The sequence below is a fragment of the Chelonia mydas genome, chromosome 18, assembly GCF_015237465.2.
Source record: "Chelonia mydas isolate rCheMyd1 chromosome 18, rCheMyd1.pri.v2, whole genome shotgun sequence".
Lineage (NCBI taxonomy): Eukaryota > Metazoa > Chordata > Testudines > Cheloniidae > Chelonia > Chelonia mydas.
In genome coordinates, this window is record NC_051258.2 from 17,213,112 (window position 1) to 17,417,623 (window position 204,512).

A 204,512-nucleotide genomic window follows, 5' to 3' on the forward strand; every position below is an offset into this window, starting at 1 on the left:
ATTGCTAGAAGATCCTCCAAAATTTCTTCACAGTCCAAAGTCATGTTGAGTCTGTCAGGCCTTTTCCATCAGTCCCTTCCTGCTCCTCCCCCAAAATTCCTATGCTGCCTCTTTAAGCTGATGTTCTACTGAAATCAGGTATGTCTGGTAATACAAGAGGTACATGCCTGCGGTATATGCATGTCCCTCATACATTTGGCAGTAATCAACTTATTAAAGTAGGTCAACTCATGGAAATCTCATTATGAACACATAAATGCTCAGCCCTCTGCAGTAGCTGGAAAGGCTAAGGATGAACAATTACTTTGCTTGTGGCTTTAAGTTGTCCAAAGTGTGATAGACCCTGGAGGTCTCCTGGCAGCTGTCTACAGCTGTGTTGTCAAGTGGGACTAAGGTTGGGAGGGCAATCAAGAGAGTGAGGAAGGTTTGGGGTGGCTTATTTCTTCTATCTCATTTCATAACAAAGAGGCTTTTATATTGCAAGGGGAAGAAGTTGGGTGACTGTCTGACTTTATAAATACGCCTTAAATGTTTTGTTTGCAGAGGTATTTTAACTGTGTTGGTCACAGGATATGAGAGAGACAAAGTGGGCGAGGTAATATCTTTTATTGGATCAACTTCTGTCGGTGAAAGAAACAAGCTTTTAAGCTACACAGAGCTTAGACCTGAAAAAGAGCTCTGTGTAGCTCAAAAGCGTGTCTCTTTCACCAACAGAAGTTCAGGAAAAGATATGACTTCACCCACCTTGTCTCTCTTGAATGGTTAGAGTAAGGAGAAAAGGGTGAAACTGGACTAATGTGCTCACATGGCCGTTGGAAGGGAAAACACAAAGTTCTTTGTGCTACCAGTGTTCTCACAAGCCCTGGTATGTGTTATGCTGTGAATGGCAGTGACAGGTTATTCCAGAATAATATACTGTGAATGGCAGTGACAGAGGTTATTCCAGAATAATATGCAGACCAGGAGTATAAATGTCTCTAAAAAGGACTTGGAGGGAATTTAATGCTTGTGAAAAGTGCTGGCTGCTGATGTGTTCTGTTTAACCACAGAATAGAAATAGTGACAGGACAAGATTCCTTTACGCTACCCAGCCAACACACCACTCCCATCTCCCAAAGCAATCACCTTGCTGGGCAAGAGAGGAGTCCAATGTATGGGGCCTATTCAATTCCAGGGTTCTCTGCTGAGGCTGACAGTGTGATGTGAACAATGGGAAATGAACTGAGATTCACAAAATGTATTGGCACACTGACCAGCGATCGGATGGTAGACGCTTTGGGTCATTATTGCCTTACGCTGAATACCAACTAGTATTTAGAGGTGAAAGGTTCTGTACGTCTGGCTAACGCCTCACCCCCAAGCCATCTCCCTCTCCCAAGAAGATGCACCTCTTTTTATAGCTAATATAAATGTCTTTCTTTTTCACTGGCTTTTTAAAATCAGAAAGCATTGCCCCATATACGTAAAATGAGGTAATTTGTTCTTCATGTCTTTCAGAAATCTTCTCCAGTACACTGCCTAATGCTAAAGCATTTCTCTTCCAGGGGGATAATGTATCACTGTAAAAGATTAGCAGTAAATAACAAGAAGATGTATGATACTAAACACAATTCAGTGAATCTCAGCAAAGCTATGAAGCTATCGCAAGGATGAATTTACTGAGAGGATGTATCCCTCTCTCTATACTTTCAATGAGTTCAGGGTCTATTGCAGCTGGACATTTAGTAAAATTCTCTGTTTCTGTGACTCTGGCATCCCAAGTTGTACTCCCCAGTGGGTCAAAAGTGGAAGGGGCATGAAGCAAGGAGTAAATTCTCCATTGCTTGGCATTTTTAAATTGCCACTGGATATCTTTTGAAAAGACAACCACAGATGCCAGGGCTGGATGCAGAAATTGCTGGGTGACATTCTCTGGCCTGTGCTATGCATATAGGAGATCAGCCTGGATGATCAGAATAGTTCCCTCTGACCTTTTTTATGGGCCAGCTTCTCATTAACAATCTGGCCTCTTTAAGACACTCAGGTGGTACAAAGGGGCCAGAATCTGGCCATAAACAACAAGTGAAAAGTTACCCTTGTAGAGGGGAAAGTGTCTCTGGAAAAATTGTTGGACTGGTTACTTTGCCAGCCACTTCCATGCTCCTGGCTTAGGCAGCATGTTAAGGAATGGAGGAGGTGTGCCAGGGGCAAGCGCATGGTGCAGTATAGTATAGCTAAAAGCTGCTCTAACTTACGCCAGAGCCAGGCTGACACAGAATCAGAGTTTCATAATGGACACAGAGCTCGGACTCTGGGGAAAACTGAGCCCTATTAATCTCAGAAAACATGCTGCACAGACCAGAGTCTGGTTTCAGGTACCAGTGTAGATATGGAGTAACTCTAATGACTTCAACAGAGTTAATATGACACAATTTAGATCAGACTCAGGCCCCACATCTCTTTTATTTATAGGTCCAGTGGATGTACTGGTTCATAATGGGCATGAATTGACAAGAGACCATGGAATACAATCCCTTCATGAAGTACATTCCAAGGTGCTGGGCAGAGAAAACCCCCACAATCCAGCTGAAATGAACATGTGAACTAGAAATAACAGAGAGGAGGGAACTAAGTTTTCAAACTTGCAGATTGAAGATCACTAGTACAAATATCACAGCAAATCCCGAAGTCCTTGGTTACACAGCTGAATTACTTTACTCCTGTAAGTAAGCCCATTACTGACATTAGTGTTTGCAGGATCAGGCCTTATTCATTTTTTCTTGTTCATCATTGGGCAACACTCACTGTATACTAGAAAGTATAAGGCTGAGGGGACTGATCCAAAGCCTGCTTGAAGTCACTGGGAAAGTTTCCACAGATTTCCAGTGGGCTTCAGAGAAGACCCTAGATGTGTCTGTGAATTAGAATAGCACCTGCAGTCTCACCAGTTACAGTTGATTGAAAATACATAATGCTGTTTAAGAACCTAGAAGGGCTTTATGATGGGTCCAGTGGCTAGTGCAAGGGTGTGGGAGCCAGGACTCCTGGTTTCTAACCCTGGCTTCATCACTGAGTTGCTGTGTGATCTTAAGCAAGTTGCTTTATTGAAGGCAGGGTGTAAATTCAAAGTGGAGTAGCCATGCCTTGAGTTTTATAAAGCACATTGCTATCTGTGGATGGCAATTGGTATAATACATGCAAATTATTGCTAGGGTGACCAGATAGCAAGTGTGAAAAATCAGGACGGGGGTGGAGGGTAGTAAGCACTTATATAAGAAAAAGCCCCGAATATCAGGAATGTCCCTATAGAATCAGGACGTCTGGTCACCCTAATTATTGCTGTGATTATCATCCAGCATCTGGCAAGGATGGGGTTAAAAGCCCATCTCCAGCAAAAGAACTGCAGCAGGTGTTGGCCCTCTTTGCTGATGGATGGTCACATGGCTGGGTTCAGCTAAAACGGCTAACCTCATAGGGTAGAACCTATGGGTCTTTAGGAGGATCTAAACAACTGCTAGTGACCTAGGAACTGCCTGAACTATTAGACTTCTTCAGTAGTTGGATCTGGGGTGGAACTGCTTTCCCACTGCAAAGGACAATACTGAGGTGTATCTACCAGTAAGAGTATAAACAACAGAAGTTTGACTGTTTTTTTACCACTAGGACACCTGACTGTGAAATGTATATTCTGGGCTAAAATAAGACCCTGATCCTGCAGTCTCCTACATGTGAGTGGATCCCCACCTCCATGATGACCCTGTGGAAATCAGTGGGGCTCTGCACAAGTGTTGAATTATGGGAGAGGTGGGGTGCCAGGGGCAGGAGCATGGAGGAGCTGAGCTGAGCTCTGGTAATCCTTCACTGCTCTCTAGAACTACCTTGGCTCTGGACTTTGTAGGATCGAGGCCCAAATATTTTTCTTGTCTGGCATGTGCACTGTGGGGTTTCACTTTTGCCATTGGCTGGTCATGGCTATGAGATTTAGGTCCCAGTCCTGAATAGATTTAATTGGGTTCTACCTGGATGGTTCATTCTGTAAGATCAGGCCTTTTTTTATTGCAGGGTAGTGTGGGGCTGTAGCATTGACTCTGATAGGATATAGTTTGCTTTCATTTCTTTATTTTTAGAAAAAACAATGATGCCTTTCTTTATTGGGAAAAGAAAATGCCCATGAAGGATGACTTGCACTTTCTCAGGAGGGTGATGTCACTTGTGTGAACAGGTAAGTGGTGGGATTGATGGGGGAAACCCTGGTCAGTTAACTCCAGCACTTGTGCTGGAGTTCTATGTGCACTTCCCTGTTGTTTTTCCTCTGTTAATTATTTATTAAATCTATGCACTGAGCATCATTCGATAAGGAACTGGGGCCAGTTCCAAGACTACGATGTATGGTATTTGTGCAGTTTTCATGTGCCCATCTCTTGTGTGCATGAAAGGCATTTGCACAGCTGTCTAATGTTCATTAGGGTCATTTTGTCTTGTTTCCCTTCAGTCATCAATCATCCTCTCCCCTCTACTTCCAACATGTAGCAGAGGGGCACACCAGGAATGAAAATAGAATGGGCAGGACCAAGAAAAACATTTGCTTTAGAGAAATGTGTCACTTAAATGCACAAGACAAAAGGAATTTGCATGGAGCCAGGGTGAAAAGCTGGGCTTGTCAATAACATACTGTTGATTGCTTCTCTGAGCAGCTACAGATGTCTGAGAGATGGTGTCACTTAAACAGTAAAGCAGCGGCATTGTGGCTTAGGGGGGATGTAGAAGGTAGCAAAACAAGGGTGTGATGGAAAATAACTAACAATAAAATTCCTATCTGCTTGGGATCCCCCAAACCTGTTCTGCTACTTAAGATTCTTGACATTGTGCCTAATCCTCAACATGCCATTTCAAAAGGTAAACCTTGAAACAGGCCAAGCAAAGAAGCTCTTTCATCTCTGCAGTGTTTGCTGCCAGGCAAATTTGGCTCCCTTAGCTGCTGTGTTGCCAACGTTCCCATGCTCTTGAGGTTTTCTCAGATGGAAGCACTGAAAAGATGGAAGGTACAGATACACCAGTTTCAGAGTAGCAGCCATGTTAGTCTGTATCCACAAAAAGAAAAGGAGGACTTGTGGCACCTTAGAGACTAACAAATTTATTTGAGCATAAGCTTTCGTGAGCTACAGCTCACTTCAAGTCAGGAGTAACTCCACTGTATGAATGGAGTTACACCAGTGTAAAACTGCTGCAAAAGAAGAATTAAGCTGAATCACTTTCTGGAGGGGACTGAATCGGTGGGTCTGATTCTCCATTGCCCTGCCCTTTGTGTACTCATCTACAGCAGTGCAAAATAGTACCATTCTGATGTAGTAGTGTTTTACACCTACTGTGCACTGGTGTAAATCTCTATATAAGGTGTGGGTCAATAGAAAATCAAGCCATGGAACTTCCCAATTCCACTAAATGGTGGTTTCTCAGGCAACTTTTAGACTAACCCTAAAAATGTGTATTTACAAAAAGTTCAGCAGGAGGATTAATTGTTTGCTGCTAGGAGGTGTTCTGTAGTTCCTCTATAAACAAAGCCTGTTATCTGACTAATTTTGCCATGCAACAGAAGTGGGAAATTGATGAAATTATTAAAACCAGTTTCATGCTTCAGAGTGCAGAGATGTTGGTTGGTTGGCCTTTGAGCTGTTGCTGTTTAGGATGAATGCAAAGCCTATTATTTATTATTAACTCTTTTTTTTGCACTAGGGCTAGAGTCCATCTAGGACAGGGCTTCATAGTGCCAGGCACTGTGCAAACATATTTGTTACAGTATAGCAAATGGTCCTTAAAACTTACCAGTCCATACACAAAATTATTCATTTATATTACCATAGCACGTAGGAGCCCTAAACATGGATCAGGACCCCATTGTCACTAGATGAATACAGGCGAGGAATCGACAAGACAGTATTGATCAGCGTGGTAGGCAGCACTCCAAGCATACCAGCAGTCTAATCACTGCTAAGTTTTTATAAAAAGAAAAGGAGGACTTGTGGCACCTTAGAGACTAACAAATTTATTTGAGCATAAGCTATCATGACCTACAGCTCACTTCATCAGATGCATGCAGTGGGGAGATTTTATATACACAGAGAACATGAAACAATGGGTGTTACCATACACACTGTAACAAGAGTGATCAGGTAAGGTGAGCTATTACCAGCAGGAGAGAAAAAAAAACCTTTTGTAGAGATAATCAAGGTGGGCCATTTCCAGCAGTTGACAAGAATGTGTGAGGAACAGTGGGGGGGGTGGGGGGGGAGGAAATAAACATGGGGAAATAGTTTTACTTTGTGTAATGACACATCCACTCCCAGTCTTTATTCAAGCCTAATTTAATGGTGACCAGTTTGCAAATTAATTCCAATTCAATGGTCTCTTGTTGGAGTCTGTTTCTGAAGTTTTTTTGTTGAAGAATTGCGACTTTTAGGTCTGTAATCGAGTGACCAGATAGATTGAAGTGTTCTCTGACTGGTTTTTGAATGTTATAATTCTTGACGTTTGATTTGTGTCCATTTATTCTCCCCACTGTATTTTCCACTGCATGCATCCGATGAAGTGAGCTGTACCTCACGAAAGCTTATGCTCAAATAAATTGGTTAGTCTCTAAGGTGCCACAAGTCCTCCTTTTCTTTTTGCGGATACAGACGAACACGGCTGCTACTCTGAAACCTAAGTTTTTGTAGGCATCACAGCAAAGGAGAGTTTTAAGGAGGAGGATGAGTTAGCTTTGCAGAATGTACTTGACAGCGCATTAGCATGATTATTGATAATGAAAACACTGCCTTCTTTACTCATTTTAAAAAAAAATACCGAGCGCGTGCGGTACACTTATGGCATGGTTTTTGGCGGCTGGCTATGTGATTGCTTTGTGGCTAAGAAGAAGGAGAACCGTGTACCTGTGGTACGTCTGTAACCCCCTCCACCCCACCAACTGATTTTTGTTCTTAATTTTCATGCATAAACCCCACTTCGTTATAACTCGTCCCCATAGGCTGAGTGCTGCGGAGACTGATGCGGCGTTTTTGAGAGTGAAGATGGTGACTGGCCTCTGGTTTTGTGATCTTAGAACATCCATGTCCTGTGGCTTAATTACTGTATTGCTCTCTGTGTGGTGGATAGAATTTTGTACATGTAAAACATTTTTTCTTCTGTTGAAGATGAGGGGGGAGTTTGGCATGGGATTCACACATCCTTTCCCCACAACCAAGGCCCCACTTTGCTGGTGACTTTCTTCCAAGACGGGCAGGATGGGATTCCCTTAAAAACCCTTCCATGTGGTTCCTATGACTTCAAGCGCCGAGAGTCAGATTTTTTTTCAAAGGCGCTAAGCACCTGAAACTTCATTTGAGCTAAAAAGAAAAGGAGTACTAGTGGCACCTCAGAGACTAACCAATTTATTTGAGCATAAGCTTTCGTGAGCTACAGCCCACTTCATCGGATGCATACTGTAGACGCTCAGCACTCTTGAAAGTCAAGCTAGTTTACCCATGACTGTGGGGCTGCACTGAAACCCCAGACCCAAACATCCCCTGAGCTTTGGGGACGCTTGAACCTGGCCGAGAACTCTACGCCATTGGCCTCTCTCCACTTTTACTTGTTTTCATTTAATTTTTCCTTCCTTCAGATTCCCCAATCAGCCACTGCTTCTGCACGCTAGCATTGCAGACTGCATGTGATTGCTGCTCAGAAGCAGTGTCTTAAAATAATCCTCTTGACAACCCCTAATTACATTCAAGAAAAATTGCATCCAAAATGCACCCACTGTCTCCAAGTTTAAATTGGTGCTCTGAGCTATCCCTTCAAGTCCTGCCAGTGATCGGTGCCTGGGTCATTGCACAAAAACAGAACTGCTGTTATCCTGGGACACACTTGAAGCACTTTCCTTTACACCTAACAATGTTGAAAGGGATTGTTTAAAGTGAGTGAATTTAAACTGTATCCAGCCAACTAGACAAGCATGTGACAAAATTCTAATAAATAGAAGTTTACTGGTGTGTGCAGTATAATTTATTTTCCACAGTTCAGCATCCTCTTGTGATTTTTTTGAGTCATCTTATAGCCTTAACTGTTCAGCTTATCATTCATTATGAGTCTATAATAAACCTTCTATAGTGGCTGTATGTGGCAAAGGTCCAGATCCGCCCACAGTGTAAATTGACAATAGCACCATTGACTTTGGGTGAGCTTTGACAGTTTAAACAAGTTGAGGGTTTGGTCCAATATGTTTATTCCCTGCAGATAAGTGGTGGTTGTTGTGGATCTGTGGTTCAGTTCTTAATGGCACTTCGTTGTGGCTACCTAATATCCAAAATAGACTTTTTTTTTTTCCCAGAATGGCTGAGCAGGGTCTGGATGTTTCAGAGGATTGGTAATAGGTTAAAAACTTCTGCTGTATGTATCACTATCTTGAATCCAGTGATGGTCAGGTGTGTTTGTTAGAAAATCAAAGCAATACTGTATATAGTCCTTGGCCCTACAGTTCACGAGCCACTCATGACTGGGTAGTGGGAATAGAACAGCCAAGATAACTTAGCTAATCATATAGTTGGTGTGAGTTGCGTTGTGCAGCCTGTAGCTGTAGAGGCTGGGATTGAAGCTACAGGTGTACTGGAACTGCAAAGCCAGTGCATCTCCTTAAAATGTAGAATATCCACGAAGCTGACCCTATGCTTACCCTCCATGCAGCCCTTGAGTGAGGGCATGGCCTAGGGAGAGTGGAGGCATGGCAAAAGCATTCTGCCTTTTAGTTGCACTGGACTTCTGGATGGTTCCATAGGGGTGTCATAACAACATAGGTTAGAGACCCCTGGGGCTGCTCTATCTTATGCTGGGAAATTCCCTGCTAGCTGGCTGGCTTCCAGAATCTGGTGTTAACAGAAAGGCGGCTGATCCTGGATGGCCTGGTGGTTAGGGCACTCGCCTCAGACTTGAGAGACCTAGGTTCAAGTCCCTGCTCCTCCATAGACTTCCTGTGTGGTCCTGGAACAGCTGCTTAGAACTCTCTGCCTCAGTTCCACACCTGAAAATTGGGATTAAAGAGCACTTCCCTGACTCTAAGGGGCGTTGTGAGGATAGATACATTGAAGATTGTGAGGTAATGGGGACCATGTGAGTACGATAGAAGAATGTGGGAGAGGTGATGCCACACATTCTGAATTCCTTCTGAGCTCAGAATGTGGCCCTTAATGGGTAGAGAAATAATGGTGTGAGCACAGGGAGCTGGGATCTCCTGTGTGCTAAGCCTGGCTCTGACACTGTCCCTCTGCATAATCTATATAAGTGCTAAGTAGTAGTAACGCACTCCAGGATTTGTTCCGGTCTTATGTGCATATTGGAGTCGGCGACATGCAGTCAATGTGGAATGTTCATAGCTCATCCATCCAATGCACTATATGCTACGAGTGGGATTTCTAAAGGAGCCTAAGGGCTTGTGTATATGGAGGATTTGCACATGGCATGCTGATGCGTAGATTGAAAGCACTCCAGGTGCACTAACTGGCCGTGTGGACCCTGCTATCACACTACAAGTTCTGAACAGCAGAAGATCAAAGTGCACTACAGAACTTCTAGTGCACGGTAGCAGGGTCCACAGGGCCAGTTAACTCATGGCAGGCTGATGCGCAGTAGACTTCCATCCCAGAATGCTGTGAACTCTCTCCATATGGACAAGCACTAAGTGATTTAGTCACGAAGTGAGTCACAAAGGTGCTTATGAACCTTACAGTATGAACCTTACCCACCCTACGGTAACAAGCTAGACTGCATGCACAATGTGGGAATGGGGAAAATGTCAGCTGCAGAGTTTCATATTTACAAAATCTGGAACCCCCAGAAAGTGCCTGCATTGCTGCATTTTGGTTATTTATTTTAAACATGCTCGTTCTAGTTTCTGGCTTGTTTGGATACACCTCATTAATACTGTTTTCTCTGCGTGACTCTTCCTGTAAGTCGTTAAACTTTACTTCCTGCATTGACTAGTTAGCATAGGGCAAAGTCTTGCGACTTGACTTGTGATCTGGTGTTCAGTCTGGTATTAATTCTTTAGGAAAATTTACCAATGTATCATTTGGTACAGAAGCTAGGTGATGCTCGCACTTTCTTACACCTTAGCAACAAACTCCCATTCAAGGTATTACATATCATTAACTGAAATTATTTATTGGAAGTCAAGCTATCATAACCTTTCATGTAGCCACTTTGACTACTGATGACCAAAATGATTGCATCTCGGTAGCCCCATTGGAATATATAGTAGCCCAGATGAATCAGGGAGAGCAGTATCTTGTCATGTTGTACGCTTCTGGAACCTGCATTGGCAGCTTTGTAGACTTTCTCATTATAAAGGTCTACAGCCAAATAGCTTAATAATATTTTGCCTTGCTGTACAGAACCTTACATATGAGGATCCTGAAGTGTTTTCCAAACACTAAGTCTCACAATACCCCAGGTAGGTGGGTATTTTCCATGTGCTATAGATGGGGGAAGAGAGGTAAGAGAGGATGAAGTAATTTACCCAAGGTCACATTGCAAGCCAATGGTAGAGCCAGAAATAGAACCTAGGAGTTCTGTCACCCTACCCCATTCTAACGTCTAGCCTTGAACTGGATTTCCCCAGTGTGGAATAATTAATAGTTTCTGATTCTCTTCTCCCCACCGCTCCCAGACTTTCTTTCAAACTGTGTATTCCAGGAATAGGAATGGTATGAATGGTCTGAAAGCTCTTTTCATAACAACAGGTGACTGGCAGGAGGGGACTTATCATAAGTTACATAGGCCTGTGTCCAGTGAAGGTGCCAAATATACCTTAAAAGATTTTAGTCCCCACAGCTCATTAAACACTGGGCTGTCTGCTACCAATGAGTTTGACCTAAGAGGTCTCTGTACTCATGGGAGGTCATCACGACAAATAAGGCAGCAACCTGGCACTACAGTTCTCTTCTCCTGAACTAAGAATGTAAATCTTCAGTACCCATCATCTCTTGTGAAGCTCAGCTCACCAGCCAGAACAGGTGAAGGTCAAGCGGAAACTTGGTACCTTCTATTTTCCTCTGTGAAAGAGGCCACATCAGATTTTCATGCTTTTGATGTCAAATTGTCTCTGACTGACTGCAAATATTTCTATGTACAGTTATTTTTTTTTTATAAACCCAACTGGGAAATCAAGTTTGTGACATCTAGATAGGTTAAAATTGCAAAGACATTAATGTGCTTGCCCTTTAAATGAATAGATTTAATCTTTCTCACACCCAAAGAATAAGGAGCTACCCAATGACATTTTCTCTTATCAGTTTAAAAATATACTGCTTGTTCGTCAACCCCTAACCACATGGGATCAGACTGGAGTTTCATGTAGGGCACAGGTCAATGCATAATTGTCTCATATTGGGAAATGATACCATCCTCTGCAGCATCTGGTACTGTCAGAGACAGGATCTGAGGCTAGATGGATGGTTGGTCTGACGCAGAATGGCTGTTTGAAAGTTCCTAGTATAAAGCCCTATTTAACGTGGCTGAATGAACTTGACCCAATAATACACATGGCATTTCCAAGTCATATGGCTAAGTGCTGACACATGGATGGCTTTAGTTATTGACGAAGTGTCAAGAACACAGAGGAAACCTCAGGCCTTATTTTTTTATTTATATCGTGGCTGTAACCTGAGCTAACACTGGAAAAGTTCATCTCTTATTTGTAATGCCGTCTGTGGCTTTGGAGACCTAATAACTTTACAATATACCAAGCCCTCAAATGAACATTCACTTTCCTAACAATTAGTTCTGTGCCTTAAAGTTTAACCAGGGTCCAGGGTGCATTTCAAGCATTTGGATGCAGTAAACAGTCTTCTGTAGTAGATTAAATAGACACAGGACTAGGAGGCAGGGGACTTGAGTTCTAATCCCAACTCTGACACAGGCTTTCTGAATGGCCCTGCCCAAATCACACAGCCTCTTCCCAGGAAGTGCTGATCCCTCACCAAGTCCCACTGAAGCCAGGAGGAATTGAGGGTGCACAGGAGCTGGGCAGGATGAAGTCTTCAACCTCTGTCTGTTCCCCCATGTGTAAAACCGAGAGGGCTGCTTATCTCCCCTTTAGCATGGAGCGTGGTGAGGATTTATTTTTGTTTGTCCATCTCAAGCACTGTGACCATGAGACACACGGCATGGCTGTGTCTTCACTAGACTGTATGTTCTTAAAATTCCCACCTTTGTCTACCTGAGTGCAGTTCCCCATTGCTAGCAGCAGTGGGAATCCTAGCATAGACAATTGTTCTCGATCCCATGTTCTCTAACTCTTCTTGGAGCAGGTCTAATGTCAACAGTACAATGGGTAAAACACAGAGAAGCTAGAGTGCTGGTGGCACCAGTTCTCTAGCAGCTTTTGATTACTAGCAACCGAAAGCTCTGTGTGTGGTGGCGGGGGAAGGGGGGTGGAGTGGAGCATGTATTTATCCATCTATCTCAGGGGTGGGCAAACTTTTTGGCCCTAGGGCCACATCGGGTACAGAAATTGTATGGAGGGCCAGGTAGGGAAGGCTGGGGGAGGCTCTGCCGCCCAAAACAGCAGGGTGTGGCCTGGCCACCGCCCCTATTCCAGCCCCCCGGAACTCCCCCCCCCCCCGCCCCCTTCCCTGACTGCCCTCTGGGACTCCTGTATCTTATCCAAACACCCTTGCTCTCTACCCCCTGACCATTGCTCCCGGGACGCCCATCCCCTATCCAATCCCCCCTGCTCCCCACCCCCTGACCACCCCGCCCTGGGGATCCCCTCCCCCTATCCAACCCTCCCTGCTCCACATTACCTGTGGGGTGAGGGAAAGGGGGGGCTCAGTCCTTTCCCTGTGCGTTTCCCCTGCTCGTTTGGCTGCTCTTCCTGGCAGTCGGGCAGGGCTTGCTCCCTGTTTGGGCTGGCTGCTGGGGACAGGGGCCAAGCATGCTGGAGGTGGAGGGGGGCCTTGGCTTGCTCTGCCCCTGTCCCCAGCAGCAGGGCCCAGGTCCCTTGACCGTGCACCCCCCGGAACTCCCCTTGCTCCTCGCTCTCCCCCTGACCGTGCCGCCCTGGAGCACCAGGTCTGGCAGTGCTATAGCCGTGCTGCCCGGCTGGAGCTGCAGCCCCGCTGCCCAGGCACTGGGGGAGCTGTGACAGTGAGGGAGGGAGAGAGGGGAGCAGAAGGGCATGGGCCAGGGGCTAGCCTCCAGCCCTCTCACCATGCTGCGGGGGAGCTGGGCTGGCTCCTCTGCAAGCCTGTCCTGACCCAGCTCCCTGGCAGGAGCTCGGAGGCCAGCGGGAAGGGTCCTGCCAGCTGGATGTGGCCCGTGGGCCATAGTTTGCCCCCCTCTTATCTATCTAATCATCATATCTGTGCATGCTGTAACTCTCTTTGCAAAGTGAGTGGCACCAATTAGTAGGGTCACTAACCCATACTGATGATTACTACTGGAGTTTTATTGTCCTGAGAGAGAAATGCCAGAGGATCAGCCCCTTGGTTCTTCTCTTACTAAACATAGTTTAAATCCCCATGGGGACATCACTCCTCCTGAACCTCCCAGTCTTTCTCCCCACTTTTGGAGATGTTCTAAAAGCTACCTCCTCCGACATCTCTAAAGGCCGGGCCTTGATGGAGTGGTGCCACTGAAACAATGCTTCATTCAATGCTCCTGAGCATCCAGTCACACACACATGCAGCCACACCACGAAATATAGGCACGATCCCCACAGCAGTCCTTCGCTACCTGGATTTGAACAGTGTCCCTCTCAGACAAGGACTCTCTGTCAATCTCAACCAGATTGTAACAGAGTCATTCTGCTCAGCCTACAAATCTTTCACATGACAGACCTTGCTTCCCCTTCTCCTCTGTTACTGTTCAAATATTTCTTGCCACAGGCATGATTTATCAGTGGTGCTGCTACATTTAGTGCAGGCAGGCCTGCTTCCCCACACCAGCTCCTAGTGAGATCACCACCAAGTCGAGACAAGTAGGTCAAGCAACACGGCATATTTCCAATGTAGAGCACTACGCTTTTCTTGCTATAAATCAAGACTTTGTTTTCCCTTCAGATCCTGCTTCCCCATCTCGCCATTTGGAAGCTGCTCTGTGAATCGTTAATGGAGTATGCAGTCCAGTTCTGGTTATCAGATATCCCTGTTCACTGCAATAGGATCATGGTTTCCTGACATCTCTTAATTGCATTTGAAATCCCCCTGGTTAATGAATTTATCTTCATGCCTGTCAAACATTCACTTAACTGATCTTGTGCTGTATAATTTATTTTTGTTTCTTCTCTTTGCTATTCAGAAACGTACTTCCTGAAACCTTCCCCCTTCTGGAGAAAATGTGGTCTATTTGCTTCCGTTCTTACTGTTTTTTAGTTGCAGATGATGCTTTTTGACAGCATCTGTTTAACGAACTTCCTGTCGCTATGGGACTGTAATTCTGACTTTTCCCTTTGGAATATTTTGCTAGTTGATCAGTTGCTTCTTACATCTGGCATTCCCCATATAAGAATTCTTCTTCTCCATGGTGCATGTATCTCAGATCCTGAACTTGGAGTCGAGACTCCAGGGTGTCTCACAGACCTGTTGTGCAACCTTGGGCATGTCATTTAATCTCTCCATGCCTCTGTTTCCCCTGTGAATGTCTGTTTTGTCTACTTAGACTGTAAATTCCCCAGATCATTGACTGTTTCTTACAATGAGTCTGTACAGCACCTAGCACAATGGGGCTCCCATCTCAGTTGGGGCCTCTAGGATCTACCACAATGCTACTTCAACTACAAAAACAAACCACAAACACCCTCTGCCTTTCTGGCCACTCAACGCATATGTAGGTATCCTGCTTTTCCTGATGTGCTGCAACTAGAACTTGGCCCTTCACTAGATGAAACGTACCCTGGATATTGTCACACTAGTCATGAGGATTTTGCCAAGTGAATACTTCGAAGTGTGTAGATAAGGTAAAGGTGAGGGTGAGATAAAAGAACTGGCTTTGCAGGGCCAGGGTGTTTCTATTATTATTAATAATACCCAACACTGATCTAGCAATTGAAAAGATAAGTCCTGTCCTAAAGAGTTTGCAATCTAAATGATCCCTACTGGAAAAATCCCTTTTCCAGATGATAAAGGGAGTATTTTATTGTAGGCCTGAAACTAACTAACAATATGAGAAGAGGTTTCAGCTGTATTTCAGAATAATCTACATTTAATTGAAGTTCTTGGAACTCTTGACTCCTCTTAACCCCAATGACTTGTATTTGTTTTTTCTAGTTATTCCTTGTTCATCCCTAAGTAAAGCTATGTCCAATCCTATGGTCAGATCTGCTTTCCTGGGACAGAGATGAAGCTGAACCTTAAAAATTATCCTTTCTCTATCCGGGGTAGTCAATTGTTTTTTGTCAAGATGCAAATTTCTTGGTCAAGGTATAATCAAGATCCAGACTCCAGAGAAACATTTTTCACACACAATAATAATAATGATAATAAGTAAATACAAATATTTTGCGGTATATTCAAAAGCATCTGGCTGTTCAGATTTGGCTCATGGTCCACCTATTGACTACCTCTGCTCTAGATGCTTCTGCCAGAATGACCTGAGGCTGGCAGTCATCAGAATGGGCTGGGAGGTGGAGGCAGAAGGAATCTGCATGAGAAGAGCTGGAATGATGTTGACTGCATTAACGGTAGGCAATAAAGAGGCTGCCCCTCACTCAGCTATTACTGCCGTTGGAAACAGTCAATGACCACTACAGCCTCAGTATCCAATCCATAAAAATCTATGGCAATGCCCTATGCTGGGAACAATTAAGGTGAAAAAATAAGAACTATAGAAAGGCTCAAACTGACTGTAGGGTATTGCATGTGAGGTCCATATTTGATTTATTTCTCTGCCAGGAAACAAATCCATTCTAGAAACAGGTTTTTATGGGCACAATGTTCTTTTAGTTCTGTAGTTTAAAATAGGCTATTGTCTTCTTTGCTTTAGGCTTGTGCTTCACAGGCAGGTGCACACCAGTTGGATGAGTGCTGCTTATTCCTTTCATTTCTTTAGAGCCTGGTCTTGCCTCTGCTAAAGTTAACGGCAAAATGCTTGTTGAACTAAAAGGGATTGGGATCAGGCCTTTAAATAAGTTTCTACCAAGTGCAAGGATTAATTTGCATTATAATGTAGCTCTTTGCTGCGATCCCATTTGAGTTGGCTTTGTCCAACTCAACATATATGTTGCAGCCATCTTGAGGACTATTTCTGTTTCAATAAGGAGAACTCTATGAAGCTTCTTAGTATCAGTCAGCTAATAGACTCGATTATTTCTCTGACCTTTTAATCTCCTGACTCCTCTGATAAAGCTCACATCACTTTTGAACTTGTGATGTCCTAAAGAGGTTGTGATGCCCATGTCCAGCATTCAAAAGCTTGATGCCTCCACAGCTGATTAGCCCTAGCACCCTGGGAAGGCTGCCTCCTTAGCAATGGAGTTGATAAATATGCCCATCTCTGGGTGTCATAGCAGATTTCGCTTGCCCTTCCATAGGGGAACAATTGTTTAAGTCAGTCCTGAGTTCCAGCTGGTTGGGCCAGTATGGGAAATCTTACTGGAGCTGAGCTGGAAAACTTTATTGAAAACAAACCAACTGTGACTTGTTAAGATCCCTGATCACAAAGGTCTGATTTTTATGCATACCTTACTCACCTCAGTAATTATTACTCTTGTTGTGTAGCCCTGCTGAGTTACATTTGGTTAAGTGCTATGTGACGTGAGTAAGACTTGTGGGTGTCCTGTTGGGTTGTAATCCGCTTTATAATTTATAAAATTTCAATTTCAGTCCAATTTAAACTTCCAAAATACATACATGTGCATGTGTGTGTACACACACTACAATATATAAGCTGCAGAGAAAAAGAGCAAGACCATACTGTGGAAGCTAGCAAATCCACAGGACTTCTAGTGAATAGGTTGTTTCAGTTTTTGGTGCTCCTGCGTAACTGCTCTTTTTATGAGCATTTACTTAAGTTTTCTTTTCTTGGTCACACAAACTAGTTGAGTTTCATTATGTAGGCAGGAGAGCCTCAATGACTCCATGGATAACCAAGAGATCCATTGCAGATGACTAAATGTCATAAAATCTTGCAAATTAGCAGTTGTCGTTGTTAACAGGGTTTGCTCACTTCAAGACTGCAGTATCACAAAACAAATGTACGGTTTCAGAGTAGCAGCCATGTTAGTCTGTATCCGCAAAAAGGAAAAGAGTACTTGTGGCACCTTAGAGACTAACAAATTTATTTGAGCGTAAGCTTTTGTGACCTACAGCTTACTTCATTGGATGCATGCAGTGGAAAATACAGTGGGGAGATTTTATATACACAGAGAACATGAAACAATGGGTGTTACCATACACACTGTAATGAGAGTGATCAGGTAAGGTGAGCTATTACCAACAGGAGAGAAAAAAAACCTTTTGTAGTGATGATCAAGGTGGGCCATTTCCAGCAGTTGACAAGAACGTGTAAGGAACAGTGGGGGTGGGGGGTGGGGGAAATAAACATGGGGAAATAGTTTTACTTTGTGTAACGACCCATCCACTGCCAGTCTTTATTGAAGCCTAATTTAATGGTGGTCAGTTTGCAAATTAATTCCAATTCAGCAGTCTCTCATTGGAGTCTGTTTTTGAAGTTTTTTTTGTTGAAGAATTGCAACTTTTAGGTCTGTAATCGAGTGACCAGAGAGATTGAAGTGTTCTCCAACTGATTTTTGAATGTTATAATTCTTGACGTCTGATTTGTGTCGATTTATTCTTTTACGTAGAGACTGTCTGATTTGGCCAATGTACATGGCAGAGGGGCATTGCTGGCACATGATGGCATATATCACATTGGTAGGTGTGCAGGTGAACGAGCCTCTGATAATGTGGCTGATGTGATTAGGCCCTATGATGGTGTCCCCTGAATAGATATGTGGACACAGTTGGCAACGGGCTTTGTTGCAAGGATAGATTCCTGGGTTAGTGTTGTGGTGTGTGTGGTTGCTGGTGGGTATTTGCTTCAGGTTGGGGGGCTGTCTGTAAGCAAGGACTGGCCTGTCTCCCAAGATCTGTGAGAGTGATGGGTCGTCCTTCAGGAGAGGTTGTAGATCTTTGATGATGCGTTTGAGAGGTTTTAGTTGGGGGCTGAAGGGTGATGGCTAGTGGCGTTCTGTTGTTTTCTTTGTTGGGCCTGTCCTGTAGTAGGTAACTTCTGGGTACTCTTCTGGTTCTGTCTGTTTCTTCACTTTAGCAGATGGGTATTGTAGTTGTAAGAACGCTTGATAGAGATCTTGTAGGTGTTTGTCTCTGTCTGAGGGGTTGGAGCAAATGCGGTTGTATCATAGAGCTTGGCTGTAGACAATCTACCATCAAGAATTATAACATTCAAAAATCAGTCGGAGAACACTTCAATCTCTTTGGTCACTCGATTACAGACCTAAAAGTTTCAATTCTTCAACAAAAAAACTTCAAAAACAGACTCCAGTGAGAGACTGCTGAATTGGAATTAATTTGTAAACTGGACACCATTAAATTAGGCTTGAATAAAGACCGGGAGTGGATGTGTCATTACACAAAGTAAAACTATTTCCCCATGTTTATCCCCCCCCACACTGTTCCTCACACGTTCTTGTCAACTGCTTGAAATGGCCCACCTTGATTATCACTACAAAAGTTTTTTTTTCCTCTCCTGCTGATAATAGCTCACCTTACCTGATCACTCTCGTTACAGTATGTATGGTAACACCCATTTTTTCATTTTCTCTGTGTATATAAAATCTCCCCACTGTATTTTCCACTGCATGCATCCGATGAAGTGAGCTGTAGCTCACGAAAGCTTGTGCTCAAATAAATTTGTTAGTCTCTAAGGTGCCACAAGTCCTCCTTTTCTTAAAACAAATGTAGCTTGTTTGTAATGACTTATGACACTTCATAGTGCTACTGCAATGAGGGTGATGAGCTTGCATGGTCTGGAGTGTTGATATGAGTAAGTACAAGTAGGTGGGACAGAGCTACTCAAAAAAATGAAGCCGAAATGTTGTCACAAGGCTTATCTCAGCCTCTCTCTATCCCTGCTTGCAGCACATGGATTCTCCAGTGTCCAGTCCGGTTCTTTCTTGCAAGTGATATGAGGTCCCTAGAAACAAGTTGTTCCTCTCTTTGTCATCTGAGCATTTATAGTAAACACACCATTGTGAGTGCCCAGGCTAAGCTGGCATTATTGGAACGGTTCTCCAGGCTGCACTGTCTCAGTGAGGGTAGCTGTTACCACAAAGATGCAAAGGGATTCAGAAACGCTAAATGAAAGACTTAGCAGCTATTAATTTGACTTTCCCAAACAGGACTGAATGAGACTGTTTCACAGCCCTGGATACGGAAATCCGGGAGCTGCTGAATTACAGGCAGCTTCCCTCCACTCTGGTCTGCTGCAGAGTTTTACTGCTCCTGGGGGAATTCTGCACCACTGTGCATGTGCAGAATTCATGTCCCCCGTAGATTTGTTTTCCCTGCAGAAAAATGACTTTTTGACAAGAAGCAAAGGGAAGCTTGTCGCTATGTCTGAAGCTTTTCGACTTGGCTCTTTTTGATCTTTTGTCCCCGCTCTGAGGCAGAACTAGGATGAGATGCTGCATGTATTAGTCAGTGTCATTCTGATGGTTCCATACATTCAGTCCTACATAACACAGAGCTCTTATTTCATTGTTCAAAGTCATGTTCAAGTTGACTGGGAAAACAATACATCTGCAAAAGGGCAATGCTTGCTCCGCTATGGGCCAAATTGCAGTTGTGCTCACAGTTTTTTGTTTTGTTTTTCATATGCTGGTAGGGGGATTTGCTTGCCTGTTCCGGGCAAGCAAACTGGAATAGTTTTGTATTGCTAATTGGCAGTGTGACTGGTATAGTGCAAAAAGAAAAGGAGTACTTGTGGCACCTTAGAGACTAACCAATTTATATAGTGCAGGAAATTGCTATCTTGGGGAATCTTACTGTATTAAGTTTATATATCATTGTGGGCCAAGGGTTGTATAATTCTGTGGGGGAGGGTGACCACAGCCCTCCAGTGGAGGGTGATGAGGCAAAATTCACTCAAGTTGTAACAACTCTGGAGAGATACTTCCTCTTAGAGAGGCTCACGTATTCTGGTTCAAACTGGATTCTCCAGAGACCAACAAACAAACAAAGGACTTTTTAATAGCCCAAGTTTAAACTGACTCGGGGCCGCCTTTGTGATCCAGCAAAAGGACAGAACTTTCTATCTGAAGGAGGGGCCCCAATCCTTAGCAAAGGGTTGGAAGGACTGACACCTGCCAGAGCCTGAGGTCAGAGTTGGGGTGACCTCAACTAAGCTTTTTAGCATGTGCCTGGGTTCTTTTATTGTTTTGAATGTTTTCTCTGTATTGCTCTTAGCATAAGAATAAATGCGCTTGCTTAGAAAGAGCTGTGTGGTAACTGATGACTGTGAGCAATCATGCTGCTTATAGCCTCTGGAGAGAGAGCAAAGCAGAGACACTGGCCTGGTTAGGCAGTCTGACTTGCTGGGAATAACAGTGTGGGCAGGGAACAGTGCAGCCTGGAAAAACCCTGGTCAGGAGGAAGAGATGTGGGTTCCCCCCTAGAGAGGTGACTGCTGAGGAGCCAGGAGCCTCAAAGTGGATGCCCTGGCTGGACTACAGAGGGTGAATACAGGTGCAGTTGCCCTGAGCTGTGACAGACAGTATAAAGGTGCCTAGGAACTCCAAAGGCGATTGTGCGAAGCACTGTACAAACACATAGTAAGACAGTCCCTGCACCGAACACCTTCCAGTATAAATAGACAAGACAGATAAAAGGTGAGGGAGAGGAAGAACTGTGACCTCATTTTACAGGTTGGGGAGAGAATCACAGAGAGATTACAGAGATCGCCTCAGGTCACATCTGGCATCTGTCAGAGGCAGGAATTGAATCCCCAGGTCCTCAGTCCTAGTCCAGTGCCTTCACCACCAGACCATCCTTCTTTTCTACAAGATCATCCTCACCTAATCTAGAGGCTGGGTTGAAGCCTAGTTGGAAATTTAGGAGGGAGCTTTCCAAAGCACCTACATGATTTAGGAGCACAGGTCCCATTAGAAGTCCTTGGGCTTGTGCTCTGAAGTGTTGCTTTTGAAAATCTGCCCCGTAGCTGAAAAGTTGAATTCATTTCCCCACACATCTTGTCTATTTTAGGTTTGGTATTGATGATGTCTATGTATTGTTTTAACCATTAATCTTTGCTAAGGAAATTGTTTCCCAGCACACTCGAAAGGAAATTCCAAAGGTGAGATCAAGTATGTATTGAAGGAGTCACTCTTCTTTTTTCAGCTTTTGTTGCTCTGAGGATTTTTTCTATTGGGAAGAAAATGGGGGATGCCTTTTCTGAGAAGAGCAAGCAGGAAACATTCAAAGGTCACTCCGGCCACACTCGTAGCAGCTCGCTATCAGAACTTGGCAAGGCTGAGCTGAAGTCTAATCGTCTAAACATCCCAGTATCTCTCTTCCTTCACAAACATAAGGTGTAATGACCTGCCTGTGGGAGGAGATGAATGGGTGCTGTGAATTACCTTGTGTAAATGTTGCTGCTTGTGACTCGTACTTGCGCCGATTCCAAGCCCTTAATGTGAGCAGAAATCCTCTTTAGGTGAAATGGAAGGAAATGCTGACGCTAAAAGCAGCTGTGTCTCAGACTCAGACTCTTACTTAGGGGACTAGGTTAGTACAGTTCTGGAGGAGTGAGTTCTGTCAAGCAGGTCTGATCCAGGGGTGAAAGTAACACAGAAGACTTACTGGTACAGGGAACCGGCTCCTGGGCCTCGGGCAGAAGGGAGCAGGGTGTCAGCCTCCCCCAGCCAGCGCCTCTGCGCTGCCTGGCCCATGCCGCCCAGGGCTCCGGCAGCGATTTAAAAGGGCCCAAGGCTCTGGCTGCTGCTGCAGTAGCATCATTGTCGTCCAGAAGCCCTGGGCCCTTTTAAATCGCCAGGCCTTGGGGCAGCTGCCACTTTTACCCACCCACCCCCTTGTCAGTGGCCCTGCCGGTAGGGTCCCTACTGGCAGGGCTACCGAAGCGGGAGAGGCAAAAGGGGCAGTGATGTTAAAGCGTTGCCGCAGCAGCACTTTAACATTGGCTGTGTACGGACCGGTGCCAGTGGCCACTTCTTACCGGTACATTGCACTGGCTTCCTTTCACCCCTGGTCTGATCTCTCTGGTCCATTCTCCTGTCTGGTATATTGTCTTTGTGCCATTGGAGGGAAAGTCTGGCTTGTTTGAATCCAGGAGAAATGCCCAGCCCTGGCTCTCACTGCTCCCAAACACTTCTCTCTGCACCAAACTTCCATTGCCTTTGAAGTGGATTTTTTTTTCTGCATGGGGAATTGCATTGTCATAAAACTTCTATGCTTCCTGTTTCCTGCTGTTTCACCAGCTACGATCATGAGGCCAAACTGTGGTGAGGTCACCTGGGAGCAACTGATCACAATCTCCAGGGGCCTTTCACCTGGTTAAACACACACAAACTTCATTTAAAAACAAACCAAAACTCTCCTTCCCTGGGTTCCCACAGAGGGGAGATCCACTGGCAGAAAGCTGCCATTCTGACCTTCAGTTTGCTCCTCAATTGTCTGAGAAACCTGTGTAGGAGATGGTAGGCAAAATATCAGGGCAAAGGAAATAGACCAATGTAATAGCAATGATGGAGTGACATCCTGCTTTGAGGATCTTAGAGGGAAATCATAGCCATCTGACCTGCAGACTCAGGGCTCGCCGAGCCTCTATCAAAGTCAGAGGGGCACTTTCCATTGACTTCCAAAGGAACTGGATAAGCAGGTAGGTAAAGCTGTTCCTTTGGACATCAAGGAGATGTCCAGCCAAAGATATGTTGTGTGTGTTTTCAGTATGATGGATTTGGGAAAATTCCAAGTCATCCGGAGTAGTTAACCAGCAGCCCATCCAAAAGATAGTGTGTTTGGCATAGATCTTTCATTCAGTAATTTCAAATACTGAACACACTTGTTAAAAATGAAGGTTTGTTTGTGGATGGAAAGAAAGATTACCTTTCTTGAATGGATGGATAGCTGTGAATGGTAGAACTGCTAGGAAATGCTTGTTCCTGTGGGAAAAAAAACTCAATTAAAATGGAAAAAAAATTCAAAAATTGAACAAAAATCCACATTTTTTGTTTTGACCACAATTTTTCAGCATTTGGTTGAAAATGTTTTTCAATAACCCCCCTCTCCTCCCCAAAAAAGTGTTTAAAATGGACATTTTCCACAGAAAATTTTTATTTTAATGAAAAGGCTGTTTTCATAAAAAATGTTGAATGAAAAGTTGTGACCAGCTTTAGCGAGCAGCCAACCTGGTGTACTCTTTTGCCATTCAGGGTTATGTCAGATGCCCACTGAAGAGTATGTTATGACCTCTCCTTATCTTTGCCTTTCCTGTAGACACATGTAGAAGGAAGCCAGAAGTAGACTGTAATCTCTCAATGCCTTTTAAATATTTGAAAACTGGGGGCATATTGGACTGAAATCGCTGGGCCTAAACCCAACCCTACAGTTACAGTTCTGGTGCTGGGTTGCATCCAAAACTGGATGGGGCCTTTTTTCAGGTTCCAGTTCACTTGTCACTGAAATCATATGAGATTTTGCTGTAGAGACAGCGGAGATCTCACAAGAACAACTGATCTCAAGCCTTCTTCCACTCTGGATGGTGGAAAATCTGTCAGAATTGTCGGTGAGACCCCCGTGAACCTCAGGCTCAGCCTAACCTGGATCAATATCCAAGCTAAGCCTCCTGGACACAAGACAGAGTTATACCCAGTGTTTATTTCCTCTTTTTACCACTGCACAGATGAAGTCAGTGGCAACCAGGTATTTGAAAAAGAAAATATCTTTTGCAGGGTTGCTAGTGTCTGTGGGCAGACATGTTGTAGGGGGAGGAGGGTCACAAGTGGCAAGGGCTTGATCAGTGGCTTGGGTTTAGGAAAGACTTAACTGGTTATATTTCAGGTTTGGAAAACCAGGAGGTGGTTCAGATCCAGAGCCCACTGTCCCGCAAACCCTTTTAGTCTGGGCTCATCTCCTGTCAAATTCCTCTTCTGATGCCTTCAGCAAATATGCAGCTGGAGAGCAGAGAGAATAGTGGTCCTAATATAAAGTCAGTATTGACTACTTCCACCAGTTTCCTACTCTTAACGGCATGGGCGGGGGGAACAACGATATTTTTAGACCATTTTAATGATAAGCCCCATCTGTCAATCTAGTTTGAGGCATGTTGGTGTCAATCCAAACAAGACTTATAATGTGACTGAGACTGACCAAGGACATGCAGTGTATGCCCTTGAGCTCAGAAGAGTTTGCTCTGTAGCCTGGTTTGTTCAACTATTAACAGATCTTGAGGGACTAACTGTGAAAGCAAGGTCAGGTCTGATATGAATGCTTTTCTGTATGAAGAAAAGGCTGTTACTCTGAAACCTTTCTGTATGAAGAAATCCTGGCTTTTTGATCCGCCTCAGAGGTAGCTCCGTCCACCTCCTTGTTCTTGCTCATATCCTAGGTGCAGATGTTTTAGCCTTTTTAAGAAACGGTTTCTGAATGTTCTGATTTACAGTAATTTGAATCACGTGAAGGTAGTCTAAATGCTGTTCTCTGCCAAGTGAAGGACATTCATCCTGGTGATGACTTGAGGGACAGTTTCACAATCTTGCCATACAAACTATTATGGGCTTGTCTATTGCGTCAGTGAGACACTCCCTATGCTGCCGAGATGGGGGTGGGGGGGAAACTCCCTGAGGGGTAATCCACCTCCCTGAGAGGCACTAGCTAGATTGACAGAAATTCTTCTGTCTACCTAGTACTGTCTACACTGGGGGTTAGGTTGGCTTAACTATGCCACTTATGGATGTAGATTTTTCACAGTCTTGAGCAAAATCACTGGGTTGACCTAACTTTTTAGTGTAGACCAGAGGTCTTTTTTTGTTTCATGAAGTGCAGAAGGTGGCAGAAGCCCTGTAGTGGGAACGATCCAGGGTCAAGAGGGCCACAGAGAGGGGAAAGTATCCAGTTTACCTGAGATCATGTGAGGAGAGTACAGAACGCTGCAGCGTGTCACCTCAGCAAAGCAGGCTACTGTGAGCACATCAGATGTCCTTCACCCTCTGCACTGGCTTTCAATAGGATATCAAGGCAAGAACAGAGAAATGAAAATAATTTCTGCTTCTAGAACCCCTTTCAACTGGGGAGCTGAAATCATTTTGCAAACACTAATTAAACTTCTCAACATGGTTGTGAGATGAGAGGAGGTGGTGATGATGGCACTTAGCTTGTGTTATAGTGCCATTTTCAGAAACAATCAATACTGGCCTAGCTTTGCTCCCATTGAAGTTAATGGTAAAACTCCCGTTGATGCCAATGGTTGCGGAGTTAGGTCTATGCTGAGAGCTTTTGAAAATCCAACCCCAGGTTTGTAGCTTTTCGAGTTGGAAGGGACCCTTACGACCATATAGTCTGATCTTCTGCATAATACAAGCTGTAAAACTTTACCGAGTCCAATAGTAGATCAGTATCACTTCAGTTTTACAGATGGGGGAAAACTGAGGAAGAGGTAGTGACTTGCCCAAGTTCATAGAGACTGAGCTGAGAATGGAGCCCACATGTCCTGACTCCCATTCCCTTAATCTAACTGCTATGTACATACCCTAAATATGCTGAATGTAAACCTCAGACTTAAATATTTGAATAAAATTGGAACGCTTTTATTCCTTCAAGGGAGAAGTAGATACTGTCTGTTTACTTTATTAATTGCCTTTATTGCCATGAGATGCAGAATTCTGAATGCAATCAAAATGTACACATCTCTTGTGATCTGAATTTATGCCCGCTAGAGAATGGGAGTTGACTTCTTATGAGTTATCGCATAAAATTAATGCAACAGATTGGAAAACATATTCACATCCACTTAGACTAGAAATGATTAAGGAAGTTAGGTAAAAGAGCTATCTGCAAATCGATGGGACTGTTTATGTCTAGATGACCTGATAACCGTTATTGCTGTTACATAGCTCTTTAGTGGGGATGTCTTCCTTCTCCCCCACCTCTCGTATTTGCAAAGGGTGATTTCAGTAATCTTACTCGTGTATTTAATAATTTTTGTCAATGAAATAATACCTTTTAAATGTATTAGTCATCTCAATATCCTCCAGCAACAGGAACATTCAATAGAGTACATAGCACACTCAGCTATGTAGTACAATATTCAAAGAAACTTGCTGTTAAGCAAAAATGAAAAACTAAGGACCTCCAGAAGGTGTAAATTAGCCTAGCTCTATTGACTTCAGTGGAGCTGTGCTAATTTACACCAGATGGGAGTCTGACCCTCTGTGTCTTGTAATCATAAATATTACGAGTTTAATATGGTACCTTTTTAACGCTCATATCTGCTTCTCTGCATCTTTGAATAAGATTGTCAGCTTAGACACAAGTTTCTGTCTCCACCATGGGTCTGAAATAGTTTGACTTTGGTGACCATCTGTCACACTGAAAAAGGCATCTGCTTTGCTAGCGTTTTTTGGGGAAGGTTGAGGGTATTTTTCCTATGGCGACAAAAGGGCAGGAAGGAGTTTTTGTAGGTGGGTGACTGGCTGAGACCCTGTTGCATTCATCATTTTAATGCTGTTGAGATTTAGTTATATCATTAATGGTGGTGTTAAGGCACCTGGAGCACTGGCTTTTTAGTTGTTGTTATTTTAGATATTTAAATAAAAATAAATGAACTTGAGTGAACTGGATTCTGTGCCATCAACTGCATTAACTTTTTCTGCAGTCAGAAAAACTGCTGCTGGTGAAGTAAAAAGGAGCATTAGCATGATTTGTAATTTAAAATCTCAGCTAGAATTTGCTATATTGTTAGGTGGAGCAAATCAGCCTTTTGATTTGTAACACTGAGCAAATTTGATTGGGAAGTTGCTGATGTAAGGGAAGAAAATACTGGAAATTCATCAGCAATGTCTCTTATAAAGTAACTTTTCTGACTTTGAGTTGCTCTCATCACTTCCATTATTGTAGGAAAAGCTTGAGATATAACAAGGCCAGAGGCAAAACCCCCCAAATCCCTGAAAAGGGAAAGTTCCTTGGCAAATTGCAGCTGGAGGCTCACACAGGCTGGCTTTTCTTGCTCACAGTATATGAATGGCTTGCAGACCACTCATTCCTTAATTATGCTTGGATGGTTCTTGACCAATATGCTAATGCCACAGAATACCTGCAGATTATGAACCAACCCGAGCAATGTGAGAAGTATCAGGAAATAAAGATGTCTTCTGTCAGACCCATATTACACTAGGCCTGTCTCTTGGCTGGTGCCTCTAGCAAGGGTGGGAGGGCACCAATAAGTGCTGTTTGTGATGCTGATACCTTCCGTGGGCAGAGACCAGCAAAGCTCATTTTCACATGTATTTCCCCCATCTCCCTGCTGGAAAACTTTTTTAATTGGAGCAGAGAATTTGGGATTGAAAAATGCAGGGACTGGGCAGAGAGGATGTGCTAATGTTCGGATAGGTACTTATCCCTGGTTCTGTTAGACAATGCCCTTGTTTTCCAGGGTTGGCTTTTACTGTGAGAAAACCTCATACATTGAAAGTGAGTAATTGCTCAGTGTAGCAAAGTCTATGGCTAAATCTACACTGAGTCATTCTTAAACTATTCTGTTGTTTTAACTTGTGCTCAATAAAATGAACACAGGATGTCACCCAGTAAAAATCAGGTTTGAAATTGCCACACGCCTCTCTGCTAACTTCCAGATGAAATAGCACAGAAATCTGAGAGTGGTTTTTTTTGCTTAATACCCTCATCCTGTTTCAAAATCCTGCAGGGGCCAGATTCTCAGCTGGCATAAATCAGCATTAACGTCAGTGGAACTTAACATCAGCTGAGAATCTGGCCTCTGTTATATATTTGCCTCCTACCCATAAACTAAAAAATTAGCCTGCCCGAGCTGCTGGTATGTACTACTGGACACCGCACTTAGAGTAGTACAAGGGGGTGGGGAAGAACTATGCCTGGGAAGGGGGTGTTTGTACAGTGGCAGGCGCTGCCATTTAAGCATAAAACTATTGTTTTATAAGCGAAGTTCTGGCCATGGCGCCGCTCTGCAAATATTTAATTCTAGGTTTCCATGTGTGCAGAATATTCATGAGAGCGGATGGCAAGAAGACAAACAGAACCAGCCTTCACCTCCGGGCAAACCATATGTTTCTCTTGCTCTTTATCTGCCCAGCTGAAGCTATGTGTGTACGTTTGCTACTTAACTCCCTGCAAGATGCAGCTATAAATAAAACCAAACCCAACCTAATTAGTGGCACATGGAGATATGCAAGTTAATTATCTTGTTCTGTAATTCATGTCCTGCATGCTTGGAGCACTGCTTGCAAAGGGAGGGTTAGAGTTGGAAGGAGACCATTTCTGAAGCGCCCAGCATCTGAGAAGTACAGTAACAGTTGTCTAGGAATACAGCGGGTGGCTGTTAGAATGTGTGTCCTGAAGGCTTCCTTGGGGTGAAGGACAAGTTGGGTCAAATACTGCTTTCAGGTGGTACTTGTACTGGCCTATATCCAGAGCAACAGAAGAATCTGGCTTATTCTCTTTTGTTGTAAAAACGCACATCTGAGTTAATTACAGTGAATCTCCTATTAAGATTGAGTGAGTGATTTTCAACCCCCAGAATGAGTTCTGTGACCAGAACTATGGTCTGCACATTGCCAGTGCATTGAACAGTCCACATCTTCTGTTCCATCTCACTGTACATCTCTAGGCACATGGATAGCAGGGGGATGAGTGCTGTATAAAAGATGTTTCAGTGTACCAGGATTCACTAGGCGTGTCCCATTGCATAGCCTGCTTCTGACTCTGTAGAAAACAAGTGATCTGTTTATATAATATAGAATTGCATTAACCCTTTGACATGAACATTATGCTTTCCACAGCAATGATCATTCCACAGCAATGATCATTCCACAGCAAGGTCTAATGAATAATAATCTAATATACATAAAAGAGATCTATCTATCTATCGTGACAGAGATACCTAAAGCAAGTAAGAGGCCAGGGAGAGAAAAAGGTCTTAATTTTAAGCTTTGAGGAGAGCTGACATGTTTGAAAACCTTTGGTGAAATCCTGGCACAAACAAAGTCAAAGTCAAAACTCCCATTGGCTGCAATAGGGCCAGGATGTCACCCTGGGTTCTGATGTTACCTACACCAATGTAACTAACTCCATTGATCTCAGTGGAGCTGCTTCTGCTTTACTCCAGTGTGAATCAGTCCCTGAGTGTCTCCTCTCAGGGTGTATTTGTTACTTGACTTCTAGTGCATCCCCATAAACATACAGCCCAAAGACTTGATTCCTAAGCTTTTCATTTTGATTTTAGCTGCACTATTTGACTGCTCAATGCGACCTCGCAAGATGGGTGGACAGATCTGCAGACAGAGGTATGGATCCTACAGCTGACTTACAAATCACAGGAACAATCCTTAAAACTCAGTTCCAGTCCCTGTTGAAGCCAGTGGGAGCTTCCCCACTGAGTTCAGCAGGGGCAGGATCAGCTCCCAAGAGGTTGGTAGGACTTTGGCCTCCAGGTGATGTGACTCATTTACAACCTAGGGTGCCATGAAGCTTGGCTGCCAGGATGTGTGTTCTCCTCCTTCCACATCCCACTCCAAAGGTCTTAGTTACAGTAGCAGTGGAGGGAGGAGCTGGCGAACAAAAGATGTTGCTGGCCAAATTCATCCCTGGTGACAAACCCCATTGACCTCACTGGAGTTACAGCAGGGATGAATTTGGACCCATGGTTTTAAACAGAGCAGAGCATGCTGTTCTATAGGAATTCCCAGTAGGGTTCCTGAATCTCTGTGCTGTGAATGAGGCAGGCTCCCCTCTGGGCACATGGCTTGTATGTTCTCTTTCCCCTTTGTCTTGTCTATTAGGATCCTAAGCTCTGTGGGGCCAGGATTGTCTGCTGCTGTGTCTGTACAATGCCTAGCACATTGGGGCCTCGGCACTGCTGTAATAAACAGGCATTATTAATAATGAAACCTTTTCCCTAATGTAAATATTCTAGTGCCTGTGGAAAGCTCTGGGGCGGTAGGTGCTGGAACTAGGGTTGCTGTTGCACCCCCTGTCTTGAAGTAGTAATAACAACCCAAATACCTGGTTTCTGCCTTCAGGACATCCAGATCTAGCACCACTGCTGGGGCCTGATTCTGTCCCTCCCTTCTCAGTGTATCCTGGCCCACACCTGACACCATCTTCCCCTCGACTCCTTGGCGTGTTCTACAGGTGCCACATTTCCTTTTGTTTCTTGCCGCACCTTGATTCCAGTTCCCAGCTTGCCCTGGGAGGGATTAGATGGATGGAGAGTGTGGGAAGGAAGTCTGATGGCGACGAGGAAGGAATTAACTATTTTGAAGGCAGAGAGGATTCCAGGACAGTAAAGTCTCTCCTAGTTCCAAAAGGTTAATACATGACTCTCGGGTGGCTGGGCGTGAGTTGCCCTGAGAGAAAATAGCCCTGAAGGAAAGAAAGGAGGAAGCTTTTTACCATTGCCCACATGTTGTGAATAGTCTGCAGCACTTTCTTTCCCCTCATAAATTCCCATCAGACAAGCCCTCCTTCTACCCCTACATGGAAAAAGAGTCCTGTCAGGAGTGGCCCAAGGAGGGAGGAGGTGTCTTTCCTGCCCTGTGCTGACGTTTGAGCAACTTTGCCCTGCTATAGATAAAGGAATGAAACGTCCCCTGCCTCTTGCACTCAGGCATGGTGCCGTCTCCTTGACCTTTTCCCTGTGAGCTATACAGATTAATGCCCTCGTTCAGCAGAGCGTGTCCGGAAGTCTTTCCCTTTTCTGTCTAGTACGTAAGTGTTTTTGCTGAATAAGCGTGAGCTTAAAGTTAAATGTGAACTTAAATGCTGTGTTGAAATGAGGCCCAATGTGGTTGCTTACAGGAGGAAGGCAAGAATAATGTACTGTTGTTTTGTAATGACAATGAAGCTAGACAGCGTCGTAGTGAGGGCTCGGGTGCTATTGAATCTATACGCTGCTATGGTGAGAGACCATTGCCAACCAAGATTTTTACTGCAGCTGAAGAGGAACTCCCATGAGCACTGTTCTCTCTAAGCTGTGCACATGCACACAGATCCTAAACCCCGTGCACATGGTGAAACACCGTGCGCACAAAAATTTGCACAGAAGCACAATTTGCACAGAAATTTTTTGCGCACATGACCTGTCAAAAATTTGCACAGAAGACATTTTTTGCTGACACGGACTGTCAAAAATTAGAGGGAACATTGCCCATGACCCTCCACACCAAACTTTGAGGTCATTGGTGTAAACATGATCAGATGCAGGCCCAGAAAATCAGATCATTCTTTGAAAGTCTGATGAAGATTGGACATGTCCAACATTAGGGTGAGTTTTAAGCTTTATTAAAGAAAAATCATGATAAGAAAGTTGAATTTCAGCTCCTTTTGCCAGAGGTCTGATACTGAGCTGCATTTCCCTCTTCTGATCCAGGTCATCAGACCAGACTCCCTTCTTGTTGGTTTAATATTCCTGCTAGAAACTAGCAATAAACAGTAAAGTGACAACTCTGAGTGCAGTGAGGAGCCATGCTCTTCTCTCAGTTACACTGGTGTGTGCTCCTAGTAAACCCATTGAAAGCAATGGGCTGGGGTCACTGAAAGCAAGTGATGCTGGGGTCACGAATCTCATTGTTTCCAAGGGGTTACTCCAGATTTACTCCCATTTAAGGAATCATTGCTGGAAACAGCTGATCGGCAACTCTCTGTTTTTGAAATCAAGTGGCATCATTCACAATCTCAGAGTTAGGGGGCAATGGAGCATTCATGTGTTTCTTTTTAAATTAAACTTAGTTATGTCAAGGATTACCTTCCTTTGCAAAATGAGTGAAACCAATTCACTGGTTTACTGTGCATGGCAGTGACTTGCTGACTCATTTATTTGCAGCAACAGTCATGATTTGAAAGTGCCTTCAGCCCGCGGTGGGGAGAAAGGGCCCATTCTCAGAATCTGACACTCCTTTCTGACACCCCCGTCAATGGCTGCATTTTATCTTGGTCAGCCTTTCACCACCCTAATAACATTAAAATACAATTTAAACTGCTGCTGTCCTTTATTTGCTATTCAGGCCTCTGGGAGCAATAAACCAATCAAGGGCAGGGAGAAGGCTTAAAACACACAAGCATACCCTCAAACTTCCAGTGACTGAGGCTTAGTCCTACAGAATGTGTGTGTGCCCGCACGTGTGTAGGAAAAAGGGCGGGTGGTCAGCAGTGCTCTCTCTCTTTCTGACAAACAGCATTCCAAGGAAGAAAGGGCACACTCAGGCTTTTTCCATCGCTTTACTCAACTGAAGACTGTCAAACATGCACGTTCCCCAGACCTCTGCTGTTTGTGGGCATGAGCAGTGGTACGCAGATGGAGATGGCTGTGAAGAAATAACAGCTGATTTGATGTGTCCCCATTCCTATTTGCGTGTTGATAGACCAAAGTATAAATCATCTTATGACCCAGGTGGGTCCAGGCCCCAAGTCCTAACTTCTGTCAGGGTTAATAATTTGTGTATGGATGTGAAAAGGCAATCCTTAAAACATCCGGATTATGTGTGCCCTGCACCTTTGACTCCTGGGATTTTCTCTGCCTTCAAGAATTACAACCAGGGGTTTTAGACAAACAGAGCTGTTCTTTCTGGCAGGCAGAAGGACACTACATGTGCCTAGAATGGCAAGTGTAGTACATCTATCTCCAAACAGGGCACTCTACCACACCCACCCCGGCCAATGAGTAAACAGGTGTTTTGTCTCGTGGCTAACTAAATACATGGACCCCCCTAGTTAAACTCTATCTCTACTGATGCCAGGAGCAGAACTTCTCTTTCTATGGCATCATTCAGCTTCCAGTGATGTATCTACAAGCGATGATAACACTTCACAGTGCTCCCCAAATAGTCACTAACTTTTGCAACATGCCTGGCTGGCAGGTTAGTCAGTATCATCCCTATTTTATAGGGGGGTGGGGCGGGAACTGAGACGTAGTGCTGTTAAATATCTTGCTCAAGGCCACACAATGAGTTGAGACTTTTCTGTGATGGAGGAGGGGTTTGCACCAGCGTAGCTATACTGATGTGCAAACTGGGAAAATGTGGTCTGGTACAAGTCACTTTTTACACTGGTGCAGCACATGTATAATAGGGGTTTGAACCAACAGGGCTACATGTGTGCATTTTTGCACGGAAGTCTTTAGCGGCAGGAGTTACTGGCCTTCAGACCAGAGTGTGTGTGTATATCTCTTTCTAATATGCCTTTCCTTCTGGTGAATTTACACATTGCCCTGGCCACCTTCCTTTTTCAACACTCCAAGAACTCTGTTTGCAAGACACATTCAGTATTTCACCATCAGCAAATTGTGACCTTTATTTAGACTCGAATGAATTAAAGTAAACAAAATAGGGTGGTATCAGCTGTAAACACATTTTATTCTTTCTTCTGTTCTTTTCATTCAAGATTTTATTCAGCGCTTTAAAATGACAAACAGAAGTTCTGAAGGTAACTGGTTCAGAAGTTCTGAAGGTTCTGAGTCTGGTCTATATCACAAAATGGTAGGAGTCTTACAACGTGATGCAAATGGCGTGTTCATAAAGGCCTGGCCAGATCAGACTATTTTCTATCTAGACATCGGTAAACAGAAGTTGATGCATCCCATAATGGAAATCGGGCAACTAGACTGGAGTATTTGCATTTTTTGTTTTCCCTTCCCCTGCATTCAGAGGTGTGGTGTGCACAGTTTTAACAAGCCAGCCTGGCTTATCTGTGGTCTGGTCCTTTAAGTAAGAATTCTTGAATGATGCACAAGAAAAACACGATGTGTAGCAGCTGGCTAGCAGTCATCTTGGAACTGAACAAATCTAATATCCTGCTGTGTCTATAACATACCTTTTGTATATAATGAACCTCACGCAAGCAGATTACACTGAGCATGTAGGTAACTCCACGTTAGTGGTTATTTGGGAAACATACTGCTGAGAAGCCATTGTATGGCTCAACAATTTTCTGAATATAGCAAAAAATGCTGTCAGGATCTCAACACAACAAACAGCCTGTTATAATGATAACCCCTCATTCCACAGGCCTGTCCTCTTGGGCTTTTTCCGTTGTGATCTTGAGATAATAGAGTTAATGACTCTATATAAACACCCCCTCTAGCCTTCATGTCAGATAGGTCCTGGGTTGTTTAAAATACCACTAAACGGTGCATACGTCAGAAATTCCTTTTTCACAGGTAAATTGACTTTAAAAATGTCCAGGTGATTGACTTGGTTTTGTAACTTATTTGTACAGATGAAAATTGTCTTTCCCCATAGTCTTGCTCCTTTGTCCTATGCTGTAAATATCAGGGGTTTATTCTGACATAGCAAGAAATGGTCGCTATAACTTTAACTATGGTCTCAGTCCATTATGTTAATTTCACACTTGTGGCTGCACTGTTTATCTCTAGTTTCAGAGTAACAGCCGTGTTAGTCTGTATTTGCAAAAAGAAAAGGAGTACTTGTGGCACCTTAGAGACTAACCAATTTATTTGAGCATGAGCTTTCGTGAACTACAGCTCACTTCATCGGATGCAGTGAGCTGTAGCTCACGAAAGCTCATGCTCAAATAAATTGGTTAGTCTCTAAGGTGCCACAAGTACTCCTTTTCTTTTTGTTTATCTCTAGATTTTTAGTGTTTTGGATCTCTGAGGCTAGAATGAAGGGTTCCCCCTCCCCCGTCATTAAAAACTTTATCACAGTGAATGGAAAAGAACAGAGGGATTGAAATTAATAATTTCTGTTCTGTGGGAAATTCCAGCATTTCCATTCATACATACTTAACTGGGGGAAAAAGTCACTATTTCCTGCAAAATGAAACTTTTTAGAAATTTCATTTTGGGAATATCAAAATGATCTTCTTAAAGCACTATATTTTTAGAAGGTTGAAGCACTTCATTTAGACTTTTATATAATATAAATTAGTCAAAATGACCTTATTGAATGAAACACGACTCAGGTCAATTTTCAGTGAAATCAATGTTTGTTTGAAACATTTCAATTTTATCAAAACAGCATTTTCTGAAGGAAAACTGTTTTGTCGGATGGCTTTTGACCAGCTCTTGAAAAGACCACACACAGCATTGTTTATTGGTTCAAACACTGATTTACCCTTTGTGCACCTTGCACTTAACAGTAAAATAGGTTAGATCAGTTGAGGGAAATTCTTTCTTTTTTTATATTAATAATGAAGTAGGTTGAAAATTTTCATTCTGAACCTTTTTTTAAATACAGAAAATTGGCTTTTAAATTAAATGAAAACTTGAATGCAAAGTGTCTGCTTGTCTCAGAAATTTTATTGTTGGAAAACTAAAAATTTTCAACTGAAATTTTCTCATGTTTTGGTCAAAAATGTTTGTTTACCAAAGACGGAAAAATTTTGTTTTCAGGTTTTCATTTTTTTGTCAACTAAGTAAAATGTTTTGATGAAAATTTTCACAGGGGGGAAAGACCCATTTTCCAAGCAGCAATAGTTATTAATGAAAGATCTCTCGGAAATATCCATTATTCTTCCTTTCTTTCTGTTCTCCCATGCTAGAAAAATTAGACTTTTTTTTCCTTCTACTCTCCAGTCTCTTTCGTGAGTCTAATATTTTGCCCTCTATCCCTTTGCTGATTTCTTATCCTCTTGTCTCTGGCTCATCTGTAGAGGGCATTTTATCTTTTACTTTGTCAAACCTGTGAGTGTACAGTGTTTTGATTCCTGCAATTCAATATTCAGTATTTCCCTTTTGCTCTTGTAATTACCCTAGAGTGCTGCTGTTTTTCTAGCTCCCGGTCCTTGAACATGCCATGTTCTTTCTGTTTCTTGCTCTTATTCTGTGTCTTATCCCGTTCCAAGCATGTGGCCGCCACCACCTTTTCACATATTTGCAGTCTTCCTAAATATTCTTGCAATAATTTCCTTTAGTCCACTGGACACTTGCCCACCGGAGTCAAAATTCAAGGTATTTGGGCTTCTTCCCGAAGGAAGATTCCTAAACTGGGTGTGTTGCCTTCTGGTATGTAGCCTTGTGTGTATTTTTAATAATATTTTATATGGTTACAAGAGGTCAGAATAGACAAAGTATCCCTTTTTTCTTATCAGCCATCACTTCTCACTTCCAAGGATTAAATCCAAAAGAACCTGAGTTTATTGCCTAGGAAATCAATTTGCCGCCTTTCTAACAGCTTGTGCCCATCCTTGCTTTTTGCAAACACCTCAGTCAGTAAGTAGCCATCACTCGTGCAATCACATTTGTGACTGCTTTTCCTTTGATGCATCGTTTTTAATCTGCTTTCTTTAACTGCTTCAAGGACTACAGGAGAATTGTATAAACATGCACCTTCATTGTCCTTAACCGCAATCCAAACTGTCTCTGTTGCGTCAGCGAAAACACTGAATATCTCTCTCTGCACAGGTTGTGCCCTCTCCTTAGAACAGCCAGCTCTCCCCCCCCCCCCCCCCCCCCCCCCGCAGTGGCTCCTTGTCATGCTGGTCTGCTAAGTCCTCAGTCATTTGATCTGTTATTAAAGAGAATAGACATAGATGAATGCAACACCCTTTAAATCCTTGTAACTCTGGTTCATCAATGTTATGTAGGCTCTCAGTGCAAGGGTGAGAGTTTAATGTTTTTCTCTGTTGTTCCTTGGCCGCCTTCTCCTACACTCGGAGTGGTTGATATTTGCAAACCCCCTCGTTTCCACCTCTGTAGGGCCAGATTAACCTTTTGTGGGCTCGGCGCCAAACATATTTGTGGGCCCCCATGGGGCAATGGAGCATAGTGCAGGGGGGCCAGGGGTATGGCATGGCAGGGGCGGCCCCTCTCTGCCCAGCCCAGTGCAAGGACACTATATACAAAACGGTAGTTGCCAGATTCACACTGGCCTACCTGGCCCTGTGCTGTCAGCATGCCCCTTCCTTTCATGGGGCTAGCCATGCCACACCACACATCCCCCCCTGCCCAACACCGGAACACCCCCACCCCCGATTCCCTATGGCCAGAGCCCTCCTGGACCCCCTATGCTCAGCGCCGCCCCCCCCGACCCTGCCACAAATGCACAGCGCCCTGCACACTACCCCCCCTGTCCAGTGCCCCCCTCCCTACCGCCCCACCACAACTGCCCAGCACCCCCCACACAACCCCTACTCCCTACTGCCCCAACACACACATCTTCCCCGCCCCCTCACAGCTCCGCACCACCGCAGGTCCCCCAGAGACCCACTCCGTCAAGCCCTGCCTCCTGGCCCCACTCATCGGCCCTGCTGGGAGGCAACTGTGTCTGCCGGGCTGAGCTGCCAGGGCTGGTCCCGGGGTGGAGAATCACTCCAGCCCCCCGGGAGTGGCATGATCAGCCAGGCCAGGGCCTGCCCCAGCCAGCCTCCCTCAGGACCCACTTGCCTGGAGGGGCCCAGCCAAGCCCCCCCACTCTGCCCCCCATCAACTGGCTGAGACTGGCCAGGCTTCTGCACTAGTCCCAGGTGGCTCAGCTCCAGGGAGACAGGTGGGGCCACACAGGTGGTGGGAAGCAGAGACTGCCCGGAGCCAGAGGTGCCCTGCGGTCCGGCCAGGGGGCAGAGAGAATCCTAGGATCATAGATTAGAGTTGGAAGAGACCTCAGGAGATCATCTAGTCCAACCCCCTGCTCAAAGCGGGACCAACCCCAACTAAATCATCCCAGCCAGGGCTTTGTCAAGACGGGCCTTAAAAACCTCTAAGGATGGAGATTCCACCACCTCCCTAGGTAACCCATTCCAGTGCTTCACCACCCTCCTAGTGAAATAGTTTTTCCTAATATTCAACCTAGACCTCCCCCACTGCAACTTGAGACCATTGCTCCTTGTTCTGCCATCTGCCACCACTGAGAACAGCTGAGCTCCATCCTCTTTGAAACCCCCCTTCAGGTAGTTGAAGGCTGCTATCAAATCCCCCCCTCACTCTTGTCTTCTGGAGATTAAACAAGCCCAGTTCCCTCAGCCTCTCCTTGTAAGTCATGTGCTCCAGCCCCCTGATAATTTTCATTGCCCTCTACTGGACTCGCTCCAATTTGTCCACATCCTTTTGGGGCGGCGCAGACCCAGGAGTGGCCCGGCCCAGCCCAGCCCCAAGCACAGACACAGCGGCCCGCCGGGCCCGGCCCAGCTCAGACCCAGGAGTGGCTCGCGGGGGAACGGACCCAGGGGCAGCCGAAGCAGTGTGGCCCTGCCCAGCCCTAGCTGCGGCCAGAGCAGTGTGGACCCAGGCGCGGCTGAAGTGGCCCAGCCTGGCCCCAGACACAGCCAGGGCGGCGTGGCCCAGAACCAGGCGCAGCTAGAGCGCCCCCCCTGGCCTGAACCCAGCCCTAGCCAGGGGCCAGGAAGAGGGGCCTATCCTGCAGCCCCAACCCCTGAGCGGCCGCGGTGGGGAGGACGCCTCTCTCTCACAGATCAGGTGTTGCTGCGGGGAGAGAGAGCTGGGAGTGTCCTCTCTCCTCACCGTAGCCCCCCAGAACCACATCCCGCACTCCAAATCCCTCCTCCCCAGCCTCACCCCAGAGCCTGCACCCCCAGCCGGAGCTCTCACACCCCTGCACCCCAACCTTCACATATCACCTCCATATTGGTGCACGTAACAAAATTAATTCTGCACATGGGTGGGAAAAATTAGCGGGAACACTGCCCAGGATCGACCCCCGGGGGACTCCGCTTGATACTGGCTGCCAACTAGTCATCGAGCTGTTGATCACTTCCCATTGAGTCCGACGATCTAGCCAGCTTTCTATCCACCTTATAGTCTATTCATCCAATCCATACTTCTTTAACTTGCTGGCAAGAGGCCGGCTGATGGGGGCAGGGGGTGGAGAGGAGCCCTTGGCCGGCTGGTGGGCAGGCCAAGAGGAGCAAGTGGTGGGTGGGGTTGGGGGGCTGGGGCGGTATCGGGGCATAGTGCAAGCAGAGCAGGCCAGGGCCCCTTCTGAGCATGGGCCCGGCTCCATGGAGCCACTGATGCCATTGTAAACCCGGCACTGCACCTCTGTATTCTAAATCAGCAGCCAAGTAGTTTGCCATGTAAACAGCCAGACTCTTTGCTTCATTGAAGGTGAGATGCAGCCATTCCCCTTTACCATTTTCTCTCTCCCTGTTTTGATATTAGAAGGGAGAGTGCTAGCGTCTGGAAGCAAACTAGAAAAATAAACGAATTGTAAAATAAATGCTTTGGGATGTGGGGTTGGGTCTTATGCTGCAGCACTGGGTAACCTTAACAAATCTCAGCTGAAACTGCAGGTGCGCGATGGGAGGGGGAGAATTTCCATCTTGTCTGATTTCAGAGAAACTGCCTATGTACAGGGATAATATCATGCTACAGACATTTATGGCTAGACTCTCCGTTGGCGTAAATCAACTGACCATTCACAGATTAAAGACCAGAAGGGACCACTGTGATCATCTTAGTGTGACCTTCTGTATCGCACCAGCCAGAGACCTTCCCCAAAATAATTCCAAGTGCAGATCTTTTAGAAAAACATCCAATCTTGATTTAAAAATTATCAGTGATGGCAAATGCACATGACCCTTGGTAAATTGTTCCAGTGATTAATTACCCTCGCTGTCAAAAATGTACGCTTTATTTCCTTAATGGAGCTCTGCTTGCAACAGCTGAAGATCTGGCCCTGTATCATCAGAACAAACTTTCATTAGCTCATCGCTCCTTTGTAATGTGACACTGCTCCTAGCTGTGTTGGTACCATTGCCTCATAAAAATTAACCCTATCATGGATGCTTGAATACATTACCACCAAACATCGGCGCTGACTCTGTGGGTGCTCCAGGGATGGAGCACACAGAGGGGAAAATAGTGGGTGCTCAGCCCCCCTGGCTGGCAGCCCCGTAAATCAAATCCTACCCCTCCCTCCCAGTGCCTCCCACCCGCCGCAGATCAGCTGTTCAGCAGCATGAAGGAGGCAGTAGGGGGAGGAGCCGGGGCAGGAAGAGGCAGGGGAGGGGGCGGAACAGGGCGGCAAGAGGCAGAGCGGGTTTTGGGGACTTGGGGGAAGAGTGGGAATGGGAGCCGGGTCTGGGGTTGAGGACCCCCTGGGAACTGAGGAAGTTAGCGCCTATGTTACCAAAATCTTAAACACCCTGGATAGCTGTCCATCTTTTAATAATATTCCCCCCCCACTCCCCATCCATGTCTGCTCATCATTTCTGTTAGCAATTGGTAAGCTATCAGGAAATGCAGTTTTACATCCCATTTCTGTAAGTCCAGATAAGGCCCCAGCATCAGCTCTGCAGCATCCTTGATCACTTGTCTGTTCAAACAAGTGTCTCTCCCCCAATTTTAATATCTTTGACCTTTGCCCATCATCATTATCTCTTTATCTCAGCCCATTTCTGATGGAAACAGCTAGCCGCTCAGAGGGCCAAATTCTGTAGTAGTGTGAATGGGTGCTGGTCCATTGGCTTCAATGAAGTTTCACTGATTTACCCCAGCAGAGAATTTGGCAATATATGTCTAACCAAAACTTCTCTCCACTCATCTTAATCATGCTTGTTTTGTGGACAGCTGAATTAATGTACTTGTGAGATGAGCCTTTTCCCAAGCACATAAAGTCCAAATCTCTGGGTCACAGCTCACCTCTTATTGCTTGTCTGATTCTCTGTGTTTGCTATAGTTTGTTGAGCTAATGTTTAGTTACAGCTGAGATTTAGTTTTAGGAAATATTGTACTGGTGATATGCTGAATAAAGGACGCTGGTTAAAATTCTACCGCCAAACTGAAAGGAAGGTTGGGGCAGGTTCCTTGCCTTTGATGGAGTCATCTCTACCTCACCCTCCATGCCTGGATCCTAATAAATCCCTTCTGCTCGAAAAAGCTTATCCCGAAGGCTCATAAAAATTCTTCTGAAGAGGAAATATTTGCCTTTGGAATAGGGACATAGCAAGTACCCTATTGAATCACACCCATGGCTCGTCTCCTTCAGTGTGCTGTTTTCAAAGTGGTCAGCCTATATATTTGAGGCCCGTGGAAATATAGAGTCCACGCTGAAGCGCTGTCTGAGTACAGCCAGAGAAGGAAGCAGGACCCAATTGGTGAACAGACTTCAAAATCCTAAATGACAATGTACCATTTTGCATTAAGGAGCTAATCCAGTGTCCACTGATGTAAAAGATCTTTTTAATTGATGTCAGCTAGTGTTAGATCGGACCTTAAATGTCATGTAATTTCAAAACAATGGAAGATATCATGAGTTCGTCTGCCCCTGCTACTGGCCAAATCCCCATTTCAAACCATGCAAGTCAGGTACTCTGAGTTCTAGTGATAATGTAGTATTTTTCAAGAACCACCCATTTCCAGATAGATGTACTTGAACAGAAGTATGTTCATCAACTGGGTGCGCTCAGAGCGCCTTTTAATGCTGGCTACTATATTTCCCCAGATCTTTGCTTCTCTGCAGTCATGTGCAGCTCTCTGGTACATGGGGACGTCACAGACTAACAGAGAGCATTTTTATGAGAGCCCCACGTTAGCAGCTGCTGACTATAGCTATGCAGAGGAAGAAAATCCTTGAATCTTGGATTTGTTTCCTTGCAGAGGGAGCATACAAGCTCATTAGAAATGGGTGTGTGACGGGTTCCCCCTGGGGTGCCACTTAACCAGCCTGACTCACCAGCCTGGGCTCCCTTTACACTGTAGTGCTGTGACAGACCCTCAAGCCCCCTCCAGACACACACAGGTAGGGACACACCCAGCTGCAGCTACGCACAGATGCGGAGATCAGCTCTGCATGGGAAGGCTCAGCTAAGGCACCTTCCAGTTCCTAAGGCACGCACCCCGCTCTGGAGTGTAAACCCAAAATTATACCATCTTGCACTGCACAGAGAACTGTACAGCATAAGCTCATGAAATTCACCCCCTACCTCAATGTGGAGGAAAATATGCAACAGCTTTTTGCCCCCCAGTTATGATGTCCACACACCCGGTTTTAAACAAAACAAAAACAAGTTTATTAACTAAAAAAGTTGGATTTTAAGGGATTATAAATGATTACCTAGTAAATAAATAAAAACTGCAAACTGATCTTAACACACTAGACAGGTAGGAGATGAATTAGCAAATTCTCACCCTGACTGATAAACAGGCTGGCAGATTCTTAAGGCACAAGCTGCCTTGGCTTTGCAGCTTGGCTTTCCCAGGTTTTCATACATGGCCTAGAAATCCCTTAGCCTGGGACGATCACTTATCCCTGTTCAGTCTTTGTTCCTCAGGTGTTTCCAGGTGTGTTGTTGTTGGGAGAGTGAGGTCCCCCATGCTGTCCTTTTCTACCTTTTATATCTTCTCCCCACATGCCTGAAAGGTCTTTTGCTGTGACCTGGGTCAAACAGTTCCCATTGTGCAGTGCTATCTCTGAGAGGTTTCTATTGTACACAGTTCCTGGGTAACCCTGGCGCTTGTGTGCATTTCCTCCATGAGCCATTCATATTGTTTGACCTTTTTACTGTTGTACCTGAAAGGATCCTTGGGAGTGTTCTTCAACCTCACCACGTTTCAGTAAGACGTACGTAGCTAAACTTCACAGACGACAGTAGCACCTACAATCCAGTGAGATATTAATGTCTAGCAGATCAAGACTTTTACAATGATACCTCACAAGGCATCCTTTGTACAAAACATATCCTAATGACATGAGTGGTGAATATTGGAATGCCAGGGTGTCACAAGGTGGATCTTAAGTTTGCTTCCCCAACTACTGCCAAGTTTTAGGCTAAAGGTTGATAACTCGTGCTGTATCCAAAGAAGTTGAAATAGGCTCATTGTTACCTGTCTGTCCTGATGTGCTTGTTTGCATGTCAGTAACCAGAATCCATTCACAAGGCTATTTCACAGCCGTACTAGAGTCTGAGCTCTGGAGAGGTTGGAGGTTTGACTTGTATCTGCATGGAGTTCTTGTTCTGTAGGATTGATAAGTCAGAAATGTAAAAGGCGTTTACCATTTCTGCTCTTACTACCTTCATTGTTTGTTCTTTGGCAAATGCAATAATCTATAAACGGTGTGGCCGTAAGCCGTTCTCAGTATTGACCAGGGCCAGCTCTACATTATAGCCAGGACAGATGGTTGACAGGGCAAGAAGTATTTGAGTGCCTGCTGGATTGTTCAAGTGAGTAATTTTGAGGAGTGGACACTTTTTTTCCTTTTGCTTAGGAAGAAAAAGCCCAGGGGCAGGGCCCTGTCCATAATTGGTCATAGTAAAACTCCAGACACTGAAACACCTTTGGGGTAGACAGACTATAAAACCTAGTAATTATAGCAAATCCAGGATTTATGGCTCTTCTCACACACATGCACAGTCACACACCTGTTCTAGTAAAGCCATAGGCAGCATTTCTGTTGTCCCTTGAGGCAAATAAAGACCAGCTGAGCTTGTTTTTGTGCTGCCTTCATAGTCCACAGAGCTACAGAAGATGCAGCTCTCATACAGTCCACCCACCCAGATGATGTATCGGACATTAAATTGACCTTCCCAGCTTTAAAGTTTGTGGCCTGGGCAGAAAGCAAGATTGTCTCCAACAGGAGAAACATTGATCTGAACAGAAGGTTAGTCTCGCTGCTGGCTGAAAATGTTCCAGTGGAACAGTTCTGTTGGGAAAATGCTGATTCACTGAAATCAAAGTGTTTCACAGGAGCGTGTTGATTTCAATGAAATTTTGCTTTGGAAAAACAATTGAAATGAAGATTTCATTTTTACATTTGAAAATAACACTTCATTTCAAATTATTTATTATATAATTATAACAGGAAAAAGGTCAAGATCTGAATGAAGTGTTTCAATTTCTTCACAATGGAACATATGGATTGACCCAAAATGAATGTTCTTTAAAAAAAAAAAAAAAAAAAAGTGTGTGGGAAATTTTGGAATTTTTTGGTTTTGTTGTGATTTGGAACAAAACCAGATTCTGAAATCATGGAAATTTCCTGTGAAATGGAGATTCCAGTTCCTGCACAGCTAGAGTTAAGTAGGCTATTGCTCTTTGAGCCATTTCACTCTGCATCTCCACAACGGCCTGCAATATAAACACTGCAGATTGCTTTATTAGTACCCAGGTGTGCCAAGTGCTACAGAACCTCAGTTGCCAGTGAAGTCTCCAGCAGGATCAGACCCTCATGTCTCAAGCACTAACCATTTCTGTACACTCCATCAGTCATTCTGATGCTCACAGTATCCTTCACCCTGGCCTGTCAAATCTGTACTACAGGGCCTGATTCTGATTTCACTTATGGTGATGTAACTTGAAGTCGAGGGCTGCCGCTAAGTTACACCAGCCTAAGTGAGGTCAGAATCAGGCCCCCACTGATATAATCTAGATGCATGGTAATAATGCATATGGATTGCACTACAATATGTCCTGTGTAACCTACATAGATTGTAACATATAGTTATCTGCCATTTGCATAAACAGACGGTAAATCAGCTGTGCAGAATGCTGCGGTGTAATTAGTTTTTTACAGTATTGTACTATTGCACCTCCCTTGGTGGACCATTATCACCCTGAAGGACTCTGCCTATTAAAGCCTCCTGGCCTCGGCAGAGAGATTGGAATGTTTTGCCTGCTGAGTGAGCTCACTGACTGGCCAACACCGATAAATAATAATTATCTGACTTTCCCCATGATTGACGGCTTTGTACAAAATTCATGGATAACGTCAGCTGGTGTTTGTGAAATGTCGGGATCCTCTGACGAAGGCACTAGAGAAGCACTGAGTACCGCAGGGTCACTACTGAAGTATCAATGCTCAGGCTATGGCTACAGCTACACTACAGAGCCTGTGTCGGCACTGCCCCCTAAGTCAGCGCAGTGTGTGCTGACAGAAGGAGTTTTCCTGCTGGTATAGGAATAGCACCTCCCCAACAACACTAGCTAGGTCAGCAGAAGCACTGTTCTGTTGGCATATTTATGTCTACACCGGGGGCTTTGTCAGCAGCGACATCAGCCAGGGGTGTGGTGTTTTCACATCCCTGACCAACAGAGCTACATCGGTATAAGTTTGAAGTGAAGACCAGGCTGCACTGTGCTGTGCCGTTGCCTAGACTAAGACCTGGTATAGACTTAAAAATTAGATCAACCTAGCTACATCACTCAGGGCTGTGATAAATTGCATGCTCGGGGTCTGGTCTGTGCTAAAAAAGTTACGTCGACTCAGCTACATTGCTCAGGTGTGAAAAATCCACATCCCTGAACAATGTAGTTATGCCAATTCTTCCATCAACCTAACCTACCACCTCTGGGGGAGGTGGGTTAACTACATCCATGGAAACCCCCCTTCCGTCGCTGTAGGAAGTGTTTGCACTACGGCACTCCAGCAGCACGGTTACAATGTACACATACCTAAGTACAGAATATGTCTTAGTAGATGAAAATCCTGTGGCATAGCTTGTAAACTCTGAGGCAGCAACTGTCTTTTTATTCCCTGTGTGTGTACAGCACCGAGCAAAGGGGGGCTCTGGTCCCCAGTCAGAGCCTCTAGACACTGCAAATACAAATAACACGGAGCATTTTTCCTTTTACAGGGAATCCTGCAGTGGTATCGTGCAATCAGGTATACTTTATAAGGAGATATCTCTGTGTCCCTCACTTCTGGCTTGTTCCCTGTGTGTGTAACACCGATAGACCCCGGATCGTCAGTGGGCGGGATCAAACCGGGGACCTCTGGAGCGTAGTGCATGAGCCTCTATAGCATGAGCTAAAAGCCAACTGGCTGTTAAGCAGACTCATTCTCTCTCTAAGTGGTCTCGGTGCCTGTCAGGGTTCCCTCCCCACTCTGAATTCTAGGGTAAAGATGTGGGGACCCGCATGAAAGACCCCCTAAGCTTAAAACTTCCCCAAGGCACAAATTCTTTGCCCTTGGAGGGTATGCTGCCACCACCAAGTGATTTAACAAAGAATCAGGGAAAGGACCACTTGGAGTTCCTATTCCCCCAAAATATCCCCCCAAGCCCTTACACCCCCTTTCCTGGGGAGGCTTGAGAATAATATCCTAACCAATTGGTTACAAAGTGATCACAGATCCAAACCTCTGGGTCTTAGGACAATAGAGAAATCAGTCAGGTTCTTTAAAAGAAGGATTTTATTTAAAAAAAAAAAAAGATAAAAATCCCCTCTGTAAAATCAGGATGGAAAATAACTTTACAAGGTAACAAAAGATTCAAAAACACAACAGAACTTCCTCTAGGCTTAGTTTCAAAGTTACAAAAAACAGGAATAAACCTCCCTCCAGGAAAGGAAAAATTCACAAGCAGAACAAAAGATAATCTAACATGCCTTGCCTGGCTTTTACTTACAATTTTTGTAATATGAGAGACTTTTAAGATGGTTTATAGCAGAAGGAGTTTTCTGACCTGATTCTTCTCTGCTTCCCAAGAGAACTCACCAAAACAAAGCCTCCACCCAGATTTGAAAGTATTTTCTTTCCTCATTGGTCCTCTTGGTCAGGTGCCAACCAAGTTATTTGAGCTTCTTAACCCCTTACAGGTAAGGAGGAATTCTAGGCTATCCTTAGCTGTATGGTTATGACAGTGCCACTAGATGGGACACAACACCACACCCAGGAGGTGTGTGGGTTACATCCCACTGATCGGCGCTGAGGACATGCAGCCACTGACGTGACTGGACCACTAGCTTTGAAAGGGAGAGGTTCCTTCTCTCACATTAACAGTCTGCACTCTAGTAAGTCAATATGTTCCTGTGTCTGTGTATGTCTGGAGTGTGACTGCAGGGAACATTTGTGTTTTGGGTCTTTGAGATCTGCTCTGTTCTCTCTAGTTGTGTTTCCACAACATAATCAGTGTCTTTACTGTGCAGTAGGTCTTGGAATCCTGAAATGGTAGGTTAATCTCTGTGAAAACTCTGCAGATCCAGTTTAAGCTACAGAGACAGTCTCTTGATAGAATTAGTATACAAGCTATGTGGGGTTTTTTTTTGTTAAATGCCACTTGGATTGTTCACTTCCTGATCCTCTGTCATGTTGGCAAAATAATTTTGAGGATTAAATCCAGGATTAGCCAAATAATCATCTACCGAGATATCAGCATAAGAACTGTGGGAATTTGGATTGGGGAGCTCGTGTCTGTGTGAATCAGAGGTGAGACTGAAGTAGGGTAGAGATTTTTATCTCCCTCTATACACAAAATAGTTGAAAGAGATGTGTAGATAAGTCTGCTAATTATTTTGATGGTCTTTCCTGCTAAAAATGCCCTTATCATAACCTAGATGCAGAGGGAGTGGGGGTTCTCCAAGCATGAACTGTTCCCTAATAGACTTACTACTATTTTAAATATTAGAAATTACTCTCCCTGTAAGACTTCAGAACCCTACCCCCCTCACAAGTTACTTGACGTCTTCATTAACCTCTTTAGAAAATATTCCTATTATTAGGTCTCTCTGTACCAGCTGTGGTTCTGCAGCCCACTTGGAGTGAAATCCAAAATCAGGAAACAAGCAAGTCACGATGGGAAGCAATAAAAAGGAAGCTGTTCTTTCTAACTGTGACAACATGAATAAGTAATGGGAAACAACAGGACTAAGTGACAGCTAAATGGCAGAAACCAAGTCATGGAGTCAATATGGCCCCGTTGTCCTCCAAACAACATAGATGTATGGTGTCTGGATGCAACACATGCATGTTTCATGGGTATTATGTAAATATAAGGTCCCAGTTAATTTCTAACTTCTGAACATAATAAACAACATCCTTGTATCTGGGCTTGTTCCTTCCTTTCTGAGCTAGAAGGGATCACATTGCCAGCTTATCTAAATGAGGCCTAAAGATACAGTCAGGTGCCTACCTCCACCTGGTGAAGTTCTATAACTAGCAAATCACAGACTAAGTGTTTATGCCATGTTTTGTGTGTTGCATAATCAGGGCTATTGACACGATCCATCTGATGCTCACTAATGGCAGCAGAAGAGGACAGGCTGTGCCGTGTGGGAGGAGGAAGTGATCCATCTAAATACACTGATGGTGTTTATTATAGATGATCCCAGCCCTTTAAAATTCCTCCTGGGCTGCAGTGTGAGTTCCACTGCATAACACTGAGTTCTTGACTTAAAGAGGAAAATAAGACTCCCTTACTGCGGGATGGGAAGAGTCTTAAAGGAGCAGGACTGTAGTTAGACTTCTAGTCATGTCTCTTCTTCCTCTTTCTGTTCTGGGTATATTTCCTTTATGCTCATCTGTGCTGCTGAACATACCAGGTATAGCACTTCCTACCCCACTGTGTCCAATGAAAAGTTAATGGATGGTCTCTAATACAGAAGGTACAGCAGAAAACCAGCAGCAAAACGGCTAATGTGAAATAAACTTGGGCCAAATGACAAAAAGCCCTGAGAGAAAGGGGCAGAAGATACTGCCCCACCCTGGTGTCTTGGGGAGTATGTGTGGGAGGTACAGGGTCACCTGTGAAGAGAGGTTCTGTGTCTCCTGGCTTCCTGATGCTCCCCTTGGTTCCCCTGTCAACCCTGGCTTTCTCTGCAGTGCTTGCTGGCGCCAAGCCCCATTGAAGCAGAGCTTCCTTCTACATGCGGATCAGCTTAGCTCCTTGGTAATGAGGAGAAATCAACACTTTTACTTATAAAACGCCTAGGGAACATGAATGTATAATATGAAATTACTTGAGTGGATATAAGACAGGGATTCAAGTAACCAGATCCTGTGATGCAGTCAACAGCACGGGGCAGAGATCCCTCTCTTTCTGATTAAACTCCGTGCTGTTCTCTACAAACTGTACCGTGGGAACTGATTTCCACTGGGTTGGGAGCAGAGGGAGAGATTTATATGGAAGTTTTAATTCCAGTCTTAGACAAGAAAAAGTCTTGCGTGTTTATTGCTTGTTTTGTATATTTATTAAAACTATTACCAAAAAAATAGGATCAGCTGGAAAAATGTTGACAAACTTACACACACTGACAGGAAAACCCCCCGACCCTGAGGCCCAGCTTTATAAAGGAATTTAGGGGTTGCTACGCTCAGTGTTGCAATGCCTAAGTCTCATTTCCCAAAGGGATTTAAGTACTTAGGAGCCACAATTGCATTAACAATGGATGGGATTTAGACTTTTAAGTGCCTAAATTACTTTTGAAAATGAGTGTAGGCTCCTAAATCAGTTAGGCACTGCAACACTGAGCACAGCAATGCCCAATGCTTTTAAAAATCTGGGTCTGAGCTGACATGAGTTCAGGGCAGTTGTAGGTGCATTGTATCTCTCAGGATTTGGCCCATAACGAGGATAATACACTATCAGCCATCTTTTCTGTGTTCACAAGGTCTTATTCTATACTCTACAAAGAAGTTCTTTGAAGAAAGCCATCACTCTTAGAGTTCTACAAAAGCAGAAATGTTTCTGCAGCGATCACATCTTTGCATGTACAAACTAAAGTGATCTCTGAAGTCTCTTGCACAAGCTCCTTACATTCTGAGATCTAATAATGAGTTACCAGCCTGAGCAATCCTCAGTGATTCTTCGCAAGGTTTAGCTTGGATTCTTCACTCGGTGGGAGTTCATGTGCACACAACTCTGGCTGTGAAGAGGACTTTGTAAGATTCTTTAATATCTCCTTTTAAGGTCAGTACAGCTGCCACCATCAAAGGGTGATCTGGCTACAAACAAAGAATATGTAAGTATAAGCAGTCCTCTTCATCTGGCAGCTAGAGCCAAAAGTCTGATCAGATTTTGTAAATTATGCCTTTTAATATCTTGAAGTTATCAGATGTGCCAGTTATGGTTATAGAGAATCTCTCTTAATAACTGCGCTAATCTAATGAAAGCTGGGAATAACAGGGTACTCCTTCCCTAGTGGGGAGCATGGCATCATCAGGTTACAGCCATGACAACGAGCAGGGTGTGGGTGTGGCATACTGTGCTGTACTGTGGGTTTGGGAAAGAAATGGAGATCCTTCATCCATGAGTTGTGTAAGAGCCAGCTCTGGTCACCAGGAAGCCCTGAGTCAATATCAGGGCCTCATACCATGAACTCTAGTTCCTTTTGCACAGAATGACAGCAGCCTTCTAGCATCTTCCAAAATTAGTCATCCTGCCACCCCTACAGGGATCCCTGCAGAGAGAGGAAACTGAGAGAACGAATAAGAAACACGTGAGGATGAGGCATGCAGGAAAATCTCAGCTTGTAGGGACAGTGTCTTGAACATATACCAAGGCCCTGTAGAAGGAACCAAGGAAAACCCTGGTACCTATGGTGGGTCACAAAACAAACTCACAAGAATTAACGGGTTTTGTTTGCAGTAAGGGAGATTTAGATTGGATATTACCAAAAAAAATTGCTAACTCTAAGGATAATTAAGCACTAGTACAAGTTTCTAGGGAGATTGTGGAGTCCCCGTCATTGAAGGATTTTAAGAATAGGTTGGACAAACACCTGTCAGCAATGGCCTAGGTATACTTGGTCCTGCCTCAGCATGGGGGGATGGGTGAGATGGCCTCTTGAGGTCCCTTCCAGCCCTGCATTTCTATGATTCCATGAAAGAGACAGGAATCCAGGGCTACCACAGCCTGGGTACTGCAGCAACATGCGTTTAAATTTGTCTGTGCTTTCATATGATTGGGGCAGCAGAAAATCTTTTCTTTGTTGAAATCTAGTGTGAGAGTGCTTATCAAATGACTCCCACCTAAGCAATCTGACCAAAGCAGTGGCTTTAATTTAATTTAATACTAATAAACTTTTGCTGAAAGGTGCTATGTAAGTGCAAAGATCTTAATGCCTCATATAAGGTATGCGTGATTATGCCCCTCATTCTCATCTCATAGATGGATCAACTGAGGCACAGAATTTATGTAGCAAGCTCCCAAGGTGACACAGCCAGTCCCTGGCTTCTATTCTCTAACTACTAGACCCTGTATCCTGTTTTCATGCAAATCAGACACTAAGTGAAGCAGGTCTATTGTTATAACTTCTGTCCAAAGTGAGCTGCACTGACGATGACTCGAAGACTTGCTTCTGAGCTGATCCTGAAAGCTAGTGAGACTGTGCTCTGTTCCCTCTAGTATACAATAATTTCAATAAACAATATGCTTTGAAAATGTTAACGTACATCAAAGTCAGCAGGTGGCACCCAAGAAACACTGATGCATTTGATTTGACCACGATCAACAGTTCCTTTAACAGGCTCGATGGTAAATCCCTTCTGCTGCAGGAGTGGTAGGTTATCCAAACTGAACTCTACGTTCTGCAGCAACGACAAGCAGTTAGTGAAGTAGAACACACGCTGTTAGTTACAGCCAGCTCAGCTTCTGGGTACAAAAGACCTTAGCTTACAGGCTACCTCACCCTAACCTGTAGAACTGTGCCTCCCACCTGCCAAACCTCTTGTACCTTTGCTCCTGAGACATGAAAACAAGCAGTGAATTTAATGTGCTTGGTTGTAATGAAGCACACTCTGGCTGGCTAAAAGGAGAGTGTCTAGAGATTTTTCATGAAATTAAACTAACTTGTTCTCTTGAAGTCTCATTTGCGGGGACCACAGTCTGTTTCATTGTTCAACAAACCAACCCTGAAAGCTGCAGCTAAGTGTAAGTTCAGAAGGTTGTTTTTATAAACAGTTGCCCATAACACTTTGTTGTTAATGTGAAAGCTGCTAATTTGGTCCATAGTCACACTTTTATTATGGATTTAAGAATTAGGGAAGAAATGTATTCAACTAATTGTATTATCTTCTTCTAATATCCTCCTGCTAATTCCTCGTCTCCCCTTGAAAAATAAACGTCCATCCTTTCAAACAATACTAGTGCTTTTATAATATGGTGTCAGGCTTAATGGAGATCCAGAAACTCATTTAACGTGGGATCTCTGCTGGCTCTGGATTCTCGAGAGCAGTTGGTAGCCATTTGCAAGTGCTGACTCAATTTCTGAGCTGAGTGCATTTTTCATTTTGTTTACCTTCTTCGATGCAAACTGAGCTGTCCGTATAGCCCCGATTTTCAGCTCCCTCACTGCCGGAGTCCCAGAGCTCTCTGCCTGGATGTACTCCAGGCTCAGGAGGAGGGGCTTTGCTGGTTCTTCCAGCTCTAAACAGACATGGATCAAGTTAACTTTGGAACAGCCAATGAATGTTGGTCCCAAGTCAGGCATAAATGACTTATTGATCAGTTGGTCGAAGATGGTGTAAATTATGCCAGAAAGCACCAGAAGAGAGGGTAGTAGTAGGAAAGTCCACCAACAAGAGTGTCTGAACAGTTCCTACCACACTTTGACTTACATACCAATGGGTAGGAAGGAAGAGTGAATTTAAAGAAGGGTAAGGTCTTGTTAAATTGTGTCGTCTTACATATTCCTTGCTTTTTCTGTTTCATCCTTCTATTCAGGCCCCTTAGCGTGTAAGTTACACTCACTTATATTCCTTTGCATCTTTAAATGGGCGTAGTTTACATATCTCCTTTGAATTTAAACCCATGTCTTACATTCAATCCTCCCATTTAGTTTCTGTATTAGCAACTCCTTAGGTCTTAGTCTCTGATCAGAGCAATGCTGAGTGTGCATATATGTGAGAATTTTATAAGCATTTTAAAGTAAATCTTCACTTGCCATTTACAGAAATGCAGCTAAAATACATTTCTGTGCTGTACTGTTAGTTTATCCTTTTTCACATACTAAACTGAAAAACTGTCTAATCCACATGAGGTAAAGCCTGCCATTCATGTGGATGAGAAATTCTACTGTATTAGATTTAGAGAAAATTCTTCTCCCGATAACAAGTTTTTCTGCCATTTTTATATTGAGTCAAACCCCATCCATAATATTCTGCCCTTTGGCATTTGACTCTGGTACCCACATGCTGGAGGTGCGATCTCCTGTGAACTTTTTTTAACACAAATGGAGACAGATAAATCTATGTTGATAGCACTCTCCCACATTAGAATAAAAATAGAAAAGGCAGGTTGTTACCTCCTTTTGCTGCTTCTTCAGACATGGGTGATGTTATAGCCAAAGACTCCACGGGCACATCCAAGGGATCCCCTCCTTCCACAAACATCATATGGTTTCTTGCAGCACCCTTCAGCCAGATCACACGAGCTATTTCCTATGTAGGACAAGAATTCTGCAGATGCAGGTTACAGCCCAGGTCTTGATGTAATAGTAATCTCGACACAACTGTAATAGCTGTCTAGAAACGATTGTATAATCTGTCTCAGTTGTTTGCAGGCACACTGGCAACTGAGCTTAGTCTCTCCTTTATGTATGCAATTATATTCCATGATGCAAGAGGTCTTTGTCATCTTCATTCTGTAATCAGCTGCTGACTTGGTGGGGAACATGTATTTTACTCAGCCTTTCATTCTGTGGCAGTGTCTCTATGATAACAGGGCAAAGCATTCATCCTAGACCTCCCAAACAGGCAAAACTTATCTGGTATAAAATATGACCTGTCCGAGATTTGTGAACCTGGGCCAGGTTTCAGGCACTCATCACTGATTTCATGGTTTTGGGTGTGGAAACCATGCATAATTCAACTCAGCCACAATTAGATTTCTGGCTTTATCCCTACCCGAAACTCTGGGAATGCAAACTCACCTGAAATGTTTGCAGTAACCTTTTTACTTGCAGTATTGGTAGCAGCCGCTAGGTGGCACTCCTTGCTAACTGTTGGCTAGCCTCTCCTGGGAGGTGGGAATATCACCCCTGATGTTGCCCATCTGGCTTCTGTCTAAGCCCAGTCCCTGCTCCACAGAGGGACCACTCCCTTCCCATGCAGAAGAACAGCAGAGCAGCTTCACAGTAGAAAGAGCAGCCTCTATTTAGGAAGGGCTTTTGGGGCATGGGCTCTGCAGGAAAAGATCCACTATCCCAGTCCCTTCAACAGATTCTCTGCACTGGGAACCTATGTGAAGTTGTGCTCAGCAATTCACAAGGGTATATGCTGGCTCCCCACAATCTGCCCAGCTGCGAAGTGGGGTTATGTACGGAGAAGAGGGATCTTATTTCAAGTCATTGTGAATTAATAACGAAATACAATTATTTCCACTCCTGGTAGAATCCCAATGCCCATGCTGATAAATTCAGTTTGAGCCATATGGCAGCCTTCGATTTAATAGTCCAGATGCCCTGAGGTTGCCTTACCTTGCCAAAGAGCACAACCTTGAGACAGTCAGAATAATACAAACTTTCATGGTCTGGACTGAAGGTAACAGTGAAATCCTGACTCTTCCTAGGCTCAATTCCGCCCTCTACTGGAAATATGTTGAACACACTTAACCCACTGTAGTTCTGTGTACCTGGAAGAGCAAAAAACAGAAATATAAGGATGACAGAAGGAGAGCTCTGTTCTATCTCTCTTTTTATATTTCAATCTCACTTCCTTTTTTGTCCCAATGGTAAATGAGTAAAATTTCTGGTGCATGTTTATGCAGCAAAGTTGGAAATCTGGGTGTTAAAAAGCCTAGTTGGAATCACCCATGAAGTTTTTCAAAATACCCATTTCCCTGGAGGAATTGGAGAAGTGCCATTAAACCATTCTTACTTTCTCATATTAATTACACATAAATTGATCTTGCTATTTGATGGGTAATATGCTGAGTGGGTTTAACCAGATCTCAACAATAGAGCCTTCTTACTTGGGAACGTTCTCTTAGGCTATGTAAACTTGTACCAACCAGGAATTAATAATTAACGCATTTGCTATTAGTGAAGCAAATACTGTCCTTAGTTACAGTGTTGTGACCCCCACCACTGCAAGGCTTCAGTGGACCTGAATGGACCAAACACAAGGCAGAATTTGGCTCCTATATCGTACTTGATTAATGAGATGAAAAACTATTTACCAACAAAATCTGTCCGTCCTGGGGGAGACGTGATGAAGAAGGGAAGTCTCTGCTGCTCTTTGTCCCTTGTTTGTGAGAGTGACTCTAGTTTGATGGAGTATCTCAGGGGCAGAGTAGAAGTGTTCTGTATCTGGAGGGAGTCATTGACACAACAGCATTTTAACTGGGGAACTGATTAAAAACCCTGTAGGATGTGTATTGTGCAAATGGGCTGAAATTGTTCATTGCATGCCGAGGTGCCATACATGGTGCATATGGATTACTATTATCCACAGTGCATTCTTCCTGCCAGACAACACAGAGCTTTTTCCACTCTTGGAACCCATCTGCAGGAAATACATGCTAGTTGCTTCCCATCAAAGCTTTGTGATGCCTGCACAGTGCAAGATTTAATAGATTAACAGTTTGCTTCTAGCACTTGGCCTGTTCACTAGATTTGGGATTAGCAGTGTGGAAATCTACAGCAGATGAACGAATCAATTAAACTGTTCTCTAGCCTATCCTGGTAGTCCCTAGCAGGGCACATCCCCCTCCCACGGAGACAGGAGGCAGGCACAATCAGGGTGGCTACAAAGGGGAACACCTGGGAGGGAAGGGCAAGTAACTCTGCTGCTGATGCTTGAGGGGCCATTTCTGGCCTCCCTCACCCTTGTGTGTACTGGACAGAACCAGGGAGAAGAGCATTCAAGAGGTGGTTTTAAATGTGCAGTAAGACGCTCACCCCTCCCCAGTGCCTCTGTAGGCAGAATTCCCCCAAGCAGTGCAAAGTCAGCTCAGCACCCCTGCCAGGTAGAAGTACTGTTAGCCTTTAAGACTCTCAGCTTCTAAAGAACTCCCTGAACTACCAGTTTGTCCCGGGTGTTCATCACAGGCTTAAAAGCTAAAATGTTTAATGAAGCAACTTACTGCTCAGCATAACATCCTGTCGGGAAACTCTCTTACATGCTTCTGACCAATTAGGAATGGTACTGACCCACCACTAATCAGGTCTTTCAACTCAACACAAGGGAGTTTCCATAAGGTCAGGATTTACCTTGAATGTGGAAGTGACCTTCTCTTTTGCTATGACATATCCCATATCGAGCACTTCTCCTTCCACAGAACAAGCAATTGATGGAGCCACCCCATGGCCAGTAATACTGAGGGTCAGGGTGGCTTTTATGCTCCGGATATCCAGAGTTTCAAAGAACTGCAAAGAAGGATGTTCATACTGGTCAACTGTAACAGACACTTGCTTTAGAATTTAAGGGTACAATACAAAGCCAGGGCTAAATGCCAGCTGGGTGCTGGGCATAGGCACCTGGAAATGGGGATGGAACGTCCTAGCTCTTCATAATCACATCCCAGGTCCTTTGTAGAAACATCTACGAAGAGGATAGTTCCAGGGCTTAGGGACCATCGGGTCACTTATCTGTGGACATGCCCATTGACAGTAGCATTCTGCCTGTGCTGGGGTTAGAGGTGGGGCTAGGGCTGGTTCACACTGGATCTGGATTTGCAGTACTGTATGTGTGTGTCTGGGCTTGAGGGCACTTAGACAGCAAGCCAGAATTTGGCCCTACTTTCTGATTCTGAGGGGGCTTATATTTCCTTGTCTAAGAAATCTTGAGGGACTGAGGGGCTGGATGCTCAAAAGGAGTTAAGAGTGAAATCAGTGGAAGTTAGGAGGCTAAATAGAAGTTTGGAGCCTACCTCTTTCTGAGCATCCAGCCCTGGATCTATAATGTACTCTCCCAGGGAGAATGACCTCTGTGTGATACCAATGTACTAAAGAACACAGCTTATCTGACTGCCCATTACTAGAACAATGTTAAGCTGCTGTCAATGTTCTGTTAAGGGTCAGACTCCTATAGAGCCACGCACATTCCCAATAGACAATAGAGAGCCCACTATGTATGTCTTTAGACTCCACTGTTGGGCACCGTGCTGTGCATCAGCTGTCTACTTTCTCCACCCAGAAGTGGCTGCATTTCAGACAAGCTGTCTGTAGTTTGCAAAGCACTGTGGGATGGCCTGTCTGTGTAGTTTGTAAAGCATTTTGAGATCCTTTGTTAGGAAAGACATTCCAGGCATAAATGAATATAATTCTCCATGGAAAAAATGCTAAAATCAGGTCTTAACCAGTCAAATGTCTCTCAGAACTCCTTCAGCATGAACATTCTTGATTTTATTATTTGTGCACCAGTACTGACATTATTTTAAAAATATATTTTTGGGCAAGTCTTGTATTTTTAAATGCTTCTGATTGCTTATTATTATCCATGTGTCTCCCCGTGTGTAAAATATCGTCATATATATAAAATATTTACTCACCAATTTACTCTCATTTGGACAAAAAGAAATGAAGAGAAACTGGTTTTCCCCTGGCTCAAGAGTGCCAACTGGACTGATCAATAGGAAGGGCCCATTGGGGTTCAGGATGGAGAATCCTAGCTGAAATGTTGCAACTCAAGGAAATGCAAGTTTATAGGTGACAAACTAAGGGAACAAGAGCAGGATTTAAAGATAATTCAAACCAACCTGTGGTCTATCAGCTTTTTTAGAGTTAGTGAGCTAGACCAAAGAAAATAAAAACCAACCCAATTCTTTGCCCAAAACTCAAATGTCTGAAACAGGGTTTTTTCAGTTAAAAAAAACTTGTAATAACTTCCCTGCTGCTCTGTCCCTAGGTTTTGCCTGGGGTGGGAAGCACACAAATTAAATCAGCATATGAGAGATGTTGTTCTCTCAGATTTTTCTGGCCCTGTTTAGACTTGGCAATACTGGTAGCCTAGAGAACAGCCTTTTCTAACTGAAGATTTCCAGAAGTTGGGAGAAGTGTTGAGCAAAAACTTGGCTTTTGGCTCTTTGTGCTTGTGTGTGTCATGTTGGTGCTGGAGTTGGCTGCATTGCTAGTAGCTTTTGCCCTTTTAGAAAGGGCTGAAGCATGAGCATGAAGAGCCTCTCAAGTCTGGTTTTTAAATAGAGATTTGCCAGCAGAAAAGTGAATAGTGAGAATTTTACAAAAGCATTTAGATTGGAAGTGGTCTTCCAAAGTTCATTTCTTCCAACCCTGCAAAATAGATTTTACAATCTATCTAGCTGTGAAAGATGGGTACCACATCTGAACTACACTGTCTCCATTAAAGGTGCTTTTACAATCCTAATGATGAACAATTCTTGCAGAAATAGGGCCAAAGTCAACAGTGCCTGAATAAGTGGGTTGTGGGGAGTGAACACTCGAGTCAAGGATACTGCTAGCTGCTCCTGGGAGATGTTCTGTATTGTAACCCGTTCGATTATTCTGTGGCCTAAAATGTATAAAAACAACACTTTCAGAAATGTTACTGTAATCAACCAGTAAGAAAGACCACTAAATTGGACACTCCAGTTTCTAACTCCAATGCTGCCCAGGGCCATCTTTAGTTATGGTATCACAATATTCATTGCACTCCAGTGTGAGACAGAATGGCCAGGAAATAAAACCACTAATGTTAACTCCAAGAATGAGCTAGCAAAAAGTTCTGAAGTTAGCGACAGACTGATCCTTTCTTTCAAGATAGAAAGCAACAAATGTGACACTTCTAGCGTCTCCCAGTCTTTCAAGAAAGAAGGTCAGATACCTCTCAGGTGGCTGTTTAAAAGTATTTACAATGTATGAGACTTTTTACTCTTCATCTTACTGGGATTTCCTAAACGTGGTATTTATAAATCAACATTTTACAGCCAGCCTGGTTGTGATGAAGGTTCCATGTATTAGAAGGCTGTCATGAAGAGGCTAGACCTGTCAATGACCACATTGTATTCTCCAAATACTATTTGGCTAGAAAATTCTATCCAGGAGGGAAAAATGCATCTTCACAACCCATTTGAGTAGTGGATTTGTTTTTAACAGAGGTTGTTACAAAAGACCATAAAACCTCAAAGAAGAATTGTTAGGAGTAGTTTGAGTAATCTTCCACTGCATCAGATCTCCATGCATGACTGTACATATAAGAGCTACATTTCACTCCCACTTTTCCCTCTGCTAAAAGGTTCACTCCATTTCTGGGTTTGGTGTGCAGTGAAAGTGCACAAACACAGGTGGTCTCCATTAGGGCTACTAATTACATCTCTGGGCATCAAATGGGCTCTTAAGAACCTTAAATGGTTATCTGGGCTCCTAATTACCCATTTGTGTTACTACATCTGGCCTAATTTAGACACCTATGTTTGAAAATTGATCCTACAGCGAGTAAGAAAATCATAACAAAACTACATTTAAAAGGAATTAAAGCCAGGCAGAAAAACCTCAAAAGTTGAATTCTAACTTCATACCTACTGCGACCTCCCCAAAGTTGATGATGTTTTTTCCATTATTTGAAGTGACCACAACAGATGGTGCTACAGCAGGACAGTGCAACTCTAGGTACAAGGTGTTATAAGGACTGGGGAGACGGGAAAAAAATGTTTGCTGTTAGATCATAAAATCTGGTATTTGAAATCTGCTCTTACTCTATGCAGGAGGGGGAAAAGCATTATGCATATGTGTTAAAGAGACTGTATAATTCTTGGCTTCTTTTCTTGCATCTGCATAGGCAGAAGAGGTGGACTGAATCTGGCACATAAACTTTATATAGTAAATATTCTCTAAGGTGCTTTGATATTTGCAGGCTCGATTCTGATCTCAATTATGGTGGTGTACATTCTAAGTTATTCCACTAATTTATGGGGCAATTAAGATCAGAATCTGGCCTTTTCCCCAAAAAACAAATGAATACTTTTTTCAACATGTGCCCCTACTTTCTTCTGACCTTTCTGATCCACTATAAATTGCATTCATATGGTTTCATGCTGCTCATTTATACAGTACCTGTACTTTAGATTTTCCGATCCTCTCTTTTCATCAATATCTCCACTTGCAACAAAGCAAGGTATGATGTATCTCTCAAATTTTCCTGTGAAATTCCTAATCAGGGAATACTGAGCTGCAATATATTCTTCAGAGCTAGAGAGTACAAGAATATGGTCTTAATAAGAAGAAAGCAAAAATCACGTAATAACACAGCACTCTAGTATTAATGGCAGCAAGCAGAATATTACATTGCAGACCTGACCTAGTAAGCATTTGCATTTACTATTTTATTGATCATTAATTGTTTAAAAGTAGACTTTAGCAGTAAAGCTGTGTGCTCATTTGTTACAAGGCAATGGATCTGCTCAACAGAGGGAGGTGTTTAATAAGTAGTTTGCTTTTCTGTTCATGTCACAGAGAACAAAAATTATGAACTCAGATACTTAATGTCACACCAGAGAAGACAAAACACTTCTCAGTTCCCCCATGCTGGATTTTCTACTGAAAATCCATTTTGCAAACATTTTCATTGCATCTTTTTATATTCCAGTACTATTCCTAAATTACATATTTCTATGATAGAGTACATCTGGCAATGCCTCAGAATTCTCAAATACGCATTTCCTTTGGAATGAATTGTGTAGTTACAGTATACTTAAACAATTCATGATTAAAAATACAAGCTTATTATATGCTGATAGTTAATGGATTACACTGAACGTCTAATTCTTGTCCAAAGCATGTAGGGGCCAATTCAGCAAAGCACTTAAGCATGTGCCTAACTTTAACATATGAGTGGTTCCATTCACTTCAGTGGGACTACCCAGATACTTGGGACTACTTAGTTACTTAAAGTTAAGCACATGCTTAAATGCTTTGTTGGATCAGGGCCCTCAAGCACTGGACTTTCTTATTAGATGGTATAAATCTAAATAAATAAACTGCTAGGTACCACATGAAATAAATGTTAATTTTCTGTCAGCTGACCTGCATGCTGCAAAATGACTACCTGGAAGCTTTAAATTAAAGCACTGTTATATTTCCCAATGGGTGAATTTCGCCCCATCCTAGTGGTGGTCCTTAACTATACGCCATTTAACTGCCAAATTCAGGTGTCAGTGGGTCTTGGGCAGTGGGCATGAGCCTTGTACTGCCCTGGGTGAATTTTACTCGATACAAATGCAACTAATTTATTTGGAAGGGGTGAATCATTCGCTGTCAGTTTCTGTCATTAAAGTGTTTAATCAGTCTCCTATCTGAAAAACAGGCCAATTCCCCTTTAAATTGCTATTGTGGTTGATTCAGCTGAGTTATAGGACAGCCACGTTTAATGCTACACGGTACATTCTTTCAAGCCCACAGCTCTGCTATTTGATCTATAATGAGGGATTCTCTGCTTTGCAGGAGAAGTTCTGACAGTGTAGATTAGAAGCATTGCTAATTTTGGAAATAACCTTTGTAATAAAAAAGGCTAGTTCTCCCCTAAAGTTAGATTGCTCGCTCACACACAAGGATTAATAGATTAATGAAACCAATGTGGCAAATGGCATTCGTTCGCTACCCAGTAGAAGCTGCTGCTACTGACTTACTTGGTTTTTATTTCTTCTGGTTTTGGTGGCTCAAAGCCACTGCTAGCAGCTGCATATTTACTGTTTCTGACCCTCAAAGGCTGTCTGAAAGCGGCAAAACTTGGTTTCTTTCCATCTTTCTTTCCTGCCACAGTTTCGTCTTTCCTCTTCTATAAATATAGCATTTTATATGTATATATAAATTTAACATGCATGTGATACTTCAAAGCTGTCTCATTAATTTGGACACCCAATTCCTATTAAAATCCCATACGTGGCTACAAATTATTATAGATCGGGGTTCTCACACTTCATTGCACTGCAACCCCCTTCTGCCAATAAAAATGACTACACGATCCCAGGATTGGGGACCAAGCCTGAGCCTGCCCAAGCCCCGCCGCCCTGGGTGGGGTGGGGGACAAAGCCCAAGCTCCAGGGCTTCAGCCCTAGGTCGGGGGCCTGTAAACTGAGCCTTGCCACCAGGGCTAAAGCCCTCAGGCTTCGGCCCTGAGCAGTGGGGCTCAGTCTTTGTCTTCAGCACCAGACCCCAGACCCACCTTAGGGTCCTGGCCCACAGTTTGAGAACCACTGTTATAGATTATTCTGTGGAGATGCTCCAGTCAGGGATCATGGCTCCACTGTGTGAATGCCGGTGCAAACATACAGAAAAAAGATAGTCTCTGCCCCAGAGAACTCCCAATCAAAGTATATAAAAAGAGGTGACAGATGGATGTAACCAAAACCACAAGATAACAGCGATACAGTTATGATTAGGGCAATAAGCAATGGATACAGCACATCAGCAGCCAGCTGGTGGTGGTCAAATAAAATAATAAAAAATAAAGTGAAATTGGACAATTCAAGCTTAGAGCTGCTTCACTCAACCTCAGAGGGCAAATCCTCTGCTGGAATAAATAAATGCAGCTCTATTGACTTCAATGGAATTTTATTAATTTACACTAGCTGGGAATCTGACCCATTTTCAAAAGTGCCTAAGTCACTTAGGTGCACATCCCATTTTCAGAAGTCCCTTTTAGGCACTTAGGAGCTGCTAAGGTACTTATGAACCAAAGTCCACTTTCAAAAGTCAGTTAGGTGCTTTTGAAAATGTTACCCTATATTTATTTATTTATCCAGTCTGCTGATTGCGTTAACTGCCACTTTGTACCGCTGATCACTGGTATATGATTCTTGGCTTCATTTATTGTATTTCTAATTGCAAATAATTTTATGCGAAATAAGTAGTGCTGTAGAAATTAGCTTGATTTTCCTTTGAGAGTTGGCAGAATAACTAAGCACACTGATTTTTTTAACTGTTCTTACTTGCATTTCCGATTCACGAATCTTCTTCAACATCATCCTTTGTGCATCTGCCCTGCACAGCATTTGAACTGCCTCTTCTCTGATTAGCTGCTCTGACAACACTGGTCTGAAGTACACTTGTATCAAACATTTCTGGGGTAGAGAGATTGCACACAATGAATGACATTAGGCTGCAAATTAACATCAGTGGCTAAGGGCAGAACTTGGCCCTTGCTTATTTGTAACTCCCACCAAAATCAGTAGAAGCTGAGAGCACGAGTTTGAGAGCACATTTTGACCTTGGATACCTTGGCCCCTTTTTGTAAGGGAGCCAGGTGAATTAAAGAAAAAGGCTAATAGTAGCTGTGTTTTAAAAAGTTCACAAGGCTGCAATACCACCAAATTTTCTATATTTAAGTTCCTTTCGGCTAAATAAATCATGCTATAACACTGATGCAAATTTGTCCATGAGTAAAGTTACATGCATACTTGTTTGCATCATTGAGCTCTAGATTTCCATTAAAAGTATTCTTTTAAGATCAGGGTACAAAAATGAATTAATTATAGGACTGATAGGTACTAAATTTGTAAGGATAGAAATGATCATAGAAGTTTATCGTTTGTATTCAAATACTTGACATACTCAGAATGAATTTACCTTCCCTGGCAAAACTGTCCCAACAGAAGGCATAATTGTCACAGGAGAATCTTCTGGCACAAGGAATTCAAAGGAAGTGGGTCCAACAGGGGCAATTTCCCCTTTGCCGATCCTTGGGACAGCGTGAGTAAAGCGGTTGAGGCTCACGTGTGCATTTATCACATACAGTGTTGCTGTAGATACATCATTTAAAGCTGTTGCTGCAAACTTGACTAAGGAATGAGACAACTCAAGAGGTGGGTGGACTCCAACTGCTTTGCATGACAGCTTGAATTGTCTAAAAATAAACCATAAATTGTCTCAGCACAAACAGAGCATCTTAAACAGCCCAGAAGCCTGGGGACCTGATTCTGAGCTCTTATTCAAGCAGGATTCCTATCAATTGCAATGGAAGTTTTGCCTAAGGATGGCACAATGAGGCAAATATGGTATTTGTTTTAAAATGAGCACCTCCCTAGAGAAGCTGTACCTGAATTATCTCTCTGAACTTCTGAATAGAAATGCAATGAGATGCAATCTGAAAGTTTGTGCCTTACGCCTTCACTATTATAGCAGCATCACCTGGCACAGATGATGAGCATCTTCAGAAGAAACATACACAGGACCCATGTAAAGCTTCAATAATTCCACCAAGAAAAGGGGTTGGGAGGAAGTTGCAGGTAAAGAAAATAAGAGGCAAATTTATAGCTGGAGGCATACAGTATTGATGGACTTGGGTGAGGTAGGAGGAGAGCTGGCAAAAAGGCAATAAATTAACTCAGTAAAGACTTGAACCTGGCAGGCAGGCACTGAGCACCTCTTGTACGACATAAAGCTCCTGCCTCTGCCAATGTACAGACAGCCTAGACTCTGGGACTTAATTATCAGACTCTGATCTTGACTCTAGAACTCCACCATTGATTCAGAGTAACACTTCTACCTTTTAGAGTAACAGGCGTGTTAGTCTGTATTCTCAAAAAGAAAAGGAGTACTTGTGGCACCTTAGAGACTAACCAATTTATTTGAGCATAAGCTTTCGTGATGAAGTGAGCTGTAGCTCACGAAAGCTTATGCTCAAATAAATTGGTTAGTCTCTAAGGTGCCACAAGTACTCCTTTTCTTTTTATTTCTACCTTTACTCATTTGTGTTTCCAGATTCTTAACATACCTATTAATCTCCGACTTGCAGGTCAGCTCAAAACTGTATTCTTTTGCCTTGTTGGCTTTGAAGATTATGTCCAGGTTCAGTCTTTCCAGGGGGAGGAGAGTTCCAAATCCATCACTCGGTTGAATTTCTACAAACTTCAAAATGACAAGAAGAAATCTTGTGTATTACAATGTAACAAAGGGTAAGGGCACGAGAAACACATGCCTGAGGAACTTCGGCCCGAGACACTCATCTGAGGAATAGTGTCTGTGGGTGACTAGAATTCTGTGCAGGCTTCTAGTTCTAGAATAACTTGGAAGGTTGCAATTTCAATTTACCTTTCCTGCTGCAACTGATTTCTCATCTTGGACAACATGTGACCAAGCAGTAAAATTCTATCATCTCAGATTTCAATGGAGTTGACATTTGAGAAAGCAGAAAGCCTGAAAGGAAATCCTGACTTATTGTCCATGGTAACCATCCTATTCTTATGTAGCTATTAGGGCTGTTGATTTTTAATCACAGTTAACTCATGCAATTAACTCAAAAAAATTAATCATGATTAATTGCAGTTTTAATTGCACTGTTAAACTATAGAATACCAATCGAAATGTATTACATATTTTGGATGTTTTCCTACATTTTCAAATATATTGATTTAAATTACAACACAGAATACAAAGTGTACAGTGCTCATTTTATTTTATTTTTTACAAATATTTGCACTGTAAAAATGATAAAAGAAATAGTATTTTTCAATTCACCTCATACAAGTACTGTAGTGCAATCTCTTTATTGTGAAAGTGCAGCTTACAAATGCACATTTTTGTTGTTACATACCTGCACTCAAAAACAAAACAATGTAAAACTTTAGAGCCTACAAGTCCACTCAATCCTACTTCTCGTTCAGCCAATCGCTAAGACAAACAAGTTTATTTACATTTACAGGAGATAATGCTGCCCACTTCTTATTTACAAGGTCACCTGAAAGTGAGAACAGGCGTTTGCATGGGACTTTTGTAGTCCGCATTGCAAGGTATTTACATGCTAGATGTGCTAAACATTCATATGCCCCTTCATGCTTTGACCACCATTCTGGAGGACATGCTTCCATGCTGATGACACTCGTTAAAAAAATAATGCGTTAATTAAATTTGTGACTGACCTCCTTGGGGGAGAATTGTATGTCTCCTGCTCTGTTTTACCTGCACTCTGCCATATATTTCATGTTATAGCAGTCTCGGATGATGACCCAGCATGTTGTTCTTTTTAAGAACACTTTCACTGCATACTTGACAAAATGCAAAGAAGGTACTAATGTGAGATTTCTAAAGGTACTACGGCACTTGATCCAAGGTTTAGGAATCTAAAGTGCCTTCCAAAATCTGAGAGCAATGAGGTGTGGAGCATGCCTTCAGAAGTCTTAGAAGAGCAACACTCAGATGCAGAAACTACAGAACCCAAACCACCAAAAAAGAAAATCAACCTATGGCTGGTGGTATCTGACTCAGATGATGAAAATGAACATGCATCGGTCTGCACTGCTTTGGATCATTATTGAGCCGGAACCCATCATCAGCATGAAAGCATGTCTTCTGGAATGGTGGTTGAAGTATAAAGGGACATATGAATCTTTAGCGCATCTGGCATGTAAATATCTTGCAACAGCGGCTACAGTAGTGCCATGCGAATGCCTGTTCTTACTTGCAGGTGACACTGTAAACAAGAAGAGGGCAGCATTGTCTCCTGCAAATGTAAACAAACTTGTTTGTCTGAGCGATTGGCTGAACAAGAAGTAGGACTCAGTGGACTTGTAGGCTCTAAAGTTTGACATTGTTTTATTTTTGAATGCAGTTATTTTTTTGTGCATAATTCTACATTTGTAAGTTCAACTTTCATGATAAAGAGATTGCACTACAGTACTTGTATTACGTGAATTGACAAATACTATTATTTTTACAGTGCAAATATTTATTAAAAAAATAAATATAAAGTGAGCACTGTACACTTTGTATTCTGTGTTGAAATTGAAATCAATATATTTGAAAATGGTATTCTATTATTGTTGAACAGCACGATTAATTGTGATTAATTTTTTTAATCACTTGTCAGCCCTAATAACTATCCCCCTGCAAGATTGAATGAGATGCGAGAAAGATATCAACTACCTTTCCTACCTCACTAGGGAGTTGTGAGGATAAATCCATTAATGTTTATGAGGTGCTCAGATAGATGAGGCCTAATATGCTGCATATAGCTCTCACAACACTTCTTCCGGAGTCTTCTGGTCTGATCAAGGAAGGAAGATTTCATTAGACTGCTATGACAATTGATACTTGTTTAAAAGCCATATGAGTGGCCTGTACTGTTAGTATGCAGCCATTAAAATAGATTGCATGCCAATTTTTCCTGCATGAATGCTTTTTAAAATGAATAAGCAGTGCTGTATGAGTCAGGATCCCAAGAAGTCTCAGATCTTCAGTGCTGCTGCTATAAATGACAGCTTAAGCTTCAGCCCCACCTGCATATCTGAGAAATGAAGCTCTGATGTAACTGCAACTGATCCTGACATCTTATGTCAGCAGCCTCTTTGGTTTTCATTCTCTGAGAAGGCTGGAGAGCGAGTCATTTCCCCAAGTTGCCAGGTTCTCCCTAGCACTTAATGAAGCTTCAGCCCAACCTGCTGTGCCCTGGAGGCTTCATTCAGCAGGCATCTTCCTTTGACCTGATGCTTGAGTAGTTGATTTCCACAAAGGCCCCAAAAGTCTTAGCCCTCAGGACCCTGTGGTCTCCAATGTTTGTTTTAGCTTAAATGACCATTTAGAATTAAAATTCTCCTCACTCTTGTTAAGTTAGACACCTTTCTTGCTAATAAGGGATTGATTTGTTGCATGCCTGCAGCATACATGTTAGCTTGATCAGCAGCACCAGCAGCTGTCTCTGTCAAGTCAGCCTTAACAGTCTTACAGAGTTCAATATTTGAAGTAGATTTTCTGCTCTGAAAAGAGACCTGATGGAAGTGGCACTGTTGGGGTCCTGTGTCTTTTGGGGACCCCATCTTGGATTTGTGTGGTTAGAAAGCTTTTAAAAGATGTAGGGCTTGCTTTAATTGCCACATCATAAAGTCACCAGGGGTCTAAGTGTCAAGCTGGGTGCGCTCCTGCTCCAACATCACCATTACTTTGGTATTAAAAATTCTGCAGGGCAAATTATACCCTCACTGAGAACTGCACAGTCTTCTTAGCATTCAGCCAGGTTGCAGAGGATAACTGGGAGTTGCAGGGTAATTTGAGTTGAGCAGGTATAATTGAGGCCGGAGTTTGTCCTGCAGAATTTTTAATGCTGGTGATAATGCATGAACCAGAAAGAACACAGTCAGAGCCCAGGTTGCTTGCAGAGCTGGAAGTCAGAAAAACATGGTCACTTGAAAATTGAGCAAATTTGATCTGGAATCACTGAGACATGATAACCAGGAGCCCCACCTGTCTTGAAAGTCTTACTAAAATCAGGATATCATGTCTACTGCTTCCCCTCTATCCTCTAGGCCAGTAACCCTGTCCAAGATCCATGACAGTAAGTCACAAGCTTCATTTGCACTCAAAGTTTCAACATTTCACAAGAATAAAATATATTTAAAACAAAGAAAGGGGGGAAAACCCAGCCAGGTACCTCAGGGAGTCCAACAAATCCAAACTCTTGTGGCAGGATGGATTTGTTTGTTAGAGTTATGGTTGTCTGAACAGCTTCATAGATAGTGCAGTAACCAAAATTCACTTCAGCTGGGCTGATTTCCAAATCAGAGGTAGTAACAATTGCATGGACAATAAATTCAACTGGCTTAGTCTGAAACAAGATTGAAAGTACTGAGTAAGAACTGCAGCATTGGGCACGAACTAGGGTATATGAATTAAGTGAAAAGATTTCCAAAAAGACACTGTGAATTAAGATATTCTATTCTATTCCTCGACAGCAATTTAAGTAGCATTCTTATTTTGAACTTCAGTTTATCATGGTTCTTAACAACAAGCAATTGAAATGTGCCTATTTTATAACTAAAATTGCCAAAAGAATCACTAGGTATTTCAGACTCCATATGTTGGAATGTAGTCACACCTGCATTTGTATGAAATAGGAATTCTAAGATACATGTACATTTGCTGTAAATTGTTTTATATTTTCAGAATAAAACTGTGTGCTATGGTACCTAAAAGCTGTCTGGAACATAAGAATTCCTCAGTGAATAAGTGAGCACCTTCATTAACTATTCAAAGTCTAGGGTTTGCATTTTGAAGAGGCTTGATAGAAAATGACTTTACACAACTAACCATCTATTATACCATTTTGAGCATCTTTTAATTAATTTAATCACAGACTTCCACTAATACACAAAAGTTCAAACTGAGATTTGGTATCACCAAGTGCAACTCCACTGAAGTCAATGGAATTGCACCTGCTGACATCAGGTGTGAATTTGGCCCAAAGAGTATCTAATATCAGTACTAGAGCTATGCTCTGGATCAGTGAGGACTAGATTCTGCCACCCTACTCATTTGGAGGAATACTGTAGTTGACTCCATGAGTAGCCCTGTTGAGTTGGTTTTCCATTAGATTCATCAGCGAGAGGAAGGATTAGTACTTCATCAGTTGTCCTACTGATTTGATTTCAAAGGGACGGCTAACCGAGTAACTCCTGTCTGTAAGGTGTGAGAATCTGGCCCTGAAGCAGCACAGAATTATTGAGATTTCCACACTCTTTGCAATTCTAGGCTGCTTGGATTGTGGAGATCCTGTTAAAATTTAAATCTTCTACTACTTGCAACACACAATAACACTAACCTTATCAGCAATCTTTATTGTCATTGGAACTTCCAGAACCCTGGTTTCTGTGTCAAAATATTTTCCTGCATCTTCTGGGAGAGAGTGCCTGAAATAGAAAAATGTATTTATTTTTCTTAAGGACAACCTAACTGCTCTCTAGCTAAGGAGGAATAATTGAGTCTTCAGTGCCTATATTTTGAATCAAGTACAAGTTTAAGACAACTGAGTTTAGTTAAGATCCAAAAGGTATATTCATCAACATTCTAATCCAGCAAAGCACTTGAATTCAAATAGACCACTCAGGTTCTTACATGCTTCACTGGACTGGGGCCTAAATTAAAGTCTTTGTATGAATTTGAATATGCCAATGCTGGGGAAGAGCATGGAGGGAGTTTCCAACCAAAAAATACGATAACCTAGGAGAATTTGCCTCTGTCCAAGAGAGAGATAATGCAGCTGTGTCAGAGGTAGAGCAGAGTTGTCGTATCTTTCATACAGAAAGATCATCCCTCACTATGCAGGTAGGTGCTGTCCAAGCTATAAATCAGCTTTCATGAGGATAATTAGCAATGTGATGTTCGTATTAATAGATCTGACTAAGGCCCAATTTTCCAAAGACAAGCTCCTTTTAAAAATCCCAGTTTAGGAGCCTATGGGCGTTATTACTCAATGGGACTTGTTCTCATAAGGAACATTAATTGCTTTTGAAAATGCCATCCCCATCTCCAGTGGGAATTGAGTGCCTAATTCTCTGAGGCCCCTTTGAAACTCCCAGGTTTAAGTTCATATTTAGGCATTTGAGAGGCCTGATTTTCAAAAGTAAGGAACACCCATAAGCTCCCAATTAATTCAATATTGCTCTAATAAAAATTGGTTATTGCTAAATATTTCAAACTGTTGAAAAGGCCATAATAACACAGTTAATGTCTGTTTGAAACATGGGACAAACCACAACAGAAAAGGTTTAGTGCTTCAGTGATCTCTCTTCATGGCTACTACCTTCTTTGCATTTAGCTAGGAAATGTGGGGAAAATTAGAACAAGCATAAAAACTAATCTTTCAATCAGACATGGGCCATAGCCACCAAGGTTAGTTCCAGAACCCCAAATTCTCCAAACTTCTAGCGCGCCTGGATATAAGAGTAAATGCTCTGCTGGAATGGGAGCAATTTATTCCAGCAAATGAATAGTGTAAATGTTACTAGTCCAGGCTATTTCCTACTGTTTTATTTCTATTTAAATGTTATGCTGGAATGAAAAAGCTGGACATGAAAAGGGTCTAGTTTGATAGGTGCATGAAATTCCCATTAATGCTAATGGGACTTAGACCCATATGTTGTGTTTTGCCTGTATTACTAAAGGAGCCGATTATACAGCAGGGTTTTATTTACAGGCATTTTAGTAAAGTATTTCCAAAACTGCCCCTTTATTTTTTTACTAGCAAAACCTTTATGGCCATAAATAGGAATTAAAACTTGCTTTGTAATCAGTATCTAAGCCTCCTGCATTCTGGCCGCAATCATGAGTACGTGAGTAAACCAACCTAGGCAATCTGTTCCTGTTGACATTGATGTTAATTAATTACCAGTCCCTCTGAGTCAGTATCAATGGGATCACAACACAACGGAAAGACATAAATAAAGACAGGCTGCAGAAATGAAACAAACATGAAGACCAACAGCCCTTTGTCTGATTACATACCAGATTTGTCATTAGCAGGGAATGTGTGAGCTTCAGTTGCTGAAACTTCTCGCTCTCGTACAGCCCAATTTCAGAGTTTTCAAGCAAAGTCAATACAAAAGCTCTATTATTTTTAGATCTATGTGCCTATTTATAATACCTGGACCCTTAGAGCATTGCAGTGAATAGTTTCCCATACTTAAGTCTCCACAGTGATACTATTTCTGCTACCAGCTCTCTAGATAGGTTTCCTCCACAAACACCACTGATTGCAGAACAGTGAGGCAAAAAGACATTTTTCACAAAGAAATGTTTAGGCCCCTGTTAATCGTCACTGCAATTGCATATCTACTCTTTCAAGATAGTGTTGTTCATACGTCTTCCTTCTTTAGTTTGTGCCCCTTTCCCTCATTGATTCTACCTGTGCAAATTCAGGATTGCTCCCAACAATATATTCTCTAGTTTTCTTAGAAGTCCCAAGAAATGGGCTTTCACCACTATCCTGGAGAGACTAGTGCACTGTCTAACAGAACTTGTGGTCAGGAAGGATTTCCTGATATTCAGCCTAAATTTTCTTTCACCACGTTATTTCTAGTTAAACATCCATGTAGCACATTAAAAAATTCCTCTGCTTGTCCTCTGCGAGACCATGCTGTTTCAGGTGCAGCAGGTACTCCAGGATGAGCTGGATGGGTGCCTGGAGTGGAAGTGTGCAATGCTGAGCACACCAGAATGTGAACCTTTTCCACTTTGCTAGGTAGTGGCCCTAGTGGAGGGTTTTCTGCTGCCGAGTAGTACCTCTCTTACTGGGTCCGAGCAGAGAAGCTCCATAGGGTTTAGCCATGAAGCTTCCAGGCCGTGAGATGGAGGGACTGGAGGTTGGGGTGATGAAGACAACCTGAGTGATCAGGTCGGAGAGGAGTGGCAACGTGATCAGGGCGTCCACTGACACCTCCAGGAGCGTGGTGTAACAATGTTGGCGAGGCCACGCTGGTGCGACCAGAATTAACTCCGCTCTATCTCTGTGGACCTTGAGTAGGACCTTGTGCTCGAGGGAGATCGGGGGAAAGGCATACAACAGGTTGCTTCCATAGGGTAGCAGGAACATGTCTGTGATCGAGCACGGGCTGTGTTTCTGGAAGGAGCAGAACATTTGGCACTTTCTGTTGCTCCAGGTGATGAACAGGTCGACCTGGGGACACCCCCACCTTTGGAAGATAGAATGTACAACATCTGGGCGGATGGACCACTCATGATTGTGGAAGGATCTGCTGAGGTGGTCTGCCACCTTGTTCTGGGAACCTGGGAGATAGAATGCTTCCAGGTGTTTAAGATGGAAATCTCACTCCTTCTTCGTCCTGGGGTAGAAAGTTCTGCAGATTTTGCACCTGTCTCATGCGCCTCCCCCACACACTTCAGGCACGAGTCATGGAGGTCACCTGTTGGCATAGGCTTGCTGCAGGTTCCGCAGGCTTAAACCCTTGGGACCGAGGCATGCCACAGAACCCAAGGAAGGGGTCGGGGACTGGGGTGAAAAACTCCACTACCAAACCTTATCTATCAACTATATACAACTGTCACTAACTGTGAACTAGAAACTACAGCTACAAACTAGAAGATATGCTAAGGAAAGCACTTGCTACGCAAGCGACCGCAGTTCCAATGATGGTCACTGGTGGTAAGAAGGAACTGAGGAGGGACCAGGTCGGCAGGGGCATATATTCAAAGCCATGAAGGTGCCACCCCAGGGGCTCCACAGCCGACCTGACGGGAGCTGCTAAGGGAAAACTTTCCGACCACTGTACACAGCGCGAGTGCACACCTAATTGGAATCAATATGAACAATGACTCGAAGAACAGAAAGTTAATCCAATGTCAATGAGATTATTCCACAATCTTTGTGAAACCTTGGGTCATTTATAAATATGTTTATGGAGGATGTCAAAAAATGACACTTACTGTTTGTATCCTTAAAGACTAGTTAATGAGCAAATGAGATTGCTTGTCATAAACAGAAGCGTGATATAGTGTTGGTATTTTTCTTTAGTTTATATTGGCATTTACTTTTCAATCTGTAAAGGTTAGGTATATATTCTGGCATTGAGAGTTGAAGATTTTAAACGTTTTTGCAAAAACAAATTTTCCATAGATACACATTCCTGGAATATTCTTCTTTTGCATTCCTAAATCTTCTAATGGAGTAGTTAGCATCTGTGTCCCACAATGTTCAGTAAAGGAGGTCACTTCAAACTGTTGAAGAGGCAACCTCATGAGATCTGTTCCTAGTGGAGTTCGGTATGCTTGATATTATTTACCCTTTTTATTAATATGGAGTGACTTTAAAAATACATATATTGTTTTTAACATTTCTGCAATACATAGTTCTATTTTACTTTTTATGCAAGGTGGTCTGCAAGCTATCACCAGGTAAAGTCACACAGGTATGTCTACACTGCAAAAAAAAAAAAAAAACAAACAAACATGGCAGCAAGTCTCAGAACTCAGGTCTACCCACTTAAGCTTGTGCTATGGTGCTAAAAATAGCAGTGTAGACATTCCTGCTTGGGCTCTGAGGATACCTCTACATGGCAAAAAAAACCAACCAACCAACCAACCAAACCCCATGGTGGCAAATCTCAGAGTCTTGGTCTACAGACTGGGCCTCACAGGGCTCATGCTATGATGCTAAAACTAGCAGTGTATATGTTCCTGTTTGGGCTGGAGCAGGCTCTGAGACCCACTCGCCTCACCAGACTTCAGAGCTCAAGCACCAGCCCCGGCAAGAATGTCTATGCTGCTATTTTTAGCACCATAGCGCAAACCTGAGTCTATAGACCCACTGCCATGTTTTTATTTTGTTTTTTACAGTGTAGACATTGGGCTGCCAGTGTCTACGGAATCTGTTCCAACCTCCAAGAAACCAAGAAGCAGAATACTTGGGGAATTCTGGTAGTTGGTAAATGAGAAATCTTGCTTTTAAATAGGCTGAGTTAGTCCTATGACTAAGTATTGGGATGTGCACTGAAGACTGAGAGCTCCCCAAGCCCTCCCAGCCTTCTTATCACACACTTATCATTCCTGCTCAACACATTTAAAGCTTAATTTAAAAATAAATAGACTATTCCTTCTTTTGAGGAGCCTGAATTTGTCATGCTGAACCAATTAGGTATTTGCATAAATGTGTCACTAACTCAGCATTATACATCAAGCATGTACCATAAAAATACCCCACCTCCCATGCTGTACCATACAGATCAGTTTCAAAGGACTGAGTGAGTGTGTGTGTGTGTAGCTTTCCCATTTTTCAAATGCAGATTAACATTTTTAATCCACGTTGTGCTTCTATCCATTCAGCAAATGTAACAGTGTTTCACAGAATCTGAAGTTTAGGAACTGGAAACTGTCATAATGGTGATAACTGTTGTTGTAATGGGATAGAATTGGCTATGTAGGAAGAATTGTAACATTTATATTTTCTTTGAAAATTATGCTGTTAAAAGCTTTGGCGTCTGACTTTAGATTTTCATTTTAGAGCTGAGGGTCTAATTTTTGGAGAGGCTGAGTGCAAATGGGTGAAAATCTGACCCTACTGAAATCAATGAGACTCGAATTTTTACCTCACAACTCCAGATAAAGTCAATGGGAAAGGCAGATGCTCAGCACCAATGGAAATCAGACTTAAAAGTCTGATTCTACTCTCACTATCACTGCTGTAAATCTGGAGTAATTTCACTGATGCAACTGGTTTTACAACAGATTCAAAGGGATGTGACAGCAGAATCAGAACCTAACCATTCAATTTATACTTGAACAGGAAATTACTCACTAAATTCTGTTTAAAAAGTGATTATAGCCTTAATCAGAGAATGGTCAGTAAAAGACCATGTCATTTAAATAGCCGAATGGATCTCTTGGTTTATATAGCTGTTCTCTTCTGTTTATATACATAGCCTTCTTGCGAAAGGGTGGCAGAGAATCTTGCTGGACTAAGGCTTTTGACATGTTTGAGAATAGAAAGTGGTATTATTTTAAATATAGAAAAGAATCCCAAAATGAGAGGTGAAAACCTTTATAACCTCTCCAAGGAAAGGTATGCAATAATGTGAGTATGCAGCAGCAAGTTTGGCTATTCTGCATGTGCTCTGTAGCCACTTGTTCAGGGGTTAACTAATTAGTGATCTTTGACTAGAAGGCACACCCATGAGAGAGTGAAATACCTTTTCAACCACGTGACGCTGATGTGTGTCTCACTGTTCTGAAAGAGTAGCTTCCCCCACAATGACAGAAGTAACCAACTAGGATTGCAACTGCTAAGATTTTCACACTGTTGCTGTCACCACAGGGAAAGTATTACTGCATAGGAATGTAATCCAAGTCAATTTCCTCCTTGAACTCTGACATCTCAGAAGAATAGAGGAGAAGGAGGAGAGAAGGGGAGAGTGCTTGAAAGGGCCAAGTTCAGTACAGCTATGCAATCGCACTGAAATCAATAGTATGAAGTCCAGCCATTGCAGTCTATGGGTGTAAGAGGAAAAAATTGACCTGCTCTGACTTTTCGCAGACAGGCTCTCTAAATTAATATCTTAAATACTAAACAGAGAGCTGATTAATACCATTCATTCACCTGGGCAGGAACTTCAGCTGCACACTGAAGGATGACTGGGCTTGAATGTAACCTGTTTTCGGAAGAAGCTCCATGTGGTTACTCAGTTCTTTGCATACTTCAAACTTCAAGCGTAGAGCGGCTTTTGCTCTGCAAACAGATCAGACATACCTGAGTGGGTTTGTGCTGCCAGCTCAACACCTAAATTTTATTCAGTGCTTTAGCTCTCTTTTCCCGTTGCAGTTCAGTTTTGTATGTTGCACTTGGAATTATTCCAAGCTTTCTTTGCAAGTGAAGGACAGTACGCTGGGCACATAGAATTGTTAAAGCAAAATCACACAGTTATGTTCTCTGTCAGGCTACAATGCGTCCAAATCTGGGTTTCTGTATTTGAGTTCATCCTGCTTCAAAACGAAAATGTTGCAGAATAAAAGCAGTTTGTGTACCTATCACACATTTTTCCTTCCTGAATCAACAGCGCCAGAGACCCATGGACTCTGTTCCATGTGGAACCAATTCAGAGGTGAAGGGACAGCCTTGCTACAATGTTGGGCCTGTGCACTGCTAGGCAAAAGTAATCTGGCATGGGTAGGACCAACAAATGTAAACAAGTATTAACCCCAATATTAACTCATGAGTCAAAGCCCAGCAATCCCCTGAGCCTGGATGCCTGTGTAACCCACACACCTTCTGGGTGTGGTGTTCTGTCCCATCTAGTGGCACTGAGACCACTTAGAGAGAGAAAGTTAAATGAGTCTGCTCTACAGCCTTAGCTAAGAGCCAGTTGGCTTTTAGCTCATGCAGTAGAGGCTCATGCACTAAGCTCCAGAGGTCCCCGGTTCGATCCTGTCCGCCGATGACCGGGGTCTGTCAGCATTACACCTGCAGCACTGCAAGGCAGAGATTGTCTCCTGTGTGAACACGGAAATAAGAGAGGAACGAATCTGGAAGTGGTTGGTGCATACAGATGAAAGCATCAAAATTAATCATTTGCTTTCTTCCCAGGGCTTTTCTAATGCTGTAATTGATCAAGTCAGTTAGACTGATTATGAGCAACTGTAGTCCTTTCTGCTTGTTTCTCATGCATTCTGCTGGATCAGTGGTGTGAGGTGCACTGTATAGCAATGGACACCAGTAGCAAACCCTTCCTCCAACACCACGTGCACAGACTCTTTAAAGACCATGGAGGGTGGCAAGGGTCCGGGCTTCATCTGAAAGATCTCCACACAGTGAACCAAAGGGACTGAAAGTGTCTGCTTCAGCATGCTGAAAGGCTGAGCCAACACTGCCAATGTCTGAGTATATGGTACTAAGGTTTCAGACCTGATGCTTAAACAACGCAGGTATTCTCTCTAGCACTGGGAGGCTAAGTAAAGCACCTGATCCTCCAAGATGCTGAGGACACGCTGCACTGTTCTGAGCGCCCTAAACTCCATGCAAGTTGGAAAGCTCAGCATCTTGTAGGACTGCTCCCCTTGGTTGGCCAAATTTTGGCCTAAGCTACTTGACAGTTTCCTAAAACAGGAACCTGGGATTTGCATCGGGAGAGTTAATCACTTTTAACTGACAAAAGTTATTCCGCCTCTGCATTTGTAATCCTGTTCCTGGGAGTGGGTTATTTTAGAGCAAGTAAATCTCTTACATGACTTGTGTTTGTCACATCTGGGAGCTGAATTTCTGAGATAACAGCTCTACTATTTCTTTCCAACTGTGAAGAATCTCTGCAGTGTCTAATTCTGGTAAAAAGTTTAGAATATGTGTCTTCTAACAGAAATAGTGTAAAAAAACCCCACACCAATCCTATTAGCATGCATTTAAATAGAATCTAAAATATGGGGATTGTTAAAATAGGAATACTCAGCATCTAGCAGCCAATAACTGCATTAGACAGAAAAAAAACAGCACATGGAAGTCAATTAACAGAGTAGCTCACATAACCATTCTCTAACGGTAAGAGCCACTGCACAGACCTCTAGGAAACTAACAATCTACAGCACTATCTTTACACTGCAATATGTTCTGACACCATGGGACAGTGCACAGATATTACAGTGGTGAGGGCCATATAAGTACCTGGACAAAAATCCAGGATCCTCTGAAATAAGGATTTGGTCCATCTATGTATTTATATGGGACCTAGCACCACAGCATTGGAGCACCTTCCAATCATTAATGAATGTACATTTGTGTGAGTTGGGGAAAGTTTTATTATCCCCATTTTACAGCTGGGGAACTAAAGCAAAAAAAAACTTGCCCAACATCACACAGAAAGTCTGTTGGAGAGCTGTGAATAGACCTCAGGTCTCCCAAGTTCCAGGCCACTGCCTTAGCCACAAGATGTCATGCTAGGTATATAAAGTATCTAGGAAACAAAGGGTGTATCTACACCACCAGAAAAACCCAAAACCTATGGCAGTGAGTCTCAGAGCTTAGATCAACTGACTCAGGGTCAGGCTATCGGGCTAAAAGTAGCAGTGTAGACATTTTGGCCTGGCCTCTGAAACCCACTGAGGGGTTCTTGCTCCAGCCCAAGCAAGAATGTCTATACTGCTATTTTTTGTCCTGTAGCCCAAGCCCCGTGAGTCTGAGTCAGTTGACCTGGGCTCCGAGACTCGCTGCTAAGGATTTCATTTTCTTTGCAGTGTAGATATTCCCAAAATATGCCTAGAATGCTACACAACAGTCTGAACTTTAATGACCCATGGGATCATGCCAAGTGTATTGGAAGCTTTGAACTCTTGTAGTCTGAATGAGAATATTTTTTTCTCCTTTTAACTTTCTGCTACGTACCCTGAAGCCAGGAAAAAATAGTCACCCAAGTAAAGTTAGTGACAAACTAAACCTAACAAACTAGTAAGGAGGAGTCATTTACAACCATGTTCTGCTGCAGCAGGATCTGAAGGGGAGACTACTGCTGGTTCTACTCCCACCCTTCAGCACCATGATCCTCACGGGATGACTTCAGAGGAGGTGTTGCACAGAAGAGCCAGAAGTGGGAGAGAAAAACAATAACAAAGGCAGCTGTGAACCTTTTCACCAAAAGAATGGAGGCCTTTTCTTCCAAAGCCAACAATATCCAAATTGAAATAAGACCGACACATAACACTGTATTATAAACACCTCTACTAATTAAATATTTAGCTAATAATATAGAGTGAGAACTTCACAGACTAGGAGTGGGGGTTAAGGGAAATACAACTGGCCCTTTTAGAAACAGACAGGCCATATCAGGTTTGCTTATACTATACAGAGGTACTATAGTATCTGTTTAAAGGTATGCTTGACCACCATGGTGGTTGCCCTATAGATCTTATGAGGCAGAACTGGCCTGAGGCTGGCTTCTAGTTCTGACATTGATTGTAACTACAGGGGAAAGCCAGGGGAAGAATAACAATGAAAAATACAAGGCACTTTGTATGCTATCCCTGGCTGACTAAATGTACTTGTGTATAATGAAATAATAAGCTTAACATCCTTCCCTCCCTAAAATATATTGTGCGAATTTAGTGCTGGCGAAAGATGCTGGGTGTCTGCCTTAGAGACTGAAGTCTTCCATCCAGGTACAACACATGCAGCAGCAGTGCGAGTTTCCCCCACTGACCAACCAATGTTCTTCAATCCTCAAATGACGGGGTAATTCAGTCTTCATGCCTGCTGAGTGCTTGGCTTCTCTGCCGACATAGCCAAAAGGGGAACCATTTTGTGGTATTTGTGGTTGTGGTTATTTGCCTTCCTGAATGGAGACGATTGAAAAGCCAATGGATGGTAATGGAAAAAAAGACTTTCAGTCTACTCAAGGTAGGACCAAGAAAATTTTGAAGGCCTGATTAGGTGTTATGAGGTTTTATTAAAACAAAAATTATTCAAATACTACTGGTCACTATATTAGTGTAGTTCACTACCTATTAGTTTGATGCTTTGATTTTTTTTCCCTTCTCAGACAAGTCACTCGTTATGATCTCACTATTTAGTTATTTTAATTAGCCAATCATGAATATATTATGGGATAGCTTACCTGCTTCGAATAATGATACAGTCCTGATAGAGCCGGTCGTACATACAGATCTTTAGATCGACATTTGGATTGGGCACCCAAACAGGCACATCAACAGAGACTCCAATGACACAAAAGTGTAGCTATATATTTGAATATACAAATCAATAATGGTTACTACTTTCCAGAGGCCATTGAAAATTTCTAACAAATCAGGATAAAGGAAAATTAGGTTTGTGCTGATAAACAGCAGAATCATATATCCTATTATTAATATTAAAGATATTTTAAGTAAACACAATGAAGAAAATATCCTTTATAAATTAAAATGTTGCAGCTTTCACTTACCAGTATAAAACACAAACTATAGTAGTTTTTGTCCAAACATGACAGAAGGCATACATGAGTGTCATACTGGCTAATATTTTAGATTTTTACGTAAAATATAGGATTTTTTTTTAATTTAGCACAACAGGTTTAATAACCCTGGAGACTGCAGTCTGTTTGTGGGATAAACAGTTATATCATGGTCAGCACAGTGCAAGCTGCTCCCACAGTGACCCCCCACCAAAGGACTCAGCCCAGTCCTAGAGGGAATACTCCTTCCTTCCTAAGAAGTGTATCCACAAAGTCATGAGGGTCTGGACTACTCCTCTGCAGCTCTTTTTGTGGAGCTGCTTCTTTGTGGATTTGGGGGAGTGCCAGGTTTGGGGCAGACAGCCTGCTACTAAGTGTAGATTTTCTGCCAAACTGCTAAGATCAACACCCAGGCAGTGTGTGGCCTGAAATAAAAGTGTAGCATTAAAATACGTTGTAGTGGTAATTAGAGTTGTCACCTGTCCCAGTTATCATGCATTCTATGTGTGGTTTCACTCTCCTTTCTCAGGATGACTATAAGCTTATTTTTCTCTGACCTCTCCCACAGCTTCAACCCCACCTCCCAACCCCTTGTAGTTCTTGTTAACATAGAAGGATGTCAAAATTGCTTTTCTTCAGTGTGTTGGACCAGACCCTGGCACTTAGAAACACTCACTGGTTTGCAGTTTGGGTTGTCAAATGTAATCTCAAACTCTGCACGTACATCCCCAGGGACACAGGGAGTAAAAATAATCTGAAGTTCGATTGAGCTGAAGGGTCCAATTTCACCTTCTGTAACCTAAACATGATGCAAAAAAAGTGTTACTAACTTTCATTTAAAATCTGGCTGTATTATTGTGTTCTATATAGGACCATAAACTGTGCTCATCCTGGTATTATCTGAGCCTGTACTGTATTACTTTGTACATACTGATATATCAATATAAATATGTTATATTGATCTATATAGTTACATAGCTCTTTCCATTGTCAGACTGAATGCACTATGCTGGACATAGTAGAAAATGTATCAACAGTACCTTAAAGAGCTTGATCCTTCAAAAAACTGAGCACCTAATCTGAGTCACAAAGTGCCTTCAATTTCCAGAGGGTGTTCAGCCATGGACTCTAAGCGTGACATCTGAGTTATGTGTTCTCTCCTCTGATGGAAGGAGGATAGAATACACACTATCTGGGCTGGCGTGTAAGTGATACATGAAGCAATGCTTTTTTGTGCTACCACTCACGGGCCTGTTCCTCCTCCCACTGAATTCAACAGCAGCAGGCTCAACAGCCTCTCCTACTCCCCTTCACAAGGGGAGCAGCAGAAGCCAACTGAAGCTTGCAACCTACGGTGGGTTTTGTAAAGCCCAGGACATGTGGAGATCCTGCTCCAAAGCAGCCAACACCAGTTACTGCTGAGAGTGAGAGTGCAGGGATAAGTCAGGGCCTTCCAGCCTCTCTCTGAGTGGATTCAGAGGCAACTGTCTTTCCCCCAATCTCACATAGGCTGCATCCACAGTTGAGAGGAGCCTAGGTAGCCTCCTGCCATCATATTCACTTTCATCTGAAACCTTGTCTCTGGCCATATTATTTTCATATATATATATATATAATCTCCTTTCTCTCTCTCTCTGGGTGAATTTCCACACCCCTGCCAAATCTTTCTAGATTGCAAGCTCTTTAAGCCAAGCACTGTGTCTTGCTAAGTCTGTGCAAGGCCGAGAGCATTTTGAGTGCTGCTACAATATAATGAATAATAATAAAAATAAAAGCAGCAAACTGTGGCCTGATTTCAATGAAAGCATGAGACTTCACATCCCATACAGTTGTGGGAATGTTTGCAAATTCCATGAAATAATGGTGAATCTATGAAAGGGGATGAAATTCAATGAAAATTCCCCAGTCTGACTACAATATGTTTGGTTTAATTTTACATAAAACATTGTACATTTTTTAAAGGCACAGAAGACACAGAGTAGCTGATCCCAAAATTGAAATGGTGCAAAGTATAAAATAGGTGTAGACTCTTTCCTGACAGCTGGATATGGTACATTTTAGGCAGAAAAAGGCAATGTAAAATAGGTCAAACTACGGAGTCCAAATACAGTAAAACCTCAGTTACGAACACCTCGGGAATGGTGTTGCTCATAACTCTGAAATGTTCGTAACTCTGAACAAAATCTTATGGTTGTTCTTTCAAAAGTTTACAACTGAACATTGACTTAATACAGCTCTGAAACGACTATGCAGAAGAAAAATGCTGCTTTTAAACATCTTAATTTAAATGATTCAAGCACAGAAAAAGTTTCCTTCCTTTGTCAAATCTTTTTTATAACTTTCCCTTTATTTTTTAGTAGTTTAACACAGGATTGTACTTTACAGTATTTGCTTCCCCCCCCCCATCTCTGGTTCCAAATGAGGGGTCTGGTTGACTGGTCAGTTCATAACTCTCAGGTTCTGCTGTACATATAAAATGCCTAAAATAAAATCACACTAAGTGTGATGTGATACAATGAAACCTTATGGGTTTATCAGTGCTCACACTGAAACCAACGCAAGTTTTGCTTGAGTAAAGAATGCAGGATTTGGTTCATGGTCAGTTCCTTGCTCAAGAATTGGACTAGCTGAATGTCCGTACATATCTCAGTAAAAACATTACCTTGCCCAGTGTAATTTCAATGAGTTCTTCTTCAGGTGGCGGTTCTGCTGGGCTTTGTGCATTTTCTGCCTCTAGATCTGCCTCGGTGATTAATGCATCTTGACTAAATTGTTCTAAAAGACAAACCGGATGTTTGGCCTGAGTAACTAACTCTGTGTTAAAAGCATCAGAACTCATGTCCTTTGAGTTTTGGGGAATAATACAAGGCCCATATCTTCTCTCAGGTTTTTGAGGAGGGGATTTATGGGGGATCTAGAAAATGATTTCTCTTTGTTCATATGAATGATCATGAGAGAAGAGGGTACAATTTAATGGTTAAAGACGTACTGTAAATGTTCAGAATGCAGCAAGACCTGTCGTTATTCTTAACTTATCTTGTTTGAGAGTGAGTTCGTAGTCAACAGTTTGCTCTAGTCAGGTGATAGCTCTGTCTTCCCCGCTTATGAGCCTCCCGCTACTGGGTGAGTTTCATTGGTCTAGTGGAATATAGCTGTGATAGGTGGCCAGGTTCATCCCAGAGGGAGCTGGGTCCAATCCCATGAAGGGCCCCAAATCACAGAGCTTGAATTGGACTCTGTATCCAGCGGGGATCCAATAGGGAGTGCAGAGAGCAGAATATCCGTGTGATGTTTTCAGTAAAACCTGTGTTGCAAGCATGATGTGCTGCTGCATTTTGGACCATTAGCTGATTCATAATCAGCACAGATATAACCATAGAATCATAGAAGATTAGAGTTGGAAGAGACCTCGGGAGGTCATTCAGTCTCCCCTGCTCAAAACAGGACCAACCCCAACTAACTCATCACAGCCAGGGCTTTGTCAAGCCGGGCCTTAAAAACCTCTAAGAATGGAAATTCCACCACCTCCCTAGGTAACCATTCCAGTGCTTCACCACCCTCCTAGTGAAATAGATTTTCCTAATATTCAACCTAGACCACCCCCACTGCAACGTGAGACCATTGCTTCTTGTTCTGTCATCTGCCACCACTGAGAACAGCCTAGCTCCATCCTCTTTGGAACCCTCCTTTAGGCAGTTGAAGGCTGCTATCAAATCCCCCCTCACTCTTCTCTTCTGCAGACTAAATAAGCCTAATTCCCTCAGCCTCTCCTTGTAAGTCATGTTCCCCAGCCCCCTAATCATTTCCGTTGCCCTCCGCTGAACTGTCTCCAATTTGTCCACATCCTTTCTGTAGTGGGGGGGCCCAAAACTGGACACAATATTCCAGATGTGGCCTCCGCAGTGCCAAATAGAGGGGAATAATCACTTCCCTCGATCTGCTGGCAATGTTCCTACTAATGCAGCCCAATATGCAGTTAGCCTTCTTGGCAACAAGGGTACACTGTTGACTCATATCCAGCTTCTCATCCACTGTAATCCCCAGGGCCTTTTCTGCAGAACTGCCTCTTAGCCAGTCGGTCCCCCGCCTGTAGCAGTGCATGGGATTCTTCTGTCCTAAGTGCAAGGCTCTGCACTTGTCCTTCTTGAACCTCATCAGATTTCTTTTGGCCCAATCCTCCAATTTGTCTAGGTCACTCTGGACCCTATCCCTACCCTCCATCGTATCTACCTCTTCCCCCCCAAGCTTAGTGTCATCCGTGAATGTGAACATCATCCAGATCATTAATGAAGATGTTGCACAAAACTGGGCCCAGGACCCACCACTGGGGCACTCCGCTTGATACTTGCTGCCAACTAGACATCGAGCCATTGATCACTGCCCAATGATCAAACCAGTTTTCTATCCACCTTATAGTCCATTCATCCAATCCATACTTTTTTAACTTAATGGCAAGAATACTGTGCATCATAAGCTTTGCTAAAGTCAAGATATATCATGTCCACCACTTTCCCCATATCCACAGAAACCGTTATCTCATCACAGAAGGCAATCAGGTTGGTCACGCATGACTTGCCCTGGGTGAATCCATGCTGACTGTTCCTGATCACCTTCTTCTCCCTCCAAGTGCTTCAAAATGGATTCCTTGAGGACCTGCTCCATGATTTTTCCAGGGAATGGGGTGAGGCTGACTGGTCTGTAGTTCCCCAGATTCTCCTTCTTCCCTTAATAATGATTACTTTAGATTGATTATAGCACCTACCCTCCTAAAAGATTCCAAAGTGCCTCAAACTATATTCATATTGCACAAAGAAAAGTACCCACTTCTGGAGTGGGGGCAGTAACCAGCTGGTGACTGCACATGTAATGCCAACAGACCCTGGTCATCGTTGGTGGGATTGAACCTAGGACCTCTGGAGTTAAATGCATGAGCTAAAAGCCATATGGCTGTTAGTTAAGGCTGTAGAGCAGACTCATTCATCTGTGTCTCTAAGTGGTCTCAGTGCCACTACATGGGACAGAACACCACACCCGGGAGGTGTGTGGCTTACACATACTTCATAATTGGGGGAAGAGGGGTAATTTTGGCCAACTCAGCAAATCCATGCTCAATATGTCATGGGATCTTTAATATGCATGGAGAACAGAGAAGATCTTAACGTTTAAGATCTCACCCAAAAGACAGCATACAGATATTGTATGTTGTAGAGAGAGCATCATAATTGGAACAAAACAATCTAAAGAACTGTTACTGAATCTTTTAGGTTCAAAACACAAAATCTATATTTTTAATTAAAAAAAGAAATCTTTATATGATTTTCAGTGTCTTTTGATCAGAATGGTAAAATGATCAGAATGACTGGGAGCACTTTGCTTCTTCAATATCTGTATTAATGGCTGTAAGTCTTTTCCCCCCCCCAATCTTATAAAGCACAAAATAAAGATTAAAAGATGAAAGGAAAAATGTCTGAGGAGGTTCATCTGTATGTCATTTTGTTCCTAAAATTATAGGTTGTAAAAATAAACCTGTCATGTGGTTCTCTTGTGAAAGGTGGGCGTTCAGTTGATGAGACAAGAACAATGATAACAATTTTGTAGTCTCTGCAGGAAAACTCAGTTGGATTTTGTTTTTACCTGAGGTTAGTAGTTGATAAGGAGTGAGGTTGTTGGGGACATTCTCCACTGCTTTTGGTATATGCAATAGTGCCAGTGCATTATTTTTAGTCACTTTTGTGTGGTGCCCAGATGCCTTTAGGTTGGGACAGCATACAAACAAAAACATATATTCCTACAGGAATGGTTATTTGTTTCATTTATTGAGCAGGTTTACTAAGCCTCTTAGCTCCAGTCTCCTATGTGAACCAATGAAACTGCTAGGAGAATGCTTAGCCTCAGAAATTGCAGAAGGTCAATTTTCTAAAACCATAGTCTCACCTATATGGCTGCTGCCCAGGTTGCTTTCAGTCTTCTGGCTCTCAGGCAGGCTTATGTGTAGGGTAACTTCTTCAGTATGGACAGGAGAAACTTGTTCCTTGTTTTCATATATAGATGATTCCACAGGACTGCTGCTGGCTTTCTCTTCAGAGGTGATGCCATCTAAAGCAGGACTAACCTAATTAGATGATTTATAGAAAAGATTTTAAAACATAAAACATATCAAGATGTAACTTAATTGCACCTAGCTCCAATTCCGTCTGCCACTTTTCAAAAGGAAGTAGCCTTATTCATTATATATTGTGTGTGGAGAAAATGCACTGTGCGTTCCATACAAAGTGCACACTTCTTTATACTACAGTTTTATTGGCGGTAGGATGCAATTATTGCTGCTCAGAAACGGAATTGATATAGTGAGCACAGTTCACTAGAACATTGAGTGACTATGTTCAGAAAAATGACTCAGGAAAATTGACATTGTGTATTGGTTCTCAAGGACTTCATAACAAATTTCCTAAAACATACAAGTAAACAGGTGCTTTTCTTTAACTGCCAAAGCCGAAAATTCAGCCTTGGATCTGAGTCAAGCATAGCTTGTTACCAGTGATAAAGACTCTGCATTTGAAACTGGGCAAGTCTGCTGCTAATGTATAGAATCCATATTACTTGTTAAGGTGTTCTGGTTTGCACTGGAATAAAGAGTGATAAAACTTTGTTTTAGTTAGCAAAGAAAGTGGATATGAAAGAGAATATAGACAAGGAGTTGTGAATTCAGAAGGTGTCATTTCTAAATCGTCAATTTTCTTATATGAATAACACTTTTATATTATAGAATTAGAGTGGAAAACCATGGTGAAGAGTCAGCTCAGCAGTCTTATTGTACATTATGTTTGACAGTCTCTCTTATAACAGGTCTATCACTTTCTTCAAATTTAAAAAAGAGATTAGTTTTGAAATACCTTGGAGCCAATTAAACTCTAATATATAAAAAGAAGCTAAAGATTGGGCTGATTAAAAAAAATCAGATGAAATATCCTCAAATTGTCCCATTGATTTACTGTGGGACTTTAACAACATTGTTAAAATGTAAACTTTTTTTTTTTTTTAAATCAAGACAGCAGTTACAGGACACGATATGATTGATGGTATGATTTTTTTTAAAACTGCACTGGAGAAAAAAAAAAAGATTCACTGGAAATGCCACCCTGGAATCAACTAATTATGCCAGCTTTCATTTTTTTTAAAAAAAAATAAGCTTCTAACTTTGTGGTTGCAGAGGAAAGAATGAAAATGTGACCTGTGTATACCTGAAATGCTCAGAAAACCCAAAATGTATTATTTTAATTTTTTTAAATAATTTTTAAACTGATTCCATGATATTTTGGGAGGCCCAGACTCTATTTTTGAATGCTTGCGTTTGTCAATGTTGCATAACTGTTTTTCAAATCTAACAAGCTCTACCGGCTGGAGTGTCTAAATCAGTCTGATGAAATGCCCTTGGACCCACCATTCTTTCAAGGGAAGATTTCGCTGTTGTTGTGCATGTGCCATTGTCACCCGCTGATGTCTGAAGTTTAAATCTCGTTCCCAAAGCGCCACGGTTTGTTAGGATGATCATCCGTGAAATTGTCTCCCCCACCACATGAGTGCCAAAGTCAATGAGCTCTTTATCTAGTGCCAGCTGTAAGGAGAAAAACCATAATTACTGCTGTCCTAGATAGTCAGTAATGTCAATTAAATGAACATCTACCATTTTCAGCATAAGACTTGAAAGTCCTTATTACCTCTTCAAAGACAATGTCAAATAATGACACAAATTATGGGCACTCTTCTGTCTTTTGTGTAGAAGCCAACCCATCTGAACAACAAAGTCATATTAAAGTGAACAACTTTCCTTTCACTCCATTAAATGATGCTGGAAACAATTGGCCAGATTCTGCGATTAGTTACATCACTGCATAAATCTGTGGTAATGAAATCCAGGGAGTTATTCTGTATTTATACATTGGTTTTCAGGGCAGAATTTGGCCCTGTTGTTCTTTTTATATCACAATTAGGTGGACTTATCTTGCTGGAAAAGAAGAGTGTCCAATGTATTGTACTGACTCGCGATCAATCTATGACACATTCTAGCTTGTTAGGTCTATAACAGCTTTAACCTCATAGTGACTCATTAGTAAAGGTGGAATTTTCATTGATCTTGTGGAAGAGGCATATGAAATAGTTTCAAGCATCACGTGGCTGAAGAGAATGAGTCTTTCTTTTGTAAAACTTGTTAACCTTCAATCTGCTAGCAGACCACAGTGGGCTGAATTCCCACAAACTTTTAAAGCATACAGAATGTTTCTTTATACAATTTACACTTCAGTTTGTAAAATTTTAAAGTTTCTATAGTTCAGAACTTTCCCCTTTCCGCATCTTTCTTTAAAGCTTCCACGGACCCTTTCCCATAGAAAGTGTTATTTCTTTTGAAAGGGATGGAAAACAAATCTGTTTTATAAGAGGCAACTTTAAATGAAGCAAAGACATAGGAAAGTTACTTTGGTTGACAAGGACTCTAGTTATGTGAAATAGAGAATGTACACAACTGTAATGGCCTGGAAAATCATTGAATCCATGATAGCAGAGAACTGGCCATCTGCTCTTTCAAATCCATATACACAACTCAAAGGCTTTATGATCACTGAAATATTTTCTTATGGGTTTGCTGTGCTGCTAAATTTCACATTTAGTAGCAAATAGATATTAGAGCAGCTGATTTATTAGGCAATTTATTTACTGGCAATTTGCTGCCAAGTCAGGGGTGAAGTTCTGAATCATGCACTACGGTGATATTTAATACCAGTATTCATGGCCATAGGCACCAACTCATGGGTGCTCCAGGGTTGGAGCACCCATGGAAAAAAATAGTGGGTGTTCAGCACTCACTGGCAGCCCCCCCAATCAGCTCCTCTTTCCCCCCAGTACCTCCCACCCTCCGGTGGCCCTAACTATCAGCTCCTCCCCTCCCTCAGTGCCTCCCACCCACCATGGATCAGCTGTTCAGTGGTGTGCAGGAGGTGCTGGGGGGAGGGGGAGAAGCAAGGGTGGGGTGCGCTTGGGGGAGGGATGAAATGGGGCAGGGGTGGGGGGTTGGGAGAAGGGATAGAGTGGGGGCGGGGCCTGGAATGGAGCAGGGGTCGAGCACCCCCCAGCAACTCATAAAGACAGTGTCTGTGTTCATGGCTATGGGAAATCAACAAAAAGTTGCTCATTTCAAGGGTTGACTTTTTTACCTTGACTTGTAGGGAACAGAGGGATGATTAGAAGAAGCACCTTTTGTTGAAGAAAAATGATGGACTTAGGGCTTGGCTACACTTGCAAGTTAAAGCGCTTTAAAGCAGCCCTGGGTGCCCTAGCTCCACTACCCTTCCACACTGGCAAGGCATGTAGAGCGCTCTGACTCTGCGGTTAGAGTGCTCCTGGTCCTCCACCTCAGCGAGAAGATTAACACTTGGTGCGCCTTGGCTGAAACACCTGGGCATCAGTGTGAACGAGGTGTTGCATTACTGTGGTCTGATCAGCCTCCAGAAACGTCCCATAATCCCCTTAAGTCAAGTGGCCACTCTTGTCATTGTTTGGAATCACTGCAGGAATGAGGATATGCCCTTTGAAAGCTCTGTTTCTGACAGCCGGCTGCTTATCTGCTCCAAGACAAAGCAAACCATTACTGTGGAATGCTGTGTATGAGAGAGAGAGAGGCTGGGGGTGGGGGGGAAGGGGGAGTCTGCTGCTGTCTGAACTTACAAGACAGCATGCTGACATGCTCTCAGCCCCCCAAAAACCCACACTCTCTCCCCCTACATACACACAACACACTCCCTGTCACACTCCCTCCCCCATTTGAAAAGCACGTTGCAGCCACTTGCATGCTGGGATAACTACCACAATGCACTGCTCTCTGTAGCCGTTGCAAGAGCTGCTAACGTGGTCATGCCAGTGCGCTTGCAGCTGTCAGTGTGGACAGACTGCAGCACTTCCCTACTGCGCTCTACAAAGGCTGGTTTAACTCAGCGCTCTACATCTGCAAGTGTAGCCATGCCCTTCGGGCTTGTCTACACTTACATTTTATAGCGCTCTAACTTGTTGGCTCAGGAGTGTGAAAAATCACCCCCTTGAGCGCAGCAAGTCAGAGTGCTTTAAAGTGCTAGTGTGGACAGGCTTCGAGCGCTGGGAGCCATGCTCCCAGCACTCTGAGCTAATCCCCTCGCGGAGGTGGACTACCAGGAGCGCTGGGAGAGCTCTCTCGCAGCGCTCGCACACGACCACACTTGCACTTCAAAGCGCTGCCGCAGGAGCGCTCCCGCGGCAGCGCTTTGACGTTTCCAGTGTAGCCATGCCCTTAGTACATGCTCCACTGTCAGTATCAAGTAATCCTACTGAAGTCAAAATGACTTCTCATGTGTTTAAATTTAAGCACATGGTTAAGTGGTTTAATAGATTGAGGACTTCCTGAATAATACACTGCATTTCCTTTCACAGTTTCTATTTTCTTATTTTTCCTCTTCTATGTATTTGATTATTTTTGCTTTGTTCCACTATCTCTGAGTAAAACTTGCTGTCTGCTGAGCTCTCAATGTGAAATGCAATAAAGGAACTTAAACAATCCAAACTCAAACTTTTCTGAATTTTAACAACAATACTAAAAATTCCAAGCTAGAGCAAAACAAATGTTTTCGACTGAAACTTTTTTCAGCAAAAAATGCAGATTTGAAAATGTGGAAACATTTTGCAAATTCACATTGTTTTTGCCTAACATTTTAAGTCAAGAAAAAAAAACCCAAAACCCCTCAAATCAAAGCATTACATTTTGATATTTTCAAAATGAAATGTTTACATTTTTTTTGGTTCAAAATAATTTTTCATTTTGAAATTCTTTAAAAAAATGTTCAACCAAAATGAAACATTTTGTTCAAGCTGAAATGAATTTTTTTCAACTCTTTGATTCATGGAAAATTTTTGAAAAATTTCATTTTTGGTTTGATCTGACACAACTTTAAAATAATTAATTTTATTTTAGAATTGCCAATGAACTGAAAAATCTATAATTTGCCCAGTTCTACTCCAGGATAGTTCTCCTGTGTCTAAATCCTTTTTATACCTGTTTGGGCTGCTAAAAGGACTACTAGGAATACTCCAAATTTTGTATTTGCAACCCTGATTCCTCAGTGACTGCTATATTGGAAAAATCATCCTGCATACCCATTTCCATCCAGTGTCTAGATTTGTTTAGTGTCAGTCTGTAGGCACAGACTGTTTATCCCCATCTCCTTTCGTCTGTGATGCAATCTTGTGACTGATATATCTTCACTTATCTGATAAGGAAGTTTCAAAAGAGCTGTTGCTCTGCCAAAGTACATTCTTCAAAGTAGCCCATGAGAAATCAAATGCCCCCACTTAAGAAAAACTAGTGCCTCCTGTGAAAATACGGTGTGTCATAGCTTAAATATAATAGGTGTATATTCCTCATTTAAAACCAGGTTTAAAATTTTTCTAAAGGCTGATACTTTGCGTAAGGAGAGATAGTTTATAAGTTTTATTATGAATAGATGGAGGGATCTAAAGATGTTATATGATTTTTTTTGTCTAAATGGAAAGCTAAGCTTATAAACAAATTCCAAGACATAGGCTGGATTTTCAAAGAAACGTAAGGAAGTAAGGTACGCAACTTCTGTTTGACTTTGAACATCTTTCCCCGCTCTCCTGTCATACTGTGCCACAATTTTTAAAACAACAACTCCCAACTGGTTTCCACTGGAAGTTAAGGTCACAGCTCATGGTGAGCTGTATACATTAAAGTGATTTTGTAAAGGTCTCAGTGAAACCCTCAGCATTTGATTGTAAGGTGTAAAATAGCATGTCTTCTCATGCAATAAGTTATTTTCACCTCCAGTAAAATATGAAATACATTTTGTAATGTTATGTTCAAAATAAAACGAGAAGGAAAAGTAATGGGTGTTGGCTACATGTACCACGCATTTACCTACCCTTTTTGCATGTTAATTAGAGGACCCAAATGATAAAGGCTTAACTATAATTTTAACAGATTTTAACTATAAGCACATGAGTACCTTGTAAGCTCTTTGGAGGCAGAACATCTGTTTGTTCTGTGTTTGTACAGCTCCTAGCCCTATGGGATCCTTGTGCATGACTAGGAGACCTAGGCACTTCTGTATTGCACATAATTAATAAATAGTAGTAGTAAGAGTCCCACTGACTCCAGTTTAAAGATAAGCACATGCATAAATCTCTGTAGAGTTTGGGGCCGGAGACTTTAAAAAAACATCATTTCTTGTTTAACTCAAAATATAACAATGCATCTACTAGGCACAAATGTTGGACATTGTAAGGTTCTTTGTAAGCATGTTAGTAAACAAACTATAAACAAATCTTTATGAAATATGCTAATAGTAATGCTGCACTTTCATAGAAGAATCTATTCAGGAATGAATCATTATGGCAAAAGAGTACTTTAGACAGAGAGGAATAAGTGAAGTGTATACATTTCTAAGTATTCTCACTAATATTTATATTCATTTTGCTCTTACACTGGACTCTCTCATCCAAAGTATTTAAAGTTAAAAAAATTGACTTACAACACATCTCTTGGTTGTACATTTCAGTGGAATGGAAAAGGAACCATTCTGAGCCAAAAATGTGACTTTTCCTTCAAGAACTTCATTTATCTAAACAAAATAATTTTAAAAAATTAATGATGCATGTAAACAGATTAAACATTAAATCTTTAGTCATCTGAAAAAGTTAATAAATCAACTAATTACAGTAAAGAAGAAATAAATACATTCTTAAGGTTAGATACTGTAACATAATTTTAGTGTGTCTAGGTTTCTATGTAATTGCAATCTTTTTTTTGGTAATTATCTAACTTATTTCAGGAGGGTAACATCTAATATGTTCCAGTTTGGAGCAATTTTCAGCCTGAGAATACATGCTACAGATATACTTAATGCTTGGAGTTATAAAAAAATATTGCACTAGAAAATGCCAGTGTGTGGTGTGCAAGATAGTTAAATTAGAATATTATTTTTAAGGTTGTAATTATCTTTGTTTCCTTTCTAACAATAAACAAAATCGGACTAAAATGATACTATTATCAAATTAGGTGGGTGGATAACACTATTATAATTGCTGCATAAAGTGCACTTACCATTGGTTTAAATGTGACCACCACTTCACATGACATTCCAGCAGACATCTGGCCAGGTGGATCAAAGCTGTGCAGATCATAAATGTATGGCACTGAGTTAGATTTATATATCAAAATCCAGTTCCCAAAATTCACAGGAAAATTACATACTTTTACTTGGGTGAATTTATTACACACAAAAGTCAGAAAAGAGTGACAGGCCAGTGAAAGGCTGTGCAAACATTGAGAAATAATAAATAATCACACTTTGTACTTGTATAGAGCTTTTCATTGGAAAATCTCAAAGTGCTTTAAAAAGACGAGTGTTATTGCGCCCATTTTACAGATGGGGAAACTGAGGCATTGGGGGTGAAATGATTAGCCCAAGATCATACAAAGTACCAGTAGCAGTGTCAAGAATAGAACCTAAGTCTTTTGACTTCAGTCCCCTGTTCTAGCTACGAGGACACAGCTTCTCCTAATATCTACATGTGTCTGTTGAGCATCCTGACCTGTAATACCTCTGCTAATCAAGTTCCAGAGCAAGGAAAAAAAGAGATAAATTAAAAAGAACCATGCAGTTGCAAGCTGACTACACAATATTACAGTATGTGTTGTCTGTTGCAAATTGTACAGACAGCAACATTTATATCTTATCCTCTGAGTAGAAGTTGCCAGTCGTTTCAAATTGTGCCATATTTTACGGTCTTTGTGATGCGAACAAAAAGTCCACCAGGGACTTCAGTGAGACCATTAAACTTCTTTTCAATTGTGACTGAAACAGGATTTGTGAGACAAGAAATCTAGCTGCTGCATTCTAAGTACTGCTAGTGAGTCACAGCTGAGGGTCTGTTCTGGCAACATGCCAGAGAAGATGGAAACTAAGCAAATGAAATAACTGGATATTATTAGTACGGGGAATTCCCAGGCAAGCTGGATTATCTTGGCACTGTTAGAAACACACCTTAAATCATAAGAAAAACTAATCTTATTAAAGGCACATTTAAAAAAAATCCTCCTCTAATCGCACTTGGAAAAAGGGAACACCATTCAAGGTTCTGGGGTTGAAACATGCTTACAGTCTAGAGAAAGTTTGCTGGACTAATCTTCGCTCTTAGCAAGGACCCTCAACCACAAAGGTAGCCTAAATTCAGCCAGTGCAGCCTGGAAGATGACCTTTCGTTGGAGAGTAATCAACATCAAGGTCCAAACATCTGCAATGTTTACTTCTTCACCATATTACGTACATTCATTCACACTGTATCTCCTTGCACCCCTAAACACGTCTGCATTATTGCAGTTCGTGTGTGTGTGTGTGTGTGTGAGATGGGGGAGAGTAGTGTGGACAGCTATGGAGTCCCTTATGGAAAATTCCTACAGGATATTATAGAAACTGAGATCCTTTCAAACTGGGGTTTTGAATGGTCCTATTAAACTTAATGGAGAATTCTATCCCTGCTACAAAATTCTACAGAATCTCTCTTTAAGACTCTTACATTCTAGAGGCTTTTGGAGTAATATCTAAGGAACCATGTTGGTTACATCCATATTGAGTTCTACAGCCCTTTTCCATATGGGTAGCTGCATGGGGTTTTGAGTCTGCTCCTATTCGAGTCAATGAAAAAACTCCCATTAACTTGGATGATGCAGGATCAAGTCCAAGATGACTCCAGAGCTACCCTTTGTGTGCTGAGCTCCTGGGCAGACTACTCTGTGGGAACATGTAGAAGGATGAGGACTCTCAGTGGTGGGTCAGGGGTCTGTGAACTCCTTGGATCCACTGGCCCTCAGATCTGCCCATGAGGGAGCAGCAACTGCCTGAGGCAGTTTGACCTGGCAATAGCTAGAAGTAGCAGCGAGGGAGACACTCCATGCTGCCATGGACCATGTGTGCATGCATACAACCCATATAATTGGAACACATATTCTAGTTATAAACGGGTTTGTTTTGAACTTGCTCATTGATTGATGACTCCCATGTGCAGTGCAGTATGTTCATTAGCATGAGAACATAGTTGTCCTTTGGTGGAAATACTCTCTATCACTAGTATTATTTTTAAAACACACAGTATATAACTGCATGCCTTATGAAAAAGTTCTAACAGTGGAAGAAAATCCACATGTGCGACTCTCTTAAGGGAAGGTAGGTAAGTCAGCTATTAAGACAGCTTTGATTTACTCAGTAGTTTCTGAATGCTTGGCAAAAATTGGTTGGAGTAATAAATTGTTAATCTATGGCTTTCTACTTGAGATAAGGTAACAAAGCATTACACAGCCTTATTTACAAATCTGATCTGTGCTGAACACAGATAGATAATAGTATATTATCTTACACAGTCTTATTGGAAAAAAGATATATAGGTAAAATTTCTAGCTAGCTACTTGGTAAATGTAAGGGGAAAGAGTATAATTTAGTTTTTGAAACCTAAATTAATTCAGACATATTTTTCCATGCAGTTTCACAAAAACTGCATTAACGTACTTTGCTCACAGTACCTGAAGCTTAATTTGAAATTGGAAGGTACTTTGAGAAACCTATTATACGAAGGTAAGATTTAGGATTTTTAGCAAGTTGTAATTTATATTTCAATCACATATCAGAGATGTTGAATTAAATATGCAATTCAATGAACATGCTAAATAAAGAAAAAAATAACCAATCCTCAAGAGCATCCAAAGATGTGTAAGAAAATGGCTTTCCTAATCCATAAAAAAGTGTATTCATTTGATTTTAATTAAGAAGTCTTAATAGTTAAAATAATTGGTTCAAATTTTAGATCAATGTACAGTAGACTCCAAAGCTGGCATAAAGTTAGACTCCTATTCAGGAAAGCACTTAAGCATGTTTAAAATTAAGCATGTGCTTAGGTGCTTTCTTGAACTGGGGTCAAATTTGCATCTGTTTCTCCATGAGTCTGTGACTAAATTGTTCAGCATCCAACCTCTTCCCCTTTAACAATGAATGTGACAATGTTCCAAGATACTGTAGTAGCTTAAACTAGTCAATAGAGTCAAATGTCCTATTTCTAATTCAAAATGTGTTAAATTAAATTAAAATTGCAAAGGGCCATGAAAGGCTGTACTGAGAAGGATATTTGAAAGCAAGAGGTAAAATTTAACAAGAGCTTCTACAGCAGATTGAATTCAGAACTTTTAGCTCTCACGGAGGTTGTGCTCACTCAGTAACTGTATCTTGTTGATATTCCAATACACTGTTGTAGGGACTGAAAGGGTGGGGGTTGGTTTGTTAAGCACCATGGCTTATCTTACTGAGGCGGCTAGAAATTCAAAGCACAGCCTATCACTACAAAGTGGCAGAGGGCAGTGAGCTGTAAAATAGAATCTCTCGAGTATGAAATCAGTTATTGTATTAACATGACTTGTTCATTTCAGTGGGCAATATTTTGTGTCACTTCACTGGGGTACAACAGAAACATCAATGTCAGAAACTATTTCCTCAGGTTAACCTGAAGAGTTGGCAACTTTTAATTTCAATTATATGCAAAGCAAGCAAGTTTGGTTCAAGCTGTTTCATCTGTTAATAAATAGCATTTACACACACAATGCTGGCTTTTTTCACTTTTAAGCCTGATCATAATTGGTCTTCTTTTGTTTGGTTTAATAGAGTTCCAAATAAATGTGATATTTCCTTGGTATTTTTTTAAATTAAAGTTACTGAATTCTTGGGGGAATAATTGATATTTTTGTGGGTTCAGAACATCTTAATCTAAGATTAGCCCATGCTTAAAAAGAAACAGACCTGGGATGCTCTCATTTGCTGATTCATAGGTATACAAAGGAATTTATCAATATAGTCGTTTATTGGAATCTGTCCCAACTGGACAAAACATTTTGCTACATAAACCATTATCAATATTATGTTAAAGAATTGATGTAGACATCCCTAGAAATTTCTATTTAAATGATCTTTGTTGTAAAGATTTCTATTCCTTTATTTCATCAGCTCTTTTCATCTTAGCCTTTCATATGAACTACCAATAATCAGGAAGTTAACCTGAGCCATACCACAAAGGATGGCAGCTGACAGAAATTTTTTTGCCTATGTTAATGTAAAATCCCTTTTGGTAGCCCAGACAGAAACTCAGGTCCCTTTTCTCTAATTACCAGAGTGGTTCTTTGCCTTTTTCAAAGTGCCTGATATATTAAGTAAAAAACAATAGAAGTATTAATTCAGGGCTTGAACAAAAGCCCACTGAAGTGAATAGGAGTCTTTCCATTGACTTCAATGAGCTTTGGATTAGCCCCTTGTTCACGATCACTATCGGATACTACAGAGATGGGCATGTTAGATTTACTAATATTCTCTTAATCCTCATTTTGCAAGACCATGTAATTTTTCCCCTCACACTGGCATGGAATATTAATGATTTTAGATCAAACAAAAAGTCAGATAATTCTCATGCCCCATCCCTCCTCACTCTTTTGTCTGTTTATTTAGCTTGCAAGATATTTGGAGCAGGAATCTGTTATCCTACATCGGCCAGATTTTCAAATGCTCAGCACCCACAACTGGAACCAGATTTTCAGAGAAAAAAAAATCAACTCCTTTGTAGGAACCTAAGTAAATAGTCAGATTTTCAAAAGTGCTCAGTTTGCTGGATGCCAGACTCCTTTGAAAATCTGACCAATTATTTAGGTGCCTAATTGAGATCTTAAAATCTGGTCTCAGTTGTGGCTGCTGAGCCCTTTTGAAAATTCTGGTCCACGTCTATAAACTCCAGTGCTTTTCTGTGCAGTTAATTATAACAAATCATCTTATCACCAATGTGTGAGTGGAAAGTGGGCATCTAACTCCCTTAGGTGTCTTTAAAAAGAAATGAGTTAAGGCAGGGATTTTCAAATACCTAGAATATGGAAGGAACTATGTGAAATTAAATTCTATCTTGTCTAAAGACCTTCATGTAATTACCAGAAATAAAGGGTAGGAATTAGGAAATGAAGGATAGGAATAAACGGTCAGTTTTCAGAATGGAGAGAGGTAAATAGTGGTGTCCCCCAGAGTTCTGTACTGGGCCCAGTCCTATTTAACTTATTTAGAAAAAAGGGTAAACAGTGAGGTGGCAACATTTGCAGATGATACAAAACTACTCAAGATAGTTAAGTCCCAGGCGGACTCCAAAGAGCTACAAAAGGGATAGATAAGACAGAAAATATCATATTGCCTCTATATAAATCCATGGTACGCCCACAATTTGAATACTGTGTGCGGATGTGGTCGCCCCATCTCAAATACTGAAATTGGAAAAGGTTCAAAAAAGGTCAACAAAAATGATTAGGGGTATGGAACGGCTGCCATATGAGGAGAGATGAATAAGGCTGGGACTTTTCAGCTTGAGAAAGAGATGACTAAAGGGGGGATATGACAGAGGTCTATAAAATCATGACTGGTGTGGGGAAGGTAAATATGAGACGGAATAAAGAACACTTCCTTAACACAAGAACTAGGGGTCACCAAAAGAAATTAATAGGCAGCAGATTTAAAACAAACAAAGGAAGTATTTTTTCACACAACACACAGTCAACCTGTGGAACTCCTTTCCAGAGGATGTTGTGAAGGCCAAGACTATAACAGGGTTCAAAAAAGAACACGATAAATTCATGGAGGATAGGTCCAGCAATGGCTATTAGCCAGGATGGGCAGGGATGGTGTCCCTAGCCTCTGTTTGCCAGAAGCTGGGAATGGATAACAGGGATGGATCACTTGATGATTACCTGTTCTGTTCATTCCCTCTGGGGCAGCTGGCATTGGCCACTGTTGGAAGACAGGACACTGGGCTAGATGGACCTTTGGTCTGACCCAGTATGGCCATTCTTATGTACCTGATAATTTTTCTAGTCACATTTTATTTTACTCCAAAGCAAGTTATTTCAATGAAGGCAAAATACACAAACATCAATCAGTAGGATGGATCTCTTCAAAGTTGCACTGTATTTAAAGGCAACAAGAATTGCATTTTTAAGTGTTTTGCTTAGGGAAAGCTTGAAACATACTATATATTATGTTCAGATTGAATTATTTTATATGCTTTCACAATATATTAACAGGAGAAATCACTACAGACAGCTTGTGCCCAGCAAAAGCTTGACCAAAATATTAATTAGGACTATGGGAATTTTCAAGCCTTCCCATTTCTATCCCAGATACACTTCTGTTACAGTTAAAAGCTATTTCTGTGATATGCACCCTAGCTAAAAAGTCTGGGAATAGAAAGAAGAGGCAGAATCAGGAAATGTTTCTGCTTCTTATGTATGCGCGCACATAAATGCCCATGGCATCTCCTTCTATGCAAAAGGGTACTTTACAATTTCTGCACCTTAATGGCTGTTTAAAATCCATACCAACAAGGAGTCCGGTGGCAACTTAAGACTAATGGATTTATTTGGGCATAAGCTTTCGTGGGTAAAAATTTGATGCATCTGAAGAAGTGGGTTTTTACCCACGAAAGCTTATGCCCAAATAAATCCATTAGTCTTTGAGGTGCCACCAGACTTCCTGTTGTTTTTGTGGATACAGACTAACATGGCTCCCCCCTGATACTTAAAATCCATACCATTTCCCTTTGGTAGGGGAGGGTTTGTGTGCTCCCAAGCACATGTGGTGTTGTGATCATGGGGAATGCCTAAACCTCAGTACTCTCAGGGCACCTAGGCAGGGTTGAAATCCCTCTGCAATGTCTTGGTGGCTCAGTGGCTATCAGTCGCTTTGCGGAGCCAGTACTTTGTAACACTTCTAGTGTGGTTCCCAGTGTGCCAAATGGAAATTAATACATGTAGGTGGAAGATACAATAACTCCTCACTTAAAGTCATCCTGGTTAACGTTGTTTCGTTGTTACATTGCTGATCAATTAGGGAACATGCTCGTTTAAAGTTGTGCAATGCTCCCTTATAATGTTGGCAGCCGCCTGCTTTGTCCACTGCTTGCGGGAAGAGCAGCCCGTTGCAGCTAGCTGGTGGGGGCTTGGTACCAGGGTGGACTGGCAGCTCCCCACTCCCCTAAGTTCCCCGTGCAGAAGCCACTGCTCCTGCCCTCTGCCTTGGAGCTGCTCCCCGAGCCTCCTGCTTGCTGGGGGAGGAGATAAGGGGGGCTAATGTCAGGGTGTCCCCCCCCTGCTCCTGCACCCCACTTACCCCGTCTCCATAGAGCAGGGGGACACACAACAGGGCTTAGGACGGAGAGGGCTTCCTGGCAGCAGCTGTGGTCTCAGTTTGCTGATTAACTTAACAAGGCAGTGAACTTAAGAGTGGGTCAGCCTACTTAAAGGGGAAATGCGCATCTCCCTCTCACACACAGGGTGCGTGTTACTGTCTTCCCTCCCTCCATTCCTGCTGCCTTGTAGAGTGTGAGGCTATATTAACAACGAGTTAACCCCTTGAGGGCTCAGCCAATTGCTAGTTCATCATTTAGCACTAAGGCAATCCCTGGGAAATATCCCACCCTCTGACTTCACCACCTCAACCAAGGTACACAATCATCATTGCTGTGTACAGTATTAAATTATTTGTTTAAAACTTATATATATAGTCTCTATATATAATTATAACTATATATATATAGTCTTTTGTCTGGCAAAAAAAAAATTCCCTGGAACCTAACCCCCCCCACCCCCCATTTTACATTCATTCTTATGGGGAAATTGGATTCACTTAACATCGTTTTGCTTAAAGTCAATTTTTCAGGAACATAACTACAATGTTAAGTGAGGAGTTACTGTACGGAGTATTCTGGCCCTGTACCAGCAAAACACTTAGGCACATGCCAGCAGCCAGTTAACTTCAAAGTTAAGCTCACAGGTTAATACTTTGCAGGAGGGAGCCCTAAGTTCTGTGGTACACCTCTACCCCAATATAACGTGACCTAACACAAATTCGGATATAATGCGGTAAAACAGCGCTCCAGTGGGGCGGTGCTCCATGCTCTGGTGGATCAAAGCAAGTTTGATATAACACAGTTTCACCTATAACGCAGTAAGATTTTTTGGCTCCCGAGGACAGTGTTATATCGGGGTAGAGGTGTATTTACTGGCCAGAGTCACTGGGTTTGGAGAGTGTGGTGAATAGAGCAGCAACTCATTCACTCATACTCCCTCTTATGTGATCGCACCCTCTGAAATCCCACAGTGCTATACTTAAATGTTAGTCGCACCGTGAGGTTTCTGCAGGCTTTGGAAAGGTGGGGAGAGTATGCAGTATAGAATTCCATGATTTAAGGGTATTACTTATGGCCAACCTTTGAGCCTCATTTCATAAACTAGGATGCATGAGGCCTCTGCAGGATTGGAACAAATGACCAAAGGTACCACTGTGAGTGGGGTCCTGGTATTTTGAACATGTTGGGTACAGTGATTTTATTCAACACATTTCTGTAAAAACGGTCAACAACTGACAGGTCATCTTGCCACAGAGCACAGGCCAAGATTTAAAAAAATAGATGCCTGAAGTGAGGCTCCTAATTCTGTGTCCAGGCACCGAAATGAATGATACCGAGAACTATTGCAAACCAGGCCTCATGTTTCAGTGCTTACATTTGGATTTAGATGCCTAATTTTAGCCACCCATTTTTCCCCCCAAGTCTCAGCAGAGACGTTATAGCTGCTGCAATTTCCGTTTTGGAGCGGATGGTAGTAAATAAAATCCCATTAGCACATTTTTAAAGCACCAAGGTGGAGGGTTCACATAAGGGATCTAATGATCTTGATGCTATGGTTTCATACTGTACATGACATAAATGAGAGATGGGAAAAGGAAGAAGGAATAGCAAAGGGAGATGAGATTTGTTTTGGAAGGTAATTTTTTACAGCTCTATTTAACAGAACTGACTCTACTGAGAATAAAATATAAATGCAATAAATACAAGAGCTTCCTGATTGTAACTTTAGCAGATTGTTTTGATGTTAAGGCTGCAATAAGTCATCCTCTCAGATTTTGAGCCTGTTTACTTACTGAATATTGATGAAATCCTTGAGATGCTCACTGACTCCCACCAGCTTGCAGAAGTTAACACTGTAGGATGCATTTATCAAAATTATCTTCTTTTTGTAGGTTTTACCTACATCAAAATCCTAGAAATAGCACACAGATTCAATCACACCTCCATGGAGCTGGTAGCATTTTCACATGTGATAATGATTTTTTTTTTTTTTTACAACATGGTCTGCAGTAGCATCTGAAGGTCCCCATCAGGATCATGGCCCTTTATGCTAAGTGCTGTACAAACACATTTAGGAAGCTTTCCTGCCCCAAACAATCCAATTTAAGACAAGAGACACAACTGAACAACAAACAGCAAGGAGGAGGTGGGAACTAGTAATAGGATCATGTGGTAGTGTTAGCCAGCTGTGTGCACAACTTGATGTTTCCAAGCCATTTTTTTGTTGCCTGCAGTGAATGCATATAAGAATATTATTACATTAAAGTTTGATTCAGGGTCTAGTGCTCTGAGCACAAGACTGAGAACCAGAAACTCTGAGGCAGTTTTGAAATCAGTCATTAAACTATGGTCTACACTATGGCTCCAGCTAGTTTTTAAAAACTGGTTAGGATTTAGAGGAAATTTCCCCAGTGCATATCCTTCCCCAGGCCTAAGGGTCCCGGTTCTAAAGGTGGTATCGTGTAGCTGCAGTTCCCACTGACTTCAAATGGAATTGTGAAAATTATAAATGCTATGCAAGTGTTAGGTATTATTCACTGCCTTTTAGAATCGTATTTTATAGGCACACTGTCATCAATGAATTACATATTATTAACAAGGAAAACTAAATAATTACCCAACAGTAGATTAACACTAATTTGCAAATTGTTTACAAATATGAATACCATCTATTATACGTCATCCTACTAAAAGGTGCAGGTAGCATAGTAGTAATTCACTGATTCATCTGGGACTCCTAAGAAGGGGGCTCCCAGTCAGTTAGTGTGCCTGCAGTCATAGTAAAGGAAATAAAAATTATTCTGCAAGTAAAAAGAGAAGTAACAATGGAATAGGGGAAACTACAAAAGAGTTAACAGCTGATCTGCTGGTCTTTTTAAACATGGGGATACTTTTAAATCTCACATGTAATCTAATGGTCAGATTTTTAAAAGTGCTCAGCACCCACAATTAGAATAAGATTTTCAAAAAAGCTCAGCAGCCTTTAGGCATGTGGAGTGACCGGATTTTCAAATGTGCTCCATACCCACCAGTAGAAGCTACTGGGTGAAAATTGGGCCATGTGAACCTTACTGAAGTAATAGGAACTTCACGCCAACCATATTTTTGGAATGAGCTAATAATTTATTACTAAAATTGTGTATGAAACTCCAGCCACAACAGGAAAAGGTAAAAAGATTTCTTCCTCTGGCCCTCATCTGTTTATGAGGCTGTCATCCTTTGTTTACTTCCATATGAAAAGAAATATGAAATGATCATTGGAGTGTTTGCCAAAGGACAGGGCACATAAAGGCAGAGCTTTCAGTCTTGTTGATAATGCACTTTAAGATTTAAGAAGACTTCTCGCATCATGCCAGAACCATGACTTCAGTTTGATACTTTAAGAGAGTTGTGTGTCCGCTTGGATACAACCACTTTACTTTTCTAGCACGTTCACCGTTTTCTTTGGGCATGTTTTTAAATGGGGAAATGGTACTGTCCAATATGGCCAAATGCTTTCTGAAATTCACTGCTGAGAAGCCACCAGTTCAAACCTTCATAAGGGATATCAAAATCTTTAAGTAAAACATATTTAGTTCTCAAAAAACTGAGAAGGGAAGCATTGTAATGAACTGGTAAAATTAAAGTGCTATAATAGCAGGGGACAATAGGGGGCTTGGCACATGCTCCACCTGCCCTCAAGCATAAAAATACCTAAGAAGTAGAGAAGTTTGCTAAGATTCATAGATTCATAGATATTTAGGTCAGAAGGGACCATTATGATCATCTAGTCTGACCTCCTGCACAACGCAGGCCACAGAATTTCATCCACCCCACTCCTGCAAAAAACCTCTCACCTATGTCTGTGCTACTGAAGTCCTCAAATCGTGGTTTAAAGACTTCAAGGAGCAGAGAATCCTCCAGCGAGTGACCCGTGCCCCATGCTACAGAAGAAGGCGAAAACCTCCAGGGCCTCTTCCAATCTGCCCTGGAAGAAAATGCCTTCCCGATCCCAAATATGGCAATCAGCTAAACCCTGAGCATATGGGCAAGATTCATCAGCCAGATACTACAGAAAATTCTTTCCTGGGTAACTCAGATCCCACCCCATCGAATATCCCATCACAGGCCATTGGGCCTATTTACCATGAATATTTAATTACCAAAACCATGTTATCCCATCATACCATCTCCTCCATAAACTTATCAAGTTTAATCTTAAAGCCAGATAGATCTTTTGCCCCCACTGCTTCCCTTGGAAGGCTATTCCAAAACTTCACTCCTCTGATGGTTAGAAACCTTCGTCTAATTTCTAGTCTAAATTTCCTGGTGGCCAGTTTATAACCATTTGTTCTTGTGTCCACATTGGTACTGAGCTTAAATAATTCCTCTCCCTCTCCGGTATTTATCCCTCTGATATATTTATAGAGAGCAATCATATCTCCCCTCATCCTTCTTTTAGTTAGGCTAAACAAGCCAAGCTCCTTGAGTCTCCTTTCATAAGACAAGTTTTCCATTCCTCGGATCATCCTAGTAGCCCTTCTCTGTACCTGTTCCAGTTTGAATTCATCCTTCTTAAACATGGGAGACCAGAACTGCACACAGTATTCCAGGTGAGGTCTCACCAGTGCCTTCTATAACGGTACTAAAACCTCCTTATCCCTACTGGAAATACCTCTCCTGATGCATCCCAAGACCGCATTAGCTTTTTTCACGGCCATATCACATTGGCGGCTCATAGTCATCCTATGATCAACCAATACTCCAAGGTCCTTCTCCTCCTCCGTTACTTCTAATTGATGTGTCCCCAGCTTATAACTAAAATTCTTGTTATTAATCCCTAAATGCATGACCTTACACTTCTCACTATTAAATTTCATCTTATTACTATTACTCCAGTTTACAAGGTCATCCAGATCCTCCTGTAGGATATCCCTGTCCTTCTCTAAAGGAGTTAACACCCTGAAGCAAGAATCCTGCATATATGGTATCTGTGGAGAAGTATTATCTTCCTTTTGCAGATAAAGAAACTGTAGCATTAAGGAACTGAAGTAATTTGCCAAAGATCACACAGGAAGTATGACGAAGAGCTAGGACTAGAACCAGCCCTGTCCTACTATGTGTTTCCTCCCATGTATATGAAAAGCCACAGCAGAAAGGCTGCATGAGGGAGGATATTTCCACCCCAATTCTGCCATCACTCTACACCCACGGAGAGCCCAGTTCTCCAGTACTCCATACTAGGAGGTATTCCAGAGCAGGGCATACAGCTTGGGAAGTATGGGCTATATATCTGTTCATCAGTTATGTACCCATCACATAGCTTACCCATGTGCCTTGAAAGAATAAACTTTAGCGCACTGACCATGAATACGGATGTGGCTGGCCGAAAAGTTGAGTTCATATTTGATGCTACAAAATCGTCATTAAAGTGTGCCTATTTGGGGAACATTTCACAATGGCCTGGAAACTGGCTCTGTAAGAGGTGACAGCGCGTGGTGGGAGAGGGGGGGAAAGGGGAGGAGAATGTGACATTGTGTTGAATACTAGAAAGCTTTTGTTCCTGTTAATAATTAAATTATATTTGACAGTGGGATACAAGACTTTCTTTAAGCAGCTTTCTATTACATTAATATTGTATTTATACCACATACTCTTGAAACAGTTATTACGTTAAGTAATTTACTTTTAATTGATTAGCATGGAACATAGCCTAACAAGAACCACATATAATTTTATCTCCTCAGGCAGCTTCAGATTATGTGCTGACCTTTCTGACTTAATTCCTAAAAGTCTGAAAGCCCATTTAAGTCGATGGGAGTCTTGCCTTTGATTGCAATGTGCTTTTGACTGAGACACTGGTTTGTACATACAGTAAATACACGAAGCCACAATGCAAAATATGCACCAACCTTGAAGTGAATAAGACTTGGTTTGCTATAAAAAGGACACCCCTTAAATTCACGACCGGACACGACTTGTTTGCGAATAATTCCACTTCGAAGTTTCTCCAAGTTTTCAGTGAAAATCTTTCTTTCCATTTTACTTGCACCTAGTGGCTTTGGATCTGTTTCATCTTTTGGCATCTAATAATTGAAGCCAATAAAAATGGTAATTTATTGATAAGAAACCATAGTTCAGAGATTTTTGTACACTCTTGTATTCCATCAAATTTTCAGAACAGAACCCAAATTTTGACCTTACAAATTTGTGCCTTAAATCCGTTCCAGAAAACATAGTTTTCACATTTTAATTAGCAGCACTGATTGGATAGCTGGGTATATAATCGGTTGATTTGTATGTGCAAATGCAGCATGTAGACAGACAAATGGTTATGCATTCAAAATTAAAGGCTAATCTGAGGCCTCTTGAAAATCAGGCTCAACATATTCTCTAGACTAGAAAGTAAGAAGAGAAAATGATACTGTAGGTTAACAAAGCATATTTGCCAAATCTGCTCTCAGATGCATGCATGGTGTTTCCACAGTGATGGATAAACTTATCAGAAAGTAGAATTTGGCCCTTGTAGGAAAAGCTAAAGAAGCTATCATTTAAAAGAAAAAGACTATAGGTCCAATTTTTCAAAAGCATGAAGAAAATGTGCCTGCACAGTTTTGAACATGTGTGTAATTCCAATATAGTCACAACAAGGAAGTGTGTGGTTTGGGCCATTTCTCAACTACTCTAGATAATTTAGGTTTTTCTCTTTTTACATTTAAAGAGTCAAGGAGAGGAACAGCTGAATACAAGTACTGAAAACTGTCGTCTGTAGAAGAGGTAAAGTGGCAGTGAACTGAACAGATAGGAAGTGTTGAACTAGATACTTAGGCATTCATCCCTCTCATTTTAAGCTCTCTTTCTGATTACTAGCATTCTTCCAGAAGTTCCATCCACATAATGATAATCATTACGGGACAATCTACTGAGGAGGAATTTTATGTACCGTTTCTGATCCTCTCCACCCTTGTTTCAATTCCAAACTGAGCTAACAGCCCAAATGGCAGTTTGTTGCTGGTTACCAAACTATAGCTTGCAGTTTAAGCAAGTGGAAAATAGTCAAAAATGATGGAATTAGAGACAAAAGGTTCGCCAACGCCTCAGCCAAGTGTCAACAAAATCAAATGGACTATCATCTGGTTAAGTGGCCATTCTTTGGCAGGAAAGAGGAAGTGGTCAAAAATCTACATCTTGACAAAAGAAACAGCTGGAGGTTCCTGTCCACACAGACTTTTGTCTCCTGAACCTCAACTGGAGATGATTCTCGAAGAAGAGAAAGGACTATAAGAAGAGATAGAAGGCGCCCCAAAGTATTCCTCCCTTCTCTCTACCCAGGGTTTCCACAACACTTGAAGACAAAGGAAACAGTTTTGGACTGGGGGAGGGATCCTGACTGAAAGAATTCGGACAGTAAGACTGTTAGAACATATGGTGAGAGAAGCCTTTGCTTTGAAATCACTTAGCTTGTTAAGTTAGTTATAGTTGCATTTTACTCTTTATTTACTTGTAACCATTATGACTTTTATGCTTCATTACTTGTAATCACTTAAAATCTGTCTTTTTGTAGTTAATAAACTTGGTTTTATTGTTTTATCTAGAGCAGTATGTTTGGATTGAAGTGTTTGGGAACCTCCATTTGGGATAACAGGATTTGTGCATATCATTTTCTATTAATAAAATGATAGACTTTATATGAACTTTTATTGTCCAGGAGAAAGCTGTGCAGTACAAGACACACAATTCGGGGGGAAAGTCCGGGTCTGGGAATTTGCTGGTGATGCTCTGCAGTGTAATTCAAGGGTGGCTGGCCATAGAAGTCTTGCAGTAAATCTGGGAGTAATTTACATGCTGGAAGGTGTGTGAGAGCAGACCACAAGTAGTAGCTCTAACAGCCAAGCAGTGTAAAAGGCACCCCAGGTTGGAGATCTGGGAGGACACAGCTGTTCGTCGATCCAGACTGTACCCTGGGTAATGTCACAACACTATAAACACATTTTATATAGTGAAAAATAAATAAATAAATCCAGTGTCTGAGTAGGAGGGAGTCAGAAACCCAGCTGCCTACCAGCCAAAATGCAACAAAATGTTGACAGCTGCACACCCGCCTCTCACTCTCTGGGTTTAACATAATGTAAAGAGTGAATGCGAGATTCTGGGTTATCAGCATCTGGACGTGAAAATCTCTTTACCACTGCAAAGAGGTTAGACACTCGGAAAATACAAGGGCAAATCAAGAAGACCTTACACAGCCCTCAACCAGGCAAAACACCCTTACTTGTGTCAATGAGACAGAGGGACAGACACTGCCATCCGCTACATCAGAATGTATCTGGAGTGGCTCCATTAACTTCAAGAATGGTTCCTGTTGTTAAGCATGTCCATTTCATGCTGTGGGTCTATACTGCTTTCCAGGGTGACTGCATATAGTGTTTAATTGGTCACATGATAGACAGTGCAGTGTATACATAGAAATTAGAATCAATAATGGAATATTTTGCACTTCATGATGCCTGTTAGCCAAGGCTCTCAAAGCACCTTGGGAAAAATGATCTCAACAGAGGGAAGCTTGGAACAGGATTTACGTTAACAGTAAATTGTAGTAGTCAGTGGATTTACTTCAGGTTTACACTGATATACCTAAGAGCAAAACCTGACCCTTAGTATGAACAGTAGGACTGGCTTAATGGAAATATGAGGGAAATTTGTACTGTTGCCATTGAATGAGAAACTGCTTCAGCACTTTTACACTGGCCTATGTTGTCTCCATGTTGTTTACTTGCAAACTGGCTAGCGTTACGGAGAGGCCAACATCCATCAATCAATTAAACAAAATAATGATTTAATTGGAATTGCAAATGCAAAGATTTAGTCATCTACAGAAATTTACAAACACTGCAAAATATTGGGATTTCTTTCCAGTGAACCTATTGTGCTAAGACTCAGCTTTGGAGCTGAATTAAGCTTACCAGGCTAAGGCTGTGCTAAGATCTTATTACACATACCAGTTCATCTGAAACACTGTGAGCCAAATTTATCCCTGACGTGCAACTCTCTTGACTTCAACAAGCAAGGACTTCGGGGGCTATAAATAACTGATTGGAGGTGTTCATAAAGGATATTTTGTAAGAGAAGAAAGCCATAGTTGGTAGAGGAGCCTGTGACTGGAATCTTGTCAACCCTGTTTGGCTTCTTTCTTTGCTACTTCCCTTCAGCTGGAACTCAGCCTCCCAACTTCCACTTGTTTTGTACTTTGCACCTGGGCAACACTATGTTCTGACTATTGTATACAGCAATACTGCCTCTCCCCCACTTAAAGTGAGTCTTTTTCTGACTTCCAGAGTGACTGACTGCTCCACAAAGTCAACTAACTTTATAGCCATCTCAGCTTTGATTCCAATTTATTTTTTCCATGGAAAGAGAATACATTTTTACTGACAGTGCCCTTTGATGCTAAAGTCTACTCTCAAGGCCACATGTGACTTAAAAAAGAGATCTATGGAAGGTATGTGCCTTAGTAAAATGTACAAGTGCTTGGCAGCATTATGAAAACATCAATTTCCACTTTGCATATGTACATTATTTATTTCTGATCAGAGCCCTAAATGTTGTTACTTTGCTATACTGAAAGATGTGCTTTCTATGCCAAGCACTAAGTAAAAAAAAAAAATGTTTTCTACATGAAATGATCTTCATTACCAGCTCAACAGAATGTCATGTTCAGTTTTAAAAGTCAAACAAGCCAGCAAACATGAAGTGATATATGTCTCCACATATCTTGGAACTAAAACTAAGCCAGTTAATTTTCTCTATATAAGGGAACAAACAGTATGAGAATATAGTGGCAAACTTCAACTGCTTTGACTGATAAGTATTTTAACACATTAATGGTTCTATGAAGATTTACATGTGCAGGTACCTTCTTTAAAACAAAACTTTCAAATGAATTCTTCATGCAAGGCTTTGAGTGCACATTCACATGGTGATAGCAAAGTCAGAAAACTTCTAAAGGCAGTGAGAAGGCCAATTACTAGGAAACTAACAGTGGGAAAAATGCAGGGGATAAAATGAGAAATTAAAAGTTTTACCTTGTATAAATTACATTCTTGACTCCAAAGTCCTGTAAACTCTGGCTCAGCTAGAGTCTGACTCGCCTCTTCATCATCATTTTCATGGATCGTATCTTTCAATGCTTTTTCAGAAAAATCCACCACAGAACTAGATTTGTTATCAACTAAGGAAAAAGTTGATGGAGTGCGCCAAGACTTCTATAATGAGACAGGAGCAAAATTCCAAGGAACTATTGTTTTATTCCAGCAGCAATACCTTAAGACAGATACTTAATAATGTTTTAATAGACTATGAAGTATGGATGTCTGGGACTGTTTTATGCTAATTAATCTGGAAGACATTGTGCACAGTGAAAACCGTATGTTACAAGAAATCACATCATCATGTCAATTGCAGGAGTTAGTAGGTTGGAAACTAATGTTCAGGCATAAGGGTATTCATTAATGTGTACTGCCAGGAAGCTGCTTCAACCTCTAATAAATGATGCAGCCCAATTTCATGTGTTGTTTTTAACAACGGTTGTACTGTGCCTATTTTCACTGGCAGATACATTTTTCCTTTCTTTTCTTTCTTTTAAATAACAGACTTACACCAGACAAGAAGTCATATGAGAGGATCTAAGTTGGCGACAAAACTCCACTCTCCTCTCTGAGCCAGCGAAAGCCTGGAATATTATGGAGGTAAAATACTTGTAGGCATTGGTTAGGAGGATCACAAGTCTTGAAAGAACTACCCCACTTGCCTGATGTAAAAACTGCGTGGAGAGGCTCCAAACAAGCTGTGTTTGTCACTTGGGACAAGCTAATCTGAAACTAAGTCTACAACTACATTTTACTTCTGAGTTAAATAAGGAAGTGTTCCATCTCAAGAGAGTGTCAGAACTGGACTAGCAGACTGAGACTGATGGCTATTGAGAGATCTAATGGGGAAACTATCCCATTGCCTGCTCACATTGTACTGTACAGCACCAGGCTCTAGCAAATGCAAATGCTTTTTCACAACCACCAACTCAAACTATAAATTTTCAGCGGTGAACAAACGTTATTTTCCCTGCCACTCTGATAACAGCAGCCCTAAAACATTTGACCAATTCTCTAAAGGTAGTTAGGTATAATAGCATTGCTTACCTGCAGTACTGTTGCAGCTGGATCTTCACAGGCATTCTCAATATACTGCCATGTTTTGATTCTCCACCGTAAGGAATCCTGAAGTTTACCCTGACTCCTAAGTGCTTCTGCCCAAGCTTGATGTTTTTTCTGCTTCTCTACATATGCTTCCTCTTGCAAAATCCGAGCTACAATCTCAGTTTTTCTAGATTTCTGCTGTTCTGTAAATTCTCTGTATTAAAGAATTAAAAAAACAAACAGAAACCAGAAAGAAAGTAAGAAAGAAGCCATTGCTGTGCACTAACAATACTACCAAAGGGTTCATTTTTTGAGCCCTTAAGCTATACTGCAGTGATGATCTGTGTATATCAAGATAATATGGGATTTTTATGATTTCTGCATATTTCTACAGACTAAATATTTTCAATTATGACTTTTAAAAAGACTTGTTTGGGAAGGATATCAGGGCCCATTCCCCAAGGCTGAAAGTGATGTAAGATTTTCAAACTGTAATGTTCTCGATTCACTTAGACTTTATCCTTTAATGGGATATTGTAAACTTGAGATCTAGTCAATTTATAACAAAAGAACTCAAAGGAGGACTGTCTAGTGACTAGGCCACTGGCCTGGGACTTGGTAGATGTAGGTTCAAGTCTCCGCTCTGCCATAGACTTTGTGTGACCTTGAGTGATTCACTTATGGCATGTCTACACAGTATATCATTGCGCACCACAGAGGTGTGATTTTTTTTTTAAAAGCACACTAATTGGTCCTTGTAGATCATGCTGGTGCACACTAAAAGTACCCAACAATACTATGTTAAAGCACAGTAGGTAATTTTTAGTGCACACCAGCAGGATCTGCATGGAACAATTAGTATAGAACATGTTAGTGTGCTTTAGAAATCACACCCCTGTAATGCGCATTGCCATGCTATGTAAACAAGCCCTCAGTCTCTCTATGCCTCAGTTTCAATACTAGCAGTTCTAGTGCTTTTAGTAGTTCTAGTACAACTCTGTCTCACAGCAATGTTGTGAGGATAAATACAGTACAAAGTTTGAGGTGCTCAGATACCATGGTAATGGAGATCATATAAGTACCTTAAAAATAGAGAAGTAATTTGAGATCCTCTGCCTGCCCCTAAATCCCTCTGACAATTTCTGTGATTTTTGCAATAACATTTTCTTATATTTTAAAATGTTCTTTCTCTTCCCTGTGCTGTATCAAAGACCAACACAAATATTGTTGAAACTGAGTGTAACCAAAGTGTAATCAATGCACAAAGTAAACAAACTGAAAAAACTGGAAGACATTTTTTCTCTATACTCTTTCGGTTATAGTAATCTTAAATATTACTTGTAGCAATAGAAAACACACTTCTGTCTGAAATTATCTGATTTTGAAGCCATGTCTCTTTAAAGTACAGACTTTAGCTAGCAGTCTAGGGTGATTAACCTAAGCTAACAAAATGAGTGTGTGGGTGGGGCCATTCTGTTGAGAAGGGAATTAACAGAATCTGCAGGAAAAATTGCTATTTCTATTCCTTTCATCTATATTCCTTTAGGTTCTATATAATTTTCAGAAACAGAAATTATTTATAGTAAAGATTCAATTAGCTTCTGAGGTTTACATTTTCAACTGATTTGTGTGTAAATGATTGCTTATTCTAAATATAGGCAGGACATTATAATCTTTTGCACATATATATTGACTCTTATATTGCAAATTGCTTTATCAGCAGTTAATTTATCCTTGCAGTTATGTGGCATAACCTCCAGTTTACATTTGGGGAAACTGAGGCATGGAAAGTAGCAGTCCCAGAAATGGCAGAGGATTCTTGACTCCCAGTGCTGTGCCTTACCTAAAGACCATCTTTCTTCTATACAATTAGTTCATGAGTTTACTGTGCAGTCTACAGAAAGTTTAATAACAAAACATCATATTAGCCTTAAATCACATTTGATATGTAATTTTGCTATCTTTTTGAAATTGAACAGTACAAATTAAATTACAGATTCTAATGGTTAAAGAATTAATTATTCTGTAAATAATTCAGGGACATATGCTCAGGTTGAGATTCAGATAGGAGATAGAGCACAGATCATCTCTGTTATGGGAAGAAAGGACTAAGATCAAAACAAAGGCACTCGGAGAAACAGCAGGTTAGCAGAGTGATAGCTGAAATTAGAAAGGAACTGTTGTGAGGAACATACTGTCATGTATAGCCAATAGCAAGTCTAGCAGAACATGTGATCCACACTGGGACTGCTATGTAAATTACATGGGGAAATAGTGAAAAAGATGAAGGATTAAACCTAAAAAAATAAGGTAGTCTTTTCAAGGACAGAGTATCCATAACTCCTGCAGAATGTTTATTCATTAATTTTTATAATATGCATTTAGTGCTAGTGAAAGTGGCGGGTTCACATCTCCAAAGACTGAAGTCTTCTATTTCTATGTATATCTAATGTATTAGTGATTAGTCCCCACACTGCCTCCTCAATCTGCTTCAATCCTAATCTAGAGGCTCACTTCTAAAGGTTTCAGAGTAAAAAGAAAAGGAGTACTTGTGGCACCTTAGAGACTAACCAATTTATTTGAGCATAAGCTTTCGTGAGCTACAGCTCAATTCAGTCTCCCTGGCCAGTCATCCACAGCCTCACTGGTACATCTATCAATAAGAGTTCCACTTCCATCTGCTTGGGGTGGTTTTCAGGACATGGACACATTGCCAGAGAATGGACAAAACCTCAGACCTATTTACGTGGGCCACTAGTCACCCTTAGATGGCAACAATTTTCGTCTTAACAAACAAAGGCCCCGATCCTTCAATTCAATCCATGTGGGTTGACTCCCATGCAGAGCTCCACTGACTTCAGTGGGTCTCTTTATGCATGGTAAGTTATACCTGCACAGATGCAGTGGCAGGTTAGGGTCATGGTTTGGATTTGAACCAGTGACTCCTTCACACTTTTTTAAACTATAAGGAAAAACAGTTGAGCCAAATCCTCAACTGATATAAATCAACCTAGCTTCTTTGAGTCAATAAAGCTTTGCCAGTTCATACGATCTGAGGATTTGGATTGACAGTCTCTAGCTACACAAGACTCCAAGAATCAGTTCAGTTCCCTGGGGTAGCAAGGCTAACAGCAGTATAGATTTCATGTTTTCAGTTTCTAAGTGGAGTGAGGTGGAGATTCACTCCTGTATGAGTATCGACCTGGAGTAAAACGTATACAAAGAAATGACTGCTTACTGCTTGTGCCTTTCTAACTCAACACGTTGTTTATGGAGAAAAATCTCCTTGGTGACATCGCCTCCTTCTGCCAGAATATTCCCTCTCATCTTCATCTCTTGCTTTTTTGCCTCAAGAGCCTTTGCTTTGTCCCTCAGCTGGAGGGTTCGAAGGGTTTCCTACAAAGTCATGCAAATAAGTTACATATTTTACTCACACAATATGGACTCTGATTTTAGTCCCTTTCTCTATTTACAAATTGATGGTGGATTTTTCTACCAAGAGGTTGCTTTCTTCTTTTTAATAGTTGAACTTGCCTTTGGGTTTGTTTGGTTTTCGAAAATCCTTTAATTGTACCTGATTTTATTTGCAATATTTGAGTCAATTGCATCCCCAGCTCACACAGATTACTTCTGCTCCTGGCAAAGAGCTGTGGCTGGGTCAGGACTAAATGCATGACCCATGTCTCTTGATCTCCTACCTCCTTCTCCAGGGCCCTCCCCTGAAACAAGTTACTCTATGCAACAATGTGTGGCAGGCATTGGTGGTTATAATACAATCAGTGGCTAGTTAAGATAGTTAAGACCATCTTTTCAGACTCTGGAATAATTAGATTCAAACAAGTAAGATTATGATAGCCTTAAATCTGAATTTCTTCATTTTCCTGTTGGTTTAAATTAGTTTAACTGTTATGTTAAATGTTTTATTTTAATATACTGTAAAGTATTTCTGTATTAAGAGCAATACAATCAACCACCCTCTAGGCCAGATTCTGACACCCTTACTCATGGAATACTGTATTCTAGGTGTGGTGCCACTGAAGGCAGTGAACTGCTCATGGAATAAGATACTTACTCAATGAGAGTGAGGGTATTTGAATTTGGACGTGTGAGTCTCAGGGCCGGCTCCAGGCACCAGCGAACCAAGCAGGTGCCTGGGGCAGCAAATGTAAAGGGGCAATGACGTCGGGCTCTGGGGTGGCAATCTGCCCTTGGCGGTGGCTGGAATTCGGCAGCCGCTCCGTCACAGCGCATTTTGCGCTTGGCAGCAATTTGGCGGCGGGGACGCAACACTTTTTCGGTCGCTGGCGGCAATTCGGCGGCTGCACCATCACTCCGCCTCCCCGTTCAGCGGCAAGTTGTGTTTTTTTTGCCGCTTGGGGCAGCAAAAATGCTGGAGCCGGCCCTGGTGAGTCTGACTCTGTAACCTTTAGTGGCTAGACTCCTAGGTCATGTTATACCAGGGGCAAGCTGAATATTGGGGGGAGGGATAGCTCAGTGGTTTGAGCATTGGCCTACTAAACCCCGGGTTGTGAGTTCAACCCTTGAGGGGGCCATTTAGGGATCTGGGGCAAAAATTGGGGATTGGTCCTGCTTTGAGCAGGGGGTTGGACTAGATGACCTCCTGAGGTCCCTTCCAACCCTGATATTCTATGATTGAAATGGTTTTCATTAAAATCTGTCACTCCAGAGAATCAATTGCATCACTACTAATCTTAGCAGTCGTAGAGGTACCCTATTGGAAGTTATGTTGTTTTTCAGGGACAGCACAGCTTGCATCCTTTTTTCCATATGCTCCTGAGTTTTCAGTTCTTCCTTTGCTTCTTTCTGATGAATTCTGTTGGTAGAATAAAGCCTTTCAGGTTCGTGTCCTGCTGTGAAGCATTCACCATTAAAATGGCTAACCTGGCAAACAGTAATTGTTAACATTGCCAAACATTCCTCCTGTAGGTTACACTGTGTTTATATGATAACGGGTCCAGTAAAATAGAACAGTTGGAAGAATCTTCTACTTAGAACCACTTAAGTTTCAAAGGGCCACAAAGATAGTTTGTTCAACAATGTATTTTCTTAAACTTTGAGTATCTATCAGTAGGTGTGTTCCATATCGAGATCAACGTCTAGCCACTAAAATATAGTAAAGATTTAGGTGTTGGTTATATAACCAAGACATACAATGACATTTACTAAAACAAAGGCTGATGCTTGCATAAGTTGCTCTATTGTTTACAGACTACAAATATACCCCTAAATATGGGCCTTTTTATACATGGTATCCCCTAAATCAAGCCTGAGAAAATCCCATAACTATTAACATGAATTTAAATATATTTGGTGCATTTTTTAACCAGTTGGTCTTTTCCATCTCTAACTACCATGATCCTAGATTCCATTCTAGTAGATACAATATATTTTGCTTGAGATATAAGACTCAGAACAGTCAAGTAATGAATTCACTGGACTTAATTTCTGGCATCTTGTCCATATTGCCAAAGAAAAAACTAAAGAATAATAGGGAAAATATACAATTACCTTTCCAGTGTATAAGGTTCTAATATACATGTAAAGTTGATTTACAAATATTTTGTAGAGAGTTTTTATTTTTATGCCAGAAACTAACAATAGTTATTTACGAAAACATAAAGCAACACAGAGTGAGCTCATCTCATTTACCACTGAAGTACAATGCAGAGATGTAACAGAAACAGTGCAAAGAAACACTGTGCAGCAGTTTTAGTAGACACAGTGAAAACTACCATATCCATTTGAAACTTCAGAGGTAATTTAGATAGGTAATCATCTGATTTGGAATTCAGCTTTTCCCCAGTTAAAAAGTGTCAAGGGAACGACAAGCCTACAAGTGTCCAAGATAGTGCATCTAACTCAAAACTCAACTCCTCCAGCAATACAGTGCCCCCTAAGACCATAGTGGGACATTGTCACAACAGGAAAAGGAGTACTTGTGGCACCTTAGAGACTAACAAATTTATTTGAGCATAAGCTTTCGTGAGCTACAGCTGTGAGGTCTAGCTCACGAAAGCTTATGCTCAAATAAATTTGTTAGTCTCTAAGGTGCCACAAGTACTCCTTTTCTTTTTGCGAATACAGACTAACATGGCTGCTACTCTGAAAATTGTCAAAACAGACTCAAAAGGAAGGATCCCACTGATTCACCCACACTACTTCACAAGTCACCTGGATTTTCCTCAGAGGCCTCTTATTCAAGTCCCTGTTTAGCTTGTGAGACCTGGCAGGATCACAGCACTAGGTGGTATGGCTGGAGATTTCTAAGGGCTTGTCTACACTTGTTATGCCGCTGTAGCACTTAGTGAAGATGCTACCTTCACCAGTGGGAGAGCTTCTCCCATCGGCATAGATAGTCCACCTCCTTGAGAGGTGATAGCTGTGTCCCTCCTGTCAACCTAGCGCTGTCTACACCAGGGGTTAGGTCAGTAAAACGATGTCATTTGGGGTGTGGAAAATCCACATCCCTAAGTGATGTAGTTATATTGACATAAATTTCTAGTGTAGACAAGGGTTAAGTGTCACAATGTAATCTAGCTGTAAAATATTTCCTCTTAAAGGCTGAGGATCAGGTATCACATTTCAGATATTGTGTTATGATACTAGCAAGGGGAAAAGCTAATGGAACCTTGACATAGATTTTTTCAGAAACTGAGCTGCTTTCTCATGATTCCTGTGTGCATCGTCGACTACTTTTTGATGTCTTCTCTCATACGCCTCCCAGGCTTCCGTTTCTTTTCTGCAAAACACAAATAAAAATCAAGTGGGCATAGTCCTACTGTCTTGATGTACGAACAGCTCCCACTAAAGTCAAGGGGTCCTCTGCTTACCCAAGGGCTGTAGGATTGTGGACTGTTGCCATTGGTTTATGTTGCCCCTTTAATTGCATTTCCCTGTGTAAATATTCTGTGGTGAGTACCTACATGAAGAGCCTTCATAACTAGCATCCTTTGAGTTAGGAAACCTTTCCAATACCCAAATGAAATGGGCTAAGATAGTTGGGGAAAGGAAAGCGGATTATCAGTTATTGTGCTTACTTTTTTCCAACCTGTTGTTTTCGTTCTGCCAGCTGGGCTACAGTCTTTTCTTTCTGAATCCTCTGTTCCGCCCGCTCTTTGCACTGTCTCTCTAGTTCCTCCTCATCCTGCTCAAGTTGCTCCCGGAGGCTTCCAAATTTCCCCTGCTCAATTTCTATCTGCCACATCTCATACCTTTTAAGCACAGAGTGAGATGTTTTTATTTAAGGGACGCAAATGAAATGGGCAAAGATAGTTGGGGAAAGGAAAGCAGACCAATTAATTACATATATTCAGTGCTACCAGCTCCATAGTGAAAAAGGAAGTTCAGCCATGTTTTACGCTATGCCCTGCTAGTTTCAAAGGACATAATAGCTAATAATCCTGTTAGTACTAGTATTAATACTTCTGATTTTTAGAGATGTCACTTATATTTCTCCTCAAACTCCTCTTTTTCCTCAAGCTGGTATTTACCCAATGTAAGAAAAGGCAGAATGTTTACTCGACAGTAAAGAATGCTTTTAATGCTTTCTTTATTCAAAAACACCTAATTTGTTTGTAAGCTTTTTCAGTGATGGTCCTTAGAGTTGACTATTCTGAGTTTTGACCAAGGTGCCTAGATACCATGGTGAGGGGTGCATTAAGGATGCTTAAGATTAATACAGGACATTAAATCTGAATTAAAGTGTAAATGTCCATGCCCTCACATCCAGAGACAAGGTGTTAGGGTAAAATCCTGTTGAAGTCTCTGGGAAACCTGTGTGCAGATCACAGACAATATGGAGTCCTAGAACTGCATGAGATTTAAAAATGTGTGGGGTCCTGTTATATGTGAACCTGCCAGACCAGGCAATTGCAATATTCACATCAGGTAAAATTAGCCCTAAAGTCCCATTTTCAAAAGTAACATAGGCATTTAGGAGCCAAAGTCTTATTAAAGCTCAATAGAATGTATTCTCCAAAGGCCCAGATCTATGAAATCAATGGGAGTTAAATCCCTCAATACTTTTGATCAGTGGTTTTCAACCTTTCTCCATTTGCAGACCCCTAAAAAATTTCAGATGGAGGTGTGGACCCCTTTGGAAATCTTAGACATAGTCTTGGACCCCCAGGGGTCCACAGACCACAGGTTGAAAACCACTGCCTTTGTGGATCAGGGCCTAAGTGCCTCAATGGGATGTAGGCTCCTAAGTCACTTTGGCGCTCTTGAAAATTTTACAAAAGGATATGACTGAGGCAGACAATGGGAAGAGAACTATTCTCAGCAAAAGTGAAAGTCTTAGGACATTCTGATGCTTTCAGATGAAATCAGGAATTAGAAAGTACAACTTAACTAGCACTTTTTTGCCTTGTTTCAGGAAGTGTTTTTATCTGTTTGGCTTGTTTGGCTGTCACAATCTTTAACAACTTTTTTTTAGGTTTAATGCGTTTAACGCAAATCACACACCAAACGAAAGCAACAAAGAAGCTTTTTAAAGCTATTATGTAATTCTGAAGTAGGATATACTACTTTTTGGCTAATCATTTAGCTAAGCATGTCTATAAGTTCCTGCTTGAGCTTTTCCTTTGATATGGCTGTATTAGTATTTGAACAAAAATATAAAGGGGTTTGCCGGCTACCTTCTGCAAAGATATCATTTTATTTTTTATCATCTGCATAATTTTGTAAGTGTGATGCATCAACTAACAGCATGAGCAGAAAAATACAGAATGCTACTAAATTGTCTCTATTATTTTGGTATTATAGTTCTTTAAGGGTGTCTGGGAGACTGCAGCGAATAACACAACACTGTTATATTCAAACTAAGAATGGTTCCAAATGGGATACAGGGAGAGTTAATTATCCTAAGTGACCTGCACACTTGTGGTGATCACTAATTGATACGTGCTACCTATGTTGCTACAAACAGTCATCAGCACTAGTTTTCTGTGGTTGCTGATGTTGCTTTCCCTTCACCTCCTTTTAAGAACTAGAAACTAAGTAAATATGCATAGATACAATTCTTTATATATTATTCAGTACATAATTGTGACAGTCTGCATCACTATGTCCACCCTTTTTTCAAGGCTATGATACATTTTGTATAAACTATGCCTTGTAAACTATCATCTGAAAATTCATGATTTGCTGATCATTATTATCCTGGTAAAATATGTGTGGCAATGTTGTATGTAAAGTTATAATATTCTACTATATGATGTTACTAAAACATATTCCAAATCTGGGGAAGCAGTCGCAAACCAGTTCCTCAGAGACAAAAGGCAAACTGGCACCTCAGCCAGGTGTCAATGAAATCAAATGGATTATCACCTGGTTAAGTGGCCATTCTTTGGCAGGAAAAAGGGTGTGAGCGAGAAATTAACATTTTGTCAAAGAAATAAGCTGGAGGTTCCCGTCCCCACAGATTTTCTGTCTCCTGAACTCCAGCTGGAGATGATTCTCAAAGAAGAGGAAAAAGTATACAAATGGAGAGCAAACACCCCAAGTTATCTCTTCCTTCCTCTGTACTCACGGCATCGACAACATTTGAAGGACAAAGGAAGCATCATTGGACTGAGGAAGATATCCTGTCTGAAAAGAATTCAACCAGTAATATTGCTAGAACCTGTGGTGAGAGAGACTTTTGCTTTGAATTCACTTTAGCTTGTAAAGTTAGGTGTTGTGTTTTACCTTTTATTTCTTTGTAACCAGTTCTGGCTTTTATGCTTAGAATCATAGACTATCAGGGTTGCAAGGGACCTCAGCAGGTCATCGAGTCCAACCCCCTGCTCAAAGCAGGACCAATCCCCAGGTAAATCAGCCCAGCCAGGGCTTTGTCAAGCCTGACCTTAAAAACCTCAAAGAAAGGAGATTCCACCACCTCCCTAGGTAACGCATTCCCAGTGCTTCACCACCCTCCTAGTGAAAAAGTTTTTCCTAATATCCAATCTAAACCTCCCGCACTGCAACTTGAGACCATTACTCCTTGTTCTGTCATCCGCTACCACTGAGAACAGTGTAGATCCATCCTCTTTGGAACCCCCTTTCAGGTAGTTGAAAGCAGCTATCAAATCCCCCCTCATTCTTCTCTTCTGCAGGCTAAATAATCCCAGTCCCCTCAGCCTCTCCTCATAAGTCATGTGCTCCAGCCCCCTAATCATTTTTGTTGCTCTCTGCTGGACTCTTTCCAATTTTTCCACATCCTCCTTGTAGTGTGGGGCCCAAAACTGGATACAGTACTCCAGATGAGGCCTCACCAATGCCGAATAGAGGGGGATGATCATGTGCCTCGATCTACTGGCAATGCTCCTAATTTTACAGCCCAAAATGCCATCGGCCTTCTTGGCAACAAGGGCACACTGTTGACTCATATCCAGCTTCTTGTCCACTGTAACCCCTAGGTCCTTTTCTGCAGAACTTCTGCCTAGCGGCTCGGTCCCTAGTCTGTAGCGGTGCATGGGATTCTTCCATCCTAAGTGCAGGACTCTGCAAGTGTCCTTGTTGAACCTCATCAGATTTCTTTTGGCCCAATCCTCCAATTTGTCTAGGGCCCTCTGTATCCTATCCCTACCCTCCAGCGTATCTACCTCTCCTTCCAGTTTAGTGTCATCTCCAAACTTGCTGAGGGTGCAATTCACACCATCCTCCAGATCATTAATGAAGATATTGAACAAAACCGGCCCCAGGACCGACCCTTGGGGCACTCCGCTTGATACTGGCTGCCAACTAGACATGGACCCATTGATCACTACCCGTTGAACCCAACGATCTAGCCAGCTTTCTATCCGCCTTATAGTCCATTCATCCAGCCCATACTTCTTTAACTTGCTGGCAAGAATACTGTGGGAGACCATATCAAAAGCTTTGCTAAAGTCAAGGAATAACATGTCCACTGCTTTCCCCTCATCCACAGAGCCAGTTATCTCGTCATAGAAGGCAATTAGGTTAGTCAGGCATGACTTCCCCTTGGTGAATCCATGCTGACTGTTCCTGATCACTTTCCGCTTCTCTAAGTGCTTCAAAATTGATTCCTTGAGGACCTGCTCCATGACTTTTCCAGGGACTGAGGTGAGGCTGACTGGCCTGTAGTTCCCCGGATCCTCCTCCTTCCCTTTTTTAAAGATGGGCACTACATTAGCCTTTTTCCAGTCGTCTGGGACCTCCCCCGATCGCCATGAGTTTTCAAAGATCATGGCCAATGGCTCTGCAATCACATCCACCAACTCCTTTAGCACCCTCGAATGCAGTGCATCCAGTCCCATGGACTTCGCTCGTGCAGCTTTTCTAAATACTTGTAAGCAGCATTTTTACTTGTAATCACTTAAAATCTATCTTTTTGTAGTTAATAAACTTGTTTTATTGTTTTATCTAAACCAGTGAGCTTGTGTTGTCCAGGAGAGGGTTGGGCAGTATAAGATGCATATTTCTGGGGGAAGTCTGGGACTGGGAATTTGCTGGTGTTGCTCTGCAGTGTAATTCAAGGGTGGCTGATCATAGCACTCAGACAGTATAGCTGGAAGTAATTTACATGCTAGAGGCTGTGTGAGAGCAGACCAGGAGTGCTTGCTCTAACAGCGAAGCAGTGTAGAAGGCACCCCAGGTTGGAAAATTGAGGGGACACAGCTGTTCAATAGTCCGAATTGTACCCTGGGGAATGTCATTATAATGTATTCAGTAAGAATACATTAAAGGATAGAAGTTAGAATCTTCCTAATAAGGATCACAGGGAGAAACGTCTACTTCACTCCACCTTTCTTCCTACTTCAGAATAAGACAAGGACCTATATGTCCCTAGCTGGTGTAAATCCCTAGCTGGTGTAAATCACCATAGTTCTACTGTAATCAACAGAGCTACATTGATTTACAGCAGCTAAGGATCTGGCCCACAAATCATTTCCAAAGCAGGGAACTGCATGGGTATGTGTGAGGTCAAGCGCTACTCTCAAAAGCCTTTGCTTTATGTGAAAACTCATGTAAGTTACTCCAAAATATTATATATCAATTTATATAAAATCAACATTTGGAGACATTAATGTTTTGGCAAGCGGCATCATACTCATTCAGTGGATAGTACATGGTGGATGCTAAGGAAATAGGGGAGAAATAGAAACCCAAGTTAACCTATGAATGACCATGTTAGGAGATTTTTGGAAAAGTCCCTTGTGTTTTTCTCACATCTGAAAAAGAAAGAAGGATTGCTGAAGAGCAAGTCAAAAGAGTGAGCATGCAGGTGCTTGAAATGGTGGAGCAGTCGCACAGGCAGCACTTTCTTTTGTAAACAGGAATCATTCTGACCTCTGAAAGAGATTCTTTTGACATCTTGTGAGTCAGAGCAAGTTAGAGAAGTTGCAGTCATGAAATACCTAACTTACAGAGACACACTCTGTGATCCTTCTATATTAAGCATTTGGTTTTTCCAAAAGACAGCAGAGACTATAACTCATATAAATTAACCTTCAGTGTCCACGTGTCTTTCAAAATTTTTGCTCACTATGCTGAATCTGACAGATATTCACTCAGTTTCCCATGTGGCCCCAACATCAGCACAAAGTTGAAGGAAAACTTTTATGTAACAACCAAGGAATGACTCTACTCAAGTTTAAACTGTGGCATCTGCAGGATGGAGAGCTTGACAAAAATAGAATACGCTTCCTTCACATAAATATGCAGAGTGCTTGTTCTGCAAAAGTAACACTGCTAATGTGGTAGCAAAAATATCCAGGGTCTGGTTTTAAAGTCTTTGCTTTTCAGATGTGTTGCTTTCTGCTCAGACTCTAAGGTATGGCTTCACTGCAGTGGAAGCTTGCCCTTGGTAGACTGACACCATGCTAAAAATAGAAGTGCGGATGCTGCAGCACACGATAGCCATGTGTGTACAAGCCTATCTGATCCCCTTGGTCCATACTCAGGTAGCTAGTGCGTGATGCCACCCATGCCACAACATCCACACTGCTATTTTTAGTGTGCTAGCTCAAGCAAAGCTATCATGTGGCTGTCCACCTGGACTGAGAGAAATAATCCCAACTGTAGTGCAAACATGCCCCAGGGGGTCAAGTTGCTTCTTCTCAAGGTCACCAAGAGAGGCGTAGTCTCTTGTCAAATCTCCAGCCATATGCACCAGTGTTTTATAAGGCATCTTTCATTTTGAAAGACACAAAGAACTGACTGTCTTTCAACTGATCCATAATGGTGACAACTGTCACATTGTCCCTTCAAGATTAACCTTGCAATGCCTTTTGAAAATTCACACTACCTTAGATAAGGCCCACTGGTACACTAGAAAACAGCAGCTCTTTGCAAACTGATGATGAGATGCAGTTACATGTCCTATCCTGGTGCAGATACTTCATGTACCTTTATAATGGAAGTAGATTGATGACATTTCCCTGAACTTAATTGTATACTTGACTAGAGATGCTATGAAAGTGAAGCACTTTTTAAAAATTTGTTTTCTCAGTAAAAATTCCTTTAACGATTAGTTGCTATGGGAAACACACACACAAGTTGGTAAGAGACACTAAGTAAAAGATACAAGTTCACTGTATTTCAGAGCTTAGGATGCAATAGACTCACTGAACAGCCCTAATATCAGTAGTCAAATCCCGATCCCACAGAAGTGAATGGAAGCATTGCTGTTGATTTTATTGACTCTTTGATGTTGTGCTCTCTAGTAGGTTAGCCCAAAATTAAAATCTACTTTGAAACTGTTTTTAACATGACAAATAAAGGTTTCAGAATGTCTACCTGAGATTTTATTAAATGCACTACACCTTTGCCACAAAATTAAAATATGAACTCCAAAACATTAAAATTTGAAAAAGCAATAAATGCTATTTTGTGGGATCTACAAAGAGACAATATTTTTCTTTCCAATATCACTGCAGTGAACCAAATCCTAGGTCAAATTCTCTGTTTATCTACATGAGCACAGCTCCGGTGACTTGTTATGTAAAAGGAATATTGCTGGTGTAGTAGAATAGTATCAAAGGTCAATTTCTGAAGCCTTTGATTTTCAGATGTGTGTCTTTCTGCTCACGCTGCAAGGGTCAAACTGCTTCAGCTCAAGGTCACCAACAGAGGAGTTACACATATTTACACCAGCAGAGAATTTGGCCTGCAATTCCTACAGCTGTGCTCACATTTCTGATGATGCTGTTTAAGCCTGATAAAGGCACCTGTTCTATACACTGAAGGAGTACTAGTTGCTAAAATAACTGTCTGCATTTCAGCTCCTTTCAGAACACACGCACACAAAAATGTTCGCCACAAAAACTACATAATGAATACAGAGAGATGTTATTTTCAGGCTTCTAAGACAGTATTGCAAATGGTGTAGGACGGAAAGAAAATGACGACTATGTTCTTTAAACTTTTTCACAAGCTTTGCTGCCTCTAAGTTTTCAATCGCTTTAAATATCAGCTGTTACAAATTTGCATGCTTTATGTTCACTCCCTGTCAAACTGTGAATTAATCAATAAGTTGGTTTAGGACTTTGGGCTGAAGATCAGTCCCTTCAATTCTTTCTCACTTCTTAACTTACATATTTTCTTTCAGCATCAAAGCAATTTTTGACTCAAGGTCCTTTTCATTCCCCAGTTCAGCACACAGTCGTCTGTGCATTGCCTGTAGGCGGAATACAGCAGCACTGTTACATTTAAAAAGAAAAAAATGAAATAATGTATGTTAAAACCTTGCAAAGTAAAAAATTCCAGAAATAATTAAGGTGCCATAAGGCTGAGACATTTGTTTTAGAATTCCACTAATTTATATTAATGTAATGTCTTTCAATAATGGCTCCTAAAGTGTCCATTCTCTTCTGAAAGGCACAATCTCATTAAACTACTATCTACTGATTAATTGAAAATTAAGATGAGAGCATTTTACCATCACTCGGCCATATTTTAAAGTGATTTGTAATTTCTAATGCTGATAAATACCATTTATGTAGTTAATTTTAGGAAAACAAATAGGACAAAGATTGTTGTCTGCTTTTAAAATGATAATACAACCTTACTTGTACCCCCCCAAGATTTTGGCATACAGAGTAGATAAATTCTGCTCCTAGTTGCATTGGTGCAAATGCAGTTATTTCAGCTGAGTTTCACTGATGTAACAGAGGAGAACTGAGACTGGTAACTTTCCAGGATGGAAAAAAGGCCACATAGGGCCAAACTTTCTGCTGGAGTAATTCCCTTGACTTCAATGGAGTTACGCCAGCAGAGAATCTGTCCCAGAGTCTCCAATCTATCAAGCTTTCCACAGGAAAAAGAAATGTTTAATTCACTGACCCAAATAACAATCATTAATATAAATCTCCCTCATTTCCATCTTTCTCCCTTTAGTGCTTGCAATCAGGCCTTTTGCCACTCCAACAGTTGCAGTTAGTTGAATGCATTGTCTTACTGCTGGTAATAAACAGAATAAATGAGTACTTTCTGCTGACAATCTGTCTCTTGCTAATCCTGGAAAAGTCAATTGTGGGACAGGTTCATGGTATATCATCTGTTGAAGAAATGTCATGATATATAAATGGATTTTGAAATCTCTGTCCCATTCCACATATTGAACATTCCTCTATGAGCAATGATCCTGCTTCTTACTCTGTACACCCCAAAATGGGCTTTACTGAGCTAAGTATCAAAAGTAGCTTGACTACCTTTGTCAAAGTCAAAAATCAACTGATTCTTAATTTTATTAGAAAGCATAAAAAATGACTGATACTATTTAAAGATAGCTTCGCCCTGTGTTTAACATGCTTGTTTTAACAGCAATTACTTACACTGATTAAAATTGTGTCAACGAAATATAATGTAAACCTCATACTTTCAAACCTGAACCATACACAAATGTGTATTTTCAGCTGGTCTGAAACCTGGTCCATCTGAATGTAATTTATAATGAATGATTCATATATGCCACTGCTCCTCCTTACTTCTCCACGGATGAAATACACTCCTGCGCAGAAGGCCAGTGCATCACTTAAGTCCCGTGTAAGCCCTCAAGATAGGGTTTGCATGGGATTTAATTTGTACATATACCTGTGCTGGATAAGTATCTATCCCAGGTTTGAAAAATAAGCAAACTGAATGCAAGAATCTTATGGACCTAGAACCTGGGACTACAGTAGAACCTCAGAGTTATGAACACCTCAGGAATGGAGGTTATTCGTAACTCTGAAATGTTCATAACTCTAAACAAAACGTTATGGTTGTTCCTTCAGAAGTTTACAACTGAACATTGACTTAATACAGCTTTGAAACTTTACTAAGCAGAAGAAAAATGCTGCTTTCCCTTTATTTTTTTAGTTGTTTACATTTAACACAGTACTGTACTGTATTTGCTCTGTGTGTGTGTGTGTGTGGGTTGCTGCCTGATTGTGTACTTCTGGTTCCAAATGAGGTGTGTGGTTGACTGATCAGTTTGTAACTCTGTTGTTTGTAACTCTGAGGTTCTACTGTTTCAGACTCCTGACATTTCCATATCATCACTGGAAGCTGAGGCCATGTTTCTGCTGGGGGACCATGTGAAGTAAGACACTGCAGCACGTACTGCCCAGCTGGACCTGGATGGTGGCCCCCCCCATAGCCCACTGATTGGCCCATGCTGATATATAAGCCAGGAAGCCATCACAGAGAGCTGCCTGAGCAATGATGTAGACTGCTTGCTTGGGTCTGTTCCAGACTTTGACTTGTTGTGAACCCCAGACTCCAGCTTCTGATCCCAGTTTGCCCCTGCCACCTGCCTGTAACTCAGTGCCAGAATTCCTGGTATTGTGACCCAGCTTGACACTGACTCTGGTGCTCGTCTCCTGACCACAACATGGTAACTGACCCATACACACAGGCCACCCACTACCCGGCCCTGACACAGAGTCCCAAAGTAGTGAAGTGACTAATTCTGCCATTGGTCACAGAAGCCCTACAACCTAAAAACAAAACCAGTGCATTGTAAGATGCAGTACATGGCACAAACTCACTTGTAGCCATAACCTAAAGTACTGTATTATTTCAGGCTTATTGAATAGTAACTTGAACCTGACTAAATAGAAAACACATTTTTCATTTGCATCTCCAGCATAATTTAACATTGTCATTAACTTAAGTCCAAATATCACTGCATAGGTACCAATAATGCTAAGTTAATGATAATTCATATTTTAACAACTGTTAAAATGTCACGTTATTTAAGTCTTTAAGCCAGGAATTTGGTATATCTTCCTACTCCATTATTAAGCAGCAAATATCTGTAATGGACCACTGTGATAGTTGCTATCCGAACTGCTACATAGCAGCATATCTGCAGATTAGACCTTGGCCTGGCATAAGTATAAAAGTTATGTTGCTCTTCTTAGCATTTGTTTAATGATTGTTTAAATTATAGGGCATCTGATACTGAGTATATTTCTTCTACAATAAATTACATGAGGATACAGTGTCTCAAAACTACTCCATAAAGACTTCCTGAGAGGAAGAAGTATGGAAATTAACTCTAGAAGCCATATGGGATCAAACAGGACATTGTTATTGGAGAGCGTACATTTCTGTGCAAAAGATTGAAAAAAAGTCTTAATTCAGCTATTTCACCCGATTACACTGCAAACTCCACTCCCTGGAGTCTTCAGACAATCAAACTACATTTTTTAAAATAATTTTCTTTTAAAAAATTCTTATGTTTACTTGCCCAAAGAATCTGAAATTCAATCACACTCAAACTATATATTACAGAATAGTGTCTACTACACAAGAATTTCATTTTCCTTAAACATTTAGTCACTTGTCACTTGTTTTTGATCATTAGCCATTCTGTTTTAGCAATTAAGTTACCTTTATTAGTTTGTTATTCATTGAGACATTTTATTAACCTGAAAAATACAGGGCACAGTGGCAGCTGCAAAGCTGGTTCACAATACACTGGATACCAGCACACAAACCACCCACTGCTTTCAATTTAAATAAATTGGAAAGGTCCAGTAAATTCACTCCCACTTCACAGCAGAGTAGCTCAGTAGCTACTGTTGTATTATATTGCATTTGTGCATTTCACAAACACACGACACTGAGAAACAGAATATATAAGTACCAGTTCCTTGTCATAACAGGCATGAGCATAGCAAAACTAAAAATGACATAGCATACTTCTGATGTCAGTTGATCTATATTAACCAGATGATTAAATGAATGGTGGGTGGAAGGAATGATAAATGTAAACCAGACTAACTATATATGTTAAGATGACTTTATTTGTACTATAGCACATACATTTCTTAAATCTACATTTTATTTATCCCAGGCTGAAAATCCCTTTAATACATTCCAGCCTCTGTGTAAGGCCAAAAATGAGAAAGTCCTCTCTCATGTAAAATGACGAACGTGATCAACGGGCTTTCTTGGGAGTTGGAAGAGTCAACCAAAGTTAAAGGTATACAAATGTCATTAAATTATCTGTCAGATTATCATATTTTCATTGTGGACCTGGTGTCAATGGCACTCGGTTTTTGCCCAGCTGAGTGCTACAATGACAAACTTGCATAAAATGAACAAATTGCATATACCTTCTTTTTAGAACTCATCTTTCAATATTAAGGTGCCTCCATATGGACTACAGGTCTCAGCATTCAATGCTCTGTCTTGATGTGAGAAGGTTACTCTGATTAAGACAGTGCATTGTATCCTGGGATTAGTAATTTATAAGGGCTACACATCCAAACAAAAATTTAGTGCATTTGTGGGCTATATTGTAAAACTCCACAGGCTGTATCTGTATAAGACAAATACATAAAAACTCATTGGTAAAGTATATATGATATTCTTCAGTGAGACTGTCAGGTACATTGGATATATCACTGATAAAATGATGACAATAGGTTGTAATGGGTTGATTCTCCAAGTGAGGCATGTTTGTATTCTCAGTAATGCCTGTGATTCTTATAAGAATCACAAGATAAGTCCCCATAAATCCTTGGGAGACTATTATCTCTCATAAAATGACTAATCTGATGGCCACTGTGAACTTTAATTAATCCCATGAGCAAAGGTATGCATTTTAGTTGATGGGGTTATTATTTTTTAAAAGATGAGCAGAAAATATGTTTGTCTACTAAAATAAAAAATGTTTGGGATAAGGGGTATGAGAATTACACAGAACTCAGAAGCAAATGTTTTGACCATATTTACCACTGGAACAATAAATCCTATATATAATATTAGGATATTACCATAATTCAATATGGTCCTGACCCACAACTCTGGGTCCAACACCCACAATACCACACACTTAAATTTTTGGAAAATTTTGGATTAGAGTCTGGATCTGAATGTGTACTTGCAGGACACAGTGCTAAATTCAAAATTTAACTTATCTCACACTTCACCTTTTTACAGTTTCCTAGAGTGTTTAATGTTTGTAAATTACTTTAAGCTCCTCAGATAGGAAGTGCTACAGAGAAAGAAACTTTCCATGAGATCGACAGGGAATGGATCACTTGATTACCTGTTCTGTTCATTCCCTCTGGGGCACCTGGCATTGGCCACTGGATACTGGACTAGATGGACCTTTGGTCTGACCCAGCATGGCCGTTCTTATGAGATCTCACAAGACCAGATTTCAGATAACTGAAGAGTTATCACTCCCATTTTATAGATGCATAAATGGAGGCAGAGTGACCCGCTTGAGGTCACACAAGTCAGTGACAAAACAAAGTAAAGAATTCATGAGTTCTGACACCTAGTTCCCTGCTCTAGCTACTACAAAATACTGCATTTGGTCATTCCACTTTGTCAGTGTTGTCCAAATGCAAAGGACTAGCTCATAAATATCTGCTGTCATGAGACATTCCTTTAACCCCCAATCCTCACTTCTTGCTCCACAGCAATTGCCTAGTAGCATCTTACCTCTGGACAGGAAGCTGCACAGATGAGCCTTTCCCAAGCTACTGCACTGCTGCTCTGTATATCAAGAGGAAGGTACTGTTGGTGTGAATAATAAGCTGCCTGGAGAGTAATTGTATCACTTAGTCTTCACCAACTTGAGACCTAACCTATCTGATCGGTTCTCCAAGCACAGTATGACAGTGCACTGCTCCTTGCCAGATGGCATGGCCCACGGAGATAACCAGCTTGTTTTTTTTATCCTGATAATGGCAATGACTTTTAAACATTGACCTATTAGGTGTCATTTGATAGATTCAAGAATATGTTTAATAATGTTATCAAACATTTTCAGCAATAACAAGAAGAGGGAAAAGGTCACAACGTTTATCTCATTACCTTCCCCTCCCCACATGTAAACACCGAGCATGTCAATAATCTGTGACAACCAGAAATACCCTCTACCTACGTATTTCCAGCCTCTTTCTCTTCTTCTATTTTGGTCTCTGTGCACTCTCGTTCTTTTGTTAGCATTTCGATCCGCAGCTGGCAGGCACTGAGCTCCTCTCTGAAACAAACAAAACATCCTTATTTATATTTGGTATGTTTCCCACTCCTTCTCTTGAAGCATTTCTGCTCCTTAGGATCATAACTGGATCCTATCAAGAGTTTCTTTAGAGGTACTTGTTAACTTTAAAGTATTTGTACCAGGAATTTAGAAAAAAATATAACCTCTAATTAATTCTGGTTTCATTCAGAGCTCTAGTAGCATCTACCAATGATGATAAATAAAGAGTATTTTTAAAATTTAGCCTCCTCCAGCATATTTGTAATTTGATTTTTATACTTTTTGGCCTTCATGCAATGAAACATTTAAGGTGAGTATTTAACTTTTAGTACACAAGTAGTCCCACTGACTTCAGTGAAACTACCTATGTAATTAAAGGTAAGTGATGTTATGCTCCAGATATGGGGCCTGATCCAGAGTCCACGGAGATCAATGAAATTCTTTCCTTTGATTTCTATGGGCTTTGGAACAGACTCATAAATTGTTATATTGACAGCACAAGACCTGAAGTCTTTTATTTATTCAAGTATAGCACAAAAAGAAACAGTGCAGGTTTCCGTATGACACCGTGGCAATCCGCCTTAAATTCTGGAGGGACCTTCTTGAGCAGTAAGTAGGAAATTCAGTGTGTCTGGCCAGTTTAGTCTTTGGCCCCATTGTGCTAAGACTGCCAATAAAGGGAGTCTAATCCGCTGCAGTTATGATAGTGATTTTAGTTGATGAGCAGACAGAAAGAAGCCCACTAGGAACTAGAGACACCAGTTTAGGCTACCAAATAGTCATCAGAAGGTTGTCTTTTGGTCACTTTTGAACCAGTGACCCAAAGTTAAAAGACTCCATATGGCTTTATAAATCTAAGCTACCCAGTCACCCAAATATTTGTAACTGTTAATAGAATTATGTTTGATAATGAAGTACAAGGATTGTTATCCTAGCTCTGCAAAATAATAGCAATTGACAAGGGAAATCTTTCACAGCATGTCACTGTAAAGTAGGTCATATGCAGTTGAGCTTCAAGTACAGTTATAAATGGCACTTCCCGTTTAAAAATTGCATGGATATTTACCAATAAAAGCCCCTTTTCAAGGAAGATGCAGTGATAATTATTAGTTTTTATTTATGATGAAAAAATGTTGCAAACAGCTGTTGGCCTCTTTACTCCCAGCCATCAACTTCCTGCCACTCCAAGATGATTGCACGATTGGGAAGGACACAAGTTGACATCTTGAGTGCACACATTGGGAGGATAATGACTAAATGGCAGGAAATGTCTAGAAATATTGAGCTTTGCAGATTTATATTTATTTTCCAAAAAAGTTCCCTGAAATATAACAGAAAATAAAAGCAGAAAACCCTAATACTAAGTTACAACATCTCACTATTCAAGAGCACCGTTTATAAATTCACAGAAACAGTTCTTTTAAAACTTTCTCCTCTCAGTTACATAGCAATAGTTCATCAATGATACTTAGAACCGAAATTTCCTCATTACCTTATTATAATTTATGTTCATTTCATCATAACCTTACAGAATCTGAAAATAATAACTTCTTTTTTCCTAATAATTTGGAATAGTCACTTGAAATACGATAATTATTGAGTCAAATCCCCAGGTGGGATTGTTCCTCACTCCTGATCCATGGGTGAATTGGACCCTCCATGCATGGCTCTCCCTATCCCATGTGAAAGGAAATATCAACTGCTGCCAAAGTTTCATCTTTCCTCTCTTCTGAAACCCCTTGGAGTGCACTCCATGGGTACAAGGTCTGCTATGAGAAAGGAGGAGACTGGGCAGTTGTGGATGAGCACACCTTTCCCGCTGTGTGCTGCTGAGATTTCCAGAAAAGGATAACACAATCTTTTCCACTGGCTTGTATTTTATTCCTGCCACTCACAACAGTTCCATTTTTTGAATTCTGCAGATCTTCTGCACAGTATCTTTTTTAGTTGTAATTAGTTCTGGCATCGTACCATGTCAGAGGCTTTGGGTTTCTGCTTGTCACTCAGGCCTGTAACTTGGACGTCATTTTTGAATCAGACCTCTGTCTAGGTCCTCACATCCAGATTACGTCTAAATGCTGCAGATTCTTTGTACGTAAAATCACTAAGATACAGTCTTTCCTATCCATCCACACACCTAAAAATCTTGGCCAAGCTCTCATCATTGTGCATCTTGATTACTGCAAAATCCTTCTCTCTGGACTTGACAAATGCAAAGTTGCCCCAGTCAGATCTATTCAGAATGCTGCGGCAAAAATCATCTTCTAGACCAAGGGTTCTCAACCTTTTTCTTTCTAAACCCCCCCTCCGCCAACGTGCTATAAAAATTCCAAGGCCCACCTGTGCCAAAACAGCTGTTTTTCAGTAGCTTAATAGCCAGGGCCAGCATTAAGGGGTAGCAAGTAGAGCAATTGCCCAGGGCCCCACACCACAGGGGGCCCTGTGAAGTTAAGTTGCTCGGGCTTTGGTTTCAGCCCCGGGCAGCAGGGCTTGGGGTTCGGCTTTCTGCTCTGGGCCCCAGTGAGTCTAATGCTGGCCCTGCTCTCTGATTTATTTTGGCAGACCCCCTGAAATCTGTTCACGGCCCCCCAGGGGACCCAGAACCCTGGTTGAGAACCGCTGTTCTAGACTGTTGCTTTGACCATGTCACCCTGCTCTTTGCCTCCTTCTACCATCTTCCCCTTCTGCGTTGCATCAAACATAAGCTGCCTGTATTCACTTCAAGGCTCTTCATGGCCTATCTCCACCACACCTATTATCTCTGATTCACTATTGAGATGTTGATCCTCGGCTACGATCGGCTAATGATGCCAGCCTCCAACACCCCTTGTTAAATTTTCAAACAAGCACATTTTTATTGTTTCTCATGCTGCCCCTCATGTTTCGGGTGTGCTCCCCATACATATCCACAAAAATAACGCATTATCCTCCTTCAAATCCCTCCTTAAAATTCTCTTTTGCCATGATTCCTACAAAAGTTTGGCAATGATTAGGATTCTGATGTGCTAAGACCACTGCTTATAATGCTGTCCAATACTATCTCATTCCTTGTACTCCCTCATCTACCTGCATTCATCTGTTGTCTCTTGATTTATACGTAAATTGTAAGTTCTTTGGGGCAGGGACTGTCTGTTTTGTTCTGTGTTTGTACAGCACCTGGCACAATAGAGTCCTTATCCATGACTAGGGCTCCTAATTGCTACAGTAATACTCATAATAATTAATAATAACTATTACTTGAGCATTTGAAAGTTCTGCTAAAATTGCCAGCATGCTGCAGTGTTCAACTCCAGGGAAACATATGGCCAGTAGTCCAGAAACAAAGGGCGAGATCCACAAAGTGACTTAGATGTCCAAAACCCAGTTTTAGGTGCCAAGTCCCAACTGTATGCAATCTGCAAAACCCTTGCTTGACTGCCACCTAAACCTTTAGGTGCCTAAACTCTCTCAGCACCTGAATTTTTGCAGTAGAAGTCCCCTAGGTGCCTAAATTTCTGCCTCTGAGCATGAGTACTGCTGCCTCATTCTAGGTGTCCACTCACCTATCTCATGCCTGAGCCCCAGTGTGATCAACAAACCAGGGGAAGAGAGGAGCTCCTCCACCTATCTTGCTTGCAGGACCCAGTCCATTAGTGTGCTCAGAGGCTGCCTAACTCCACACAAAACACCAGGAAGTAGAGGCAGCCCACCTTATAACACAGCCCAGTGCTTAGGGTACTGATGTGGGAGACTCCTGTTCAATTTCCCCTGTCTGCCTGAGGAGGAGGAGTTGAACAGGGGTTCACCACCTCTCAGGTAAGTCCCTAACCACAGGACTATGGGATATTCTGATATGGGTTGCTCTCAGTCTCTCTTGTTGAAGCCATTCCACTTTAATAAAATGTTAACTGGGCCAGAGAAAGAGACTGAGAATCACTTATAGTGACTGAGCATTGCAACACCTATGTACCTTTGCAGATCCAGGCCAAAGAGTCAAGTTTTCTTTTGCAAGGTCTTTCAACTCTAAGGTTGCATTGTACTGGCATTACACTCAGGGCCAGTCTTAGGGAAAATGGTGCTCTCGTAAGGATAAGGCCTTTTCCTGTAGCCAAATTGTAAGGCCTAAGGCCTTTGTCTGCAGCCATATTAGAAGAGCAGCAGCCACTAACCAAAAAGCAGAAAGTCACATCCTCACATTTCATCTAAATTAGATTAAAACAATGTAATATCGGGCTGTTAAGAAGGCGATCCTGTCCTAACAGTACCCATCACCACCAGATAAGGAAACAAATCTTAAGACGGTTAAAGAAAACTTTGTTTGGTGGCATTCTGTTTGGCAAGAAATCACTTATCAACAAGTTGTAGTTGTAAAATCCCTACTTCTTTATTGTTTTGCCTTTATGGTCCCCACTTCTCTATTGATTATCTGTATGGTCTCTGTCTGGTTCTTTAATTGTTTCTGTCTGTTAAATAATTAATTTTTCTAGGGGTAAATCAATTAAGATTGTGGGGTGTGATTAGTTGAAGAATTATTTTACAATATGTTAGGATTAGTTAGAAAATTGTTTAGTAATAATTTAGTAAAATGATTGGTTAAGGTACAGCTAAGCAAGACTCAAGTTTCACTATATAAACTGGGGTTCAAAAGGAAGTTCTTTGGAACCAACTCCAGGACAGCCCCAAGACCAGAGCTGCCAGACCTCAACACCCTGCCAACCACACCATACAGAGCAGAAGCTGGAGTCCCCCAGATGACCTGATATTGACTGGCCATCAAAAAAAGTTCATCTGCCTTATTGGGAGGGGTGAGCATTGTATGCTTAACATGTGCATTCTTTTTTTGGTAATCATTGTTAAATAGGAGGTTAAGGATATTACTGTGTAAGGCTCTTTCACTGGTAAAAGACCCCACAAACCCACAGAGTGTAACCCTGAGCCCATGGAAGGGTAAGGGTGGGCGCTTAAATTAAGAGGGTTACGCCTTGAGCCCATGAAAGGGTAAAGGTGGGTGCGCTAGAGCGTAAGGTTACACCCTGAGCCCTAGGAATGAGGTAAGGGTGGGTGCCTAAATTAAGAGGGAGCCCCACCTTGAGCCCTAGGAACTTGGTAAAGGTGGGTGCCCATAGAGTATGCGAGTAATAGAGAATTTTGTGCAGGTAACACCCTGGACGAACTTGTATTTTGGCACCGCTGGCCCCTGCTGCCTCCCCTGACCCTTCATCCATCCCCCAATCACCCCACGCCTCCATTTCTTCCCTTAGCTCCCCACCCATACCCCCTGGCTCTCGCTGCTTGCCCACGCTCCCCATCCCCAATTATCCCTGGGCCTCGCTGCCTCCCCCCACCCCATTGCTCCAAGTTCCCTTCTACGACCTCACACCTCAGGCCTGTCCCACTTCTTGACCATGGCATCTCCCTGATCACGGCGCCCTGGGTGCTTGCCCACATCACGCACCTGTAAGGTCAGCCCTGTTTGCACTGCCAAAAAGCATGCCACCTGCTTTATTTTGCAATTTCTTAGTTTTTAAGAGTAACTCAGTTTTCATTCACTTAAAAAAATTAACGTGATATTTAAACTATGTAGTCCTGAGGGGCAGAATGGAGGAATTAACAATCAGAATAGACAACAGAACAGCTGAAATAATGGTTCCTTCTTTGAGTTTTCATCATCTCTGCTGATCATTTATTGGTCCCTAGGCATGAATTCCCAGTGCCAAACACTCCTAACTCACTATATAACTTGCAGATGACATTTTTCTTGGCAGCTCTAATATAGCTTTTGTGATTAACTTGGCTTTTTTTCTCATTCCTTTTATTGCATTACACATTGTGCATACACAGTATGAGCTGGCCACATTTGACTGTACATGATTGCTAATAAAACATAAAGCAATAGGAAAATATTTTCAATATGAAAAAGCAATTTCTCAAACAATTAAGTCTTGTTCCATTTCAGAAAAAGGGATTTTTAGTGCTTATTATCAATTAGGATTAATTCTGTTTAAAAATCCCTAAGTGATCGTAAACTCAGGGAGCTTGTTTAAAAGAATCATGGCAGTTTAGTCCCAAAGACAATAGCAACACATTAGTGGTTTTGAATATTAAATGACATCCTGAAAATATGTAGTTCGTGAAATATGAGGGCAAAATGCAGTCCTGATTTTAGAGGTTTAGCTAGACCACCAAACTCTGAATTATCTACTTGACGTTCCCAACAGCCAGTTGGGTCAGTGGGGTTGCTTAGAAGTAACTTAGAGAAGCATCTGTTCCTAGTCGCTAGTATTGAAATCCTCATTTTATTAATACTCATCACTGTTTGTTTGTATCCTGTTTAACTCATATGAGTCCAGCACTCTTTTTTAGCCTTATCCATTTAAAGGGAGGAATTAATGTTGTTATTTAATATATAGGCCTCAAAGAGCATTGCCAATGTACATCTGTTTTTGACATTAAACTTAAGGGACAATCTTCAGATGATGTAAACTGTCACAACTCCACTCACATCAGTGGTGCTGTGACAGCCTACACTAGCTGAGGATCTTAGAAGAGGCTATTTTTTTCTGCCATTTCCTCAGCAATTCCAGTTTATTTTAATAGAGGTTTAAATCAAGGCAGGATTTGGCACAGATAGCAGCAATGGCTAGTATATTCAACTAATGTCCTGAGTATCACACAATGGATTTATAGTATGGATTTATAGCATGGGAGTTACTGAGTTTAAACTCATATTGCTGCCATTTCTTATTCCCGATATGTAAAATCAACAAGTGTCTCTTTTGAACTATTTATATGATTTAGTATGGAGGAATAAAAATTGAGAACAACAACTGAGTCTGTAACATGCATTTATATTCACAAAAAGGGACACTGTTAGATTAACAGTACTTTAAAAAGAAAAAAAAAAAAGCTTCCTCACCTGTGTTACAAGTTATGAACTGAAAATGAATTTTTAATGTTCAATTTACTTGTCTCTCAGTTTGGACAATGGAAAGAGACTAGTAATATTCATCCTGGATTATATTCAAATTCACTTTCTGGTTCTCTCACACAAGCACAATGGTACAATGTTTTGATTGCAAATTCTGCCGGAGAATGTATAAATCCAAATATAATTAGATTTTTTTCCATGACAACCCTGGGGTAAGTGGGTACAACTGCATTTACATCAATAGAGTTACTGCTTTCAAGGTTTTACAGAACCTAAGGAAAACAGAACCTATATTTGCATCCTACAGTGCCCTTGCAGCCTCCATTCTTGTTTGCAATATATCTGTTGCTGGGATAAATATAGCTTTCACCAAACAATAATACAAACTATGATAAACAATAGTTACATCAGGAATGATATCCTGGAATTTGATTTTTGTTTGGGAGGACAAAACAAAAACTGTGGTGTATCTATGCTTGTGTGACAGCTGAACCCCATGGCTACACACTAACCTTGCTTTTGCAATGGTAAGAGCCTTTTCTTTGGCTATGTTGTCAAGCTGGTTGAGATTTCTGCGCAGGTTTAATATCCGAACTCTGTCTGCATACTTCATGGTCTTATTATTATTGTTATTACCACTGTTCACGTGGCACTCCTGGCTTTCCCTTTAGATTGGAGAAAAAAAAAAAAGACTTCCACTGTGACAACGTTGAGGCATTTAAATAGTTATTTGGGGTATACGAACACACACTTACACTCTTTTTCCTTCAGTTTTTAAAATTAAGTTTCCATCAGGAATATGAATGTACAGTGAGCATAAAAAACAAAACAAACAAAAAATGAACAAAATCAGCACTGAAATCCTTGTTATGCAGATGTAAACCAGAGCTGAACTTCAAACGTGGGAAGCTAATGTCAGGCGCACAAATCCATATTTAGGGAACTAAATAAGTGACCTGATGTTCAAAGATACTGAGCATACGTAGCTCCAGTTGACTTCAGTGGGAGCTGTGTGTGTTCAGCACTTCTGAAAAATCAAGCCATTTATTTAGGCACTTTTAGGCCCCCAAATTTAAAATTTTGTCCTGAGCCTGTAAAATTCTAGATTCTTGGACAGTAATTCAAAGCCATCAAGGGGACATTTCAGACTTCCTTAAAATGCATTAAAAGCAGTACATTAAGTGATTCATGTCCCACTGATTTAATAAACTATCATTCAGGTCTCGTGAAATGTATAGAGAGAAGGGGCTGGTGGTTCTTTTTCTTAATTATTTCAATGAACTTTGAGTTTCAGTGCCTATGGAACTGAGAACGTAGAAGTCTGCCTATAGCTAAGCATATGTGATATTGAAGTTTCCACGTGCAAACAGGCTAATGGACCTTATTCCCTGATCTTCATCACTCCTGCTATCCTCTTGCCAGGTCACTCCTGGGAAGAGATTAACAATCTTGTCAAACCGGGCCTAAGAGTGCTTTGATCAAAATGAAGCAGCACCTCCATTGGACCATGTTTAAACCACCAAACTCATTTTCACATGTGACCTGTGTTAGATTTTTTAACTGTGGTCTACTGAGATTTTAGTAGTATAATAATCTGCTGTACCGCCTATTTGAAGACCCAAAGTAGCATTAGTACAATTATATTGATGCCTATCTGTTCAACAACATGTGACCCGAGCCTGGTGTTCTTACACAGACAAAAGTCTCACTTATTTGCAGATCCCAATAAATTCCATGTGATAAATATGGCCCAAAATTTGTCTGCATCTTACCATTATTGTCTATGCCTTGCTGCTTTCCATTACTAGAACAGCTTTGTCAGAAAGGCCTACAATTCTTACTTCCTATAAAGAAATCCAGTGTATTCTTGAAGTCGTGGTAAATAAATCTTCTCCTCCAAAAAGCAAATTAAAACCATATAAGAAATTACCAGCATAGTTGATGACTGAGTATACAAATTACTCACCCGCTAGAATCAAAGTCCTCTCCAACTCCTTCAGAAGCATCCTTGCTTTTGATTTTATCATCTTCCTCTGACTCTTCTCCAATCTTGTGTCCTAACAAAAATTAAAGAAAAACAACAGTTTAATAAAGATACTTTGGACATTAAAATGTACATTTCCTGCCAAGTCAAAACATGACAAGCAGCACGGAGATGACATCTTAAAAGCTTTATTACTGTGTATAATCAAAAACTTCTCGTCACAAAATACACATAAAAGCAATTTTACACCTGGGAAATAAAACAGACAAATGCTCTCCACCTTCATTACAGAACTGTCATTGACGATCAAATGTAAGTGCTATAAGAAGAAAGTTTGTATTAGCCAAATGGAATTCAGGATTTATGGATCATTGATAGGTTTTGGCAGGCAGTATAATAAAATGCTGTCAACAAACACTAACCTATTCTACACTGCATGCATTTATATATTTTTCATTCTTCTAGCTTGCTGCAACAATAATAGAATGATTTCTCACTAAATATTTATGTGGTCTCCATGTACCAGGATGATGATGAAAAAATAAAATGCTTGCCTAAGAAATTTTTCATTTTAAGGTCAGTACCAACACTGCACTCTGAGTAATAATTGGTAATAGGGCACGAAAATAGAAAAGGTTGCATCCAGTAAAATATTTGTATGCGGTCCTTGTGTAATACTAAGGAACTACACAGTCAAACCCTGATTAGTGCGGTCAGTATCTCTGTGAGCAACTGTTTGATTTGAGAAGTAGAGGTACTGGGGATACACAGTGAAAGACTAGATTATAATTAGGTACACTGATATAAATCTGCAGTAACCTCATTGGAGTCAATGGAATTACTCTGGATTTATACCAATATAACTAAGCTCTCAGTTTGACTCCAAATCTATTGTGTGGACTGTACTGTATTGTACTGTCTCAAAGAGCCAAATGAGTAGGTACATTAATATGTCAGCATTTGTAAATTAGCAAAATATTTCACCTTTACCTTTCGGTTCGTTCGCCACATTCCAGAACTGATCTGTTACACTGTCGTCGTCATCTTTTTCTTGTTCCAAAAATGGTGTAGCAGCTGTCTGTTCCTTTTCACAAATATCAAAGAACTCAGTATCTTCCATACTGGCAATTCTTTTAATAGAATTCAGCTACCAGAGGAAATAATTGGTGTATGAATATTCCCACTCCACACACAAATGCTGACTATATTTTGAGATGAACTAATCACATTTGATCAAGCAGATATTTCATATATGTGAAATAATTGGCTACAATTTAACATTTAATTACTAGCTGCACACTTTGAGTCTGGATTTTAATGGATCTCTTAAAGAGAAAACTAGGCCATTTCCAGCGTATTTTCCTACCATAATAAGGTCAACAATGACATAGTGCTTCCAGACACATTTTTACCCAGTGATTGCTAGTTTTGTGAGAAATGTCAGGTGTTCTATATTAATTCATTTTTATTAATATTCAAAAATATAATTTCACTCAGCAAGCTATTTATGACAATTGACAAGAAAACAGATTTTTAGCATAGGTTTGCTTCATTTAACAAAATTATGTACAAAAAATGTATGAAGATAAATCAGTTTAAAAAACATGGAAATGTACCTAACAGAAACATCATTTAGGTATTATAGGGGCCAAATCCAGTTTCCAAAGAAGTATATGGGTGTGAATAGAAATAAAAGCAGGGATATTCATAGTGCATGCATCTATCATGCGTCCAGTACCTAACGTCTATAGCAGGGGTGGCCAACCTGTGGCTCTGGAGCCGCAATGCGGCTCCTTGTATAGACGCTGACTCCAAGGCTGGAGCTACAGATGCTAACTTTCCAGTGTGCTGTGGGGTGCTCACTGCTCAAGCCCCTGCTCTGCCCCAGGTCCTGCCACCACTCCACCCCTTCCCCCAAAGCCCCTGCCCCTTCCCCTGAGCCTGCCATGCCCTTGCTCCTCCCCACTCCCTACCAGAGCCTCCTGCACACTGCAAAACAGCTGATTACTGCGGTTGGGAGGCATGGGAAGGGAAGGGGAGGCACTGATTGGCGGGGCTGTCGGTGAGTGGGAGGCGCTAGGGGATGGAGAGGGGTAGCAGATGGGGAGCTGCTTACATATTACTGTGGCTCTTTGGAAATGTACACTGGTAAATTCTGGCTCCTTCTCAGGCTCAGGTTGGATACCCCTGGTCTATAGGATGCACAATTAAGGTTCAGTGTTACAATTTTTGTGAACCCAAAACATCCTATAAGTCAGTGAGAGGTTTCAGTCCACAAATATTGCAAGAATCAGATTCTTAATGTTATGATAAAAACTAGGGGCCATTAACTCAGGTGGTGTACATTGGGGTAGCTCCATTGTCTTCAATGAAGCTATGCCAATTTACATCACTTGAGAATCAGGGCCTAGAGTTGAAAAAGAACAATTAGGTCATTTTACCCAACTCCTTTTATATACAGAATTGTATCCTAAAATGTACAAACTAGTTTGAATCTAGAGTACCATCTAGATACCACACACTGGTTACTTAATCTTTAATTGTAAATTTCCCTGCTTTTGTGGATCTTAGACTTAGCCAGCCTCATTCTGAATGCACTCTCACCAATGTAAGCCAGGGAGCAATTCCATCAGAATTAAAACCTGTGTCAATGGGAGAAGAATCGGGTCCATCAGATTTAGTACAATTTGTGTTTGAATTACTACATAACCAGTACAGAAAACAGTCTAATTAGTGGCATCAGTAAAAAGTATGTCTGTTATTATTTTATCATTTGTATTATAGCACTCTGTGTAAATTGTTTTTCAAAAATATCAGATATTTCATTACTGTTTGGATGCAGCATATTAGCAACTGAAAATAACAAACAATTAACATTCAACAGCACAATTGTTGTGGATTTTGAAACAGAACAAATCTGGCCCATTGTTTCACAGAGAGGGCAAAGTCTGTTTGCACAGTATAAGAGCTGTTATTTGCTGACTGAATTTCTCTATGAATTAAATATTAAAGCAAGCGGGAAAGAGGGTCAGACTCCCAGTTATGATCATGCATGTGACTGAAACTTAGGAAGCAAAATGGAGGTGAAGAGGGAACCAAGAGTAAAAGTTCCCATTTTCAAAAGTGACTCAAGCACGTAGGGTCAGAATTATAAAGATACTTAAACATCTAAAGATGCACAGAGGTGCCTAGTGGGAATTTTGAAAGCACAGAAAGTGATTAGGTGCCTAACTCCCATTGAAAATTTTACTTGGTGCCTAACTGCATTGTTAGGTGCCTAAATACCTTTAAAAATCGGACCCTAAATGCTTGTCATATTTGAAAATAGGACTTAGGAGCTCTTGAAAATTTTACCCCAACAAAACAGCCCCCAAATTCAATAAAAATGTCAGGGTGAACAACTCACAGTGAAATATATATAATGTAAACAAATACCAAACTAAACAATGGCTTACTCTATCAAGGTGCTGAACACTCTGGCCCCAATCCAGCAAAAAGCAATTTAGGCATACATATACATTGAGAAGGATTTGACCCCTTAGTGCTAGTAAGTAACTTGAAAAAGCCTCAATGCTACCTCTATAGTACTAGAGCCAAAAGGTCTGCAGCCTTGTTCAATCCAGCCCTCTTAGGGTATGTCTACATAGCCTGCAGCAGCGAGCCTCACAACCTGGGTCGACAGACTTGGGCTTGCTCTACAGTCCTAAAAGTAGCTGTGTAGATGTTGCGTCTCAGGCAGGAGCTTGTGCTCTGAAGCCCACCTCCCTCCCCAGGCTTCAGAGACTGAGCTCCAGCCTGAGGTGCAGTTTCAAAGCTCTGTCTACACAGCTTTTTAGTGCGGTAGCATGAGCGCAGTGAGCCTGAGGGAGACTCGCTGCCATGGGCTATGTAGACCTACCCTTATTCAGCTAAAATACTATTACATATGCAATGACAAACAAACAAACAAACCCTGCCAAGTGTGACTTGTTTAGTCAAGGAGCTACAATAGCTGAGACACTGTAAGTGCTGAATATGATCTGTTTAGTCACACAGATACCACATGTGTGACATTTTAATAATGTACATACAGAATTTGCTGTGTGTGACATATTTATTCACAGATATAAAGCAGCTGCAACAGGTTTTGGCATGTGGTTAGCACGCTGTCGGAACAATTTATAATTTCCCTGGATCCATATAAATATTACAGTCCTATCCCACTGGTTCTGATACAAAGACAAAAATAATCCTTCCACCTTCGTGACACTTTACCAGTATAGAGTAGGCTCAGCTTGAGTCACTTCCTCATAACCTTTGTTTCTGATGCAGTTCTCTCACTGTTACCAGAAAATACTTCCCCAATGTTGATAAAATTTACCCACATTCAGTAAATACCTTGTGGCATTCACTTGGAGTTATTACCAGATGGTACATCATTAAGACTATTCACACAAAGACTTATGTGCTTAATTTTATGCACATAAGTAGCCTCATTGAATTCAACTGTATGTGCCTAAGTCTTTGCAGGATTGGGACTCAAATCAATTTGAGCTAAATCAATATAAGACAGTGTTAAACCCAAATAAGGGTTTTGTACTGGTTTAAACAAACTGGTTTTAAGCATACCTTTTGTTAAAGTGGTAGAAGTTTGTGTGTAGACAAGGACTTATTAAACAGGCTTTGTGCTGGGAAACTATGCTGGGGTAGTGAGTGGGGGAATGGCACTTTCCCTGGTTGCTCCTTCAGCTGGGCATGCAGCCTCTGGGTCCATATAATCATCAGCCAGAGAGTATGGGTGGAATCCACCAAGCTACTTAGGTGCCTAAACCCAGATTTAGGTTCATGCATCCCCCACTGCAATCCCCAAAACTTCAACCAAACTCACTCACTTGGCACCTGGACATACACACTGCTCTCTCACTCTACATTCAAGGAGGAAGAAGAGGTGGTCATGGTGCCCACCTTATAACTTTTAGCCCAGTAGTTAGATCATTCACCTGAGATGTTGGAGACCCAGATTCAATTCTCCCCTCCCTGGCAGAGAAGGTGAAATAATTTGAACAGGGATCTCCCACTTCTCAGGAGAGTGCTCTAACCATGGAGCTATGGGTTAATCTAATATTCTCTCCTGTTGAAACTCTTCCACTTAAATAAATAAATAAAGAATAACTGAGCCGGACACAGAGCGAGAGAGAGAGATTGGGAAAGACTTTGTAGTCCAGCGGTTGGGGCACCCAAATGGTGGGCAGCAAACCCTGGGTCAAGTCCCTCCTCCAATCACTCTTTATCCACAGTGGAAGAGCTTCAACAGGAGAGACACAGGGATCCCCACATCAGAATAGCCCATAGTTGAGTGGTTAGAGCACTCTCCTGAGAGGTGCGAAACCCTCCCTCGCTGCCGGGGGGAGAAGGGGTAATTGAACCTGTATCTCCCACATCCCAGAGCAATGCTCTAACAACTGAGCTAAAAGTTATAAGGTGGGCAGTAGCAACACCAGCTCCTCCTCCTCTGGATGTTTTGTGTGGAGCGAGGCAGGCACCTCGCTCTTTTCCTCAAGAAACTACATAGGTGCCAGAGCCAAGAGAGGGGTTCCCATTCATGCATCACTAGCAGAGTAATGCCTACCTCTAAGGAAGGGGCAGGGCTTAGCAAATCAGCATCTCTCATTGGCTAGGTTAGGCAGAGAGCTGCCTAGTCTGCTGGCTTTTGTGGACTTCGTTTCCCAGCACCTATCTCACCTCATTCATCGTATAAGGAACCTAGGAGCCTAACTCAGCCTTGTGGATCAGAGTATGGTTCCTGTGATTTTCTAGGTGCCTAACAGTTAGGCACCATGACACTCAGCATTGCAGTGCCTCAGTCCTTTTGTGGATTCCACATCATGTCCCTATCCCTCTACAATGGACTGTGAAGAGCCCACCTCTATCATGTGGATGGTGTAGGAGTTCCCCCCTGAGCTGTGACTAACAACACCCCACCATCTCACATAATGAAAGTACTGGAGTTTCCATGGACCAAACCAAATGATGCTGGGAAAATTTTACCCTCTGTGAAAAGAGAAACTTGTGCTTTCCAGATGGGAGACCATGCTATATGTGGCAATGAAGGATAACTGGAGGATCTGATCCAAAACCTATTAAAACCAATGGAAAGTCTCCCATTAACTTTAATGGGCATTGGATCAGGTCCTAACTGAGCAGCAACAAGAAATGATTTCAAAGAGAGACGTAACATACACCATAAGTACAATAATAACATGGATAAGGATTAAAAACAGCATCAGCACTTTACTATAAAAAATTAGCATGACCTATTTTTATACCATTGCATGGAGGGGAATAATGCACAAAAAAATGATCATATTTGTACAGAAGGTTTAAAGAGTCACTGACACTTCATGGAAAACTTTGAAAAAACATTCTACGTAGAAACCATTCTGTTGCCATGGGCTATATTTTCTTCTTTCTTGCATTCTCTCTGTTATTAAGATCACTTGCAAGAAAAGGGCTTTTGGTTATTCAACAGCTCAAAAATTTCTGCAGCTTTAACTCCACCTTGAACTCACAGGGCTGTATTCCTCACACCATTGGAGAATTTGTCCCATAAACCTCACTATTTGTGGCATCAGTCACTGCTGCATGAACTATGATACCATAAATACATTTTGATTTTAACCTTCAGATGAGCAACAGGAGCAAATAAAATAGTTAATAATAATGCTTTGTGCTTCATCTGAGTACCCCAGAGCACTTGACAGAGGGGGTGAAGTGTTACAAAGCTTAACAAAGAATGTGTTTTCCTGCAACATTAAACTGGGATCCTATTGTCCTCATGAGTAAAAAAAAATATATATATATATACAGAACTTGTATGATACAGAAATAAAATTGGTTCTAAACAGACCATTTTCCAGTTTTCCATGAAGTATCAGCTGAGGCAAAAGAGACTGAAGCTACAACCTAGTTTTGAGCATCACAGTACATGAGAAGGTCATCAGATAATAACATGATGTCAAAACAGTACAGCAAAGCATTACAATACCATACTATACAACATAACACAACAATGTATCAAAAGGTCATTGTATTGGGAGGCAATATGAATACATTCTGACAAAACTTCACATTGTCAAGAATTAAGTCTAATTAAGTCTAATTTCTCTTGAAATGTGGCAACATAACTGATTGAATTGCGTCAAAATTTATTGTGATATGTTTTTGTACTAATGTTTTTGGTCTGTTTTATCTATATTGGGGAATTATTCTTTAAATAAAATAATAAATACATGGGCAGTGAAAGGCATGTAACATCAAAAGTTTCATCATATGGCAGAATAGCTATTTTGCATCACAACATCACACTACGTCAAAATGCCCACTTGACACATGACATTGGATCAAATATATTACAGCATATCACAACAGTGTCATGCATAATATGACACAATACAATTGTATCCATCATGCTGTGTCAAAATGCTACCATGGTGTTGCAAATATCTAATGAGATTGAGCCAAACTGTCACCATACAACATGTCACATTAAAATATCACTGTGATATGGTGGGACACAACATGCAGTGCAACTATTGTGAGTGTGATGCAATAATCCTGCATCCAAGCATGACATTACCATATCGCAACCTGACATACCATCCTCACGTCATAACACTATCATGCTGTAGTGCGGTGCCTCATTATGTTTCACAGCTGCAGCCTGTGAGCATGATTTTGGCGAAGGACCTTATCCCTTTGGCAGGGTAGGGAGAGCTAATTGCCCCATTAAAATCATGACAGCCCTGGACCATAGCGCACCCTGTGACATAACGCAGTCGTGGCAGGACACAACACGTCACGACTTTGCAAATCTCGTGACAGTGATTTGGGGGAGGGCACGCGTTCCCTTTGCCAAGCAGGGAGAACTGCTCGCCCCATTAAAATCACGACAGCCCCAGAACATAGGGGCATAGCGCACCCCATAACATGAGGGCATCAGGACACGACATGTCGCAACAGGGCCTGGCTGTCCAGTCACAGCACATCGTGACATTGCAGGGCTTGTGACCGTGATTTGGGGGCAGGGACTTGTCCCTTTTGGCAAAGCAGGGAGAACTCCTCCCCCCCCCCAAAATCACAGCCACCCCAGACCACAGGGGCATAGCGCACCCCTGGAGGTAATGCAAGCGCACCAGGACATGACAGGTCACGACATCGGTTTTGGGGACAGGGCTCGCCCCCCACTGCAGGACAGGGCGAGGGAGAGGGGCTCAGCCCCTCAAAATCGTGTCTGCCCCAGACAGTGTGGGCCCTTCAGCTAGCGGGTGAGGCATGAGGGTCAGGGGCTGCACTAAGTTAGGGCACCCGCCCTGCAGAAAGGGGCAGGCCGGCACCTCAGCAATCCCCCAGCCATTGCGCTAATGGCACCACCCCACCGAGACAGGGGTTCAACTGCCGCCAACGGGCAGCAACAACCGACTCCCCCACCTACCTCCCCGAGCCGCGTCCCGCGCCCCGCGCCCGTTGTTGTAGGAGCCGCTAAGGCAACGGAACGAACCACTTTGGAAGAGCGGGGGGGGGAGAACAGGAAGAAACGTTAAAGCCTTAACCCTGCAAAGATGAAGTCCATCAGCCGCGTAACCCGCTTTGCTGTGACTCCCTGCGAGCTAACCAGCTGCTTGAATTGGGGAGGAGCCCTGCCGTCTTTGGGCTTCTGTGTTCTCCCCTCCCACCCCAAGAAATGGTACGTTCCAACAGTGCCCGAGGCTGGCAGGCCGCTCAGGGGATCGCCATGTTCCTCCCAGAGCCTGAGCTGGGCCCGCCCCGCTCCCTTCAGCCCCGCCCCCCAGAGAGACCCACCGGGCAGGCTCCTTTCGGTGCCCCGCTCACAGGTCAGCCCCTCCTTCAGTGCCCCCCACAGTGACCCCCGCCAGGTCAGGCCCCTTTCAGTGCCCCTCTCACAGGTTAGCCCCCCCACTTCAGTGCCCCCTCCCCCCCACACACAGTGACCCCCTCCCCAAGGCAGGCGCCCTCCATTGCCCACTTCCCATTAGCAGCCACCCTGTCTCTGCTATGGCATTCACTAGGTCCCACTGCAGCGTCCACACCATGTGGTGTGATGGCCCCACAACACAGCTAAGTGGCAGTGTCTCTCACACACACTAGCCGTGGCAGCCCTCTGATCCCTACATGGGCATAGGCACCATAAAATTGGGATTACCCCAGAACTACCAGGATGGGGGTGGGGCAGCGTAAGCGTGGCAGATAGAGGAGGATAGGAAGTCAGGTGGTCTTGGCTCTGGGAGGAGAGTGGGGTCCAGTGTCTACAACAGAGGGGGACTGGGAGGCCTGGCTCTGGGAGGGGAGTAGGGCCTGGCAGTTTACAGCCTGGGTCTAAAGGTCAGGAATAGTGGACTCTCTTCCTGGCTCGGAGGGGATTAAGATCTGGTTAGAGCAGTGGAAAGTGAGTGTGGTAGTTGCAGCGGGGGCCTGGGAGTCAAAAGTAGCTTCAAATTTTCCTCAAACTTTTTTCAGTGAAAAATGGTTAAGTAAACATCAGTTTTCATCAAAAAATTCCAGATTCTCATTTTTTTTGGATGAAAACAAAAAAAGTAGGTTTTTTACCCGCTGAAAAAAAGACATCATTTCCTTCACATCACTAGTCAGGTGTTTGTTTCTGGGCTAAGAAGGAAGCACAGTGTCAATAATGGTCAGAGCACAGTAGATGGCATTCTTGGGATTTGTCAACTCTAATTTGACCCTAACAATGTATATTTTGAAAAAACAAAAACAAGCTTTTACAAAACATCCTATAGAAATGTTTCCAGCCATTTGTTTTTTAAATTTCAACTGGAAACAGTTGTTTACATTGCAAACAAATCCCCTGCAGTGTTTACATTTTAACTTCCTAGTACTAAGCAGCAACATGTGAAACTGATTGTAAAGCAAACGTGAAACTGACTTGATTGTTTTTCATAGGACAGGTATAGAGAAATTGATGTTTTAATAGTTTAAGTTCTTTGCAGTATATGATATTTAAGTTGGTCAGGTCAATTAAAGTTTTACAAAATTCCTTATATTAATATTGTGAATAGTCCTTTGAACTACACACATGCTTGCAGTTAAATATGTGAATATGTGTTTGCAAGATTACCTTGGTTTCCTAGGGAGGTTGTGGAAGCCCCATCACTGGAGGTTTTTAAGACCAGTTAGACAAGCACCTGTGAGGAATGGTCTGTGTATACTTAATTCTGCCTTAGCACAAGGGGCTGGACTAGATGACCTATTGCGGTCCCTTCCAGCCCTACATTTCTGTGATTTCTATGAAGATCAGAGTCTTCTTGTAAGTTCTTCAGGGCAGGGACTGTTTTTTACTATGTCATATGGCCAGAAGGGACCACCAGATCATCTAGTCTGATCTCCTGTACATCACAAGCCACCTCCCCCCAGCACCCACACACTAAAGTACAGTGCATTTATAGCAAGGCTCCAGTAAGTGCTACTGATGTATAAATAATAAATTTTAAAATAATAATGGTAACAAAAGGTGTGTTTTAAATATGATTTTTATTCTGACAGTGTCCCTGGAACCTCTCTCTCCTAAAATTGTTCATCTGTGAAATGGGAATTATGATAATAATTGCACACCTCCCAGAGTCTTATTAGGCTTAAATCATTGCTTGTAAAAGTACTTTGAAAATTAAGACCCTAAGAGTTTTAAGGCGAGCAAAGTATTATTTAATATTGTTATAATTATTATTCTTTTTATTCAGGTGACTCCATAGAAATGCCCATCACATCTGTATCTTCACCTGTAAACATGTGGCTTGATTTTATATTCACTGGACAACCAAGAGTCCCACTGAATTGAATGGGAATCTTGGATACCAAAGGAATGTAATATGATTAGGGGCATGGAGCCCACATCGTCTTCCTTGTAACTCAGTGCTGAAAAAGGCAAAGTGGATTAAAGATTCTAAATCAGTAACAAAATATTCTGCCCACAGAAATTTAAATTATAAAAATACATTTAGTTTTTCAAAAGAATATTTTGAAAAATCAATTCCTAACGTAGCAGGTAACACAAAATTATTAACAGTATCAATAATATTCATATTAACAAGTATCCTTACGGGTAATTTGGTGCTGGTGAAAGTTGCTGGTTGGGAGTGCTGGAGATGGGGCAATGTGATTTAGCTATTAGGACACTGCACTGGAAGTCAGAAGTCCTGAGTTCTATTTCAGGTTGTACCGCTAAGTGGCTGTGCACAAAAAAAAAAAAAAAGAGTAGGACTGCTGTTTTGCAAATACCTGTGTGTGAAAGTAAGTTCATTCACATGAATAGTCCCATTGATTTTATGCATAAGTATTTGCAGAATCAGGGCCTCAGCTTAACATCTGCTGCTTATTTCATCTGCCCTTAACAAGAGAACGTTCACTCTTTTTGCTTGAGTAGAATTAAAAAAGCTGTGGGCCAGACACAGCTCTCAGTTACACTTCAGTAATATTGTACCAGTGTAACTAAGAGGAGAATTTAGTTCAGGGCTTCAGAAGAATGGAGACTTTGTGTACTATCACAATTGTATTTAATTTAAGGCATAACAAACAATTTACAGGATATTATTGATTGCAAAAATATGGAGGGACAGTTTTATTCATGGCTGAGTGCTTGTCCTAAAGTGCCATTTTAATCATTGCACCATACATTATCTGCCTTGTTTCAATTTAAAAGCCCAGTATAATAAATACTTGGATGCAATCATTACAGCAAATTGAAAGCAATTATAGGTAATGTGTTGGTCTTCCACCCCCCACAAAATAGGTAGGAATAGCTTTGTGAGAATAGGTTTTAAGTCTGCATACAGTTAACCACCATATTCAAACTATTCTTTATAGTTTAAACTGAAATGGTCTTCTGAGGTATGCAGTACCTGCAAATACGTGCCAGACTTGTGTGGTTAAAGGTCTCACTTATTTTAGGTGCTTTAGAACCCAGAGTTTAATGGGGCTTCTAATGCAGTTTAAAACTAAAATTAAAATATTAGAATTTTCCCAACCAATTATTTTAAGCCTTCTGTTAACTCAACTTAGACTGATGGAGCTAAAGTGTTCTCAATAGACACATCTGAGGATACTCAACAGATAATCAAATTGCATAATTTCTCCAGTATATTTTATCTTATGCCATAACACACACACACACAATGTGTATCCTACACTGAAAAGCACAAAATAAATCCATTATCAGCAAATCCTTGGTTCTAAATTGCACCCAGATAAATAACCCAGAATTACAAAATGTGGATCAGATACTCAGCTAATATAAATCAGAATAGCTCTGATGTCAGTGGACAACATAAATTTGCATCATCTCAGGATCTGGTCCCATAAATACATAGCTTATGTTTTTGGGTTTTTTTTTTTTTTGCTTTTCTAAAATGTTATTTTATTGTTAGTATTGTCAATTAAAATATAAGCTCCCATGTCAAAATGTTCATTTTTATTGAACATTTTTCTAGCACAAAAAAACAGCCACTTAAAAATACATAGACAATTACACTGAATGTACTATTTAGTTCATATATGGTGTGAAATAAAGTGCTTTTATAAAAGTTAAGTTAAATTGCTAATCTATAAATACTGACCCAATGCTTTATACATTCACATCTGAGTTACTTTCTTTATGTAGGCTGTTTATTAATATGCTACTAGATGTAATTTCCCTACCTTCCCTTAGCAAACAGTATTTATAGGGTCTGTATTGTTCTGTATATCGCACAGTTTCTGTGGCAATAGGTAATTACCTTAAATTCACACTGCTTTAATACTTAAACTAACTTTTGGATACATGGTAAAGGGCACTGTAGAAGCTATAAATATATAATCACATTTTGATAGTTAATGATATAGAAGAACATGAAAAGTAGCAAAAGACTAATAAAACAGTCAGAGTTCTATAGTCAGACCCATTCTGGAGATGCATAAGAATGGCTCCTCTCTCAATTTCAGATTGGCATCAGCCAATGATATATGCCCACTTGGAGACTGTGGCCGTCAGCACAGTGTGAGTAGCAGACAAACTCTATGTCCTTATCTTTACAAGCTGGCTGCACTGGCAAACTGCTTCTTTTCTCTTTGTATGGCTTTGCCATCTAACTTCCCCTTCCTATAGGTTTAAGCTGGTATCAACTCTCTCAGTGTGATGTTTGGGCACCGGCTATGATATTTAAAGTGGATTATCCCACCTATGGTGCTGGTGTATTTATATGCCAAAGTCAGGTAAGTCTCTGTCTAGGCTAGAGAAATCTAAAGCAGGCACCTCTGACAGCTCCCCAAACATGCATATTTCACCATTTAAAACTCCCTCTGTGCTCAGACTACTCTAGACTTACTCATGTAGGCCTGGATTTAGGAAAGCACTTAAATATGTGCTTAATTTTAAGCATTTGCTTAAGTCACAGCGTGTGCTTAAAGTTAAGAATATGGTACATGCTTTCTTGAAAATCAAGGCCTTAAGCCCCAAGCCGCAATCTGATCTGTGCCGCCAGGACTCCCTTGTGCCTATGTGGAGTCCTAATGAAGTTAATGGGGTGCCACATGGGTACAATGGTCTGCCTGCTTGAATCTGATTGCAGGATTGGGACCTTGGGACCAAATTCAGTGGTGAGTCTGAACTGGTGTAATGTATACTTTCTTCTGACCTCCTCAGCATGTAAGTTACCCTAAGTTAGAGTCAGACCCCATTTACCAATATGTAACTTACACCAACATCTACACCCCTTTCACACCTAACCTCTGAATTTTGTCCAGTGTATTTATAATGTCATTTAGGCATATGAGGTTTTGTTGTTCTTGTATGAAACTAGGTTATGCTGTGATTTGTCTGTTGTGCCTGGTACATATATATGTTACTCTGGGTTCTATCATTCATTCTTCGCATAAGTTTTCAGTATTTAAGCCACTTAATGGTGGCTTTATGATGAAAAATCCTCATTCTGAGGAATCCACATCCCTTTCTGCAATGCGGAAGTCATGCAGATTCATGCTTAGAATATACACATTTTGAAGTACTAAAAAATCCGGAACTCCAGCCCAGAACAGACCTCTCTTAATTGTATTTTATGTAGTTATCTTTATTATGTTTTCAGAGATAAGCATGTGCAAATCTGACAATAGGATTTTGCCCTTAATGTCTAATGAAAGGCTATTACAGCACATCATGAGTGCTGATCATGCTACCTAGTATAACGTCACTTATACTGCAAATCCTGCCTCTTCTTTCAGTATAAACTGTAGATTTTTGAGGTGCTTTCTAACACTTTAACAATAGCTACAAGAACATAGCAAAATTATGTTAGTAAAAAAGTAATTAGATTACATGTTAGTTATTTGAATAACAAAGGAAGTAATAACAATAAGCCATTACATTTAATAAAATGCCACTTGGTGTCTGAATACTTTCTCTCTTACAGGGTATTGCTGAATCTGTGAACACCTGTCAGTCACTGTACATTCAGTGGAGAGAATTTAGCTATGCCCTCTGAAGAGGTATGTATCCTTTCCAGCTCCAAATGGTGAGAGCCTATGATCAAATTAGGTTAACTAAGTAAAAGACCATTAAGATCTAAACTCACCCTAAATATCCATTATTTTTGGCTCGAAGTCCAAATGGTATATAATCCCACAGAAACTGCAGATTCACTTGTGTCAGAAACAAATATTTACAGGTGTGTAAGGAATGGAGCCTTACAGATATTTCATGCGTGTACTCAGACCTGTTTGGTAACTGGAACAAGAAACCATGTTGAAACTTTTGTATTTAGTTATGTCTTTAATAGGTATTCAAAGGCATTCCATTATAATTGACTTAGACATAAAAATATTGGATCATTTTTTAAGCACAACTCTACATTTAAATAAAACAGGGAGTTGTGCTTAGAAACTGATGGGCTGATACGGCCCATTGTTTCATACAGTGATTGCTGCTGAATTTCTCATATTTACCTAAAATAAATTGATACGGTTACCTCACTGGATGCAATATTTCCTTGTAGTTCCCTATTCATATTACAGGAAATAACCTCAGTGCTTGCAATATGCAAGCAGTATCCAACTACAAGTATTTATTTAAGCCAATTTGCAAGTGTTTTTACAGCTGGTGGTAGTGTTATATTGTGATGGGGTGCATAAAACCCATTCTGTCAGAACTGCTAAGGATTAAGGGATAGAGTAGCTACCTCCCCACCTGTGGCTAATTGGCTGACCAGCACCACTGTTGACAAGATGCTGCAACCCAGCCTGAAGGGGTTGGTTGCTAAAGAGGCTGAGGATTACCTTGTCTCAGCAGCTTAGGGGCAGGAAGTTACTCAAGGAGTAAGACTACAAATTTCTAGAGGAGTGGAGTGAGGCTGTCCGGGGGGTGGGATCTTGCCCGCTAAAGTAGGTATTTCTTCTCTGGCAATCCACCAGCTAGAGGAAGACTGGACTCTCTAGTCTTCTGCTATCAGGCTCAGGAGGAAGATGATATAGGGACTTGAGGATAGTGGGAGCTGAACTGAAGGGCTGGGAGAGCAAGGTCTTATAGGTCAAGTATGCATCTGAGGAGTCTGAGGACAGGCAAGAGGGACTGAGTCCCTTTACATGTACACCTTAATGATAGCATTTGTTTCTAGTAGCACCTAGAGTATGTTAGGTGCTATATAAACACAAAACCAGGCATGGCCCCTGCCTCAAAGATCATACAGTTCAGGATATAGGCCCCAATCCTTTGAAGATTTGTGCATATGGTTAATTTTGCATACTATGAAATCTTGGCAGTGCTTGAAGCTGAGTAAATACATAAATCTGCAGAGTATAAGATCAGGGTATTATATGATGAGATCTATTAACTACGGAGGAATCTATACATTTTGTTAATTATGAACTGCTATGATTCTGTGCATGTTGCTTCCTGTATGTATTTTAAGCAACTCAAGACTGGAATATAAAAGCTTAGTAATAAGCAACCATGGTAGTACGGTAGAGGAGTCTTGCTACACAGACTCAGAACTAGTCAGAGGGTGTACAGATGAAAGACAGAACAAGCTGCTTTTGATACAGCAAAGACCTCCAAGCAGGTTTCTTCTCAAATAAACATTAGGAAGAATAAGTCTATATGGTAATACACACTGTAATATAGTTCTTTGCTTGGATATAATTGTCAAGGTATTTTTTATAAGCATTTGGTCAGGGCCGGTTTCAAATGTTATCTGACTAATTTTTAATAAAAAAGAAAATAACAGGGTCACTTGTATTTTTAACAGTAAAGAAACATGAGTTCAAAGCCTTAAATTTAACCATGTCCTTGCTCAAAAATAATGGCAGAATCATAACTTTGCCAAAAGCTCTAAAATAGGAGCAGAGCTTTATTGCACAATCCCTTGAGTAGCCCTAGAAGAGTAACGATTAGAGCTGGTCAGAAAATGGAATTTCCATTCAGCAAGACATACAGATATTTAGACACTTGTTTTCATTCTGAATTGGAACAAAAAGTCATGTAACATTTGTAAAGATTCCTTTGGCCGAGTCTGAAGTGATGTTAATGGATACTGAGAACTGTGTTCAGCCTAGCCTAGTTCCTGGTAGTGGTGGGGGGCCTATGGGTCAGATGTAAAGCAGGGACAAAGTGGTTTGTTTTTAATCCTAGTGAGAAAGCAGAGCTCTCCAGAATGAATAGACTAGTATTAGGGTACTTTAAAAAACCCAGACGATCAGAGCTGGTGGAAAACTGGTCTGTTAACAACTTTTCAGTCAAAAAATGCAGTTTCGTTAAAATTGAAATGTTTCATGTGTCAATTTGAATAACTTTTTTTTTAAGGAAACATTTGAAATTACTTACAATCAAAATGGAGTATTTCAATTTGATTTTCTTGTTTTGTTTAGACTTTTGTATTATAAACAATTGATTTTATTATTCTACATTTATATAATAGATCTTATATTTTTCTATTGTGCTATATTATTTCAACAGTATTGAGATGGAGCAGTTCAATAAGGTCACTTCATTGTTTCCAAATCAAAAATTTTCAGAATTTCTGGTCTACAAAATATTTCAAAATTTTGAGTTTTGATCATGTATTAGGACACATGCTGTGCTAAACCCACTTTACGGATGAGTGCTTTCAGCTATCTTCAATCATGATAAAGAACCTGTGTTTTGTAACTTTATATGTGGAGCATTTTCAAACAGCTAATTCCCGTTTCCAAGACAGTATTTTCAGGCAGCCTCCACCCATGCACCTTTGAGACACAGGTGCTGCCCCAACATCATCCCATAGCAACAAGTATTTCCTACAAGCTTAAAACAATTATCTATAAAATGTGTTTAGTAAACCTCCGCTTGACCTCATGCCTTCCTACTTAGTGAGTAGCCCTACTGAAATCAATGGATCTACTCCCAAAATATGATGCTACTCAATGTGAGTAAAGATCTATAAATCTAACCATTAATTACTAATATTGGATATTAAAAATCATATTTGCCCTCAAACATGATGGTTTGGGAAATATATAAAGTGTTTGCTTTAAGGAAACTGCAGCAGGATTGATTACAGCACCAGTTAAATTGATATGGGGATATAGCAGTTCTCAACCTTTTCCATATCATGACCCCATATTACAACAACAAAAAGTTTCAGTAGCACCTTCTCCCGTGAGGGCATAAAGAAAGAGAAGGTGGTTGTGGCCCTTCTGGTCCTGTTGTGTTGGGATCCCACAAGTTGAGAATTCATGGCATTGTAATGGATATAGAGTCTTTTCATGGATCCCATTCTAGTCCCTGGTTGCAGGAAACATATGAATGTTGGGTATTAGATATGTAATATGATTCTAGATCTTGCAAACAGCAAACAGTTAATATATGGATAGCTGCAGAATTGAGGCCATAGAGACTTGCACTTTGGCAACTTTGGAGGAGGACGTGTGTGCATACAAAGAGATCCTGCCATTCTCTTTGCTGTAATGTTAAACCTAGAGAAGCTTCATTAGCGTCACTATGCTTGTTTCTTTAATAGAAGGGAGCTAAACTAGATGCTATTCACATTTGGTATTGGAACTGAAACTAGAGTTTAGGCACAGGAAAAAGTGACAGATCCACCAGAAAAGCTCAGAGAAGAAAAGACGACAAAGAAAATTACTATTCTCCAGGCTCAAACTGAAACACTAATTAGAGACAATAGACAATTTAGAAGAAAGATGCGGAAGTTGGAGAATGCATATACATATTGTAATTTAAAGTTAGTAAATTTCCCAAGAGCTTTAGAGAGTGTCTCTATTATAGAGGAGCTCTTGGATTTTTAAATAATTGAACCTGGGAAGATGGCTTTCCATCTGTTGGGAAGGGATTTTATTAGGTCTGTTAAGAGATGTCTTTCAGTTCTCCAGACACATGCAGTCATGGAGCAGCAAGATCTCTACTTAATTACTCAAACCTCCTCTTAGTTGGCTTCTTGAGTTCTCACATTGCACCCACAGGGCTCTCTGCCATTAAAGTCACTGTCTTCACCCCTCTGTCTCAGATATTTATAGAGCCCATTCTGAATGACTCTCAGTCTTTACCACCAGAACAACCCTGTCAGGTAGGGAAGTGCTATTATCCCCATTTTACAGAGAGGAACCTGATGCACAGAAAGGCCAAGAGTCTTGTCCAAGGTCATGCAGGGAGTCTGTGGGAGAATGGGGAATTGAACCTGGGTCTCCTGAGTCCCAGACCATTGCCCTAATCACTAAACCACTCTATCACTTCAGCCCACCTTCTACCCTCTGCTTGAGAGCCTTTGTTGGCTTCCAATAGCCTTTCTTATCATTCAGGCTCATCCTTTCCAGTGTCACACACAGCTCTGCACCTGCACCTCATCTGTACTTGCTGCTCCCCGGGTATTCTATGCTTTGCAAATTCAGCTCACCTTGATGCTCCCTATGTCTCTTCTTCTGAAGGGTGCTTTATGCCCTCTTTTCATGCCATCCTCTATGCCAGTAACAGCCTCCCTGACCCTGCACACTGAGGAGACTGAGGCTGCATGGCACACAGGGTCAGGAGGAGGCTGTCATGAATTCTTGTCCTCCCATCCCCTCACTCTTTATTTATTGTTGTTGATTGCATTGTGTCTAATTTAGATTAATTTCCTCAGAGCAGAGACCTATCCATTTTGTCTACCCTTGTCTTATACACATCATCATCATTATTTATACTGTACTCAGTGGGGTGCCAGGCACCTACAGTATGAAGATGTATCTACTACAAGATACATTCTCAAAACAAAAGGGGTTAAGATATAGGGGGACCTGTCTCATGACATTTGAATTTCTGACTCATTAGAATTGACAGTGCAGTTTGCTACATGGCTAAATAATGTGCTTCTCTATAGGGATAGCATTTTTTTCTGGATGTTTCCAAGGTGACAGCAGCTCATGAGAAGATTTCTACCTCTTAAGCAGGAAGATTTGGCAATAATGAAGGAGTCTAGATTCTTGCACTGTGGTGGGTGTCAGATTAGATAGAACAGCATCCCAGACCACACGTTCTGTAATATGGATCAACTTTGGAAATTTCTTAAAGCGAGACAGTGGCAGAATGTAAAGACTCATCACTATTTTCAGAAAATGTATCTGGAATGAGTGAGGAACTGGATGATTCTGGAGAGAAAGGCAGAGAATTTATAAACAGTCAGATAACTAGTATTTGATGGAGGATCATAGATCAGGTAAAGTATTAATGCTTGTGATCACATGAAGTAAAAAGCAGCTGTGGGCTGAACTATATATAAAGTTAAAGAAATATTCAGTAGATTATGCCTGCCTCAACCCCACTTATTTATTGTCACTTATGAAACAGTATTGCATGGTTTAGGCATTAAGGTCCCAATCCGCATAGATACTTAGGTGCCTAAATTGTGTGTGTAGGCATCTAAGTCCTAGTTTTAGGCTCTGCTGTGATCCACAAAGCTCCTGCCGAACACTGTAGACATCTAAACTCACTCAGTGCCTACATTTTCAGTGTAAAAGTTCCCTCAGTGCCTAAGTTTCTGCCTCTGAGCATGCACACTGCTGCCTCCCTTGAGGGTCCGGATGCCTATCTCATGCATAAGCCCCTGAGGGTATGTCTACATCGCAAAGAAAAACCCGCTGCTGGCTTGTGCCAGACACCTCTGGGTCACAGGGCTTCAGCTCATAGGGCTGTTTTATTGCTGTGTAGACTTCTGGGCTCAGGCTGAAGTCCAGGCTCTGGACCCTCCCACTCCACAGGGTCCTAGAGCCCTGGCTCTAGCCCAGAAGTCTACACAGCAATGAAACAGCCCCACAGCCGAAGCCCTGTGAGCCCGAGTTGGGGTGGCACAAGCCAGCTGCAGGCTTTTCTTTGCTGTGTACATACCCTGAGTGATTCTTAAACTGAGGGAAGATAGGCATTCAGCTACCCAAGTCATGTGTGGGGCCCAATCCAATAGGCATGTTCAGAGGCCACCTACCAGATTCGATCCCATTCAAAATCTGGCTGGAGGAGAAGATGTTAGTGACTTAATAACTTTTATCCTAGTGGTTTGGAGAATTCAGCTTGGATGTGGGATACCCCCATTCAAATCTCCCCCTCTCTGCCAGAGGATTTGAACAATGGTCTCCCACACCTCTCAGGAGAGTGCCCTAAACATTGAGAGATGGAATATTCTGATGTGGGGCTCCCTCAGTCTCTTCTGTTGAAGCTGTTCCATTGTGGATAAATAGTGAGAGAGTGGTGGGAGTGTGGGGATGGACCCACGATCTCCCACCTCCCAGATAAGTGCACTAACCACTGGACTTCATCATTATTCCCATTCTGTCTCTGGACCAGTGACTGTTCCACAGTGGATAAAAACGTTTATATAGTGATTGTTTTCCCATCAAAGAAGGAGGGGTTTCGACCACCATAAGTGATGGGTCCCTCTGACAGGGTGGACTAGGTGCAGAGGCCACCTGCTGGAAGCCTCAGGGTCCTGCCACACCTTGTCCCAGAGGGGATCAGAAGAGAAGTCCTCCAAGCAGCCTAGAGTGGCTACAGGGGAAGAAGCCAATCAGGGGCCAGTTATTGAGTAATAATAACGTTATTTGAGTTATGTGAATAGCATAACTCAAATCAACATAGCTTAGACCTACTTACCGTGGGGTCCACACTACGCAATGTCGGCGGGAGACACTCTCCCATCGACTCCCCTTACTCTTCTTGATCCAGTGGAATATAGGAGTTGATGGGAGAGTGACCGTGACCGCTGATGCATCGAACACTGCTCGTGGACCCCCCGGTAAGTGTAGACAAGCCCAAAGTCAGGCAGTTCTGCTGCCTTTAGCTAGAAGAGAAAGGACTGGGTTCCTGGCTGGCTGAAAAAACAGCAGGACCATGGACAGCTCAGTGCAGGCAGGGACTGGGGAAGTTAAGAAGGAGCTCCTGGTTGCTGGGGCTGAGCAAGCCCAAGAAGGGCTGCAGGAAGACAGTGTCTCCAGGGAGGAAGCCCTGGGGGTATGGCCCCATACCAGGGCCGGGACAAGGTAAAGACTGTATAGCCCAGAAGTGGTTTGTTCTGTTCTACCTACAGACAGTGGGTATGACTTGACTGGAGGGCTGAGTCACTGAAGACCTGCTGAAGAAACCATTGACGAGGTGGGGGGGGAGCACTTGCAAGAGGCAGGTGCTACCCTGTTACCACAAAGTGAGGAACTGCAGGCACATGCAGTCGACCAGGGGGATGCTCACAAGAGGTGGGTGCTGACCCCGTTACAGTCCCCCAAGTTCCTCTGGAGGTGGTGCTATTTGTGCAGAGATCCTCCCTGGGTTTCCACACTGGCTCCTGTGCTCCCTGATCCCTTCTATTTCCCTGGTAGCACAGTCCCTTTGGAATCTCAGAGGTGAGGGGGATAGAGAACAGCCACAGCACAGAGAGGCTCTGCAGGAAAGCTAAGATAGCTCCAGCTGTATTAACATTTAGGCAATTCCCCCTGGACTTGGTAGAATAGTAATGGGGCAGTACCCCCCCTTCCTCCTTGACAGCCTTGCCCAATGTACTGTTCAGTCCCCAGTGAAAAATTTTTAATTAATTTAGACTGGAGGAAAGTGCAGGATTCGAAGCCCTGAAGACTGAAGTCTACTATCCACACAACAGGTTCAGCGCGGGCAGTGGCAGTACTAGCTTCCCACATGCTGCCACCTGCTAGTGTGCCCCCCATAGTCATTCACTCCTTGGCATTGGCCTCTTTGCTGAGGCTGCTAGAAAGGGGGCATACAGTGGGGTTCAACACATGGGTCACGAAACAGTCTTCAGTTGATAATGACTTCACCAGCTTGAGTTCAGTTCCAGCTGGTGACCTAGAAGTGTAAGATTCTGTACCCTATGGCCACTCTTCTGGGACAGACAGTTGCTTTCTGCATTCTTCTTCCTAGGAGTCATCCTCATCACTAGTTTATTTTGGTACTACAGGCCATAAGGACATAGAGAACTACTCCATGGCAGGAAAATGTCACTCAACCTCACAAGCCAGTCTCCTATATATTGAACTTTCTCTTGCTATTTCCTGCATGACCATGAGTTTGGGCTTTGGAACTAGTTTAGAGCTTAAATACAGAGGTCTCTTTTCAGAGATAACTGCAGTGTTTTATGGTGACGTTTGCTTGATTCTTTACAAAATGAAATTGTGTTGTATTCTCTTCTGATCCCCTCTGGGACAAGGTGTGGCAGGACCCTGAGGCCTCCAGCAGGTGACCTCTGCACCTAGTCCACCCTGTCAGAAATTGTGTTTCTTCAGGGAAACAAGCCCAATGTATAATGTCAGTGGGAAAAGATATCTTTATTATTAATTATTGTATTAGTGTCACTTCTAAGAACCCCAGTCAAGGATCAGGACCCCATTGTGTTAAGGCATTGTACAGACAAACAACAAAGATGACAGACCCTGCCCAAGAGCTTACAGTCTAGGTGTGAGACATGATGCCACAGGTGGACAAATGGTGGGAGAGGGAGGAGGTAACAAAATGAACAGGATTTGACAATGGAAGTTTTAGTGCCCCACTTGCCTAACCAAGCCAGGCAGGCATGGTGATTTGTAGGCCTCGCAGCAGAGGTAAGTTTTAAGGAGGATAACATGACAGCTACTAATTTTGTCATGGAGTTTTCCCAGGCTATGAGAACGGCATGGGAGAAGTGGACAGGCAGGAAATCAAGGCTGACAGAATGAAGGCAGGAGGCAACAGTTCAGCAGTTTAGAGTTGATAGATATCTTTATATCTAATTCTTGATTATTTTGGTATAAGCTTCATAGCTCCATCATGCAGAATAAATCAAAATGATTTCATTAGGTAAGGAATCATTCAATATCCTGACCACTTGTTTTCAAAGAGAAAAATCATCTATTGTTCAGGCTTTTGCCACATTGCGTATTTCTTAAGATTTCTCACCCGTCTTCTGGGTGGAGGAAGCATCCATAGCAGCTGAAGTACTGGTAGATAGAATACAGAATTATTGTTGGTGGGACCTTACTACAGAACTAGGGATTAGCCCTGTGTAGCATCCAAAATGATCTAAATATTCCACTGAACGCATCCGATGAAGTGAGCTGTAGCTCATGAAAGCTTATGCTCAAATAAATTTGTTAGTCTCTAAGGTGCCACAAGTACTCCTTTTCTTTTTGCGAATACAGACTAACATGGCTGCTACTCTGAAACCTATCTTGTAAGATTGTTATTGATATCTCCTCGTATATAAAAATAGGAGTGTGTGTGATTTTTATATATCTAGAGACATTTGGAGACTTGCCACAACAGAGTCTTTCACTAGCTGTTCATGTGGAGTCGTGGGAGAATGAAACTAATTATCTATGTGGTGCATTTTTGCCTCTAGAAATTTTATTAGACAATTAGACGTGCCTGCCTGAGTGATAGCACTACCTGTCATTCTTTGAAAATGATCCATTAAGAGTATATGATAATACAAAAAGAAAAGGAGGACTTGTGGCACCTTAGAGACTAACAAATTTATTTGAGCATAAGCTTTTGTGAGCTACAGCTCACTTCATCGGATGCATTGAGTGGAAAATACAGTCCGATGCAGTGAGCTGTAGCTCACAAAAGCTTACGCTCAAATAAATTTGTGATATGATAATACAGATGCAACTTTAAAAAATTTAAACAGCATGACCTCTCATACTCTCAAAATCTTCAGATCATAGAGGTCTACAATGATTTTCTTATACAATTACTGAATGCATTTCTCCTATATCATCTCCTTTATTTTGAGCACAGACTCCGACCAGTTCCTGAATGCCATAATTCTTGATGTTTGATTTGTGTCCATCCACTCTCCTACGTAGAGACTGTCCAGCCTGACCAATGTACACGGCAGAGGGGCATCACCGGCACACGACGGCATACACCACATTGGCAGATGTGCAGGTGAACGAGCCCCCGACAGTGCGGCCCACACGATCAGGCCCTACGATGGTGTCCCCCGAATAGACACGTGGACACAGCCGGCAATGGGCCCTGCCGCAAGGATAGGCCCCCGGGCTAGTGGTTCCGCCATGTGGTGTGCGGTCGCCAGCGAGCACCCGCCTCAGGCCGGGGGGCCGTCCACAAGCAAGGACCGGCCCGTCCCCCAAGATCCGCCAGAGTGATGGGCTGCCCCCCAGGACAGGCTGCAGACCCCCGATGACGCGCCGGAGAGGCCCCACCTGGGGGCTGAAGGCGACGGCCAGCGGTGCTCTGCCATTTCCCCTGCCGGGCCTGTCCTGTGGTAGGTGACCTCTGGGCACTCCCTGGCCCTGCCAACCTGCCTCTCCACCTCAGCAGGAGGGCACTGTAGCTGCAAGAATGCTTGACAGAGATCCTGCAGGTGCCCGCCCCCGTCCGAGGGGCCAGAGCAAATGCAGCTGCATCTCAGAGCCCGGCTGCAGACAATGGATCGTGCGGCGCAGTCTGGGTGAAAGCCGGAGGCACGCAGGCAGGAACAGTGGTCAGCAGGCCTCTGGCACAGGGTGGTGTCCCCGTGACCATCGCCCATCAGCACCACAGCGTCCAGGCAGTGTACCCCCCGCGCGGACCGGTCCAGGCTGAGGCCGACGGTGGGATGGAAATTGCCGAAACCCTGGTGGAATTCCCCAAGGGCCCCCCCCCATGAGCCCAAACAACGAAGATGTCACCAGTGTAGCGCAAGCAGAGCAGGGGCATCAGGGGACGAGAGCTGAGGAAGCGTTGTTCTAAGTCAGCCATAAAAATGTTGGCATTCAGGTACCGGTCGGAGAACACTTCAATCTCTTTGGTCACTCGATTACAGACCTAAAAGTTGCAATTCTTCAATAAAAAAGCTTCAGAAACAGAGTCCAACGAGAGACTGCTGAATTGGAATTGATTTGCAAACTGGGTACAATTAACTTAGGCTTGAATAGAGACTGGGAGTGGATGGGTCATTACACAAAGTAAAACTATTTCCCCATGTTTATTTTCCCTCCCCACCCCCCTCTGTTCCTCAGACATTCTTGTCAACTGCTGGAAATGGCCCACCTTGATTATCACTACAAAAGGTTTCTTCCCCCCCCCCCCCCCCCCCCCCCCCGGCCAGCTCTCCTGCTGGTAATAGCTCATCTTAAGTGATCACTCTGGTTACAGTGTGTATGGTAACACCCATTGTTTCATGTTCTCTATGTATATAAATCTCCCCACTGTATTTTCCACTGAATGCATCTGATGAAGTGAGCTGTAGCTCACGAAAGCTTATGCTCCAATACATTTGTTAGTCTCTAAGGTGCCACAAGTACTCCTCATCTTAATCTGATACAGTCTCTGAGCCATCTGAATTCTGCATGCAAGGTCAGATCCATACAATGGATATTTTCATAACAGTTGGTGCCTGCTGCCACAGAGTTTGAGAAAAGGTAGCAATTTTGTAGGGTGACAAAACTGTTTAAAAAAGATTGTCATGGGCCATCTATGTAAGAATATGCGACAACTCCAACCTGGTGGCTAAGAGAAAACTTTAATTATTTTCAAGAGGATTAGATGAGAAAGATTTGGTGGCTTACTTGTGGTTTTAATGCTGATTTTATGTGTTTTAATCTTCTATCTTTTGTCATTTAATCTGTCATTAACAGTAAAGGGCCTAGGATATTGTGATAGGTATTGTAGAAATAAAATGCATTATAAATCATTATTATTCTAGTTCCCATGTTTCCCCTACTTCTAATAGGCATTATTAATTCTGAGTGGGGGAAAAATATACTCAAAAATCTCATCTGCCTAAGTAAGAATTTGTGTGGAACTTTGATTTAACAGCAGGCTGTATGAGCTGGTATCTGCCCTTCTTCAAAATCATAGTTATGCAAAGTGCAAGCCCCCATTAACTCAGTGAAAATTACTCACATGAATAAAGTTTTACACATGCGTAGAGTTTTGCAGGAATGGGACTTAGATCAGGACTTTTCTTCTTCAAGGCATAGATGTACACTGGCTGCTAAATCAGCCTTGCAAAATTTGTCATGAGAATTTTTCACCCCAGGCACAAAATCTATTTGCCCTATCCTGATGATGAAAGCACTTACTCGCCTGTCAAATATTTTACTTTATTATATTATTTCAGGGTGATATTAGTGAGCTGCTTGCAAACACACAGGATACATTCTACAGTTTAAAGCCCTCATCTTGTAGGCTGATTTCTGCCAGTGGATCTTTACCCTCATCTAGACCCCAATGCAATTAATGGGCTCTGAACATAAGCAAGGGTCCGCTCCTAGAGATCAGTTTGAGGCATTAGGGCTTGTGTTTAAAAGACCAGAATGCTGAAATGAGGTAGCCAAATACATTCATGGTGCAACTCCATTGAAGCTATTGGGAGATCAGTGGTTTATGTTAGGGATTAATCTGACCTTTCCTGTTTAGGCTGTAGAGTCATCAAGGTGCTGCTACAATGGTGCATTTTGGAGGCAGGAGAAATGGCAAAAAGAAATAGCCAGAAGAATTAAGAGACACAAAGAGTCCTGTGGCACCTTGTAGACTAACAGACGTATTGGAGCATAAGCTTTCATGGGTGAATACCCACTTCGTTGGATGCATGTAGTGGAAATTTCCAGAGGCAGGTATAAGAGACACAAGAAAACAATTTCCTGTGTGTAAGTACTGTACTTCCATCAGTGGCCCAACCACAGTCAACAAAGCTTATTTTAACTGGGTCAAGGGTGCCTAAAAGGGGTTAACTGTTCTGAGTGTAGTTGATGCACAAAGAAACACAACTTATTCTTTCAGCAATGATTCCTTTAGAGGGCTCCACTCTATTGTGTAATTTAAGGTTTTATACAGGAAATTGTCTATTAAAAGAACAATTCATAGTAGCATTTATCCTTTTAGAGAACATGATGCCAATAATCTTCTTCCACATGTATGCATTTTTACTAGATAACTTATTTACCTTGGCTGTTCTTTGATATTGTAACAGGTGTGTTCTTAGGAGATATAATTGTAACTGTGTGCCTGTTTTACTAGTCAAATACTTAGATGGTAGCTGTCTAGCCTTGGAGAGAAGCAGAATCTAAGAGTTCTAACCGCAGGTAGGTAGGCAAGCATGTGTAAGACAAGGAAAAATATAGAAAAATTGAATGTCTGAAAGATGTAAATCCGTGTATAATCCATACCCAGATGTATTAACTAATGCGAAATTTTACCCTGTAGATTACATAAAAGAATGTTTTGATCCCCCCCCCCACCTCCATCATAAACAGCTTTCAAGATTTGTTAAAAAGCAGCCAAAGCAATGCAGTTAAGCATTAGAGTGTAAATTTAGGTGTTTTCTTTCCCAGTGTGCATTAGCTGCAGAGAATGACAAAACAAATGTAGGAGGGGAGGAAGGAATAGAAAGAAAATCGAAAGCTACATTAGTCCTACATATGTCCTCCCCTGCTCATTTTAATATATAATACCTATCTATACACACACTTCATACATATATGTGGGTGCATGGGTGGATGGATGAATATTTTCCACAGTCCCTTCAGAGCCCTTGTTTTGCTTCCCTATCCTGCTTTCTATATAAAATATTAGTGTTGAATGGTACAAGCAGGAATATAGAAACTATAACCCAAGCCTTCTCTCCAGTACATCCTCCGGCTTGGAAAAATATCGGAATAAAGTATCTGGATATTCTGTTCCTTCCTGCCTTCTAGTGCTTAATGATACATGTTTGTTCTTTAAAACGTTTCCTCCATAGTGTTTCTTCTCTTCTTCCGACAGAGCGGACCCAAACAGCCCGGCGGACAAAACGTGGGACGTTCACACTTGGCACCCGAGTTTGCCCTGCGAAGAGAGACCGTGAGGACCAAACTGCCCAACCGCATCTTGGACAATGTCCCCCCAGCCGACACCTCTACTGGGCCAACCCCCTTTAATAGCAAAGAGGGGCCCCCGAGAGGTGGCAGGAGCTGGTCTGAACTGTGTGCATTCAGTGAGCCGAAGGAGCTCTTGCCATCTGAGGACTCAGCCCTGGGGCAGTCACGGTCCCGATTCTTCTAAACGCCGCTGCATGCCTACGGATGTAGTAATCCAGCATGTTTCATCTCAGGGAAGCAGCCCCTAGCCCTGCCAAAGGTGAGGAAGAAGTTTGACTAACGCTGGCTCTGCTTCCCATGCTCTTGCTAGTGCTTTGTGTGTGTGACTTGTTTAAAGCCCCTGCCACTGCAAAATCCCCTTGTTCCCGGGGCTAGATCCCCCCGCTCGTCTCCCCCCTCCAATCTCCGTGCCGCAGAGGGCTGCTGTTGCCCCTGGAGTTGGGCAGGGAGCGGTGCGGGGGAAGGAAGGGGAGGGAACGTGCTGCACACACACACGCATACACAAACTCCTGCAGTTTACCTACGCTTCTCCCAGATAAACCGTGCATGAATCTCCCTCCGAACAGCCCCTGGACCGGTGGCTGCTCCAGGGACGTGTCCCCCTGTGTCCCGAGTCTGGACGGGATCGTTGTGTTTAGTTTTGGTTTTTGCACAGGGGCACTTCGACAAATGTTCACCCGATCCTAGCTCGCTCCCTCCTGCGCTTGCTATGATCAAATCTGTAATTTCAGGGGTTATTTTCGGCAACCAGCTTTGCACGGAGGAAGCTCTGCTGGGAAGAAGCCTCTGAAAAGCAGCCGCGAGTGGGGACGGCGCAGAGGGGCAGCTGGCATGCGGCTTCGCCTGTCCGTGGTATGAGGCAGCGACCGGGGGGCAGCCCAGGAGTCTGGGAGGGCTGACCCTGCTCCCCATCTCGCCCTGCCTGCTGGTCTCTCGGGCGCGGGAGCGATTGTGGGGGTTGCTGCTGGGGAGCAACAACACGGCTTCAAACTGAGCCTCAACTTAACGCAGCAGGGATGGTAACGCTACAGCAGCCTCCTCGGCGCTTCCAGGACAGCAGGAGAGCCAGGGTTTTGCTTGCCACTGTCTAAGGCCTGGGACTAAAATGGAATTTCTCACCTGGATTTTGCCGTCCTTGGTTCTGCTGTGCACCCAGCAGCACAGGTGTATCAGGTAAGGGGGAGGGCTCCAGGGTCTTTACTTGTGTGTCATTATCCCCCTTTGCCAGGGACGCCCTGAGTTCGTGGGCTGCGGATTTTTGCCTGGCAGGGAAAGTGGGTCTCGAGTGGAGAGTTCGTCACAAGGTGCCCTACTTTTAGCACTGTTCCACCAGCTGAGCAGCAGCGTCCCGGGTTAACCAAGTGGGAAGCCCGTTAACAGGATATCTGGGGAAGCCTTATCTCTAGGGCACTTTGATCTAAATTGGAGGCAATCTCTACAGTTAATTTATTTGAGCATGAGCTTTCGTGAGCTACAGCTCACTTCATCGGATGCATAGCATATCGTAGAAACTGCAGAAGACATAAAAATAATGTCTTCTGCAGTTTCCACGATATGCTATGCATCCGATGAAGTGAGCTGTAGCTCACGAAAGCTCATGCTCAAATAATGTCTTCTGCAGTTTCCACGATATGCTATGCATCCGATGAAGTGAGCTGTAGCTCACGAAAGCTCATGCTCAAATAAACTGGTTAGTCTCTAAGGTGCCACAAGTACTCCTTTTCTTTTTACGAATACAGACTAACACGGCTGTTACTCTGAAATCTACAGTTAATGGCATTTCACAGGCCCGGGATAGTCCCGTCCCCGTTTAAAAAGCAGCAATCCCTGCAGCTTGGCCATAAAACTCGGCAGCGCACTGGAGATCGCTGGCTGGTGACTAAGAGCCTCCCCAGACGTAACAAAAAAACCAGACTGCAGAGATGCATGTAGCTGTGCCCAAAGCTGTAGCTAAGGGGGTTCACTCCACGGCCTGGGGCTCCAACCAGCGTGTGGACCTGGGAGAGCCGCAGAGGGCTGGGAAAGTGCGCAGAGAGAAGTTTGAAAAACAAATCAAACCCACTTGTAAAAATAAGTGTAGGGCTAAATCTGTGCAATTGATAGCTATGTTCACTCCAAAGGTGTTAGCTAGGCAACCAGCTTGGATCCAATTTGCAATGTTCTTTATATACTCTCCACGAATCTGGAGGCTGAAAGTGGAGAAAGCTTGCCATGGTTATGCAATGAACGCAGAAGGGGAGGAAATCTTTAAAAGAGAGAGATCTAGTTCAGGGCATCTAAAAGCAATGCCCAAGCTTTTCCAGGCAGGGAGCCCTGGGAGGGATGGAGGGGATTCCCCTGCTCCTCAAAAACGGTGGCTATGCCTATTTGTATTTGGGGGCTTCAAGACGGTGGGAATAAAGGCCAAGTGGTGATTGTGCACAGAGGAACATGGTTACTGTGGTGTTTGGGATTATTTGCTGAGGTTTTATTATTTTATTGAGAAGCAGGATGGTCCAGTGGTTAGAACAGGAGTCAGGCAACTGAGTCTCATGTAGGACTTTGCCACTGATTGACAGCATGACCTTGAGCAAGCTACCAAAGGCCAGATGCTGATACATTTACATGAATACCTCCCTTCTCAGGTGCTCCTGTGACTTAAGAGGGTCACTCAAGGAGTAAGATGCTACTCACTAGGTGAATAAGGGTGTCAGAATCTGGCCCATAATTTCAGTACCACAGTTTCCCCACCTATACACTTAAGATAACATTGAGATTTTTGGCTGAAAGGTGCTGTACAAGTGCAAAGTATTATTCTTTTAAATAAGCAATTACTCTTCTCTAGCCTGTGACTTCAGGATCTGTTTCAAGGCATAGCAAGAGCCTGGATGTGTACAATGTATAATTTGTTACATAAATTATTTTATTACTGGATTAATTGCCTAGTTACTTGGCTTTCTTCCTACAATGACACAATAGTGATGAATTGTTTGTTAGAAATACATATACTTCATGGCAGAGGAAGGGGACAGCTAGAAAAATACAACTGCTAGCTTTTGAGATTTAATGTTCTGTGTTCAAATGATGTTAGCGGTTTATCTTATCTATAATTGCCAATAGCAAAAGACTCTGAGTTCAAAGGAAGCTACCCTGTTTAGTTAAGTGTAGTCATCTGAAAGCTCACCTAGAACAGGGTTCTCATTGCAGATGCAGTGGTGAGCTGTATTTGAAAAGAAAAAAGGGTTAATGGACACCTGGTGTATTGCACCCTAGCCACACAATAATACAAATAATAAATAATAATCCTGGAAACCAGCCTACAATTAATTTTATTCATGTTAAATTAAATGGACCTACACAAATGAGTAAAATTACTGATGTGTAAATGTTGGCAGGATTGGGCCCAAAGTTTTTTCTAATGAAAATCTGCATTCCTGAGTTTTTGGGTGAGAACCATGAAATCAATGAAAGTTAACATGGCTGGTGAAACTTTGGAGCCCAGCGTCAGAAATTGCAAACTGTTTTCCACTTAGTTTTTAACACTGGACAAGGAGAAGAATTTCACTGTTGACTGTTAACCAAAATAAAGTTTAATGTGTGTAGTCTAAAGTCTCCCTTGGGTTACTGAATCATTATTTACAACCAAGCAGAAATTGATTTCCATTGAGTTCACGTAGGAACTGATCCAAAGTCCACTAAAATCAATGGATAGATAACCTTCCATAAACCTCAAGGGGCTCTGGGTCAGGTTCTAAGTGCTGAAGACAATTCTTAGTGCTATAGCATCTGCAAGCAGCAAACTTAGACATATCAGACTCTTTACAGGTGATGCAATTCCTTTTTCTTATTTTAACAACGCAATGACATTCTAACTTCTTTTCTGGTTTAAAAATCAGTGCAAAGCATTTTAAAAAATGCATATTTAGCATTAAGCCTATCCAAACTCCACTATCTAACTGAGCTTTATTGAGAAATGTGTGACTAAGGCTGCACAATCCTCAGGCTGAAGTCCTGTGCAAATGTGCGTAACGTCTGTGTGCGCTAACTAGTGTTGCTGAATTGTCACCTCAGAGTCCTGTTCTAATCTCTTGGACTAATGCACGTCCCTTGGCCACTGCAATAGCTCATCTTGTAAGGGCCTCAAGAAGAGTATACTTTGCTCCTTCTACCCTCTGTGCCAGAGATGCACAGGTTTGTATGGTAGATGGTGCTTTAACCAGGATATATTTTACTAGTAGTTTCGTACACTGAGATTAAAATGTAAAATTTTGTCAGTGGCTACATTTCCTCTTTATTGATCTAATTTTGATTTTAAATGTGATGCCTTGATTATAATGACTGCAGGGGTGTCAAAGAATACATCTCTCTGGCCACAGATTCCATAGATTGCAGAGCAAGAGGTTATTAAAAAGAAAGTGCTGTTTGGAAGATTCTAAACACCACAGTATGTTAAGACTTCCCAAGGACCAGCTTTAAAGTTAAATACCAGAACTATCTTTTTTTTTTTTTTTTTAGGAAACACCCATAGTCTGCTCATGCTTGGCACTTTCTGAACATTGCCCATCTCAAATTAGATGCTCAAGACTGGTATAATTTGAGGTCTCCATTACGTGTGCTGTTTGACAGAAATCAGTGAACCAAATTCAGCCTCAAAGTCAGTGGAGTTGCATCAACTTATACCAGGGTTGAGGTTAGCCCACTGTGCTTATTAGTAGTATTGGTATTCATTTGCAGCTTCCTATGTGCAGAGCCTGGCACATTGCAGACGCTCTCTTAATACAAATAAATAATAGTTGAGATGCATTAAAAGAAAATGTAGTGAGATGTCTTCTCTTGCAGTGGAAGAGTTTCATGTGCAGTACTTACTCCTATTACTATTAATAGGAGTCACGCAGCTGTCGTGCTCAAAGGTTTAAAAGGCCCCAGACTCTATAACTCTCCAATGAAATAGCTTTTAACTCTCTAATTAAAAATAGACACATAATCTTGTTTTAAAAATAATTCTATTTGTATATAATTAACTATCCTACTGGCTTGTACATCTCTCAACCTTTTACTCCCAGTGATGAGAAGAGAGGCTTGCAAATGTGAAATATATGCAAAGAGTAGACTACTTCATGCAGCTTAAAACTCACGGAGAAATGGAAATAAAGACTTTGATGTTCATAAGGTTGCCATGAATTAAGCCTAATGCTTTTTCAATTTCATTTCAAAATATGGAACATATTTACGGTTAGCTTCACTTAGAGTCAAGGATGGCAGATGGAAAGGATACACATACTACTCTGGATAATCCTGGAGCTTGCTACAGGCTAGATCATTCCCTGACCTTGCCTGATATTTAAAGGCCTTTTTCCAGGAAAAAATGGCAGAGAAAATTATATTGAAATGAAACAAATTTACCTCCATACCAGTTCTCTGGACCACACACAGTCAGCTATTTAACAGACTGATGCTTCCATCCTTCAGATGAAAATATCCATTTGCAGGTGCTCAGTTGTCCACAGACCATGTAGAATGTAGGCTGGTTGGGCGACTTAAAGGAGAAAGAGGAGAGATACAGGGAGCAAGACATTTTCCCCGCTGCACTTTTAAAATGAGAGTACATGGCCGCTAGTGCAGGTTACCATGACCTATCTACAAGTTTGATCTAAAGTCAGCTCTGCTGATGGCCATTGACTTGCAGAAGGTCCTTGGGCTTTTTTGTGCTGGAGACAGTAGCTGAGATTCCTATCTCTCTATATTCTTGTTCAGCAACCACTGAACAGTGCATTCATTCCCACATGGCTTAAGTGAAATATTTACCAAGTCTTTTGCTCACTGATATGAGGGAATTTTGACTCAATATGTTCAAGGAGTGTTCCAGGAGATAGTAAGAAGCGGGCAAAATCCCAGCTGATAAACCATGTTGCATTAGTGAAAATGCATTTATTCTGCAGCTGGTTGGAGAGACCCATCATCTGAATTAGGTGTATATGTTACCCACATCTCCACTGTTGGCTGTGTTTATATCCTTAGGAGAGCTGCATTTCTTGGTAATATTTATTTGAGGGGCTTTATAATTTTCCTAAGTTGTATAATAACCATAAACATCAGCTTCCTCTCTGCTTTAAGAGGGCTAAATTGTCTTTCCCTACCAGACAGGAAAACTAGACTTTTTTTTTTTCAAGAAAGAAAGAAAAATGAGGCTCTTTTCCATGGTGAGCCAATTGCATTGATCAAAGCATCACAGAAATGTAGGGCTAGAAGGGACCGCAAGAGGTCATCTAGTCCAGCCCACTGCACTAATGCAGGACCAGGTAAACCTGGATTCCCTGACAAGTGTTTAGCTAACCTGTTCTTAAAACTCTCCGATGATAGGGATTCCACAACTTTGTTTGGAAACCCTTACCTGCCCTTACAGTTAGAAAGTTTTCCCTAATGTCTAACCTAAATCTCCCCTGCTGCACATTAAGCCCATTATTTCTTGTCCTACCTTCAGTGGACATGGAAAACAATTGATCACCATCCTCTTTATGACAGCCCTTAACATATTTGAAGACTATCAGGTTCCCCCTCCTCCTCCTTTTCTCAAAACTAAAATATGCCCAGTTTTTTTTAAACTCTTCCTCATAGGTCAGGTTTTCTAAACCTTTTATCATTTTTGTTGCTCTCCTCTGGACTTTTTCCAGTTTGTCCTCAACTTTCTTAGAATCATAGACATTTAGGGTTGGAAGAGACATCAGGAGGTCATCTAGTCCAACTCCCTGCTCAAAGCAGGACCAACCCCAAATAAATCATCCCAGCCAGGACTTTGTCAAGCCGGGCATTAGAAACCTCTAAGGATGGAGAGTACTTTGCACTTATTTTTATTGAATTTCATCTTATTGATTTCAGACCAGTTCTCAATTTGTGAAAGTCATGTTGAATTCTAATCCTGTCCCGCAAAGTGCTAGCAACCCTTTCCAGTTTGGCGTCATCCACAAATTTTATAAGCATGCTGTCTCCACATTACTATCCAAGTCATTCATGAAAGTGTTGAATAGTACTGGACCCAGGACTAACCCCCACAAAACCCTCCTAGAGACCTTTTCCTGTTTTGAAAGATAATATTATGAGTACATTTTTTCAACCACTTGTGCACACATTTGATAGTAATTTCATTTAGATCACATTTCTTTCACTTAGTGTCCAAGCAAGGGCAAAACTCCATATTTGTATTAATGCAAGTCACTGCCCTGAAAAAGTGCAGACGAGGGTTAAAAAACCCTCTCCTGAACTGCAGCTTGCAGAAAACTTTCCAGAGAAATGATCCAGGAGCATGTTGCCCTCCTGTTAGCATGGCACCCACTCTGACTTGGTGCAGGGTAAAGATAAGCTATTTTTTTTCATTGCATGCTTGTGTAAGCCGCTAGAGTTTTAGGAATTAATAGCTTACTTTTATATGGTGCTTTTCATCCCAAAGCACACTGTACAAAAGCTTAGGTCAAGAAGTGAAGTTGCTGAATCAGCTGAAGGTGGTTTCCTTTCTTCCCATCTTTATTACTTGGATTATAAAATGCAAATCCTCTCCAGCTTGCATTTCCATGCCAGTCCTCATGTTTCCGGGTAAAATTCATGAATAACATCTCAGGCCTCAGATAATCCCCATGGGTCATCATGGGTGAATGGACTTTTCTGCCCTTGCACACAGCCTCAGGAAACTGGGCCTGGTGTAGGGAAGGCCACAGGGGTGGGGCTATGGAGGTATCCCACACACCACGCTGCTGGCAGGCCATCTCTATCACCCCCTTTCCCTCCCCACTCTCGTGGCAGGCTGTAATGTGGTGTGGAGGGTTTATGTGGGTTCTCTGAACTTGCATGAATGTCACTCCAGATGTGAATTTCACTATGTTTTCCATCCAGTCAAATAGTAAAGAGTCCCTAGTATTTTTCATTAGATTAGGTAAAAACAAACAAAAGTTATAAGTCCAGTACAGCGGTCTGGACTGGATGATTTATCCTCCTAGTCCTACATTTCTATGAGTCTATGTACAATACCCTACTTGGATGTTGGTGGGGAATAGCTATTATGGGGACTTCTGAGGACTAGAAGATTTGGGGCCAAATTTAGCCCTGGAGTGAATGAGTATAATCCCTGTTGACAGGAGTGGAAATTGTGCCTACTTACACCATGGCTGAATTTAGCTCTTGGCCTACAGCCCTGTTCACTCAAGCACAAAGACTCTGCTGCATTATTCCTAACTCCTATATTCTTTTCCTTGATTCTTTATCTTCCACACCCTCCGAATGAAAAATCTAGTGTCGTTTGGACAGTATGATTATAGAAATTACCACCATGTAGATTAGGACCAAAATTAAGGTTTTTCATAGAAAAATCTAATATGAATAGACAGTTTTCGTAACCTCAGGCTTTATTAATAATAGGACCAAGATTCCTTTTTAATTTTGTAGTATATTGTGCTGAGGATTTTTAAGTAAAATTCCCCATGGATTGCAATCTGCTTAAAATGCATGGCATATGTGGCCCATCATTTTTAACCTGAGATTGTCCTTTTAGCTCTCTTATTCTTGTTAACGCCACTACCATAGAACATTGACACAGGATAATGCCCTCCCACTCTGTGGCATGCTGTAAATGCTATGGCTTTTATGGAAAATAAATGTCAAGGGAAAATGAGGTGATTTTATTTGTCAAAAGAGATGATGCTCCTGACAGTTCTTTTACAATGACTTTATTTCTGTAATAGCAAATGACTGATGATGAGTCAGTCATCTGGGGCTAAGTTCTCTAGGCAGCCACGTAACACATTTTGGTGTGAAAATGGAGCTGCAAAATTTGTTTTCTTAAATGTTTCAGATTCATTACGCAAGAGTAGACACAGGACTTCGGATTTTTATAACATCTTGCAGCTAATGATCGCAAAGCATTGTACACCCAAAAACCTGAAGGGCAGATTCTGACTTCCTTATGGATCAGGCACCAAAGACAAGCATGTGAGATAAGCAAGGGATGCATGCAGGAATCTCTTCACCCTGCACCAGAGTGCAGCCACCTCTAAAGATAACCCTGTCATTTGTTTAAAAACACAGGACCGGATGACAAATCTATCCCTAAAAAAGTGCATGGGATCTTTAATGACCTGGATCTCATGTCTATGTCTCAGGCTAAGACTTACAAATTACCAAAAAACACCACCAAAAATGAAACGTTTAGAAACAAAATATCTGAAAACTATTCCTTTCTTGGCTAATCTGCCAAGACCATACTTCTGGCTGTCATATGTCCCCTGTACTAACTGATAGCATCAGTGATACTCAAAGCAGGTCAGGGAATGCGAAAGAAAATAAATAAAAATATCACTGAGCTGCAATGTTTGTTCTCAGCTGCAGCAGGAGAAATGCAGAACCTTGAATTTGGGTCTTGGCAGGTAAGTAACAGAGTGAAAGGGTAACTTCACTTAAGTAAATATTGGCACTTCAACACCAGGGTGATAGGCACCTAAGAAATATCAAAGATACTAGATAGAGATAAGTGAACTGGCTGTGCAGGTGACAAGACCCAGCAAATAGAAAAAATATAGTTAGAATAAATCATCATAGCCTCCGTTGAAGTCAGGCTATGGCAATTTACCCCAGCTGAGGATCTGGGCCAGCGAGTCCTCTGAGATACTTGGATAGGTGCTGTAGCTAGCTATCTAGGTGAGTCTGTGTGTCAAGAGAATATTATAAATGCATTTAAACAAGCATCCCTAACCTTATGAGGTAATGAAATGATGAGCTAATGAAATTTCACTGTTGGGCAATAACTGTCCCCATGCGTCTTCAAGGTCACTTTACGCCTTGACAGCGCTATTAACTCAGGACGGCAATGTCTCCGTAACTCAGAGCTTACAGTCACACGCTGTTATTCCAAAGCTTCCTTACATTATTAACTCCATTCACATGCGGCAAGAACGTCATCATTCATCCCATGGTGAGAGGAAACATTGTTCTGGTGGCTGTTTTTTGCAGTAAGTGTAAATACTGATCTGAATACACCCATAAGTGACACATCTTGGAGAAAAAAACCCTTGTGCCTATGTGGGTCTATGTCACACAAATGTTCTAAGAAAGTTATATAAGTCCCAAGGCAAGAGCTGTTTATGGTATATTAATCTGCAGCCTTTCATCAATATTTTAAAAGGTTTCTCTTCTGCTATCCGCGATATTTTTTTTAAGCTCCATGCTTATTGCAGAGCTGAGTGGAAGCAGCTGCACCAATGCTCCGACAGCTCTGATGTGGTGCTTGCATCCAGTTACCTGTGTTTTTGAGAGACTTGAGAGTTACCCACACACCGTGGTAGATAGGATCTCTTTGCTAGTTGATAGTCCAACAAACACTTCCCATTTCAACAAGCAGGTTTTCATACTAATTTTCTGATAGCAGTAGGAGAAGCTCAAAGGATTATGCTGTCAGCTGAGTGCGTGTGTAGTTTTACAGGCAACTCTTATTAACTTTAAGATGACCTGGGAACTCCCAGCGACTGGCACAGAAAATGGAGTTTTAGAGATCAAATGCTGATTCAGTTTATCTGGAGAAATCTGAAACTTCCATTCAAAGAGTGTTTTTGGAATAGTCCTTTCAGGACTTTGCTTTTTGCTGCCTCTTTGCTTTTCTCAATTTGTTTACCCTTTTGATCAGAGCTTTGCAAACGATGGCCATTTCAGGTCACATGAATTTGCATCCCCTCAAATTTGCTTTTCTTTTTGTGTTTGCATGGGCCTATTGTGCTTTTCACAAGAGCAGGGATGATAAAACTAGTCTCCTGGCTGTATTCCAGCTGAATTACATTCTTCTTCCCTAAACTCCCCTGATGTTACAACTGGGTAGGTTCTTCACCACCTGACTTAAACTGTTGTGTAGTGTTGCTTTGAGGTGTTAGTTGCTATGCTCAACTATCGAGATAGCTTCATTTCAGTGGCAGATGAAGCAATTCCTATGTGCACTAGATGAAGTACTTTGTAGTTTTCTGGGACTCCTCCACCTCTTCCCTTCCATGAGGCTTAGCAAGTGAGCCCTTACCATATGCTCGCTTATTTTCTTTCCTTGACACAGAATGACTCTCCTATTATCACCACCTCTCTGGGCAGAGTTAAGGGGAAAAGGGCCTTTGGAATGTTCCACGTGCTTTGCTCTTTTTGGGACTCCTAATCTTTTATCCTGCCTGTTACATCTCGCACTGAGCCACTCAGAAACTCCATTCTCTTTCACATCCAGGTGGACCTGGATCTGTGAGGGAGAGGCCTGAAATTAAGTCACCACTGTCTGCAGGTGAAGTTTAACTCTTGTCATCTCACCAGTAGGGAATAGATTCCTTGCCCCCCCCACGCCTCCCGAAGAGTAAAAATTGATGAAGGCAAAATTGGCCCCCTGATGGTGTCACATGTTATGACTGTTATGACTCAGGTTCATTCAACTCACAGGGCTTCTCTATGATCTCTGCAAGTTGTTCTTTGGTGTATAGTACCTTGGCCACAAGAAGCGGGGCAGAAGTAGTTCCTGAGCTCACTTAAGCAGCGGTTTGGTGTATAAAGCAGAAAGCCCTACAGAATCTGTGAGAGGGGGACTGCAGAGACCAAAGTGATGGGCATTATATGAGAGATGGATAGATCAGTGGTTGTGGCCAGCTGCTTTTTTAATGATTGTAAAATTTTTGAATTTTGATTGATACTTTCTAGCCTGAGGTTTGTTAGTACTGGGGTCTGGTTGGCTTTGGGAAACAAAGATCTTTTAAAAATTGGATTAGGTAACTGGAGTTAGCAAACGTGACTTGAAGCACCTAGGATAGACACAGTTTAACACTTTTAAAATTGTGCAACACATTGTGTTGTTAACCCAAAGGTCCCAATTTCCTGACCCAGCAAGAAGAGCTAGATGGTGCTCAGCAGTGGTGGATAGATGGTGCCTAGGCCATCAATAAGCTAAGGCTTTTGAGTATGTTGGTACTCCTGTGCTCGTACTTTTTCCACATAATCTCTGTTATTTATTTGATAATTATAGTATATTTGGTTTCATTTGAGCACTTAAAGATTCCTGCTAAGCGAGCATGTTGCTTTATTATGCTGTCAGTTGAATACACAGTGAAGCCGGCTTATGGCAAAGTCATGTTTGTCACACAACATCTTGTATATCAAGATGCAGTGAAGCAATTCAGGATTTATGGTCTTTCTTCGTAAACCAAATCTCTCTATCGCCACATCTCTCCATAAGCAGGTTCCACATGATTTGTTAATAACAGAATTGTATCCCATTTCTTTTTCATATTGGAGGAAAAAAGAAAGATGAATTAAAAACAAGATCCTAGTTTGGTTCCAGTGACTAACTTTCTCAATTATTTTTTTCACAACAAGGAAAATAAATCAAGTCATTTTAAACTTTGGTTTTATGTATTTAGGAGAAAAAATAAACTAAAAGAGGTTTGTTCTTGACCTCATGTCCCCTAGGTAGGCTGTAGCCTTGTCTATACTATTTTCTAGTCTAAATATCATTTGTCCCTCCCCCACAAATAAATGAAACAGTCCTATTAACTCTCAGAACTGCTCCAATCAGTTACCAATCATGCTGAGTAGCTGATATTTTATCAGAGCTCTAGTAATGTACACGTAAGTCTTCTATCTTTTTCTGCCACATTTTATTTTCTCTACACATGGTGAGGTTTTAAAAGCTTGCTTGGACACTTGTGGTTTTGTTTGTTTTTTATCCAGCGCCATGAATGACATTGGAGATTACACAGGCTCCAACATAGAAATATCCTGGTTACCTAATCTGGATGATTTAATGAAAGGATATGCACGGAATTTCAGGCCTGGAATTGGAGGTAAGAGTCTGATTTATGTCTCTTCTGATTTCTAATGTATTCCTCGTATAATCTAATGGCTGAAATGGATGTGAATGTCTGCCTTTTGGTGGATGTAATCAAGTGTTTGTGAATGTCTTGCTCTTAGACATAGTGATAATAACAGTAAGAATTTTTTTTTTAATGTCAGCCTTTGCAAAAAGTCCCACAATCTAGCCCAATTAAAAGCTGCATCAAACCAGTTATCTTTTCAATTTTGAGTTCATATTTGAGTTTGCTGTGCCAGAGTTTCTCAGTGATCACGCTCCTCCCCCACACTATGAACAACCCTCTTGTTTTGAGGCTTTGGTATAAAAACAAAACTCAGAGCAGGTTCATCAAGAGATTTCCAAACCTTTCAGGTACACCTGGGCCAGTCTACAGGATTGTGTCAAAACCATGAACACTGTGCCGTTCCACTTGGGTCCAAAGCAAAAGTAAGGGAAACTAGATGGTTTCCCCTGAGTTTTGCTTTGAGATTTTGCATTTGTCTGAACTGGAAGCTTAAAGCAAAACTCAATGGATGTGAATGCATTGAAGGCTAAAGGCAAAAATGTTCTCCTGAGTCCTTACACAGTGATTCTGTCAAGTTTCACTCATGTTATTAAAAATGAGAGAGGCCTAACTCACAAAGTTTGGAGCCACACCTAGTCCCAGATCATTGCAAATTTCAGTGGATGTTATTCAGGTCCTTTCAAGTTGAAGTCAAAGGACCTAATTCCTCTCCATTCGTCAATGGGAGTCTTTTCATTGACTTCAATGAGTGCTGGATCAGGCCCTAAACACGCTCCTTTTTTCTCATGTGAAAGAGCAAATGGGTCCATGAGTTGGGGCAAAAAAGGATATCAAGATGTCAGGCTCCCTGGTTACAATATTAAACATAGCAGTGCTCTGAATTTAGGGCAATCCAGTGAGTCTGCAGACATTGACCTTCAACAATCCACTACATAAAAGGAAAATAACTCTGTGCTTTTGGGCCCAGTGTTATTGAAATGCTTTATAAGGAAGTAAAATCAGTTGCCCAGATTTTCAAAAGCAACTAGTGATTTTGGATGCACAACTTGGGATGTCTTAAAGGGGCTTGATTTTCAGGAGGTGGGGGCTCAGCAGTGTGTGAAAATCAGGCCCCTTTAAGGTGTTTCAGGTTGGGCCCCTCAAAATGGAGACCTCCAAGATCATGAGTCAATTCTGAAAATCTTGGCCAATTTGACAAGGTTGTGGCTGGCCTGCAAAGAAACTATAAGACTTTAAACTACTGGCAACTATTATAGACTGTCCTGTAGCTCAAGGGGCATTTTGTTTTCCCTTTTGAGCATGTGTGCAGTTCAGCTGATGCCCATGTGGCCTGCGTATGTATGTGGACCTGGATCTTCATAGAGTTGAAGCAACAATACAACATACACAGGGTGTTTACATAGCATTTGGCAATCCCCTTTTCTAGTGTTCTTTGAAAATGATCACTCTATCCCAATCCACAGAACAATGAACATAGCAAAGCATGCACATGAATAGAAGCAAAACTTCCATCTTGCCAGGGCAGAGGAAATTCTACTAGGAATCTGGATACCCTGGCAAGTCAGTCAGCTTGTAATCAGTTTTAATTGGCACTCTCGTAAGCCATAATGTTATTTTTCACCTGAAGCAGCTACTTTCTAAAGGGGTGAAGTTTTCTTATCTTTGAAAATGTCAAAGCAATTACTTCCACTGATCCTTAAAGCTGAAGGTTTTAAGCAATACAAGCAGTTCCTATTTTTTCCTGAGTTCTTACACCACTCCTGTCACCATGGTATCGGAACTGACTTTTGGAAAGTAATTTTGTGGTCCATATCAAGTGGTGATCACTTCTGTACTTGGATCCTCAAAGTAAGTGTCATGATTTCAAGGGGTTGCCACCAACTGTCAGAGATCATGACCAGCCTCCCTTTCTTTATGGCTAGATGGGAGGGTTTCTATGGAAACTTGGCATCACAATAAGAGGTTGGAAACCCATTGTTCTAAGACAGATTTTATTTCTGGAAACTGTGAGTAGGGGAAAAGATATTTAGGGACTCACTTCTGTGAACTGACTCCATATGAAAAGATTGACAAAGCTAGTGCATATATATTCATACCGTATCCTCCCCAATTTAACGTGTCTTTTTCTCAGGCCCTCCTGTTAATGTTGCCCTAGCGATTGAAGTTACTAGCATTGATCACATCTCAGAAGTTAACATGGTAAGTTGCCATTGAAACTTGTTAAGACTGGAAAGCTGGGAATGCTTATACTGTGGTGGTGGGAAGTATAGAAAACTGATTAGGCATATATGATTATTCTACATAGAACTATCACTAGCTGAAATGAATTGGCAAAGACAGAAAAAAAAGTCCTACATTTTTCAAGTGAAAAATTGATTCAGGAAAATCCTGTAAAGAGCAGACTTACAGTTGCATGCTAGCCCATAGGCCAGATCCTCAGTGGCTGTACATTGGCATTGCATATCTTCACTGGAGCTACACAGATTTGTACCAGCTAGGGATCTGGCTATGTATGTCCCATTTAAACTGGCTTAGTAGGGAGGGCCGGGTTGGGGTCTGAAGTATGTTGCCCTTATTGTTAGGGAAACTATTTTTAAGAATTAAATCCAATTTCTACTCCAATTCCACTTCCTCCTGTACAATTCTGGAAAGAGGCCTGCGGAGTTCAGCCTCTTTTTTGCCCCTCTGCAAAGCCACTGAGTTGTGGGATGTTCCCTTATCCATCTCAGCCATGCCCATACCCCTGAACAAACCAACAGGCTAGATTCTAGAACATGTCACTTTACTACATATCTAAGAACTGCAAAGATCAACTGCATTTTTGTAGCCTATTAATCCTGAAAGATTTATTCTTAAAGCTATAGCTGTGACTTATCATTGACCCCCTCTCTCTATTGCATTCACTTGGGGCTTTTATTTTTTTAACTGGACTGAAAAAAAAACATACAAAAACCCTACAAAAAAACCACTGGTCCTACTTAGGAAAGATGCTTAGGAGGGATATTAACCTGATTCTTCCCATCAGTCTCAGACGGACATGCAGCTCTTACTACACAGTATACCTGACAAGGCCATAGAATCAGAGCAGTTAAACACATGCTTGGGTATCTTGTGGTTATCCATTGGTAGAAACAGACAAGAGACATTAAAATGTCCAGGCAGTTTTATTCTGACTGAGTACAAAAATATTTCAGCGCACAGGAAGCAGCTATTAGATGTTCCAGACTAATACAATGAAATTTGACCAGGCCCCAAGATATCATCATTGTGTTTGTTTCACATGGTTTGTTAACTGTTGGTTCTTCTTGTGCTAGGAATACACCATGACAGTATTTTTGCATCAGAGCTGGCGAGACGACCGGCTGTCTTACAACCACACCAACGAAACTCTGGGCTTGGACAGTCGGTTTGTGGACAAGCTCTGGTTACCAGATACATTCATAGTAAATGCCAAGTCTGCCTGGTTCCATGATGTGACTGTGGAAAACAAACTTATCAGGCTACAGCCTGATGGAGTCATTTTATATAGCATCAGGTAAAGAGAGAGAGAGAGAGAGATTTCTCTCATGTGTTAGCTTTTTGAATAGACTCTAAAAAATAATCACCCCCTTTCCCTGGATTATTTTGGAAAACAACCATTCATTTAAAACATTTTTTAAAAATGTGAGCGTGATGGATTTCTGTTGAAGACCCCTCATCTCTCTGCTGGGTCTACACGGGAAAGGCACCTGTGAAAACAGTAACAAGTTTCCCATCATGTAATTGTTAATCACAAGTACATCATTCACAGAGCATGATCTTGCTATAATTGGGGTTGTCCTACAGCCACCAGCCCAAGAGGCAGCGTGAACAGAGCAAGGAGTTCCTGGGTTCTGTTGTTGACTCTGCCACTGATTCCCTGTGTGACCTTGGTGGAGTGATCTAGAATCTCTCCGCTTTAAACTTCCCCATCTGTGCAATGGCAATAGTAACATTTCCCCACCTCACAGGGGTATTCTGAGAAAAAGTTAATGTGTGCACAATGCTTTGGAGCTGTAGGGTCAAATTCATCCCTGGAGTAACGTCATTGACATTACACCGGAATGGATTTAGCTCACAAAACTCTATATTAGTGCTTATTTATTTATTTAGCAGTATCTGGTCTTGAGCAAGTCATTTAACCATTCAATACCTGTTTCCTCTACCTCAGGGGGGTGCTGTGAGGACTGGTTAGGATAATAGCCTAAAGGGCTTTGAAGGTATTACTGGTTTTTAATGTGGGTATGGCAGCAAAATAAGGACAGAAACATGCATGGAAGTAAGCAGCAGGCCACAACTTTTATTAAACTTTAACACAGGGAAGAGGCACTATCTGCCCATCACCCACACTCTCCTGTACCAGGCATTTAATTTGTTCCAGTGTTGGGAAACAGGGTTCCTTACCATATAACTCATAACATGGGGTAGGCTCTCCTCAGCCTGCCCCCTAGGACTTGGCTTTCTCTGAGTCTTAGCACCCTACATCCTGCTGTAAGCAGGACAGAGGGTGCAGCAATGTGGGGACCTTGGCCTGTGAAGGTCACATGGTCTAACCCTATCACATGAGCCCAAGGCCCATCACCAAAATCCCAGGTCATTTGCCTCTGGGAACTGTTCATTTTATTCTCTTAACCACACTGGAAACCAGCTGTAAGTTGCGACAAACAACTTCACCCCAGTACCTCAGGTGCCATGCGTGTTCCAACTCAAACCACTGTGGCTTGCAGTGAAACTCCCTCCCTGGTTCTCCACCAACTGGCACATGGGAGAAAAAATTCCTAAAGAGCCAATTGGCTAGATCTGCAGTGTCTGTCAAGCCAGGTTCCCATTCCTAACTCAGGTGGGAGGGTGGGCTGCTGGAATGGAGCCAAAAGAGGCACCACACGGCCCCTGCAGCAGGTTAAATCCTGGGATCTAGCAAATGCTGGCCAATCAGCTGACCAATGGGTGCCAGAGACCCCTGGGAGAAGGAGCTACCTATTGTCCCTTGGTGAGTGTCTCCCTCCCTTGCTGCTGGGACTGTCCCCCTTTCACTGCCAGCCCCATCAACTTCCCCACCTGTTGATGCGGGTGAGTGGCATTTTAATAATAGAGGTAGGTTAAGGGTTTCCTACCCAGTCTTTGGATTATGGGAATAATTACATGCCAAGCTATGAAAGCCTACAGCCCGCTCTGAATATAACTAACTGGTACTTTGATTTTCCTTGCATGGGGCAGGATTACCTCAACCGTGGCCTGTGACATGGACCTTACCAAGTATCCCATGGATGAACAAGAGTGCATGCTAGATTTGGAGAGCTGTGAGTACGAAAGTCTGAGCACAGCAGTGCCTATAACCTATGTTCTGTTGAAAGCCTGCATAGATAATCCTTAGCTTTGTTTCTGTGGGTCAACTTAAATCAATCAAATACAAGGGCTGTTTTCGATTTAGTAAATATAAGGCCCAACCCCAATTCCCTTGATTCCAAGTTTGGGCATCAGGTTATAGAGCCTTACAGCACTAGTTCAAAACTGCCATAGTTAGGGTCTGACTTTTGACTGGAACACCTGGTTGAAAAGGGACCCTGGCGGCTCTGGTCAGCTAAAAGTCCGGTTGGCGGTGCAGCTGCCTGCCATGGCTCCGCGCAGCTTCTGGAAGCAGCGGAGCCATCTCCTGTGCATCTCCTCCATCTCCTATGCATAGGGGCAGCGAGGGGGCTCGGCATGCTGCCCCCGCCGCAAGCCACTGGGAGCTGTGGGGGCGGTGTCTGAGGATGGGGCAGCATGCAGAACCACCTGGCCACACGTGCTGCTGCTTCCAGGAGCTGCTTGAGGTAAGCACCGCCTGGACGCTGCACCCCTGACCCCCTCCCATGCCCCAACCCTCTGCCCCAGCCCTGATCCCCCTCCCGCCCTCTGAACCCCTCAATCCCAGTCTGGAGCACCCGCCTGCACCCTCAGCCAGAGACCTCACCCCCCCATGCCCCAATCCCTTGCCCCAGCCCTGATTTCCCTCCCACCCTCCAAACTCCTCGGTCCCAGCGCGGAGCATCCTCCTGCACTCCAAACCCCTCATCACCCGCCCCACCCCAGAGCCCACACCCCCAGCCCAAGCCCTCACCCCTTCCCACATCCCAACCCACTGCTTCAGCCTGGAGCCCCCTCCTGCACCCTGAACTCCTCATTTCTGGCCACACCCCAGACCCCACACCCCCAGCTGGAGTCCATACTCTGTCCCGCACCCCAACCCTCTGAGCCAGCCCGTTGAAAATGAGTGAGTGAGGGTGGGGAAAGCAAGCGACAGAGGGAGGGGAGATGGAGTGAAAGGTGGGTGGGGCCTTGGAGGAGAGGAGGGGGAGGGGCGGGGCAAGAGTATTCATTTTATGCAAGTAGAAAGTTGGCAACCCTAGCCGCAGACCAGAACTATAGAACCGAATCCAGCAAGGTGCTGAGCACCCTCCATTCCCATTGGAGATGGAGAATTGGGAGCTTAGGGCTGATCCAAAGCCCACTGAAAACCGTGGGAGTCTTTCCATTAACTTCAGTGGGCTTTGGATCAGGCCCTGAGAGACAAAGCAGAAGTACAGAGGGACTGAGCCCCAGGGCAAACTTCGGAGTGGGTTTTATTTTCTCTAAGAGAAATCAAGAGGGGCAGAATTCCGTGTGTGTGGGGACTGCTATTGTGACTAGCCCCCATAAAGGTCTCTGTCTTTCCTTGGCAACACCTCACCCCTACACAGGAGTCAGTCACAATCTGGGCCATAGACTAGTGACATTCTATTTAGTGCTTACATGGGAAACCTGTATAAATTGTGTCTATATTCTACTCAGGTGCCATTCTCCTCCTAATCAGTGTGTAATCCCCATGAGCATTAATGCTTTGGGGATAAATTCACTATTGACGTAAGCAGGCACCACTCAATGACAGCAGCGAATTTGGCCTTTTGTGGCTACATCAGTGGGAGAGTAGAATCCTGATGTTTCCAGAGATTTAGGACTAGCAGAATACCTAAGCCGGGGCAACCACACTGGGGAGAGCATCGGTCGCTCTCTTTCTTTTATAGCATTGACTCTGTTTTCTAGGCAATTAACCACACTACATTTCATCCTGTCAAAAATAGCAATCTGCAGTTTTACTTATGTAATCAGCAAATGCAGAGGCAGCAGACAATGAACTAGCAATCAATTCACTCTCCTGGCAAGTTTTGCAGGGTTTTTTTTTTTAATTTAATTTGAGGATTTTTATTTCAGTGCAATAAACATAAGTAGAAATAAAGCCTCTTTAAACAAACATATTAAAGCAAAACCAGAGGAAACTTTCCCCCTGTTGTTTCCACATGCAGGGTTTCCTCTAGGCAACTCCTAACCCAAACCAAGGTGACTGTGTATTCCCATCTTCCTGCAGCATTGGTGTGGTCCATTTTTAGTGCAGTTACAAGATACCTTGCTCTGTTTCTATCTAGACAGCCATTTCTCACTAGTAAGAGGATGCTGACAGCAGGTTACACATTAGGGAACAGATTCTCTGCTGTGTCTAACTTCTGCTGGGCACAGCAGGGGGGTGATGGGATGCCAGGTGGCTGAGTATAACTCTCTGATTTCCTGCCTCACCTTGGCCCCAAAGGTACAAGTTAAAGTAGCCTCCATGGATCACCTGACAGCTGGGGATAGCTGCAGTGCGTCACTCTCCCTTCTTGCTTGTCTTTACCTCTAATATGTCCCCTGCACCAGGGTCTTCAGAAAGGGTGACCCAGGGGCCAGCTTCACTGACTGTATGCCTGCCCATGACATTGGGATAATCCCCAGTGTTGGGGTTGTGACAAGTCTTTGCTCCATCTGCTTTGCTTGACTGGCACAAAAATATTGGAAGCGGCACCGAATCTACCCATAGAGATGTAAAAAAACACATTGTTTTTACCTGTGCTATGAGTGAACACCTTAGATGATTCAAATAATTAACAGTCTAATTTACTTTTCACTAATCCTGCTGCTTGATTGCTGTTTTGCAGTTCTGTCAGTTTGGATAATGAAAACATACTACGGTACTCCATTCAGCTTTAATATGTGGTCAGGTTCTCATGCTTTAGCATAATGCTACTGATTGGATTGCAAACAGTGCAAAGGAAATATTCTTTTATTAGTTTATTTTCCAACTGTTTCCATTGGAATGTAAATAAAAACCACCATGACCATTTTCTGTTGCTCTTAGGTTTATTAAAAAGCTTATTTTTAAGTTGTGTTCTCCACTTCAAAGTTCTTCTAAAGCTCAGAACAGTGTAAGCTAGCCTGGAGGGAACACTGTTCCGGCTAGGTCACTGGCAACCTCACTGTCGACAGGACATTGAGTTATCCAGATTGAAACGCAACATGTTTGTTGTGGGATTGAAGATGAGCAGCATGGCAGAGTCATCTGAGTTTCACTTTGAGCCCATCAACCTTTATTTCCCCCCAAACCTTTGCATTTATTCAGCTTCTTTTGGCAGATGGCTACTCTTCAGAGGATATTGTGTATCAATGGTCAGAAAACCAGGAGGAGATCCATGGGCTGGATAAGCTGCAGCTTGCTCAGTTCACAATCACTAATTACCGCTTCACGAGAGAAATGATGAACTTCAAATCTGGTAACAGACTCTGTGTCTTCATTGTAGGCATGCTGTCAGCCTCCACTATCTGTAATGGACAATCCCCTCTCTTAAGTAACCAGTTTAATGTGTCCATCTGGTTTCCAGTACAATTTTATTTAGCCCATATCTAAAGAGAGAGAATTTTTTTGCTGGTCCCTTGGGTAGCCATTGCAGTCTATTGTGACAAATCCATACCTGTCCTGGGCTTTGTGTTTGCCATAATGCTACACATGGCTGCCAGTCAGCACTTCACAGCAACAGCAGAGCTAGAGCTCAGATCCTCCTGCTCTAATTTGCAATTTTGGCTATAGGAGAATCTCCATCATTCCTAATAATATTGTGCTTATGATATCCAGTTGAGCAGTTCTGATTCCATCCACTAGACTAGAGGGTAGAGGTACACATACATACTAGCATGCCTATTGCAATGTTTGTAAAAGCTTGAAGTCATTTCTTCCCTACTGATTTTTGTCTTCTTACATGTACTGTAGTTAAATGCTCATTTATACTGCCCCCTTATCCATCAAGCTCTTTCCCTGTTTGTTTTAAATTAACATGATCTTTTAAAAAAATCTAAATTTAGTATCTGGAGGACTTTCCACAGCAGATTATAAAAATCTTAAGGCAGATCACATTTTGAAACAGTGTCATTAGAGAAAGGGTTTTGGAATCAGGACTCCTGAAATCTATGTTTTGATCTGCTACTGACTCACTATAAAACCCGGGCAAGTCACCTGACCTATTCTTAGGACTAACAATGCTGACACTAACTATGGTGCCTTATAGGGGTTTTATGAGGCTTAATTAATGCAAAGCCCTTTGTGACCCTTGAATGAAAGATGATGTAAAAGTGCAAATCCATATCATTACTCTTGTATATTATTTTATTAACTGCGTGATTGTAAAGCCAACCTTCTAACATACAACTTTATATTTGTCCTTTGCCCACTCTTTCCACCAGCGGGTCAGTTTCCCAGGCTCAGTCTCCACTTCCACCTGCGGCGGAATCGAGGTGTTTACATCATTCAGTCTTACGTGCCTTCCATCTTACTGGTGGCCATGTCATGGGTTTCCTTCTGGATCAGCCAGTCAGCTGTGCCTGCTAGGGTGTCACTAGGTAAAAAGATTGTGGCATTGGGATCTTGAAATGGAGGACATGTGAAGGCCATATGTTCATCTCCAGTGTGCCATTATTGGAACAGAAGCACATTTACGAATGCTGTGTCTGCACTGGCAAAGCAATAAGTCCTTCAGCGAGTTTTATTCATGCTTTGGTGTCTGTCACTGGCGGATGCTTCTGTCGGGGCAGAATGCGCTAATAAAGGATGGAAAATAAAAGTTTGATGCTGTTATATTGTATCCCTAAGAACAACAGACACTACTAATAAAGAGTCAGTGCTGCAGCCCTTACTCCCACTGAAGTCATGAGTAAGAGGAGCAGATGCAGGTGCTAAGAATAGAAAGTACTCTCCAGGGGTTGTTCTAATGGATCTGTCTATCTGTGTCTGGTAAAAGAAGCCACATTGAGATTTTCAGAGCTGCCTTGGGCATTGGGTGCCCAGTTCAGAAGTGGGTGCCCACATCCCCTAGATAGCTTTGAAAATCTCAGCCAGCTCCTCTCTGGGTAGAAGTTATTGTTTGTTACCATTGGAATGTGTTACAGAACTCTAAGCCAAGCTTGTCATGCTATTCCCTAGGTATAACAACAGTTCTTACTATGACCACTTTGATGGTCAGTGCCCGATCTTCACTCCCACGAGCCTCTGCCATCAAGGCGCTAGATGTTTACTTCTGGATTTGCTATGTGTTTGTCTTTGCTGCTCTGGTGGAATATGCATTTGCACATTTCAATGCAGACTACATGAAAAAGCAAAAAGACAAGATGAAGGCGAGCAGACAGAGTGGAGAGGTCAGTAAGCTGTGTGCTGGTGGTGCCGTGGAAGGCTTTGAAAAACAACCACCCTGCATTATAACCTTATCTTCAGCCAGAGCAAATACTCCCCTCCGCTGCCCTTTGGTAAAGTCATTCCCTGAGTTAATAGCCCCACCATGTGAGTGTTTAGCCCCTGAATGCCACCATGCTGATTGCTGCCTGTTGGCAGTACAAGTCAAAACCAGCTCAGAACAATTACCAGGATACAGAGCCGGTAACCAATCATCCCCATGCCACAAGCGGTTGGGACTGATTCTCATTCTGTTCCTGTGTTTGGGACAGGATGGGGGAATGGGAGGGAAGGGATACAAAGGGGCTTTTAAGCCACATTTGTGTTCCTTGTATTCTGGAGATGTACAGGACCTTTGGAGACATGTCCAGCCCTTGGTGTAGATTAGAGCAACCTCAGTGTGCTCTGTTCAAATAGTCCCCAATATGCCCCCCATCACAGGCCAGGAGCAGGGCCAGTGTAGAGCCCTTATGCCAGTTCTACACCAGCCAGGGAGGCCCCACACCCCGAGAGTATTCTCAGGTAGCTGTTTACTTATGGGCCCTTTGCCTGGCAAGAGAACCATAAAAGGGCTTCAGCAACCCTGAGAACCAGGCCCATTGTCTTCAGTGTTGTCCCATGGAGATTAAATTCTCCATTGTGTGCAGTGGATTCCAGATAGATCCTATTTTGCTCAGCATGAATACAATTTATGTTCCAAAGCAGACCTATACAACAGGTTGCAAGAACAAAGCAATTGCTTATGTGAAATTCCTTCCTGGACCTCTTAATTCTAGATAGCTCAGTTGTTCCCTTCATGTCCTTTAAGTGGCTGATGAAACAGAATGAATTGATTAGGGAAAAATGCTTTCGACAATCCACAGTTTGCAAATTTCCCCCCACAAATCTGCAGGCATGTGAATCCCTGGACTTGATTTTTATTATGATTATTAGTATTTATTATTTTTATTGTTATTAATTAATCTTGCTAAGCTGCTAGCAGATATGATTGATCTGCGCTCTTTACTAAAACCTACCCAGGAGCATCCACAGCCTTACAGGACCCACCCTATGTTTCAGGCCAATCAGTTATTCTTTCAGCTGGGTGACAGTCTCTTTGGAGTGGATCAATACTACTTGTGAACCAGCCCAGGGCTGAGCATGCTGCCTCTGCAGTGCTTCAAGCCCCTGCAATAGCCTAGGGCATGTAAAATTATCAACAGAATTTACTCCTGGGTCTCCTGCATGGCAGAACAGAACCATTCACAGCTTCCTCAGCCACTGCAAGCATTGGAACAAAGTACTGTCCATCACATTTGGATCTCCCGCAAGGCAGACCATTAGGCCACCTGGCTAGCTCTGATTAAGTACTCTGACTCTCTTCCCATGCAGATTGTCATAAGAGGTTCTTCTCTTTCATTTGCAGATCAATGTGAAGAACGCCATTGTTTTGTTTTCCCTTTCCATTGCTGGTGTGAACCAGGAACTGGCTATTTCCAACCGGCAGCACCGAGCTCCCAAAACCCTACCCGGATCATATGGCTCTGTAGAAGTCGAAACTGGAGAGACGAAGAAGCAGCAAGAAACTAAACTGGAGAAAAAGAGTGGCTTAAAGTCCCTCTTCAAGCCCATTGATGCTGACACCATTGATATTTATGCCAGGGCAGTGTTCCCAGCAGCCTTTGCAGCAGTCAATGTTATCTACTGGGTTGCTTATACAATGTAAGAACAACAATGTGCTCCCAAGAGGTAAACTGTGGGCCGGAATTATGCTCAGACAGTACAGAGTAACTGAACAACCTGTATTGGTCCATTTCTTGTCGAAGTGCTTTCCAACGCGCTGAAGATATTTCTCGAATGCAGCAGAGTGTATCATTTCTGTTCGATTCTACAATCAACTCCAGCTGAAACTGGGAGAGGGGAGAATTGGCCATTACCAATTTGGTTTGATATATTTGTTATTACTAAACTCTGCCAAACAATCCAAGGATCCTTTGTTCCCCATCTCATCTTGAAACAATTTGTCATGTGTACATATCTTCAGTGAAGGTGCCACCACCAAATCCTAAAGCACAGTAGGATATTTTCCCTTTTCAAAGGTCTGCAGATAACGAGGCTCTGATTTTCCCCACACTCTTGGCATTTCTTTTCTCACAGCACAGCTAACCTCATGTTTTTACATGGGAGTGACTTTTCTGTGTCATGGCAGTTGTGTGACAGTTCAAGTTTAACGGGGATAGGAAAATGGCAGTGATCTCTACATGTGAAGAGGGCAGGATTGAAGTATGGGGAGCAGAGCAAGGCGGGAGGGTTTTTCTTTAATTATTATTTGTCTTGGATAAAGTATTTAGAACACTTTTGATTCTCTTCTTCAGTCACAGCATGAAATAAAATATATTGTATAGAACCTAACTGAATTGTTAATATCCACTGTGTTGCATTTCAGATATAAGCTAAGGAAAGTCTTTCTTTACTGCTTAGGCTTCTTGTATATTGCTATTTGTCCATTTCTGGTGCAATTACATTGGCAAAGTGATTTAAAAACACAGGCTGAGCCTAGGGTCCTTGTCCCAAAGGATTTAGGGTAAAATTTTCAAAAGCACTGAAGGGATTAGGAGCCTCAATCCCATTTTCCAAAAAGACTTAGGCACTTGGTAACCTAAGTTTCATTGGCTTTCCGTGAGAGTTAGGTACCTAGCAACCATTTGTGCTTTTGAAAATTTCCCTGAGAGGCTTCTAAGTGCCAAAGGTACTTATGAAAAGTCATAATTTTCTCCTAAGTCGCTTAGATGCTTTTGACTATTCTGTCCGGATAGTTGAAGGGGCCTGATCCTGAGAGATGCTGAGTACCCAGAGTTCCTGGTCACTTCATTGGGATTTACAGTAATGGAATCTATGGGTACTCATCCGCTCTCCCTTACTCAGAGCCAGATTCTGTTACCCTTACTTACACTGAGGAGTACTGTTGCCCTTAAGTAATTCCATTGATTTCAGTGGGATAAGGTGGCATTCACCATAAGTACAGATATCAGAATCTGGCCTTCAGATTAGTAGAATGAACAGGATAAGAGTACAGGCAGAGGAGATATTGTTAGCATAGGAGACCAGCGTAGGAGGCTTTGCAAGTGGAATGGGTTTAGAGGTGGGAGGGACCACTCTTGGTGCCTGGAAAGTGGGAGGGAGTTCCAAGCACAAAGAGAGACACAAAAGAAAATGTGAAGCCAGAGTAGGCGGGGGAGACAAAAGAAGAGGCAAGGGAGCGAGGATGGGGGGGTGAGGTTTAGATTAAACAAGAGCACAGATGTACTTGGCAAGGGCAGAGCTGTGCTGGGCCTCGAAGATGAGGAGTTTGAACTTGGCAGTGATTAATACTTGTACTTGCAGTAAGAATGGTGGACACGTTTGATCAAAGTGCAAAACTCTCGTTCCTCTTGACTGACTTCCCTCTGACATGTGGTTTGATTCCACATGACCACGGCTGAAAGATGGAGTGTCCACTTTTTATTTTTAACCAAGTCAGATTTATAACTTAGAATAAAAATCGTCCAATATTACCAAGGAAGAGAACGTTCTGAAGAAAAATAAATGATCCTGAACTGAGCTATAATAGAAAATATATTCCCTTCATAAATCAAGGTTATGTTCACTTAAATCTCCAGTTTGTCTCAGAATGGGAAAACTTTCTGCCAGCTCTGTGATGGAAGATGCAAACTGACATCAAACCACGGATGTTCCACAAATCTATCTATCTATCTGGGAAGTTTGGCCTAGTGGATAGAGTACTAGACTGGGACACCTGAGTTCTATTCCGAATTCTTTCACTGGCCTACTAGGTGACCTTGAACAAGCCACTTTCCTTCCCTGTGCCTCAGTTTCCCCATCTGTAAGAAATGGGGATAACAATACTAACCTTCATTGTAAAGTGCTTTGAGATTTATGGGTGAAAAGCACTACAGAAGAGGTAGGAATTATCTATCTATCTTCCTACCTGCTGCTTATCACTGTAGTGTCTGAGGACCTCGGACATTGAAGTAAAGCAAGAAAGAGCTCAACAAAGAGACTAGATTTCTTCAACCTCACCTAGGAGGTTGCTGAAATTTTGTGGGCTTTTTAATGTGTGTGGTTGGGAGAGGGCTTCTCTCTTCATTTTCTTGGCGGTGGTTGCTGCTGTTGTGGGAAGACCAGGCTTAAAGCATTGCACTGAATTCTGTCTGAAGGCACTGAAGTCTGTGGTCACTATCAGTTCCTCCATAGTGGGAGTTCCAGTTGCTGAGGGGGCTCGACTCCACTCCACTCTGCTCTCACATGCGTGACCTTTGCCACTGACAGGCTCAGCATTACTGTGATAAGTAACTGTGAAGAGCAGAGCGGAATGAAACCAGACCTCAAGCGTGCTATTAAAATGCTTTTCCTTTAGTAAAGAGCTGCTTCTCTCCTGATCTTGGGCCAATTCCTTGGCCTCCTCTTACATCCCTTTTTGTGCTGCTCCATCAGCCACAAAGCTATGATTGTACTAACCTGGGGGTGCTTGGGGATGATTCAACCTTTGGAAATCCCTGGGATCAAGGCTGTTGTGAAGGTGGTTTAGGGTCACCCTTGCTTCCCCCCAATCTCAGCATGAGCGTGCAAGTTGAGTATCCAGTCCCTTGTTCTACATCCTGACATGCTAGTAAAGCAATGTCGTGACACAGAAGGCAGAAACCAGTCTCCTGGGGAAAGGTAAGCTGTGAAGCTCGTAGGTCTAAAACTTTCTGCCTAGTGCTTTTGATGGTAACACAATAACAGCCCACTTTAGGAAAGTCATTGTGCCTGATTCTCTTCTCCTCTTTTACATGGTGTAACTCATTAAAGTTGGCAGAGTTACACCAGTGTAAAATTGCTGTGAGATCAGAATCAGGCCCAGTATATTCTGTTGGAATCTCTAACTCTATTGGCTTAATATGTGGCTTGTCCGGTACTGTCTCATTCACACAGAGGAGTGAGATTACATACTAAATGCAGTGGAGGAAATACTTGAACCCAACTCTAGTTGAGAGTGAATCCTGTAAAGAGTCATCCTTGATTTCTGAATTAAGGTTATTAAGGGATAGAGAGCAAAGTACTGGCCCAGCCCCTCTCGTGTGCTGTTGCTGATCATTCAGAGTAATTAGAGAGAAGCAGCTTCTAAAAAGGAGATGACTGATCTAACTTGTACAGAAACTTTCTTATTGTGCTCCTGGCACAAGCTGCTTAGACTAGAGCCAAGTGAATAATTCACAATTAATAAGTTATTGGGTAAATGTAGTTCCTCTTCTGCCTAAAGGATACTCACAATCAAACTGTGAGTCCAGCTGATTTCTTCAAAATATGGATATAGTCAGTGAATTTCTGTATGGTTTGATTGTAAATTGTTGAGTTGTGTAGCTCATTCACAGCCAAGCAATGTAACAAGCTGGCATCAGTCTTACAACCTGTAAGGTGCTGGATCTTCTGGCAAAGTGCAAAGATCAGGCCACCCCCTTGTCTCAGGTATGGGGGAACACGCTAGGGGGGAGATGCACCTGGGGCAGTCAGGGTGTGCCATAGGGTGGGAGGGTCTCAGAAGGGAGAACAGGGGTTTCGACTACTGCTATGGAAGCACACAGGTCAGCAGCTCAAGGACCAGACATTGCTAGGTAGGAGAGTGGTTCTATGGTGAAGATTTCCTCACCATGTTCTCAGAGAAAGGAATAGGGAAGCCAGCCGCCAGGCAGCCACTTTTGGAGCAGAGCTTGGAAGCATGGATCCCCTATGTAGATCTTAGTTTTGTGCAAATGAGAATCTTCTGGGGGAGCATATTTTTAAGTGGCTTTTAAAATTGCATTTTATGGTGTATGTAGCTCTGTGAATGCGTACTGCACTTCACAAACAGCTCAGAGCCAAAGCTCCTGCTCATAGGAGCTTATATTCCAATCAGCATTCATTTTACTGAACCCTGAATAAAGCACAACATCAACTAAAGACTGTCTGAGCTTTGCTCATTGCCAGTACACATACCCAGCACAAACACAACCATGTCACAGACCAGGGAGCAATCACTTCCCTGCCATGGGTCAAACTGTCCAAAGCCTGGGTGTTCGTATCTTTAGAGAACTATTGTATAGATTGGAAGTAGAGCTGGATGACATTTTTAAGCAAAAAATGTTTTGGTGGCAAACGCAGATTCAGTAACACCAAAACATTTTGTGAATTTGTCTCAGCTTTCCTGAATTGTCCATTTGGAAAAAATTAAATTTAAAAAATCAAATGTTTTGTTTCATCATTTTTCTAAATGAAAAGTTTCAATTCTTTGGTTTGAAATTAATTTTCCATTCAATGTTTCCTTTATTATTTTTTTTAAATCAACATTTTAAAATGGTCAAAACTGAAACAAAACATTTTGTTTGACCCAAAACAATTGTTTTGACTTTCTGCAAGAACATTTTCATTTGCAGTCTGACCCAAAAGAGATTTTATTTTCTGAAAGTGCCAGTGAACTGAAAAAGCCATTGTGTGCCAGCTCTAACTGGAATGCCTTTGTGAAGTAGAGGGTATGTAGGTGTGATTATTCTATAAATGGAAGTATTAATAAGTTTTATAAATTATACAGGAAGATGTAGCTTCCTTCTCCTGACAAAATAAACATTCCAGTGAAAGAGAATTATTTTTAAAAGGAGGAAACTGGAACATAAAAGGGATAATAAAGAAAATCAGAATAAACTCAGGGATTTCATCCCATCCTGAATACTTGCCTCTGCATTGCCTAGGGCCCCATAAACCCTAATTTGGCCTTGACAACAAGAGGGAAAGTACCATTCTGTATTCATATATGCTGTCAGAGGGGGACTTGTGTCGATATTTCTATTCATGTTGGAGAACACCTACTGCTTTTTATAAGAGGCTGAAAAGAATTAGGAAGTCATGGGATGAAGGGGGGAGGAGGGGGGAGAACTGCACAATGTATTTGACAAGCTATGTTTGCAGCACCAGAAACTGTACCATTTGTTAAAAGGTGAGGCTGTGTTTGCCTTGATTGTGTGCAGAAAAGGAAGCATTCATCCAAGTTTAAATAAAGGCTCCCACGACAGTCTTTCCTGCTCCAATAGATAATAGAAAAACCAATTTTAGCTCAATGAGCCTTCCACACACAGCACAACTAAGACTTTTCAGGCTTTCAGTGCTCAGTGTCATTAGACTAAACTAAAACTCTTACCATCAGGAGGAAAACACCATCCCTCTGATTATTTGTTTGGGCAATACTTGGTGCTAGAAAAAATAACACAGAAAAACACTGAAAGCTACCAAGAATATTTCCATTTAAGAATCCAAAGCCCAAGATCATTTTCTCCTTTATGTTACAGACATTTGATGCATTAGCAGTGATTGAAAGCCTGTTTGAGGTTAGTCAAAGAAGAGTAGTGCAATGCCAACACAGAAATTACAAAAACAACAAGGAGTCCGGTGGCACCTTAAAGACTAACAGATTTATTTGAGCATAAGCTTTCGTGGGTTAAAACTCCACTTCTTCAGATGCATGGAGTGAAAGTTACAGATGAGTATATAAATATACTGACACATGAAGAGAAGGGAGGTAACTCCCTTATATAGTATATTTATGTCTGCATCTGTAACTTTCACTCCATGCATCTGAAGAAGTGGGGTTTCTACCCACGAAAGCTTATGCTCAAATAAATCTGTTAGTCTTTAAGGTGCCACCAGACTCCTTGTTGTTTTTGTGGATACAGACTAACATGGCTATCCCCTGATACTTGACACCATAGAAATTACAGAGCTTTCTAATGAAGACTTAATGAATATGCTCAGCTAGAGGGGTTCGGTGGCTTAGCTGCAAAGCACTGTCCTTTGCTCTCTTTACAACTGAAGTTTTAAGTGAAACGAGTTTGATAGTCTAAGCCTGATTGCTACATGGCATATTATAGGCATGATTCTCTCCCTTACACTAGTTTTAGACCATCGTCACTCCATTAACTGCAGAGGAGTTATTCTGAAATCGGAACTTGAACCTGTATCTTAATTCCACATCTGGTTCCTATTTTTACAATGGGACCAAACCAAAAACCCCAGATCCAAATACCCCAGAAATCTGAGATGTTTGAAATCAGGGTCTAAACTATGTGTCTCAGGCCCATCTCTGCTTGAGAAGCAAAATCACACTGATTTATCGCAAAGATTCCATCACATCCTGGTCTAGTAAATGAACAACACATCCGTGTCAACCTGGCACACTGAGCAGCAGAACAGTAGAGGACGGAGGGTGGTCTAGTGGGCTGGCACTGGGAACTCTTGGACCTGATCCCAATTCTAATGCCACCTTGTTGTGTGATCTGACAGGAAGGATGTCCCAATGGTTAGCAGGCTAGCCTGGGCTGTGGAATACTCAGGTCCAGTTTCTGCTCTGCCACAAATACCTTGTGTGACCATGGGCAAGTCACTTTGTCTCTCCGTGCCTCAGTTTCCCATCTATAAAATGGGGATATGGCACTGCCCTGCCTCACAGAGGTGTGTGAGGATAAATACATTAAAGAGTGTAAGGCTCAGATACTACAGTGATGGGGGCCATATTAGTTCCTTATCTAGACTGGTCTGGGCAAAGTATTAAGGCCATTGTCCATCCACTATTTTGGTACGCCTCAGGTTGTGGGTGCCCAGTTTGAGACATCTAGGCCTTGATTTGCAGAGAGGCCAAGAAACCAGTGTTCCCACTGAAGGCAAAGAGAGTTGTGGATACTTAGCATCTCAGAAACATCACGCCCTATGTTGTCCTCAAGCTGGACACGTAAAGAGCAAGTCTCTGAAAACTAGTGAAAACTTTTTAACATCTGTAAGGACTCATCTAAACAAGACAGTCGGGCTGATTTAACAAAATCAGGTTCACTATCTGCTTTCGTGGGCACTCTTATTTTAGCGTAAGAATGCCATATATCAATTTTGCTGAAGTCAGTTCCTCACAGTCTTATGCTAATTCAGTATAAATCATTCTGAAACTGAAATAAGAGTGTCCAAACAATTGGTACAACTTTCTTGTGTAGACAAAGGCTAAGTTTTAGAGCTCCTATCTGTCAAAGAGACAGGTTTACGTACCTCATTAAAAATATTTTGATGTTAAATTAGTTAAATGTTAATAAAGCACTTTGAGATACTTAGGAGGAAGATGCCAGGATGTGCAAAGAGCATTTCAGATTTATAATGAGCAGTTTGTAGGTTTCAAAACTGCATCACTACCAATTGTATAATAACCCTGCCAGTGCTCAGTATGGTATTTGCCTGCTCCCAGAATCAGCCTGTTAAGGACAAAAAGTTTTGTATTGTCAATTCCTCTTTAAGAGACATGAGACATAAACAAACCAAAGGGCTATAATGTGAAAAACAACTGTATATTTTTTAAAATTCTGATTGCTTTCAGACAGTTTTTATAATCTTGCAGTGACCATTAAGCACTAACCAATGCAAAACAAATCACCTGTTAGTTATGATGAGAAGCCTTTATTCCTTTACCCCTCATGAAATTTAGGTGCCATGGGAGCTTTTATAAACAGAAAATAAAATATCACCATATGCTCCTTCCCTATGTTAAGATGCAAGATTTCAAAGCCAGCACATGGAAAGTTAGTTAACTCTACAATGATATTTCCATGCTTGAAAACCTTATGTATCTTAATGTAAATGGGATGCATGTAAATTTTTTAAATGACTTGATTTAAAAAAAAAAATCAAGCTGCTCAAAAGTAATTTTTCAATGTCTGAAATATACAAACTCAGGCCTGCAAGTCCACAGGTTCCACCTTGACTTCAGGGAGATCTCAGCACAGGAAGGGCTTGCAGGATCAGGCCCTAAACCACAGATTCATTTATTAGTAGTATTTGTTTTATAGGAGCTCCTAGAAACCCTGAGATTGCAACCTCACTAGGCTAGGCTGCATTTCACTTCCAGAAGAAGGATGCTCAACCAAGCTGGACACTGGTGTGAGAGGTCTGGAGTTAAAACCCACAGGAGTTTCCAGGCCCAGCTGAGAGGGCGTCCCTGAGCAGAGCACAGTTGAACATAGTTAGAATCAGAGCCTTTCTAAGGGGACTGGGCTAATCTATCTGTTCAGAAGCAGGATTGTTGGTTTCTCGGAGTCAGGTCAGGGATTGCTAAAGAAAGGTACTCCCTTGCTTAAGTTATTTGGTGTCCACAATGAAAGCCGTATGGAAGGAATGGGCTCAGAGATTATGATGGATATGGGGTAGGGGTTGTGTTGTTCTTGGTGTACACAGATGCTGTAAAAATGAACCTGAAAGCACAGAAATGCTTTCTTTGCTTATCCTGGGTCTCCTGTGATGTTTCCTTTCAGCCACTGGACCTGTCAGATTGACTTTAGCCAAGTGAGTTAACTTTTTGTGTGCCTGTGTTTCCTCATCTATAAAATGGGGATAATGGGAGGTTGTGAGATTTAATCAATGCTTATAAGGTGCTTTGAGATCCCCATGTAAAAAGTGGCCCATTTTGAATATAATGAAAACAACATGTATGTGGTGGTGTGAAAAACAAGAGTGGTAGGACTTTCTACACAGAGATGCAAGTGAAAAGCCCTGGCTGGGATGATTTAATTGGGGATTGGTCCTGCTTTGAGCAGGGGGTTGGACTAGATGACCTCCTGAGGTCCATTCCAACCCCGATATTCTATGATTCTATGGAAGGGCATATTTCTTGTGCAATCTCTTTCTAAATGTTGACTCTCCCAACCAATTTAAAAATATTGCTGGCTCTACTTAGTTTTCTTCCTCTCTCTGTTCCTAAGCTGAGGTCTTCAAAAATAGTTTTACAGAGGTATTTCTTGCCAATATTGGCAAGACTTCTGCTGTTCAGCTACTGCCATAGTTATTTATGTTCTAGTTAGAAAGCTTTTTCATAATACGTAACCAATTTCCCTTGCTGCAGATTAAGCCATTTATTTTTTATCCTACCTTGAGTGGACAATATGGAGAACAAGTGACCACTATCCTCTTTATAACAGTTCTTAATGTATATTTTAAGACTGTTATCCGGTCCCCCCCCCCCCCTTAGTCTTCTTTTCTCTAGACTAAACATCTAGTGAAGCCACCTGTGCTGAGGCAAGACCAAGTACACCTAGACATCCCAGACAGGGGTTGGTCTAACCTATTCTTAAAAGTCTCCAGTGACAGGGATTCTACAACCTCCCCTGGAAGCTTATTGCAGTGCTTTATTTCTGATTCTATGCCTTCTAAGAAAGTGAATTGTTTAAACTCTGCATATGTATAATGCAGATGCACTCTAAAACCAGGTGAACTATACGGAATAAATAACACTTCACAACTTATGGAGTGAAGTAAAGGTGTGTGTATATAGAAACAGGTAAATTCTTTTCACTCTGCAACTAATAAAGATTCCCCCCTACATACTGTTTTGGTGAAACTCCTAGGAAAGAATGTTGATTGAAATGAGTTACTTTGTTCTGTCCTGCACTGCAACAAGACATCTGTGGTGTTCATGCAGGGTATGTACATGATGGTTTCGGAAACAGACTAGACCTCAATCCTGCAATCAGACCCTTGTACCATGTGGAGCCCAATTGATTTCAGTGGGGATCATGTTGGGCACAAGAGCCCACCTGCATGGATTTGAATGTGGCTAATGTGTCCATCTGTGCCTTTGAAAATCTCCCCCTAAATCGTTATTAACCAGAATAGGTTTCTCTAGTATGTAAACAGGTTAACTTTCCTCATCAGTGATCTGTGAAATGACGCTTGGTCCCCAAAGATATCATTGGTATTCATAGCTCTTGGAACTTACTGATACATTAACCTGTTTTTTGACAGTAACAAAAAAGTGTCATCTTAATGTAACTGTTAAACATTATTTGGTCTATTTTAATGTGGGTTAAATAACATTAGTATTCAATCCAGCAAACTGATTTGCAAAGAATTACCATGGTGATTTGTGGTTTTATATATCATCTTGCTAACTCATAGATGATATATGCCTGGCTCTATTTTATGTTACAATAGTCAAATACCAACTCTTTGCAGTATCTATCTTAGCTTATTGGCATTGGGCCCAATTCTGTTCCCA

The 204,512-nt window shown here is 42.0% G+C and overlaps 2 protein-coding genes and 1 long non-coding RNA gene across 13 annotated transcripts; 2 read left to right on the forward strand and 1 right to left on the reverse strand.

The window, feature by feature from the left end:
* The first annotated feature begins 3,477 nt into the window (after window positions 1-3,477).
* LOC119563953 lies at window positions 3,478-131,351 on the forward strand. 3 transcript variants are annotated; one of them, XR_006286461.1, is made up of 5 exons: window positions 3,478-3,597; window positions 4,107-4,201; window positions 127,825-127,889; window positions 129,651-129,779; window positions 131,230-131,351. It is a non-coding gene; the product is annotated as an uncharacterized LOC119563953 (long non-coding RNA). The 3 variants fall into 3 exon arrangements; XR_006286460.1 differs by having other exon boundaries at window positions 3,488-3,707; XR_005222747.2 differs by lacking the exons at window positions 3,478-3,597; window positions 4,107-4,201 and adding an exon at window positions 120,788-120,991.
* CFAP74 (cilia and flagella associated protein 74) lies at window positions 42,962-149,406 on the reverse strand. 8 transcript variants are annotated; one of them, XR_006286459.1, is made up of 40 exons: window positions 149,157-149,406; window positions 141,677-141,833; window positions 140,669-140,759; window positions 139,215-139,367; window positions 131,697-131,795; window positions 125,902-126,006; window positions 118,402-118,575; window positions 117,993-118,103; window positions 116,075-116,177; window positions 114,582-114,739; window positions 111,347-111,557; window positions 110,237-110,416; window positions 106,067-106,240; window positions 101,969-102,087; window positions 93,028-93,094; window positions 92,456-92,545; window positions 87,328-87,501; window positions 85,821-85,998; window positions 82,549-82,661; window positions 80,563-80,685; window positions 79,551-79,672; window positions 75,557-75,685; window positions 69,272-69,359; window positions 68,105-68,278; window positions 64,457-64,590; window positions 63,310-63,586; window positions 62,673-62,804; window positions 61,371-61,519; window positions 59,800-59,934; window positions 59,265-59,374; window positions 58,203-58,258; window positions 57,282-57,401; window positions 56,002-56,157; window positions 54,969-55,098; window positions 54,268-54,422; window positions 53,095-53,230; window positions 52,090-52,217; window positions 51,245-51,379; window positions 49,633-49,795; window positions 42,962-43,094 (listed from the first exon to the last, which is right to left on the reverse strand). XR_006286459.1 is itself a non-coding variant. In XM_043531783.1 (39 exons), the coding sequence occupies exons 2-39, from the start codon at window positions 141,804-141,806 to the stop codon at window positions 49,780-49,782; spliced, it is 5,031 nt and encodes a 1,676-aa protein (XP_043387718.1). In that variant the 5' UTR covers window positions 141,807-141,833; window positions 149,157-149,406; the 3' UTR covers window positions 46,656-49,779. The 8 variants fall into 8 exon arrangements, 7 of the variants coding, with proteins under 7 accessions (XP_043387718.1, XP_037737253.1, XP_043387719.1 ...); XM_043531783.1 differs by lacking the exon at window positions 42,962-43,094 and having other exon boundaries at window positions 46,656-49,791; XM_037881325.2 differs by lacking the exon at window positions 42,962-43,094 and having other exon boundaries at window positions 46,656-49,795.
* A 19,731-nt stretch (window positions 149,407-169,137) lies between these two features.
* On the forward strand, window positions 169,138-194,833 carry GABRD (gamma-aminobutyric acid type A receptor subunit delta). Of its 2 annotated transcripts, XM_037881445.2 has the most exons (10): window positions 169,138-169,286; window positions 169,759-170,200; window positions 181,733-181,845; window positions 184,010-184,077; window positions 185,193-185,413; window positions 187,114-187,196; window positions 190,359-190,496; window positions 191,461-191,616; window positions 192,197-192,408; window positions 193,848-194,833. In XM_037881445.2, exons 2-10 carry the CDS (start codon window positions 170,133-170,135, stop codon window positions 194,145-194,147), a joined length of 1,359 nt encoding a protein of 452 aa, XP_037737373.1. In that variant the 5' UTR covers window positions 169,138-169,286; window positions 169,759-170,132; the 3' UTR covers window positions 194,148-194,833. The 2 variants fall into 2 exon arrangements, with proteins under 2 accessions (XP_037737373.1, XP_007070238.1); XM_007070176.3 differs by lacking the exon at window positions 169,138-169,286 and having other exon boundaries at window positions 169,512-170,200.
* Window positions 194,834-204,512: the final 9,679 nt, after the last annotated feature.

What these genes read in the sequence shown, in the direction of transcription:
- CFAP74 (XM_037881325.2), bottom strand. Translation starts at nt 141,806, where the DNA reads ATGGAAGATACTGAGTTCTTTGATATTTGTGAAAAGGAACAGACAGCT. An exon ending in AAACAACAGGTTGGAAAAAA is followed by an intron (nt 118,104 to 118,401) that starts GTAAGCACAATA and finishes TGTGTTTTGCAG; the next exon opens with AAAAGAAACGGAAGCCTGGG. An exon ending in GAGTTAGAAAGGCACAAGCA is followed by an intron (nt 111,558 to 114,581) that starts GTAAGCAGTCAT and finishes TCTTTAATACAG; the next exon opens with AGAATTTACAGAACAGCAGA.
- GABRD (XM_037881445.2), top strand. Translation starts at nt 170,133, where the DNA reads ATGGAATTTCTCACCTGGATTTTGCCGTCCTTGGTTCTGCTGTGCACC. An exon ending in CAGCAGCACAGGTGTATCAG is followed by an intron (nt 170,201 to 181,732) that starts GTAAGGGGGAGG and finishes TTTTTTATCCAG; the next exon opens with CGCCATGAATGACATTGGAG. An exon ending in CATGCTAGATTTGGAGAGCT is followed by an intron (nt 187,197 to 190,358) that starts GTGAGTACGAAA and finishes TTCTTTTGGCAG; the next exon opens with ATGGCTACTCTTCAGAGGAT.